Source organism: Anabas testudineus, chromosome 5, assembly GCF_900324465.2.
Source record: "Anabas testudineus chromosome 5, fAnaTes1.2, whole genome shotgun sequence".
NCBI lineage: Eukaryota > Metazoa > Chordata > Actinopteri > Anabantiformes > Anabantidae > Anabas > Anabas testudineus.
The window spans coordinates 4,206,474-4,480,177 of NC_046614.1; the positions used below are offsets into that span (position 1 = coordinate 4,206,474).

At 39.2% G+C, this 273,704-nt stretch overlaps 2 protein-coding genes and 1 pseudogene across 8 annotated transcripts; 1 reads left to right on the top strand and 2 right to left on the bottom strand.

The window, feature by feature from the left end:
• The first annotated feature begins 16,308 nt into the window (after positions 1-16,308).
• LOC113153402 (band 4.1-like protein 1) lies at positions 16,309-87,511 on the top strand. Of its 7 annotated transcripts, none has more exons than XM_026347008.1 (24): positions 16,309-16,516; positions 27,713-27,877; positions 55,545-55,682; positions 56,569-56,736; positions 61,732-61,836; positions 65,575-65,617; positions 65,755-65,830; positions 66,216-66,434; positions 66,835-66,922; positions 67,026-67,178; positions 69,477-69,574; positions 70,160-70,335; positions 70,534-70,760; positions 73,512-73,661; positions 74,947-75,033; positions 75,273-76,673; positions 78,499-78,549; positions 79,195-79,554; positions 79,992-80,120; positions 81,994-82,047; positions 82,647-82,742; positions 83,390-83,470; positions 83,572-83,688; positions 84,643-87,511. In XM_026347008.1, the coding sequence occupies exons 3-24, from the start codon at positions 55,644-55,646 to the stop codon at positions 84,646-84,648; spliced, it is 3,924 nt and encodes a 1,307-aa protein (XP_026202793.1). In that variant the 5' UTR covers positions 16,309-16,516; positions 27,713-27,877; positions 55,545-55,643; the 3' UTR covers positions 84,649-87,511. The 7 variants fall into 7 exon arrangements, with proteins under 7 accessions (XP_026202793.1, XP_026202794.1, XP_026202796.1 ...); XM_026347011.1 differs by having other exon boundaries at positions 16,312-16,516; positions 70,537-70,760; XM_026347013.1 differs by having other exon boundaries at positions 16,321-16,516; positions 75,273-75,431.
• A 3,220-nt stretch (positions 87,512-90,731) lies between these two features.
• On the bottom strand, positions 90,732-190,390 carry cntn4 (contactin 4). Its single transcript, XM_026346945.1, is given in 24 exon segments — positions 90,732-91,167; positions 91,563-91,731; positions 91,827-91,939; positions 92,031-92,217; positions 93,188-93,303; positions 93,581-93,815; positions 94,927-94,997; positions 95,868-96,017; positions 97,252-97,410; positions 97,865-97,985; positions 101,308-101,483; positions 108,417-108,544; positions 129,080-129,230; positions 130,023-130,152; positions 134,107-134,246; positions 138,820-138,859; positions 138,861-139,005; positions 140,693-140,795; positions 144,895-145,098; positions 161,054-161,149; positions 175,728-175,903; positions 181,265-181,397; positions 189,161-189,211; positions 190,324-190,390. Coding segments are annotated over 24 exon segments (3,153 nt in total). The 3' UTR covers positions 90,732-91,075.
• A 44,463-nt stretch (positions 190,391-234,853) lies between these two features.
• On the bottom strand, positions 234,854-234,977 carry LOC113155526 (annotated as a pseudogene).
• Between the last annotated feature and the right edge of the window lie 38,727 nt (positions 234,978-273,704).

Consider the following 273,704-nt stretch of genomic DNA (forward strand, 5'->3'; position numbering starts at 1 on the left):
AGCAAACACAGCTGACTACCATCACCTCCACGGGTCAAGAATTAACGTTATAATTCTTTAATTTGCAACTGAAGGGTTTTATAAGGGGAATTTGTCGCAGTACAATTCCATGTAGAAAATAAAAATAAAAAATTAATTGTAAAGCTTACATTGCCATTACATTAGATTACAACATTATCTCTCTTTGTGCTAACAACTGCACCTAGTGCTGACTAGTTATCTGACTATGAAGCTCCTGAACTTTGTAGAGTCGGTGTGGAGTCTGCACACAGACAGGCTGACACTCTGTTGCAGTTAAAATACAACAGAGCTGGACATCCTCGAGACTATATAGATGACAGTGGATTTCAGACGCCACCATTGGGAACCACCGTTTTCCAAGACTTGGTTGGGAAACATTAACTCCATCATCACAAAGGCTCAGCAGAGGATGCACTTCATGTCAGCAGTTCAGGAAGTTTAACCCACCACAGCTGCTAATCCAGTTCTATCCTGCCGTCACTGAGTCTGTCCTGTTTAGAGCAGCAACTATTCAAGACATTAGTAGACTGCAAGCTGATTGTAAAAACCGCAGAAAACATGATTGATGCACCTCTGCCTACTCTTCAGGATCAGTACAAATCACTCCAAACACCTCTAACACTGGACATTACTGCTTCCAGCATCTCTCTTTTATCATCATTCTGGCAGTCTGGAAGTTGAGTCATGGCAACTAGACCTCTAACAACAAAGAGTTCAGATGAGCTCACCTACTGTAGATGACTGAGAATGGTCATTGGGATATTCTAGTCTGGTAGGTGTTATAGATCTCTGTTTGCCCAAACGTCCAGGCAGAGTTTCTTCTCATAGGTCACTGCGATCATTAACAACTGATCACTACATCTCTGCTTCTGTGCTGTACATGTCGGCCTGCTAATGTTGAATTTTGCACCCTCACATAAGGACTCACTGTCTATGCACATCTTGTTCCCATATTCTGTCTTTGTCGATGACTGGAAGCAAATTCCTTGTATGTGTTTGCACACTTGGCTTGTAAAGCTGATTGTGATTCTAATTCTAGTGAAAAAAGCTTGTTTCAGCAAAGAGCTTGGCAGCAGTCATGGCAGTGTACTCATGCCAGTACAACAGTAGCCAACCAAGCCTATAAACAACTGTTTTAAACAAATGTATGCTGGTAACACTGAGAGCATGTCATAGGTTGTAGGTGTGCACGAAGAGTGTGTCAGGACATGGAACAAGAGTGATGCACAAACATCATTGTGGCACAATTGACCACAGGCCTTCTGTGCATACACCACAGTGGAGAGCAGGTCATTCACACACACTGTGTTTGACCCCACTTTTTTGTTGAGGCAACTTGCTGTAGGACACACAGCAGTCTAAAGCCCACTGGCTGGCAACACAAAAAGAGCATCTAAAGCACTCTGCACACCTTAGGGGGATGAAACAGAGGCTACAGATGCTGCACAGCTCACCACAGAGGAAATGGAGGTGTAGTCCGAGGAGGAGTTCAAACAGAGTTCACTTTCAGCATCATGCTGTCCTTTGCTACTGTCTCCAGGCTGAGTGCACTCAGCCTTTTTGCTCTTTTATCTTTACCAGTGAGGTTAAATAATCCCACTTACTTGTACACCACTGCTGTGGAGAACAGGACAGTCTGTGAAGCTGGTAGCAGCCAGGAAGGAAATATTAATTATTGGATCTGAATTTGTTACAATTGATGAAATTCAGTGCTGGCATTTCAGTCTGACCTTTTAAATATTCATTGTTTATTTGAATAGACAGGTCTTTAAATTGTACTTTTTTATAAACTAAATTGAAAAGTTTAAAACAGCATATATAGATATAGAGATAGAGCATAAGGAACAATTTTAACAACTGAATCTACATCTCCCTTGTAACTACATTTGCTAATACATAGAGTCATTCATCTTAATGTTAAATTTAAAGGTCAAGCTCAGTCTCTTTTAATTTTATTGAAAAACACGCAAAAGTCAAGTACTCTTCTGGATTATAGCGTGAGAGAGAGGCTGTAGATTGTGGGGACACGTGCCTATATTTTGGGAGGACAGAATTTAAATGTATTTACATTATATTTGGAGTGAAGTCATATTAGGTCATTCTGATGGACCATCTCTATGGCTATGTCTCCAACAGAAATTCAAGGAGTCTCTCACAAATGATTTGTAGTTCCCTAATGGCTGCAAATCATACATACTATTCCACAGAGTGGATATGTAAGTGTATGTAAGTTTAAGCGAAGGAAGTAACAGAGGGCTTGTAGTGAGCAGCCTGGCATCAGCTGGTAGACATTCAGAGACTGTACGGACTGTAGGTCATTTGTTTTAAAAAATGTTTTTTCCTTTGTTTGACAGTATTAGCAGACAGAGAACATAGGGCACGAGACGGTGAATGGTATGCCGCAAAGGTCCTCAGTCGGACTCATATGCTGTTGCAGTTACATGTCGTGTATGCTCTGTGTAGGTCTGTTTTGGCAGTGCTCAGATCACTGTGTTCTGGCCTATCTATAATGGCTCTTACATCAGAAGAATGTGGTGTCCGTGCTCATTTTGTATCTTACTGGTCGTTCTGTGTCTCTTCTTGTTTTGTCTCTTTTTTGTGGTCATTTTTGTGTCCACCTTGTGTCTCTTTCAGGACATTGTCAACTGTTTGGTGATCATCCTGTGTATTTTAACTGAGCTGATAAAAAAAAAAAAAATCTACAAAAGTAAACAGCCACTTCATACTGAGACTCTGACCCAGAGACCCCCTTACCTCTTGGGCCCCTGGTTGTGTCACCATACGGGTATCAGTCTTTTTTGCTTAATTTAGAGCATATTGTGTCTTCATGTATTTGTCTTTTACTTTCACAGCACACTTTACAGCTTTATTGTGTTAATGATCATGTTACATGCATAGGAAAACTATCTACAGGAGTATTATAGATGGACTCAAACAAGTGACATCAAAGTGAGCTTATGTAGAGCTGCTGAGAGGTTTTCTGGCTCCAGCAAGTGATTCATTTTTAATAGCCATACATAGTCCTCTATACTGTGGTCTGGGTACCTAAAGTGTCTTTGCTAACTGGTCTGCTTGCTTACTCTGTGAAAATATCAACACATACTGTCAGGAGAGTAAAAATGCAGGCTTTGAAAACTCTTCATGCTTTCCAGAGACCCATGTATTCCAATAAATAAGTAAATAAATAAATAAACAAGCACATTTATAGATCAGACTATTTTTGTGCAAGTTTGAGATTTGCAAGTTTCTTCTGTAATGCACTGCAGAATGTTTTGGGAGATTCATAAAAGGAAATGCTGACAACAGTATGAAAGAGCTCTTAGCACAAAAAAAAACCAAAAAACATTTGCATCAGTAGTTTGATTATGCACCTTTAGAACAGATCATTAAAAAAAAAAACGAGAGCATGCCACATTGGAAATGCACTGGCAGTCAAGTAATGGGATGTCACAGATGGCCTAAGCACCCTGTGGTCACACTGTGGGCAAAGTCATTAGACTTGAGGATGGAAAGATTCAAGGACATCCTAACACTCAATTCCAAACAGTAAAAAACAAACTCTTTTTTTGTGGTGAGTGTCAGGTCACACATTTACATGAAATCATATAAAAACACAACATACCATATGTGGAACTATAAGGAAGGTCACCAGTTCATGTTTAATTGTGTGCGTTACTGTGCGACCAGTGTAACATCTTTTTCACTGCAAGAATAGAAAGACCCATTATCGACACTGTAATAGAACATTTCCATGTTTGACTGCATGATTAACTTAGCAGAAATGACAGCACTGACACTGACAGGTAAATTGATTTCATTTAATTCCACTGTTTAATGAGTCATGTGAGCTGTGCAAGAATGAAGATAAAGCCTGCAGTTTCTAGCACATCTCCTATGTTAACCTTTCACAGAAAGGACTCCGAATGACAGTAAAGATTAATTTAAAATGTATACTGAAATGGTGCGAGGGGGGCATCAGTAAAATGAACACAGCATGTTCTGATTACAACCCAGGTCTTTGATGGCTTCACACCAAATAGTACCAAAGGGACAGTTTTAACATGAGTGGGTCAGGATTTCTCTAAACAGAACATCTGCTTACTGCTGTGTATGAGACAGTTTAGATTGATAGTTCATGTTTCAATCTTCCATTAAGTCTCTTGTCACTCTGCATCGTCTGTTTGTTTGGTAGTGCCACTGGTGTACAAAAAAACAGTCGGTGAGATGTACGGGATCATGTTATGGAATAATTATTAAGGAAAACCACATTGTTGGTGATAAAACAAATCGCCTTGCCTCCTCACTTGTACTGTTTCCATCCAGGCCTTGATAGTGACCTCTTTGCTTCTCTTTGTTCTTTGTTTCACAAGCCATTAAGTCATTTAAGTTTTTAAACAGGTTATGAATATTAATAGCCAGGAGGCCCAGCTGGTCTAGTCTTGTCCTAACTACTGTTCTTGCAGACAGCTTGGGTCAGGTGTGTGTGTGTATGATCATGTCTATTGTGACTTTACAATGTGGTATAATATCTTGTGACTGTGCAGCAAACCTAATTTTCCTCAAAACAACCATGAGCTAGCATCACTAGCTGTGACTTCACTGGACATCAATACATTTTAATGCACTAAAGTTTATTTCTCAGCTTTAATACATTTGTACTTCATGTCAACATGCCCAATAAAATTGGAAATCCATCTTGAGACACATGTCCTTACAAAATCTCAAGTTGTAAACAGCTGGACTAAAATATCCTGTACATTCACTTGTGGTTGCATATATTACATGCTCTCATAATAATAGTTAATATAAATACTATGTATATTTAAAGTGCACGTTAAATTGCAGTTAAAGTGTTACTATTATTTGTATCATGTCACAGTTATGTTTTCCTCTTGTTAATTCAGACTTAACTAGATGTGAGTAGAGCTCAGTTTCATCAGTTTAAAACACCCTGCAAATCAAAAGTAAATTTCAGTTGCTGATGAGCCAAATCAAGGCTTTCTCACTCCAAACAGCCAGACATTAGTGAAGGGCACAGCAGGACGGCAAACAGCAGAATTAGAACAGTTGCTCTCCAGAATTATAAGAGCCTCAGTCTCTCATTGACAGGCTTCCTCCCACACAGGTTGTAAACTGGTCAGTGCATCAGGCAGCTGAGAACCACAGTGAATATTAATCAGCCGACTTTGTGCCAGCAGAGTGATAGCTGACCACAGAGTGATATAAAAAGTGGTGGGGGGCGGATTGATTGATTTTGAAAATCAGAAATAGTTTGAACCGATCCTGCTCTATGGATAATTCACCAATTCTGAAATGTTTGCCATGGAAAGTTTCCCAATGAATACACACAACATAAGTTATGCAAACATCAATTAACATGGATTTTCAGAAAGACTGCTGAATAATAATAATAAGCTCTGCATTGTGTTTTATCTCAAATGGTTGGACTCAGTGAGAGTTTGGGACAGTAAGATCTGTCTTTACAGTATGTGTCTCTGTTTAGATGACACATTAGGCTCAGTGTGGCTGCGCCTTTCTAACACTTAAAGTGGGACTAAATGTAACAATTGTTTCTTGTTCTTGTAAACAAAGTATGCTTGGGTATTTTGCTTCTGTAGCCTTACTTACTGTATGACCTATTGACTTCTGGTGGCTATAATGTTATATTATAAATATAAATAAAGGGTATTGTTATTTAACTCACATTATTGAGCCACTCATTTTGTCATATTCTAATAGTAAATATTTTGAGTAAAACCTAATAATACATTGTGTTAAATGTTCCTTTGACTTGATATGGATCTGGATATGGAGTGCTACCACTAGGTGGCACCAAAAAGAAATCCTCAGATTCAGTGTGTTCTACGTAGTGTTGAAAGTGATGGCAAATTTTGAAGGTGCTTGCACATAAGATCAATGAACTGTGTGAACTGAGGTGAAAACACAACAGCTCCAGTTGAAAATGCTTCAGCCTGACCAATTAATATGGTCAGGCTGAAGTCATACAGCCTTGGTGTTTATCCCAAGGCTGTATGACTCCATAAATAAATCCGCAGAGAGAAGAGTAAAATGAAGATAGAAGGTGGAAGATAACCTGAATTTCTCTGCGTTATGAGATAATTTAAATCTGATTCTTTGCCATTTGGGGCAATGGAAACAAGGTTTGGTTTCTATGTGATCTACTGATGATATAAGATATTGATATTAGCAACTTTAAAGTTTGAGATGTTGCACAAACACATGGTGGATTGGTGCCTGCACTGCTAGTAATAAATAGCTAATGTCTACACATCATATCTTTTAAAATCACATCAAGATGTATGCAAATGCCGGGTGACTCTCTTTGAATTTAGCACAATGCAAATCATTTATACCTCATATATTTACATACTATACCTTAATAGTAATGTCCACTAATGGATGTATGGTTTCTATACCCATCATAGTATTTGTAATTTACAAAATCTTGGAAAATATTGTGATAGTTATAAGCTCAGAACTCATGCTTTGACAGCACTGCTAAGCAAATGAACGTTTGCATGTGAGATGTTGTCAGATATTGTGTCCACAAAGTGCTGCTGGAATCTGTGTAGACCTGAGCTGTGTTGGCACAGTGGACATGAGGGAGCCTCAGATCAATGGTTCAGTGTGTTGGGCATAAAAGGAGCAATGTGTCCCAGACAGAAAGGCTGCCTGTGCCCCAGCGCCATGCAGCTGTGGGACCCAGGCACCCATCCATGCCCTCTGCTCCGTACACTGTTAGTCCTTCCTCTATGTCCAAAACACTGCAAGCTGTAAAATGATTTCTACAAAGGCCTGAACTGGAAATACTGCTGCTTCTGCAATGCAGTGTCAAATATAATTTCAAAATGTGTGTGAGGTGATTTAAAATCGAAGTCGTAGTTTCAGAGTGAACAGTGTTGAAGCAAGGGAGCAAATTGCACATGTCAGCTTATGAGCCAGTGACTTTTTAACCTGTGTTTTGACTTCCTGCTCTTATTTCTGCAAAGGCTGCTGCATGAGCCCATTGGAGCAGAACAGGGAAGGTGGGAAATGTATTTTTGTATCTAGGGCTTTTACAGTTGTTTTATCTGCTTATCACATGTTTAATAGTTCAACGATCTATCTGAGTTTTTGCAGACTAGGCAGCAGAACAGCTTCTTTCTTGTGACCACAGGGCTCTTATGCTCAATAGCTCACACATTAAGGCCTCTGTAGACTACTGTAAAACATTTATGGCTTTTGAGCTTAGATATTAGATTAGATTTTTTTTCTGCAATACACTATTTATCTCCTGTGGCAGTGAAATGGGCTGTAAACTAACAAAATACATCGATATAGTAGTAAACAAACGCTGTTCCGTCTTACCTAGTTGGAGACTAGACAAATAAAAAATGCTACAGAAAGCCGTAGCATGTGTGCAGTGATGGAAACTTTCCACTTTCCACAGGAAGATACATTTATTGGTGTTAAATGGTATATATTTTATTGTATATATTTAAGTATATTAAATACTTAACTTTGAGACCAAAAGGGAACTAAAAGTGAAAGCTGCTAGCCTGAATTACCATTCTTCCAGTGCTTCGAAAAGTGAAAATAGTAAATGGAGCTAAAACTTGCTAAAATTGCTACTGTGAGGCCTCCATCATGAAAAGACTTTGGCTGGCAGATAATGAAGTGTCTTTATCAAATTAGGTAATAATGTTAAGTCCATGCCCAAACATGATTAAATCAAATACGAAAGCTACCAACAAACTTCAAATATGGTAATTATTACGACATTTATCACATACAACATTAACTCTGAGTTCTTGATATGAGTCAGTCTCTGTGGGAGAAAAAACAGAAAGAGGACGCACTTAGAAGGACACACAGTTAATTTAAGCTTTTGTGCAAATCCAACCAAAATTCTTTCTCTGCATGCGTGTGCAAACTTACTGGGAATGGAGCTGCATTTAAGGGTTTTGCAGATACATGAATCATCAGACCACTTTCATCAACCTCTCAGTACACACAAGATCAACACTATGCTCAGAGCAAGAAAGGAATTAACCCATGATGTAGATAGTTTCTCTATGAACACATGAAAAACTTGACAAAATATGTTGCAAGACTGCAATCTGAAATATAATTCCTTTAGAATATGACGTGTACGATTATGTAATTACTTCAAATAAGCCATATTGTGTGTAATTTTGGATTTTGGAATATTTTTTTCTGGGGCTCTACTGAAATACACTGCTGAAAAAAAGATTAATGGAAGGAACACATCACATCTCAACGGGGAAAAAAATCATCGTATCAATTCCTTCATCTTCTAGGAACTGCCTGCATACTGCATGATAGTATGCAGGCAGCCTTGTCAAGCACCAGCAGGAACCCAGGACCCACTGCACCAGCGTAGGGTCTGACAGTGGGTCGATTGGATTTTATACCGAAACCATATCCATGGAGATCTTTGCATCCCTGGATAGATATGCCTCCACAGACCATCACTGACCCATCACTAATCCAATCAAGCTGAATGATGTAACAAGGGTCGTTCTTCACGTCTTCTCCAGACTCTTTCATGTCTGTCATGTGTTCAGAGTGAACCTGCTCTAATCTGTGAAAAACACAGAGCGCCAGTGGCCGACTTGCCAATTCTGGTGTTTTATGGCAAATGCCAATCAAGCTTCAAGGTTTTGGGCACGGTGCTGTCCTCTTGTGGGACAGCCAACAAGAGGACATCTGGCCCTCAGGCCACCCTAATAAAATCTGTTTCTGATTGTTTGGTTAGAGACATTCACACCAAAGGCCTGCTGGAGGTAATTTTGTAAGACTGACAGTGCTCATCCTGTTCCTCCTTAAACAAAGGAGCAGATAACACTCCTGCTGATAGGTTGAGAACTTTCTGTGACCCTATCCAGCTCTCCTTGAACAATTGCCTGTCTCCTGGAATCTCCTTCACTCTCTTGATATTGTGCTGGGAGACGCAGCAAATATTCTGGCAATGGCAAGTATTGATGTGCCATCATGGAGGTGTTGGACTGCCTGTGAATCCTCTGTATGGTCCGAGGTATCGTCTAAGCTACCAGTAGTGACACTAACCCTAGCCAAATGAAAAAAAACTCTCAGAAAAGATGAGGTGAGAAAAAATGTCAGTGGCCTCCGCCTGTAAAATAATTCCACTTTCAAGGGTTGTCTCATTGTTTCCCCTCTAGTTCACCTGTTGTTAATTTCAACACTATCAGCCAAATTTACCTGTCACCTGCAATGTAGTTATGATAAAAGTTTCACTAAAAGCACACTTCAGCAATCTGCTTACTGGATCAAATGTTATAAGTCTATCTATCAAGTGTTTCTTTGTGCTATTGTGATAATATACTGCATCAAACTACTGTATTGTAGTTTCAAGTTATTGTCATGATTTGGGGAGGTTAGGACCACCAGCGAAAAGTTATTTGGACTTTTAGTGTCTTTTTCCCCTTTTTCCCTCAACTTCAGACAACTTTTCTCTCAATGCTATTTATTTTTTTGCTTTCAAGCCCTCATCTATCTGTAATTTACCTTATTTGACAGAAAAATTTATTTTCAGAGCCTTATTATGTCCCTGTAGAGTGTAGATGTTGCTGGAGTCCTCGTCAGTGGGCTTTTGTTGTTGTTGTGATGACCAGATGTGGGCAGGAGTTGCGAGGTTCTAGGTACCACTGCTGGTTTCCTGTGCAGCTGCAACAGAGCTGTGCTGCCGTCTGTAATCATCAGAGCTGTTCAGGCACACATGCATGATGGAGCATAACAGGTGGCTTCCCCTCTGACCCCCGATGCTGCACAGATATGTGTTGGGTATGGCTACAGATGGCTTAAATTGCAGACAGCCTTTCTTTAGCGTCCCATAATAAATAGGAAATCAACACCTGACCATCGTAGAGCTTGCTGATAGGTTGAACAAAGATGGAAGACTCCAGTGTTAAAAGCATGAAAGCATCCACTATATATTTTCCATGAATAAAAAAAAGATCAAACCTGGTCCCATCATTTATTTGTTCTGTTCTGAATTTTGCACTTTAATTTAACCTTTTGTGTTTGCATTTGAGCCACCTTCTATTGCTACAGAAAAGGTCATATGCATGTGGAACAAATGAAGAGAAGGAAATAGCCGTGTCCGGGCAAACAGATAGCCCGGGGGAGGGGGGGGGGGGGGGGGGGGGGGGGGGGGGTAACGGCGAGGAGAAAAGGATCAGACAGGGAAGAATCAGGATGCCGCAGCTCTCCTCTGAGTCTTTTCAAAAACACTGTAAATCACTTGGACGGGCCCACTTTATCATTTCATGCCAGACTTTGTCACATAGAGAGGAAAATAGTTGGGGATGTGACTGTTTTACATAAACAGATGGCCTGAAAAATTGTGAAAATGGTAGCGAGAATTAGAAAAATGGTTTCCCAGGTGCTTTTCAAAACACTACTCTCTTGTGCGTAACTAAAAAGTTAGTCTTTACGTGGAGCTAAAATACTGCAGAGATAAGGCTGCTCTTGGGAGGCACGGTGGATCAGCAGGAAGTGCACAGCAAGAAGCAGCCCGATTTGATTTCTGGCCTGTGTGGAAACCTGGAAAAAACCTAGCAAGCGAATGCTTATCTTTTTTCAAATTTAGTCCATCTATTTTTATACACGCTTCATTTGCAGACAAAAAAGACTGAGGAGAGTGTAATAACATTTAATAAAAATCCTACACTGGCCTCAATGGGCTCCAGAGGTGTAGTAAAGTGTAAAATATAAGAGATTGTGAGATTTATAATTTTAGTGTATGTCTGTAATATATAGACCATTAGTCAAACTGTTGCAATTGCAAAAAAATTACCAAAGAAAAGCAGATTTTATAACATCAGATCAGATAGCTGGAAATGCCATGTAAAAAAGATGTACATCTTTTCATAAAAAACATGGCAATATGTGTCCAAACATTTGACTTATAGTAAATAAACAAACAAACAAATGTGTCTGCTAAAGCTACAACATGTAACTTAAGCTAGTGTTTGCATCTGCTCCTCTTCCTGCTCTGCTACACTCCACACTCCTCTGTATTTGTTGTTATGACATTATGATAAATGGGAATGCTCCAGAACTAACCAATTTAAAACTATATTAAATAATTTTCAGTATTTGCTTGGGGTACGCTTCACACCACTGCCAATGGATGAACTTTTTTGGACAGTGAAATGTATTTTGTTCTCTTTGGTGTTTTATTATTTGAGGAAACAGTAGATACAGTATGTATCGTTGAATGGATATAATTGGTTCTACAAAGAAATTACAATTTTTTAAGGGGCCTCCACCAATTGTTTATAATGGGTTCTCAGGTTTCTGGAGGCAGTCTTATTTAAGGCATCAATATTAGAAAATAGTTGACAAGACCCCAGAGGATGAAAATATACACTGCTGCACTTGCCTGTCAAAATGTGTGGTTCCCAGAGGGCTTGAACTGCACCTCTCCATATTCATTTCAAGAATACTTTTAGTAAAAACTATTTTAGAAAAATATTATTTAGACAGAGAAATTGCAGCTTTTACCTCTTAGTAACAAGGCTGTTTATGCCTCCTACCTTGTGGAGTAGCAAGCTAAATGTATTTCTTTTAGCAGTACATAAATAAACGTTTTTATTTATTAAAGTAAACTTGACAACATTTCAGTCAAACTGATCTAGTGTGCCTTGACAATTTTGTCCCCTAACAGTGAGGTTTCAATACAACTAAACTATAATTGCAAATATAATTTAAAAGGAAAGGTAACAGCTGGGTTAACTGATGACGATTTGATGACAGTTAATGTAATTTGTATATTGATCTTTATTTTAAAAATATATTTTAAAATAGCTGGCCTTGGGTAGCAGATCAAATAGTACCAACAATGGCAAAATGATGAACAGCTGAACAAAGGGATGTGTGAACATTAATCCACTGTTCCATTACAATGGACCTAATCAAGATATGATATAATGTGATGAGAAGCTAAATTTACTGTACAAATATAAAAAATGTCAGTTGCTCATTCTTCATGAACATGCATAAATAGACAACTTTAACTGGTTCCATCTGATCAGCAGCACACTGACTGACTTTGTTCCCACAATGATCCAAGCACCCACAGTCACAGTTTAATACTCTCTCAAATGTGAAACGAGGATGGGTAGCTAAAAAATGGAAATGTAATCACTGACCAAGTTATAGTTATGGGCTTTCTACACTGTTTACATGATGGCTGATTCTCAATGTAGTGCATCACATCATCAGAGCATGTCATCCTCAAGCAGGTGAATGTAGCAGCAGACCTTAGGACTCAGTGCAGTATGAAACTCGAGGCTGTAGCAGAAGGTTTTATATGATCTGACAACCTTTCCTGCCCCGACTAAAGCCTGAATCCATGCATAAAACCACTGAAAAATATGCTTAATGAAAATTATCCACTTGGTCAGTCAAAACTGTTCCTGTCATACCCAGTACACTCTTTTAGTTTGCCAACCCTTTAAAGTTCATATCAAGTGTGTTTTCTTCCTTAGCGTCAGACTGAAGACTCTGCAGTACCCATCAGCTTCAAGGTGAGCATCTGTCTCTTTGTGTTAGTCATGTGGTCGACTGCCTACTTGTGCTTCCCGGTCTTCCACTTATTGCGTGCTGGGATAGAAGAGTGTGCAGGTGGGAAAGGAGAAGAGATAAATAAAAGAATATGATGTTTTGTCCTCACTGGAAGCAGCATATTCTAGGGAAGATAATTGATTCACATCAGGTATTCCTGCTGTCTTTGATTAGCAACCTGCAGTTATTAACAGATGTCAATAGAATTTTTAAAGCTTGTCTGGGAAGTCATAGCCATAGATTGTCTATAATATCTAATTTTGAGAAACACTGTCCCAAGCTGTCCTGGAGCTCCACTGGCAAAATGGATTAGAGGTGTAATAACACAGTAGATGATGTATAACCACAACTTGTGGGGTTTCAGCTGTTTTCCGTTGTCTGCAGTATGTCTTGTGTGGAGTCATAAACAGACCACTAGTTTAATCTGCAGCAGCATAAAGAATACACAAAAGAAAAGCATGTCTGTGGGCTTCAGTATTGCGGCTTTGACATTTCACTGTGGTCTCAATACAACGACTAGAACAATATTTTTTTGGAGAAACACTTAATGTCTGTGTTTTTTTTGGAATAAAGCTCTGTTTTACTTCTGACCTCTGACAACGAGCACCATCCAGCTGTAGCACTAATCTCTTCTAAACTGAGGTGAACTGACCGAACGAAAGTAACAAATACTGCAAATACGATAAGATAAAGATAAGATAAGATAAAATACTAATTAAGCTTCCACCAGTTTTCACTGTGACTGTCTGATCTTTTTTACATTTACATTTACATTTAGTCATTTAGCAGACGCTTTTATCCAAAGCGACTACAAGTGAAGTGAGGTTTTCAAAGTTTTATGCTATTATTCACAAATGCTTGTACTCAAAGAAGTAAAAATAGAAGTAAAAATATTAATTCCAAGAGATGGTAATGTAACAGTTGAAGTATGTAATGTTGATTGGTACAATATAGTATATTCTAAATTACATAACATTGTTGGAAAGAAAACAGCTGGCAGCTTCTCATGTATAGATTTTACATGGAAGAGCAGGGCAGGGTGTAAATCATATACAGCAGAAGAGTAAGTAGCCTCACATTTCAAACAGCATCCAAAATGCATCTTGTAAAAACAGTACTAGTACTGAGCCTCTATCTTTGTGCTTACTCAGCTGCTTTAATTGATAATCAAACTGTGACCAGCGGACTAGCACAAAGCATTAGTTTATTTCTATTCTGATGTATGATTGCCCATGAATATTATTATTACAGTGATTTGTGCATTTATTTAACATTTCTGTGTGTACTTGCTTTACTCTCCTGGTCATCACATCCCTTTGGAAGAATCACCTGCAGTGTTGTTTTCTGCAGAAGAAGAAAGAGATGCTTTAGTACTTAGAGGCTTTGAAGTAGCTGTGATTGATTTGTCCACCTGCAATTTAAACAGTTTTCTGTGTATCAATGGGAGCTTCGAAGCATAAATCAATGTGTAAATACTTGAAGTATTTTTCTTGGCTTATGTAGCAAGGTGCATTGTGCATACTGATATTATTGGCTTCAACAAGATTCAGAGAAAACAGGAATATGTACAGTATATATCCACATGGGTGGTTTTTGAATTCTCGCTTATGTCCTCGAGGCAGAAGTGCTATCAACATAAGTCAATACCCAGGTATCAAACTCCAATTCATACAGAAGTGACCCCTGAAAATGGTGATGTCTCAGACTGTATGCTCAAATACAATTTTATCAGTCAGTGAAAAAAGTCCCACTGATGCAATCTTGTAAAAAATAATACATGTGCTACAAATTAAAGGCGGAAGCTCGATTAATGAGTGCAGAAGCATTGCACTTCAGACACTTCCAAGTGGTGTAACAGGGGTCATTAGATGATTTGATGAGTATAACACACTATAGTCATTATGGTTACTCGCTTGGATTGACTAAGCCTCCAGGATGCTTGCTAACACTCAATGTTGGTTTGGCCTTAAGTTTTCAAAGGTTATAAAAAACATCAACTGCAGCTGGATTAACCTCCTTAAGAGCCCAAGGACAAAAATAATTTACTGGACCCTTATTAACAGTCCCCGTTCCTCACACTTCCTGTGCAGTGTTTTCAGTTTTTCTATGCTTGAATGCCACCTGGCCCTTCTGTGGCACAATTCTCGAAACTTTACACCCACACACACCTGGCTGGCAGCTAGCTTACTCCATCTGCTTAAAACAAACAACTTCAGGAATATGCAAAATCTTAAAATGAGATTTTGGCATAAGACCAGCTTCAAAAGGGGAACTCCGCCAATTTATACACCTATGTCTGTTTAGAGAGAAGTAGTACTGCACATGTCAAGAAGGTAATATAAAGCTGCCACTGGGGAGTTGCATGAAGTGATGAGCAAAATCCATTGGCTGTAGAGTTAGTAAGAAGTGAGTTACCCAGACCTCTGCAGTCCACTTCTGAACTCTGCTGGGAGACATCAGCTCAAGGCTACATTGCAATACTGTATTAACATAACATCACACACAGAATGTCTAACCACACTCTCTGGAGAAGAGTACGGTAAATTGTACTATGATGTAGGAAAAAGCCTGTCTCTGCTTCTGCTGTATCGATTGAGATTCTCTTTGTTTGTTTATTTGTTTTTACTGGCCATCCAGTCCAACAGTACTGTAATGCTAAATCAGTGGATGTCTCCATTAAGCAGGAGTGGAACTACAGGAGGGCAAGGGGAGGCAGCTGCCCTCTCATGCACTAACAGCCCCACCCCAAGTGTTCAGTTCCTAGCACTGTGACTTTTATTAAGGACATTATTGTGTCACTTCATTTGTGTCACAGATACCCTTTGCCTGACCTTAGACCAGCCTAACAATACTGTCTTACAGTATAGTGTTTACAGCATCTGGTTAGTAGGCCCAGCTCCGTTTTGTGCAGAGGCTTCTAGTAATATCTCTGTATTGCTGAGATATTAAACTGTGCTTTTGTCAGGAACCCACAGTCATTAATCAAATCAGTAAAAGCAAACCCTCATCAGTGATTAATTAAATCAAACCCAGCTTGCCTTTTAAAATACTTTGTTAATTCAGCAGGCACAATGGGGAACTGATACCTACGTATTACCGATTTTAATGGGCAAGTTCCCGCTATTTTAACAAACCTGTAACAGTGGGTGGCTCGGATCTCGCTGTCCTTTGTGCTAATAAATCCCATCATCTCTGTATGCAAAGGTGAAGGAGTCGAAGGCTGTGTGTTGTTGTAGCAGCGGTCGAAGTGATGAAATCAAAGGAATTGTGCCATCCTGACGACACCGCAAGAAATAACAGCAACTTCTCTGATGTAGTTACTGCGTTTTTTCAATATTTTGTTAAAACCAAGAGATAGATTCTGCCTAATAAATGATCACCTTCTCACGCTCAGTCATTTGAATCAGGTGAATAATCAAAACATTGCTCAGAACAAAAATAGCCGACGCGTGCTTGAACGCAGCTGCTGTGTAACCAGTGATTGATTCGTTCACCATGTTGACACTTTCCTTGTGTTTTATTTTCACATTTTGAAGATCTGAGTACTTGTTGACAGAGAGGAACGTTTGTTGCGGGAGTAACGCACGCGTTGTCTTTACGCATTTCCCCTGAACACGCACGCTCGACGCGTGTACGCAGACTGTGCTGTGTTTGTGTGAGCGTGTGTCTTTCACCTTCCTGCCTCTCCGCATCTGACAGCGTCCCTCCCTCTTTATCTCCTCCTCCTCCTCTTTCTCTCATTAGGCTTTTCACCGGCATAACAACCGACACAATCCCTTGTCGTAAATCGGGGAATAAACGCGGAGCGGCGGCAGGAGCAGGACTGACCTCCCCTGGTGCGCACTATCCATGGTCCTCCCCTGGATGTCTGTCTGACAGGAGGGTATGTTGAAATATTCATGTTTTTCTCCCCTGCCCAGTTTTGCTCTTCTCGTTATAACCACAGTCTTAGCTGTATTAAACGATTTGTTGAATGTCGGGCTTTGACGTTTCCGAGATCTTTACCAGTGCATGTGTCCGTTTAAAAAAAAACAGACGTAATTCGTCTGTGACTACGGCGCTTTGTTATATTCTCTCGGCGCTGCTGCGGAGAAAAGGCAGCTGCTTAATACACCACATTTGTATAAGGCGCATGGAGTTTGTCCGCTTGCTCGCCGTCCTCCACTGGAGGATGAGTAATATTGTGGGAATGAAGCACAAGCAAGTTGCAGCGTCGTTTCGTGCCCGCTGGCCCAGACACTGTAGACATCAAGCCTGCAAACAGGCAGTTCAACCTCCCCACGGTTCCCTTTCGTGTCTTTTCTGCGCGGACTTTTATTTCGCGGATTTCTTTCTCCCCCACATCCTTCCAACTTGCGTCTGACTTCATGAGACCAGCTGCTGTCTGTTTCTTTCAGGGCAAACTGTATCCGCTGCTGGCTCAGTCAGAGTGTTCTACAAACGCACTAATTACGCAACAGCCACACTGACAGATGCACACACACACACACACACACACACACACACACTGGAAACTTGCACAGTGTTGCCACTGTCACACCCTCTCAGCCCCACCCCTGATTTGCCTACACAAAGTGGTTGAGTGTACTTTCAATAATAAAGTGGATTTGGCCTCCTTAGGTATGAACTCACAGTAAAAAAGTCTTGAGAGCAAAGTGTAGAAACACAGAAACACATATTAGCTGAACAGAGGTGGCAGGGCCGTACTTTGCTGTTTTGGCCTGCTGCATGCTTCAAGTTCATGTGTGGACCTGACTTCACCTTTGACCCCCAGGTCTCCACCGCTTATTGTGGAATTACATACATTAGTGAAGAGGAATGTTTCAGCTCCAGGATGCCTTTATCTAACTTCTCTTCAGTTGCGACTGGCTAGCACTGACAGTTTATTCGTCACACATGTTGTTGGTTGCCAGTGCAGGCTGTGGCTCCGTTGCCTTCTGCAGTACTCCGGTGGGCTCATGACACGACGTCACACTCTTTCTCCAGGCCGCACACACGCCTGTCAGCCTCAGCTGGCAGACCTGCTGTCACACAGCATCCACGTCGTTAACGCTGGACACACTCTTGTGCCTCGTGTATCAGCCTCCCACCCCCTGAGTATCACCTGATGCTTCTTCTCCACCTCCCCCTTACTGCTGTGGAGCCACTACCTCACCTCAGCACCATTTTCACCACTGTATGCTCGCCAATGTTTGGATGTGAATGTGTGATAATGCAGAGTTCAAATGCACTGAAGATTTTTTCTTTTACTGTAGTGTGTATACACAAAGCTACCAGTGTGTACATGTCAATGTTTGTGCGGGAGCTCACATGCCCGAGGGTGCTGCTGGGATTTCGCAGCCCAGCATGCTGCCTACCACCATTTGCAATTCAAATGAGCTTGTACGAGGCATCCAGTGAGGTCGAGGCAGCACTCCTCTCCTCTGTGTCTCATTGGAAGCAATAATTCCTCGCGCTTGCAAGTTAACACAGTCATTTCTTGTTGACTTCTCAGACTTCTCTGTTGGAAAGAAACAGTCACAGGGGAGGGATATTTTCCGGCAGCTATCTAAGTCATAGTTTATTTTGTATATGGTGTTGCACTTGGCGCAGGTCTGGAATGCTGCATAGTTGTGCGGGGTCACCCTGATGTTACTAGTGATGAAAGTAGCCAAGGCGTGCAACAGGTAGTGTTGTGTGTTCATGTGCATGTGTGTGGGTGTTGCGATTGGCTGTCATTGCTGTTGGCCCAGCTGAGTCTCCTTAGACCTGCCATGTTTCTGTAGCTTGGTGAGTGTGGTCACGTCTCTTCCTGCCCGCTGAACTCCAGTGACCAATCACAGATGCATACAAAGAGACACTGACACATCTTTACTGCCACTGATATAATGCATTTCCTAGCCCCCCTATGTTTTGCCCTAACATGAATGTAATTTCGATGCAGTTGACAATTCTCAGTAATGACCACTTATTGTGTTTGTATTGTGTATAGTGTCAGCTCTGGTGAGGTGTTCAGGGACCGCTGTGTTTTTAACTGCTCAGAGCTCAGTAGGGTTTAGTGTTCCATTTATAGAAACCCAGCAGTGACAAAACAAAACAGTAACCAAGGTACAGTATGAACCAAAGCTTAGCACTAAAAGTGATTTCTGAAGCCTACCCGTGGATTTGGAGAATCATTTCACCCCTCTTAAGTTCAGCTTCAAAAACCCTGAGAGCCTGCATTTCCCATAATGCAATTCATCTAGCAATTTCAGGCTTTCCTTACCTATTTAATGCCCTGAGCGTTCTAACTCCCACATCCACAGTTTATAACACAAGTTTACCGTATAGTAAATATCTGAAGCCTGGAGCCTCCTCAGAAAATAACCCTGATAACATCATCAGGGTACAGAAGCACATTGGTAGTGTATTTATCAGTGACCTCTTGGTGAAAAGTGAAGAAAAACGTGAGATTTTTATACAAGGTTTGGGGTTATTTACACTTTTCAACACACAGATGACACCCTATTTACACACCATGTAACTAATACCTGATAACTGATGAGCAGCACTGTGGTATTGATTGCTGGCTGATGTGGCTTTAATTACAGTGGTTTAATGCGGTGCAGCTGCTGTGTCTGTTTACCCAGCGTGCACAGAGACCTAATCTTATTCTGTTTTACATGCTCTTTTATCAGCTTTGTTTGGAATAACCAAAAGAGGATCACACAGCATTACTCCGGCTGAATTGAGCGACAGTACTCACAGTGGCAGAGTGCTTTTGTTTTGCGTGAATTGAATTAAGCCTCATCAGGATGCTGCATCCGCTGCAGTCCCGTCAGAATCTTGTTATGGTGCACACTTGAACATCATATTGCTCCACTGCGTGATCTTTAATAGTGTGCCCGGGCGTCGCCAGCAACAGTGCGCACAGTTATTTGGTACCCCTCGCATCGAGGCTCCCTTCTCCCAATCCTGTTGCTGCCTGTCCAGATCGAGGCTTTCATTTTTAGTCTTGTTCGTTTGTTTGTTTGTTTTTTATGTTTTTGTTATGTTTTTTTTATGCTTTAGGTGATATATTGCCTTTCTCAGATTGCATCATTCTGTCTGCCCTCGGATGTGAGAGGAGAGAAAGGGAAGCTATTTCATACCACGAGACAGTTTTAGTTCACTGTTCTGTTTCCCACCTTTAGTCATGTAGCTCCTCGCAGTTGGTGGGAAGCATCACTTTGTCCTTCTGAGGGGGAGGCAGGCGAGCAGCCGCCGCTCTGTGCGCCTCAGCCTGATGATTACAGTGAGTCAGCAGGTTCTCCATTTTTCTCCACTTCCTTTGCATACCTACACTCGTCTCCCTCGCCCTCCCACCCCCTCTCTCGACTGCCACCTTTTTGAACAAACCCCCTGCCTCTTAAGGATGAGAGTCATCATGTTGTTGTCTGGCTTTAATCTGGTGCAACGATACCCTTAATGCTGCTGATTCTTTTTTTTGCCTGCTCACAGTAAAGTAGAATTTATATGTGAGGCAAAGTTGGCCACCTCTTTGCAGGCTGTTTATTCTGCCTTCATTGTAGTGTGCATATGGGAGGAAAATATTTTTCTTCACTTATTTTAGTCTCCTCCAAGAAACCAAGCCACCAGCCATTGTCTCCTTTTGGCCACTTAACAATTGGCAGTCATTAATTAGAGCCTCTGCATTCAACAGTTGTGGAGGAAGACTAATTCCATTGTTCATCTGTGTCCATTTCCCCAAAGATTTTAGTGTGTAATTGCCTGCGTCTTGCACATTGTAGGAAGCTGAACTGAGGGAAAATAGGCCGAGCTAAGGTCGACCTCAGTGCAAACTATTTATATGTTTATATTTATATTTTTAAATACATAAAACAAGACATAAGAAACAGGATTAGCAGGGATTAGACTTGCAAAGAAAAGTCAAAATTCACAACGTGTTTATTGCAGCTGGGCAAAAACCCAGAGTTGATTTGCACAAAATTATTTTTACATGATGAAGCTGCATGTAAGGCTTTTCACACTTTTCTCATGGTTACTGTTTGAATATTGCTGCCGGTGCTGATGTGTAGTTCTGACCTCTTCATTATATTTTCAGTGGTAATTAGATTGAAAGATGACCATGCACCAGATATCCAGTGAAGCATGTGGGTGTAGCTTGCATGCAGACATTGGCTGTCTGCCCTGTTGCTGGATGGGACCCGGTGATACTCAGTGATGGGAAATTTGTGTGTCGATGGACTGTTGGAATGGTCTGTGGAGGAGGAGACACACCGTCTACTTCCAGTCTCTTTTGGCTTGTTGTGTGGCTTCTAAACTGGTCGGACAGGTTGGAAGGCAGATCCAGGCAGTCATTTCTCCACACTGTGTATGTGTTTACACTTCTCAGTTTTAATCTGTGGGAGCATGTGACACATGTATTATGTGTTTTCTGCGTGGCTCATGCATTTCAGTTTGTTACAACACTTTGCTTGTTGCTGTGCAGACCAATGAACAGTCAACTGTGCTATACATACAAGCAGTCTGGACTACATCAAACATCAAATCCACACAAAAACACACTGCTAGTAGATCGTGTGTGAAATAAAGAGATCTGCAGATCTGATAAATTAATGCTTTCTACTTTTTAAAGAAAAAGGACAGCATTACAGAGTGGGCATACTGTGTGTTTACATTCCTTTCCATTTTAAAACCACATTCATTTGCTTATATATTTTTCTGATAGCTGCCCACTTTGAATGTTATCACTTGTTATCTGGACCAGAGATGTGGGTTAATAGGGACACCCGAGTGCCTAGTCAGCCGCTTTTGGTTGGCTGTTTAAAACATGCACTGATGATACACACCTTCTGCCTTACTGGTAGGCGTGGTTTGCCTCTATTGAAACATAATTACAGTATAACAGTGTGATAATTATAGCAGGGTGTGATAGCAGCTTATAACTGCCATATGATATGATGTCAACATTCAAAATGCCTAATGTAGACACCAATGACCACATTAAAACTATGCAGTGGTTATAATGTTGTGGACACATGGATGCTATGACCAGCCTGAGGTTATGCATCCCATGTGCAGCATGTTGCTGTGCACTTTCTGACACTGTACATTTGCACATTTTACAGCATTACCTTTAACTTGACTTTTTGTTCAGAAGAAGGCAAATACCGTGTTGAGACCCAACATTAGTTGGCTTTATTATCTCTATGACTATTGAAGATATTATTCATTTATAAAATGTTCTTTAAAGTATGTACATTGTGGCAGTAGTAGATTGCATAAGCATGGCTCATTTAGGTTGCAGGTAGCCAGGATGTGCAAGTCCAGGAGGTGACTGTGATATATCTGCTATTTATTTTTGTTGTGGGGAGCTCACACTCATTGACACTGGGAAGGTGACGTACAGGATCTTGAGTTAGTAGACGTCGACTGGCGTGGGAGTCTGAGGCCTTTGAAAACAGTCTTTTGAAATTCTGCGGTGCGTTCATGTGCTATGTGGTAGCTTTTGACATTAGAGAGACTTCAAATAATCCTTTTTAATATGATGCAACTATGGGACAATCCATGTGAGCCATCCATGTGATGTTCACTATGGTGAATTGTCACTTAAGTAAAAAGAAGTCTCTGCACCACTACAATGAAAAATACATAAGAAACATAAGAAATAACTTAAACGATATCACATACACAGTGTGTGACTTGTTTTAAGTGGTTTGTAAGTGGATTGATTGTAATCTTCTGTGTATACAGTATATCCATCATAGCCAAATCACCTGCATGCTCTGTTGTTCCTCTTTACTGCCTTGTTCCTCAGTGTGCCAATAAGTGTCCTCTCACCTCATTAATAATGCTGCTGATTTATAATCAGAGCAGCGCTCTCATCTGCAGCAGCCTTCTCACTGAAATCATACGCTGGTGCAGCAACATTGTGAACCAGAATGCGCTTTACTACAAATCCCAGCGTCACTCTGTTGATCAAGTAGCAGTGATATGGTTTTATAGGGGACAATGCACAGTTTTTTAGGGGGGGTGGGTCCACTCTTATCTTAAACTGCTGTGTGCTTGGCTTTTGATCACTAATGTTTTTGTGTGTTGTTGTCACGCCCGGTTCAACGCGCTCACTTCTCTCCTACACCTGTACACAAGGCAAGGAGGAGAAACATTCAGTGTTCTGGCATCAGCAGCATAGTTCTTAATTGCCCCACAGATTATTATTGTTATTTTTTGGGAATAAAACATTTCACTCTGCATGTACTGATCGTTCATGGATTCTCTGTCAAGCATTGATTTGTTTTCTCTTCTGTTTTTGTCTTGGCAGCAGTAATGAGTGGCTCCTTTATAATTCATGCCATGATTGATGTCCCTCTGGTAGAAGCGTTTATGCTGCAATCTCACTCTCTTTACGCCAACAACACATAGCTCTGCCAAACACTCCAGTCCACAGATTAAGATGCTTGGTGTTGGATTTCAGTTGCCATATAGCAGTCCATGTCTAGTACTGGTGCTTTGTACTTGACTGAATCTGTCCGGAAAAGTTAAAACGACAATGTCTGAAATGTTGTTGAGTGGTATTGACTCGCTTTTTCAGGCTCAGTCACTGTGGGCCTGTCTTTGTCTATACTTAAACAAATAGCACCAAGCTCGTTCAGCATCTTTAGAAATCCTCTGACACTGACACCAATAACACAGAGAGCTCCTGTAGCTTCCTTTCAGCCACAGCACTGAGCCTAATAAGGAGATGAATGACTCTATACAAACAGTAGAGTTAAGCTGAGGACTGGATGTGTGCCCACTGCCTCTTTCTTTCTCTGTGTGCCATGGGTGAAATGCCTGTGTGAGTGTCTCTGATCTGATCTCTGATCTCAGATCTGAAATTTGCTGCAGGTTCTCTGCTGACCTGATCAGTGTTCTGTTAACGTGTGGACAGAAGGAACAACTCCCACAGCTCCTGGCCTGGGCCATAGTTAACACTTAGTTAGTTTGCTTAAAGTGAAACCCTGAAAGACACACATGAACTTTGGTATGTTAAACAATTGACTGGCAGTGTTAAAAAATGTACGCCCTAAGTATACCAGAGAAAGCTCAGGTAGAGTACAATGTTGAAAAAAGGAAAGAAGGACATTGTGTCTGGAGTTTCTTTCCCTGACCATAACGCTTCCCTAACCTGAACCATATGCAGTGAGAACCTAACTATAAAAAGTTTATTAACCCAACGTCTGAAGATCAGGAGGCAGAAGGAAATCAGTAGTCAGTGATTGTTCATCTTTGAGAAAGATATTTTTCTGTTGCTTTTATCTCTTTATAAAGTCTAAATTATTATATAAAAAAGATCTAATATAATAATGTATTATAATAATATACACACTATTATAATATTTATTATATATATTTTTTGCCAATTTACTGCTAAAAGACAGTATGTTGATTTGAATGTTATATATTTTCATCTTTATCCCAGTGAATGAGAATAAACCTTAAAAACTAAGCCAAAGAAAAGAAAATCCCTCATTAAAGGAGGAAACCACTGGATTCACATTCATGTTTAGCAGCCTCATTCAATGTTTGTGTTTTGTCTTTCTTTACCTGGTTAGCTTGTTGAATGTAGCCACATTAGCTGCACAGCAACGTTGGCTTCTCTGAGACTCCGGAGCAGCAGAAAAACTTGGTCTGATTAAAAAGCGGGACAGTCCGGATGTCCTAGAGACATTACGTGAAACTTTTAAAACACTTTTTATGGCAGTGGTGGATTGGATAAAATAGCATGTTGATCTGACACCATTATAGCGTCATGCGGCTCAGCCGTGTCTTCAGTTACCACAGAAGCTCAGTGATCCTGCTGCTTTGTCTATGTCTTTTATTCCCAAACTTAATTCATGTTTTACAAAGGTCACAGAGCAAATTGCAAATGGGGGTGAGGGGTTGTACCGGTCATTTTTAAGAGCGTCTTTTTGAGAGGTCTAATGAGGTAGAGTGGTCATCCACCAATCGTGGGGCTGATGGTTTGATTCCCAGCTCCTACTGTCATTTGTCCAGTGTCCTAGGGCAACAAGCTGAATCCCACATTGCCCTTGGTGGGTCAGACGAGCTGCCTGGGAAGTCCACCAGCAGTGTGTGAGTGTGTGTATAAGTTTCTGTGTGAATAGTTAATGAGAAGTAGTGTAAAGTACTTTAAATAAAAATAATAAGGCAGAATAGCACTATATGATTTCCAATTACTATTAGTTGTAAATGCAGAATTGCTAATGCTAAAAATAGCAAGAAGCTCTGTGAAGCTTGAAAATGCTATTTGAGGAATGAATATCACACTTGGAGGAATCATTTTTTTCCTCAGCTCTCCTTTAACGTTATGTTTTGACACTTGGAAATACTTAGCAGAGGGCTTTTACAGCTACAGTATCAGTTTGATGTACATTACAGGGACATATTAGAAACCAATATTATTATGCAAATTGAAAGAAAAGGCTTCTTTAAACAGTCCAAGTCTAAAAGCATTTATGCCATTCAGCAATGGCATAAGTTTTTCCTTTATTATAATTATTTTTTTACATTGAATATATAGAGAAACACAAAATTTGTATCACAGCACTGGATGCTTATATAAAACCATTGCAAAATTCTCTTTGTAGTGTAAACTACACTTTGCAGGAAAAGAGCATCACCCTTTTTTCAGCCTTTTTCTGGAATGGTTTTTAGAGCCTTGCAGGTGTTTTATTAGCCTTTGTGCCTACTTAGAAATACACAACAAGGTGAGAAGAGGGCATTGTTACAAATAATTATAGGAAATCCACAAACAATAAAAGCCTCATAATTCTCCAAGAATGCCCAAAATCGTCAGGGCTCTTATTTATTTGTCCAAACAGAGAGTGGGAAGCTCTCACCATAAATGTTTCCCTTGTAGAGTGGTTTGCATTTGCACTTGTTGCATAACAGATAGGAAAATGTATATATATTTGTTTCTTGTTAGCAGGCGGTGTTGCTTTTAACCAGTGTATCTGTACACTTGCTCCTTTAATTGTACACAAAGATAATAAATAATGTGTGAAATTTGCCCCCAAAAAATTGAGTAACACCCTCTCACAGGGCAGGGTTTGCACATAATGACTCTTTGGAGCTGGATAATCACACTCACAAACCTACATTAAGTGTTTAGTTTAATTTGACAGCATCCTGTTAATTGCTTATTTCACACTTAACAAAAGCAGCCAGAATAATATTTGCTCATAGTTGGGCTGTGTTTTTGGTCCCTTACTGTTTAACTTGACTACATTCTCAACTCACTCTCTATACCTTCCACATCACTGTTCACCATTACCCAAGTTGTTGCTTATAAATGCTGTGTTGATGCTGCTCTTACTGTATGAGTCACATATTATTTTCACATCCTGCCTGACCTGTATACCTTTTTCTTGTCCCCAGCTATCTGACATTGTCTATATAACATAGAGATTATTGAATTTTGAGACCATTCTGAAATATATTGAGGCATGTGGTGCGTTGTAACAGCCTGGTACGATTTGCACATGATTTAATTAAAGTAAACATGGTAGATCGTTGCTCTGGCACTGCTTCACCTGAAGAAACCTCCCACATGTTTGTGCACATGTCTGTACGCTGTGCGTGCTGCATTTGACACAAACCTAGACAGACAGGCAAAGGGCATTTCAGGGGCAAGAAACTGTGGGAACACTGCACTGGTAGTTAGCGTCACTTTTTAGGGACTCTCAGCTGTCTCTCTCTCTCTCTCTCTCTCTCTCTCTCTCTCTTGCACTAAAGTAATCTGTTGCTTGATTTACAAATATTTTAGTCAAATGATGAGTCAGTCTTAGACATTTATTAAAAATAAGACATACAGCTGTTGTTTACATGTGTCAGATGACTGGAGATGCACTGGGCACAGTGCTCATGTTTCAGGTCATGGAATTTCCACCCGCGAGTGTGTTTGTGCTTTTTCTCCAACAGCGAGTTGAGCGTCACATCAAATACTGCACAAATCCCATTTATCAAACAACGAGTGAACAAGTGATCACTCCTCAGGTTGTCAGCCCGACAAACACATAACGTGTAAGGTTAAGAACAGATTCTATATTTAACATAGGTGATGCTGCAATTTAAACAAACTGTGTTTTTCCACTGTAATAGACTGAATAGTGTTGGTGAATGTTGCGTTCATTGTTGCTTGTTGACAGAAATCAACATGAAGCAGCAGGGATTCGGTGAGCACTCGTTATGTTTCGTAGTGGGTTTAAGACTAAATATTAAAGGGGTGGGGGCCCCGTGGTCTGATTACATGCTTACATATTTCCCAACATACAGAACATTGGCCATAAAAGTTTAAAAAAGACATTCATATGCCACCCAGTAAAATGACAGATTTAAACATTTTAAACACCTGATAAATGCAGCAGATGTGTTTATTGAATGTACCTTGTAGGTGTAAATGAGTAAATATTTATTCTCTTCTCTAATCTTACCAGTAATCTGCAGTTGCTCTTCCATCTGCCTTCACATAGTCACAGCCAAGATGGGCTGCATGCTGGCATTAGAATTTCCAAATAGATAAACAAACAAAGCAAATTAGATAACTCAAACGCTTTCTCGATGACACGTTTGACATTTCGTTGCAATCGATGCAACCTCCCCGCAGCTACATCCCTCTGAGCACGATTGAGAATGTACATGGATGGGTGGAGCGGGACGTGATTGTCATCATTCACAGTGTTGCTTGGTGTCATCATTTAATCCCTCAACATCCCTGCCTGACAACCATATTCATAATTCATATTTGTGATATTTTAATATTTCATGTGTGGGGAGCCATTTCTCACTTATTGTGAAAATCCTTCTTAGTTAGTTTGAACGATTTATATTTGACTGTTCTGTGTCTTGATGCAACAAGAAAAATGTAGTATGAGGCTCGGTAAAACACAAAGAGGGATTTCATCAGGAAGTCCCACTTGTCAAGAAGTTTATGTAACCCTAATTCATATTCACATCCAGTTGTCAGACTGGACTGTAGACTGGAAATGGACACACTACTCCAGAGAATGAGCATCAAGGAGATTACCAATAGAACATTCAGTCACTTGTTTTGTGTGCTTGTCTTTGACTCCCACAGGACATCCTATATCTGCCTCAGGGTGATGCAGATCAACAATCTTACTGATGGTGTTCGGGATTATTGGAAGCTGCTGTACATCTTCCAGTCCTATCAGCAACTACAGTACAATCAGCATCCCCTTAACAGTATGCCCTCTCACTGACTGAACCGTACTGCAGTCAGGTAATAAATCTTACTGAATCCCGCTTTAAATCAGATTGACAAGCATGAGAGTAAATGCAAATTTGTGCTACACTGTTCTTTCAATTTGCAACATTGCAACCTGTGTGTATTTAGCTCTTAATTAACTAAGGCAGCTCATTATGCAATCATCGCCTGGGACTGTGCTCCAAGTCCAGTTTCTTTGTGAAGGAAAGTACATCAGCTGTATTTCGGAGATGGGATTTGTCTAATGTTACCAGGCTTAGAAAAGAAATGATAATGGAAGGCAGGGAAACTAATGAAGTAATGAGATTCAAGAGAGAGACACAGAGAGCTGAAGGTCTAGCAGGAACAGAAGCACAGAGCAGAGAAGGTGGAGGGTAGAGGTGCTGTTGATATGGGTGATGCCTCACTAGAATACTGAGGTAAATGCAGTCAAATGCAAACTGTAAATGCCTTATGTGAAGTGAGCAGTTATAGGCCTACAGTAATTTTGCAGTTCACTGAATGTCACACTCAAGTTAAAATTTAATTATTGCAAAATGCAACTCCCTGTCCCATTTGTCTGGTGTTATTACAGCTCAAATTCTTTTCATTGCTGAGGAGTTGTTCTGGTTAGCAGTCTGCTAAGCAGAATGTGGCCTTGGTTTGCATGAATCTAAATGATTCATGCAAAATATTTTTTGTGACATCTTTTCTCACATCTCATTTTACCTGTTAAAGGTCATGTGGGGTGCTGCAGGCAATACAGTTGTGAACTGTTCATTCAAAGTAATGAGTTAAAGGATGCTGAAAAACTCCATGGAGCTGAGGTGAATTGAGTGTAGTGCTAATTCTCTCTGGGCTTGTCCGACATTGATTAGCTTTCAGTTAATACATCTTGCATGACATGAACAATGTGAACTCAGCTCAGGTGATTGTACTGCATCTATCGACATTAAACTGGAACAACCATCACAACCACAGATGAGGTGTTCCACAACACCACTCATCTGCCTCTCTCCCTATAACTGATTACATTTTGACTCTTGTAATAACACATGTGATGACCCTTTGGAACAAAATGCCACCAGTGGTCTTGAGGTTTTTACCAGCTCAATGTAGTTTACTTAACTGTGACTTGGATCTAATCAGTTAGAACTGATGAATCCTCTTGGATAAGAGGTGGAAGGTCAAAAACCACTCATAGCACCATTGCTAGTGTGTTGTATGTATTACAGTACATATTGCTTTTGCAGTTGCTTTTATCCAAAGGGACTATACTTTGACCAACTGGTTCTGTGTCTTACCCTAGGACACTTGGAGACTGCTATGGACTGCCAACCCTGCAGTTGGTAGACAGTCTTCTCTCTCTCCTCATCCACAGTTTCCCCCAATGTTTGTTTGGACAAAAAGAAAAATCCTTAGTTGTTATGTTTTCACTTTTTGAATGAACTTCCTGACTTTTTCATATTGAGTATTACAGCATATTAGTCACACAACATTCAAGTAAATCAATTATCTTCTTTGTAATGGAATTGAATATTTTTTCTGTTGAATCTGTTGGTTTCCAGAGTAACTGTGACCTTTGGTGTCTGGTCAGTGGAAAACAATTTAAAGCTTCGTGCCTTACAAGAATCCAACAAGCTTTGTGCCGGTGCTTTTCTGTCTTTGTTCGATGTAGATTATAACTGCCACGTAGTCCTGGTCACAACCAAGATGGCAACATCCTGTAATTTGGATTTTTCAGTTGCTGAAACACTGAATTAAATGAGCCTGGACTGATCTGAATGGGCTGCATGACATTTTACTGGGAGAAGTGCAGCCTTGCTGTGGCGACAACAAGATGTCCACCTCTGTGTGTCAGCTTGTGTACATCACATCACTTAAATTTATCATTCCTTGCCATGCCCACATTCATAATTTACGCTTTTTTATACTTCCAGATTTTTCATATTTTATGGTTTGAGGGTAATTATTCATTTTCTAACAACTCCCATGCAGTGTGGGTTTGTTGACTTTGTATGAATATTTTATGTCTGAAGATGCAGAGTACATACTGTACATGGCTTCAGAACATGAAATGTATTCACATGATTAGTGATAGAAGGAAATCACAGTATTCTATTAGTACTGGTTTATTCTGTTTTTGCCTTTGAGCAGCGTTCAGCTTAGAATTAAGGACGAACCATTCATTTAATTCATTCAATTACATTTGTGAATTTCTTGCTTTAGAAGTTCAGCAGAAAGTCGCAGTGTGTGTGGGTGTGTGTGTGTGTGTGTGTGCATGTGTGCTGCAAGTAAGGGCTCTAAAAGATTATAGTTCCCCAAAATTGTTTCTCTTCTCAGTTGGAGACATAGAACTGCCTCTTTTGCCGACCTTGGAAATTAAAAAACATATAATTGAATATAAATTCATGTCTGGAAAACGTAGTTCAAGCAATAGAGCATGCAAGCTTTTTAATTCAGTAAATAATTTAAGTTTAAAAGAGAAAATGTATGAGTTTGAGTTACAAAGTTTTCACATAATAATGTGTGCACAAACCAAAACATTTGTCTGTTTTTCCTCATGTCTCATAAACCTTATATCTTTCTGTTCTGATTTCATTTCAGTTATCAACAACCTTCTAAATTTATCTAATGAAACATTTTATTACTATTGGGTTGTGAAAATTGACTGAAGCAGAACTTGACAGTTCAGACAGACTGAGTGCATTATGTAGATGTCTTGCTACACTAACTTGTCAGTTTGAGGTGGTTTGATACATGAGGGGAAATTAATGATTCAAATTTAGAGAGAAATTGTTACATCTGTGGTTTTCTCTCTTGTGCTATAATGATAGCAGTAGTAGTGGTAGTAGTAGTAGTAGTAGGAGTATAGTAGCAGTAGGCTTAATATGAAAAGATAACTGAGGACCTAAATGAAAACATCATCCCAACATTGAAGTAGGGTGGAGGGAGTATCATGGTTTGGAGCTGCTTTCCTGCCTCTGGACTGGGACAGCTTTTAAAAAGTCAAAGTACATTGAGTACAGAATGCCTTCAAAGACACAAAATATGCTTTATAGAGTGAACCAGTTGAAACACAGTCCAAGTGAAATGCTGTGGAATGACCTCAAGAAAGCCATTCACACCAGATTTCCAAAGAATATACAGTATCTGAGCTGAAGCAGTTCTGTGAGGAAGAGTGGTTCAAAATTCCTCCTGGTCGTTGTGCAGGTCTAATCCACAGCTACAGGAAGAGCTTGCTTGGTGTTACTGCTGCGTTCAACCAATTATGAAACCACTTTTGAGATTAGTCAAGATAGATGTGTTCATTAATAACATAAACATCATGACTGTATGTGTTTTATCAGTTTATAAATATTGTGTTGTGTGTTGCATTGATATTTGTGAGTTGTAACTAAAAATATCTTACACTTTTATCTCATGTAACTGAAACAGCTCTTCCTACAGCACTTTACTTTATAGTTCTTCTCCTTGGCTTAGATATTTGGCTTGCTTTTTACCTCTTTTGTAAGTCGCTTTAGATAAAAGCTTCTGCCAAATAAATAAATGTAAATGTAATCAATTGATGCAGAAAACCAGTGAAATAGCAGTACCATTATTTTCTGTTTACAATGTAAGTAATTTGAAGTCCACATTAGTGTGTTTGTCACTGTATATTGTATGTCAATTTCCAAAAAGAAGAAAAAGGAGGAGAGAGGGCTTTTATGTAAAGAATGTGTCCGCTATTCACTGGGAAATACAAGTGAAGAAGAAACTCGTCTTTCTGGAAGATGTGATTGTAACCTTACAAGTAGACATGGTTCTGCTATCCATGAGCACTAAAAACATTTTTCAAGTTGAACATAGTGTCTTGGAAGGACAGGTTAGCCATCTCTCATGAAATAAAGAAAGCCAAATACTAGGTCTTGATCGATGAGGCTCTTGTCAAAGGTTGACCCGCAGCCTTATTCCCTGTTGAAGTAGGCTGCTGTGATATCACAGTAACATAATTTCTTACAGAAAATGGGTTTGGATCCCAAACAACATAGGAAAGCCACTGGGGAAATAGCCAGGCCAGCTGAGACCAATAAAGATGGTCGTGGTTGATGAGAGCTCACAGTTGAAATGCTGCTGCAGGTGAAGGCTAAAGTTAGCCCTCACTGCTGCAGTAAAGGTGAGGCACACACATTGATGGAAAACGCCTGCAACCCTGAAATACCTGCTGAGGGGTTTCCAATAAAGCGAACGCTTTGACCACTTTCACACTGTTATATACAGTGTGAAAGTCGTATACTATAGTATACCATCAAGAAGAGGAACTCACCTGTACTAGTACACTATTGTATCTCCAAGTCAATGACACTTTTCCTTTGTTGCCCCATTTCATTCATAGTTTTGTAACTGTAGAATGTGTCTACAGTGGATCAAATAATTTGCACTCAAAGCAATTTTGTATTCAAATAAAGTAAGTTTTGTTTGCTCCCAAGTGCTTTATGCAGTATTGGTATTTATCTGTATAGCTGAATCATCAAGAATAATCAAATTAGTATTGAATTGTTAGATAACTGATTTACCATAGGAAATTACTGGTAAATATTAAAACATGCCCCTAAATCAAGATTTAGGGGGATTTAGGCATTAAGGACACTTAATCTAAAGTGGTGCAGGCGAGTTGCAGTTAATTTATCAGGAGAATACTCCACCCAGACACTTTTTGTCTCTCCGTATACCACCCTCCTTTCCGTCTTTCCACTTTTTGCTCTCTCTGGGCAGCACTACAACCTTCATGTTTCTCATATTGATGTGATGTGGGCCTCCTGACCAGACTCGGAGTGAACATTGATCAAACATGGGGACAGGTTATTAGCCACTCTTTTGTTTACCCAGTAGAACAGACTTCAGCAGAAGTCGAGAGCATGACGCAGAGCGGAGATCAATGTCAGATGCAGAGCGAGGCTTTTTATCACGCTGCATCAATCACAGGTGTCTGCTACTGAGTCATCCTTCAGACTTATTTGATAGAATCTCAATATAACCATCTTCTCAAGGTTATTACAGTACCTCTTCACCAACCAGGAGTGTGCGAACTTTGAGTCAGAATCTCTAACTGCATCAAATTGTCAGGGGTGCCGTCTTTATGTGTCAGAGCTGTTTATTAAGGTCGGATTGAGCTGAAGGCTGATAGCTGATATTATTTGTCAGATAGAGAAAGTTAACTAATACTTTTTGTCCCCTGTGGGTGAATCTGTCCTCTGAAGCTGACCTGTTCAAACTTCTTAGGGAGCAGAGGTCAGCCATTCTCCAGTGCCAGGAGATGAAGTCTGAATTCAGTGCCTAAGCCAACAGCAAGGTCAACTGTATTTTTGTTACCAAATATATGACATTTGGTGTGGGATGAGACCAGAGCCGCCAGAGGAAACCCACACGGAGACATGGGGATCATCACTCCAGACAGAAGCACTATTGAGATTTTGACCCAAGGCCTTCTCAGGGCTAATCACTGCACCAACATGCTACCAAGTTTATACCTTCATTCTTCTATAGTTGACAATTTCCACACCACAAAGAGGACGAGCATGGTGGAAGGAGATGTAATATCATCATTTTGCCATTTATAACAGTAGAAACATTTAAAATCATTTTTCTATGACCCATCTCTCAATTGAACAGGGAAATGCTGTGCTGCACTCAACAAACATTTGGACTTTGTCAATCTCACACCTCCCATTTAGTTTACTAATAGGACAGATTGGAGTTAGAAATTTTGAAAAGTGCAGTGAGGCTCAGTGGAGCTGAAGCAAAGTGTGAAAGCACCTGAATGTGATTAACTGTCACTCAAACTATTAAATTAAAGCTACACCAATTAATATCTTATATAAACATTGGCTGAAATGACTGTGTAATGTGAAAGGGATCACCTTGAGTGACAAACAAGCTAAAGGTTATTAGCCAGCTCTGTCAGACTATGCAACAGTTAGATTATTTTAGTCACAGTAGGAAAGTGTTTTCCATGGAGTTTTTCTGATACACCCACTGTATGCTACATTCTTAGCACCAAATAAGTTGGCTAATAGCTAGTGAACAACTTAAAAACAAAACAACAAAAACACATACAGTAGAATTTGATTTTCATTAAGCAGGCAAAGCTTTACACAGCCATGACTTGTGAAACATACATTTTGCCAAAAATACAAGTGCTGATTTATGGGTGAGGGTTCCCAAATTGATTTTAGTGTAGCATCGTCTGCATCTTGGCTATCAGTGGAATGAGTTACATGCTGTACCCTAGCATTTGCTTTCAAATGGTAAAGGGAGACTCATCAAATGTATATAAGAAAAAGTGACAGTAACCTATGGAACAGCTTTAGCTTATTGCTTGTCTTTGTTGGATTTGTGAGTGACATCGAGCAACTTTGAACTGGAATTTAGTTCAAGATATACTGGACAGGTATTGATTTCATGTTCTCAGCTCTTTGCCTCTGTTGGGTTTTTTTGCACTCAGTATTGCATTCCTCTGTCCAGATGCTGACTGACATCTTATTTAACTATTCCAGTCTGCACATATTCACCCATAGGCCTCTAGATGTGACTTGAGCTTGCAGAGCACTATTTGTTAGCTGAATTAACTCGAAAGTCAATATTGCATTACGCTTTTCACTTTGTTATCAAAGTAGTATTGAAACTCTAGTTAAGGTGTTAAAGGTGTTTGGTGTTTACTGCAAATTACCATTCTTATCTAACTAAGAAAGGCCAGTTGAAACATAATGCCATATCACATTAAACCAACACAATTGTCTTCAATAGATTATCAGTCCCTCATTTTTATTTGATTTTCCAGCAGGTTGAAATGCCTTCTTGTTGTAATAGTTTTTTTGGAATTCCATCTGTAATACAAGAAAACATAATAACCTATAGGGGTTCAATTGTGAGCTAATGACTTGTAAGCATGAGGATTTATTATATTAGCTATTATCGGGAAGAGTTGACTTTATTGCCACAAAGATTGTGAAATTGGCACATTGTTGTTGTATTGCTCTAATTTATATACCAGTCATGCAGCTTTTTCATCACTGTGGCAGACAGTGCCTAGAGAAAGGTCTGGCAAAGACATGGTTTGGGGAGAAATGGCCACTTAGGTGATTATATTTGCATTTCTCTCAGCCAACCCCAATAATCCACAGCAAGCACTCAAGGACTCAGTAACGAGTGTTCTTTGTCTGCGTAGGAGTGTGTGTTTGTAAGAGAGCGAGTGCGTTCACTAGCATTCAGTGCCCTCCACAGACAAGGCTGACAGGACAGATAGCCATTCACCTAGAGAGTGCTGGGTCAGCACATTCAGACTCTCTTATTTCAAGGCGGCAGGCTGCCAGCTATCCTCTGAGAGAAAGATGGAGAGAACTAAAAGGTGGTTTTGTTTTGGTGTGCTTGCTGTACAACTTTCACTATGTCCAGCTGACTTGCTCACCTTATCACCACTGGTCTCTGGCCTGCTGCTTCTGTGTTAAAGGAACTGATTGGGATGGGTACTGGGCGTCAGTACAGGGTCGTGAATAGCTTGCAAGTGTATTCTGGCACACGCATACGCAGATTCTGCTTGTTGGACACATTTTCATCACACTCCATAATCGTGCTAAATATATTGTTCTCATGCATTTTTTAATGCAGAACTTTACACAGCAGTGCAATATTAATGACGATTCTTAATGTTAACTCCAAATTAGCAATGTTACCAGTTAAATTCAAAGCCTTGTGGAAGAGACCTAGTTTCTTAGTTTATTTTTGTGGAAAACACCCACTGAGGATAGAGGCTGGGGGCTGAAGTTGTCTTTAACCCAAACCTGTTTCTTCCTACTGTGAGTGAAATTAAATTCTTAAGTTAGGCAGCATTTATGGTAATAATAATAATAATAATTATTATATCATTTACCATATACAGTCAGATATATTCCGATTTATTATGTGTTATGTGACATAAGTCTGTTTTCCTAGTCTGCGTGAACACCAAGTTTTTTTTCAGCAGCTCATGGATATCACCTCATATGTGGATGAATGTGGACAGCTGTCAGCTTTGGCACCAATGACGGTGGTTCTTCAGCTTCACAGCCATACATCATACAACATATTTCAAAATAAATAAATGAATATAATTTAAAACGGCAGCTTTTTTTTTTACAAACCCCTAATCAGTGACATTAGTCACTGATGAAGGGTTCATTTGCCATTTAACATTTAGTGTATAATTGCATGTAAGTTAATACTATGTGCTGGTGTCTTATTAGAAAGTGATCAACATATGACCCTTTATTAATGACTCTATTAACATGTATAATTGCTATTGTGTCAAATTCTTTATTAGAAGGTGTGAAATTGCTTTATTTGTAACTTACCAGCAAGATGGTTTCCACAACCTCCCTGACCTAAAAGTTATAATTCTTCATCTTATAAATAGATAAAATAATCTAAAAATCATAGGTTATTTATCCACCATTCATAGTTGTGGTATAAATGCTGACTTAGTGGCAGACACTTATATTGGATCCTTTCAACATAGGCCTTGAGGACACAAAGGGTGAGATACAAGCATCTATTACAAATGTGACTCTGCGCTTTTCACCATTTCACATGATCTGATGTGGTTTGCATCCAGTAATAGACAGGAACAGACCTTCAAATAATCAAAGAACATTTTGACATTTTTTCATTTGAAGGCAAACTCGAATGTTTGATAAAAGGAGTGCGAAAGCAGAACCCCTTCTACTACCATTAGTTGCATTTCTCCTTGTAGCGTGTCACGGGGCACCTCCTCACGTCTTAAGAAGGACACCAAAGTTGCCTTTAAGTAATGGAATGCATTATTCAAGAGGGTGCACACAGGAATAACGAGAGAATCATAACCAGCAAAGACGTTGCTGATCTGAATATCCTCTGATAGCGCTTAATAAACGGAGCAGCAAACATCAGTATGAATGTAGAACCACTATACGCATAACAGACTTGAACATCGTTAAGTCGCATCATATGATAAGGAGCTTCTTGTGGTGCAGAGTGTTCTTGTAGATAATTTACAAGATTTAGTGATTGAGAGGAATTGTGGGTAGTGAGCTTGCGGTGCTCAGTCCCTTCTCTCCTCCTCTCTCCCTCCTCAATTATTCATTCTCTCAGGTTCCAGGTCAGCCCTTGTTTAGCACAGATTGATAGATTTTATAACTGGCAGGTTTTTTACTAAAGGTTCCAATTATACCTCCCGCTCAGGACAAGCATATTAAAGAGGAGATTATGTGTAATGCTTTCTGCTATTGATCGGTGAGGGTCTCTGAGGTGACAAACAGTGCAGGAGAAGAACAGGCTGAGCCACACACACACACACACACACACACTTTCAGACTCTGATTTTAGCTGATGGCATGGTTCGTGGTGAATTAGAGACCAAGGGCCCACCTAACACCCACCCTCAGGTCATCCCAATTGAACTGAATATAATTTTTGGCTTCAGTAGGCATCAGCCCAAACTATACAGTATGTGTTTTATACTTATTTTTTAGAGAACTGCAGTAGAGCAGTTGTGTGTGGGGAGAAAGTATTTGTCAGGTCTTTAATGTTGTACATCTTCATTATTTTCTGTGCACAAATAGATGTTTGTGTTGTCATGCTACTCTGGCTTCTATGCTAGTTTAAGGTCTTGTAACAGCTCAAGGAGCTTGATACTTGACCAAAGACAACCAGTCTTTTACATACTGGACCAGTAGGGTTTGCAGTGGTTTGCCGCAGTTTTTCGACCACATTTAATCAATCTGTTCTCGCAACAGTGACTCTGTATATCATTCCGGTTTTAGTGGATTTGGCACAGTTGCACAATGAGTTGCTCATTCATTCAAGTGGAGTCATGTTTATGGATGCCTGGTGAAAATAGGTGAACTCCTGTACATCCATCCAGTAGCCTTGTTCTGACCCCACTAACTAATGTCCTGTCATTTTATCTGATTGTTTTTGTGCAGAACCAAGATAATTTTGTTATTTTAAATTGTGCAAACATGTCTTTTATGTAATTTGTCTATTATGTCTTAACCAGCTTTAATTTGGCTGTGTTTACCTGCACAGTATGACTATTAAGTAGGACACAGTTTCCTTGTTTATTTCAGTATTGGCTTTTATACTGGACTTGTCAGTCATTGCAGCGTACACCAGGAAGGCAGTCCTGCTTGACAAGAGCTGCACCACCCACCCTCCAACACACACACGCACACACACACACACACACACACACACACACACGCACACACACAATCACACACACACACACACACACACACACACACACACACACACACAAAGACTGATGCAGTGCGTTTCCTGTGCCGCAGTGGCTCTTGGCATGCCCTTAGTGGGAGGATAGCAAAGATTGGTGAGCATTCATGCCTTCATGTAAACACAATGCAGCAGATGATGTGTGAGTGTGCTTTTGCCTGTGTGAGTAATCTGTAGCAACAAGGTCACGTCAGTCCAAGTGTGTGGGCCCACAGTGATGATGATGATGATGGTGTATGTGTGTGTGCTTTCCAAGTCAGAATTAAGTTGTTATAGTTTGAGAACCGGTTCTCTCTTTCTTTCCCTCTATCTCTTTCTGTGTGTATGTGTGTATATACTCTCCCTTATAATTTATCAGTAGGAATGCCTCTTTGTGGAGACAGTGAGGAGACTGCTGGGTGTCCCAGTGTAAGCTTAAGTCAAAGTTCGGGGTAACTTCACATTGTATAACTGTATCTACCCATGCATTATTTCTCCCTCCGGATTTACTCTTGGAATGTTGTTTATCTTCTCCTGTGACTGCGAAGTGTGGCACAATAGAGTACTTCTTTATATGTACAGTATAATAACACGAGAGAGATACGGCTTGGAAAGAGCCTGGTTGGCTCTTTGGCAGGAGTATGTGTTGGGACTGTCTGGCTGGTGAATGCAGGAAGCAGACTTATAGCAGGTCTGAAATCCTTCATAAAGGGATTTGCGTGTGAGTTTGGGGGAATTCTGCCTGTTCCGCCTTAACTTGTCAAGCTGTAGAGTTCGCAGTGTGAACATCTAAACGCTGCCAGATCATAAAAGACAATAAAGACAGAATCACTTCTTTTACTAAGTGTCTCACAGCTTGCCCAAGGATGCCTGTCTCACTCAGGTTTGCAGCTGTAATGACAGCTCTATATTTTGTTTGTGGAATCGAGGATGCCTCAAGCTTAAAGATAAGATAAGATATTCTTTATTGATCCCACATTGGGGAAATTCAATTGCTACAGCAGGTCAGTGCAAAAAGAACAACAGTAATGTGCAAAAATACAAAAGTAATAAACATTTTACGAGAATCTACAACTATATACACTATTACGACTTAACATATATAATATGTTATACGTAATAATAAAATAAAATAAAGTAAAAAACAATACAGTCAGATGGGCTATGGATGCATGATAACCGGTTTTGTACATGTTTATTTAAACTTTGGTATTGTACAACAAAAAACAAAAGAAATTGTACAATAATGCTGGGCAAAAGAAGATTCAAATGTTAAATATAATTTAGTCTGCATGTTGAGTTTGCGCGCAGTGGTGGCCATACTGTTGTGGCGTCCTTGCAGGGGGCTTTAATTGGTGCTTGAACCTTTTAAATGTCTGTCAAGAATTTTGTTTAAATCTCAAGTTGTTTATTTTATTGGTTCAAAATCAAAAGAAAGTTTACCTACTGGAAGAATATCAAATCAAAATGTTAAAATGCTACTGTGCTATAAAGAAACATTTTGTTCTTTCCCCAAACTTTGCACATGTTGTGTTTGCATCCAACACATTTTAAAGAAGACTCCCCGTAGTGTGTATTTTTCACTACTTATTTATTATTTATTTTTTCCTTTAATTACACTGAAGATATTAACTCTTCATAAATATTAGCTTTCATCCAATAAAGTAACTGTGAGACACTGAATGTGATAGCTGTTCACACATTCCTTATATCAGACTGAACAAAATCTGTTGGCTTTCTTTCAATTAAAAGTCAGGTTTGAACTGCATGTAACAGCCTTTATCAGGAAAGGTGTCTGGTTTTGAGATTGTTGCAGTGAAGGTGAACCCACTCTGAGGTCAGTGTGGTGGTAAATCTGATGCAGAAATGTGAAAATGTTAAATGGAGATGCTGCAGGAGTGTTAACACTTCTTCACTGTCACAATAACAGCACTGTTGTGATGGTGCCCTCCACAAGTCACACGTCACTTGTACTGCACACATGTTGCACACTCCTGATGAATATCTCTTAAATGTGAAAGCTAGAAACTGTAAAGAGGCAGTTCTCTCAAGACTTTGTGTGCGGGAAAACCATCTTGATATTTGAGGCCTTCTCATACTAAATCAATGATCAAGGTCATTGAGTATTTGTCTCATCCCATGTGTGTGATTTCTCCTGATTCTGTGAATCTTTTAATAATTATATGTGTTGTAAATGATTTGCAGTATTTGCACACTGGCTGATACAATGACGAGACGAATAAGTCCAAAATACTTGTAGAGTCTTTGATTGGGCTCTCATAACAAGTGACACTTCAGCTTTCTCATTTTGATTAAAATACATGAAGTCAATAGAAGCTTCCAACCACAGTGGCTTTAGTTTGAAGCAAGCTGCGTATTTGGAAAATAAATTAAATGGGTTTTAGAGTCAATCTCATCTTTAATTTGGTTTTTCAGTGGTAACCCCCCAAACAAAAAGAGATGTGAGGAAGCATCTTAATGAGCCAGTCTGCCTTTGATATAATACCTATTGTTTTTTTTTTTTGTTTTTTTACCTCAGATATGCTGATAAGAGAATGCCAAAACATGCAGTTTAGTCAGCAATGGATCTGCATCTACTGTTTCCCTCTAGCAGTAGAAAATGAACTGAGGGACAATTTTCCTAATCAATTAATTGTTTAAGTCATTCATTGAGCTGTGGGACTGCTTTTCAGAAGTGATGATCTTCAGCTTTTCTTGTCATTTGTTTTTGACATTAAAGCCCATTAGTCAAAAGCAAAATAGATATTGACGCAAGTAATGCTGGCAGCCTTAAACTACAAGTAGCAGCTAATATTTACATAATTGCCCAAACTCTACCATTTCCATTGTCGTAATGTTTTCTGATTCTTTGTGTGCATGTTTGTCTGCCTCGATAGGCTGATGTCAATACTTTTCTGCATTTGTTCACACTAATAAGGATTTCTAAATGTCAAAACACATCTTAACACATCAAACTGATTATTTAACATCTTTAGTCAGGAAGAAGGAAATGCATCTGACTGACATATTCTGCATCTAACTGTCCATGGTTCCTGTCCTTTGACTTCACTGTGTTTCTGTGTGTACCCTTGTGGTATAATTGCTCTGCCTCCACTGGCAGTTTGTGCCACAGATGTTGAACAGGGCTGCGGGCTTTCCAGAACCCACTCTCTGTGTTGCTTTTTAAGGACAAGCAGCAGAGGACGCGTTGAGGAGGACAGATCGATGGCAGCAGAGAGGGTGCTGTGACAAATCTCATACCACAGAGAGCAAACAAACACTCAGCCTGTATCACACATACACAGGCACAATGAAACACAGACGTGTGTGTTTTTAAAGCATTTAACTGTGACATTTCATCTAGTGCTTTCTATGGACTGAGTTCAGATGTATGTTTTGTTGGAGAGCCATTTGGTAAAGGTTTAATGTTTGATTAGAGCCTAGATTCTGTTTCTATGTTTGACTTCCTCCATCACTTCTACAGCAGAATTATATATATGATAGCGTTCTTTCATGTTGGGCAGCTGCTTTTTGAGTGGAGTCTGCTGTGTTGGCAGCGGTGAGGTGATGCAGCGTTAAACCTTGTATAAGACATAAAGAACCTAAAACAACTACTAGTAGAAAATGGTTTGAAGTCTGAGAGTGGAGATACAGTAACTTGCATCAGTTTGTCTTGATGTAGTATTATTTACCATACAATAACAATTTAAATTTAAGAAAGTAAACGTAAATCAGTATTCATCATGCATTTAAATTTGAACTTTCAATGTATGCTTAAGTTACCTGAAAAGATCATTATTAACCAATTTACAATAACATCTTTTTATAACAAGCCAAATACAAATTGAATAGAGATAAAACCCTTACCTACAATATACATTTACTCCAGTATACTCGTAAGTATTTCCTTGTAGATAGTTACTAGTGGTGGATCTAGAAAAATTCACTTGGGGTCTCATCAGATTATGTCAGCGTGGCCGGGGACAGGGTGGTGAATGACTCCCTGGGAGTGAATGCTGCCTTGCACGTGTGACACAGTTGTTATTTTTCTTATCTTTTCTTATTTTTCTATCACTTTTTGTGGTGGGGACAGCTGGGGGGAATCCCTCTAAGAGAGGGTCAGCTGTTTTCCCACACCCCTTCCTTGCTTCCCTGTGGGTCCGCCCCCGGCAACTATACATTTTCTTTCCTTTAGGCTCCGTGCTTTAGCATATTAAATTTGACTTAAATCCATAATGTATGACTGTACCAGGCCTCAGCCTTAATTCATGTAAGTTTTTATCAATGCAGTAAAATCATCGAAGGTCACAAAGTCGTATGATGACACTCAGTCTCTCCCTGATTGGTATATATAGATGTTTTAGTTGTATTTGGAATCTACTAGATATTTGAGTCTGTGTTGATTTGACACCTCAAAGCGTTACCATGGTAATGTCAGGGATGGTTTAATATCACAGCAAACACTTGTTGAGCAGCTAAATCCAAGAGCACGGCGACTGGTGTGTCTGTTCACATGTTGCTTTAAGAATATTTATTAAATATTTGCACCTGTGTTCTTATTTTTGACAAACACTGTGTTTCCTGTGGCCCCCACCCACCCAGTGTTTGGCTGGTTGAATGCTTTTATTGTGTAGCAGCAGCAGTAGGGTGTGCTGTTAGCATCTTGTTAGCAATAATAGAAGTGTATTAGTGCTCTGATGTGACTGTAGGAGACTGAGCAGTAAACTGTGTGGTTGCTGTCAGTGCTGCATGCATTTCCTGTCAAATTTGCACAGCACAGCACAGCATCATACTACTAAATCCCAAAATGAATGATTGTAGATACACAGAATCACTATTGCAAAATGGCAGTCAAAAGTAGTATTACAGTTTGTTCACTGATTTCATGAATATCTTCATATGTAATGTTACAGTTTTAGAAAGAATATGATGATAGAAGGACCACCACAGTTGGTAGACACAGCTCAGAGGGGAGCAGCTGTGGGGTGGAGATGCTGTTAATACGGCTGATGCCTCACCAGTGATGGCACAGTTCACTGAACACCACATTCAAGCATACTTCTGATCCACACAAACCGCAACCTCCTTGGTCCCTGCCTGTTTGCTTTTATAAAATGTTCAGATATCGTGTTTGTCGTTTGTTGTCGTCGCTTAATTTGTTTGTCTTTTTTTTTGTTTTGTCAGTGTAATGTGAGTCGTCGGTGCTTCTCCCTGGTCGCATCTGTGCGCTCCCTCTTTGTCTGCTGACATTTAGATTTCTGTGAAAAATCAGGATACAGAATGCCTCACATCTGTGCCTGAAACATTTGCACAAACCTTCGTACATCTGCTCCATCTGTAGGGTGTTCAGTCCAAATGGTATTTTTATAACCACTTTCCCACATTTTGTAGTCATTAAAATTAACACACACTAAATTTCTAAATTAATTTAGCAAATTTTAATTGAAAATTAAAAAACAAAATAGATGGAGCACTGTTATATTGCCTTAAGTAAACCCTGAAATAATGCTGAATACTCCACTTGGAAAGTAAGAGTTCATGTCCTTTGTCTGTATTTACCTTTTTCTGTGTCCATGAGTGTGCGAGAAAGATATCCCATATGACATAGGGTATGTGACTGAAGCGAATTTTGAGACTTGACTTTGTGATGTTTTTTTTAAAAACCTCAGCGCATGGTAATTACTCGTCACTATGACTGTTTGCGCGCCTCTGCTGCTGCGGTGTACCTGCTGTGATCCATGCAGCTTCATCTGCATGCTGTAATGGAACTGTTAGCAGATAACACGCTAACTGCTTATTATTCCAGGTCTATCGGATCACAAAGGGCACTCAGGAGGCAAGAGAAAACTGAGAAACAGAAAGTGAGGGAGCAAGAAAGAGAGAGATTAAATGTAACTGCCACAAACACGCCCCTTTCTAGACCTTGTGTCTTCATCTGTAGTCAGGATCATGAGTCACCATCTGGTCTACATGTAAAGTAGGATGACTTTTCCCTTGTTTCAGTGGCCTGGCAAAGGTGCAGTCTGGTGAAGGGTCTGTGGCCTGGTTATGAAGAAAACCTCCCAGATCACAGAGACAATAATTAGTGCGATGGACAGACTCTCTACTTTCACAGCTCAGCCCTCCTGCAGAGAACTGTAGCCCGCCATATACAATACCATATGGTGTGGCCTTGTGCCACCCTCTCCCATGGGCACCGGGGGAACAAGCTTCAAATGGGCCATGACGGGAACAGTGGGTGATGCTGCAGGCTCTGTTGCCATAGTGTTTTTGTGTGAAATACAATCTTGGTTGCAGATCAGTCCCGTAATTTGTTACAGACGCACCACACACGTTGTCTCCTCCGTCCTCTTACCCTGTGTCTCCTCTTCTCACACCACCATAGCACTGCGGTATTTTACATGCATGTGGATCATTCTCTGCACCCTGGCATGGAAAATGTGAATCGGCCCGTAGCCAAAATATTTTGGAGTGTGTGCAGCTCTCCTGAGAAGTCGGAAAAAGCTTAGGCCCTTACTGTGTGCGGAAAAAGAAAATAGTGGGGAGAAACATGGACAAGCACAGCAATGCTCACGCACTGACTCATGTGCTCTAGCTGCTGCCTCCTTGTGTGGCGTCAGTCTGCACCTGCAGCACACCATCTACGCTGATGCACAGGCCCGCAGTTGCACTGCCTTCCTCTCACTAGAAGCAGTACATTAGCCAACAGAGGCTGAGTGCTGCTCTAGCTAGCTGTGCAGCAGCAGGATGTGTTCAGCTGGCTGACGGTGCTGCCGCTGGGAGCTAGCAGGAGACCCATTTGTGCCAAAATAGCATACATCCAACAGACCCCTTAAGTTCCCTGAATTGTTCCCATTGGAGCACATAGCAGTGCGGTTCTGATGAGTTTTTGTCTTCTTTATGGAAGCCTGCAGCCATTAACATTTATAGAAATGCTATATATTCTGAGGTTTAAAACAGCAGCTTTTAACATACCATTTAATGCAGCAACATGAATGAGGCAAATTACCCCACTAATTTGCTTCCTGCACTAAATCACCGCCTGTCACAATAACTCCCTCACTTTCAAAAGGTCAACATAATATGAACTCCTCTGCTCTTAACTTCTCTGGCATTTGAAGTGTCTGCAATCTGTAGTACTACATAATTTTGACATATTCCAGGAATTCTGCACTGATCCCAAAATTCAATGGGATTGTTTTTCATAAAATGCTCCAGGCGTGCTCATGGGGATCCCAACTAAATTTTCAGTGTAAATGTCAGCTGATCCACCTTGATCCCATGAGATGAATAAAGTAAAAAAGATGAGTCCTGCTGTGAGCGCTCCTGACACCTACCATTTTCCAGTTGATTTATGGTGTTCACTACAACTTCTAAGGATGAAAGGAAATTGGAAAAAAACCTTGGAGGTGACTGTTGTGTGTACAAAAGGCAGATCAGCGTTAAGAGGCAGTTGTGTCCTTCCTATGACAGATAAGCGAGGCTTGTGGCTGTGTTGTTCTCTCTGGATTTATCCCTCCATAAAGGACAGCTCTTTCTGATGAACTCTGTTACAAGGGCATGCACTTGCAAAATGCAGCTGAGCATGACCATTAGCATAATATTATGCATATGCAGGTTGACACATGGTTTCATTGTCACTTCCTTGAGTGGGACAGCACAGCACAGTAGTAGAAGTATGGACACAGGTTGACCTTCAGCACATCAAGACATCATCACTGAGTGTGCATCTTTTCCTCACTTGAAATACACCGTACTGAAACAGACACACACATTGTCACTGTACCAAAATGGAATTCTAGATTAAAAGCACAGAGTAAAGAGTACATTTTAAAGAATGCCTGCGTGCAGATCACGTTTTCCACTAAAAAGCCTTGCACCAGCCAGACTAACACTGTGCTAAACAAAGCAGGCATTGTGTCAGGTCTTTAAAACAGGATCACGAGGCTACGCTTGCAACATCCCATTTGGGGTGGGAAGGATTTTGCAACAGCCTTAGGTATTTACCTTGCTGTTCCTATGGACTAGAGAGGTCCAAATTCTAAACGAATGTCTATGCTCTACAGTCTAAGGTATCCATCAACAGGGTACTGACGTGAGTGAATGCTGCATATTGTATGTTAGTGATTACTGAGATTAAGATTTCTAAATCTAAGTGGATTAATTTAAATAATTTTTTTTCTCAAATAAAATATGTTACATGGCTGACTTTGTTTGTTTAAGCGACTGCTTCTTGTCATCCATACTTGCAGAACGGCTTTGTTCAGACATGACATGAAAGCCACAATTCTCACACAACAGTTGGCACCACTGCTGAACAACAGAGGTGTGTTGAAAAATAATGAAAGTAATCAAGGATTGTTCTCAGTTATTTCACACCACAAAAGAATTTAACACTGTCACGTTAAAGCCGAGCTCATTGTAAGTTTTATATGAACAAATGCCTAAATGATGATTTGTAATGTGAAAGGCATTGCTTAAAGCGATGAATATCAGGAGCATTATCACCCAAATCGGCAGTTCCACTCAACCCTATGGAGCTTTTCAGCTTCTCTGCATTGATAATTTTGGTTTTATGGCCCTTTACTGTTTCAGTTCAGGTATAATAATCCATTGAGGAACATCTGAACAAAGGTGGTGCTTCTTTGTGTCATGCGAGCCAGTTGAGGTGATCTAGGCATATTAAATGAATGTCCCCTGGATGCTTGCCACTGAAGGTCTCCAGTGCATGTTCAACTGGTAGGACACTGCAGGTTTGACCCAGAACATGCATATATCACATCTGGCCTCAGAACGTTTCAGCATCCCCCAGTGAGAGCGTGCTCAACCTGCTTAACATACAGACAAAGTTAGTGACTAGCTGGTTAATATGGTGCATGTAAGTATGTAGCTGCATCAGTCTCAGCTGTTTCCTATTGTTAGGGAAGACCAGAGCTAAAAACAGAGTAAATACAGGATGTATAAAAAGAAACATTACTCTGCGTCTATGGCTCCTGATGCTAGTCACATTATACGTTGTTTTGGCGTCTATATCTACAGAGGTATTGGGCCTGCGGTTTAGGTTTTCAACTGTATTTACTGTAGTGTGGTCAGTAGACTGTTGAGTGGACTTGTCACAGCTGCTTTTTCTGATGAACATGACTTGCTAAGTGGTGTAAGTTATGCAAAAACATTACGATAGCAGCAAACAGAACAGGCTAGACTCCTAACCTGTGTACTGATGTTGGTGAAAGCAGGCGAATGTGTAGACAGATCACACAATTAGGGATAGATTGCTCATATCTTTTCAAGGATGTCTTGTTTATGGAGCAATGCTTTTGACAGTCCAGCATAAACGGACAACTGATACATGTCCAATATGGCAGATGCTAACATGTCATGTGACCTATAAAGTGATAACATGTCAGTGCTCACAACAATTGTGATTAGAACCCTCGATAACATTGTGGGAGTTGTGCAAACCATGTCCTCTGACAACTTCTCTACTTGCTACATTGTAGTAATTTCAGAGACGGTAACTGCTGCTTAACATATATTAGCTTTAATTCCAATGTTGTTTGTAATACACTGAAATAACTCCATAGAAACTTTACTGCCAACTAGTGGTTTGGGAGTGTAATTGAGGTGTAGATTCAACACAGAAACATAAATCAGACTTAATATTTATGTAGTGCTGGAAGTATTACAGAATACAATATTATCCAGACATGGGCACAACCTGTCAAATTGTCAACCCCACTTTAAGGTTAATGCCTAACAGAAGCTTAAATTATGCCTGTTGTCCACAAGTAGTCCTGCAGTCATTGTCTGCTTTCAAATGGATAGGAAGACAGTTGATTTATTTCTGAAAAGAAATAAACATAACTACAAGGTGCAAGGAGGCAGGTGAGAGAAGAAAAGCAAAGAAAAGCTTGCAAACCCAATGCAAAAATGTGAGTGATGAGATTTGCTTTAATAAATGTGAAATTTAGACACGAGAACAAGAAGAAAAATAAATTAATATAGCAGTAATGCAGAAAGTGAAATCAAAGGGAAAGTGTGTTGCGTGGGAGTGTGTGTGTGTGTGTGTGTTTGTGTATTTCTTCAAAGGGAAAAGCTAAATGAGGGTGGGACTAGCTGTGTGTGCCATATTGAGGCAAAACTTCAAGCAGCTTGGGTCATCAGACGAGTCCCGTTTGAAATTGTCGAAGTATTGACAACTTGACTTGAACTGTGGCACAGCTTAGTTCGTCTTTGTCTAACGGAGAACAAACAATGGCTTGTCAGGGTATCTTGTGTAATAAGTTTGAACTTGTGAACTGAAAATATGGTTTGCTTTGAGGGAAGAGACTGTAACTGATGTATGTATTCATAAATAGCACTCTAGGCTAACAAGTACTATAGGAGTATTGTCAGCGTCTTCACAATACTTGTATAATATTTGTTTGTGGTCAAATTATCTCCTTCACTTAAGTAAACACACTTGGACTCACAGTTTCACATTTGTGCTGATATGACTGAAGACAACATTTTCTAAACTGCACTGACCTGCTTGTTGTGTTTTTGTCGCCAGCACAAAAGCCAAAGAGGAAAAAAAAGAAACAAGTTGTAATTGTGGTTTGAAGCTACAGGAAATAATTTTCCTGCTCATAGATTATAGTGCTGGAGAATCTGGTTTGGGGAAGTGCAACCGATGTGACAGTCTCTCATTATCTGTAGCACAGTGGAGGCTTCACGTCGAGACAATTACACACTGGCCTTTAAGAATGCGACAGCGCTTTTTGACAGGAACTGATAAAACGCTCTCATCTGGAAGCGTTAAGAGTTGAGAGTAATTTGCTTGCAGCATATTGTACAAATCTGATCAGATAAAAGAGGGACAAATAGTGGATTTTTTCATTATTAGGGCAAAATATCTTCTAATTATTTCCATTTAGTGAAGAGGCTTTATGCCTTTGCCATGAAATAATAATTATTCTTACACAAAGTAGGCGGTGAGAAGAAACAAGAATCACTTCTAAACCAAATGGCTTGTTTTAGAAGTGACAAAGAGGGAATATGTCAAAAACAAGCATTTGATGGGTAAAGCCTTTAAGCAGCCTGGATCTGGGTGTCCTACTCGTGCTTCCAGAACTGAGTGCAACTTTGGCAGTGCTCTCACAAGTCAACAAGCTATGTCTTGCCACTGTGTATCTCCCTGTCTCTGAGGTTCATGACGATGCCTGTTCAATCTGCCCATGTGTTCTGCCCACACCCATCTCCTCGTTTTCCCAACTCCTTTAGGCTATGCTGGTTGTCCACATTTATCACAGTATCAGCTGTGAAACGAGGGAATGATTGGAAAAAAACAAGGGGGGGGCGGGTGCCTTTTAGGGACAGGTCCATTGGCGGCAGGGTGCCGTCATGTCCCTTGTCGTGTGCACACCAGTGGTCTACTGCACAGCATGAGAAAGGTCATCCTCCATTAGATACACTGTGACAGAATGATGTCTCTGCAGCAATTTAGCACGCCCCTAACCTTTGGTAATTCTGGTCTCTCTAATTCTGCTCTATCGAATGTTGATGTGAATGTTGATATTCAACTGACGGCAAGCACCTTTATTTAGCAACGTGACAAAGGTTTGTGCTGCTTTGCGGTCACACGTCTAAGTCTGCACAAAGTAGGGTGAGCATGTGTTGTGTTTTCCTTCTAGGTGTGATTCCAGACGTACTGCATGAATGTACGGCTTGAATAGTCATGTGGTTACGTACCTCAGTCTTTCCACTAAGGTCTCGTCTGTCATCGTCCATTGGTAGAAGCTCACACAAGAAACTCACCAAAATAATGAGGGGTAGTGCAGCTACATGGAGTGTTTTGGCTGCATCATCATCATAATCTCTGGAAAAGAATGCCACTAGAATGGAAAACCCTGTTATCACACAGTGCTCTGGAAAAAAAACAGAGCCCTGGGTGATGCCACAGTGTTACTCTAGATGTCAGTGTGTTTGACAGGCTGTGTGCTGTTGTTTCATGTCAGTGAATGAGACCAGTGTCCTTGAGCCTCTCGTCCTTTTAAGAAACTGCTCTGTATGAACTCTCGTCGACAGTGTTGCAGTGTTTCTCGATCAATTGGAAAGAGTCAGAGTTGTTGACAACATGATGAGGTTTTAAAATTTGTGCCCAGCACAGTACCAGATGTCCAGTGACCTTAGTATCTTTTTTTAATCAACTGCTAACACACACAAAAGGCCAAGACCTCAAGGTTAAGAGTGTGGAGGAGTTGCTGGCAGTGGAAGCCAATTGTTTTGCAATGGTCTCCAGTGCATTGTTGTTCCATCCATCAATTTGGAAGAATCCTCTGGCCCCGTCCTAATTACAATTACATACATCTGACTTCAAGGTCTATTACACACAGTATGTAATAACTCAGTTAAAGGGAATCGACAACAGCTTTCCACAGACGATCCCTTGGAATGAACCAGATACAGGCCCATTGTGTAATGCCCCTTTTAACACACATTTTTCTTTTTGAAAGAGAGTCACAAGTGCACTTAATAAGTGCTTTTACAAGTGTTCACCTTATGGTATGAGGTCAGCTTCAGAGTAAGGTGGAGCAAAAGCACTTCAGATGAATGGTTGTAAATGTTGTCAGGGGGAAAGAAGGATGTGGTTAGAGGAAGAAAACATTATTGATGAGTAAGTAAGAAAGTAAGTAAGTAGAAAGGATTTACTGTATTACTACTCGATGTTGAAGCAACAGTGATATACAGTACTATAGGTGAAAGTGGTGTTATAATACAGCAAGCCCAGTACAATAGCTATTGTATTTTATTTTATGTCTCTTTTGCCAGTGCTGTGCTTTTTATGAGTAAGACCACAGAGCAGAGCTATGGATTGTACAATGGGATTAGACTTGTGTCTTGGCCCAGTAGTGCTGACTGGCTCAGATGTGGAGCAGGTTTTGTTTGCTGGTAAATAACAGGGAGAGTACGCCTGCATCTCTACTTCTACCTCCCTGCCAGTCCCTGTGTACAGCTCCTCCACAGCTAACCAGAGGGGAGGCTGCTTGACATTTCCTTTGAGTCGCGATGCCACATCAGCTTGTTTCCTCCGTCTTGTTGTTTCTTATCGTTCCCCGTTTATCCTTGATCCTTCTGTCTTTCTGGTTGCTTCATCTTTTGGCCTCTCATCCTCCCTCCTTGTGCGACTTGTCTTTCTGTTTCTCTGTCACTTCTCAGACGAGAGAGATGAACGGGTGTAAAAAAAAAAGAAAAGAAATCCATGCTGTTACCATGGCAACTGCATCTCTGAGCTCAGCCAGAATTCCACAGACACGCATGCTCCCTCACTCATTCTCTCTCCTCTTGCCTTACTTAGATTAAAGCGCACCTCTGATGAGAACGAAGAGAAAGAGGCAAAGAGGAACAAGGGAAAAGGCTGCGCTTGTTAGGGAAGAGTAGCGTTTCAGAACCCTCCAAGGAAACAGTGTGCTTTCTCTGTGATGAATTATTATAACTGATGGCTGATATCAAAGACAGACATTGTCAGTGAACTGTACACTGTGTACAACAAAGGAGACATGCAGGGTATTCCGCACTTTAAGGTGCTTTCTTCTCCGCTGACAGAGGTGATTCTGGGTAATAGTCTGTTACAGGAAATGTATGCATTTGCAGGGCTCTACTGCTTCACTCTGTGACATCAATTTGTGTTTGTTTAGCAATTAATGTGATTTCAGGAGGAGATTTCTCAATAAAGGGGCCACATTTAACACAAAGTAACTTCGGAGTGTTTGATCTGTATCCTCAGTGTTGTGTACGTGTGTGCATGTGTCCTTGCAGGACTTTTTTATTATTAGCTGACGCGTGTCGTACAATTCTTTTATGACCACTTCAGCAGTAACTATTGATTTGTCTATGGTTAGATAATGTGTCATGGTTGGTTGTGCGCTCATTAATGTGTTGTGAAAGAAGTGAAAAATGTCCACAGCAGGGAACAAAATGGTTAGACTGGAGGTGTTTTCAGGTAAAATGCTGCTGTAAACATGGCACAGATGAGTATATTCAAACAGAGGGCTGCAGATGAATGCATTGTGTCATGTAGCCCAGATGGATATAAAGTGATGGGGGACATCAGCTACTGTTTGACTTGGACAGAATGAGAAAGTGTGCACCTGTAATGCACACAGGGGAGATGCTTGTTATTTTCAGCTTGACTGATTTAGACCGGGAGGCGAATGTGATAACAGAAAGACATGGCGTCACTGAGTGTTTGCTTCCTTTGCTATCAGAACACGATACCCAGCGGGGTCTTTCCTCTCCAGTCAGGGAGTTTATTTGTCAGTCATATCCACGATTCAGCCAGTGAGGGAAAATTGATTTAGCAACTTACAGGACAGCGTCGAGCTGGATTGGACCACGAAGGGGGAAATTAGGCCCTGGGTGGACATACCATTCAATGATTCACTTTTGTCTCCAAGGAGGGGAATACATTGAGATTGTAAGTAATGGGACACTTGCCATTGATAACACAGGGAAGAGTTTCACTCTCCTTTAAGCATGTGCAGTAAGTCAAGCCTTCCTGGTTGGGAGTTGGAGAGGGGTTGTTTCTCCTCTGAATCAGTGCAAACTCATTTTGTTCTTGCCTGAGTCGTCAGCCACCATCACCTACAAGCCCCAAGCCCAATATGTTGTTGTGATTCGCTGCTCATGGGGCAGGGAGACCTTCAGGGTAATACAGAGAATGGAATATACAAGGTCTGAGGGTATTGTGTGGGAAACTCTCTAATGCACTGGCATTATTCCTGTATGCTGTGTTGAGCAGATTCTACTGAGGAGTTCAGTTCACACATTATGTGCCTTATCTTCCCTTCAGGAAAGGTCAGGGTAGAGCATGTTCCAGGGCCATACACGTCTTTTTTCATCTGGTCAAGAATCCACCGAGTGGAAATCTAGTAATGTCCATCCACAGCATGCCTACTGGTTTGAAGGGCCAGCTTATTTTTCATTCCCTCTTGGATAAGTGGCCAAAAATGGTTATCTCAGCAGTGGAGTTAGCAGCATGAAATGTTCAACGATGTGTAGCATTCACAATGAATATTGAGTTTTTGTGTCTGCACGATTACAGGGCAAAGACTTGTTTTTCTTTTTACCATGTTCAGTCGTACACAGACAAATCCATCGTGGGGGAGGCCGAGCTGTCATTTTTAACTTAATAGATGAATATAATTCACACAATAATTTTTTTTCCTCATACACATGAGATTCACATCCCACATATCCCGCTTATGAGACATCAAATATACAGCTGCAGTGCTAAAACAAGGCTTGTCAGAAAATGAATTATTGCACAAATATCCACAATGTGAACAAAATACTTCTCCTACGTCAGGTTTTCCAAGCTCTGCAAACAAAATCAAAACATCAGAAAGCATTTTTTCATCATGCACAGTTATATAACATTTTATTGATTATTATAACTAACTAACTCATCCTATAAGTTGCATTTAAATATATTAAATCCACAAAAATGGTTTGATTAGCTTATTTTGTTTTTATTAACTGACCACACATAAATTATACCAGGGGGTTTCGTGCCTTGTCCAAAGACATCTTGACATATATTACTATATTTTACAATGATTCTGTGGTAATGGTATTCATTTATAATATGAAAAGATTCACCAAGTGCACCGCCACAGTTCGTTCATTCTAGTGGAAACTTTTACCGTAGGCAAACAAAACTCAAACCAAACCCTTTCTGAATTAAAGGAGTTTGCTCACTCTTGTTGGTCTAACATCTGTCATGTTGTCCTTGCTCACCCTTTTTTCATTGCCTTTGTTGTTATTATATGATTTTATTTAGTTAAAACAAATGCAAATACAGCACATGTTATAATGTCTCTTTATGCAACAGCTTCTTCAGACTACAAAAGCTCCTGTGTCTTTAAGGCCCCTTCATCTCCCCACCCCACTCTGTTCTGATGGCCAACTTGTTAAAGTCTTCCTGTGGGCTGAACTATGCTCAGTTGTTACAGCATCATTTTTCAGCAACAACCTCAGCAATAAAATTCCTGTTGCACACTGGGGCAGGTTGTGAAAACAGTTGTCCATGAAGTTCACAAAAGTATAGATGAAGCATCAGAGCACAAAAAGTATATTATGACCCCTTTAAGGAAAAGATCTGGGTTTCTTCTTTTTCTTCTTCCGCAGCTGTCTGGCTGAATCCAAATGTGTACCGTATATGTATTAAAGTATTATTGATCCTCTTATTAAATGAAGAATTACAACATTTCCCCAAGGTGTCAGTGACTGAGCCAGATCATTTTCACAGAGTTGGCCAGACAGAGGCCAGTGGCTAGAAGACTCTGTTTCATTGATTTTTTAGTTTTGAGTTTTCATGACTCATCATCATCATTCGTTAATCATGGTTTTAGGGTGTGGTCCTCCTTGAACAACACAGAGTACCACTCCTAGTGTCAAACTATTGAGTTTCCTGTTGTGAATAAATCCTTGTTTTTCCTCACTAGCCCAGAAATGTAAGTCCCATTATATTCCCTTAAATATATTTTATATATTTCCAGTTTCCAGCCTTTGTTTAGACATGCTTACAGTACCCACCTCTCTAAACGGACAAAACTGGATTCACTGTACTTTTACTGTAGCTGTTGTTATTATTCTACCCACCCACACCTATATCCTGCAACTGAAGGCAACAAGTAGGAACTGATTTCTGGCAATGTGCAGATATTGAAAAAGTAAAAGCAGGCTGTGGAGAACTGGGAAAAACCATAATACATAACAAAACATAACTGAAAGCATGAGAATACACAGCAGAACTGTACAACTCATACAGCAACTGCTCTATATTGTATTCACCTGTCATTGCTTTATTACAATAGCAGATAGTCTTCATTTGGCATAATATAACTACAGTACATGTCATGTATTAGGCAGTTGTCCATTGCACCATCAATCGAAGCATAACAAGCATACATACCTGCTCATCAATGAGTGATAGACCCCTATCCTCGTGGCTATATGAATGCACTGATTATTACAACAGTATTGCTCATGGCCTAATTCACAATTATTATTATATTTTTTTGGTAATCGTCATCTCAGTCCTGGAGCTTGTCTTGCTTAAATAGATGATCATTATCTGGCTCAGTGAGGGATTTTATAATTAAAGTAAATGTCCTTGACTGCAAGGTGAATTAAGTCTGTGGAAATTCTGCTTTATTAAGAAGCTACATATTTCAGATTTTGTAATCAAGATGTGATACTGGTGCCTGTAATGTTATTGTTCTGGGGGAATCCATTCGCCATGAGAATTTTTCACAGATGCAGCTTCTGCTGTCACCTCAGCTATTTTTATTTAGAGAGAAAACATGCAATAAAGCTTTCGACATGGGGGGTTTAAAGAGGTTCTCCTTACATGTAGCTAGGAGATATGTACTGTTATCTTGTCTTTTATTTTCAGGTTGGCGTAAAATTGTTGGTGTGACAGAGGCAGGCAGAGAGAGAGGTAAAGAAGCAAGGCACGAGTCCTCCCACACAACAGGGGGCAGCAGCAGCAGCAATGCAAGACTCAACCTCGGATAGCAAGATGGCCAAACAGGTGAGAAAAACGCCAGTTGGACAAACTGTATTAATATTTCATTATTTGTATTATGATACAGTGGGGCCACTCAGCCTTGCTGCCAGTTTTTACCAATAGCTACTCACTACAGTGTAGTTACTACACAGAAAGAAACTCAAAAGCTTTTTTTTTTTTTTTTTGGCTTCATTATAGTTCCTAGATAGGAGGTGCATGACTACCAGTTCAAGAAACTGTATTTTCTGCAATAAGCAATAAAATCCATGAAAAAAAGACAAAAAAGAGAGTGAAATGTTCAGGTGTTGCTTCACAGATTTAACTTAAGCTTCAGTATTGTATTAAGAAACTTAAAGTATTAAAAAGTATTTTAGTATTAGCAAGACATCTCATTAACTCTTCTGTCATCACTGTCATATATTTTGTAAATAATATTCTAAGTAAGAACTTGTATAAATGTGTGTGTGTTTATTCATAGTGTTTAATTTAAGACAGGTCTTTGGGTCATGAAGGATAGTGAAGCTTACTCTTACATGAAGCTGTTTTAACTTAATGTATTTCTTCGTATAGCAGCAGTTTACCTCATTGTCTAAATCAGCGTTGTTAGGTATTTGTTCCAAAGACATTCTATGATGTAGCTGATATTGGCAATATCACTAATCACTAATGATTGCTGTTACTGGACTTTTTTATATTAGCTGTATGCATTTACAGTAGATATTTAGTAAATTATTCACTATTTAAGTTAGCAATATCTAAAAAGATCCAATCAAATCTGTTTGAATTACAATTTTGACTGTACACTATTAACTTATTGGAACACAGGTTCCAGAATCAACTTAGATATCAAGGACAAGAGATCAAATCTAGAACTGTCTATTTTGATGGTCTTTTTTTTATATTTGTACAGGAACAGAACTCCAAGCACCTGGATGAACACAGAGAAACAGATGATATGTCTGAGAAAACATCCCCAAACAAGAACCTCAAATCTCCCCAGAAAGGCTCCAAACGCCTTAAAACCACCCCCTTCAAAGTGACTCTGCTGGACTCCTCAGAATTCGAGGGAGAAATTGAGGTATGCAATACGTATAAACTATTTGCAGCAACACATTTTCTAGAATTAGCCTTTAACATGCTTTGTGCAAACCGTGGAAAAGAAGAGTTCTTTTTTCTTTTTTCATTCCCTTTGTTGTTATTTTCCTCTTTGGGCAGTTGTGTGTGTTGTGTAGTGCTGCACAAAGTGAATTAAACAAGCAAAGAGAATAAAAGAGAGGATGCTGATGCTGAGAGCTCACCAGGGGGCAAAGGCAAAGAAGTGTTACACGTTCCTGTAATACACATAACGGCACAAAAATAGTGCAGCACGAAAGTCCTCATTCCACACAAGATAGTTGTTGTCATTGGTCCAGCAGTGTGAAATATGACATTCCCTACTTGCTACCTGCTGTGAAAGGAACTGAAGCCATGCATGCAAGAAGGGAAGAAAAAAAAAGATAGTTCATGGCCATAGATAAATGCACAGGAAGGAGTCTGAGCATCATTTTAAGCTATTTCTTGTTTAGTCTCAATTTTTATTCCTCTCACAGAGAATCTATTTACACACTCAAATCCAGACATGCATCTGGCTGACACCAATTTCACTTCATCTGAGATGAGATTTGTCTGGGCCAACGGGTGACACCCAGCCCAGTCCTACAAACTAAGTCCTACAACATACTTCTGCACTTCTGCCTGATGAAGTATGAGACTAGAGATATACTGTACTGTATAGTATACAGTATAGAGTACATGCACAATACATGTGAGACTGGTTGTCAAACCTTCTGAACTTTCAAGACTATATTGTATTTCTGAAATAAACTATCAAGTCAAGTCAAGTCAAGAAGCTTTATTGTCATTCCAACCACATATAGCTGAAGCAGTACATAGTGAAATGAGAACGTTTCTCCAGAACCATGGTGCTACATAAAACGGCAACAAGACAAACATGGGGCTGAGGACTGCTAAGTTGTCCTAGCAAAACACATAAAGTGCATCCTGTGCAACCTAGTGCAAACAGTGCAAGAACACAAAGAAAAAGTGCAGACAGACGTCAGAAGACAGTGCAAAAACAGAACACAAAACACAAAACAGCAGCGACCAGTAGCGGAAATGAATACAATTTACAACTGAAAGATGGAAACATGACAAATCTAGAGAGTGTGTGTGTGTGCTCGGTTCAGTTTGTTGTGTGTGTGTTGAGGAGCCTGATGGCTTGGGGGAAGAAACTGTTCAAAAGTCTGGTTGTGAGGGCCCGAATGCTCCGGAACCTCTTCCCTGATGGCAGAAGTGTGAAGATTGGGTGTGAGGGGTGGGTGGGGTCGTCCACAATGCAGGTAGCCTTGCGGATGCAGCGTGTGGTGTAAATGTCTGTGATGGAGGGGAGAGAGACTCCAATGATCTTTTCAGCTGTCCTCACTATCCGTTGTAGGGCCTTGCGATCCAAAACGGTGCAGTTCCCAAACCAGGCAGTGATGCAGCCGCTCAGTATGCTCTCAATGGTTCCCCTGTAAAATGTAGTCAAGAGGGGGGGCGGCAGATGGGCTTTCCTCAGCTTCCTCAGGAAGTAGAGACGCTGCTGGGCCTTTTTGCTGATGGAGCGGGTGTTGAGTGACCAGGTGAGGTTCTCCTCCAGATGGACACCAAGAAATTTGGTGCTCTTGACGATCTCCACTGATGCTCCATCGATGTTCAGTGGAGAGTGGTCACTCTTTGCTCTTCTAAAGTCAACAACCATCTCTTTAGTTTTCCCAAAGTTCAGAGACAGGTTGTTGGCCTTGCACCAGGCTGAGAGCTGATGTACCTCCTCTCTGTACGCTGACTCGTCGTTCTTGCTGATGAGACCCACCACAGTCGTGTCATCAGCGAACTTGATGATCTGATTCGAGCTGTGCATCGCTACACAGTCGTGAGTCAGCTGAGTAAACAGCAGTGGACTGAGCACACAACCCTGTGGGGCCCCAGTGCTCAGCATGGTGGTGCTGGAGATGCTGTTCCCGATCCGGACTGACTGGGGTCTCCCAGTCAGGAAGTCCAGGATCCACATATTAAACTGTGTTGAAATTTCACAACAAGTTCTTTATATAGATGAAACAATCAAACTGAGATATAACGTGTTAATTAGTGTGTTTTAAACTCGCCAGTAGGGAGGTTTAGTTACCTCTGGAGAAAACCAGGCTGTGCTAACCAGCTACAGGTTGTAGTGTCATAATTACTGTACACATATGGGTGGTTGATTGAGTTTCTTATCTAGTCCTTAACCAGAAGGCAAATAAATGTACAGTGTTGGAACAGTGAAGTCACTTGTTTTTGTTGTACAAACACAATGAATAAATGGTTAACTTTCAAGATGATGGACTCCCTGCATCCTCTTTTTTAGAAATGGCCTACAGTTTCTGTAATGCAACAACACAGTCTGTTTGTGTTGTTCAATTTGGCAACACCAACTTTCTGATAAAACTTTGACATCACAAGACAAATCTGAGACATAATGACTACATCAGGATTTTCTCAGAAGACATAAATGTTTTTCTATTGTAGGTTGAGTAATGACCTCGTGAGAAGTTCATTGATTTTTGTTTAGGTGTATAATCAGTGGAGTGCCTCTTAAACAATGAGTCACTGAGCAGGTTGGCACTGTATCTAGTTAAATGAAAAGGGTTAAATCATGTTTATATTCCACAAACTAAGATTTCAAATATATTATTTTGGTTTCAATTATGATTTGTTATATGCATAATTAACAAAAATCATATAATTATACTGAGTACTAAGCCACAGGAACTCCCTTTTGTCCAATAAACCACAAGGCACAGTCCAATACCAGGGTGTTAAGAACTCTGTAGTTATTACATGGTTGCAAGCTAGGTGCAACCAAGGAGAAAATAGAAGAGCAATGTTATTATGAGCCACCCCTTAGGTTACTTATGCATGAGTGCATGAAATTTTGTGCGTGTTTGTGTTGTGGTGTTGGGGTTGGAGGGGGTGCCTTTTAATGTGCTAGTGTGTGTGAGGTAAGAATATCAGGAATGTTGCACCTGCACCAACCTCTGCAATGTTAGAAACATTCTCAAATGCCTTTGGGCCTTCTCCATACCACAACAATAGTTTGCATTATGGTTATAAAAGCCTCTGTGTTTTAAGTGCTCTTCCTGAATATTTGCCAACCCTCGCAGCTGTGCCAGTCATTGCCAGAGCAGGGTGTACAAAGCGGCCTATGTTTTCTAAATTCTACTGTAGTTTGGTGAGAGCATCAGACCTTCAGGTCATGGATGGGCTTGCTCCTGCTTCCTGTCTATAATTGCTGGGGTGGAACTTCATGCATGCCATATCTGAAGCTGCCTAATGCTTCCAGGAGTTGATAATAACAGTGTTGTGTGAAAGCAGGCCACACGTTTGGATGCTCTCCTGGGGGAGGTGCTGCATTTATGTGTTAATTACTAGAGACTTGTGTCACAAGTCTCTAGTCAAAGATGCCCCATGCCCTTACCCACTTCTCCCACCTCTCCGCAGCCTCTGCACATTGGGAATGGTCAGGCCTGATTGGGTTGTTGCGGCTAACAGGGCTATTTTTGGTGAAAGTGATTATTTAATGCTGGTTAGTTATCTTGTTACAACACCAAGATTCTGTATTAGGTTTTCTCATAGCCATTCAGGTGGCAACACAGAGATCATTAATGTAGAGTAGAATTTTTAATGGCTCCAGAGCAGAGAACAAATAGACTGGATCGCCTCAGTCATGGATTATTAAGATTCCACATGCTGATTTGTGTATTTAATTTGTCGAATGGCTGCTCATGTTGTACAGCATAGTCTTATTCTACATCAACAGTTTCTCTGTTGAAGACTCACTGTTTATAAGTACTTCCTGAGCATTGCTCCGTCATTCTTTTACCTATAATGAGGAGCAGGCAAAACATATTTCAATTCCTAGCCTTGAGATATTAAGGAAAAAGTCAGTAAAGGGATAATACTGCATCTGTTTCCCTGGCAACTGCTTGCTACATCTTCCTGTCACCTTTCAAAGTAGGCTCCAGGGGAGGAGATACCGTGTTTGTGTGCGGGTATAATATTGTGTCTGTAGATATCAAAACTCCACACAACAAGGCCTGTATAGAGTCGTACCAACAGGTTTTGAGCCTATACATTTCAGATTAGTAGAGTGCTTACGCCAACTCAATAGGTTTCCAACTTGACTGAAGAATTATTGCATGTTGTTGCATTAATGACTGACTTTTGGTTTATCTTTAAGATCAGATGTTTACGGTCCCCAGATGATGAATCCTAATGATGTTGGTGCCATTCCTGATTATTCTTCTAACATCACTAAGAATCTAGCATTTATGAATTTAGGTAAAATGTTTAGCCTAGGATAGATTGTCATGGAATTAAGTACTAGTGGTCATGGTTCCCAGAATGATTCATCTTAACAACTTGGTGTTTGTCTGACTTTTCCTGTGTTTTCTTGAGCATCAGATCAAATTTTATTTTAAATAATAAATTTGTCCTATAGTAACAGGCATTCCCTCCATCACTTCTGGTGTAAGGCTTCTTCAGAACTCTGAGCAAACATGTTTCTTTGTGCATTTGATGTTAACTGTTTAAAGAAATCCACTTGGAAACTGATCTTTTCACTTCAATGCAAAAAGAAAAAAAAAAGATGTCCCTGAAATGCTCATCTTGAACTCTGTGTATAGCAAAAATTAATCTCAGCTTCACGCACAAATACCAATCTTCTCCACCAATTCACTTTATTTTTTCTTGTCAAGTGTTTAATACACACCTACTATGACACAACACCAAGTGGTTCAGCTAGTCTACAGTGTACAGAAGTAAAGAACAGCTGTGCTTTGGCCCAGCACAGCTCTCTAATGGGGTCTTATTTTGGCAAAGATTTGCTCTATAAAACTAAGGTTTACCAGTAGCAGACCTGTACGCATGTATGATTCTTCAGAAAAATAGTAGTGCATGTTTCTTATGCTTTCTTTTGACCTTTTTACCACTGCCATGTCACATACATTCGTCTTTGCAGAAACACTCCAAAGGACAGACCCTGATGGACATGGTGTGTGAGCACCTCAACTTGCTGGAGAAGGACTACTTTGGTTTGACCTTTGCAGACACAGACACCCAGAAGGTCAGTGAATTGTGTACTACAATAACCCCATGGGACCTTTCAGTGCATAAATACATTGCTCACAGAACAATCTGTATTCCTCTCACTTGTTGGCTGGGTCCACTCACACAGGGGTGCAATATCCATATCCAATATCCATATCCAGATGAGAAACGGCCCCATTTACTCATTGCAAGATTCATATATGAAATTTAGTTTCTCAGAGGCAGAAGTGTTTTGAAGGCACAGATAATCTCATTGGTTGAGGTAAACCTCCATGGAGCGAAGCACAGACAGAAAGTTTTAAATAGATATGAATAAAACTTTGGTCAAAATGAGTTTAGTAACTTAGGTTAGATTAGGGTATCTTTAGTTTACAGCTATAGGGAAGATTTATCTTTAAGGTCAGCCAGGCTAATTAGCTAATATATGTGGAATGTGATGAATGTGCACAAATGAATTTAAATAGTTTTTTCATATCCTGATTATGCATATGGTGCCATCCTTGTGGCGGTGCATTGTTTGCAAAGGGTTTTTGCAGTGTTCCCTAGAGATGTCAGTAATTTGGTACACCTCTGTTTAAGTAGATGCCCAACTTGAGTAATTACCGTGGAATGTGCAGCTACAGTAGTAGTTGTAGCAAGAACAATTGTTTTGTTTTTTTAGCTATTTCACAAATTGAGGTAAAAAATTCCCCTAAACACATTTGTCTCTTTAGCTTCTAAATACTAGTGAGTAACTTTAGGTGTTTGATGGCAGACAGTAGATTTACTGGTATTTTTTTCTAAAACCAGGTACCTGCTGTGACCGGAAACCAACTTGTTTAGACTGGTAGTGAACAGTGAAGTTGTGGGCTATAAAACCAAAACAGTGAGCTGAAAAATGCTATAACACTATGCAGAGTGGAGAGGCAGTGTTGAGTAAAAAGTTTATGTGCAAAATTTTCTTTAAAAGAGGTACATTTGTTTTTGGTTCTGTCCATGTATAATGATTTCTGCTCATGACAAATGTGAATATATGTTGAACTGCAATCATTATGGCATTTCTGCAATAAGGTATAAATCACTTTCCCCTCTGATCTCGACTTGTTACAAGGTGCACAGACCAGGCTCATTATCAGATATTTACCTAAGTAACAATGAACTGATGCATCTGTTAGCTCTGTTCGGTGTGAATTTTGGGCTTGATTGATGTGAGCCTCCCTAAGGGCAGGTATGTGATTTCACAACAGGGTACAGAGGACCCTCCTGCTTTTTGAAGATAAGACAAGACCAAGTCTCTTTTAACATCTGGAGCATATCCTCTGTCACCGTCATCAGTTTGGGCAGCTTTGTCAGCTGCAAGTTGTAACTTGATGTGTTTGTGAATGCTGAGGCTTAGGACTGAGCATGATCTCAGCCTACAGTAAATAGACTGGCTACCTGAGGTATTACAGAGGCAGGCAGCTTGGAAGTTACGGTGGACTGACAACAACATTCACAGAATTTGGTGTGAAGCGGTTTGACACATCAGATTGAAACTGTCACAACAAATCTAACTCATTTGCTAAAATGTGTGCAGTTTCTCCAACAGTATATGCTAAACAATGCTTTCCTCCCAATATTTCTGTGCACAGAAAGCATGAATTCGAAGCTGGATTAATATTGTGATATCCTAACATCTAATTTGACTTAACAGCCTGATTTTGAAACCATATAAAACATGAAATATTTAAAATATCACATACATTATTTAAAAGTGTTCAGCACAGAATTAAAGTGGAACCAGAAGACTATATGCACAAGAGCATATTATATTCACAGGGAGTTTTATTTAATTGTGTTTTCCTTGACATTACGAGCAGCGGGCTGCTTAATTAAGTCAGTTTTTTTGCGCACATTGCAGTGTTGGCTAAGCCAAGTCTTTTCCTTACTTTTCTGCACCACCAGCCAGCCACAGATTTCCTCTTTGTCTTCACATTTTGTACGGTACCACTTGCAGCAAACTATTTGCAGTTGTTATGGCACAGGGCCTCGTTGCTGCAGCTAGGATTGTCTGTTGAATAGCTGTGTAGGCTATAAAATTATGCAGTTTGGAGAAAAAAAAACTGTTCAGATAGAAGAGCCAATTGGGAAATTCCAAAACTCCCGAACAGCCAGTCTGCGCCTGCTTGGATTTTTTACTCTCTCTGAGTGTAGGTAAGGCTAGAGCTTAGATTAATGTGGAAGGCTCATCAAACGCAGGCTTATCAGAGCACAGCTTAGCCTACTGTCTGGGGTTATCGCTTATTGGTCGACCAAACAAGCCCAAGAATAAAGAAATGTCATTTCAGATACCCTTTCTCTGTCTCAGTTGGGGGAATGAGGATTTAAGCTTTTGCTCTTCGGGAGAACATTTATTCCGTGTGATTGCTTTATGAACTATGAAGTCTAGGACAGGCAGTGATGAAAATTTCTTCCTGTTTTTCTGCAGAGAAAAGCAAAGCAGCAGAGAGCACCTTGCTAATTGAGTGCTCTTTGGCCTTGGCTGATGTAAGATAGATTCAGGGGGACGATAAATGCCTTCGGCTCATTAGAGTCTTTAGCAGCCTGATTAAATGCTGGAGGAGTTTGTGCATTTGTGTGTGTGTGTGTGTGTGTGTGTGTGTGTGTGCATGTGTGTTTGTGTGTGGAGACTTAGTTCAAATTGCCAGAATGCTGTTTGCCCACAGTGGCCCACAGCATTGCACTGTATCAACCTTTCATGCTTCTCATTCCGCTGTGACTGATCTGATACCAGCTGCCAAAAAGACTGTCAGTATTAACAAGCAGCTGCTGTGTGGTATTCAGGTTAGTGATGATCACTGTCAGCTGTCTGCACCACTGGCAGCTCAGACCTCAGTTGCATGAAGCAAACACCTGTTTATGTGTCTGCATGCAGAGCATAACATTAAGCAGGGCCTCTGTGAGAATGGCAACAAAAACAGGACAGTTGCAACGTTCTGATCATTCTGTGCATATACAGTAATATCTTTTATCATCACTAAACATATATTCATATATGTATATACATGCTTGGCATAACACCAACGGTTTGTGAAAGCACAAGCACATATTCTGCTCACAAATGACCCAAACTAGGGCCACAAACCAATAGTTGGAATTCAGCAGTACTTCAAGCGTTGTCAAGAATTTTTGGATGTTAGCATAAAGGGTCCTGAAGAGTGCACTCAATGTAAATTGAGAAGGATTACATTAATTGGAAATGTTATTGTTGCTGAGGCAATTTGAGATTCTTTGTTACCCCACAAGAGAGGTAAAATGGGAAGTATGATAAACCTGGTAAAACACAATGTGAGTTTTAATCTACAATTTCCACTATTACAAACTATTAAGACAATTTTATCCCTAATATTTGAGGGAAAACAAATCAATGTCATTACTTTCCACTGGTGTTTGCAGTGTTTATGCACTGCACCACTGATGAGATGCTGTAGCAACCCAACTAGAAATGGAGCCCCTATTGGAGAAGCAGTTCACTGCATGATCAGATGTGATGATATCAGATAGGTAACTGGCTGCCAATGATTTAGCAACACAATGATAAAACAGATGCTTGAATTAAATCGACTCTCTGCACATTCGAATGGCTCAGCAGGGGAGGGCTCAGTTTCTTTATTTAACCATATGGAGAGGCTTTCATTAGGAACACTGATGGCAATTAGAGCAAAATGTGACACCGGGGTGTGTATTAGCCATGTTTCCAGCCTGCCCTGTGTGAATTCTGCCTTCTGTCTTTCAGAACTGGTTGGACCCCTCAAAGGAGATCAAGAAGCAGATGCGCAGTAAGAGTCTTTTCCAGAAAGCTGAGATGATAAATATTTTAAAATTCGATTAGCAAAGTGGCGAATTACATTTGTTCAGTTTTCCTAAGACAAACATTATCTTTAACCTTCTTGCTCGCTTTGTGGTCTCTCCACAGACTCTCAGTGGCACTTTGCCTTTGCCGTAAAGTTCTACCCTCCAGATCCCTCGCAGCTCACTGAGGATATTACCAGGTAGAATACATTTCTAACACACACACACACACACACACACACATGCTACAGTGTCAACAGTTGTAACTCCCCTGACTGGGCTGTCAGATGCTCTTCAGACATAATCAAAGGAGATTTTGCTCGCACATGTCAGTTCTGCAGGTGATTTGCCTTTTACTTTTCTCCAAAGATAAGTGTTTACATAAAAGTATTGTAACAATTTACATGGCGTATTTGCCCTGGTTTCAAAGCAACCCAAATCCTTCTCTCCTTTTCAAGGATTAGACCTGGAATGCTACTAACTGCCATGGATTAAATACGCTGAATACTTGTTGGAGCTTGCCTTGGATCATGCTTGTTTGACTGCCAACACCCTTTTCTCCTCCCCCTTTGTCTCGTCTGACAGATACTACCTGTGTCTGCAGCTGAGGGATGACATGCTGTCAGGCAGACTGCCGTGCTCGTTCGTCACTCATGCCCTGCTGGGCTCCTACACCGTTCAAGCTGAGCTGGGAGACTACGACCAGGACGACCACGGCTCAGACTATGTCAATGATTTCCGCTTCGCCCCCAATCAGACTCGCGAGCTGGAGGAGAGGGTGATGGAGCTTCATCGAACCTACAAGTACTAGACACAATTGAAGTTACAATTTCATCTATCCCAAAATCCCCTGGAATAATGAGCTAATGAGTTTTAATTATGTCGAAATGCTATATCATGGATATGGATGATAGACACTGTCGCATTACTGAACCTTCTGTCATTAAGATGTACACTGTGTGAGCCTTCCCTGTGCAAGAACACTTTTATTTAGAGGATCTCTTCATCATGATCTGATTCTGCTATGCTTTTTTGGCATATGCACAAACATAATGCTTGGGAGGACGGATGGGAGGAATTTAGAAGTGAATATGTCAAGCACATTACCAAGATAATTCTGCTCCCACTGTGCAAGATTATGGGTTTATCATTTAGGAAGGCCCATTGGTGTTGGTTACAGATATTATCATTATTGTGCCCACAGGGGGATGACTCCAGCAGAGGCTGAAATTAACTTCTTAGAGAATGCAAAGAAACTGTCCATGTACGGGGTGGACCTCCATCATGCAAAGGTTATTTCTGTTTTTTGAATTTTCATGGAAATACATTTTAAGGATAGAGACATAGCTGCTTATGAATAACTTCTGCCTCTGTGATGTCCCTTGTTCACTGCAGGATTCTGAAGGAATTGAGATAATGCTGGGTGTCTGTGCCAATGGCCTGCTGATTTACCGTGACAGGCTGAGGATCAACCGCTTTGCTTGGCCCAAGATCCTCAAGATCTCCTATAAGAGGAGCAACTTTTACATCAAGATACGACCTGGAGAGGTATACCTTATGCTGGAGGATAATTAAGAGAAAACTATTTAGATTTTACACATTTGTTTACTAGACACTAACTAAGATAAACAAAAGAGCTATATAGTGTCTTCAGAAAATTTGAAGGAGAAAATATGCTGGCTCACATCACTTTTATGTCTAGTATTGTCTATGTCGATTATTCAGGCTGTCTTTTATACTTTCTGGTACTTTGATTTTCACTCTTGCAGGTTGTTCAACTTTATTGAATATGCAATTATCTTTATTATTTTGATGTAGCACATAGCCATGACCAGCATGCACCTACATTTGCATTCCTCCAACTGCTCTTATTGATAGCGAAAGGCTATTGAAATTCAGTGATAAAATAATGAGTATTCACTTTTGTTTGTTTTCATGCTGACAGCGAGATGGGAAAACGATAATTGACATATTTATTTGCAAGGGTTAAAGTGTGGTAGAGCCCATCAGAGTTGAACACCACCTCCACACATCCGAATGGTTCCCAGCCAAAACTCAGCTCGAACTCTTTTAGCATCACATCATTGGCAACAGCACTGGTTCACATTTCTGGCTTCCTAAAATTTTAAATACCAAACAAATGTAAATTGTAGCTCCATTTCTTTTACTTTTAAATCTTTTTGGCACCCATGGAACAGGAAAGGAAGAAAGACATACTGTAGACACATACTGTCCTGTACTGCACTGTAGACACATACATACGTAAATGTAGCACATACATACTACTGTCCTGTACTGCACTGTAGACACATACATACATAAATATAGTACATACATACGTACTGAACTCTACTGTACATACATAATGAAGGGTATTGTAAAAAAAAAATAAAAAAGCTAAAAGCTATGTATTTATTAATTTTCCCCACTTTTATTTATTTATTTATTTCCAAATTATTGTATTTGTATTTATCACATCTATGTATTTCAACATTCATATTTTATTTACATTTCTACATTTAGATATTATTTTATATTTTTTTGTCCCTTTTGGGCCTCCATAATTATCCTCCCTTAAGCAGGCCTGAGACATGAGTCATTTAACTTTTAGGCATGTCGAACAGCAGCAGTTAATTTCATTCATTTGTTAAAACCCTTTCTGTAGCCTTTTTGACCTAAGTGCTTTTCTGCACTAACAGCTTTATTTCTACACTGAAACAAGGCAGTTATGCTCAGCAAAAGTTCAAATATTGTTTTCTCTGCAGAATTGCCATATTTGTTGAGTGCTTTGTTACACAGAGCTTTTGGTTCTGATGATTACAGTAAATGAAATAATCTGCTGTATTACTGCAAGCATGAAACTGTTCTAATCACCAGAGTAAGTGACTATTAGCCCCTGAAAGCCCTATTCACAAATCCAAGTTTAACCCTTGTCTGGTTGGAAAACATAATTACAGCTGACTTAGCTTAGCATTAGCTTGGAAGCGGAAAAATTGACCTGTTTTGGTTTTAGGGGTTCATTGAGTCTCATTTGGTTTCCTGACAACCTCGCATTGAGGAGTCCAGCTAGTCAGTACACCCATCCAAAAAATGTTCCCAGTGAAAACCACAACATGTTTCTATGGAAAATAAAAAGAAACAACGTATCATGTGTTTATTAGTGTGCTTTAGTGGTGCTGATGGGCTGTAGCTGTTACATCCTGTTAAAATCCCTGGCTCTAGCTTCATCTCCAGCATACAGCTGTGAGACATATTGATTTTCTCATCTTAATCTCCGTATGAAAGAAAATAATCCCAATTTCCTAAAATGTTGAACTGCCCCTTTAGGCCATGACCTCACATTGTGAGTACAGCAATAGCTAATCTGCCACAGCTGTTACAGTTTAAAGCCACTGCAGAAGTGAATGTGTGGTCAGTTTTGCTGGGCAGAAGGCTGTAAAATCCTCCGCCTCAAACCTTCAATTTTTTTCTGCTCTGCACGGTCAGGGTCTATATTCTGGCCTTCCCCATTGTGCTGTGCAGCGCTGCAGCTTATCCTCCATGCTGAGCCTCAGTGTGACAGACTGTCTGGGACAGACCCAGTCAAGTGACAGAGTCGCACAGTGAGCCTGTGATCAAGCCAAATAAAGAGCCCCTTTAACAGAGCTGCTGCAGCTGCAGCAACCGCCAGAATAGAGGGATAAAGAGTGTAAATATAGAGCCATGAAATAGTTTTCCTCCTATTTTCTCCCAGTGTCAGAACGTTGAATGTTATCCTTCCCCAGCCTCGATTTTTTCTTTACCCTCAGCAAAATCCATGTTCGAGATGCTGAACCTCACCTCTTTGTTTCTCTCTCTCCCCTCCAGTACGAGCAGTTTGAAAGTACAATCGGTTTTAAACTTCCCAATCACAGAGCTGCCAAGAGGCTGTGGAAGGTCTGCATTGAGCATCACACGTTCTTCCGGTAAGAATCAATCTGCTCTCATGGTTGGAAGGTTTTCTGTTCGGCGTCTATCAAGACATGAAAAACACTTCAGTGTACACAGCTCCATCAGCTGCAGCCGCACTCAAATCATTGTGCAGTGTTTTGTTAAACACGCATTAACCTCTCAGCAGCTTATATTGCTTTCACTGGCCTCCTTGGCTTTACAAGTGATCTTGATTATTGATTCAACTTTACAGGAGGGTGTGGGAGGTACGAAGAACCAATTCGCACATTTGGTGCATGATAATGGCTGAATGATAATAGTCGCTATTCAAAAGACACTTACACTATCTTTAAACAAGATTCATGCATTCTCTACCTGCTAAACATGGCTGCTGCAAAGCACAGAGTACATGTGGCAAAGAAAATGTTGGTCAACAATGGTTCTAATGTAAAGGCAGATAAAAGGCAGATAATTTCTAGGTGTGTGCAAAGCGAACACCCAGAAATGATCTAGACATTCATGTTCAGTGTAAAACAATCTAACCTATTTATAGTTCCAGCACTGATCCTGCTGTCTTTGTCTGGCTGCTAACTTTACCTGATTATGTTATTTTTCCCCAGGTTGGTGTCTCCAGAGCCTCCTCCTAAGGGCTTTTTGGTGATGGGCTCAAAGTTTAGATACAGTGGAAGGACACAGGCTCAAACAAGACAAGCCAGCGCTCTTATAGACCGGCCTGCCCCACACTTTGAGCGTTCCACCAGCAAGAGGTACCTGCTTTCCAGGAGCTTGGACGGAGGTGAGAGTGGCAAAGGATGCCCCACAACAAATTTTTGGATTCGTACTGAGATCCAGAGTTGCAGCTCTAACACAGAATGTCCATGTTATTCAAACCACCTTTCCCATTTGGGAAAGCGTATTTCCCAAATGATCAAACCCATACCAACTGAACACATTTGACCTAATGACTGGCAGTAATTGAACCCTTTTCACCTAGCAGAGTTCTCACGCCCAGTCTCAGCCATGTGTGAGAACCACGACGGCATGTCCCACCGCAGCATCAGTGAACAGCAGCGTCTGCGTAGCCCCTCTGTGGATGAGCAGGACACTGAGCTGGAGCCCAGTTTGGAGCAGGACGAGGAAGATAAGGTCCAAGAGCGGGGCCAGGAGACTGAGGACGACTATGAAGGAAACGTCACTCCGAGCAGAAAGAAAGAGATCATGGTAGCGAAGAATTCCTTTCCAGCTGTGACTTTTTGTGTATTTCAATTTCAATTGTGTTAAAGTTGGTTTTATCATGGTAAACTTAGGGAAGGCCCCTGTCAAAGTGAACTTGACAACATCCTCATCCTGGTGCAGTGATTTCAGGAACTTCTGAGGTCCTGATGTAAATAGGCGCAGTGCAAGCGACTCAGGCAAATTGAGGCTTATCCAGCCGGGGCATAATGCTGTGGTGACTTTGGTGGATTTAACATTTACTAACTCTTCTCCTTTCACTTCTATTCACTCAGGCTTACATGCTTAGACCGCACTGCTTATAATTCACTCTAACAGCTTTACAGTTCTTCAACCCTTTCTCATTAAGCTAAGAGATGCACACTCAAGCCTTGCCCTCTGTTGCTAATATGCTTTTTCTTTTTTCTAAATCTCGCTGGCCATAAGGAGGAGGCTGGATCACCAGTTGACAGTAAACAGGAGGTATTTGGTGTCTGGTGATTTGGTCTCTGTCTGTATGTCTTTCTTTATTCATTTATCTTTGATCTTTTCTGTTTAACTGTATCTGACTCTCTCTGCCTGTCTTCCACTGTCAACACTGTTATCAGAAACAAATGTGCTGCATTGCACCACATAAACAAGTGATACTGCAGAAGTTATGTCAAGACTTATTTGGTGTAGTTAAGCATCCCAGCAAATGTTTGCCAGAAACTGATTGGTACAGTGAGGACAGGGTTCAAATGATGCTTTGGTTTAAGAATGGTTTCTGTCCTGGTCTCACTATTTATGTGATTCATAACAGCTACAATAGCAAAAAACACTATTGTTATTATGATGCTTTCTAAAAGATTAATCAAAAATCTGATATCCATAATATTTTCTGGGATGTGTTTTTCAAATCATTGCCAAGCTTGCTTTGGCACATTAACAAGTGGCCAAATCTAGCCTGACAGTCTGATCGTTTGCCTCTCTCCCTTACCAACTTACCTTTTCCCACCCCGTCTCTGCATCTGACTTCCATCTGTTCCTTCTCTCCCGCTCTTCCATTCTCCTGCCCTAACTCAGCTCTCTCAGTTGGACCAGGAGACTACTCCTCGCCACAAACAGGAGGTACAGGTCCCTGTCTTTGGCCTTTGTGGTTTTCGTTGTGTGTGTCTCTGTTTCTCTTCCTCTCCACACTAGAGATTTTATTCCCGCATCTACTGCCTTAGAAAAGGCAATAGATTTTTTTTTCTTCTAAAATATCATTAAAAACCTTGGGAGCTTTAGCTTTTAAAGTCTCCAGTGGGTTTTAGATAGATACAAGATGTTCTCCTTCCCTAAGTGCATAAAAAGCATCATTACATATTTTGTATTCTTCTTTGTCTAGTGGTGGAAGAAATACTTATTTGCTTTACTGAAGTGAAATACTCGAGTATAATGTATAGTACTAAGCACTTTTTGGCTTCAAAAGCTGGAGTTTGTGGCCAACCAAACAAAATTTAGTCCAACTGTTTTATTTTAATGTCGATATTCTAGTCAGATAGTTTGTATATTATCATGGAATCTAGTGGAATCGCTGTTAAAGGAAAAAGAGACCACAAAATGAAGAATGGTAAAGCATGTTGCATATTATTTTACTATTAATAAAAGCCATTTGATATAATAAAAAAGATTACAAATGTAATCAAATGAACCAAAGGTCCAATATTTCCCAACATATAGGAAAACAACACAAAAACTAAATACATGGTTAGTTGTAGAGAAGAAAATAGAAAGTAGAAAAAACAGAAATAGGTTGTCTCTCCCTCTTTGGGCCCCAATACTTATTGTAAATGACACTATGTGAGTATAGAGGGGAAATGTCTTAACAGGCTGGGTAACACTGAAAACAACACACAGACATCTGAAATGTGACAAAGGTGCCAGCTACATGTTGTATTTTGTAAAGTCCTTACAAGCCAAAAAGGTTTGGTACTATGGGTTTATCCTGAGACAATATAAGTATGTTGTGTTGAACCTCACATTATATGCCATTAATCTTTGCTATTTGTATACATATTTGCTCGTAATGAGGATTAAGGATTTTGTCCGCTATCATTAACATTGAACAGTCATTAGGAACAGGCCTTTAACAGCCACAATGAACAGGAGGTCTTATTACAACAGAAAAACCACTTCCACTGTTCATTAACAAACTTTTTTCAACATTTGTGAATTTATCCTTCAACATGTAAAGTAACTTTATAGTTGTCAAATAAGAAGCAGGTTAGTAAAAAGCACCACATTTTTCTCTGACATGTAGTGAAGTATAATGCAGCAGAAATTGTGTGTGATTCTGTCATCACTCAAAAACAAACTAAATGAATGTGAATTTTCATTAGCAAACAATGTTAATGGATAATAGCAGCTGTAATTGCATATTCATTTCTTCATTTGCCTACTTTGCACTGAGTTCCTTGATTGTCGTGTTTATTTGTGTTTTAAAAATTAATTCAGTTGTGACTATAATTGTTTTTTTTTATTGTTGTTTGCTCTCTGTGAGCCCCCAGTAGCAACTTTCATTTTATTTCTCTCCACGGGCTACAGCACAGTCTAGTTAAACACAAGTGTAAGCAAGACCCGCTCCCATGTTCGCAATATTACCTCACATCATGCTCAGCTGTGCACATCAGATGTCAGTGAGTGATGTTTTGCTGAAAAGGATGTTGACATCGAGCTAATGCATGTGTTTTTTTCTCTTTCTATCTTCTTTTTCTTCTTCCGCCTGTTCTCCTCCAGTTTCTAGATAAGTCTCAGGACGTGTTGCTGAAGCACCAGGCCAGCATCAACGAGCTGAAGAGAGCCCTGAGGGAGCCCAACAGCAAGCTGATGAACCGCGAGAAGCGTCTGTCAGCGACCTCCCCTACTGGGACACCAGAGAAGAAGGCCGTGAGTTGGGGCTGGGGGTGGAAGGGTGTGGGTGGGCCTTAAGGACTTAAGGTCTGCTATGGTCAATATCTCAAATCCAGCAACCTCTGATGCCTGACATTCCATTAACCGGTATTGACATTCGCTGTCATCTGTCTCTTGCCATCTCAAATTTTTTTGCTGCTTCACAAGTCACATTTTTGTCAACTTGTTCTTGAATTTTTTTTTGTTTGCTCCTACCAATGTTTTCAAATAATCCAATCTTGAAGGTATACTATACTAGTATAAAAAATGGCAAAAATAAACATGAGTAGTGAAGACATTTATGCTTGTATTATTTAATTTCTTTCCTACAGGCATTTCAAGCGAGAATCTCATGTGCAAAGATATTACAGTGCACAGGAATAAATGCAAAAGGCATGCAGTTAATTTTAAAATGTGTGTGCATAATGAAGTGCATTCTGCTTCTGTCTGGCACACGAGAATAATTCTAACAATATCTCGGAGGTACTTGAAGATGACTGACAAGTAACATAGAAGGAATCATCTTGATGAGATTAGTTTCATGATGATTTCGAGATTTACTCAATGTGGGGGCACTTGAGAAATAATTATCAGCTATCCTTTTTTTTCTTCCTTTAGTGCCTAACAGTGACACAGTTTCCTTTATGCAAGATCATGAAAGCTCTGGAGCTTTGATCACATATTGCTAATTAGGCTATTGAAGATGGAGCACTGAGATGTTAGCCTTCAGATATCATAGTTGTGCCTTCGTTGGTGCCTAAATCGCCTTCAGACTATCTGTCGTCTGCTGTCTGGGATGATCAGATTATGCTCACAGAATATCAAACGTCGTCTGCAGCAGAAAATGTGATATACTTCTTACCTCATTCCACGGAAAGAGAGGGTATTGGTAGGGGTATTATGCTGTTTGACTGTCAGTCAAAGTTCTGGGAAAGTGTCGGTGCTCTTGACTGTTTCCAAGAGATTTAGTTGAATCTGGCTTTTTGACGTAGAGAGAGAAAAAATAAACCATTTTGCATTGCAAATTCTGGTTTGGTTATGTGAATTTGGTGGCTGTCAGGTACATTAAATTGCATGTTTTCTGTTTGAAGTTCATTAAAAAGTTTCTACAGAATAACTCTGTTAAGTCCTGTTCACAATGACTCCTGCCGTTCACAACTGCTCAGGCTTTGCATGAAATTGTACACCGCATTAATCTGCTCCCTGATTTCCAGTCTGAGCTCTAACGTCTGTTCTTCCTTCTCTTTGAAACTCTCTCTCTCCTCTGCTTCACATTGGCCAGTTGGTGGGCCGAGCAGTGGGAAAGGACCCTGTTAACAGCCTGTCTGTTGAGGGTTTCATCCAGAAGACTGTAGTGACTTCACCTGAGGTTGCACATCTATCACTCCTTCTCTTTCATGATACAGTTTACTGTTTATAGCATTTGTGCTTTGTTGAAATGCACTGCCTGCTCTAGAGAATACACTCCCTAGATGCAAATGCAAATTCCACTATGTGCCAGTTGTATTTTGTTCCTTTCCCTGTGAGTGAAATGATTGTGCAGATTTCATTATGTGCAGCAGCTGTGCTTGATCTGTCTAACTGTGTTTAATCTATACCAACATGTAGGGCTCTGAGGAGTGGGTATTGATTGAAAAACAAGAAACTTATCAACAGGACCATGACTGGAAGGCAGAAGAAAAGAACAAATCTCTCTCATCTGATTCATCATGGGAGAAAAAGGAGCTGGAAAAAGAGATAGACATTACCAAGATGTTACAAAAAGAGGTAACAGGGTATGAAAGAAAAGAAATGACAAGCCATATTGATGAGATTCCATCAAAAAAGTCATCCAGAGAGGCAGATGTGTGCTCTGAGCCTTGGCCGACAAACAAAAGTCGTTTTGTGATTCAGTTATCTGAGAATGCAGACTTGTTTCGAGACAGATCTCAAAGTAAAACATCTCAAGCCTCAGACCCCGAGGCAAACAATGATGTGGTCGAAGGGTCACACCAGATAAAGGAACGCACAGCTTCTAAACTAAGGAAAAAGCGGAGACCCCAGAGTTTGAACCTGGGAATGCCTGCAGAGCTAATCTACAGAAGGGGAGGTGGTGATTCGAGTGGAGAAGAAAATGAGGGCTCAGACTCAGACAGTAGTCCAGAAAAAAATGAGAAAATGGGAAATCACTGCGAGTCATCTCTGGCAATGACAATGAAAGATGATCCAAGATCAGGAAAGGATCAGTCTGTCAGGGTTTATAAAGACACCAAACAAGAGGATGTATCAGTAGGAGACAACAAAGAAGTCTCCAGTCAAGGAACAGAGCAGGCAAAGAAAAAAGTGAGTCAGGTAGGAACAACAGATATTGATTTAGGCTCAGTGAATGGGCCCGGAAAGTTAGAACATGATAGTTCATTAGCAGGTGTTAAAGGGGAGTGTGTAATGAAGGTGCGAGGAAAGGGCCTTATTGACAACAAAGAGCTAGCAGAGGTAAAACTGCGACAGGTCAGGACCCACGAGAGGAAGATCAGTAGCTCTGGGGGAGAAGATATTGAGAGTTTCTTGGGAGACAGAAGTCAGAGGACATCTTTGCACCGACTGTCAGGCAGCAGCTACCAGTCAGAAATCACCAGGATTGTTCCTCTCAAGCCAGAGCGGTCGAAGAGCATAACGTGTAAGGATGAAAAGGACAGGACAGGACAGGATGAGCCCATTCGGGCTTTGAGAAGAGAGTACCGCTGGTCGGTTGGCTCTCCAGAGGGATCCTCAGACCTCAACTGGACTGATGTCTCCACATTCCATCCAGCGTTCGCAGCAGATCTGGAGGGTACTGACGATAGCTTTCACTCAGGTAGAGGACCCATAGAGGCTCAGTCATTCAGCTCAAAGATTTCAATGCTTCCCAAAATGGCTCCCCCGGCCCCGCCAGTGAAAACACAGAAGGCCAGGGAGTCCGGACTAATACTGCGGAACAGTCGAAGTTGCGGCAGGGAACCGAGCCTGGACGCTGCCAAGAAGAGACACTCGGTAACTCTGCTTGGCATCTGCTATTCAGTCATATGGAAAAAAAAGCATCGCATGAGCTTCAAACAGCACTCCATTTTTCTTTTTTTCTACGTTTTCAGTGACTTGAAACACTCATCCATCTTACCTGTTCGTACCTGTGTGGAGAGCAGGCGGAGCGGTACTTTTGCTCCGTCTTGTGGCAAAAAACTATTCAAAAGTTTGGACATTTTCCCATATGGCAACCCAATGTCTCCCTTCCCATTGCCCTCAACATGCACCACACTCTCTGGCAAATCTGTACAGCTCACCACTGGCTGTGAAAGTTTTAAAAAGGACCAAAATCTCATGTTTTGGTTGTTGGTTTGTCTTTGCCTTCTCTAACTTGTGAGCTTAAAAATTTCTTCCAGCTCACGTTGTTCTTTGACACAGGGTGGCAATGATACAAAGGCTCACACATTATCATCGCTCTGATGATTTTTGCACATCTCCATGCCATTTTCAAACCGGGATACAAAACAGTTGCAAAACATTGCATACTAATGTCACAAATTAAATCACTCGTTTGAGGGAGAGAGGATGAAAAGAAGTCATTCATTGCTCTGTTAGAGACACCTAGTATTCCCCCAAATTAGAGATAAATGAAGTCAAGAATTGGTTTGCGCACAAATGATGAGAAACTGATGAACTTAGATCAACAGAATTTACAAAATGTCACTTGATTCTTCAGATTGAGGATAATAAATAAGTTGCATTATTCTCCTCAACCCCATCTGGATAGAAAGCTAAGTGTTGTTACACACAGTGTTTCCTCCAACTGTGAAACCCCAGCAGGCAGCAAGGAGCCAGACACCACAGCTCAGTGCCTGACACAGTCAGATTTGCTGCTTTCATTTCACTGTTGGTATCATTAGGGGCTTGCACGTGTTTTGGCACTGGAATGAAAGGAATTTGACGTGAATAGACATGACAGCTCTCATCATTTCCCACCTTTTCATCTGAGTCGAGCTCTTGCATATACTGGATTAAACAGGCATGAGAAGAGGTGTTGCGTAGCTCTCTAGTGCGTGAACGTACCTCACCGGCGAGTGACAATCATATCAAGATCTGATTGAACTCGAGGAGTGTGGGAAAATATTAGCTGCTCTGCGCCAAACAATATGAACTCGCTCATAGAGTCATTTTGGCAGGCTTTGAAATATAGGCCGGCACCTTTTATTGGACATTTAGCAATATTATTTGACAATGTTTGAATATTCCCTTCTGAAATTTAAGGTGTGTAGCGTTACAACACATTCTCAGTTTATCGGTGAGCGGCTGCTGTTAGGCTGAAAACCATCATTATACAAAGTGCATCCTGCTTTAATACTTCTAACAGTTAAACCTGGCTCTAGTTTTCTCTTCTTTTTTTTTTTGCAGTAAGCTCACCTCTTTTCTGCCCTCTAAACTGTATTGTTGAATGCTATGCTACTGTAGTGCTTGAAATTTGTGCCTGAATCCATTTGAACCTGACTGGATCTGAGCAGACCCAGTGGGCTTAGATTGGGTTTGGCTGAATTTCTCACCTAAACTTGGGTTTGAGTTAAAAAGAGATAAGAAAAAAAAATCTGCATTAGCTATTTATGAGCAATTCTTTAAAAATTCTATACTCACATTTGATCTCTCGGTGAGCAGTACACCAGAAACCCAGTTTAGGTCTGGAATATTTTGCACTCAGAACACACTGAGCTGATATTTTCAGGTCTGTTAGGATTTCTGTCTGTGTGGTTGCCTGTTAGTCCACTCTCCACTTCAGCTTGTGCTAACCTTCAGATGCTCTCTGTGCTCTTTCCTGTGCTTCCCCCTGCAGGAGCCTGTCTCTACTCCTGCCATCTATGAAGAGCCATTTGCTGATTTCAAGGTTATTCATCCTTTCATATGTTCCTCCCATCATCTCTGTCCCTGTCTGCATCATATCTAAACTGCATGCCTCCTAAGTGCCGGTACCAGCTTCTCCTTGTACTGTGCAGTATGTAAAAACAAAAAGGCTATAAAAAGCTACTGTATAAAGGATGGAGTGTGTTACGTTGCTGCTCAGCTGCACTCATCCATCACTGTGAAAAGAGATTTAACTGAATGTGTGGGCTGAAACAGAATCCTATACACTTGGCTGCTGCTTGCATCATCTAGTTCTTACTGTGATCTAATTAGCAAGTGGACTCGTAATTAATTTCAGTCTCTGTATATTAGTGGTTCCTAACTTTTTTGGCTTGTGATCATTTAAATTAAATGTGTTTTACTTCTTTGATGCATGTCAGTTTAGCCAATAACGCTAAACATTATTTTAGCTTTTCAATTCTAACATGACTACATGTCTTATTATAATCTGCTGTATATTCGGAGTGCGTTGCATGGGCAGTGGTTTAGATGGTGGATCCTCCATAAATCTCAGAATGCACCACATCTACAGACACCAGGATAAAATTTCCATCACATTCCTGTCATCTTCCTATTCCGCATGACTGCACATACACGTGGTCATCCCCTGTGTCTGTACCTGCCCCAGAAGGAGCTCAGTGACAGGAGGCCCCAGCCGAACGCAGCCCCAGAGGAGGAGCAGGAGCGGGATGCGGTGGCTTGCATGAGGGAAATTCACCTGGGCATCGAGCGCAAGTGCTCCAGTATGACCGTCAGCTCCACATCCAGCCTGGAGGCTGAAGTTGACTTCACCGTCATCACGGACCTCCACTCTGGCATGGAGGACTTCTCCAAAGGCATGTCCGAGCTGGGAGAAAGGGAGCGACTGCCAGAGGTGGGCCGGGAGGATTTTGAAGAGACCTCCAGGTTCTACTCTGCCCGTCTTATGGGTTCCCGAGACAAGTCTCCCATAGAGGAGAAGCTTCCTGAGGAGGGAATGCATCATGAGGTAGACAGATGAATGTATTCATCCTTATCATCATCATCATCATCATCACCCCCTGGATTCACTCTCTGCTTGGTTGGACTTGGTGCCATAACTATATTTTTCTTTTGGACCATTTCCCATTGTTTGAATTTTGTTACATTTTGTTCATGTTTCATTTGGTTTAAAACTCTGTTTTATTTTCGTTGTTGATGTCCTTATTTATGAAACTTGAACCCATTTTATTGTTGTCAGTATTTCTTTGAATCATTAATGCATGTTGTCTTCATCCTGAACAATGCAATAAAATTGTATTTAAATCTAAGTTCCATTAAGAACAGTGTTAAAGAGCTTTGTGCTAAATAATCTGCTGCTCCTGCAATGTGCGAAGGTCTCCGGCGCTCTTCAGAGGAATAGTTTAAAACTATTTGTCTTAAGGCTGTTGTTTGTGTTTCACACAGCCTCCTGTGGCAAAGAAAGACCCCACTGCTGTGAACATGGCCCATATGCTGAAGAGATCAGATATCAAGACAGAGACACATACGAATGGTTCAGAGGTCCAACCCAACATCATGACTGTGTCGCCGCAGGTAAGAGTGAGCAGTTCTTTTATAAATTCAAACATATTCTTCTTTTCTCTTTATTCTGTTTCATCCGTGTATGCTGGTACATATTAACTGAAGGTTTTGGCAGTCCAGTGCATTGGAATAGTTCCTGATTACAGGCAGAAGCTTTTCCTTTGTGCTGCAGTGACATCAGGGCCATGTTCCCAAGACACCAGTGACATAATAGCATCATTATGGAGTTATTAAAGTATTGACAGTGTATTAATGAGGAGGATGAAAGTAGGTGCGATTCCCATTCATCTACAGAGGCAAAACTTGAGTGCTGGATGGTTGTCCCAAAGGTGACTTTTAAAAATGTAATCATTGCCTTGCTCTTCAGTCATTCAGCTACCGGCGTGGGTGAAGTCACGCAATGATGATGTCGAGATTGCCTTTGAAGTGCCAGATTAGTGTTGAGTTGAATTTTCGAAGATGTAAACCACAGCAGTGTGTGGTTGTGTGTCTGCATTAAATGAAGGATGATGTCATCCATAGGCAAAGCCCTCCAACACAGCCATTGTACGGCCAGCAGAGGGAGACATGTCATGTCCAACGAGCTCTTCAGAAACAGCCCAAAGGCTTGTCTCCTGTTGTGTGCCTGCTGCCTGTGTGTCATTTCAATTTGTGTTGAAACCAGAATGTTGGAAGAAGTGCCTTCACAAATAGTTAATCAGAAATACACATGCTGGTAATGGTCTGATTGTGGCTTTGAAATATCTTGTCGATATAAAACTATTTGGAACTCAGTGAAGCAGGTACATACAGTGCACATACATGTAGTCAAGTAGCCAGGTTAGCAAAAGTAATCGGGTTTTGTAATTGGGGAATGAGTTCACATTCACACTCAAGTAACCTGGTTACTGGAAATCCGAGTATACATGCAGCAAAAGACTAATCTGATTTCTCCTCTGCCCTGGGCTATTTTTGGCTTTTGGTCCACAGATTTGAGCTGTTTGGAGATACGATGCCTCCTGATCATTTTTTTGTTCTTTCTTTTTCTGTCTTTTTCTGCATTGGTGAAGGTGACTGACAAACAAAGCAAAGACACAGGTTCCATCACACATGGAGCTACATGAATATTTTTTTAGAGTCAGGCTTCAAGTGAACTGAAAATCTAATGACCAATATCTTGTTTTAGCTCAGACTTCACAACTTTCACTGGCAAATTTTTCTCTGCTTAGGTGAAGGGCGGGGAGTGTCTCTTTTATTTTTTGCTGTAAATAAATGCCTGCTGCTACCTCCATTGATTTGAAAAGATCCTACAATGCACCAGAGTGCTCACGGTAACTGCAGAGGTCGATAATCTACTGTAAATACACTACAAATGACACTTTATGCAACATATTTGATCCATTGTTGAAATAAAAATAGGGATTAGCTTTAAAGCAAGATTTGAAAGAAGCTATAAAACACTGTTATTACAAACAATATAACACAGTAGTAGGTTCACTGCTAGTTAGCCCTCCTTGAACTAAATGACCAATAAGAAACTTTGGCTCATTGCTGAGTTGCAAACAGTGATTAAAAAAAACCCAATGCCAATGGAATTAGATAAAAATACATTTAAAAATCTTAAAATTTAAATCTGAACAAAATCTTTCTTTCACAGTGGGTCTCCTCAATCTTTGTTTGGATTGGCATCATGTTTTTGGCTCAGCACCACCACCTCTGTCACTTTGCGCCAGCATATACTTTTTTTATCATAGGGAGAGCCATTGGCAAACCAAACAGTTTGCCAATGGTTCTCCTGAACTAAAGGAGTTTGTCACAGCTGTTGCTGTAGAGTGTATTTCAGGATATCTTGGCCTCTTCCTTAATACTTTATAACTGTACTGTCCTGTTTCTTTCTGTCCTTCAGAGCTATGGAGTTGTCAACCCGCTGGAGGCTGCTGTTAAAGAAAATGGCTCCCCTGTAAGTATCTTTATAGAGCAATAACATCAGGGTCTCAGTATGTGTGTGACTGACGAGTAGGAACCTCTGGCCTTGTTTTCTGTGCTAACCTTGACTTTTACTGGATACCTTTGTGAAGAAGTGTGAAAATGAATAGTGTTAGAGAGGAACATCCATGTACAGTATATGATGCAAAAACACACTATTTGATAGTACTACTCTGATGGTATTTGATATAATGACAAACGTTGTCAAACAGAACCAGCAATCCCTCAAAAAAAGTAGCACACTAGTAAAGTTTAATCTTTTTACATTTTTGTAATAAACCGCCTCAGTAAGTCATGAAAGTGGAAGCATTAGTGTGGACCTTGAGACTCTGGGTCTATGTCATGTTAAGCAAAGTGTAAAATGAGTTTGTTGTGCAAGGCGTCAGGTAGACTGACCCTGATAACACTTTCTACATCACTACGTTTCATATACACTCAGATGTACTGTAAGAGCTGTGTTTACACCCTCCACGAGTTCAAGACGTGCCGTGGACAGGTTGTGTGTGATCGTTATGTGTCTGCAGCAGTGTGCACCTATGTGTGTATGACTCCTCTCTTATACATGTGCTCTAGGTAAAAGCTGGCATTCAGGGGAGGGAGTCAGTTGTTTCTCCACTGACCATCACCGCTGAGAATGTCACCTCAGCAACCACAACTCAAGTTACCAAGGTAACGCCTTATCTATTCCTGTGGCTACAGTTAAGTGACATGAGTTTGCAGATATCCACTATAACTGTCTCCTATGGTGCACTCTGCTGTTGGGAATAACAGTGGGTCTGTTCATCTAACTCAAAACAAATCATGGTTTTGATATTTAGGTACTGTACATGTGTCAGTACACATAAATAACAATGCTAGAACTGCATATCACCATCTAGTCTTTTCCTGTCTTTATGTCTCTCTTTGTCTCTAATTTCCTAATCTGTTTTTCTGTTTCTGTTTATTATACTTGTCAGTATATTTTCTATTAACCCACAATCCTGGTTATTTCTCCCAGAAACATACAATATCAGTTTTGTATCTGTATCTGTGTGTCTGTACATTTTATTTGTTCAGTTGAATTCTCTTTTTCTCAATTTGCCCCACTTGTCACATTGCATTGATAAAGAAACTTCTTTTGTGTGATGCAAAAAAGAAGGTGTTGATGTTTTAGACAAAGAGCTGTAAATGAGCTGATACAATTACAATGAAAATAATGATACTTTATTTTATCCCTAATCACGTGGCATTTTTAATTGTTGGAAATCAGCTTATGAGTCATTAAATGTATTATTTATTTATTATTTATTCATTTTATTTTTGTATGTGCTCTGCAGACTGTGAAAGGAGGCTACTCAGAGACCAGAATCGAGAAAAGGATTATAATCACAGGAGATGATGATGTGGACCAACATCAGGTGAGGAGGAGTGTTAGAGAAAAAACTGCAACACAGTCATAAGATACTGGTAGCTAATATGTGAGGTTTTTGACCCATATCTTTGCTTTTCTTGTCTCCAGGCCCTCGCCATGGCAATCCAAGAGGCCAAGCAGCAGCACCCTGACATGCTGGTGACAAAAGCAGTGGTTATCAGGGAAACAGAGTCTCCCACTGAGGAACTCCAGCAGAAAGCAGAGGTATGTAGAGTGGCCACACTGTTGTCATATGATCAGTGTGCAGGTTACAAGATTACTATGCTTAGTGTGCATGGATTGACAAGGCCTACCAGGCACAGAGACCCTGTTTAAAGGGACTACAGAGACACAAAACTACTTATTAAAGAGAGAAGATACAGAGTGACTATACAGAGACACAAAATTACTAAAAATGCACAAAATTGCTCTTAAAAGATGCAAAAACAGCTACAAAGAGGGGTAAACGACAATAAAGATGCTAAATAACTACCAAGAACAAAAGAAAACAAGGACAAAGAGACACAACAGACAATAAAGGGACACAAAACAAACATGGAGAAATAAAACATAACCTAAATTAAGTACAAAGTGACTACCAAACAAACACGAAGAGTTGTAAAATGACTACAGAAACATGCAAAACTGCAACAAACAGACAGAAAATGACCACAAAGTGATGCAAAAGAACCTCAACACGCAGCGTAGCACACGTTGCTTAAATGAAGCCTAATGTCACAGTAATCATTCATTATCATACTGACCACAGCGTAGGACAACTCTGCTTGAGTTCAAATCATGTCATAAATGCTGTTTCTCCTCCAGAAACAACCACAGTCTCTGGTCTGACACTAAAACACTGAAGTTCACACCCCTTCTCATCTTCACCCGACGCCGCCCCGGCTCTTTCACACAGTCAGTGGGGCGAACTCACCTCTTCTCTGGCACTACCTCTTGAGGCAGTTAAAAGGAGGGTCCAGATGGACCCCCCACACTGGATTGGTACCTTTTATACAGTACATCAAGGTGGCATGTTGTTGTTGTAAAGCCACCTTTAAGAGGAAGTGTAAAAGGAACTTCAGAGGGGTGAGGGGCCTTTTACATGCCTGTGTCCAGGGGCCACATCATTGTCTCATTAACTGTTAGTGTTCACATTTCTGTGTTTTTGTCTCATTGCAGTCCTGATTGGTCACGGTGGCTCCTGGGACGGATGGGGGGCAGGAGGATCATCCAGCTGCGGGTCTTCTCCAACGCTCTGCAGTATGTCACTAACCAGATATGAGGACTGTCTACCCTAATGTGTACACATCGATACGAGAACAGTCTGCATTCCCTGAAGCAGTAGACCTTCACTTCTGTCCCTTTAGACCAACTGTGACTTGGCCTCTGACATGACCTTCCCTTCTGTTGTGTCTGAGCCCATCTCAGCCCTCCACCTCCTTATGCGACATGTTTGTCATGTCATTTCTGTATGGAAATGGCTTACCACCACAGTTCTTCTTTATATTTTAAGGTCACAAATATCTTCCCTGTACTACTGTCACATATAAAATGAATATTTAAGAACAGTGGACGGTTGAGTGAAAGCATCAGGACAATGCTGGTGGTGGGGTAGGGAGGTTGGTTTCAAGTGGCAAGAGGCAGTCTTGTTGCTCGTTCCTGTCACCTCCATGACACCTTCAGTATAATCAACAGCTGACTTATTAGCTTTTTACATTTTTATCTATAGAGGATCTATGTCCAGTGTTTGCCTGTTTATTAAATATGTATAATATCAGATGATTATAATCTGCATGACTCAATAAAGAAGTGGGAATGAAAAAAAACATGGACATGTCCACATTTAAAAGAAGAAGATCTGAGATGATGGGGCTAAGCACCTTTGGGGGAAAAGAAAAAGGTCAACGAGTAGTGGACACTGATGTTGACAGACTGTACTGAAGAAGACAAGGACAGCTGGAACTTTGCTGTGATCCAGCACACAAACATCACTGTCCTGGCTTGTCTCATTTTGCCCCCTCACTGTCACTGTGTTTATTTTGGTGTCAACCCTCCATCTACAGTGAAGATGGTTAAACTATTTTTAAAGACATTTTAATATAAATCATCTTTTAAGTTTCAGAAATATTGGGTGAAATGTTTTTTTCATGTTTTCTTGCTCAAATTCACAGACTTCCATTACATTTATATGTTAATCATGTGCTTTTCATGTTTCAGTCAAGCTAAATTCCACACAGGGATGTAAGTCCTAAACCCTGAGACATCCAGTATTAATTCCTTGAAACTCATGCTAACATGCTATCTATTTGAACAATCCAGATTGCTTTTAATTGAAGTCACATTTCTGGCCACAAGTTATGCCATTATGCCAGTCATTTGACCCCTTGTTGAGTATCAATTTAGCTTTAAAGCAATGCAAACATGTAATTTGATTCATTCATAATCCAAAAAACTGTAGCAGCTTTAAACAGCAACTTCAACAAGCTATGTTAAAAAAAGTGCATGTTGAGAAACACTGACTGAAATGTATAAAACCACAAGATTAACATGGGTACTTTTTTGTTTTCCGTTGGATTAACTCTTTTAAGTTATGGTGTATTCGTTTTGTTATTGTATTTATAGGAATGGTGAATGTGGATGCTTGTACTCTTCCTCCTTGTTGCCCTTACAGACAAAGCTAACACTAACATATTATCCACAGAACCTGTTGACTGTCACATTCTCCCGAATGACCTTTGATACAATACAATGCATCACTTACCATCCTCTGCTGGGGCCCGATCCATGTTAGCTGTGTTGTCGACATTGGTGACTTTGTGCTACTGTTAACCAGAGCAGTGAAACACACTGCTTGTGAGATTTGCAATAAGCAGCCATTATTCTTATCTGTCCTTTAAAGGGAGAAAACTGTGAACTCTCATGCGTACCGAAGCGTAACCAAAACCTATGACAGCATTACTGATATTCAAAGGAGTCTTTCCTAACATTTGTTACCATAGCTTTGCCACCCATGTCAAATAATCCTCCAATGCCCTGACTTGAAACTGTCGACTTGCTGTTGATGTGTCTGTGGAAACGAAGATTCCCAAACTGATGAGTTGTATATTTTGTTTTGATAGATTTTATTTTACCTGGTCATATGACACTGGACTGTTGTGAAGGCACTTGCTTGCAGTGGTATATGCCAAAACCTATTTTTGCTGTAGTATTGAAATCAATACTGATAGAAGAGAAACAACTGTAGGCATCAGGACGGAAGATGTGCACTGTGGGCGAGGTGATGGAGGTAAAGGATGGAGGACCTGTATTTATATATAAATATCCATACTTCTGTGAATTATCCTGTAAACTACTGTATGTAGAACTTGACGGGAGCAGGGACGTGTTTTTAGGTTCAGGGGATGAAGCAGTAAGTAGAGGAGTAAGGACAGCAAAGCAATAGAAATGTCACATGAATGGGTGCCTTATGTTTGGAGACACGGTTATCAGCGCTGAGCGTAAAGCGCTTTTACCACCACGGGGCAGATGTCAAACCAACCTCTCCTCTCTGTCCAAGGTGAGGAGGGGCTGCCTTGAAAGTCAATGACTAGTCTAAAGAATGTGACACTGAGCACAGTAACGATGAAGATTCTGAATTTGGACTGATAGGGTCCTCAGTGAGCTGAAAGTATTTATTGGCCCCATTAAAGTAGAAAATCAGCCTAGTACAGATTATGGATATGAGCTTTGTTCCATGACGAGCATCGAGCTGCTCTGCTGTTTAGCCTCCACCTTCAATCCTTCACTGCCGATTGCTCTACATTCCCCTAGTGCTTGGTGGTGTGTATTTTCTGTATCTGCATTCAGTCTCAATGGAAAACATACACACAGAAATAAATGTCTCAGTATGATTCAAACACTGCCTCTGATTCTGATGGGAGAGGGAATTCACTTTGACTAGTTACCTCTAATGAAGAAGTAGAACTCGGGGAAACTGTTTTCAATGTGTGGCTTGAAGATTTTCATATATTAACAATTCACTATGTGAAATAAAAGGCTTCTCTTGTAATGTCAGTGTAATGAAGGGTTATTATTGTAGTATTATTGTATTGCCATCCAGTGGCAAAATTTAATACTTACATCTAGAATGAAGACTGTATTATTTGTGTGCTCTTAGCACCACCTAGTGATAAAACCATCAAACTGAAGCAACAACTTCCCTCAACATGTCTACAGACACTCAGTTTCATAAGAAATGCATGCTTTTAACATGTTATTAAATGGTTGTTTTGGCTAGAAAAGGCCAATAACACCTATAACCACACTTGTGGTTGTGGGATTGTTAAAGGGAACTGGAGGACTCAATGGAAACATCGGTTTGCCTCTGTCAGCCCTGTGATAGAACATTGAGAAAGGGGCCCAGTCAGCCAGCGGGTTCACACCCAGGACCTTCTTAGTGTAAAGTGGATGTGCTACAGCATCATTGTGCCAAGTAGCTATCATACAAGCTAAATGCAACAAAGAGCAATGGGCACAGAAAGGATTAGTAAATCAAAAAGGCCATAAAATCCTTAAGCTTTTAACTTCTACAACTTGCATAAAAGAAGCAGCAACACGCATCAATTCAGTCATTCATTCCTTGAAGATTAAAACGCTGAGCGATTTAGACTGAGACAGTATGAAAACCACTTATTAATACCTCTCAGACAGTGTCAACAACAACAACAACAAAAAAAAAAACAAGTATTTATTTAAGACTTTGTGGCAGATTTTATTGGATTTCATTAGATTGTATGGTGGTATGATTAAGCAGCCACAGAGTGTATTTGTTGTGCCCAGAGGGGGAATATTCCTATATGTCAGCTTTTACATTGATCTAATGTATTGAGGGATGGACCAATAGAGCATGACATTGTTCTACAAATCAGTAATCTTTATTAACACAGTATAAACAACAAACAGCAAATGAGGATTTCCTCATGTAGAGCGTATATGGACAGTACATCTCAGAGGGGCTGACTGAGACAGAGTATAGACACAGAGCTGATCATGGTACACATAAGGAGTACACAAACCTATAAGATGGATGAATCTTGCATGTTCCTAAAGCCATTCAGCCGGTTTACAGGTGGACAGAAGAGAGAGGACAAAGTACAGTCATGCTGAGCAACAGCTAGCTACAGTATGAAACAGAGTTATTACATAAAAACCGAGTAAATCATCTCTTTAGAAAGGTTCTTTTATATAAATGATTTGAAGTGTACAAAACAGTATATTACACATTTCTTGATGCATGATTCAGAGCAAGACCCAGTAGCCTACAGTACACTTCCCTTCAAAGTACTACAAACTACTTGACTGGATTACAAGCTACATACAGACTGCACTGTACCTCTGTAGCACAGCAGTCCCACATGGCATCAGGAGACTATGGGAAAAGAAAAAAAGATCAGCAGCATTGTCTTTTTATTAAGAATACACCTATAAAAATGCACCAGGCCTCATATATTGCCAATTTCCCATGCGAAACAGCAGAATGCCATTCAGACTAACCTCAGTAATGACAGCATTGCACAAAGGATGCTGCCCCCAACCCGCCCAGTCCCAACCGTGTACAGTTTCTATCAACACAGCAGCATGTAAACAGAACCGCGGCTGCTTCATAGTTCTATGTTTTCTAATGGTTTTGATATACATATGATAAAGTTAAGGCTCTTTAAGGACCTGAGGATTTTGAACATATGATGAGGCACACAGAAGGCAAAGAATAGCTCTAGACACAGGGCTAAACGAAAGAATGAGGAGCATGTGACAGTCACCAGGATCCCATGACCAGAGCAGTTCAATGGCCAAGGTAGAGGAACCCAAGGAAGATGCTCTCAGCAGCGTGATGCTATTTCTGTGACAACAAGGTCAGTAAGTACTGTTTCACATGGATGACTGTAAGGATGTCATCAAATATTCAGGAGTTCTTAGTCAACCTTCAACAAGAGGACTAGCACCGAAAACTTTGCATGCTAACAAATTAGCATCTAGCATTTAGAATTTTCTCACACATCAACTGTTTGTCGTAATCTTGCCTTTAATTCACTAGGATTAGACAATCCTTTGGACCCAATTATTTCCAATAAGTCCAATTATGCATTTAACGGACTGCCCTATGTGTAATGTTTGACTTTAGATGTCAGCGAATGCTAGTATCTGCTTTAGCACAGCATCTTTTAGCAAAATGTGAGTGTGTTTCTTTGTTTTCAATAGTTTGTGATATCTGATATAGAGGGAAAACATAAAGTTAAAATTGTTCTTCAGCATTTTCAGTAATTAATATAAACATATACATTTTTTAGCCCACCTCAAAAAATGAATAATTTTAAACCAACTTCAATAAATATCAGCATGTGTAAGTATGGTAAAGCATTCTTACTTTCCACATCTGCATGTCTACTACAGTATCAATGGTGTAACATTAACGTAACCCCAAATCCGTGAGGGTCAGAGTGGGCTAGAGTATTGATCGGTCCTTGTCTATCTGAACATGACCGGGAGTGTAGTGAGTGAAAGTGACCAGAGTTTGTGCATTGCTTTTCTAGTATGGCCCTCATGTTTCACTCATGCTTTACTCAAGAAGACTAAAGAAATGTCAGTCTCCTCTGACCATTACATGAAGCAGACAACTAAGTTCTCCAGGGACCTATTTATTGATTTAAAGTATTTATATTTTTAAATGCAACTACGCCAACCACCTGACCAAACCCTACCCAGACCTTCATGTACTGATGAGACTGAACTGACAATGTTCTTACATTTGTAAATTACCACAAAGTGTAATTTACAATTACACTTTGTGGTGTTTATGTGTGGAACCCATTCCTGTACACAGCCTCAATTGTAGTAGTCCATAGTGCATGTCCAAACGCAAGCAGAAAGCATGAAATGGGCTTTAGCATGTGCTGATTTTAGATGCTAATCCTCTCCTCACTTGCTGTTGTGACTAGTAATGGTGAAACACCCAACATGCCACTACAGTCATTTTAGTGAAATATTTTTGAAATATTACAAAAACAGATATGCAGAGATGCAACAGTTGGTTGTTCATTCACTTGAAGAAAAAAACAAAACAAAACGCTACTCTGGCCTTTACAACCAAAATGACAAGTCTTATTTTATTTTAGAACATAAAAGGTGCACTGTCAAAGCACATTCTCATTCTCCATGCTGGGAGATTTAATGATGTAATTTGCCATGCACTTTACTGTTCTCGCCCTCAAAAAAAAAAAAAAGCCAAAAAAAATAGACCAACTTCAAATTGATTAGGAAAACAAAACCTACAAAAGCCCAACATGTTATACAAAAAGATGCATATACATAAGACATTTTTCTCACAATTTTTTTCTTATGAAAGCTGCTTTGGTAACAACATAGTCACGACATCGGTCATCTCCTTTACTTAGCCTGGGTGATAAAGGCGACTTCTTCCCTTGTCATCTCAATGGCATGTTTTTTTTTTCGTCATCATCTTCCTCTGCCTCTAAAATCTAAATGGATGGATCTAGTTACACAAGAGTGGGCTGTGTTTGCGTTTCGCCATAGAGCTGTCTCCATATCAGATGCAATGTCTGCTGGGAGCTGTTTGTCATAAAGATGTCCGTGCTGTGAAAGACAGTGCTATTGTGCTGAGTGCTGATAGAGTGGAGACCTTGGACGCTGAGCCGACTGCGTTGGGACCTGAAAAGGTATTGGAAAGAACAAGACTGTTAGTCTTTTTTGCTGTGGAGTCAAACTTTTTGGGATTTCATTCTGGTAATCTGCTTCCTCTCCAGTCTGCTTTAGTAATTATGCTGAACATTTATTTCCAGAAATGCTTGAGATTTGTTATTGAGAAGCAGAATAGTAAAATTATTCAAAATAAACTGCTAGACTGTTCATGCAACGCTTGCATTGTGGTGTCACATACTGTAGAGGTCTTAATTGCCCAAATCTCTAATGTGCCACATTATTTTCCTCAACCTCTTTTTTTCCGTTGAAGATGATGATAGCTAATCTGTTTTGGCTAGACAGCAGGAGGGGAGTGCATTATTCAGTTGAGCCACAAGGGAGGCACTAACTAGCTCTCCACTGACCTGGTATCCTTGGGATGGTGATCTGCCTGCTACTGCTGCCTTCGCCTCCCTCTCCAAATGGCTTTATCTGGATGATATAATCCTCATCAGTGGGCAGTGCAAGCTCCACAGACGTCGTGTTGGTTTCCATGATGTTTGGGCGACTGTGCCGATTCTTCTTGTACAGCACCTGAGCATGAATGTCAAATCAAGTCAAGAATCAGAAACAGAAGTCAGAGCAACAAACACTATTTTCTAACAAGACCAAGAACACTGGGTGCTTACTTTGTAACCAGTGACCTCGGACTCATTCTCCAAGGCTTTGACCTGCTCCCAGTTCAAAATAATCTTGGAGTTTGATGTGTTCCACATCACTTTAACTGGTGGTTGACTGGGTGCTAGGAGAAAAAAAGCATATTATTTACCTCAAACAAAAGCAGAACAATGGCAGAGAGTGGACCAGTGGTTAGAATTAAATGTATTACTTACGTGGTTTTTTGGTGGTAATATTTACAGTGGTGCTGGGAGGGCCTGCTCCAGCAGTGTTATATGCCCTCACTGAGACGTAATATGTGGTGCTGCCTTTCACCCCACGGATAATAGTGGACGTTTGATTTCCTACAGTCCTCTGCACGCTTGCCGTGTCTTCCTTTTCACTTCTACTCCAGTACCTCAGCTGAAAAGCAACAGGGCAGAACCGCGTTGACGTGAATGCAAAAAAACAAAACAAACAAAAAAAACAAACACGAAGAACACCTTAAAAGCTTTGTGTTACACCCTGTCAATAAAGTGCAAACTGGAAACAGGGAGATGTGTACTCAACTGAATGAACGATGTGAACTGGTCTGAAAACAAGCTTTAGTTGCGCGTTGCCTAGCCTTTCTTTTGCTCAGCCTGAGCTTTGTGCTTCAGTCATGCTTATCAGATGTGTCATGGTTTAAACTATGTGGTAAAGAGGTAAGTTGAAATATGCAAACAGTAAAAGAAAGAGCAAGAACATCCAAAAAAAAAAAAAAAAAAAAAAAAAATCCCCTGCCATCAACTTCCACTGATAAAAGATTTTGCTTTGTCACCCTGCTTGTCAGGGCTGAAAGAGCTGGCATGCTTGACAGCACAAATATAATTTGTATTTCCTCACAGGAATGATTTGCTCAGGCCCTGCTCCTCCATGTTGACTTTGAGTGGTCAACGATTTATAATTCTGGCACTCCAAGGATGAAAACAGGTCCTTTGTTCGTATCTTGGATTTCAATAATGAGCGGAATTAAAATGCCAACAACTTACTGAGTGCAAAGCCACTGTCTGAAACTGCTTTGTTGTGTGGATTAGAAGCTAAATGCTCTATCCCTCAGAGTATTGCATCAGTACGCTAATCACGGTAGTTACAGTACTTAGGTAAGCAACAAGAGAAACACAACTAAACCCACAGGCATGGGACTCGGCTGGACCATTATGCATGCAACAAGCTATTATCTTCTATGCCCAAGGTGCATGAGCCTGAAATACTCATCAATAATAAACGAAAACAAGATTCAATAGCCACATGCTTGCACATGCGCCAACACATTTGCATTCAAAAAAGTGCACACAAACACATTTGTCTTCCTTGGATACACACACAAACAAGGTATTCCATTGTATCTCACCTCATAGCCCAGAACTCTTTTCTTGCTGGCATTCCAGGGCAGAGCTTTCCATGAAACTTCAATCTCAGATGCAGAGAGGCTCTTGGCACGGACCCTAGTGGGCGCTCGACCAGGCTCTGGAGATAATATATAAAGGCTTGTGAATGATTTTAAAAGTAACATTGAGCTTTGATGACCCTTCAAAGTGTGAACATCAAAACTGTTTCGAAGCCATTCCTTTCATTCCAACAACAGAGGGAGGGAAGTGTGGGGAAAGTTGATAGAAGAAGGCTGGTTACAAGAGCACTCTCCACTGACCTTGAATAGAACTGGATTTGTACTCAAGCATTAATCCTATTTGACCAAGTACTGCTATGTTGTAACAATTCTGGACATGACATAAATAGTACGCACCTTCCTCAGCAGAGTAGATAGTAGTAACGGGTCCAAATGGGCCTTCTCCCTCATTGTTGTAAACCCCGACCTTCACATGGAAAGGCGAGAAGGGCTGGATGCTCTCATTTTTAAAGACATATCTGGATGCTTCAGCAGATGGAACTGCAGCCTGCATCCAGCCTGTAGCACCGTGGGGTCGGAAAGCCACAACATAACCAAAACCCGGACCATTCTGCAGCTCTTCTGGAACAGGCTGCAGAAAAACAAAACAAAGTTTAAAGTTTAAAGTTTAAAAACTAACAACACCTAGTTTTAATGCAATATGGTTCCCATGTATTAACTCTTTATCCATTTGTAATTCAATACTATTCAGTTTAAAGAAGTACTCAGTACCATTACCATAGTGCAGAAATAAAGTCCTGGATACATAATTCTGCTTAAGTAAAAGTACAAAAAATACTTTAAGTACAAAAAGTACTCTTAATGCATTTCACTTTACTCTTTTTTCACACTAACAATAACAATGAATTTTGCTCTGGTTGATCAATAATGTTGGAATATATTGTATCTTGTACAACTCCTCAGATTGGTAATTAGTAAGGCAGGTTATTAAATAAATCAAAGTATGAAGTAGCAAAAAATGGAAATACTTTAAATAGGAGATGATAAAAATCCCTAGACATTTTACACAAGTACAATACTTAAGTAAATGTACTTAGTTACTTACTAGTTACTTTCTAACCTTGTTTACATCAACTATGTAAATAGAAATTCCCAGAATACACATCTCCTTTTTATTTATGAATTTGAAAATTCAACGCTCTATCACCATTTTTATGTTAAAAAGAAAAGCCTCAGGATTTTTCAGGGCTGAGGCGAATAGCGGCTTTGTTGGGCAGAAGTTAAACTTTAATTGAACTCTTGCGTACTGAAACATCATCGCTGATTCAGTGAAACGTTTCACAGCAGGGCTTAATGATTATGAGCAGCCTGAATAAATATGAACTTTTTGAGCTGGATTGATATGTGAGGGCTTTGTTGGAATAAAGAAACGAAAAGAGAAAAGAAAAATGGAAAAAAGAAAGGAAAGAAAAAAAAAATCAAGAAACAAAGAAAGGGAAAATAAAAAAAAGTTGGAACTTCGACAGAGCCATTGAGCTTAATTATCTTATTGAAACCTCAAAAGCATTTTTCTCTCCCCTAGGGTGACAGCTGCAGTTATTGCCTCTCTGTTCTTAAAAATGAAATGCCATACATTAAGCTGTTCAGCGGTTATTAATGAAACAGAGGCCCAGATCCATAGAGAATAATGATGCCTGCCTCTCTCCTCCATGGGTAAGGGGGTCCAGAACAAGCTTGCTTACCTCCCATGTGATGACTAATTCGGAACGACTGCCACCGCCTCCGCTCACATTAGCTGGTGTGACCTTCGGAGCTGGAGGAAGAAGACAGATCAGCTTAGCTCTGTTAACTTCACACAATGCTGAAAAGGCACATGTAATCATTTTCTATGTTGCGACTCCCAAATGGCAGACAAAAGTAACTTTCTGACATGTTTAAACTTCAGTGAGATTTCAGCAAGCGTCTCACAGCTGAGCTATGTTTGCCTGTGTGTCCAACCTGTGATGCATTTGTTTTTTTTTTTTTTTGCTTGGTTTTTTTAAGTCAAAGGAAAAAGCACACAAAAAAATCTAACCTTGGTAAGTCCAGATTTTTTTAGGTAGATTGTTGCTTGCTGCTTTTTACAGGTTGTCATTTTCCGTTAAGGTTCAGCTTAAATAGAATTTCAATTTAGTTAATGTGTCAGAAAACTGCTAGAGGACTTACACCACTCTTAGTAATGTACACTAAACATGAAGCTGCAGATAGGAGACTAGCTTAGTATAGCAAAAAAAGGAATTTACCTAGCTATTTGAAATTCTGCTTACTAGTATCACTATAACTCAGTTAGCATAGTCCATACAAAATGAAAGTGCAATAACACTTTTTGTGTTTGTGGGTTTTGTGCTGGCAATAGTTTAAAGTTTGTTGTTTGTTTTTTTGCTTAAAGTATTAGGTTTTAATGTGTTACTTAGGGTAATGTTATGCTAGCGTTTAACCCTATTCCCATTCTTTATGCTACACTAAGCTAACTAACTTCATGTGTCAGACATGACCGGATAAATTTTCTCATTAAACTCTGGCCAAAAAGCACAACAAATTACAAAGTACTTCACAATTGTCTTGAAAAGAAAAGACAGTAAACATGGTATATAATTTTTGAAATAAGCATGAGTAAAGTTTCATCTGCTCGAGCAGCACATACAGGTTCCCTTTGTCCTTGCTTGTTTGGACGGCTTGCTGGGCTCGCCGGTCCCGATGGTGTTGCTTGCCAGGACTCGAAACTCATACTCCACCCAAGGGCTCAAGTCTATTACTGTAGCTGTCAGCCTGTGGCCCCCCACCACCTCAGGAACTGGCATAAAACACACAGCCTTCAGTATCAACAAACTTTACTGTGTGTGTTTGTGTGTGTGTGTGTGTGTCAGCATCAGTAGCACACTGTCCTCCAGGCTGACAGGCCTGGTAGGACTCCACCACAGGTACATAGGACAGGTGTAATCCTGCACAAGGACACATACAGTATGTTCACACAAACTCATAAGACAAGAATGTAGAGAAACATGCTGAGAATTAACTTACCAACTGGGCAATATGCCGTGGCAAGAAAAGTATGTGGATTTCCATTTTCTGCATTAATTTGTCATGAAGTGTGATCTCATCACCATCTAACTCAAGAGTATTAACAAATATAATGTGCCTAAAATAATAATGGCAAAAAAAAAAAGATCTTTCATGTTTTTATTGAGAACAACCATAAAAACTTTATAGTGCATGTGGAAAAAGTATGTAAACCATTGGAATTAATAACAAGAGGGGTTCCAACGTTAGACTGTTTTTTGTCAGTTGAAGTAGCTCTAGTCGCACCTCCAAACTAATTTTCTTAACTTATGCTAACAATCGACTCCAATTAACTTTTTTGAGGTCATTATTCAAAGGGTTCACATACGTACTTCAGATCAGATCCCATTTTTTAACAAATTAGTGCAGTAAACCACGAACCAAACATACTTTTTCTTGCCACTGTCTATTGAATCTTTCATAAAATATGCATGATATTACAGGTTGTGTGTGTTAACTGGAGAAAAAAGGAGATACAGTAATTCCTTTAAAGATCACTTTCATCTCTCTATGTGCAGGGTTGTAATGCAGTTTTTGTTTCAAATATATGATCCTGATGTGGCCAATCAATGATGCCAGTAAAATTATCTTAGAGCAAAATGTCCTTAATTCACAGAAATATCAATAGAGGAAGGTATACAGTAGAACATAAAAGCACATTACACCAATCGTGCATAAATGCTAAGGGGCCCATTAAAGAGGATGTGGGGAAAAATTACCCTGGTGCTATCACTTAATTACACTATCAAATTACAGACCTGGCAACAAGCTTCATCATTAGGATGGTATCCATGTTTCAGGATTCTCAGGAGTCTGATAAAATGGTGGTCAGTGGTCATGCTACAGTTGTGTACTATTTGGCACTGGGGTAAAAATTACACCTCCAGTATTCTCACAGCTGAGGCAGATTGAAGAGTGGCCTCCTCCGTGTGATTGGAGGAAGCTATGGCTGGTTGGACAGAGCTTACCTGTGGTGACAGCCTGCCACCCGAGGGAAAATGGTGTCCGGGCTTGGATGGTGTATGCCGTAATTGGACTGTGATTATCGGGACCAGGCCTCCAGGACAGAGAAGCTGTGGTATCAGTGATTTCTTCTACATGGATGCTAGTGGGGGGCCCCGGGGGACCTGATAGATGGCGAAGCCAGGCAGGGAAGAGGAGAAAACGAAAAAGGAGACAGGCGGAGGGAGGGAAGGGGAAGGGGAAGGAATGTAAATCAGGAAGAGATGGAAAGATAGTAGAGAGTCATGGTGGTTTTAGCACCTGCGGCTGCTGTAGGAAAATCAGTACAGTGTGAAACCTTTGGGAGCTATTCAGTCTAATTAGACAGTAAATCTAAAACTTGAAGAGAGAAATTCCTATTTTCTACTGGTTTCATTGTGTCCCTTTATTTCTTTATTAGTGCAGCAAACCCAGCCACAGTAAACATTAATCACTAACAAACTGCCTATTCTTCAGCAGCAAATGAATAGTAAATTATTTAACTGATCTGAAACTTTAAACACTGGTTATCCGTGTTTAATAGGAATTTGGAATTGAATCATTCATAGTGGAAAAAAACAAAGGAATAGGGAAAGTTACCTCTGACAACCAAGTCAACAGCGATGGAAATGCTGTCCACCTTGGTTTGCACGGCGCATGTGTATTTCCCCGCGTGCCTCAGCTGGATGTTTCGAATCATAATGTCTCCTGCTGAATGCTGCTGTCATTCAACACACACATAGTCACGCACAGGCACACAAAGTTCGATAAGGACCGTGGTAAGCTCCCAGCTATTGTAATTCAAGAACAATAACTTGCTTCCTGGGAACAAGCCGAGCAGAAAGCTCATACATGTGTATCTTCAAAAATAAGTCTGTTTCCTCATGCAACCTTTTCTTCCACATTGTAAAAAAGTAAAGAGCAACATTTCTCTCCATGTTTTTATTTAATCACTATAATTACAGAAATGTACTTGCTGAAATAGGTTGATGTTGATTGTGGCATTGAGCTGTTTCAGTTATAAGGAGCTGCCTAATAGCTAGTCTAAGTCTAGTCTTTAAGGAAGCCTTTTATTCCATCTCTAATTGCAGTTTCCACTCCCACATGACCATTTCATCAGAGCAGAGCATGGCAGGTTCTGCAATATATTGGACATGGCAGTTCTCTGTGCAGTGGCTGGTAGTTTAATCAATGTAAGTGAATATATATATATATATATATATATATTAGGACAAGGAGACTGTAAATTGTGCTACAAGATGATCATAAGAAATCAGGAAGGACAACTGGGTGTTGTATTCGATTCTCTTCATGCCTGCAGTTTTTTCAATTAGTCTTGATCTTTAAATTAAGCAGAAGCCGGCATATTACATGCTGAAATGTGAGCTGCAGACCTTTCAAAGTTTACAGTGGCTTGAGACTGGTTGCTGGCTGTGTATGTAAATTTCATTTTAAAATAACCCACAGGCAGCAATTTTCTGACCATAAATAATACACTTGATACAAACATTCCCTCTGCACTGCGGCTGAATTTATTAGGACCCTTCCCAAAAAAGAAGTATAATATTGATGTTCCAATGAATCTTTAAAGTCACCTTTTGACCCTTTTTCAATGAAAAAAAAATGTGGGGGCAATTTATAAAACTGACAATACAGTAGACACGTTTGGACATCACAAAAACAAATAATAGCCTGGAAAAGTTTGGAGCTTGCATTGCACAAATCACTAAATTAACATATTAATTCATTACTGCCCTGCCTCCTAAAAGTCCAATTGATCCCGAGTCACCTCACATTTTGTCAAATCGACTCATTGCACTTTTTACCTTTAATGTTAGTGTGGGGCATGGTCACACTACTGATAGAGGGGATAGATTTGGATAAAAAAATGCTAAAAATGTTATTATTATTTTACAGAGAAAAGCAAGTCACAGGGTAGTGGAGTATCTTTCCATGACCCTGCTGAGCTCAAAACCATTACTACATTTTAAATATATTAAGCTTTGCCTCCGCTTACTTCCTGCAATAAATTACACATCTGGTAGATACCTTCAGGAAGTTAAAACATTAAAAATGGTGGCGCCTCTGTGCTCCTAATATATGCAAATTCCTTTTTATGCGATTATGCTAACATTGATTAATATTTATGCTAACATTACTGTTACATGTTTATGCTAAGATTACTTTTAACCCTCCGGTCGTGTTCGTCTCCTGCCCCTTACTTTAGTGTTCCCGGTCAAAATTGACCGGTCTGCTTTAACTGCTGTTTACTTAGCACAAAAAACATTTTTCAGCACCAAATTTTTAGCCAACATTCTTTAGCTGTGAACAATGTCTAAAAGTAGTGTTTAACATGAATTTATAGAATTAGACATAAAATAACTGCAGTGAAAATAAAAGTAGGCACCGAAAATGTATTAAAAATTATCATGTAATGTAAAAAATTAATTGAAAACCAAAGACCAAACTCAACAAACATGCTTATCAGGATGACATTTCTATTCCTCTTGGGAACATATGACAGAAGAGTGTGTGTGTCATTCAGTCATGTCATTGAAAGCAAATTTTGATGAGAGTCCCTCTTCTTCTGGTCGATACCAGTGCAGGGGGAAGTTCAGGCTTGGACTTTCCTACCATGGTGAGCTTTCTTTTTTAGCAGCTCTTGACCAAGAGAATATGATGTGAGGAAGTCACATGTGATATGCCATTGGAGATCGGTTTTCATGTCCAGCACAACACGCATGCCCTGGTTTTTTTCGGCCTTTCCCGAAACTTCTTGTAGCCTCATTGTTTGAGTGATACACTCCTGCTAAAATAAACAGACCTGTGTATGCTTGGTGGTCTACCAGGTCCATTTCCCTCCAGGTGTCCCTAAGCACATGGTTCCCCTTCAAGTTAGTTTTCTCTAGTATAATTCCCTCAATGCACAATGGTAAAAAGAGTTGGAAGCTGGACTTGATGTCATCCACACGAGATGTCTCATAACTTGTTGGCCCTAGCATCATATTTATGATGTTTTCCACTCTTTACTTCCTCTGTCCTGGGGGGATGAAGACCAGAGCAAGTGTCCACTGTTGGCCTGGAATGTCTCTTCAGGTGCCTTTTCTTTAGGTACCTCTCCCTCTCTCAGAGAACCGCTTGGTCAATCACCTACTTATTGGGCTCAGACTAAAAGGAGTACAAGGCAAACATCAATCTATATATACGGGGTCTGTGTGAAGATGATACATTGATTAGTCTGGAAGGTATGGTTCACGTGAAAGATAGACACAAAAGCGTGGGAAAGAGATGCGTTCACATAACAGACACCTGTCTAGTCTGTGTGACAAAATGGTACTTTAAGCATCTATGCTAATAATACTTTTATGCGTTTATGCTAACATTACAAAAAGTTTTGATGCATTGCACCACAGATAGCTTAAACACTTGGCACTTGGCAGGTCACATTTAATAATTTGTTGTCTTGTCAACTGTTGTGTTGCCTTTTTTAGACTTTCGTGCTGCTCTTTTTCATTGTTTGGGCTTGTTAATTAATTGGTAGTGAATCAGTGTTGCTGGTGTTTGTGTTTGCTCGGTGCACTTTGGAGTCTAATTATAATTATATTCAGGTCCCTCTTTTCTGAAAATGAATTTATTCACACTGGGCTTAGGTTGGCTTTCACAGGTTTGTTCTAGTCAGGTCCAAATCTTTGGACCCATTAATACCTCTACTACATACTTTGCTTAGTTATTGGTCCTAATTACCATTATCATGGCTAGTACCAGCACTTATTAGCAGCTGCTAGCATAATTTACTAATGCCAGAACATCTGGCACTGTCATTTTATTGGGAAGTCTAAACAGGCAACAGGTCCGTACCCTGTATAAACTATCATAACATTGTGGTAACGCTTTCTGTGGTTTCTATCTTGCTGCTGCAGCACAAACATCCTCAGTAGTTTGTAAATGGGAAACCCATCTATACAGCTTTTAAAACATGACAGTCTGTTCACAATCAGATAGCCACACAGGTTATGAGAAACCTTGTGGGATTATAGACTTACACCTCCAACTTTTTCAAAAAATCCACCGTGGCTCCCGAAATGGATGAGCTGCTCATTGAAGAACCAGGTGAACTTGAGCTCCAGAGACGGGTCGTGGCTCACTTGACAGGGCAGGACCACGCTCTCCCCCACAGTGACATCCAGCGTGGACGGTAGCGTGGTGATGTTGGTTGGTTCTAAAACACACAGTCACATCCATGCACATCTGATCAAACACACTGTTCTGTTCCCTTTTTTGAAGAATTATAATTCAGTATAGAGAATGGCTTTGCAAAAAGCCAAGCCCTTCCATCATCCTTATGGATATGTCAGACTCAGTTAATAGAAGGATATACGGGACAGAGCACACGGCAAACTAGGGCGCATGGCTACAATAACTGGTATTAGTTTCAGCCTGAGCTTGTCTCTGTGGGGACTTGGAGACGTGTGTCTCCTGCATCCAGAGAAGCCTCCATGTGTCACTGTCAGCTCAGTCTTCAGCCTGGAACTCCCCCTGATCAGCCTGAAATTCCCAAAACGTACTGCTAGGAAAACAGTAAACAGCAGCGAGTGCTTCTTCCAGTTGTCATTGCTCTCTTTTCAAGCCTGCAGTGCATTACAATGACATCACATGGGAATAAGGCAGGCGTCCCTTATCTGCACTTGTGTGTGAGCAGCAGAGGAGGGAGGTGGAAGGACATGAGATAGGCGAGAGGAGAGGGAGAGGCTTTGTTCTGAGGGTGTATGACCGCTATCACCCTCTTGGGGGTGCTGTGATTACTTGGTTGAAATTACCACTCTGAGCACACGGACTAAATTAACCATGGCAAATGATCCCTGGACAGGCATAGATTCATGTAGAAAGTGCCGGCAGTGCAGTCTTCATCCAGAGTAAATTCGATACCTTCATTGCATTGTACCCTCTCCCTCTACTCCCTGAATTACACACACAAACACACACTACCATAGGCTCCCAACGTGATTTAGATCTAGTCGTTTTCTGATATCACTCCAAAATGCTATCAGCTGCTTGGTTTTTGTCATACACACAATGAAAGTGGCCCAGTCCTTGTTGTTGGGGCTGAATGGTGAATGATGTCAGTGCAGTAAAAATGTCGTGCTAACAGAGAGGAGGTATTCAGGGCTCTGCGTATATTCTGTGTGCTCTGCTTCTAAAGGCTGGCTACACCTTGTAGAACAAGTGCAGGAAGGAAATAGAAAACCTAAAAAATTTAAAGGGGAGGAAACACACTTCTCTAGGAGAAAGTGTCAGGACTGTTTTACACAGCTTTTCATAGTGAGACAGAAGGAGCAGGAGAAAACCAAAGCCTCAGGAAGGATCTACAGGGAAATACATAGATCCACAGTCAAAAGAACTTACACTTCTATCTCTGCATTGAAACACTACACTATTATTTCTCCAGGATGATTACTAGTGCATTTGTCTAACATGAGCTCCTCTCCTTGTGGTACATGCTGCCCAGTCTCTTGGTGCCCCGAGGGATTCACTGTGACAGTGATGGTGGGAATATGCTCCTTTATTACCCTCCTCTGTCATCATTTGTGACAGATTATATGGACAACCAAGGTTGGTTACACAACCACACACTGGGCTCTTGAGCATAATTTGATTGATTTCTATCTTGTATAATGCCTTGTTACCTACCGCCACTGTAAACGAGAGGACAGCAACCCACTCGCTTAGCGGGGTCAGTCAGAGACAAGACAGAGAGGGTGTAAATGTGGTGAGACAGATTGGGTGGCACCTAAGGAATTGCTGCAGATGTGGGTCAAACCCATTTTGCTCTGTTTCAGTTTGTACCATTAAGATGCTAAAAAATGCTGAAAAGCTCAGTGACCTGTTGTTACCTGTTGTAAGTGCTTAACATGAATAATTAATTAATATGTCGCACCGACATGTTAACTACGTCAACAGTTGTTTTTACCTGTAACTTTTTTCAAGGTGTATTGAAAGGGAAAACAAGTTTGTTTAAGAAAGAGCAATATTTTCATATACAAAACCTAGATTTCCTAAAATGCAATAAAAAACCTTTATCTGACAAAAGTAAAAACATGTTTTCTTAATTGTATATGTATTTGTATGTCATTTGAAGAAATCCAAACATCATTTGGAGAATACTGGAGGTCCCATTTATGAACAGCTATGGACAAAAAGTAGAGAAAATCTAGTTATCATTCTGAACTGTCTAGCCAGTCTGCAGCCGTTAGCCTCAAGTTTTTTTTGTGCCTTTAATGAAAATCTTTCTCAGGTATATACTTTTATTGCTACAAAAGCATTTTGCCACTGTGATTTTTAGCAAATGACACTCAAGTAAACAAATTATTTATTTGGGGACCGTTCTTAGCTGTACATTTTGTGCTCTGGTGAGTGTTGACTGCAGCAGGATACAGTATGTGGGACCGACTAACAATAGACCACACAGACAATGTTCATGGCAGAATGCAAATAGATGAATGAACGTGTACTTCTATACAATGATGTCTTTTTTATGTTTAATCATTTTGGACAGCAGTGAAGCTTTATGACCAGCACATTGTTGCTCTTGTTCTTTTCATGAGATGCAGTGAAAAATGTTGGCCTGGTATAATACTTTCACATGTGTGCCTTGCTTTACCTATACCTGTAAAGGTAAAGAAACACATTGCAGGTGCTTTTAAGTATTTGAATTAATGAATAAAGATTATTTGAGCAACAATTGTTGTTTAAGTTACAGAACAACTGCTAAACAGCAAGATCAATCCCAGCACTACACAACCTATTACAGCTACTGAACTAAAGGAAGTGTAGAACTCTAGACACCCAATATAGCCAAAACAGATGACTTACTCACATAAGCTCACAGTGGGAACACTCAGAGAAGCTGTGCAACAATAACATATGGTTGACTAGAAAACAGAGCAAGCTAACAGTTACCAAATGACTCCCTGCTCCTCTCCGAGACGTCCCAACATGCCTCACATGGCCAGTTTCACCAGTCAAACAGCAGCCATTGTGAATAATGCTCACAATTCTGGCCCACCCAACCCTGCTTTAATGGTCAAATGCTGTAATGTGTAAGTGCGTATTCTCCTGGAGTGTGCATACTGTATACACTCTATAGTTTTTTTATCACACAAGGTTGAGTGATGTGAGCTTGAATAATACATAGAAGAGGACATGGAGGAGCCACAGGCCAACTGATCCGGGGATTCTGAAAACAAATTTACTGCCGCAAAGCCTTACCCTCACCCTCTAAGTCCTTCAAACTGAGACTCGCACAGATGATCCGGAGGCATGTGGGTTCAAGACAAACACAAACTTGCAAAGCAAAAGGTTTTTCACTGGCAGGTAAAAAAGACTTTTTTAAAAGGGATGTACAAATTTGCAGTCTTTGAAAGTAAATCACTGTAACCTTATGCATCATATTCCACCCTGATGAAAACTCCATTAATCCCTGGTGTGATCTCTCGGACCTTTTCAGAACATAAATGCGGTCACCATTCTAAAAAGAAATCATTGCACTACCAATTCTACTTCCCCTTGCTTTTCAAATCACCAAACCAAGGAAAATGTTTTCATCAGCACATCACAAACTGTGGATTTTTTATGCCACTTCTTTTCCAAAAGATAAATCAAAGGTCTCTGAAGGACAACCTTCAGCAGCAGGGAAAATCCTTGTCTACACCACTCAACAGATACATACAAGATGCTCTCAAAACTGTATTCGTCTGCTGTGCAGTGGCACATCTGTAGCAGTCTGTTGGAGATCACTGACAGATGGCTGCTCATTATTTTTCTATATGGCTGTCAGGAAACACACATCACATTTATTTCACATAGTTGCTGGTGTTCAACGTGAATGAAAAGGTTTGTTCGGAAAAGCCCCTCCTGGAGTTCGGTACAAAACTGGAATGATTTTGTGTAAGAAAGCGACTGCGTAAATTGATGAGATGATAGATATTCTGTCTTATCACACCAAAAGCAAAAAAACTGTCAAAGGCATCAATGTCAGTCTTTTAGATTGAGTTCAAGTCTCATGTGATCCCAGACAATCTTTTTTTATGTGTCAAGTCTAAGAGTCGTGAGCCATGCTAGCAGCTCTTTGACACTGCACTTAGACACAATGTTGCTCTCAGCAAAATACTAACATCAGCAAACGATCACAATTCTGGTTTTTAGCAGGTATTGTGATTCATTGCATATTTTCCTTTTCACATTATCATAGATATAGACCAATATCAATCACTGTAGATGGAAAAAAGGCCTAATTTATTTGCAATCTTGCATTAAGCAGAGCAAAAGTAGCAGCTTTGGTGCTGTGTGTGTCTGTCTACACAGAAGATATGAGGCTGTACAATCCTTATGTGCACATTTAAATCTACACCTACTTAAGTTGTATATGGTAGCTTTAAGGGTTTTTGTAATTCGTCCTCAGGGGACCATTGAAGTTTGAACAAAACATTATGGTAGTATGTCCAATTGCTGATATTTCCAACTTGCCCAAACAGTGTCAAATATCTTAAATACAGATACAATAAGCCTTCAGGGTTTACAGAGGCAAACAGCACTGGATGCAGTATGATCTCAGAAGTTTTGAGCTGACCATCTGTAATGATTGAAAGCAATCCTAATTGCAACGGGCCATGAGTGTAATCAAAATTCAGGGAGCACGTTTATAATCAAGTGCAATTAATCTGCTAATATCCCCCAGTGTTGGAATAATGGGGACATTAGCAAGGCTCATCTGTTGTGACGGCTCCTCCGCTGTTTTCAAGGTGGCTCATTCACAGCAGGAGACGCCGAATGCTTTGTGACAGGTATTTTTCAGCATTCATATCACCAAAGTCAATTTGAATAAACTACTGTCATCTCCCATAAGGGCTGCTCCCTCAACACAAATTTCTTCCTGCTAAACAGGTTTCCAATCCTCAGTAAAATAGGGCATGTAAATTACCTCATCCCATTTTGCAAACAATATTGATTCTGACAGAAAGGCGTGAGATCATATACAGGAACATTTGTACATCAGCCGCAGAAAACAGCTTTAACATATGATGATGGAAAGGAAGCGACTGAGAGAGGGTGTCAAATAAAAACCCATATTCCCTTTCACAAGAATAATAAGTGGATAACAGCACTGGCTATTTATACTGAGAAGACACACGAGTGTGTGTTTCCTTGCAGCTTGATTGGAAAATCACATATAGGCCATCAAGTTAAACCTACAGCAGGAGCGGCAGGTTTCACTGCCCCCCCACCCCCACCCCTCTTTACTACCCACTTGCACTGATTGGCTGGGGGGGTTTGTACCATTTTCATTTCACACTGTGTGATAAATGGGTAAAAGGAAAAGTGTCGAGTGTGACAGGCAGAGAGTAGCAATGCTGTGCTTTTCATTATGTTTCAAAGTTGCACTAGTTGCTTAAAAATTTCACAGCAATTAACAGGAACATGGGCAAAAAATAAATAAATAAATACAAACACACTGACATTTTACATTGTTAATTTTGTCAGTTCAATTATGCAGATGTTACTGATTATTTCTGTAGAAAGCCAGAGTTGTCAATGGTAGGCAGAGTGAGGCATCACCATACATCAGCAGCAAGGTGCACTCTAAGCTCTCCCCACATTGACTGGTGCTGACTTTCAAGCATTCATAATATATGAAACCTGTCTTTTATAATTCAACAGAAAAAGGAAACATGCCTTGATAGTGATTTACAGAAGACAGAGATGGTCTGTAGTTTTTAAAAAATTCCATTATGTGATATGTATTCTGGGAAAAAGGGAATTACTGTATACATACAGGACATTCCTCCTGCTGTTCACCACACAAGTTCAATCAAACACTAGCCTTCAGGTCAGAAATAGTCAATTAAACCACTTTTCTATAGAAAAATCTTCGTAAACTGAGAGAAAGAGAGAAAATCCAGGTGATATTCAACCAGACCACTGTTGTGTTGACACAGCATTTCAAATGCTTTTACAGACTTCCAACTTGTAGAAGAAAGACGATCAAATGGATTTTCAGAAATAAATTATAATTATAAGCTACACTACTAGCCTACTAGACTTAGTGAGGGAGACTATATTTCTCATCCTATAGTCTGGGGAATTGGAAGGATTCTGACACTGCTTTTTAAGTTTTCTTCTCTCACCTTCACAGGTGGAGGGTTCATACTGAATGTGCTGTGTGTTCACATGTGGTTACACAGAACCATATTTTACACCAGCATAATATGCTGCTTGTAGTGAAACTAATGAAATACAATGGCAGCTGTCTGATATGCTAAAAAAAACTCTAATAATCTGTTGAAATACATGTAAATCTATAGCAAACTCTTACGCATGAAATATGAAGCATGATCTCCCAAAGGTCAATATACCAAAGATCAATAATTCTACAAACCAGCCAACGAGAAGTCAAGGCAGAACAAATAACAATAACACAAATGAACCGTGCAACCTCTGTAAAAACGGGGTCACACTGAGGGTATATGTCAGCAAAGTATATATGAAACACCCCACCCTTCCAGGAACTCAAGGAGGTGAGAACACTGCCCCCTGTAAAAACGGGACAGAAAAAACAAAAAACACAGCAGTGTGCACGGAATAAAGCCACTCCACGCACAGCACTTTATACCCAGCTCGCATTCATTTTTAATGAAGTATAATAAGTCACAGCAGCACAGCAGAAATGCAATCTCTAACCCAGATGATCCAACAACACGGGGCCTTTTTCACACAGCACATCCTCCGACTCTGCAGGAGGCTCCAAGGCAGTGAGCTGAATGTCTTTAACACCTCTGCAAACACAGATAACAGTGGTGTCTCTGTCTACCAGTAATGACAGCACAAAGAAAGAAAGATGGGGAAAAAAAACTCTCCTCATGACTTATCAGAGCACAGAGAGAGAGCAAGGAGGTGGGCTGCTTCAAAAATTTGTGTCCTTCTCTGTGTTGGCCATTTCTTTTTTTTAAATTCAGGTTAGTTTTTCAAGGGGCAGATTGAAGTATCAACTCTACAGACTATCAAAAAAAAAGTTATTCAGTACTTTATGGTTCAGGGTTCTTGTTAACTGAGCAACAAAAGAGTCAGTGATGAAATGTAAAGAGGAAAGAGGAAATACCTTTGACCGTGACGCTTCCTGTGCTGCTTGCCACCCCAAACTGGTTTCTTGCCACACAGGTGTAAAGGCCTGCGTCGGATTTGGTTGCATTCCATACCCGAAGGTTGCCGTTGTCCAGAATGGAAACCCTGTGATTAAAAAAGGAAATGATTTATAGTCGTGGTGTGACATTATCTTTGGCTCCTGCTAACAAATGCATATGCACGCATTGTGAAATTATAACTACAGCGTGTGGCATGAGGCTGATGTAGCAGCAAACATAATACAGAGCAGAGAACATTTCTCAGTGTCCAATTAAGTGCTGCTTCTTTGCAGATGATGAAATAGTATTGTATTTTCACTTGTGTGATTAATTCAGCACATGACTTTGAGATATCAGGACAGTGCCCTTTACACAATGGCCACAAGTGCTTCCAGAAAGGTCAAAGGGCCTTAACGAAACTTGACATTTTCTAAATAACAAGCAAAAATGGAAATTGTGCCCTTGAAAGCAAGGTACTATGGGAAATCAAGGGTGGACCAGCTCATCAAAGCACACTGAATTTTAATTATCTGAAATGCTCTGCTGAATCTGCAAACTGTAAATATGAAATGGCGTCAGCCTGATTGTGAGGGGAGAAAATGATGTGTGGCCGGTAAATTGCTCCATTCACCTATGAATGAGTTCACCTTTGAGTCAAAGCAGTCAGAGCGAATAGATTCATCCACTCTCAAAGAGTAAAGTAAATGTTAGTTCTTTATATACATGTACACTGCACACAGACATTTGCACCACTGTTATATGAATATGTTAAATTTACACGAATATATTTTAAATGTGGTACCAGCACCACACAATCGACACCAAGGAAAACTCTTCAACTCAGTGATCCCACGACGGTGAATTGAGCTGCCTAACTCTGCACGCTCAGCCACCTCACTTGCAATATTTAAAAAACTGCTGAAAACAGAACTCTTCTGCATCTTCCTTTGCACTTCCAAAATCGTCCGGATAAAATTGTCTGCTAAATGACTAAATGTAATGTAATGTAAATTAATACATATTAAATGAGAGTTTGACCCCAAAGTTTTAATGTCATTCTACTGATGGTTTAGTTTTTAAAACCCACACGTTTGCGGTTTTGGAGTCAGCACAAGGAATGGAAAAAGGTCTAAACACAACTTGTGCTGCTCCACAGATCATTGTCCACAGATCTTTAATTTACTGGGGAACAGATCCAGAGTTTAGTAGCTGCAACCTCAGATGCACATTATTCTTTACCTTTTGACTCTGGAGCAACAAACAAACCCTGATCATCCTTTAGAGGCCTAGTGGCTGCATGAAATCTCTACATGTAGGCACGTGATTGACTGAGCAGAGCTCGAAAAGTAATCACAAAAACCCTGAATAGTCTAGACAAGTTGAAATTCAGGCATGAATAATCATCTTCATCTCAGCCTGAGGTCTGATTTTGACACTATTCCTCAGCTGGAACGAAGCGGGAGCAAATCAAATACTTCACATGCAGGTCCGGAGTCAGCAGTCAAACATTACACCAAGATTTCTTACTGAGGATTTCACAGATGAAGAGCCAAGGATTTTCTTAACCTTCGAGACAAGACCCAAAGAGAAACAGTTTTAGCATTGTGAAGCTGTAGAAAATCTTAGCTTGAGCATCAGCACAGTATGACATGCCAAGGACCTTAACAAACTGCCATCATATTACGCTCTAGAAATCAGAATGCACCAATAAGACTGCAGTTGATGACAGTGGTGAAGCGTTTAGCAGCTAATGAAGCTAATGTTTTCCTCAAGGGTTAGTTGATAAAAAGCAAATCAATGTGAGCTTAAAACTTGCACTGAACACTACATTTAATATATAGAAGAAATATTTTTTTCCCCCCAAAAATGAACACAGTGAGTGAACATACAGTTGTGTACAGTATGTTATACCTATTTTTATTACCACAGAATGCAAGTCTGGTGCTCATTTCCTGTGAAGTTAATTGTGTATTTTGATTACTCATGATTATATATTGGGGCTTCAGAGAAATTTACCAGGGTCATTTAGTAGAACAAAATGTCTGATTGTCACATGTTTGTCTTTTTCATTTAATGTCCCCGCCTTTTCCCAGATTGTTCCTCACATTGGCGACTGCTTAGCCCCTGTAATTTTCTGATTCCTCAGTAGGTGCACAGCTGCACATACATTTCATGTGTTTATATGTAAAGGCTCGATGAGGGTTGCTTGACTGAAACATAGTGATTTAATAAGTACATCACAAGTTGTTGATAGCGTACAGGATTTTTTTGTAATCATAATTTTTTGGCTATTCTGTTGACACTTCATATTCATAACTCTTAACGTATATGGACACTACGAAATTGTTTAGACCCACACAGTCAGGTAATATTGCACACAGGTAAAACACAACCTGTTTTGTTTTTTGTGTTTTAAAACACAACCTGTTTTACCTTTTACCTTTATTAATATAAAAGTATTGATTGTAGTCAATAAACAAGTTTCCAATAAAAGCTTTTAAATAATCATACAAATAAATAAAGTTTACCTCCTAGATAAACTACTCTTACTGTAAACAACCATAAATTCTATTTGAATACTTCCTATATAGATACAGTAATTAACAAGCCACTTATAGAAGCAACAGATCCTGTGTGTATCAGCACACTCATTTTCCAGACTGTCCCTCCTGGGGTAGAAATAACCTAAATGACATCAGCTTCATCAGCTTTCACTGTTGTTATGTGAGCATGATGTACCTGTGATATCTTTAACTGGATGCGTTTGTAAAAATGCAGCTGATATGGTGTGACATGGCACAATATTTTCCCCCTTGCTTCACCATCTCCATAAGGGGGTCGGGGTGCGGAGGGTCGTTTTCAGGCGTGTGATAAGAAAGTGCAGAGACAGTTAGTGTTGAGAGAATCTATACTTCTAAAAATCGCACGGCTCTGCTGAGTGCTGATTTCTTGGGTTTATATCAGACTGAGAGAGAAAAGTGCTGAACGCAAGGTGGCCGACAATGACCATCAGTTACATGAGGGGTATTTTGCTATGTGGGATGTCCCGCAGTTAATGACATCAAACCTGGAGGCTGATAAATCTAAGGAAATGGCCCATTAAAAGGCAGCACAGTGCTACAACTAACCATAACCCTGAGCCGAGTAAGCACTATTAAAACAATTACTATACATTACTTACTGCTGCTCTGTTTATATAGCAAAAAGTTAGTCTGATGAGTCACATTATCTAAAGGAAATAAAGGTAATAGCTTTGTCCAGCAATGTGCAATATGCATTAATTATTAATTAACTAGAGTAATCACAGCCAGAGTGAAAACAAATGGGGGAAACATATTATTTTAACTAGAACACGCTCTGACCCAGTTCAAGTCAGCCGGCACAAGCCTCAACATAACTAAATACCTGCATTTGTGCACTGTGCTCTCTGTAGCCACAATCCCCTTATCCTCAGGGACAAAACAGCTACCACGTGACTTGTGCACCATGCATCTTGTCAGCGGAGGCCCTGGCGGAGAGCGAACAAGCGGTGCCGCATGTGAGCACAGTGGCACTTACGCTGGAGTTAAATCCTCAGACTGTTTCTGCCCACTCACTGTATTATCTACCTTCTTTGTAGACTGTCGAGGCACTTTCCTTTTCACCGACATTACTAAAGAGGAGCAGGCTGGCTGTCTGCATAAGTGTTCATCATGTGAGGCTGAAGCTAATGGAGGAGCTGAGACGGGGTCAAACACAGTAGAAGTCAACTGAAGCTCCGCAGTGGTGAAGAGGAGATAGAGGCTATTAACGCATTTTAGTTGTGCTCCCTTCTCTCTCCCGCGGCCCTGACTACACGCCTGCGCGATGTGCCCATTTATGTGAGGAGACATTCTCCACCTCTATCCCGGGAGAAGCCAGATGAGGGGCAGGTATCAATAATTCACAGGTGAGAAGAACACAAGTGCCAGTCCTTTTCATCCCTGCCTCACATGGGTTTAATGGACACAGCAATAATTCTCCTAAAAGGAGGCAATTATTTTTGAACACAGCGAGGTGGCCGCAGCAGTCACTCAAAAAGAAAAACAAACAAACCAAAAAAAAAATTACACACACACAGGTGTGTATTTTGGGGGAGATCAAGCCTCCGAGGACAGGGGCTGCTCAGTGTTGATCCTCCCTGCTCTGTGACAAGATGAAAGAGACAAATAACATCAGTCACAGAGCAGCTATCACGGGAACTGTGAAGTGGAAATCTCAGGAAAGAGCCTGCTCCAAAGTAAAAGGCTGTTTTTGTTAGTTCCTTACATTCTCTTTGAGACACTGTTAACAGATGCAGACGTCGCCTCTTTGTAAGCTCTCTCGCAATCAAAAAAAAAAAGGGAAACACTTGAAAGCGCCGTTTTGATGTTTCATTCAGACATATTTTTGTCTTTGATCTGTTCGATAAATTCAACATTGTGAGAGGAAACTGTCGCAATCCAAATAATGAGTCGCAAAAAAAAAAGAAGAAAAGAGAAAAGAAACAAAAAAAAAAAAAAAAAAAAAAGGAAGAAGACACAAAATTTGTGCATCAAGAGCTTGAAATAAGCTGGAGCTCTGAATGCAGAGCGAGTTTCTAATGGAGGGATGGGGGGGTGGTCGTGTTGAAACGTTGAAATCGTGTTCGTTCTACGTCTGCATAAACACACTAACTCCCTAATGCTGTCGAAGAATGGGAGTGCACTCCTACAAATTCAACATGCAAACAATATGCGTAATCACAGATCGGATTCTGATTTGAGAGCTCCAAACAGGACCGTTCATGAATACTTAGTGACTGTGAGATGCCACGGCTGATTGGTAGCATGCCTGCAGGGCGGAGGCCTGTATGCATCTCTGCTTAATTAACAGGGTAAATAAAGCCGGCTTGTGAAAATAGGGGTTAAGATTCCATCAGTGGAATTACTCAACCGTGAGACCACAGGAAGAGAGATTGTCAAAAGCTTGCAGTGGTTTCACCAAATAATTAGCCTCAGCTAAAGCTTTCTATACACAAAGATTACCACCTCGGTGCACACACACAGCGTGCTTAACTCACCACTGCAGCGGACATTCACACACACACACACACCCTTCCAAATATTGGTTAACAAAATGGAAAAAGTGAGTGTGAAAGGAGTACTGCAGGGGATGTGTTTGATAGTGTGTTTGTCAGCCACGGTGAGCTCACAGATAAGTGCATGCGTGCCTGCGTGCGTGCGTGTTACTTTGTCCGACCCACATTGACCATCTTCGCCCTGCCTGCAGGTGATGTTTCTAATCATAATTGTATCAAAACGTCAGGGTTGCTAACAGCGCTGGAGGCGAGGGCCTGTAATGTGACAAGCGTGCGGACAAAGAGGCGAGGTCGCCATATCCCGTGAGCTGGGACAAGGGGTGGGACCTAACTTCAGGTGGTGATCTATTCTCTTGACTGCCTTAAAAACCCTGAAGTGTATAGGAGGGAGGGACTGTCTGAGATAAATTGAAAGGCTGTCTCTCCTAAGGTTTCCCACAGTGTGCTGTGCTGGAGAGAAACGGCCTTGTCAGTGGCATAAATCAAGCCCAGCTGTGCAGCGTAGACCCAGGACGCTAAGACCTGCAGAGCGTGATGCAAGTGCGGTACAACTTTTATGATGTCTGCCTTAATGCGACATTATGACTAAACAAATGTGCCTTCTAATTTTTGGTGAAGTTGTCACCATCAAGGTTAATGGACAATTAGAAACCAAAAAGCTGCTATGCTGCACACCATACCACCTTTGTTTGTTTTTTTTTTCAGTTCTTTCAGTCAACATAGTGATTGGCTGATGCTGGTGAAACAGTGACACCTGGGAATTTACTTTTGACAATTCTTCAATATAGGTGTAATGGATATTGATTTTTGCTGTACTCAGACCTGTACCAGTGACTCCCAACTTGTCACATGGATCATTAGCTGCAGAAACTATCACAACCTGGACCTGTGGTAGGAGATGGGAAGGAACTCTAGATGATTTGAAATGTAAAGGTGATTCCAGTACAATTTAAATGTAATGACCACAAGAGCAGAACCAAAACTTTTGTTAAAAAAACACAATAGATACACTAAGGTAACTACTGTATGAATGTGTCATGGTGCATCCCTAATTGGATTACAAGACATCTTTACATGAAACTCAGACACAATACTTCCTTTCCCCAAGGCTGGTTACCCTGTATTGCAACCAACCACAATAAATCATTATAACCTTCAAAATCATAATCATAACAGTAAAAATTACTAATGATTAAATCACAGCTTAGTTCTGGCCAAGCTGAATCTGGTCCTTATTTTCCTTTTATTTCTATTTTCTTGTCTTTTGGCCACTGCACCACTTTACCAGCATGAAATATCATAAGTACACCAGCCATAAACCACCCTTACGACATTGGCATGGGCATAACCAGTCTGCAGCTACGTTGCTCCGTGCACAGCAACTGTCAATCATAACCAGCCACCGTTACATTTTTCTCTTTTCTTATGCTGAGCCCAATCCAGCACAACAATGAAAACACAAGGTGGTTGATAATTTTGTGGTTAATCAGAGTAATTGTACAACATCACCAAGAGGCAAACAGTTTGACTAATGCATCCTTTCTGCTACATCAATTCAAATGCCACCATTGCATGCCATTAACTTTGTGTCTTCTCTCTCCTGTAGTTGTGTTTCCTCCTCTCTGTGTCGCTCTCTCGCTGTACTCTTCTGCAGGTATCTTCGGCCTGGAGCTGTATATCTCCAGAATCCAGTTGACCTGCCCAATGTTCTTGCTGCTGCTTGTTGTTTTTGTTGCCTGCTTTTCTTTTCTCTCTCCACTTTCCACACACCGCAACCGGTCGAGGCAGATGGCCGCCCACTATGAGCCTGGTTCTGCTGGAGGTTTCTTCCTCTAAAGGGAGTTTTTCCTCTCCACTGTTGCCTAAAGCTTGCTCAAATGGGATTGTTGGGTTTTCTATATAATTTTTTGTATAATTATACTATGTAAGGTCTTAAACCTTACACTGTAAAGTGCCTTGTTATGACTTTTGTTGTGAATTGAGTCTATACAAATACAACTGAATTGAATTGAATTGAATTGATGATCAATTCATTCACCAAGTTCTGAACTGGATCAGCAAATGTTAGCAAGCTATCATGTCATGAACATGCTAAATCACAACACATTACATCAGAGGTGTTAAGTCAATAATCTGAGGTAAGATAAAATAAGATATCACTATATTAATCAGGAAGGACATATTTTTTGTGCCATCATGCTCAGTTAACATAGTAAAACACAACAGACAGCTTCAGTAATAAATCAACAGAAAGTTATAATAGATCAATTAATTACAGAAGAAGGGTAACAGTACAACACAACCCAAGGTGCAGATGTGCATACAGTATATGGTGCAGGTCAAGGTAGATTAATGTACCGTGTCATATGGAATATTAACAACAGTAGATGATAGTATAAAGTAATACTAATGTTAGCAATTTTTTAATACTACACCATGCCGTATTTTACTGTTTAGTGGCAACAGGTGCACCTTCATTCTATCAGTCTTTCACTGAAGGTGCTCATGTGACCAATTCAGTTGTGCTCAGCCTGCTGTCCCAACACACCAGTGCATAGCTAACAGCACTCTGTCCTCTATAGAATACTAATGTCAGAATGTACTCACAATACTGTTCATAGGCCACAAGTACAGCCTCACAGATGCGACTAGCCTGGCAGTAGGCTTGTTGATTTTTAAGCTAATGGACCAACAGCTTCTTCACTGTGAACCTCCCTCGTGATTTCCTACTTTTTTATCTCTCTACTACAACATAGAAAAAAGCCACTGAATACTTAACATACAAATGGACTAAAAGAACAAGGTTCTCCATGATACAATTTCATTTTTAAATGTTAAAGCTCCAGTTCAGTAATTATTATTTATTCTCCACTGCTATGTAGACAGGAAGCGACAGACAGCAAATGCAGAGGACGAAACTTGTAACCGAAAAAAAATGGCTGCAGCAACATACAACAGTTCCATCTGATGTCCTATTGCACAATTAGCAACCAGTGCAGTGAATCTAACATGCTTTGAATGCTCTTTGGTGTTGGTTCAGTGTTTAGAGTATTTATAATTCTGCAGGACAGATCTGGACATCGGTGCACCTCTAGAAGAAAACATGACAGCTGGGAGGATGGAGGAATAGTACAGGGTGCGGTACAGGGAAAGTTAGAGTACAGGTTGTGCTTTAAATATTCCAGTTGTACAGTGCTTGCTCTGATCATGTATAAAAAGCCCAGTAGCCAAAAGCATAAATCACTCCGTCAGTGTTGGAAGGTATTAGGGAGCTTATCCTACCAATGTGTGAGTGGTAAGTAAGTACTGTAGCTTACAATTAACATCAGTTGGGCAAAAAAAAAAAAAAAAAGTCTGTCTGACAGGAAGTCGTCAATCAGAGATCAACAGCAATAGAACCTGTGCCATGCCAGCCGCTGTAGAAGAAAACTCTTGAATTAGGACAGAACAAGTTTAAGATTTAGGATGAGTGACACAAATGTAATTTGGAAGCAACACCTGAAATGACTTTTTGTTTAATGTGTATTGACACTTGTCTCCAGGGCACTAGCTAGCCCTTTGGCAATATTGCTGCCTTATAAAAACACAGTCAGGGGACAGGGGTTCTGGCTGCGATGCAAGTGTTCATCTGCTACTGTGTGAAATGCCCACTATCTCTACCGCTCCCCTGTTATTACCATTATGCATGCGGTGAAGTTGCAAATAATATCCTGTAGCCTGAATAGCTTTCTTTTTAAATCTTTTTTGATAGATATAGGAATTGTGTGCTGCAATATTATAGTTTAGTTTAGTTATAGCTAGTTTGACCTTGTTCATTAGATATTGGACAGTTTGAGTCCCGGATATATAAAATAAGAATTACCAAGAACAATCAAGTCTATAAAAGCCATATTTACTGTATAGTGCTGAAATAAATTCAGTAATATTAAAAGTATAGCACATTTTGTTATTTGGTCTCACATAATCAGTAAAGCAAAAAATATCAGTGACTATGATGGAAAAATAATACAGAAATAAGCGTTTTAAACTCCATCACACACAATGTACTGTCTAAGGACCTCGGTGCAAATGAACCTTCCCAGAATAAATGTGGTGTAAAAATGTGCATCTTTATAGGAAGGTGCCTTAATGAAACAGGCTGATTGAGAACGTCTTAATTCCCACCTGCACGATGCGATTATGTTGGTAATTGTATTGCGAGGAGCAGGAGTTCATGGGGCCTAGCTGCACCACGGTTTGTATATGTACTTTCAGAGGATTCCTTTAATCACGTATCACTCTCTTGCTTTCCCTCCCTTGGCTTATTCCCCTTCCAGAGCTATTCATCTCTTCTCGTGTGCTGAGGTATCCCTTCAGGAATAAAGAGCACACACATGTTCCATGGGAAATTATCAGAGGAACCAAGATGGATTACTCATGCTGTGTTGGCGGATTCTTACTTTGAAAAATGATAGCAACCACAGTCTTCCAGATAAAAATAATCCCGGTGATGTGTACGGGGATGCAGTCAGGTAGAGAGGGTTTTGACCTAATCTCTGTAAACATCTCAGAATTTACTTTATCTCAGGTCTTAGATTTCTGTTATTCAGTCAGTAGCAGAATTTCACAATCCCAGGTTCTCCAAAAAAGGGAAATCTGCTAATTATGCAAATATATATAGTGTAATTATTTGATGGCTAAACAGTCTATGCATGTGTATTCTGACACTGCAGAAATTAACAAAACGCTTGAATTAATTTAAGGATTTACCTCGCTTGCTAGTTAGCACAGGTGATGCACTGCACAATTTGACCACCAGTAATGCTTCCTTGAACGTAGTGTAGCTGAAATTACCAGAAGGTTATTTAACGCATGTCGAATTCTTAAAGTTTTTAATATGTTTCAGTTTCTGTCTGTCTTTTCTCCATTCTATTTAGGAATGTCCACTAGCATGTAATTGCTGACTAACATGTCAAACTGCCAATATACAATGGCAAGAAATGAAAGAAAAGAAAAGTCACAATGGCATTCTTTAATTGACCTAGTCTAGTAACATTTACATGTCACTGTCAGCACAGTCTGAACTGCATGCAGTCACTTTAATGAGTAGGCATGCACAAGATTATGACATAGTGACAAAGGATATTATTATGTATAGTGGGCCTATTGATCATGACAATCTAGGAAGTTCATGGTGTGGTTCGAAATTCTGGCCTCAAACATTCTATATCCTTTGGATTCATTTCTACATTACACTTAATGCTAACTTTGGAGCTGTCACCAATAAATACATAACACACACATTTAATTAGTTCCTTACACATTTAGTTTTTGGATTGAAAAGGAAAAAAAAAAGTTGTTGGTCTTGACAAATCAGTCAACCGTGAGAGCGTAGTCACTAGTAGATAGTATAGTGACTTATTATATCTCATCACTCTAAACGATCACTCACAGAAACACAATATTGTACATATACAATACATAATGATTCAGCAACTGTATATTCTAAAAAACTAATTAGTGGGAGTAGAATTATTTTCATTCATGTCTGTGTTAAGGATCTGGCAATCTGTACTACCTACAAGAGCACGTCTCTAATCAGACAAATGCCTACAATCCATCCTCGCTAGACTGCAGTGAGTAATGTGAAAATCACGGGCTACTTATTTATCTACCCCAAATGTATCTGATGATCAAGTCAAACACACGGCACAGTCCCCCCCCTGCTTAGAGCCACAAATACATCAAGCACATGTGAATGTGATTCACATTCATCTCCAGTGAAATGACTTTTTGGACTGCCAGTGGCCAAGGATTTGACACACTTCATGAGAAAAGGCAGTGGAGAAGAAATGCTAGTATTAAGAATCCTTGGAATTGTGCTTTTGTTGCTATTAATAAACTATAATCAAGTCATATTAAGTCATCTGGGTGGGCTATTTAGCCTGTGGTAGCTGCCCTTTCACATTCAAATTAGTCTCTGCCTGCAGCTTTGCAGGTTAGTCCTGCTGACATTCCATCATGAATGCCATATTCATGAATGAATAATGAAAATAGGCTTTTCGCCTTGATTACTTTGATTACTAATCAAGCTAGCTATTTCCTGACCTTCCCCCTGAAAGAAACTTTGCACAGATCCCTCTGCTGACTGAGATTTAAACCAACAAACGAGACTGTTTCCGCCTCCTGAGCAACTCTGAGACATGTTTAGATAAATAAAACGTTTAATCTGCTGTGTGGATTTGTGCGCTATAAGGCACCTCTGAACATTGTTGGTGTGTTGTCTGTAGCTGCCAGCATCAGCAGAGCACTAATCCTCAGTTTGCTCCCATTCTAAGGCAAGGGGGACCACGCAGCTTCACGTGACTGTTTTTAAGCCACAGTCACGGAGGAGAGGTGTAGGCAAAGACGAAATGAAAAGCGCCAGTCTGCTGTCCGCAGCAGCCTTGTCAGGTAGTAAACCTTTCCTTGAGGCAAAGTAATGAAATAAGTCCTTCTGGGTACATACACTTTCAGTATTCAGACCTGGCACTGCTCACTCACACTGCTAACCTCCACAGAGAACCAGATCTCCACTTCACAAGCAGATGTTCAATTAGAGGCAAATGAGGAAATTAGAGATCTGACAAAAAAAAAAGTGACATTTAAACACGATAAACAATGCTTTGAATAAAGATAACAGCATGAGAATGAGGAGACTGAAATAGCAGTGCTTGGCTGTCCGCTCACACAGATCATTTAATCACGGCATTTATTAATACACCTGTTTCCATACAGAGTTTATTAATTTCAAGTCTTCATAAAATTAAGGCCCGAGACATTTTATGAGACTCTTATTAAAATCTCCTTCAAACAGAACAAAGGCATTGAGGAAAGATATGTGTTAAGCAAATTAATGCAAAGTTCACTGCTCTGCCTCTTCCGCAGTTTTGGTGTTCTCCTGACGCTGATTCTTTCTGGAGTGCATCTGGCAGAGCAGATGGGTCTATAAATGGAGATCACTCTGCGAGACATCTCTTCATTTACGTGACAGCCATGCTTATTTGCTCTGCCAATGTAGGAGGGATATATAACATGCAAAGAGGGACAGTGTACCAATGGGTCATGATTACTAGAGATAGAATCTGGCCAATCCAGCTTCAGCAATTGTTGCTCGCTCTTCAAGCTGATGAACTAATAAACATCCGTGCCACATACAGAAAGCCTCCTGTGTCTCCTTACTTTAACTCTAAGTGAGTTAATCAAAAACCCAAAGTGTTAAACTCACACCTACAGCCTCAGACATTAACACATGACACCATCTAGAGCCAATACACACACCTAGAAGATGATTTCTAAACAGCTCGAGGCACAAAATGAGTCAGAGAACATCTTGCTATAGTAATTTTACATGCCCACTGATTAATCCGCCACATTTCAATGAATGTGTCAATAGTTAGGTAAAAATAAAAAGCGGAATTAAACAGGCCTCAGAGTGTACATCCAAGCTCAATTGATGATGAGTGATAAAATGAGAAACATGACATTTGGTCCAATTCACCAACAGCAATTTGATTTCTCAAAGTAAATTGCTCAGACTTTGAAACCACTGGCTCATTAGTGTGTCAAACGGCTTGGATATGGCCACTTTGAGGGTTTATAGAGTCTTTTCCTCATGACAAGGTTAAGTGTAATTTGGGCATGTTATACATGGAATCATTGCACATGAGGAATAAAGCTCGAAGACTAATGGCTGTTCTTATTTCATCTTTAAATCGACAAGGACATTGGAAAGCAAAAGGTGTCTTTTGAGCCTGGTCTCAGGTTTGGGGTGGATAACTGGTCTATAATGTGCAGGGCAGGCAAACTGCAGAGTCCAGTGTGTGCTTAGACAACAAAAGCTTGGTTAAGGTTAGAGAAAGACTAAGGTTTTATATCCTGTTGCCAAGCACCAGCCCACCTAGTGGACCCCATCTAAACACAGCCTTAACATACTATATACAGTTTAAAAGTTTGAAGCCTCATTATTTAAGGCATTTTATTGTTGCTATGTTGCTGCAAACGCACACAAAAAAATACACCTTTGGTTTTAAGATTATTTATACTCTTATTCATTTTGTTTTGAAGCAATACATTTCGTATAAGGCCAGGTTCATGAGTCATGTCCAAAGGATCAAGAAACTGTAACCTTTTTGTTTTAAGGCCATGCTTGAAGGGTCTTTAAACTTTGTAGAACACATTGTGTTTTACTTTTTCACTCAAATGAGGGTAAGGATGATCTTCTCTGTGGACTTTCCAAAAACAATTGCTGGAAAACAAGAGGTCACCTTTTTGACATTAAAGTACAGTATTTAGGGTAGCCTCACTGAGAGGCCACCTCTCCTTCACATGAATGCTCTAATCACATTCACACTTGGAAGCTCGAGGGCATCACAGCGGTGTTGACAAGGGAGGCACACACGCTGCTTTTCACCTGTCTCACCTAGCTTCTAATCTTACCGATCTGGTGTTTGAACCAGAGACGGTACAGTCTCAAGCCTGCTCCCTCCCTCTCTTAGGTTATCCCCTGCTAGAACCAAGGTAGCCTTATATTTAGGTCTATGTGGTACAGAACCTCTGTCCTCTGGCCAATGAAATGTTACAAAGCACCATGGATTTACTCTTAGAATTATTTTTTTACTTCATATTTAACTTTGACGTGTACCTAAGGCACATTCTGCTTACTTTTTTAACCAGGGAACTCTTATTTTGCAAATAACATTGATGCCTCATGTCCACACTGTCCACGCTGACAATCCCTGCCATTTGGGCAGCAGACAGTGGTGTAAACATTACTAGTCTTCAGCCTGCTAATTGTAATGTTTTCTGTAAGTCACGGCTGTTGAGGCTGACTGTTTGAATAAGCGGCGATTTACTCTCAGTGTGTAGAAGCCACAGCTTGTTTGTACTGCACCACCATGAATGCACTCACAGAATAAGGCAGTGTTGATTTAGATGCTTTAATCCACAGTGGAAGGAGCATTGTTCAACAAGATTAGTGTTTCTGTCTTATCATTTCACAACCAAACCGTCCAGTAAAGGCTATTTTTGATCATTGGCCAAGCATGCTGCTAAGACAATGGCTGCTGTTCTACTTCTTGGCAGCAATTCGGATTTTTACAAGAGCTTTTGTTTCATATAAATGCTTCACACAGTATCTACAGTATGCAATATTAAAGGTGATATTGGTGTTATTAGAAAAATATGTACCTCTAAAATCCTCACTTCAGTCTGTTAATTTTCACCTGCTAGTATCTGTTTTTTCCATATAGGCCACTTCAGCAGTGTAAGGTGTTTAAAGGTCAATAGTTTTGTATTAACATCACAAAAACAACCGACCTTACACACATCAACATTAAGATGTAGTGTTTTGCATTCGTAATTTCCAGCTCCGGACATCATGTTACTATTTCTGTATGCCTTTAATGCACTTTAATTATCGCATAACTCAATTGTTTATTTTGATTTCTGTCCCTTGCAATGCCCTCTGCCAAAAAAAAAAAAAAAAAAAAAAAAAAACAACTAACAAAACACACAAACAAAAAAAAGCTGTAGGTGATTTTTAAGGAACCAGATAATTTCAGCTGTTATATTACATGAGAAATGCATTTGAAATATTTTTTGTCTAGCGGATCTTATTTATTCATCTGGACAGTGACAGAAGATGCTAATTACTTTAAACAATAAACATTATGATGAGTGTTACAGCAAAAAATATAGGAACCGACCTCAATGTTGCAATACCTTTGGAGGAATGTGTAGCTGATGTGTTCAGCTCCAACTGTGTTTGATTTATGTAGAGTTAACCACATGCTCGCTGTAGAAACAAATTCTGAAAATCATGCTCATATGATATATGATAACTATATTCAGTTATATTATAACCATCATCCACCCTTTCTTTAGTTGTAGTTATCTCACTGACAGATGAGTCAAATGTTTCTCTAAACATGTCTCGGGAATGTTCTCCTGCGAAACATGGTTATGTTTTCATTTTCTACGGCCGTGTGATGTCAACTCCTGGAGCTCTATTATCGGCGGCAATATTTCTGGTAGCATTCGCTCATTATGTTTCTTTCTACTGTATGTGCAGAGGGACGGTACGTCTATAACGGTTTGACACCACTAATGTGGGGTAAAAAAGAGCTGATGTTCCTTGGCAACAAGCTTCTCTTACTCACCCTGTTCAAAGATGTTACTCAAATGGTTGCACTCCTAAATTCACAGTGAGTGCTACAACTTACACTGGTGTGTAACAATACACAATAGACTAGTCTGTGATAGACTAGAAAGTACAGGTCACAAGTATTGTCATCTTTATCTTTTTTTCAATCACTAAAGGACACCGGAACACACTGAAGATCCACAGAACATGTCTAAAGTATAAATAGTGGTACCATATAAACCATTATGGTACTTTAAATAACAACCAGCATCACTTCAGACCCCATAGAGCTATCACATAACTATTTCCTCCACCATTCATGTTGCAGGCTTTGTTTCACAGACAGCAATATGCAGTTATTTTAGCCAAACAGCAATGGGTTTTCATTTTAAACCTTAAGAAGAATTTAATTAGTGAAGTAGTAGATTTCTAAATTGGGTTTATGAATGCCACAAAAGCTACTATCATTAGTTAGCTCTGTGTAGAGCTCAGAGAACGTTGATTCATTGTGGAACCTCAAAACCTTTAAAAGGGCCATATTGTGCGATTTGTTTTTTTTTTACTGTAACCCTACTGTTGATGTGATGCTACTACACAGTCAGCCTGGTAATGCATCATATGACCCCTTTAATAAATGGGATTAAAGTGGTAAACTTTCACCCCCTGGGGTCAACAGTTGCGCCAGGGCACGTTACAAAGTGAAGACAACTTAGCAGCAACAACAGCATGTATCAGCTTGACTTCAAATTTTGTCAAAAGTTTGGACTTTTGGACAAACTTTCTATATCTAAAGAATGGTGTTGATAGGCCAACTAAAACCGGAGTTATGATGTTTCACACATCTATTAAATGGCGATAGATAGTATGTACATTTCTCCATATATCTCTGTCATTTCTTGTTCCAGAAAGAAACGTATTTGTGGTATTTACATTGAACAATATATACTTTTTCTACTCAGATTTTAAGTTAGTTGTGTGCTTTTTAGTAGTCAGTGTTTACAGTATGTCAAAATGAAGAAATAACACATAGGAGATTGTGCTGAAAAGAATTATATCAAACATTGGCATGACATTTAGTTGAATTATAAAGCAGAAATCAAAAGTAGTCAAAACCAATAATACCCTGGACCCCACAAGAAGGTTAATGACATATCTTCAACTAGCTGAAGGATGTGGGATTTTATGTACTGGATATCATCTGTGTTGCACCAGGAGCCAACGTGGCGTTTTGACTGGGTGGCTGGGTTTCCCTGGCGTAATTTGTTTTTAGACTACTGTCTCCTCTCAACAATGATAATACATATAAAGGACTCAATCCTGCTTCTCTAGGAATGTATCCACCAGCAGGGTTCATCCTCTTCCCCAGACTAAATATCTTAATTTTAATAGATATGATGCATAAGCCAGAAAAAGCAAATCACACAGTATAATAAAAGAAAAGAAAATCTTAGCATAAAGCATTTTCACCGCTTTGCCATATTTGCTGCCTACTGTAGTTCACACGTATGACCTTTTGGACTCTGCTTTCTAAAGGGAATTGCCATGGATACCTGTAGGATGCTGAACATCTGGCTGTCTATCAGCTTTTTATTCTAACTAAAGCGTTATGACCTCTTTGTTTTTAATACAGTAGGTACAGAAACCCACAATGAGGCACTGTGAATCCTCTGTGCAGCTCAGAAAACACACTGCTGCACCAAAAAGCCTCGAAACAAAAGTGGGGGGGATTTGTCCCATCTGCACCCGGAGCACTTTAATGCCTTCCTCCAGGGGTAAACACCTGCTTCAAAGGATTGAAAGATCCTGCACAAATATTTGCATGACTGCCAAAGCTGATAGAGGTCTTTAAAAGATTGTATTTTAAAACAAGCAGCAGCAATACTGAGACTCCAGTGCATCCTGCAGCGAATCGTGAGAGAGACACTTGGTTAAGAGTGTCTACTGTGAGCAGCTTCACAAACTTGATTTCTTCCTGTTGGTGACATATTGAAACGGGGCGTTTTTTCTAGGCGGCTCTCCGTGCCTGACACGGCCCACTTACACGCTCATCAGCAAAGACCTGCTCTGCTCTGCGCTCTCAGCTGCTTTGTTCCAGCTGATGTCATCTAAACCTCGTCCCTGCAGGGTTGTCTGGGGTAGATAAGATATCCCCTCCCTCCACTGGTCTCCTGCAGGAAAAAAAAAAAAAAAAGGAGGGCTGCTGCTATGAAGATGGATTACCCAGCTGGTGACACTAGTTCCCCTTCTGCTGAAGCCACTGTGGAGTGTTATCGCAATTAAGGCAATTAATCTTCAACAAAAGGGATTCACAGATACCTCTTAGAATTTCGCACCTTTTAGATGCATACAGATGCACAACCACGCAGACCTGCTCAGGCATGCACATATGCACACACTGTACATGCATATGCCTTATTATAAGGAAAAAAAAATGTTGCAAAGGAGATCCCAAAAATTTTTTGACTGATTTTTAGGTCTAAAACCCACAGATGGTATGAAAAGCTGACTTTACAGCTCAATGCATGAACAAATATATGAAGTATTTGTGTTTACATTCGTTGTAGTGCCCCCTTATGGTTGGCTTGGGTCACAACGGTTTAGCCTGCACCACTATTTCGAGTCACTGAAAAATAATAATAATCATAATAATTTTACAAATCTGAAAAAAAAACACAGGGTTCCAGTACTGCTGGTGCTTGGGCCCCTAATTAACATAAATGAAACATAAGCTTATCACACAGCTCATGCGTGAAACCAGGATGTCATTTGTTCCATCATTTGCACTTATTTGCATCCGTTTCCATCAGTCTTTTGATTTTCCAAACAAACAGCAGGATAAGACTAAACACTGTAGTACAGGCAGGACAGCTATTATTGGGCAGGCATCTAAAAGAGAACTGTTCTAATGATTACCACAACAGATGCTGAACATTTTTTTTATTGTGTGGGGTGCATGTGCGTATGTCACAGATGAGAGGAGAGGGAGATAATAGGAAAGAGAGAAAGTAGGGAGCTGTAATCAGCACGTTTAGAGGCTCTGGCGTGTGTGTTTTCAAGCTCCGTAAACACAGTTACTCCACTTCCCAGCTGGCAATGCAATGCAGCGACATGGCTGCAAAAGAAAAAAGAAATAAAAAAAAAAGAATGTTTTAATGTAATACAGCTGGGATCGTTGCATTTTAATTTCAAATCTATGGCTGTTTCATCTTCATTTTGGGGCAGTAGCACAGGTGGTCCGAGCCAAATATCTTTTATTTATTGCAAGTGAAACACATTAAAACATGTTTGTGAACATTGAACAGACTTTTAAAACTACTAGAATGACGACAGTGGCAAATAATCCCACGTACAACAGTGGGATCAGATGCAAAACATTTTTTTTATTCTACAGAGTAACTCATTGCTTCCACTTCAGTGATTAAAATCTCAAATCATCTGTTATTTATCACAGCAGTTGGTCATTATGTGATTTATAGTGAGGAATAAGTGAGAACACTGAAGGACAAGTACAGGCAGTGATAGACTTTCAAGGAAACATCTATTTAACATCAGCGCTCTTTCATTCATCACTTCACAAGGACATCAATTCATGTCACACCAAAGACAAATGCGAAATCAATCTAAACTAAGAATTCAGAACAACACATTCAGTGTGGTGCGGGTGCTGGGGGACTGGAACGTGGCGGTGGAAGTGGCACGGGGGGCGAGTGAAGGGCACCAACAGCGAAACAACTATGCAAATTCCCCGCCACTTTGTTTGACAAGCAACAACACCGCTTTGTATATATGCAAAGACTGGCAAGACGCCGCGTGCACACACGCCCTGCTGTCGGCGCGGAGTCATGCTGGAGCAGTGACACCCAAATGGGTGACCTCTGTCAGTGATGAGGCTGCTGGGCAGAGACGTCGCACTTCATTCCCACAAGGTGCGCACGCAAACGCTGGCAAAAAAAGGAGCATATGCGGCACACATCACATCTCGGGGGTCAAGTGACGCGGGGCACTAAGATCACCCTCTGTTCCTAGAAAACTTGGAACGTTGAATAATTTGATTTCAGGAGGCTTTATCATCCCTGCTGAGGTGAAAAGTACTTGATTAGCACTTCGGATTTACTCAGCAGTGGGTCTGTTTGGCCACCACTAAAGAGCTAGAGATAAAACAAGACAAACCCCATTAACCATTACTCAGTTAGGCTCCATTCTGCTTTTCCTCTTAGATGCTCCGTGAGTCCTCTCACTTGCTTCTGATGACTGCATCAGAATCTCTCCACAGACACACAGGAGGAAAATATGTCACAGTGACTGGAGCATTTTGGTACAGGCAGTATTAACACAATCTTTTTTTTTATTTCTGAAGATCCTCAATTCCCTAACCGCATGAGGAACACATGGACTTACAAACCCTCGCATCTCATTACAAATTCAATATTCTGTTTCGTTATGGAAATCAAATAAAGTGGCTACAAAAGTGTGTATAAAAAAAGGCACTCCACCATTTCAGCACTGCACTTTCTTAAGGTTTGCAGAGATTAAAGAAGCATTGGTCAAATTTAAAGGTGAAAGTTACCCTGACTTTAAGTAAGTCGGCGCTGCCTTCTAGTTTGGCTTGACTAAAAGTTTTCATTCACCTCTCTCTTGTTGTTGTCCTCTGTGTTTATTTTGAAATAAAATTAAGTGAGGTGCACTGTCTGATAACAACAAGGATACAGAATAATAATAATAATAACGATAATAATAATGATAAATCTGCATCTATGACCACATTCAAGATTGCCCCAGATTTGTTAAAAAAAAAATTAGACATGATGTATGAATGCCAAAAGATCAGATTCCAGCTACTTTTTACAACAAATTTTACAATGTAGTTTCCTTCTACCAAAATAACTGATGTTGCAGTTTCCACTAGTAGTGACTACATCATTATTAAACTCTTCTATGGTTATGTTTTGGCACTCGCAGCACTTTGGTTAAAGAATTGTGGTCTAGTTTAATACTGTGTGCAAATGTGTTACTTACATTTAACGAAAGCTTTTTCCCTGAACTTAACCAAATTGCTTTCATTTTATTGTGAATTAACAGTATGATTGTGCTAGTGTGAGACACTAAATCAATCCACTCTGAACACCGGTCTCTACCGTGACAGTTGTGTGCTTTGTACGCCCACGAACCACCCCAGCCATCTCCTGGCAACTCCACTGCTGTTAATCAATACGCTGCTTCATTCATTAAAACGCTAATGAACATATTCCAGATTTCTATTATCTTTCTTACAAAACACATTTGCAGTTGCATTTTAACTGTGTAAGAAAAGGATGTCTAGGAGACGGTAACGAGAGTACATACAGGTAATGGTCCACCACAGCGAGATTAAAGCAGAACACAGTGTGCAAATGTTGTGTTACCTGTTACTTTCTCGAAGTGGTTCGCTCCCCTTCCTCCAAGAGATCACACCCCAAGGAGACATCTTGGGCTTGCACTCGATGAGCACATCTCCTCCTACCTTCACCAGCGTCTGGCTCCTCAGTTGATTGTGAGAGAAATCTGGGGCAACAGCTGAGACAAGAGCAGCATATTAAAGCCAGTGTTTGTAAAAGCCTCACATCTCTCTTCCTGCAAATTATCACTGATTATTTAGCTGATATTATATTTATATCTGGTATACCAGACTTTTTTCTACCACTTTTTCAATGTTTATAAATGCACTGCATTACCACCATGGATAATTCAAAGACATTAGATTGAATTCTTTGCAATTGGTTAATTAGTAATCAGAAAGTTTAATAGCAAATCCCCAAATTGATGTTGTGGATTTAAAGAGATCAATTTAACTTAATTATTATTCTCAGCCCGGCTACATGTGCGTCTTCTTCATCACATTTCCACAGTAGCACAACTTTCCCTGGGAATGAAGGCACATTACAGAATATGTGCTTTTTTTTTTTTCAAAGTAGCCTCTGCTGTACCGAGCCTGATTCCAATCAGCAGCATGAGCAGGATGAGACATGTTGGAGGATGAATAGTGAATGAGAGCTGCTGCCAGCTCAGAGCAGGGAGTGACAGGCTTGACAGGGCAGATGGGCGAGGCTGGTGAGCTGAACAGCTCTGGCATACATCAATGTCAGCCGGACGCATTCATCTTATAATTAATGCTTTTCAATTAACAGCCAATAAGAGAGAGGGCAGAGGTTATCTGGCACTATTGAGCAGAGGAAGAAGGCTGGTGCAAACTTGAAGACAAATACGGACAAATATGTGCTTGCGTACCCACCTCCATGCGCGAGGTACATTCTGTATGTTCATGAGTGCAAGACACACTAACACCCACACACCAAGATAAAGTCTCACCTATAACTCGGAGCTCTGCGTTGGAGTAGACCTCGCCATGCTTGTTCCCAGCCACACACTGGTACATTCCTGTGTCGGAGAGGGTCAGCCGACTGATTGACAACGCCCCATTGGCGACCTGTACGCGTTCCTATGGACACAGAGACACATGCCTTTAATATGGCTTTTTCCCCGAGCTCATCTACATAAAAGCAGCCAGCCAGTGGGCTAGTGAATTATAGTCTGGAAGTGACAGACGTGGCAATAAATCTAGGTTTTCATCACTAATGGAGGGAAAGGCTTGGGAGGATGGAGGCAGGCTAGCAGAAAATGACCCTAATCAATCTGCATGTTTATGAGAGTGAAATAAAACCGTGCCCTATTTATATCTCTGACTGCACCACAGGGCCTGTTTCCCCTTCAGCACAAGGGGGGATAAGAGGGGAAGGAATATCGTAACATCTGAGGTATAGTACATTGTGAAAATTGCTTTTCTGATAGGAATGCCGTATACATACTAAGTGCTGTGTACATGGTCATGCTGTACCCCGTTTTCATCTGTTTGGACAATCGTTTTTACATGCCTGCCTGCCTGCCTGCACGGGAAATGTTGTTCGTCACTGAGCCGTTAAATTAAGATCTATTTAAGGACGACTGGGCCTGATGAACTAAAACATCAGCAGAATCAGTGCATCGGCTGAACGTTTAATCCTCCATGTACATTTATCTCTCTGAACTTGAGTTTTCACTCAACTCCTTCACTGCAGTATTAAATCCTTGAGCAGTTTTCATACGTCTCTATGCAGCCGTGTCAGGTTCTGCCTCCTCGTGCCCTTCATCTCTTGTGTTTTCCTCAGGCTCACCCATAATATCATTAGAGCCCATTTCCATAGGGGTGTCTGAGTGGGCCTGAACTCCAGTCAGCGGGGGATTAAGGTACTGTCACATGAAAAGAGAGACTGTCCCTGATGAAAGATCACAAACTAATCCTGTGTTTGAGCAGGTTGTGCCTGAATTTCCATAATGCTCAGCGGATGTGCAGGGGTGAATATCCCTGCTGGCAAGGGAGGCAAATGGTGGCGCGTATCAGTCTGTGCATGGAAAGCACTCCTGTTTATGGCTGCTATTAATTAAGCATGACGTTCCTCTGGAATCAGCAGTTTTTGCACGCAGAGACCTGGGGGGACCATCTGTACACCTCATGCCGAATGAAAATGATTGGCAATGTCATTTGCCAACAACACTGAACTGATTTGTTGGCTATAAACCTGCAAAAATATGTTAAAAATCGAATCTAGAAAGCTTGACTTACTTGGTTTCCCAAGTGCATCTTTGGGTTTGCCTGCTGTCTGCAGCTATGTTCTTCATAGTGACTAATTACTGGAAGCCTTTGTGCGAAAAATACACTAAAATGTATGTGACATTTATTAAATAAATAAAAATATCAATCCACTATATAGAGGTTTAAGAAAAAGGTGGCAGACATTTTTTATGTTTCTCTCCTTCAAATGTAATGGCATTAATGAAGTTAGTGCTCACCGGTGTATGAACTGTGGAAGAAATCAGTTAATTTTAGTCACAGATGCATGATTAATTCACAATAAGAAAGAACCATAAGTAGACATGAACTAGGCTCAACAGTGGCTTTATAAAGGCAAGAACAAATCCACTCAAGTTTGAAGAAAATTGGAAGGCGGGACGCTTAATCCAACTTCCTGATTAAGATGTTGTAGTACACTTCACTAAAACAGCATAATTCATTCCTGAAATTCAAAGGCTTTAACATCAGAGGTCTAACAGGAATGACCTCAAATCAAGTGCACTACAGTGACATCAACACAGTGGTCCACTTTAAATGGACTAAACCAGTTTCATGCTGGAGTTTCCCTTTAATTGCATAGCCACTTAATCCTGCAGCCATTGTCAATAAAGCAGCAGAGAGCAGAGAAAAGAAGCATTCCAATAAACTGCTGCTACTTTTACATGGGCCGGTAATACAAAAAAATCACTTAAGAAGGTGGTTTATAATCTGCAAGGGCTGCACTTGAAACGGCCATGCTGGTAGAACAGAGCAGCATGTTCACTGCCTTACCGATAAAGAACTCAGTAATTGTGAAACCTAGTTTGAGGTTTTTCTATTCTATTTTTACACTAGACAGAAACACTGGAAAGAGAAGAACTTCCTATATATTTTGAACAATTAAAAACATGTAAGAGAGGCCTTTAGTTACCCGGGCTTCCTTGTCACCTCCCAGACTAACACACACCTTGCTCTTGGCATGATCTTTGTTGATAAACCATTCCTGGGGAGGGTAACTGCAGTGCTGAAATGTATTAATGAGTACACAATCTGCCCTGCCTGTAATGTCGCACATGTTTATCTGGGATCTCTTTATGTAGTTTTAAGAATTGACAATTTGATCAGGTTTTAGGAAACATCTTTTTCAAAAAAAAAAAAAAAAAATAAAAAGCAAGCACCAGTACTGGCTTCTGATCCAGTGCAAGTACTCAACAATAAATTTTTTTAACAGCAGATATGTACCAAAACCTGTGTTTTGGTATTTTTTTATGTATTGATTGCTCTATTTCTGTTGCTCAAAGTTAGAAACGCGTGAGCAGAAACGTGTTCCAGTGAACTACACAACCAGAAAGGTCTCAATTGATTCACTGTAATAAACAACAACTGATGCATCCTCTCCCCACTGCTCCTTACACCACTGACATTTTCCTCTTCCACTCATTAAGCCACTGTGGTTAATGGTGGCATTTCAAACAATGTAACACCTTTGCTGATTAAATCATTCACCCATGCATTGTGAATCTATCCAATTTATTATGTCTATGTTAAGGGTGGAATATCCAGCACAAAAATCAACACAGTCACTGCAACATTTAATCATACAGTAGACTCACTGCTATGAATCCAGATGGTTTGAGAGTGCTGAGGTGTGTTGGAAGTTTTTTTTCTCCCTATTTTTGAGGATATTTTTAAAGCAGCAGTGTTTTGATTTGAGTTTATGCAGTTCACACTAGAATGAGGAAGGAGTAGGAGTGAGATCATATTAACAAAAGAAAAATAATCTGATAATGTGCTATTAAAAATATTCAATATTTTTAAGAAACTGCTTGATCAAAAAACAAAAATGTGACTTTTGAACTCATAAAACAGATAGCTGCCTTATTCCTTATCCAAAAAACTGCAGAATGTTACCTTAGAAAAAGGCTTTTGAAAAAAAATGCTAGCTATTGGCTAAACAGATTGTTAATTATTCTCCCCTGATAGCAAGCCAAATCAGATTTTTATGAGAAAGAGGCTTTGCTGTGCAGAGTGTTGCCTGTAGTAATATACCGACAGACTGGGTTCATTCTAACGACATGTATAACATTCAAGTACTGATCGATATCCTCTGGTGTGTTTGCCGCATTTTTTCTTTTTGCATAATGAAGCAAATTAACATAATGCCTGTTTATTTATCAGGTGCAAACTGTGCCTGAGTGCCCAATCAATCTTTTCCAAACAGCCTGGCTAAAGGATCCAACAAAATAATCCAATATTATGTAGGTATATTGAATCATATTTTTGTAAATGCCAACAACAGAGTTGAATTAAAGTTAGATGTGCAAGCAGGTTGTTTGGAGTCATAATAGACTCATCTCTCACCATATAATGGGAAAACAGAGGAGCAGAGCAAGATAGAATTAAGGGAGGATATGCAGTGTTTATATAGAGAGTTTTACTTTTTCATCTTTGGTGGCACAGGATTAATAACTGCACTCATTGAGGAGAGATTTACCAGACGATTAGGGGAGCTCTTATATCACTGCTCTTTCCAGACTAGCATGAATTACTTGGCCTGTTTACAGTTTAGTCTTTTTAGCACAGCAGACACAGTCTAATTCCTCCGAAACAAACACTGCTGTGCAGAATTAAATAACATACTGTATTGCAGCGCAGGAGGCGCCGTGTTGTAATGAGGAAGACAATAATGCATGGTAATTAGTCAGTAAAGCTTGAACAAGCAGCACACTAAAGCTTTGGAAATACGGTATACTGTATGGTTACACTCATTGTTCATTCAGCAGAGCAGACATCGGAACATCTCACCTCAGTAGGCTCCAGGTTCTCTCCATTTTTCATCCACCTGTAAGAAGGCTTTGGCTTCCCCGTGGCTTTACACTCCCACACCAACGAGTCATCGATGAGTTTCTGGACATCTTGGGGTTTCTCAATGATATGAGGAGGGGCTGGAAACATTGGGAATGTAAGAGTAAACTAGACAAGTTTGATATAAACAATATAATATAGCTGTAAGGAAATAACAATGTAGCAAAGGCATGATTTCCAGTGGGATTTGAAAACCTTGAGTCACTATGTACTTGTCAGAATTGCCTTCAGATCTATCCATGTGTTCATTTCAGCTTTGCCCTATAAGCAGTAACAAGGGCTTTTCATATTTTTTGCCCTGGATTTCATCTCTCAGGCTACTTACAGTTTGTGCTACTGTACCTTGTTGCTGGAGCAATGACACAATTCCAGATAAAAAAAAAAGTATCACAATAATAATTAACCACAATACCTGTTGCTTATCAAGAACATTTTTATACCATCTCAATGGAAAGCATTATAATCGAGTCATACATTGACTCAATGTTTTTTTTTTATAGAAAAATACTGAACATTGTTTTAACCACATAAACTAAATCTGTGCGGCTGCAAATGTGTATAGCTTTGGGACAGTAAGTACATGTATGACATGTTTGACCATTAGTAATAGTTCTGTTAGTGTTTTTTACTTATACTGTACTAAAAAACTGTTTTTCTTTACTTCAGTAAATCATACACGAGTATCAAACTTAATCTATAGTCTGCTACATTTAAAATGGAAGTAATGTACTTTTCAGTCCCCTATGTATGTCTAGCAGGTGCAGTTACTTTGCAGATTCAGTTTAAGAATAAATAAAAACACATTTTTTGTCAGACTTTAATATTGTTCCCTACGGGAAATTGTTGTTAGACAGCTGCATATAATAAAGTTTTGGTGGCACATGAAGGATTACAAGCACATTCCAGTAGCACGAGGTGATTATTGTGATTTGGATCAGCAATGTAAATTACATGCACATTCATATTTTCAATCAAGATTATAAATTATTAATATTATTATTTCTATTATCAAGATAATAGTTATTAAACTTCTTATGTTAGTCTGTATGAAGAGACCAGACACTTTCTTTAGAAGTGATTGCAGCTTTCAGCCCTCTGTGTTCTGTTTAAGTGACAGGACTTTGATTCCAACATTTATCGTCTTCAGTTTAACTGAAATATCCCTAAAATTCCTCTTTTGCGGTTTCTATCAGTTTCCCAGCTTGCTAACAAAAATGATGAAAACCAGATCCATATAGATTACGATGGCCACTGATGCCATTAAATCCCTCCACTCAATATAACCTGAGTAAATGATGGTATGATTATACAAGAGGAGAATTGATTCGTGAAGTGTCATGCAAGTAATTCCAAGTTAGTTAATGCTAAAGCCAAATAAAAAAGTGTGGCATGAAACCAGATGTGTAAAGCTCTCTCTATGTAAGGCTCTGTACATTCTGAATGATGTGTAGTTCAAACTACTATCATCCTTTATCACACAAGGCCAGTGGCAGGACTAGAGTAATGGCTGACTGCACTTCTCCATTCTGCGGACCTTCTCTAATGCCACTCTCAAGGACTGACCTTTGTGGAGGCTTTTCAGTAGGAGTGCAAATCCTGCTCGGGTTGGCTTTTGCTCTAAAGTATTTTGCCTCGTAGTAAAGCTTCACAGGTTAACTTGTATGGACGCAGTTGACTGGCTGAAAGCTACTTAAAAACAAATGTTCTGTTATTTATCCTGCTGCAGAAACTACGTGTTCACATAAATTGTGAAGGATGGCTCTTTATGCTTTGAGTCTGGATAAAAACCCTCCAGGAACCGTCGTAGAGAGTTACTTTATAAGAATCCACCATCACCAGTCATTTAGCATCACATCCATTTATGCTGCCGCAATCCTCCATCAGAGCCTGGCTGAGCCGCCCCACCCTGCACCTTTCAAGAACGTACTGTTTTCTCCTCACTGTCAGGATCCTTCGCATGCTGCAAATGTATCGACTCTCAGTCAGTGCTCTCCAAATGAAAGCAGGCAGCCCATCTCTGCCCACACCGGGTGCACACAATCAGGCCAAACGTCAAGTGGCTAAAGCAGGGGAAAGATGGGAATTTCTTCTTATCAGCGAAATCGCCATGAGATAATGCAGCAGTAAGTCCACAGAAACACAAATGCGAATCAAATGGAGGAAACTAACCTGTCACAGTTTCGCATTTTCTCACCCTCTGAGTAACAGCAACATCGACAAGTGGGCAAATCTATTTGTTTAATAAGTTTTTCATTCAAAACTGCTTCTTTTGGGCTTGAATTTAGCTAAAAATGGCCTCCATTAAATGATTAGTAATGGAGAGAAAGACTTTGGCTAAGTGCACCGAGACTGAAAAGAACTTGTTCTGCATCAAGATATAATGAATCCAATTTCAACTCGAGCTTAAGACCACAAATGTGATTCCAAACCTTCAGTGCAGTTAATGAATTCCTGCTTCAGTTCGTACATCTATCTTATATCAGGACAAAATGAAGTTATGGAAAAATCATAAAAAGAAAAACAGTTGATCAGAATTTTCAATCAGAAAGAAGCTGAAACACATTAGGTCTGCTGTGCTGGAAAGAATTAAGGCAGTAAAGAGCAATGTTTTAGCATGTTGGTACCTTAACACTGACATGAAAAGTGTGAGAATGTTTTAACAATGACCACTGTGCAAGCACAAAGTAACACCTTCATTTCTTCCTGTCTAACACAAAGCCCAACTCGTTCTCCACTGTACTGTAGCCTGCCTGGATGTACCAGAGATACCGTTATCGATTCCCCAGTTGGCCTACGCTGCTGACGAATGTCTCAAAGGCTTAATTCAAAAGGAGTTCAAAATAAGATTACTGAGTTTTATCACCTGACTGCAGAGAGCAGGACTGAGAGAGAGCGAGAGACAGGCTTACAAAACACATCAAAAATGAGAGCGGACCAGAGGCTAAAAAGGACAAATCAAGCCTTGGTGGATCACAGCGTGCTCCTGGGCTGTTATAGTGAGTGAGGTAAAGAGAGCTTTCAAGGCTGTTGTAAATAATGGCAAATTGTTTATTGCCACAAATGAGTTATTTATGACAGCTGACACAGCTGACTCCCTGAAGGGGAGAAAGTCGGGAGGAAGAAAGCAGAGCGCTTGAGAAGGAAGGAAAATCCATAGATTGTTCAAAGCTCAGGTTAACAGCTTGAAGTGAAAAGAAATATCTCGGCCCAAATATCACTCAAATGTACATGTAAGGGTTGTTAATACTTCAAGTGAGATACATAGACACAGATGTAAACATTAAGTATTTTGAGAATGCATTTATGTCGCCACCCTGCCACTGTTATTAGATCTTAGTGTCTGGGGATGCTTTGTGAAAGAAACAGACAAAGAATCATTTTTAAAAAAGTGACTAGTCACTTCCTTAGAAAAGTACCACTGAAATATAACTTATTACACAGTTTTTTTCAGCGGACTCTTCCTTTGTACACACCACATAACAACTATATGGTGTGGAACTAAAAGCTTTTGTTCTTGCAAAGGACACATAAGTCCTATTTATATAGTCTTTTTGTGCCGCAATATAACGTGTTTCTTCTATATTTTGTCTTTATGTGTTTTTCTGCCTCGTCTACTGCACTTTGAATTGTCCTGTTGTTGAAAGGTTCTGCACAAATTAATTTGCCTTGCCTGAACAAATTCCATTTAAAAAAACACTAAGGCCAAATCCTATTTTATATATTGTGCATAAATCAACCATAGGCCATATTTGTTCTTCAGGGTTCTTCTATTATTGTCGTAGAAATGAAGTGAATCTTTGATTTTTAGAGCGAATTCAGCACAGCTCCCACAGTATAAACTAAACAATTGATATGCTGAACATACACCAATCAGCCACTACATTAATGTCATCTGTTGGTTTGAATGTTGATTGATTGATACAGTTCAGATTTTGTATTTTCTGCCAAAATGCTGTTTACTGAAATACTAGTCATCAGCTGTATTACATATAATATGTGATGCAAATGTCAAATATAAATACACATATCAACATGTTTACCAGTGTTGGTGATGCTATTGAAAATGTCAAGTCTCAGCTATTAAATAAGTTTAGATTTTGAATGGCCAAAGATAATTAATCTTCTGATGAAGTTATCTATGCCTTCCAGTCAGTTCTTGTCATGCCTTCTAGTAATTGAACTCAATACAAGCGGGTCTATCAGCAACAGAGACTGTCCTATCCTAACCCCCTTCCCATCGATCCACATGCTGCTGAGCAGATTATGTCCCTGACATATGTTCCACTGGTCTATGTATAGTACATTTAACGGCTTTGATCTCCAGTGAAGCCTGATGTCAATCATGATGGCATCTGGTGAAACCCAGAACAAGGCTCACCAACAAGGTCGTAACCAAGGGCTCAGCCTCATCCGCATCACTCCTTTAATCTGGATCAAAATATTAGGGGCATCAGGGGCTGATAGCCTTTAATCATTTTGATGTGCTGTTAAAACAAGCCTCCCTCCTCATGTACGCTGCATGAGCCTCTAGTGATTGTTGCTGGCTGCTTTACGAGACCGGTTGTGTCAGCTTTTCGTTTCCTCTCAGTCTGAGCAGGTCTGACAGATGGGGTGCATGCTGGTCAAATATTCATTCACGACAGGATCACCTACCGTAGAAAGAGAGCTTTCCCTTCACTGTGTTCATTCCCCTTGGAGTTCTCCGCCACGCACTCGTATGTTCCAGCATCCTCCTGCTGGAAATATGGGATTTCCAGGACAACGCTGGCTTTTCTCATGTCCACTTTCCTGGGGAAGGGTACACCATCCGCTCTTCTCCAGCTTATAGATGGTACTGGGCTGTGAGAATGGAGAAGTTTAACACTTTCAATGGGCATCTCAGTGTATCTCAGCTTTGTGAACAGAGACGTAGCTTTCAGAGTATTTACCAGATTTGTCTTCACACTTTCACGAGTTGAAAATGATAAGGCTAAATTTGCACATTTGCAAACGCCAAACCCAGTAATTAGAAGACTGTCTCTTTAATAAGCTTGAAATTCGTTAATTATCCCATTATCTATGCACATTAAACCCAATATTATCTTATACCCCTTCAAATATTTAAATTTAATGTCCCAATCTCTCTTAATTTACAAGATTTTATGACAGGGCACTCAAATTAATGAAATCATGTTATTAAATTCCATAATAATTAATGCATCAACAGACGGAGAAAACCAACATGTATTTTAATAATTACGCTTTACAGTGCTGTAAAAAACTGTTCCCGTTTTCTTTGTTTCTTGTGTATTAGGTCTTTAAATAAATGCTAACATAAAACAAAAGCCACCTGAGCAAACAATCATAGCTGTGTCTTCTAAAGCAATAAAGTGACGTAATACCACCTGGACCTGTGGGAAAAAAGTACTCGTCCTCTTAGTAGCTACATCCAAAAAAACACAAAACCGCTTGGAACAGTCTAGGAAGGGCTACAAAGCTGTTTCTAAAGTTCTGGGATTCCACAGATTCAAAGTGAGAGACACTGTGTACCAATGAAGAGAACTTGGAATAATAGTGAACCTTCTTAGAAGTGGTCAACCTTTCAAAATGACTCCAAAAGCACAGTCACAACTCTTCCAGGAAGCTGCAAAAGATCCAATAGAAAAACATTGTAGGAACTTCAGGACTCATCTCAATAAAGGCCAGTTATCATGACTCCACTATCTGATAGACATTGGGCAGTAATGGCATACATAGGACAGTAGTGAGGTGAAAACCACTGCTGACCTTATACAACATTAAGACTGTATTCTGCCACCACAAACCCTTGAACCTTTAGGAGACGTTTCTATGGAGTAAGGAGTCAAAAGTTGAACTGTTGAACAAGGGTCCTGTTTCCCCTGGCGTCACCTAAACACAGAATCCCACAAAAGTACATTATACATTCAAGCATGCATGAGGGTGCCAGTGTAATGTTTTAGACGATACTTTGCAGCTTCAGGACCAGGGCTACTTGCTAGGATTGAGGAAAACATGCATTCTGCTCTTTACCAGAGAATCCTGAAGGAGAACTTCAGGTCATCAGCCTCTGAACAGCTCAAAATGAATCAAGTTCAAGTTTTGCAGTCTGCACCTGAAGTAGCCTTTGAGTTCAGGTTCTGGTATATTAGATATTATACGTTATCAGTTATTGCACAGAAAATACCACATTATTTATTCCAGACCTCACTGCTTCCCCACACACTCAGGTTTCTCTGTTTGCAGTTTATAGAATGAATGAATGAACAGTCAATGTAAAACCAAAATGAACATGGTTCAGAATTCTAACTTTAGGCAGATCACCCAGTCTTGTACTTGGGCTTTAGTCAACTGTGTTAGCAAATGGGATTTGTTAACTGCAACATGTAACCTCTCATTTCTCTGATGTGCAGAGGATTGCATCAAAGTGGAGAAACACACGAAAAAAAAAAATCCAGCACTTTTCTAGTAATACATTTGTCTTTTATATGCTAGAAAGTATGCAGAACTGTACAAAGAGTGGGCTTACTTTCCCAGAGCGAAGCACTCCAGTTTGACGGTGGATCCTTTGGCAACATGAACAATTTCTGGAAACTGAACTTCAATCTTTGGCTCATATTCTCCCATCACACCTGAAAGATAAATGCAAATGAGCATCACTGCTCAAAAAAAGCAGTATTCCTGATTCAAGCTAAACAACTCTGCTTTTGCTGAACAATAACTGAAAACCTTTTTATTCAAGTGCAGCCTGCTTTTATTCTCTAATTTTTTTTTTTTTTTTACTATAAGCTGAAATGTTTTTCAACCTCCAACACTGTGCAATCTGAGCAGCAGCGGCGGCACACTCTGCTCTCAGCACTGTCACAGAATGCTCTCCTGCTGAAAATAATAAGAAAAAGAAGCCAAAACACAGCTCTCCAGTGGACATGCAACACACTGCTGCTGAATGGAAAAGAAAAAAAGAATAAAACAACTCTGAGAACTCATAGATGTTTTGAGCTTTTACATCCAGATGAGTTTCATCTTGTTGTAATGCTAACAGCTATGAACCAGAAAATGGGCTCATAAAATCCCCCTGGGCACTGCCACTGTGTCTACAAAGCATCCCATTCACTGTCGGCGAAGCAGTTTGTCTGGATTATAATATTGTTGCTGTGCATGCTAAAAATCTCCAGATAAAGGAGGAGACAGGAACGCGGCCTTCCTGGTGTTCTAGCGTTGGCAGAGATCTATTCATAACTCAAGACTGAAGCGACTAACATCTCTGGAAATAACACTAAGGTCAATTATATCAATCAATTTGTGATTGTCCTTTCATTCCTCCTGTCTCTACACATTCTAGGTGCACTAGGGTTACCACTCACTTCCACCAGTGCAACAATAGGTTTTTCCCCTATTGCTGCAATTCTGGGCTGTGTTGCACAAATAGCTGTAGAGATGGAGGAAACGGGCCAATTTCATCTCGTTGATTTGGTGAGGCATGTGTTATCAGGATGGCTCCCCAAGTGACTGTGAAAGCTAATTCAGATCCTTATCGCAACCATCTCATGTTGAAATGTAACCACAGCACTATCAGCCACGTTAAAGCAGACAGGTGGAAGCAGACAGGTAATTGTCTCATACCATAACCTTTTGTAGGGGGACACCTGTTTAATGCGCCTGCCTGCTCCCTCCCACCCCCCCACCCGCCTCAGCCCTCGTGAGATAGGACCGCTGCGCTGAAACAACGGTCTAATGATAAAAGAAAAGAAGAAGGCAGGTAAGTGTTCTGGAAAAAGAAAAGCTTTTCACAGTCCTGTCTGTCTGTGAGTTTATTTTCAGAGAAAACACTATTCATTCTTCATCTAAATGGTACAGTATATATTATGGTTAGTGGTGCATGAACAATCCACTGGGCTGATCCTTATTTAAACTACTCTATGTTTGGTAACCTTACAATGTTTAGTCAAGTAGTTACTGTTCTTGTGTCAGATATGAGGCTATAAGTTGATGTATGTCTGCTAATTTCCCTCAAAACTGCCTCATCTGTTCTTTTTATTATGTTACTAAGCCCGCCTATCGTCTCCAGGATTGCCAGCTGGGCCCTATATTAAAACAGCAGAGATGCAGTGAATCCAGAAAGTATTCATAGCACTTAACTTTTTCTTCATTTTGTCATGTTGCAGCCTTATTTCTAAATGGATAAAATTCAGCTTTCCTCAAAATTCAACAAAAAATACCCCATGATGTCAAAGTGAAAACATTTTGCAATTTATTTAAAAAACAAATAATCAAAAAATCTAAATATAAGGATAAGAACAGAGAAGAAGAACATACTGAAAGTGCAATGTTACAGATTTTCATCTTACTTTCTGGTGTTTCTAGTAAACCTCATCCGCTCATCTTTTCCTGTATATAGAAATAAAAACTCCTCCCTAAAATGTCATCTGAAGGAATTTTGCAGCTAAAATTATATCATTCAGAAAGGTTCTGGAGGTGATGATACACCAATAGTACATGCTTGAGCAGTACCTGTGTATGAATGATATTAAACTTTCCTCTACCTTCTAACTAAAATTAATATATTTTTGAGTTTTTAGCATTCAGAAGTATTCTCATTATACTGCAATTGTTGCATGTATCAAGAATGGAAAGGAGCAGGACTGGACACAAAAAACGCCTCCTACTGAACATCTCTAAAACCAAGGAGATGGTAGTGGTTTTTCAAAGGTCTAAACTCTCTCCTCATCCAGTCAGCATTTGTGGTGCAGACACTGAAGTGGTGCCAGCCTACAAATATTTAGGTGTGCACCTAAACAATAAGTTGGACAGGTCACTTCACACAGATGTGCTATATAAAAAAGGGCAGAGATGTCTTTTCCTCTTAAGGCGGCATGGGCCATGTGGTATTTTATGCTGCAGTTTGCTGGGGAAGCAGCATAAAGCAGAAGGATGCAGAGTGGCTGGACAAACTGGTGCAAAAAGTCTGCACAGTAACTGGAATGAGATTGGACCTACTTGTAGATGTGGTGAAATCACTAGTAGCATCTAGTATTACCACAATAACAAATGTATTCTTTATTGTGTATAAGCAGTAAGCAGATAGCAAAATCTATATTTATTATATTATTTTCCCCCCTCAGCTTGCGAGTTTAGTCTCTTGTCCAAGGACACTTAAATACATGAACTGGAAATCAGTTCAACTTGCTGAGTCTTGTCACCCATCACCACCCCTTCGGGGTGGCTGTGGCTCAATAGGTAGAGCAGTTGACTGCTAATCACAGGATTGGTGGTTCGATTCCCGGCTGCCACGTCACATGCCAAAGTGTCTTTGGGCAAGATACTGAACCCTTAGTTGCCCCTGGTGAGTCAGGTCCCCGGTGAGTCAGCAGCTCTGCCATCGGTGTGTGTGTGAATGGGTGAATGAGACGCAGTGTAAAGCGCTTTGAGTACCAGCTAGGTAGAAAAGCGCTATATAAGCGCAGAACATTTACCATTTACCCTGGATATACTGCAGCATAGCAACTACTAATGTAAAGGATCTATAAGCAAATAAATTAAAAAATTAAAAAATCAAGCTTAACCAACAGCACTGGCTAAAAGTTACAAGTGAATATAGCCCATTTTACACTATCTCTTTAAGGTGGCCTTACAGCACCAATACACTGTATTAACTTGAAACATATTTGTTGGTGTTTTTTTGATGTCCAGTACAGTGGTTATGGTGGTCCCAATTTTTTAAAACAGTATTTTTCTTTACCAGTATTTAAGGAATCATTATGAGATTTGTAATTGTGTATTGTACATAGTTAATGAATACTAAGGAGTATTATATGCCGGTGATACTGCATACTGTGGAAGAAGTTATATTATTTATATTTTTTGATAAACTTATTAATGTGTATGAACAGCAACATTTGCTGGCTGTTAAAATTAGGCATTATTAATAAGAAGTAAATGCCCAAGCATAACAATGCTGTTTGTGATCACGATTTTATAGCATTGGATAAGTTGTAATTATTAGGAAGACGAGGAACAGCATTAATGTCATAAACATTTTGATCCAAAAATGTATTCAGTTTTATATTTCTTCTACTGCATTACATTAGATATGAAAAAAGAACAGCTTGTGTGACAAAAGCCTACAATTAGATTACTTGCTGACAATGACCTTTCCTCTGTAGTTCCTTGATAAGGCCAGCCTAAAGCATCAGATCCACATGTTAAAGGACATGTGGAAATTTGCGAATAAAGAGATAATTAACCTTTGGATTTCATTTGTATTCCTTAAAACCCCTTGTCCTACTTTAATGTACCAGTATAAAAAGTTAGCTTTTTTGTTTATCATGACAAGGAATGGTACAAATGTTCAGCATTGGTGTATTAAACCACCTGCGGTGATGCCAGCACAAAATGGAGGAGCTGCTTTTTTTAGTAATAATGAAAGAAACACAATAAACAGGGTGCAAGCATTGTCCCCTTGCACATTATCAAAGTGGCACAAAAACAAATACAATATTTCAAGTCCTTCTGTATGTATGGACAGTTAAAATTCACATAAATAAATAAAGTGTATAGTATAAAGTAAAATCACAGTTGGAAAAAGGGTAAACAACTGGAAGACCATTCAGCATTCAGTTCAGTAAACAACATTTTAATCCAAAGTACAGTTTTAGCTCTTTTTTTACAAACACTGTGATAAGCAGCCCAACGAAACAGTCCTTTGTACTAAGTGGAAGGTGTAGGGCTTACCATCACTGCGGAGCACTAGTGGAGTGGATGGCCCCTGGACTCGGGTCTTTGTAACACTGTTGGTCACCACACAGGTGTAGTTGCCAACATCGGAGGGTTCTACTTTGGCTATGTACAGATTCCCTGTCTCCTGTGAGATGAAGCGACGATTGTCCTGATTCACAAAGGTTGGGTACTCATTGAAAATCCAAGAAAATGTCAGATCTGTAGATAAAAAGGAGAAAGATAACTTGGTATTTAATTAAAGTCAAAACATATTTGCTTTGCTGAAGGAGTCATTAAACAGGATGGTAGGAATGGAAACACTCGCTTGTACAGTGTGAAGTGTAATAGGTTTTAGACCTCCTGAAGGGAGCGAAATGCATGATATCACCCTAGGTTGAAAACCGATGACAGGACCATGGAACGATTACAAACTAATGTAATCATCTGTACTTTTTGACCATTTGTCATTTGGGTGAGGTCTGCATACAGAACAAGACACTGGGGAGATGCTATGGCTTCTCCTATCATAAGTTATTACAGTTCCCCAGAGTAGCCACCACCACAACAACACTCCAACACTTGCAAAACAAGTTTTGCAGAACTTGTGGACTATATATGGTAATGGTATTACTACATTTCAATATCTGTTTTAAGATGGCAAACTCCTTTAAATGGCCTGATCGGGAGTAGCTTTGATTTCTGATTACATCATGTAGAGGAGTTTTGGAGGAGCAGATACACCAAGATTACAACAAGATGATTTCTGAAAAACTCTGGAGGAAGTTTTTAGTCAGAAGCAGAGATATATTTTAATATGGAGAAGGTAGAAGGAAATGTAATAGTCAAGTTCAAAATGTGTGAGTACACACATGGTACTAAAATCTTAAGAAGTCACCAAAATATAGAAAAAATAAAGAAAAAACTAATGAGGAACTAATTAGTTATTAAACAAGTAACAAGTAGTTCTTAAATGTTTTGGCTGAAGGATCATAATCTATGCTAATCACCTAACACCTAATAGCTAGCATTCATAATAAATCACTATAACTAATCAAGTCAAAGCACTTTACATATTAAGGTCACGACCTTACAAAGTTACTGTATAGAGAGAGAAACCCAAGAGTCCTGATGCACTGGCCAACAGTGGAGAGTAAAGTCTCCCTTTAACTGAAGAGACCTCTAGCAGTTTTAGTACAGACGGCCATCCGCCGCGACGGGTTGGTGTGAGTGAAAGGAGAAGGGAGAAAAGTAGAGCAGACAACTGGCACAGAGCAAAAAATAACAAATAAGTAACAAAAAAAAAACAACAACAAACAAAACAAAACAATGAATAATAAGCAGAAAAAAGTGATCACAAAATTACTACATATCATATTATAGTCATACTTTACCATATTACTAGCTAACAGTCTCATTAGCAAGGTAACAGTTAGCTCTGGTATAGTACTGCAGTTACAGTCACTGTTTATTCCAACAGTCGATGTTCTGTATACTCATATACTCACATACAAACATTATGTCAACCAACATAACTATTACTTTAAATACAAAATACAATAATACATAACTGCAAAAATGCAAAAATGATGCTAATGACTGTAGCAACTGGCAGTATATCAATTCCAATGTATACAGTATCTGTGTGTGCATGACAACTAAAGGTTTCTGAGCAGATAGCATATCTACAAAGGAAACTGCACACATTTAAACCCAGCATCATTATTTACAGTTGCTTACTTGGGACTGATCTATGGGAAAATCTATGTAGCCTACTGTAGGCCTTTCATCATGAGCCAAAGTTGGCCCATTTCAAATGAGTTGTACAGACATGCTATTATAACCACACCTATAATGCCAAACATCTATTCATGCGAGAAACAGCATTTTCTAAAATGATACCTGTCCAACTGGATTACATTGTTGGAGTATAAATTTTAACTTAAAGCCCTTTACAATGAGTAAAACCTACATTTGCAGGAGCTTTTTGTCTTTGTTTCTGAATTTACTTCAACAATTTTGGAAAGACGCTCATCAAGAGAGAAGACTTGTTTCATGAAGGTAACTGGTTCATTAGGCTTCTAGATTGACATCATGAGATCACTGAAAGAAAGAGCGGTACTTACAATCAATGGCTGAGACAAGTATTGGAAATTTAATAAAATAATAATATAATAATAACAAAATAATAATAATTAATGGCGGACTGATACAGCAGATTAAATTAAGTAATTATGTGACTCCATTAACCTGGTCAATAATCCAATGAACGAGTGACACAGCGTTCAAATTGAAACAAATGTTCCAGAAAAACCTGAACGATGAGGGTCTTTAACAACACAATACAATTATTAAAACAGCCATAAAGTCTTTTTAAAGCACTACATCATCTAGTATTCACCAGTCCCATAATTCAGTGTAATTTCTACCATTAGTTTCACAGGGTAATCAGAAATCACTGCAGTGTTACTAGAGCATCTACTCATTTTACAACCTGGCCTCCAAGAATTGAGCACTGCATTTTAAAAAGCAAGGGCAGTATGTGCTACACGAGAAGTAAGAGACATACTGTAAGTTTACCAGATAACATGTTTCATAATTAATGCCTTGGTCTCTCTTTCAGGAGCTGTGTTGAATGAGCGGGATCCAGTGTATCAGTAACACTCTTCTCTGGCTCATTCATATGAGATCTACTCCTGCATGGCTTCTTCACATTATTGATGTCAGCTCATCAACTGAACTGATGAATGTTGTGACGTAATCTGCTGCTCTGGAGTTTTGTAGCCAGTCTAACTGACAGGCACGTGCTATTTTCCTGCTGGGTGTAATCAACCTTACAACTTGTTAGCGGACTAGCAATTAAACAAAACAGCCTGGGAGGAACCCTTCCCATTGCCTCTCTTAGCTTCTTGCCCATTTATCGCAGCATGATTCCAAGATCCTGCTGGCTGACAGAAGCAGGTACTGTACCAATCAGCGTCATTTGGGGCTTGGGCTTTAAGTTTGGCTGCTGTGAGTGTGCTTAAAGCAGAGTGATGGCACAGCAGAGCTCCACTGGGACAAGGGACACTTCAAGGCAGGATAAGGCATGTTGTTCTGTGTTTGTTTCCTCTCCAGCGCTTCTGGACTATGGCTGCACCTGCTCTCGTTCTATGTTTAAAACCCATATGCCGACATGGCACAACATGAGCTGCAGAATACCGCAGAGAGCAGAAAACATAATGAGATGTTTCACACAGCTGGCCTTCACAAAATCATCCAGGGTGTTGATTTTATGGGTTACACAATGCTCCCTGGTATTAAAACATGACATTTTCAAGACGAATGACAGAGGAAATCCAGCTGCCATTGAAGACAGTGCCATGGTAACAGCAGCCTTTGCACAAGTGCACAAAATAACAATTTAAATGGATACTAAAAGCCTAAAAAAATGAAAAGAAACATATATACATGCATACCTACATTTATAATAGTCATCTTCTTTTTGGTCTGTCGTAAAAACAGCATTTCAAACACATAATCCATTTGAGCGAGGTTTGCAGAACTCCCAGAAGAAACCTTTGTGGTTTCCCTTCAGGTTAAAGATCATTTTGCAGAAGTCACAATGTATAAAGCCACTTCACTCACATAAAGAGAGTCTGGAGCAGCTTCAAAGGACAGGCCTCACTGAATATTCAAAGACTGAACAAGATGTGCAAGTCAAACATCTCCTGGCACATATACAATGAATTTCATACTGATCGGTGATCATGTAAAAATAGAGCACGCAGAAAAAGACAGGGCAGTCATCGTAGTGTAGGTCTGTCATCCTTTATGACAGCCAGTAAAGGAAAATACTTGATCAAGTTGGAGAATCTGTGAATGGACACATATACTGAGTGAGTGGGCATAGTTTAGAAAGTTCCCACAATTCACACTGCAAAGACAAAACCACACCATGAAGTCCAAAAAAACTCTATAGACAACATGGCAATATTGGAGTGGCATCAAGACAAGTCTCTGTCTGACTGTACTTAAATTGTCTTGTCAAAGTCCAGACTTATACCTATTAGAACATCTGTGGAGAGACCTGATGATGGCAGGGCACATTACAGGAAAACAAAATCTAACAGAGCTTAAGAGGATCATGAAGAATGGAATAAACTGCCCACATCCAGTTTGTAGAGACTTGCTTGAGAAGAGTCAAAACTAGTTAGTTATCAACAAATCATCAAGTAATAAATTAAGAGCTTTAATACTCTTGTAAATTAGTGTTTTCTGTTTTTTTTATATTTGAAAAAACTTGAACTCTAGATGCCATTTTCTTATGAGCATATGTTCACCAGAAAAAAAGTGCAATTTTGTTGCTTTATAATTAAGTGAAGACGTCACTGCACATAGCGTAGTGCATTACCTCACCACTGCCATACAGTAAACTGTGTACAGTGAAATAAATCAACCTGATGGCTTCATCCATTAAAGGGATCCATTAGATGATGTTTGCAGGATGAACACTGCCACTTCAAATCAACTCTGTGCATTTCAGCCTAATTTGCTGTAGAGGTTCAGCATAAAAGTCAACAATCCTCTGCTAACCATTGAGTAGAGGCAGACAAACCAAATGCAATGAAAACTTAAAGTGTAACGTAAAGTGTAGCCGTTGTTGGAAGGCAGGAAGGACAGCCCACATGTTTCTGTTACAGTCAATGACATCAGCCAGCAGTTGAAAATCCAGCCATGTTTTTGTTTTCCTGTAATGTGATTAATTTCTACACAACACAGGCCCTGGCCTGCTTCTCATCCTCCTGCTGCAGCCTGACAGCAAATCCAGCCACTGAGACTGTCCCTAGGGAGGTCAGCCCCACTGCTTCAAGCCATTCATATTATTTTGTATGTAGACAACATTCATGACAATGAAAATAAAATAATTAAATAAAATCAGGTTAAAAAAAAAAAAAAAAAAAGCCAAAAAACAAAGCACCTGTGCACAAAGGAAAGTTGTACTGTTACATCAGGACGGTTTGGCAATATAGGATATTATCAGCATCAGCCATCTCATCCATTGATGTTAATAATACATGTTAAGCACACTGTGACAACAATATGCATATTTAATCACCTAATTATAAAGCAGTGTGATGCAGGAACACTGCAAAATGCACAATTTTACAACAAAACGGTGCACACTTGTCCTTTCCAGGGCTAATAATTCTCTGATTACAGGCGTCAGTGTTACATTCATGAGTAGGAGGAGGGGTTGCTGGGTAGCATAACACACTAATCTGGTACAACATGAACTACTTTTTGGAAAAATAAGCTGCAGAGAGGAGCGCCTTGCAAGCCAACAAAAAATAAAAAATCGCCCGTTACAATCTACACTTATTTAGGAGAGCATCTTCAAGAGGCTCCCTCTTTGTGCAGCAGAAAAAAACTAACAAACAGAAATAGAAACTCAGAAAACTGTTCCTCAGTAAAACTACTGTCATCCCACATTGTGTTGCTGAGTGCACTATACTCCCATATCTGCCCCAGGCTCCAAGATTCCTCTGTTCCACTGTTTTCCTTTACAGGACCGGACAGGATGCACATGCTCCTTGCTCACAAAGCCTCCAGTGCGAGCACAAACAGGGACAAACACACACACGCACACACACATTATAAAATAAAACACACCCTTAGTGGAGACACACACAAGTGATTTCAGTCTTGAGTGCCCCTTAAAGGTCTCTCCCCATTAGAAAATAGAGGTCAGCAGCATTAGGTCCACAACTAAACACAGTAATCGTGTAGTACAAAGAGCGCGGCTGGGTCACACTGGCAGCCCATTAACGTGGTTGGCTTTGAAAAAGACACAGACTGACAGCCTTTCGTCTCCTCTCGCTGCCTGTGATCCACAGTGATGGACAGGACGAGAACTGCACTGCACATTTGGGAGAAACAAACACTTCTGAAGCAGCTTGAAAAACAAAACAAAAAACTAAGATTCATGTTGTAACCAGGTTGTGCTAATCCATTCCCCCTTTCTTGGACTCTGCAGATAGTGATTACCATATATTTCTGGCTTGGTTTGACACTGGCTTGTCAGCTGGAGAGCGAGTGTGTGGATGCAGTGCGGAGGAAGAACCCTGCTCTTCCTTTGTGCTCGGATCTCGCCTGGCGGGGTGTGTCATGGCTGATGTGCACTCAGCCTCTCCTTGCTGTCTCCGCTGACTGTAGAAGCAGGTAGGATCTTTGATGACACCTGGCATCAGTAGTAACCAATAACTCTACATGCGGGATTCTACTGCTGCTATGTTGACTGATGTGTAATTTTGGAGGCCAGAACTTATAAGTTTGTCCAAATATGTCAATTTGAAATGTCGCTGTGGTCAGACTGGTTGTCCAAGCTCATGGTTTCATTACTGTGAAGTATCTATAGTCTCACTTTGGTACCAGCTGCTCATGGAGTGGTTCATGACAACACATACAGTACAGTAGACTGCATCTGTATTAGCTACCACTGCTAGCCCGCCTAGGACTTGAAATAAAAGTGAACCCATCCACAATATCAACTTTTAACCACACTTACCAGCTGCTCTCTGGCAATGGCATATCACTCTCTACATTCTGTTCATAATTGGCTTGCACTGTTTATGGATTGGCTGTTATTGTTTAATTGTGTAGTTTAAATCTAAATTAAAATCTAAATTATATGTGAAATTTTATGTTATAGTGTCAAATGAATCACCAAAGGCAAGAGAAGCTGCCTTCATATGTGAAAAGTGGATCAGTGAAACATAAATGTGCTCAAAAAGTGTTAATTACTATCAGTCCATCACTGGTACGTCAGGCTTTCATGTCCCGTGCCAACTGTAACATACTTTAAAATAGACCTCAAAGAACACAAGAGAGAAATCTCTGATCCTCTGAGAAATCAAAATGTTATGACTTTAAAGTTTGTTCCCTGAAGGAGAGACGCGAGATTGCAACATACTGTCTGCTGCAGCTCCAGCACAGCCTCTCGCTTGCATCATTCTTTCAACAGGTAAAAGTGAGCGCACTGGGACGTACAGGACAACATTAATCCTCAACAGCCCTGCACTCATGAGACAGTGATGCAGCTACAACAATCCTTATTTTATAATGAAGATATATAATGAAGATAAACAGTATCAAAGAGACACAACGAGCAACAGTGCTATTAGCTTATGAAAAGAATATTCCCATTGATCCTGCATCAGGAAAAGACAAACAGAATTGACAAACCAGAGATATCGTCTGTTTCATCCACACATTTTTCTCTCTTGACAAACCTGGCGCCTCACTACCCACACTACAATTCAACCAAGCACAGAGGAGACTGAGATTCAGTTGTGGCGCTAGTTGCTAATGTAGCCTCAGGCAAAAAAATGATGCGCTCTCTAAAAGAGGTCTGTTAATTTATCAGGTTTTGCACGGCTCCCTCTGGAGCCTCAAAAGGCTTCATATGGCTTTTTTCATATATGGAGTAGTACCCCGCCCTCCTCCTCCCGACACGCTGATGCATGCCTGATAGACTAAATTAAAGTTGTATTGATTTGTCAGTATAACTGCAATACAAGTCACTGATTTGATTTGTAGTGGATCTTCAACTAATTCCAGTGAGGAAAAGCTACTTTTCTCTGTTTTGTAAAACACCAAACACATCAGATGTTCTGGGAAATTTTGATGACTGTGTTTTGCCATTTGCTGACATTTAATTAATGTTATTGAGAAAAATAATCTGCACTTTAATAGCTAATGAAAACAACTGATAGTTGTAGTTTTATGGGCACTAGCCTTTCATTTGTGTATTCCACTGACTTGGACACTTTATGCAAACCAGAAAAAAAACATTTGCTGCGCACCAAGTATGGAACAGCAGACGCAAGTGATGAATGTACTGAATATGGCTCGATATGATTTATATATCAATATATAAGTTAGAATGCAGGAAAATAAACATATTTTACCTAAAAAGTGCCTGAAAAGAAAAACTACTTTACTGATTTAGATTTTGGATGACAGGGTGCTTCAGTGCAAAGTGCACACAGTATGTGAATAATCCCACCAACATGCATTAAAATAACTGAAAGAGTGAACTCAAAACTGCAATCCTGTGCTCTGCTAAGCAACCTTGGCTGCTGTGGATGGAACTGTCATGTTTTCGACAATTGTTATTTTCCCCTTGCACAGCAGGTGACAGCACATTTCTTCTGGGATGAAATCCCCCACGGGAACCGAGGGATTTGTGTTTATGTAGCAGCGCCGGGGAGCCTGAGGACATGACATGTGACTGCAGCCCAACAGAGAGGATGGAGGTGCTTACACATCACCGACCGGAATGATGAGAAAGAAGCAGGAACATCTGATGCAAGTTATTTCCACGCACGCATGCGTGGAATCGAGTGCGTACATGTGAACCCATGCACTGTATCCTTTTGTTTCTCCCTCTCTTTTGTCCTTTATATCCCATACGCAGACATTCACACACTCCAAATGCTACGATGACAACAGCTATGTGTACTGTAAACCTCAAGGAGCTTAAAAGGAGCTTTAGGATGCATGTCACTCACATGTCTTCTGGGACCTGTGCACACGCTACACTCAGACTCCTCTGTGACCTTTTCATACGTGATTAGAAACTCCAATCAACTCGCTGTGTCACTCATCGCCCTATCCCGTGTCATGCTGCTGTCATACTGTTGGCTGCTTTACACTGAATTTTCTCCTCATTTTAAGGTAACTGCTACATTATGTCAAAACCACAAGGGTTCGGGGAGAAGATTCGGTACTGTGACATGTGATATTATTTCAGAGAGCTGACAGACAGATGAAGAGCGGGGAAACATGACTGCAGGATTGGGAAAGGAGATTATTCATGGACACTGTGAAATGTGTCATCTGCTAATCAGATTAGGAGCAGAATAATCCCAGATGGTAAAAAAGAGAGACTACTGAATATGAGTCATTTACAGTATCATCTGAAAACCACCACTGGAATAAAAAAAAAAAAAAAGTCCCTCCTCACAGCACCTTTATCTCATAGTGTCTGCGTTTTAGATTTGACATTCAAAGTCACTTTCAAAATCGCACAGTATTGAAGAGGTCATTTGAATAATGTTGCTAGGAAACTGGCAACAAAAAAGTTATGTTACCTTGTTCCCCCCTTTTTAAAAGTGATAATTGATGTTGTGTTATTTTTTATTTTCACATTATTCTGAGTAGTTAGGGAAAAAAAGAAACGAAAAAAAAAAATTAATTAGGCTCACCATTATGTATAGAGTCTTTAATGGTATTATGGTGAATTCAGAGTAATCAAGGAATTTACACCACCCACTTCAGATGCTATCTTACAGTTTAGTTGCCATTACCAGTTCCTATCATCCTAATCATGCTGGTCCCTATTTCACTGCCACTAGGATAAATAGATTGCCATCAAGTAATATGATGCACTGAATCTGCAAAGCAACATTGTGCTTAGGACTTAGCACAAAAAACTTCCCGCTTATATTTAGCCACTAAATAACTTATGTATGGGCACAAAAAATGAGTTGGTCAGGTTTAGGGAAAAATTGTGGTTTTGGTTAAAATGAAGTTACAACATTGACAAAAGTTGGATTGAGTTAAACGAGACACTGGTTTACCATCCATCTGCAAACTCCAGCCCACTTGAATAAACCAGGTGCATCCATATGGATATGTGCTCTAAATGTGTCTCATAAAGCCAGCGGTTTTAAATAAATGTTTGCCTTAATATTCTGAAAAGTTCCTAACTCATACAGACAACAAATTGCATCTAGTCACTGTAACTGAACTCAGCTATGTTTATACATCAATGTTATAAACCTGAGAACAGGGAGTCACACCACTAAACAACAAGCTTTTTACAGTCTCTAAAACTGATTCCAGTAAGAAAGAGTCACACGACTCGTGTCTATTGTTGTGTGTGTTGTTGACACTGGTGTGACAGCTTCTCTACACTGCTCCATGGTTTCTTGATAGGACAAATCATGTGACTTCTCACATGCAAGCTACACTTCTCAAGCAAATAAAAATCGTGATTGTATATTGTATGCTTACAATTACGTCTTGTACAATGCATTTATGTAGTGATGTAATCGGGCCCAATAGGGACAGGGTTTCTCCTCCAGTTGAGTTTGTCCACTTTAAGAAAGTGTCCAGCACTCTGGGCCTCACGTGGGCTTGTGTACACATAAAATCTCATCTTGCAGCTCCAGCAGTAAAAGCCTCAGAATGTCCAGTACATTCTGCCTCTGTTGGCATCACTGAGCAATGAACCCCTGCTGCATCATCAGTCTGTAGTTCTGTGTCTGTGTTCAAAGCCTTATTATCAGTCCAAATGGCAACATTGTTTTGTCCGCCATTGTTGAATTCGTTGAAGTTTGTTGTAGTTATCCAAAGTCATAAGTCCTCAGACTGTAAAGAGAGCAAAGGTCATGTGCATTTGGCTCTATCTTATTGAATTCCTTTGAAGCCTTTGGAGCTCTATTTTATGAAAAAGATGATGACCACATTTTTATGAGAAAGAAACATCATGTCACCCAGTGAAACAGTTCCCTCCCTGACGTTTTTCCTTTTGAACAACAATGGTAATCTGTGGCACAGATTAATACACTAAACTAGGTGCTGGCTTTGTAGACGTAGAGTGTGGTCTACCTATGTTGCACCCGGTAGATGCAGTTCATCATTGACTTTACCATGGATTGGTGAAAAGACTAATATTCATAAAATATTATGACCATTAGATTCATGAATGAATCATGAATGAATCTGCTCATATTTTAGCAGAAATGTATTAGGCATAAAGATGACATTTGTTATTGATTATAATAACTACCCTGTACTAACAAAAAACACACTTTACTGTAAGTCCACACATGGACCAGTCTCATCAACAACATGGACAGAGTCTGGGTTACACAGCAGGTGTGTGCACTCCATCTTGCAACATACTAACACTCTACTTTAATATTCCTGTGAGGAGTGTTTCCTTCTATCATCCACACACACACACACACTTCCTGTACTCGTTCTTTTGTCCCTCTGCACGGACAAACTCACGCTGCATACATTGGGCAGGACAGCTGTCTGCCCTGCATAATGTGTCCTCTGAGAGCTCCTCTGGCAGGTGAAAACCCACCAGAGCCTTAGGGCATCCTCTGAGGGCCCCCCAAGCCAAAGGATGGGAAGGCCTGCGAACAGGGATGTGAAGAGGTTTTCCTCAAATGTGCCACCCAAATGCAGAAATATAGAAATGTAACAAGCTCTTTGTGAAGGAGGCAGAGAGGGTGGCTTTGGTGACAGTCATCAATGTCTTGTTATTGGCTGACAGGCTGTTGACACCACACTGAAATACATCTCTTCTTTGCCAAAAAGGAATGGAATGAAATATAACTGCCAGTGACTGAATGCATCTAAAACCTACAGACCCTACGATCTGTATGTACACCCCTGTAATAGAGCATTACAAGCACTGAATGCGTATGTCTTTTTTGTTATTTAAAGTTAGGTTAGGTTTTGTGGTTTCTGTGTTTCTCTACCCACCCAAAGCAACCAGATGCAACATGAACCTGTCTAATAGTCCAATACGCTCTATTAACATACAGAGAAACTGACCCTTTTATGACTTTGTCACTCATATCAGGACACTGCACCTACACACACAAACTTACCAACACAAACTTTTATATTTATTCATCAGTTGTAAATTGCCAGGAAAGGGAAAGTCTTCTCCCCAGGTCAAACAGCCCTCAGAACCAAGAAAACACATTTCATGAATATAAATAGTACTCTGTTATCATCATCACTTCTTATTCCCTTTTAGGCCGCCTGCAGATTTTTATATGTCTTTACACCCTGGGCGCCTTTCCCTCATATCATGTGTTGCAGTTGGCCCTTTCCTCATTATTCATCTTTATGTGAAAACATATACCATTTCATACATTCTGACAGGTCAAACACATTTGCAATAAAATAATAACACAACTGAGATTGATGACTGAGCTGCTTCCTGAATCCACACCCGCAGTAGAGCATGAACAAACCTTTTCACAGCCTTTCACTGCTAGCCAGCACAGTGTTTATAATCACACAGTGGCTCAGTTGGTAGAGCAGTCGTCCATGAATCCAAGACTAAGAGGTTTGACTCCTCTTTCCTTCTGGCCACATGCTGCGGTGTCCTTGGAGGGCACACTAAAAACCTGTAGGAATGCCAGCATCTATGTATTCAGCTTAGTTTAGGACTATACCACATAGTGTTTTAACCACTTTATTTGTACTTTTACTGCATTTTCTAAATCTTGATAAAAGTCATTGTATTTGATGATTAATTAATTTTTTTGGTGCAGTGTGAAAATAAAAATGAATTAGCACAATCAAGCTCGCTCTAACACATTATTCACACTTGGTAATATAGTTGGAGTGTAGATGGATTTGAAAAGTCAACAGTGTTTTATCTCATAAAAACTTTCTAAAAATTGACTTTTAATAACCCAGTTATTGATTTTTACACCTTACTGTGATGAGGTTTACACAGTAAGTACATATCAAAAGCTATACATTTGTACAGTATTAAAAGTTCAGTTGTTGTTTGTAGTTTTTCTTACTGAATCTCATGAAAATTCTTGTCTATGGCTCACAGCCTAATATTTTCTAAACCAGTGGAGCAGTGCAGTTTTAAGTACATTTACTCAAACATGAATAAGTAGATCTGATTAGAGACTATACTCTACATCAGATGTATACCACTGTAGGTGCTCAGTTGGGCCTTTGGTGCAGTAGGATAATAATTACATGAAACAATATGACTAACTAAGCTAATGCTTTTGTTCAACTACAAGTCACCACTTTAGTCTTTCTGTGGAATTTCATTAGATGAGACTCATCCCAGAGGAAAAAAATATCAGTAAAGATAACATTAGCCTTATTTTAAGTCTTAAAAGAGATCTCATCAGTCTCTAAAACAATTCTCAGATTTTCCACTTTTGTGCTTCTTCTTTGTATCTAAATCATGCCAATCACAGAGCTCATGAACTCTGAACTCAGTCCGTTCTTATCCCAGCGTGATTCATGCGTCTCATACTCAGCTTGGAGCTCTCCACAGGCTCTCACTGAATCTTCATCCACACTTGCACTTAGAGGAAAGTGTTCCTGCTTGACGCTTGCTTTCTACTGCTCAGACATAAAATTGTGATGAATTTTAGTTTCTATTTTGTCTGATGAATTTCGGCTAAAATTCACTGAGGGAAATAGGTGAGACAATAGTAGTCCTAAGACGTAAGGGAGATACTTCAAAAGACTCCCTTTTTGTGGAACCCGCGCCACCAGTTTGTGGGGGGGTTGTATGTACCAGTAGCAAAAAGAAAGAATGTGATCCTTTTGAAATTTCATCTTTTTCTCCATTCATTTGTCATAAAATGTGATCTGATCTTTATCTAAATGCAGAGTATTAACAAATATAATGTGCCTAAAATAATAACACGCAAAAATTCCGATCTTTCATGTCTTTATTAGAACAACTATAAAAACCCCATAGTGCTAGTGGAAAAAGTATTTGAACCCTTTGAATTAAAAACTTTTTCTGAAGCCATTCTGTTGTGTGTTTTGGGTCATTGTCCTGTAGCATCAACCAACTTCTACAGAGTCTTAGCTGAAGTACCTACATTCTCGCTTCACTTGGGAATGTGACTTGACCCAAATCTTTTTTTCAGTTTCCTATATCTTACTGTGATTAAGATGATGTTTTCATGATTATATGCAGTTAACTTTTTACACCAGATGCTGTTTTAACTGTCAGCAAGCAGCAATATTCTTTCTTAGTAAGCAACAAGCTCCTTCATGGTGTCCTGCCATAGACACCCTGTTTGTTCAATGTTTTACCTACTGTAGACTCATGAACATAGATGTTAGCCAGCCAAATCTTTGGCTGTCACTCCGGGTTGTTTCTTTACTTTATTGATGAGTGTTTGTTGTGCTCTTGGGGTCATTTTGATTGGCCGCCTACTTCTTAGAGTAGAGTAGAGTCACAGTCCTAAGGTGTCTGCATTTGTAGATTGTTTGTCTAACTGTATACTGGTAAATTTTTAAAGTCCTTGACACCACTTTGTAACTCTTTCCAGCTTCGTGTAAATAAACAATTCTTGATCATAGATCCTCTGAAAGCTCCTTTTGGCAAGGCATGGCTCACATAAGTGTATTCTTGTGCGAAGCAAACTCAAAAAGCCAGAGTAGTTTTTGTCAGTCAAAGTAGCTCTAGCCTAGACCTCCAAACTAATTTACCTGACTCCAATTAAATTTTTTGGGATCATTATTTGAAGGGTTCATATAATTTTTCCACTGTGAGGTATTTATGGTTATGGTTGTGTTATGTTTTGCACATTATATTTGTTAATACCCTTTACCCTTTTGAAAAATTCTAAAAGGTTCACATACTTTTTCTTGCCTCTGAATGTTTAGTGCCAATATTCTGCTTGGAATGTGTGGGGAAAGCCTGTTGAATCCTGGTTCGGTGTCTCTTACTTGAACATTTCTGAAAGCAACATTTCAGGCATTACATATCTGAGCTTTAGGGCAAGATGAACTCTCGTACTACAAATTGAAGACACATTAACATATTGTGTGTTTACTGCATCTGTTCCATGCAAGAAGAAATACAATAATAACCAAGTGACTAGTTAGTGTTTCCAGCTGAATGACATGGTGATTGTAGCTTCTATTACAACTGAGAGATGTAAATCACTAAAATGGACTTCTAATTGACAGCTTGTATAGACTCTGTATATTAGTGAAGAGACAAGTGTCTTGAGGGGGCTTTTCATGTGCCTGAAGATTCCTGACAATTTGGAATTATTTCCCCACTGGTCTTAAAATCCCAAGCTTAATTAGATTACTTCAGCACAAATGGGCAGATATGAAAGGAGTCAGTGAAGCAACTGTTCAAAGTATGGAGGACGAACTAATACATGTGTCAGCAGAACTATTTGCAAATATATTTAGAATTTTGAATTGCCACTATAGGCTTGCCAAGTTCTCACCAGGTAAAATCCCAAATACACTCTCCAAACAATTACTATCAATTCCAAGCAAGCAGCATTTTCACCACAGCACACCAGTGATATCTCATTTATGTCAGCTGGGAGAACGTAATCTAAGCAGATGTTTTGATTTATGCACTCCACCACGAGAAGAGACAAAGCCATGAAAGAACACGTGTGCTGCAACTAGACAGAAGAGATGAAAAACTAAGTTTAAACTCTGGCTTCTATATGAAACAAATGTCTTCACACCAAAGAAAGGTTTTAGTAATATACTTACCTGCTCTCTTACTGAGAGTTAAATCCATATATCAAAACCACATCAGGCCAAAAAAGATAGAAGGTTATCCTAGCTTAGCACTGGCTAGATAAAAAGCCATAACACAAAATCACAAAAAGCACAACAAAAAGCCATTTACATGTGTATTGATATACATGTAGGTCTAAAAATGATAATGATGATAATGATCAGTGACACTAGCTAATACAGTAGTATACTTGACATTTAGCTTTTGGACCCAAGTAGCTAGCAAGAAATATCAAGGGTTGTAAATGTATATTATTTAGAAAATTAGAAGCTAAACCTTTTCAAAAAGTTAAAAAGATTTTCTCACGGTCACTCAAGGTCTGATATAATTTTCTGCCTTCTCCTGATTGAATAGTACTAATGCTGATAGCTGGTAGGAACCCAGTCTTTATTCCATTCTATTATCTATTATTTTATTATCTATATCCTTCTCTTCTAACTGGCCAATTAACATATTATTTCTACCTCATTATACCTTATACAATTTATCCAATACACTGTTTGACATCAGCCTGAGAACAAACCATGAATAAATTGGGTTGCACAACAGTTTAATTCAGCCGGCTTTGAAATGAGGAAGAGAAATAAGGCTTTAATGAAAGCAGACGCAGCTGTATGCTCCTGACAGCGAGGCTGTCACACTTCCTATGCCCTTACCAAGACCAATAGTAAACAACGCAAGAATCACTTGGAAAACTTTCAGTGTCGATTCGCGGCACGTGGAAGGTGTTGATTAGTTAAATCTGAGAAGACCACAACCACCATGACCACATTCCCGTTTTGTTTTAGAATCGGCTCCTCACTTGTTAAAATAAAAACATTATAGTATCTGTTGTACCTCCAGAATGTGGTGGGGGGCCGCACAGCAGAACCACTCCTTGACCTTCACGGACTGATACAGAACTTCTTCTGTGAGTCTTGAAGTTTTCCAAGTCTGAAAAATGAAAAAAAGAGAGCAATAAGAATATAAAATAACATCTCCGCAAGAAGAAAAAGCTGTATATTTGATTTTGTGACTTTGTGGTAAACACAACAGTGCTGTCATAAACAAATAATCTTTTTTCAATCTTTTTCTTACGTCACTGTTTTTTCTTTTCATTTTACTTCTACTCAAAGTCGCAGCATGTGGAGCCTAAAGCAGGATCTAGTAGGCGGGAAAACACTCACAGCAGGCTGTCAATTTATTTTAGGGCTCACACTAACCACACTGTACCAGAAGATTCCTGCCCTATATTTCTTTGGGACTGTGGGAAGAAAATGTAGCTTCTGACAAATACGGTGCTTGTAAACTCCAAGGGCCAAGGTTCAGCCTCGCAGTGTATGTGAGACAGCAGTGCAAACCACTGAACCACTGCACAAATTATATACAAATGCAGCAACACCATTGTTCTCTCTGCATCTAAGCTAGTGCAAGGAGCATTTTAAGGGTGAAAAGAATTTTTTAAAGGGTGACTGAACATGGTGTGTTGTGTGTGTGTGTATTTTTTGGATAGTTAACAACCTTTAGCTTTGACTTAGGACAAATCATCCCTAGTGTGAGTCTGGATAACCAAGAGTCACTATGATGGAGCCACGAGTACCAAAAAGGCATAAATTAAAGGTCACAGTGGGGACTTTTGCGTAGTAGAAGAAGGCAGCAAGTTAATAAGGTTTGAAATGAATGAATACAAGCAGAAAGGGTGAAAGGCTCAAATATCTGTAGGCCGTATAAATACTGTACAACCAGAGATGTACTATATGTACAGCACATCTTTAGTTTTGCATGTGATAAAATTATTGATATTTTCTTATTTTAATCTATAACTGGATGAATAAAGGTTTTAGCGTTGCTGGTGAATTTGCAGTAATTACAGTTTCCTCATGTGGAATTTCTAATTGGCTGAGGTTGTGAAACAGCCTTGACAACCCTAGCCTTTATATTTCTCCCTCTTTTGAGAGTGATCATTGGTTTATTGTCAAAGATTTGTTCCAGTTGTACATCCTGTTGTAGATTGAGCCAGTGTTTAAAAACAAAAGTTTTTATATCCCTGGATTTTATCACATACAAAGCTAAAATGTGATACACATGATTAACTGCCCTTGTAAAGGTTTATGTTGCTGGCTAGACACTTTATAGTGGCTCAACATTCTCTGATGGATTTTTGGTTTACTGGATTAGAGCAAGTTAATGTAGGAGCCAGAGGTGGTTACATAGAGAAGAAATAAATTAGGCATATAGAATTTCATATAGATTTTAATATTAGGGAGTTTTATATAAATTATGAAGTCTGATCTATATTTTGAGCAATTCTTGACATCTTTCATTTCTAAATACGTTTAATCTCAAACGTGTTTTAGATACTTTTCCCTCCATTTGTTTTGTGATATACTTTCTTCTTGACATCTTATGAAACCTTTCGGGGTCAGCCACTGATGTGTCTAACCTCCACATGATAAACTACTATATATATTTATATATATCCTGTTGTTTCATTACAACAGTACATTCCAAAGATTTTTGTTTTACTAAAAATATACTCCAAAATGTGAGGAGGGTGCAGTTGAAGCCTGCTGTGACCCAGATTAACTGAGCAGCACAGATGCAGAAATATCGGGTCATATAGGCTTCCGAGCCCTCCTAACCAATGATGATCAGCTCAAAAGTTCAATTATTATTATTTCTGCTTGATAAGTAAGCTTTGCAGCTTTCTCATTTGTCATAATATTGTAACAACAACTAGCTGAAGAGTTTTGCAAAACATTGAGGAGTGTAGTGTGATTATAGTATAGTGGAGCAGGGAGAGGAAGAATGTGGATTGACTTTGAATCTCATGCTTGAGCTCGCATGAGTTGCATTTTGTAGCTCTTTGAGTTTCAAGCGGGGCATTTTCTGTTTTTATTTAAAAAAACACACATTAAACTGGAATTAATGATGGAGGAAAATTGAATTAGTAAAATCTTTAATTAAATTTTCATTTCAAAAAGAAGACTTTCCAGTGCAAACAGTGTGTGGCTGTAATATATTGTTGGAAAAATACACAAGGGAATGGGCATTTGCTTTTTGTTCCCAAATTTTCACTTTGAATTGCTAAAAGAATTGTCTGAGCATCAGTATGACTTTATTAACTGTTAACTGCAGTGGACCATGTCTTTTGTTTTTTTAAATCCAACTAACAGTTGATACATTCAAGACACAAAATCTGACCTGATTTGCTCAGTTTCTCAAACATCTAAAAAGTATTTGGTGAAAAATGCTAAAAACTGAAAATGATAAGTCTAATGAAAGCTCATCTGAGCCGACTGAGAGTTGCAGAAAACATGATTTTAAGATGGGGTTTGCAATATAACATCTTGTGTTTGTGTGTGTGGTTTAAATGCCCACAAGAGATCAAATAACATTACATTCTTGTGGAATTTTGGATTTTTATATTTATCCAAACTGGGTCCAAATAGGAAGGAAATTGGACTGAATGTCTTTTTCCATTCACAACTAGGATGGGAATATTTAGAGCGAAACAGCTGGTGGTGCTAATTCTAAACCATTACAGAAGAAAACAACATGATGATGCAATGGAGAGAATGCCAGTGAAACCTTAAACAGTGGAAATGTGGAAAATACTATTGAATGGCATTTCCATTCCAGTTACATGTTTCTGCTTTTTTTACTGCTGGTTTGCATGCAGTGGCAGATGTACAATATAAACCTCCTACATAATTGCACGTTCGAGGAGACACACCTGAGAGAGTGAGAACATAAAAGGAATCAGGACTATTACTGCACCCTGCGGTAGTACCGTAATTGTATATTGCAAATGATCAATGGAAGTCCAGCGCAAGCTAAAAGTATTATAAAAAAAAACAAAACAAAACACAAAAACAAAAAACAAGATTTGAAATCAATAGTGACACACACTTACTAATGTGAGCCAACCAGCAATCTGCAGCTAAGTGGAGACGAGCTGCTTTGATGGGGTCACACATGAGGGTTTTTAATAGCTCCGGCAGTAATCAGGTTACCTTTCATTCAGCGCACCCACCACCACTGAACATTACAAAGCTGCTCCTGATATGGTAGTGGCACCAAATGTTACTGTTAAACTGAACTAATTTTCATCTGATGATGGATGGTAACAATAGCAAGTGATAACTAAAGGACTTCCAACGACTGGCTGCATTAACGGTACAGTATATATCCTGGTAGAGCTCTGTCAGTGCAGTTCACACATCATTCGTCTAATTATCATGTGTGCTGCAGTGGAAGGAGATAAATTATATTCCTGTTGAATTTATGTAAATCTGAGAACTGCCACTAATATAAAAATAACAAAAACAAACCCTTGTTTTTACTTTTTTCTTTATTTTTTTAATTCTTCTTCTTTCTGTTTTTTTTTTTTGTACATTCAAGCTACTTTAGGGTCAAGGCTCAATCATGTATGTGTTTGAAACAAAAGAACAGACTATAGTAAATTAAATCTCAAACGTATCCATACACATTGTCCAAAATTGGTTTCATTAACCTTAATTAACCTTGTTCTATAATAGACGGCGTGTTCTCAAGTCAGTGCCAGCGGCGGCGCGGACACAAAAAGTGCTCTCTTTGCAGACCCGCTCATCTCAAAGCTTCAACCAATCCACTTTGAGATGAGATTAGTGATTAGTTCAGCTCCAAGTGATTTAAATGTAAAATTACTGGGCCCACTGATTTATGAAGAGGACTATAAGGTCAGCTAATATACGTCATATTGGCTGCAGGACAAGCCAATTAAGAAACAACCGTTAATTATTTCTTTTCAGCATAAATCTCTTCTTAACCTGTGAACATAGTTTAACTAATAGCTGTTTGAGACTCTTAAGCCCCATTATGTAAGATTTTTACAAGCTCCCTTTTGAAACTATATGGAGACATTTATGACATTTTAAAAACACATAAATCATCATATTAGTACATGAAATTAACAATTCCAATAGAGTTCTTAGTTCTTTGTGTTGATTTGTTATAACTAAAAACTGCAGACAGACTATACTTTGTATCCTCTAGGGTGTTTGCACCTTATCTTAGTCTGAGTTGAGAGAAACTTTGTGGACAGCCCACATGCCTCCCCGGTGGAACTCACATTGCATTTAAAAGCAGCTTGTCAAAACACACTTGTATGAGCTCAAAAAGTGTAACAAATTGAGGAAGAGGTTTATGCCGAATGGGTGGTAGAGCATCTAGCCATTGTCCATGGAGTGTGAGCCTCCAGGGCTGATCGAAACTGGTAGCTGTGTTTGCGCTCGTGTCGCCCACTAGCTACAGCAGAGTCTGAGTCACTGTGCTGCGGTGGGGTTCATCAAGGTCTGAAAGAGTGTATGTTGAAGAAGCACAGGTGTGTGACAATGAAGGACTACTTCTTTTTAAGGGACAAACTGTTTAGGTGTATGACACCATTCATCACTATTAACAGTGACCAAGAAATTAGCTTAATGAGCCTAAATAGAGATTATTTTACTTAAATGACATGATCATGATGCAGGGTTTTTTGACACTTCTTTTCTGTTCCACTGACAAAACGAGAAAGTCATCGTGTTTTCTGGATGTCGATTTTGACCGACGTGTTTGCTTAATAGGCATCACCTGCTTTTCTTTTCTTAACTGTCAAAAACATGTCCATCTTTTTTCTGTACTTCATTTTTTGCTGAAACCTGGATAGTGACAGCACTGGAGGTGTGAAATCACACTTGCTGGTTTAGTGTTACTGCACAAAGCAGATTTATTCAACTTTCCTGCAGTGCTTCTACTGTATGCTTTGCATTGAGTTGGTTAAAGGAAAACACTGCGTTTCATTCTTTCACTTGCCAATTGCCACATTTAGTCCGTTTTTAACGGCGCCCGCACCCACGTTTTAATATCTGCAGGTACCCAAAATAGTTATAGTGAGTTTCAGCTCATTGTTCAATTGTCCAGCCTACAGCTTTACAGTTTTGTTTCACTCGCACGGCTCCCGTGTTGTTGTCAGCCACTGTACCAGCTAGTGTGTGACAAAATTTATTAATACATGAATGAGGGATGTGGTGAAAATAATTAAACTTTGTTTAATGTTATTCAATTCAATTCAATTCAATTCAATTTTATTTCTAGAGCGCTTTTTACAATTGACATTGTCACAAAGCAGATTTACACAACCAAAGAACAGTACATGAACAGTGGATGTGTAAGAATCATAATAATCAGATTGTCCCTGATGAGCAAGCCGAGGGCGACAGTGGCAAGGAAAAACTCCCTGAGAAGGCAACAGGAAGAAACCTTGAGAGGAACCAGACTCAGCAGGGAACCCATCCTCATATGGGTGATTATATGCTGTGTAGGCAGCAGGCAGTCCAGTATAACAGTTAATGTCTTTTAAGTTAAGTTAAGTTATTCTTTTTCTTTTATGGTTGGTCTTCATGATCTTACCATTTTGTATCAATAGCTATGGTTATTTATCTAATCTTTCCTTATTTATCGTATTATACTGGAAAGTTTTATTTCTCAGAGTACATTAATCAATCATCAATTTTCACATTATGATGATTTATGGAACACTGGGTAAACTTCTCCCAGACACAAACAGCCCTTTACAATATTATGGTGAAGTGGACTTTACTTTGTCTCAAGGCGACAAGGATTAAGAAGCTTGGTAATGACTGAACTATACTATGAGAATATAGTGCCTATTGATACAATAAAATGATACTATGTTATGATGGTACTAAACCGTCATTTACAAATTGTCTACGGTTATTCCATAAGAAACCAAACCACATGCTTCAAAGTACTACACGTGGCGAGTGTATTACTTAACTGCAATTATTTGTCATTCAAAGGAAGGCTCCAGTATGCAGAGGAGAGAATTATATGCTGTCATGGTGTCCTCTCTACCTGTGGGATATCTGATTCTCATGTTCAGCATCTCAACTGTGAATTATCATCAAAGTGGGGAAAAAAGAGCAGGATTAAATTGCTCATAACAGGTAAATCCAATCATTTGATTTATGTACTTGTTTGTCCCTGCTCCATGCTGAAAAAACAACACGTAGTCTCAACGCCAGACTAATTGAGCCTCTGAGTGTGGTCCATAGATGGGATGACAAATTTGCTGTCTGCAGTAATTTTTACTCTGCAAATCACCGTCCCTCCAAATTATATTTTCCAGCCTGTGAGGATGTCGTCCAACCTGGGCATGGGGTGGTGACCAAGTCGTAAAAGTACTTGAAAAGGACAGACGTAGCAAAGATGTGTGAGGATTTGAATTTAAGATGCCTCTTTAGAGGTTTATGATGTGTGTACAATTCAGTCTGGACTGCATAAATTTGGCGATTTATTTTTATAGCTTGTCACCTTTTACTTGACACAAATTGCTACTTTTCGGTGGCATTTTTTGAGAAACACTCTCTTTCTGGTTATCTGCTACCTTTCATTCAAAGGTGATTCATGTTGTAACAAGGCTAATTGACTTGCCTGTTGTCAATGGACTTTATCTTGGGACTGATGTTGCTCACTAGAGGTCACTGATGGAAACTTGTACCTGAAATGTCTGCTGTTACTTAATCTGTTCTACACCTTCAGTTACACAAATTACTTTGGCTTTACATTAGTCTTTTTCCATTCTTGCAGGTAGAGTAAAAAGCTACAAACGAGGAGACTTTACTTTTCCAAACCTGGCTAGACTTGATGGAAAAAATGTTGTTTTTCTGAGGCTCGTCAGGACAATCTGGCTACTCCAAAATTGTGACAGAAGCTTTTTTTTTTTTTTTTTTTTGAGTAGCCCAACCACTTACTTTCATCTAAAGGCGAACCTTCATAGAAGGTTAGATAAAAGCACCCATGTCTCCCCAAAATATGAGCCTATAGAACAAAGTGGACAAGCGCAAGGGACATCTAAGGTACTGAATTTATTCCAAAAAAAAAAGGAAAGAAAAAACAGTCTTTTTGGCATCATTTTTGGCTAAGATCAAAGCTGTTGTGATTTGTGAAGTGCCGATACGTACTTCACTAAAGCCACTGATTGTCCCTGTCCACATCCACAGACGTGCTGAAAGCATGCTGGAATAGTGGTAAAATCCAACGCTTCCTCTCCCCCCATCCATTCACTCTCAACAGCCAAAAAAAGAGCAAAAGAAGCATTGTTGTGAAAAGGGCTCAAGGAAAGCAGAGAAAAGCACAACTTAGAATATAGTACGGCCGATGCCTTTAGATGCAGATGGCGGAAGGAAGGACATCGGTACAGCTGTGCACTTCAAAAGAAAGCACGAAAGCCCATAGTTTGGCTTCGAGGGACATCTCAAGTAATGTATCCATTAAATTTGTCACATAAAGGAACCTCAGTGAATGTAAAATCTCAAATTTTCCACAGCGAGCCTACACAAATGCTCCAGTGTCATTTTCAAAAGGGAAGCAGCTAACGGTGATTAATAGCCTCAGGACAAGTTAACGTGATTTCCCATCTACATCCATTAGCGTCAATTATTGCAAACCTGGTCTGGCTTTACAAACAATGATCCAGATTAGGCTGATGATCACATCCCAGACATATGAGCTTTGCAAATGCCAGCACAACTTATCATGCTTTAACACGCCTGTCCACCCGTGACCATGAGAGTCATGACAACGTGAGCAATGATGCTCTTTGTCTTCAAGTGGATGGTGTGTACAATGGTTTGTTAGAAAATCCACTGCCCTTGGAAGTTTACATTGTCATTTATTTTTTTAGTCTTGAATTATGATTTAGTTAATTTTGTGTTTTTCTCAAGAATGTACAAAAAATAATCTACAAAGTAAATAAAAACAAATCTGAAATTAAAAACAGAACTGACAAACCGTACCCTTGTAAAATGAACTCACCTAAATCTAAGAAGTCACAAAATTAGCAACACAGAGATCACCTGTGCACTAATCGGCTTTCTATGATTGTGGTGAAAATACAGCTGTTCCTGGAAAGCACAGTTGCTAGTGAGCCAGAATCCAGGTCTGAAACTATACTAGAAGAAAAAAGAACACAAGCCACTGTGCGAAAAGGTTACTGAAAAGCACACTTTAAGGGATGCATACAAGAAAAAATTTCAGTACAGTTAAATCGATGATTACCAAATAGAAGGAATAGGCCAAGTGTAAATCTCATATAGATATAGTAGCCAATAGCCAATGGATGTTATTAGCACAGTCTTTCCATTTCACCCATGGAAGCTTGAAGCTGATTGCACGGTCACTCCCCGTTTGAGGACAACCTGCTGTAGATAGATCTATGTACTAGATCTATCAAAATTCCCTTCATTTCCTAATAACTGATCTAAATGTACAATGGAAAAGTGCTATATAAGACCATTTGCCATTTACACTTTTTGGTTTATATGAGGGGTAGTTTCCTGGTAGATCATGCAAGAGGCAGAACACTGCACAAAACGTATGATATGGAAATGGCGGTGTTGTTTACAGCACGTCAGGGCAGCACCCACTGTGCTTACATGGACTCTCTACTAGGAAAGTAGCAGAGTAAAGCCCATTTAATGTCTGCTCCAACTGATTCAGACATTTGTGATCTTATCAAGGCTATTCTTTATCTTTTTCAATATTTAATCAAGACTGCAGTAGTTCCTTTACCTTAACCCTTTAAGTGTCTAAACATAACCCGGAAAAGACATGAATACTGCCTTAGTTACATTCTGTACTAGTTAAAGATTCTTGTGACTTGGCAAACATATTTAAATGCCTGAATGGCCTAACCCAAGGTAGTAAATCGCAAATTTTTCATGTTATGCCGACATATGCCTGGTCCTCAAGAGTGATATCTTGATCATGCATTGCAGATAAAAAGTAAAAGCTAGAGTACACCCATTAGCTATTTACAGCTCATTAACCAAGTCAATATACTCACTCCACATTATCACAACAGCTGAGAGGAGTCTGGAGGATTTATTTGCATTTAAATGAGGTATCCATGTCCCCCCTCAAGGCTTTAAAGCCTACTCTGGTGACATCAGGAATTCTCACACATATATGTTTAGCAAAATGTGAGCTTGTCTGACACTGATGAGACAGTATATAAGTAGCAGAAACTAAACTCCCACATAATACAGGATATGTTTCCAGGCAAGCTCTAGTTTCAGTAATATTCTCCTTGAGTGCTAGACCTTCTTGACACCCCTAGTAATGCAGTGCCATTGCAAAAACTTCAACACTGAATAAGCTCATCACTGCTTTCAAAGGACAGCCCTCCTCAGAGTCACCCATGTAAGAGGTTCATGCTGTGATTTCAATATTGAATATGCTGCCTGTTTGTCAGTCTGAATTATGGGTGCACGACTTATAAATAATCACTGATATAGAATCAATAAACATACTAATCAAGGGCAGCGAGCATTGAGTGGGAGCACCCACTGGTCATCAGTTATCTTTGCTTCAGGAAGTAGACAGCCCCAACCCCTCGCAAGAAGCAGCATCATCCATCAAAAGTTTGTGGCATGGAGAGGAATGCTATGTATTTGGATTCTTGCCAATTGCAAAAAATAACCTTGAAAGTGTAGTAGAGCATGTAGGCTAACAAATGTTAACAGAGGGAAACCATTTAGCAAGACTGTGAATTTAAGTCAAATGAAGGGATGGGTATTGTATGAAAAACAAAATGCAGTTTTATTAAAAATTGAACTTGAAATATATGATTTAAAACCCACATACACATTTCAACTGAAGCCACTCCAATTTTGTGCTGGAAAGACGCATTGTCAATTCAACAACAATGGTAATGTGTTTTACAAAGATTACTCACCAGGAACAAGATTAAGCCATCACTGATGCCTATTTAATTAAAGAAAAGATAGAAATCCCTCACACCCTGAACTAAATTACTAAATTAGAAGGCAGAGCATGTTCACTAAACAACAACCTGAAAACTCCTGCTACCAATTGCTCACTAACAGGATTTCATTATGAATTTTAAGACCAAATTCTAAATTAAATACTGGTCGACCTTCATGAGGAGTCAATTACAGATTTATTTGTGAAACATCAGCTCAAGAAAGTAAAAGTTCAAACTTTTCTGCTTTTCTTTCACTTGACGGATTTAGCATTAGAAATGTGCCACAACATTAAAAACATGTTTGCGTCATGTGTTTCCTTTGAATTTAAATAATAAATGATTAGCGTAACAATTGACAACAAAACCTAACATGCTTTTCAGCTGTGCTTCTGTCTGTATTACTTCATGTACATGTAGATTATGCACATACTTTTGCACTGCACACTATACTGAGCAAACTCCATCCTCACGTATACACACTGGCGATAAGGTAAAATGGAATCATTGCTCTGAATTAAAGTTGCATTAATTATTTTTCTGGCCAGAACGTAATAACGAATGCAAAAACTGTAATGCAAAACCTTTTATCTTTGTTTTGGTCTCCTCCATTGGCAGAGCAATCTACTTGGGTATTTAGCTGCAAAATGCTCTACTTTGTTCACCAGATTGTTGTCTACTTTTTGGTACAGGGAACTGAGCATACAATTAGGGTATTAGAACTTTTTTCAACTTGAAAACTGATGACTGCTTTCTAGAGTAAAATTTAATCAACAGGAAACCAAAGCCATGAAGTGAAATAAAAATGGATAATTGGAAGAACTGCAGAGTTAAGATAATTTTTTTGGTGATTTTGTCTCTATAAACAGCACCTTACACATTTGATCCATTGTTTGCATGGAAATATTGGCTACTGAAGCTTTAAACAACACTACGATGGTGAATTTTGATATTATCAGTCCTGGGTTTTGAGATGACCAGTAATCAAAACTGATCCCATCTAAATTATGACCAGCCTTGAATTAAGCTGTACTGTAAGTGAGAGATGTACCTTCTGCTATCAAGCAACCTCAGACCTGTAGCTGCTTACAAATGACTCTCACAATCCTTTGAGAATGTTTTTTATTGAATTCAATCGCATGAGGGAAAGAAAATAGATCATAGAACAAGTATCACATAAAGTTATTTTAATAAATAAATATATTTTAAAAAATGTTACTGCATCAGTCTTGTAAGCCTCCTACAGTCTTGCCCACATGTGAGGTGCTGATCCTTAAAAAAACTTCCTTGTTCTTTTGACAGCTTTAGTACAAAGACCTCTGCTTGTCTACGTTTGATTTCTGATACTGCCTGCCAGTCATGCAGTTAAGATCATCAAGTTCACATCTTTAAGATAACTCAGACTGACTCGTAGTGGAGCACACAGAAAAAAGAAAAGCTAGCAGAGTCACTGCTGAAAAGGGCATCCCTTTCTCTCTTCCCATTGTGCTGTGACACAAAAAAACCTTTAAAACAAGCTTTCTTTGTGTCTATGTGTACATGCAGACTTGAGAGTTTTGACCCTCCTGTATCAAAATACACTGTATAGCTTGAAAGCCTGGAAATGGTTTCTTATCTGGTTTCCCTTTTTAAGAGAAGTAGTATGAAGTAGTTCTCTTATTAGCTGTCGTATAGTGGTAAATCTAACACATATACAGTGCAGTACATAACAATTACATAACAATTCACAATATATTGGTCTATTTATTTTATTCTATTTGAGTTTGCAACAACTGCAACTGTAGATGCTTTGCAGGTTGCAGATGGTCTTACTATAAATACTGTTATCTTGGTAATGTATAATAATAAAAGATTAGACCGGTGATTTCAATATTTTTCCTTATTGTCAGAAAATCCCATAAGCAAACTAAAAACAACATTGTGTTAAACTGTCTGTTAAAAATTTTCCAGCTTCCCTGACCTGTCTGTGGCGGGTTTCCTCCTGAAGATGTAAATCTTTAAAAATGGATCACACTTGAATACTGTAAGAACCTATTTATCAGGCTCAGTAAAGTCCTGAAACAGCTGAGCTCTGGAGTTTTTCAACAAATGTTACTCCAACAGGAGTGCATGGTACATTCACGGGGACTATTTTCAGCCATGGATTAATCTGGCACACTAATACAGTATTGTGTTTACAGCAGCAGGACAGTGTTTGTGGAATAGATTCAAAAACTGCACTGTGCGAATTCATGGTAATAAAAGAACTTGTCACCCAAAGGTGTGTCTCACTAATGTGTTATTAATAGTTTTTGGACAACAAAGGCGCTGTACGGCTCCAAATAATCAGTTACAGTGACAGGCTTTGTCTGCCCAAACAATACTTATTAGTTTTGGTCTTTTCATGGGTGTTGTTGGCAATAACAAAATTCTGGGTTATTACCAGGCTTGTCTTCTAACAGTAGCTGTGAATGCACTCATTTTTTCAGTTTTTTTTTTTTTTTTTTTATCTCAAAGCACTTTTTTTTTAGATGAGGTAAATTCCCCCTGATGAAGCCATGCTATTGAATTCAATTCCTTAAACATGTCATATCTCAGTGATACATATTTATAGATACCTTCTCCTTGCATTTTGTTCCATTATGGACCTTACATAAAACAAATCAGTTACAGTAAGTAAGAGACTCTCATAACATTGTGTAATTTGAGCTTCTATAAAACTCTTAACGTCTGACCTTTTAGCTAAATCACATGTGGATCTCAAGTTCCAAACGCTTCCTTACCATTTTGGTCGTGACAGCTGTAATTACCACTGGGCTTATTAGAGGTGTGAGTAGCTCAAAGTCTGTCTTGTGTCAAAATCACAGTCATTATGTATGAAAGTAATCTTGTGTGTCTTTGACTGGTAGTTTGCATTACTAGAGAAATATATCTCTGGTTGCCTCACTGCAGGAGGAAAGACACACCTGTTCTTTAAATATCTATAAGGAATTATATGACACTTGCCACTAACACCAGTTGCCCTTTAAATTATTCGCTTGAACCTTCACCATTCAATCATGCTGTGGAGTTAATTAAGCTATACCAGGAGTAATAAAGAAGATAGATGACGCTCTGTCATACATGCACTCCCTGACTCTGTGACAACGACTGAAGGCTGGTAAGGTCAAAACCCAGCAATTGATGGAACTGTCATCTTCAAGTGGAAATCCACCAGCAGAATCAGATAGTGGATTGACTTCTAAATGGTCCAGGAGACCGAACAAATGGCTGGAGACATATTGGTGGCCTTGTCACCAAACACTAAACCTCAGAATCTAATCTGAGCAGGTGATCATTCACTTGCTGTTAATGTCATCATTTATGGCAGTTCGATAACTGGCACATACAGTAGACATTTATTGACTTCCCCCCGCTTTAAGAATATGAAGTCCAGAGTCTGTCAGTTAGACTCATCAAGAGCTGTCAAACAATCTATCATCATGATGGTCAGAAATCACTGGAAAAGAGTCATTAAAAAGCAGCCTGTGAAACCGATAGTGCCGACTCTGCATCTTGTATTGTCAGTTTTTTATTTTATTTTACAGTGGTGAAAAGTATTGCAGTAGAATTTATTTACTTACATCCTATTTAACTGCTAAGTTAACATGTGGTTACATTATGTTCACCGTTTTATGTGGAAATTTTATATCCTTGTTTACACTTAAATGTGCTTTAAACCGTCAACATGCTTGAGGACCAGCTGGACCAGTAGCTAGTACTGGGGAAATGTGTGTGCCTGATTTCTCGTTTTTTTTAAGGATGGGGGAATGGGGCTATACCTTTACAAAGGGGATCAGTGCATTTATCTGAGCAGTTTAACTGAAAAGAGCTGCTGTTAGAAATAATGTTGAAGAGAGCAGAGCTGCAAGCCATAAAAACAAAACATGACATGCATTGAGTTGACAATACTGATATACAGTAGGCTACTGTGTACACTTCATCATCTTGACTGTAGTTAGCAAACTGTTTTATTTATACATCCTGCATTTGTGCAACATCATAATTCTGGTGGAGTTGTGTTTTTAGTCAATATTGACTCTCAGTTAACTCTGCTCCTGCAGTTTACCAGCCATTGAGAAATATACAGTAGTGTGACTGGCTCTTCAGCTGCTAGATTGTCCACTGCTTTAGTTACTGTGCTGGTCTCTCATACGTCATTTTAAAGTTTTTATCCAAAAATAGCTGCCTGCTGAGTCAAAAATAACTATGAGAGCAGTGAGATTGAGCCAGAACAGTACCATTGTGAGTCAAACACCCAAACAATGAGCTGAAACTCGCTTTAAAGCTCCATAGGCTGAAGGGATCTGAGGAATCAGGTGATAATTCTCTGTATGTTCATCATTGTGACTGGCCCCTTTGAAACTGTCCCACTATTTTCCCATTGTCATTTCATACACAATCAATTTTATCCATCATTACTTGCAGTTCGATTATTCACAATAAAGCAGCCTTGTTTTGAGTTTCACATCACTTGGACATTTTTTATGTTTTATCCCCAGTAATGAGTTAGAATAAACTCTAGTCAGCAGATACTGTACAGGGAGTTAATAGCTCCCCAGAGAGATGTTTCCACATTGATCATATTATGAAGCATAACATGCAGTGTTACTCCAGTGTGTGCCTGGTGTGCCTTTTTCCTGCTGCAAGTCTTTTTCAGTAGAAGCTCAGAAGACATTAAAGTTTGTCAAAAAAAGTGAGACTCACATGCAAAGGTTAGACTGGCCTCTCGGCTGACGATGGTCCCAAACGAGTTTGAGGCGAGGCACTGATACGTTCCAGCAACTTGGTCTTTGTTCAGGTGGCTGATTCTGAGGTTGCCTCCAGAAAGGCTGTAGTGAAATCCAGATTTGGGATTGATTTCTGTGCCGTTCAGCTTCCACCTAAAAAAACAAAAATAATAATACATGGAGAAAAATTAACATGTAAATTAAAAATTAATTATTGTGCCATGTAGACTGGGGCAATAGAAGACTATAAATAGAAGAACATGACTTGTATATTTGTTTTTCCAACAGGAAAGAAAAAAGACGGTGGAGAGATCCTAGAAATCATGCCCTCCAGCTTAGAGTTAATCTAAGCAGCAGTGAACCACTATGGTGCCAAGGACTTGACTCCCTGAGAATAGATAGCATTGCAGGCCATCCATCTTGCCAGACCCAAGTCAAACCACATAAAAATGCTGCTTAATCATTATGGTACAGCAATTAAAACAAATCTGTGCAACCTTGCCTTTACACTTATGCATTCTACACCCATCCAGATGATTATTGTTGGTGTTAGGGGTGACCAACGAAAAGTATAATTCACTTCAAAATGGCAACAGACACACCAACCTCTTCACAGAGATGAACATTATTAGAAGCCATACAGAAAAAAATGAAAATGCTTTCAAGCCATAACTTACTTTCAGACAGGCAGGGCAAACAAGAGCTCAGATTCTTTTGTTTGTTATCAATGATGGATAACCATCAGTCCAATGAAGGGTTCTGCAGAGATAAACACGCATGAAAGGAGCACTTTATAACTTATAGGAAAACGGACAATGCAGATTTGATTAGAGCCTAAGGTGATTTAATGGATGATTATGTCTTTGAGGAGAGCTTCTAAATTTCCTTCAGCTTTGATTTTTGAATTTTCTCGAAATGATTTCAGGCTCAGCTGGGAAAACTGTGTATTGTTTCATTCGGTAAAGGATGAAAAAAGCTTTGATGTGAGGAAAAAAGGGAGTTTGACTAAATGTTTTGCACAGTAGAAGATGTGCAAAGCTGTTCTCTGCACTGCTATGTTAGCTCTCAGTGTTGTGCCACAACAACCAACAGGGTTATTGTATTTTCACTATGGTACTTTTCGCACAATATCTACATTTTTATACTATAATATACCCTATAGAAAAGACTCTTGTACTTACTTTATTGCAGAAAATCAACTATGTTCAATGCTGCGGCCACTGCAGTCAGTAGGGGATCATCATATAATGTACAATCAGGAGCAGATTACACAATGCGTTTCCTTTCCTGCCTACCCCTATAGTGAAGTGCCTCACAAACAGCCAAATAATTGTGGGCCTGGCATTGCAGCACTCACAAAGTGCCTCTGCAGACTTTCTTCTTTTAATAGACAAAATGTGTTGCACAATGGTCTTTCATGGCCCTTCTGCAGTTCAGTCATAAGTAAGTGCACACTCTCTAGAGTCTTATTACTACACACAATAGAGAAGAGCCAGAGGGGGGATGGCTGCAGTCTCGCAGGACTACAGCAGCGATTTATTTGCAGCTGAAGTGGAACAAACAAACAAACAAACTGGAGAAAAAAAAAGAATTATTTTGAGATCAGCACCTTGAAAACCTTCGACTTGAAGGAAGAAACTGGTTCAGATAGTGGCACCCTCCGTTTCTGGAAAAGGATTCCATCAAATATGAAAGCAGCCTTTTCACCCTCGTAATTGCTCAGTAAGACTCCATTCATACTGAAACTACCAAAATCTGAAAAAGCTTTTCTCTGAGATTTAGTTGGTGCCTCGCTGCTTTATTTGTGCCTTTCTTGAAGCATCATAGACTGGAGACCGAACAGCTCTATGAGCCTGGGAAATGTTTTGTAATCATAACCCTACACTGAAAAGGATAAAGATGTAACCCTGGTGAAGGAAGATATAGAGAAAGACTAAATGCACCATATTGTGTATATGTGTGTGATGGTTAAGCATAGTGGTAGTTAAAGATAATTGCCCATCCAAAGCTGCCATAATTCTTGTGTTACACTGAAAAGCTCATGACAACTCTTGTCCCTTTAAGCCAATTAGATAACAATTTTAACGACTCTAAATGACGCATATTTTAATTTCTGTGAAACTTGAGCACATTCAACACCAGATAAATTCAGATCAGCGCTGTAGCACAGAAGAAAAACAGCACGAGGGACAACTTTGGATCCTGAGATTGTGTCGGCGCACATCCTCCTCAGATTGCATCAAACACATGTAAACTAGATTATTTAATAATTGTATTTACGGTGATTTATGCTGGCAAGCAGGCCGCAACAGCAGTTCCATTTGTTAGGCACATGCTTTATGCAATCATGTAACAACAGGCCGTGTACAGAGCGGCATTATACTGCACCATCTGGCTTATGAGGCTGTGAGTGTCAGGCGGGCTGTTCCTTTTCGTAAGCCCGATGCTTTAATGTGTTAAAAATACAATTTTGTATTTTCTGGAAATTCCTTGTCAGGGCCACACCTCAGATAGCTAAGGCAAACTCAATGTAGTTTAGTTTTATTCATAACACTTCAGCTAAAGTGCATAAAAAAAAAAAAACACCATTTAGCAGTTTCTAACTATGTGACCCCTTAGAAATACTCTAAGCTTAAATAGTTTCTGTTTAAGAGGTGCAGTTGCACACACACACACACACACAACACACACACACCCACACACACACACACACACACACACACACACACACACACACACACACACTCACACACACACATACACAGTTTACATATCTATAACTCAAACTGAGGAATCTAGTGTTGATGAGTTCTGTTTTTCACATCTGAATATGAGTGATGCCAAACTCCTCGTCTATCTGGTGCAAGAAAGTCTATTTCCCAAACTGTTGAATTATTCCTTTAAAGGGCATATTTCAATGGTTAGGAAGAGACTGGAGGAGTTTTCATTTGCTCGGGTGATCTACTTTGGTTAAAGGCTTCGGTCAACAGTTCCTCCAGGACCTCTACAGATGACATCAACTGAATGAAACAGGCTCCTCCAGGTGATGTCATTTGTACACAAATAAAGAAGTAATTGGTTTAGGGACATTGTGTGTCTCTCTAAGGTATGTGACCTGATTGTTTTGTTTTTTTATGTGTATGTGTGTGTAAATATTTCTTTTGTTATTACTGAAGTTATTTATTTGAAGTGTGTTTCTTCATTTGGGTTTTGTGCATATTGAGCATGTAAAAAAGCTCAGTATAATACTTTTAATGTTAACACTGCACTAAAGTCAAGTTACTTGCAATAATGAACTTTAAACATGAAGCCTGCTTGTTCCTACAAATCTTTAGAAGATTGCTCTGACAGGACCGCACAGCGACCTTGACAGGAAACATCTGATTAGGTCATCCTCTAAGCTGGCTCAATCCCAAGTATTAAATGTACCAATCCTTCCAAATCTCACCCCAGCAATTTCAGTGAGCAAACATGATTGATTTGAACTTTTACTTGCGAGAGATGCTGCAACACAACACCACAGTCTTTCAATAGACTTATAGTCCACGGAAGGAGAAAATAAAGAGGGGGTGGAGGGTGGGGTCGGGTGGCGGTCACTGCTCTTTGAACTCAGCAACAGAAAAAAAAAAAAAAAGATGTAAGAGCTGGATGTGTGCAGAGCCTAATGCATTCACAGAATACAGATAGACACATTTCCAATAGAGGGGCCTGCAGGGAACATCCACTACAAAATAGAATTCATGTAGTACATTCCTATGATCCTGATCAGCTCAGGTTTGACTTGCGAGAATGAAAAGCTAGAGACAACAGAGCCAAGACGCTGCATCAGAAGACAAATCCTGGAGCACTTTTATTCAAGATGAACGAATGACTGTGTCTGAGGGCACAATTACAATATGTGCAGCATGATATTACAAGATATGGACACTGTTTCTGGTTTCTAACTGTTACGACTACAATGAGGGAAAAGCACATTTGGAAGTATGAGCTTCAAATTCATTTGAGACCAGAAAAAAAAAAAAAAAAAGTCTAACTCACTGTCAGTGGGGCCGCTTCCGGCTTTGTCAGATTAGGAGCGTGCTTGTTTCTGGTTTTAGAACAGAAGTGTCATGTAGAGTGTATGGATTAAACTGCCCGACATCAAAAGAACAATATGCGGACTCTGTTCGGTTCATGGTTTGGTTTGTGACTAAGCAAAGCTGCTCATTCAGAATGCTATTATTCTCCTCTTTTGTATTTTTCAGATGTCATTAATTACACTAGAATTCTACTCAAGCACAGCAGATAAAATTGCTCTACAACATACAAATTCTAGGCATGTATGTGTTTTCTATTTGTTTTATTCTTATCTATTCATCTAGTTTCTACTCTACACAAGTTTGTTTTCTAATTTTTCCCTTGCGTTAAATATAGGATCCTGTTAGCTCACACATAGGCATCCTGTTGCCCTCTACAGTTGGCCAACTACAGTATCGGAGAGTCACAAGGCTGACACAAGTGTAACTGACGAGCAGCTCACGAGACTGTGAAAAATACTAACTGTTGCAGACAGATTGAATTCACCTGCAGAGGACCTTGCGCACAATCCCCTCTAGGATGTATGTTCCAGACTCAGATTCAGTCAACAATCACCTAGAAATGCTTTTAATTTACTAAATTAAGAAATCAATAATTGTGAGTCAAGATTGTACTTATATCTCTAAGCTATCAATTCTATAGTCATTTATCTTCAACAGATACAATTCAGCACAGTAAATAACAGTGTGGCTCACAGCAACACAAGACTTTGGATGTACAGTAATAGCTGGATTAATTAATTGTTGTTGGAACTTTGCAATAAGAAAAATGTAGAACATCACCAGGCTTCTGCTTCTAAGTTGAACTGATTTCAACAATATGGCATCCATGTGTTCCTGTATAACAGAGTCATGGCTCTAAGAAGAAGAAGCGTTGACTCTTACATCTGAGTTTGGAAAAACAGGAGCATGCTGCATTATGTGACATGCTCTTATCATTATGTAAAGACACATGAAGATTAATCAAGAACATTTACCAGTGCTCAGATACACTTATTTCATTTTATACACTTATTACCACCCCAGGCAGCATCTTGCTGTGGTGATGTTTTTCAGTGTCAGGAACTGGGAGACTAGTCAGGTTCGAGGGAAAGATGAATTCAACAATGTACTGAGACACCCTCAATATAAGCCTGGACTGCAAATGCTGTCAATACTTTCTTATTTGTTATGTTATGTCTTTTTTTTTTTAGCAAAATTGCAAACATTTCGTAAATGTTTTTTTCACTTTGACATTACAGGGTATTGTTTGTAAAATATTGAGGAAAATAATTAATTTGACCTTTATTGAAATAAGGCTGTCACAAAACAAAAATTGAGGAAAAAGTTAAACACTGTGAAAACTTTCTGGATGCACTGTATATAAAGGCAAGCAGTATTGATTGCAAGGAGCAATGTGAAGAGGAGGACAAATGAAACGTTACGGACACACACTCACCGGTAGATGGGAGGTGGGCTTCCCTGGGCTTCACAGCTGAACACCACCTCCCTGTTCTTCTCCAGGGTCTCCACAGGATACACGATGCTGCCGGGCTGCTTGGTAAAGACAGGACTCTGCAGGACACTGCTCTCTGTAGGACGGCAAACAAAAGACGCAGAGAAAGCTGAGTACAAACTCTGTCACTGGCCAGTTTGTAAAACACACAATTAGTCAGCAGCGAAAGCATCTGTTTCGATGGAGAAGACCACAAGCAGACCAAACATATCAATTTGAACCGGCTTTCAAGACACAGTGGCACAGAGAGGAATCGTTTGAAGTGATAAGTGTCCTCAGCAGATATTCAGGTGGTAACAAGATACAGAGCATGATTTAAGTTGAACTGAGAAAAATGCCTTCATTTACTCCTGTCAACCTGCTTTTATTGTTCATTTATTTATTTATTTACCCAGTGATGTTAGGATTATGTGTCCACGCCGAGGTGTAATCGGCTGGTTTCATGCGGTTAGAGCACTTTGTTGTAAATGACACAACACAAGTCTCAGTTATTCCATTAAGGCAGCCATTAATGCAGTGTGCTTTGTGTGCATGGCATCAGTGAGGCTTAGAAGACGGGAAAAGTAACAGCTTTAATCGCCGTCATTTCTTTGTCACAGCTGAAATTGTTGCTGACGACGCTTTTATTTTGAAGAAACCAGTTCTGTATTTGAAGGAAAAATGCGAACCCAAAGAAAATTGTCTTTAAAAAGCATGTTTTTCTTTAGAAGTCTGGAGGCCATTCTTGTTGAAAAATGTCAAATTGAACAACAGTGCTGATGGTACGGTTCTTAAAGAGTTGCTAAGAGAAACACATTAAAAAAATATTATTTTTTCCTTTTTTTATGGTGCATTGTACAAAATAAAAAAACAAAAAACAAAGCAAAAGACAGCGATAGGCATTAAAACACTAAAACAGTTTTCTAACAAGTTTGGAAACTGACTTTCCATACAGATGTAATGCAACTCTGCTGCAAACCAAATTGAAATAAAAAAAAAAAACAAACAATCAACAGAGAAGATTGTTGATTGTTAACAATGTAACAATACAAAGAAAACAGCATAAAAGTAGTTGTCAAATAATACAAAAATAGAAAACATGAGGGAAATGTGACACTTTTTAAATTCCAAACATCCTGTTGTAGCAGTATCACACATGATGTGCAGGATTTTCCATTACATTCCCCATTAAGAACACCAACGTCTTTAAAAGTTTAATTTATAGTTCTGCATTACAGAGCGGCAGACTGAGAGACCTGGGATTGGCTGCTCTGGTTATCTCCAACATGTCTCTGATGCTGAGTGAAAACAATATTAAGGAAGTTAAAGAAAAACTTAAAGTAATCTCCTTTTCATTAACATTGCCGATGCAAACACTCTGCACTGCTCGATCTCACGGTGAGGGAGGGAATGAAAATAATAATAATTTTTCAGAAATAACACAAAGTAACATAGAAATAAGAAATTGTGGCTCATATCAAATAAATCCACACTCAGCTCATTGTTGCTCTGGATTAAAAGAATGAAAGAATAGTAACAGATTAGTTGTGATCATGTTATTAGGCCTGGACATGGAAGAAGAGTGCAGGTCACTATTGTGCATGGGGTCATTTTGTATGGCTGGAATTTGGATGTTATATTACTTCTATACACAGGAATACACAATAATTCAAGCAGGACATGATCTTATCACATTTTACTAACAAAAAATTAAAACCTACACCACAGAAATCTATCCTGGATCATAGACTGATGATGTGAAAGTACTGGAATTAGAAAATGTGGAACATGTGTCATTCAGAAATGACAGTTAAAGGGAGAATTTGTGTGATATTTTGTGGCATGTAGTACAAATTAGGCATCAGTCTACAGTAGGAGATGAGAACTAACTGTTCACACTAAGCTGTGGGTAATGAGCTATAGAGCATTCACACAGGCTGTGGCGTACAGCTGACTCATGGTCTGAAAGTATGGGAGTTGGAGCCAGATGATGACATTAATATATTATCAGGAAGTCTTTTTTGTTGCCCTTCCCACTTCCTTATTGAGTTTCCATACAGTGTGCAGAATATGGCTTCATGAAGCCTTTCTTACCCTGGACGTTAGCTAGCAAATGAGCCTGAGCTGGGAGAGGTGGATGAGGACTTCACATAGTATGAGGCAGACGTTTACAGGACTTTACAATTAAAGTAGCTACAATATTCACAGAATAAGTTAAAATCTGTCCATTCCATTTTGTGCAACATGTCGAATACAGCACCACAGGGCAGGCTGCAGGGAGTGTTTCAGGAGGTCTGCGACTCTTTATCGAGTGTTCTTCAGCAAAATAAATTACACCACAATCTGTGGAGCTCCACAGTCATATCACAATTTAAGATCACTCTTGAAAATGTCACAATTCTGCAAGAAAATATGTTCCCTTTAAATCATCTTAATCAGTCCCTTGACTTTAACACAAACAAAGGTTCACATTGTAATGGCAGCGAGGCTTGCACAATATTAAAATTGCTGCAGATATCTGACAACCTAATTTTCATTGCAGCAAGCATTTGCATTACCCCTCTCTAGTTTCAGCCAGTGGTGTTGACCTATTATCACACTCCAACTGTGATGCTCGCTGTAAACACAACACTTCATCTTCTGCACCCCGGCCATGACTGTTTACTGATTTAAACTGTATTTACTGTAAGAGATTAACACAAATTAAATAGAATTACAAGGCAAGTCAAGGGCTTTTCCTTTATTTAAAAATCATTAATTTACTATAGAATCTAAAAATAAAATGTAACAATACTGTTGCCTAGAAATTGTATATGTGCACGAATAGAATAGACTTTAAAGATAATTCATTATTTGTATTTCTTTATCTATTTTGAAAAGACTTGTTCAGTGGTTATCTTGATTAATTTTTACACTTACTAAACATACAAAAATAACTCTACAACTGTCCACATCTTTGAATTTACTATTGTATATGTCAATACTGATGATTTTGTGACCCTTCATATCACAGAGCTGTCAGTTCAGACTTTCCTATCTGAACTGTCTACACAGCTACACATCTTTTCTTTATCACCTCCATCAGGTGAAACCTGTGGCCTGTGCACACTACAGACACAAAACCTTAGATTGCACTGTTTAAACCATTACATAGTGGTCTCCCAAACAATGAATGATGATGATGGAGTGAATGTCTTCAATCTGTACACATGCATTGCTGATGTGGCATACCAACAATGTGATGTGTGTGTCACCTTTCATTTTGTCTTCAACCTACAAAAAAACTTTTAAAGAACAGATATCTACAGCATTGTGTTGTGAAAGTGGTGACAGATCTATGTATAACTGTATTGGATGACATGCTCTAGCTAATGCATAATTCAAACGACTGCTCCATAGGCAATCTAATTCAAGAAAACGTCCCCTGCACACCTCACATTTTTTACAGAATTACACAGTATGCCTCCAATCCCCGAGCTGCATTCAACCCTCATGCTAATTTTAGTATGGGGTAAGCTATTCCTTTTTTATGCAAAACTGAACACAGCGTTTGAATGCATCACCTCTGACAAACATGCAATCTGCACAAGTCTGGGAAGTGTTATTAAAAGAAAGTGAAAAAGTTTTCAGTGAAAACACCAAGATGCTGTCATTTGTATCGCCAAACACACCACACAATGCATTCAGGAATTTTAAACAAATCTCTTAAGATTTCAAATTGTTCTTAGCTTTTGTTAACAAAATGCCTTTCAGCCACTAACCAACACCCCTCTACCCCCCACCTCTAATTATTTCTGGTATGTGTTGTTTCCTGATCAGCCAGTTGTAATTAATCGGGTCATTCAAGGACAAGAATCTTATCAGCCAAATAACTTTTCAATATTTTGGTAACAAACAGCCCCGCATGTCTGCTGTAACTATTCAATCCTGCAAAACAAATTGGCTGCGTGTTCACTGCTACCAGGCACCACTGTGCCATTTGTGGCACAGGATAATACTCACTGTCCCACAAAAGTTGCCAGTTGCAAATGTGGTGTGAGTCAGGGGCTATTCAACTGTGATACACCTAACAAACTTTCTTGTGTGTTCACTATCAGCTCGAATTAGGAGAATCAGTTTAGCCTTGTACGTAGAATACGTTACATTTATAATATTTTTCTGTATCTCTGACTCACTGAAACACACACAAAAAACATGTTTTTGTGAGGACTGATGCGCAAAATGTAAACGATAAAACAAATGCAGCCATCAAAAAGAAGCTAATGTGTTCAATAGGCCACAATGGCTCCATTAATCTATACCTGTCAGAACAAAACATAATGCTTTGTGTGATCTGATAAAGCGACAAAAATTCTGCATCACTCCATTTTATATTCAGTGAAGATTCATGTCTTTATTACTCATAAATCATCTGTGCTATTTTCACTAGTACTGCTGAGAAAATATCTGTATATTTCATTTTTTGTAGTTATATGCCAAATCAAATATATCACTTTCACTAAGCATTAGCAAATACAGTATATATCTTTTTACACATGCGGTTTTCGATCATGAGGCATATTTATCTTTATCCAGCCTTCACATTGGCATTATTTTCACATTTGCTGTAGTGGTTGGAGTGCAGTTCTTCACGGAATAGCAGCAGAAGACAGAATAATGGAGTATGATTCCAAAACTAGGATCTGTATGCACGTGCAGAAGGGGGTACTCTGGGAGGCTAAGCCCCTGCACATTTGTCAAATAAATCAAAATAATTTTAACATTAATAACCCTCTGAAGACTTAGCAACTTGTTTTTCCTATTACTGATGTGCCATTATTCATTGCTGGGGATTCATGGGTTTGGACTTTCTGTGAGATGACAGTGCTAACCACTACACCACCATGACACCCTAATTAATTGGATCATAAAGCATAATTTGTATTTGAACCCCAGAAACAAAACTGAAGAACACAGCGTAAAAGATGTCTAACTGTTCACGGCTGAGGAGGAAACACAATGTAGAGTTTTTAACTGTGGAAATGAGCTATTCACACTGAGAGTTGTACATATGGTATAATGGACTCATGTGAATGTTAACTAGATCTCCAGTTGTGCACATTGAATCATACAGTACTGCATAGCTAACGATGGAAAATGAAATCATACATGCCATGGGAGGAAGTACACAAGAAAACAGTGTTTGTGAAAGCTAATAATAAGATACAAAAAGTTTGTGCATGCATTACGGTTGCTAGCTTCAGCTCATTAGTTCCTGTCTATGGTACGAGAACATCAGCCCTAGGAGTAATTATGGGAGGGAAGGAGAAAGTCAGGATATGTGCATGAGAGGATCAAAAAGTATTTCAGAATTGTGGATACCATTTGTGTTTGATCAGAGGGCATTATCTATTTATACCTGCATTAGAGCACGCATACAGTATCTGCTACAGTAGCTAACCCCAGCTGCGCTTCAGTTCTCAGCGAACAGAAGCTGCAGGAAACTTTCCTTTTACCCAGTTCAGATGAGGCTATTTAGCGTGTCCTCCTGCAGTGGAGCTGTGCTAAACAGAACAGAAGTAGGTCACCATTAAAATCCTAACCCTATGTTTCTCTAACATTCAGGTACCTTCACCGGGCCTCCCAGTAGGGTTCCCACACCAGCAATGGGCTGTTCCTCCTCTCACGGTTACAACCTGATTCATCTGCATGTAAATCTGTGGGGGAAACATGTCAGCCCACAGCACCAGGTTACTGCCACAGGGAATACTCTCAGCACTCTGCAAATAGGCTGTGGTGACATTCAAAGATTGTAAAAACTTAAATAGGATGAAAAATATGGAGGGATGTTAGAAAAAGCTTTGATCTTTACATTTCCACTGTTACAGTCTGATGATTGTGTTTCCTATTTGAATGTCATAGTTTATTTTGGTACTTAAAACATTTATAAAGCATTCATCTTAAAATCATATTATGCAGTTTTTTTTTCACTGTACACTTTTACTGCCACATTTGCTATCTCAGACAGCCCACAGCCTAGTTACATCTCTAGCTGGGCTAAGACTTACGAAACAAAGGTTTGTTAACTAACGCAATATGTTATCACAGCCATCATTTGGCTCGATGACAATAAGGACATAATCAAAGTTTAATTGAGAAAAGTTTTCTGAATATAGGTCACCAGCAGTTCAACTCAACGGAGCAACGTTCACCCTGCAACTGATTGTTTCTCTAATTGCAAACAGGAAGAAATGACCTGACCATTACAACAGCTGAAATTAAAATATAAAAATAGATACAGATCTGCATGCTTCAACGTGTATCAGCTGTGAATGCGTTAGAAACAGCAGGTTTAGGAACTGAAGGGAAAATACAACATCAGCACATTCACAGTACACTGTTGAGCCAAATCCCAACCATCTGACAACCATCTGTACTTATTATATTATCCTATAAATAATCAATAAAAATGTCCTTAAAACATGTCAATCTATAGAATATAATTTCTATTAATTTTATTTTATTTCATATTTTGAAAATAAAATAAAAGTTGTTCTGGGTTCTTTTTTGTTTACTAATAATCACATCACTGAGAGTGAAGTGATTTTGTTTTTCTATCCACGTGTTTACAGGATCTTCATAAGATTAATTAAAGCTCTTAAAAAAGAGTACTTCAAAACAATATAATGTTGTCTGGCTGAAATGTACCATTAAGACCATGATCCTGTGCAAAAGAATCTGTGGCACAATAATTTCTTGTAAAAAGCACTGCGCGTTTCCCTATCCCTAGCGCCTTGTGTGTGCTGGCTCTTTGAAACTAATCCACTGAGGGCTGGCAGGTTTTAATGTCATCCAACAATGCCACAATCAAACAGCTATTCAGATACTATCAGCGCCGATCTTCTAAGAGCTGGAAGGGAGATATTTTTGGACAGACTATGCTCTGCCTCGCCTAAGCTGGCCATAAAGGAGAAGATTAACAGCCTGAAAACGGCTCTGATTTGGCCGTCCTGAACTGTTTTTATGCTCTGACTCTGACCTGTTTGCAAAGGTTTTGCCACCATTGGAGCCATAATAGAACCACCCACAGAGATGAGGTACAAAGCATTCTGAGAGAGGAAAAGACATTTCAGGACATCCATGTTAAGAGTTTGTCATGTGTGAAATGTGAAATAGCCGACTGAATGTCTTTATTGCTCACTATGGTTAGGTTAGCAACAATGGAACTGAACAGATGTCCAAAAACTGTGGTCAGCAGGTTTGAATAGTAACATTGTTTGATTTGAAAAGTGGGCTGATTGGTTTGACACCAATTGTGTGAAAAACACAACTTATATATATTTATTAAATATAAGTATATATTATATTTAGTAATTGACTGAAAAGAGGTGCATTGTATTACTTCTGCAGGAGCATGGAATACAATGAGAAACTCTTAACTCATCATTTTCTGTGTAATCCCTGTAACCACTTTGTGTATTGGAACAAACAGCTTCTAAACAGACTTTTTGTTTGTTTTGTCACCATCAGTGCTTTCTGCCAACACTATTAGGAATGTTGTTAATTTATTGTGCATGGGTAATGAACAGCATGGCACACTAATGTGGCCATTTTAAAATGGCACAGTCTTGAGTGCAAACACTGAGCCACTGAGGTTAACACTGCACCAACATATTGTACTTGTAGAGGTTGTTGAGACAAAAATAAATCATATTTTCTTATTACACTGCCCTCTAATTATGATGCATTTGAACTGTATAATTGGGCTGATGTTTTTTTTCCACTCAGACAGACATGTAGCCTCAGTCCCCACTAGGGCCGTCAAATTCCCCAGTGAAGGCACAAATGAGTATACAAGCCTTAGCATGTATGATGTAACACCTGCACAGCATCCCGGAATCAAAGCCTGCTGAGGAACAATAAAGAAGAGACCTAACCATCACAAGTCCAACACACTAAATGAAAAGAAAAAAAAAAACAAATGGTATAATTATGTTTATACTAAAGCAGCTTAGTTAGGGTCAGGCATAATTAACTCCTCTGTACTTTGATATTTTGGGGAAATATACTTAAGACTAAAAAACTGATACCACTCAAGAATACTGGTTATTAAACCTGTACAATAACAATATACAAAATTATACACAAAATCTAACCTTAATTACTAATAATTAATAATCTAATTATTTCTAGGGGTGCTAAGGTTATTTTAGGGGCAAAATTAAAATTAAAGATCTAAAGTTGCCAATGGTGGAGACTCACATTAGCAACTCATTGAGTTTCTGCTAAGCTAAGAGCTAAGCAAGTGTTTTGCCAGTGGCATCGCTGTACGAACTTGATTAATGTTAGGAAATAAACCAACTATGACTGTCAGTAGGAAAAGGAAAATATATATGCTAGTGTCTCGTATAAATGTCCACTATTTTGCTGAGCCACTGACCCCAGCAGCTTTCTTCCACTGTGAACTTTTAAATCCCAGAGGTCACTGTCACACTCAGGTAAACATGGTTCTGGACACATTTGCTAAACAACTGATGCTGTTGATTTTGATGGGAAGAACCAAATAAGCTACATTTGCACCTTTTTCCAGTCACCGCTGATGTTCACAGAATACAGAGTGTGACTTATTTTCTGTACTGAGATCACTACTAATGCTGAAGCATTGTCACTCTAGTTTTATGACCGCAAAACAGAGCCCCTTAATGAGCTACCCTGCCTATAGAGTCCCATTAGAGGTCAAAGCCAGCACAAAACAGAATGGGTGTTCAATCAGATAGCAGCATGAGGTCTATCTGATAATCAGATAATCAGAGAAACACTTCTCTGAAAAATCACTTGCTTAATGCACTGTAATAGTTGCACACATGCACTGATTTCACAGATGTGGCCTCTGCCACCGTGAGAGATTTAATGAACCTGGACATGATTGTAATGAAGGAAGATTTTAATTAAAGTTCACATCTTTAGCATTATGATTAACATGAAACCTCTGCCCCGATGAAGCAGGTACTGTACTTTTGTCCTTTGGGATCTGGGCAGTAAACCCCACCAGCCCGTGCTCTCCTCTGCTTTTCTAGCCAGCCTGTTCTTTTCCAGCCACTCAATTAGCATCGCTGTCTCATTAAAAAAACATACAAGCTGTCGGAAAAGTGAGAGAAAGATGTGGGATGTACAGCCTTGGTTGTTCTGCTCCCTCAGAGTGACAGTAACATAAATCATTAATTTTTTTCCATTGCATAAGGGGGGCGTCGCAAAATTAGCTTTGAAATGGCAACTCCGTCCACAAATGCTCATGGCAAACACTTCTTGTGCCTCCAGACAACAACAAGGTGATCTTGACTGATTTTACTCCAAAAGGCCATGAATAAAACATGTATTAATATGCATATCAAAAGGAAAGAATTGACAAAGCAAAACAATGCCAAACAAAGATGTAGGGGCAGAGAAAAGAGGAGAGAGCTTCCTGTTAAACCTGCTCTGAATCCCTAACACCCCCTACCAATTAGCTGGAGCTTGGCTCATAGGCCATCTGGGGATGCCCCCCTCCTTCATCTTGACATAATTGCTCCTCCTGAGGAAGAGCAGGTGAGCGCACCTAAAGACACCTGCTCCAGGTTAGCCAGACATGCTCTTCAATTTCATGAGCTAAAGAGGAACTCTCACTAATACTGTCATCAAGCAGATCTCAACCCTAATGAAAGCTTTAATAGGCCGAAGAACAGTGTTTAAAACCTCAGTGAGTCAAAAAGTTTAAATAGTGGAGTTCTGAGGTCATATTACAAGGTGAAGATTTGTTAAAATGTGACCAATTTTCACTGCAGGTGCAGTATCCTCCCTATGCAGTGTTGTGGCTGAAATGTTGAAACCCACCTAACAGAGTAATCTACTTCTAATCAGGACATAATGAAGTGGAGACAGCTGGGCTGGTTTGGAGGTGTGCACGGACGCATACCCAGGAGCAAAAGGCCACAGAGTCTGCCTAGCAGCATGGTTCAGCTGGCCCAGCACCAGCAGGCTCACCGCAGGCTGCTCACCCAGTGGAATGACAGAGGTCAGTGTTCATTCTGTCACTGTAAAATGGCCTGAAGAGATCAGGGCAGAACTACGGGAAGAGACCTTGACATATAAGGCCATCTGACATGTACGTCAACCTAAGGAATGCCCTTCATGGGCAATGGGCACGATTATGGAGACACATTACAAGTGCATCATCCTGGATGGCAGTTATTGCAGCATCCAGCAGTACCTCTGCTGTGACAGATGCCACATGTCATTTGGTTAGTCAACAATGCTAAACCACAAAACCTATTGACAAGTATTAGTTTACCTGTGAGCATCATCATTCAGACTGAATTGTTAGAGGTTCGTACCAGTGGAGTTAATTGGAAATGCATGTTTCCCATGCTTATATTTGAACTGTCACATCATAAAGGATATGCTTGAATGCGATTATTGAATTCACCATCTTTTCAAATTCAGCTTGCTTGAAGGATGCTATAATACAGTAGTTCACATTTCTAGAAAAGCTCTTTCCAACTTTCACACAGTAATACTCACTGCATTTATTCCACTACATGTTTAAACTTCATTTGGGGAATCTTAACTCGTCTGACATATATCATCCATCACAGTGAACGTCCTGTCAGTTGTTGACACAGTTAAATTATGATTGCATGCTGATGCAGTTGTAAATGCAGGGTGATTTGGAAAAATCTTCACAGCATTACCACACAACAATAATCTCATATAAATTACAGATGACACCGTATTTCCTGTGATGGATCACATATATTAAGGTTTTTACAATTTTCTAAAAATGCCTGCAGAAAAATGAAACTAGAGGCAGCACAAGTTATGTAAAAAACACAGAGCATGTAAAATCACAATAATGTTCTCTGTAAAATTTTTGGCAGGGGTTCAAAGTATATGGGATTTGTAGAGAATGCCCTTCATATCACATTGTCCTTCTAGAGATGAGTGTAAAGCTGACATCTTCTCTAAGCCTCTAAATAGTGAGCTAACAATGAATCAGCTTCACTTAGTCATTTAGCACTGAAACATGTGCAAATGTGCTGTGTTTTCCTGGGGGGCATATTTCCTTAGCTGGGAGTTAAAACCCTCGGTTTATGCTATTGAGTAAGATGCCAGTATATGTTGTTAATATAGTTTAAGTTCCCCTAACTTCATTTGTGCTTCTGTTAAATTTGCATCGTTTTATTAAAGGAACGCTTTGAAAACACATGCTAGACATCTATACTGATATGGACTGGTTAATGTGTTAGAAGAGATAGGATGCCGCATTGTTTCATTGAAATTAACGATCAGCGTACAGAGGGCTGAATTCAAAGACACCCTGAAAATCAAATTGAACAAATTATGCAGCAGGTTAGTCCATTTTACTGAAATATCATTCCAGCAACTCAAAATGATCCTCTGTATTTTGTTTGCTTCTATGCATGCCTGACAACAATGGCACATTCTCCTAATATTGGATTTAGACCAGGTGAGCGTGGGGGCCAGTCAATGTTATCAATTCCTTCATCCTCAAGGAACAGCCTGCATACTGTCACCACATGAGGCCAGGCATTGCCATGCACCAGGAGGAACCCAGTACCCACTGCACCAGTGTAGGGTCTGACAGTGGGTCCAAGGTTTCGTCATACCTAATGGCACTAAAGGTGCTGTTGTCTAGCCTGTAGATGAATGATGTAACAGGCAGCATAACGCTCTTCACGGCTTCTCTAGACCCTTTTACGTCTATCACATGTGCTCAGGTGAATGGACAAGTATTGATGTGCCATCCTGGAGGAGTTGGACTGCCTGTGAATACTGTGTGGGCTCCAGGTATCGCATCAAGCTACCAGTAATGACACTGACTGCAAAACTAGTGAAAAACAGTCAGAAAAGATGTCAGTGGCCTCCACCTCTAAAATCATTCCTATTGTTCCATTGTTGCCACTCTAGTTCACCTGTTAATTTCATTGCCACCAAAGCAGCTAATTAACAACCTCCCTTTGCTACTTAACTGATCAGATCAATATTCCAGAAGTAGAAATTACTTGATGCTACACTCTAAATAAAAAGCAGAGTAAACATGCAGTGTAAATATGGATATTTATGTATAATTAACTGTTGCCTGACATTTTGTCCTGATCAAGTTTCTTCTTGTCACAGACCCATCCAAAAGTACTGAAATTTGTGTTTGCTATATTAAATTTATTTGTAGAGCGCTTTTTACAATTGACATTGTCACAAAGCAGCTTTACACAACCAAAGAACAGTACATGAACAGTGTATGTGTAAGAATCATAATAATCAGATTGTCCCTGATGAGCAAGCCGAGGGTGACAGTGGCAAGGAAAAACTCCCTGAGAAGGCAACAGGAAGAAACCTTGAGAGGAACCAGACTCAACAGGGAACCCATCCTCATATGGGTGATTACATGCTGTGTAGGCAGCAGGCAGTCCAGTATAACAGTTAATGTCTTTTAAGTTAATATGGAGTCCAGTTAGTTATTGCAGGCAGACTTGTTCCATTCCTTGACTATCGAGTGTTGAGTCGAGACCTCCAAGAAACAACTTCCGACGTCCGCCGAGGCCAGGACCGACATCATAGTAGCTTGTGACCAATCCAGTCTCCAAACGTATCCCAAAGGGCAAACGGTGGATCCAGGCGAATATATATATATAAGACATCTGAGTTTAAGATCTGAAGAAAGTTCAGAATATAAGCAATTTCCTGGTGTGTACACACTGATGTAATAACAGAACTATAATTTTTTTGCATCAGATCACCCAAATTTTAAATGAGCAAAGCTGTTGGAACGTGATTGACAGGTGTTGTGCTTCCTGCGAGATTGGTTGTTTATACAATAGATGGCTCTAAATGACTACTCTTGGTTTTAAAATTGGGCTTACCTGAAGAACTTCTTGTTGTTGTTGTTAAAAACATTAAGTCAACATGGAAAGCAGAGAGAGGGGTAGTAAAAACATGCCATCTTAAATCTGAGAAAAGAGGGAGAAACTATCAAAGGTACTAGTGGGCATAGCCAAAAAACAATACACCAATATAACAATTTGGAAAAGAAAAATGAAGAAACTACTGGTGTACTTAGCAACATACTGTACAGAGAACAGGTCGGACAAAGAAAACAAGAGCTGACGTATCCACCATTTGAAGACTTCATAAGCAGCAAAAGACAACGTTTTATCTGCAGTAAGAATCACAAAGTCCCGAAGTTTGCAGAAAAAAAAAAATTGGAGATAATGATCCACAAAAGTTCTAAGGGTTCTAAGAGTTTTACAAACAAATGATACCAAGAATAACTTGTTGGTGATGGAAAGGCCAAAGTGTGGAGGAGGAAAGAGCCTGTTAATAATCCAAACTGTAAAAGCTCATCTGTGAAGCATGTTGGAGGTAGTGTCATAGTATGGGCTGCACCAGCTACTTCTGGAACGGGTTTGTTAATCTTTTTTTGGTAAAATAATTCATGATGGCAGCAGCAGAACAAATTCAGAGGTGTACAGACACATTTGTCTGCTAATTCAAAGAGAAATGTATCAAAACTAATTGGGAGGAACTTCGTCCTGCAGCAAGAAAATGACCCAAAAAACCTCAGTTTCAAAAAAGCAATGCTGAAGAGGTGAATGAAGGAAAAAAGCCCCCAAACAAACAAGTTAAGGAGGCTGCATTAGAAGGCAGCTAAACCATATCAAAAGAGGAATCCAACAGTTAGGTGATGTCAGTTACTAGTAGGTAGGATGGAGTGATTGCAAACAAGGGTTTTAAAACCAAAGTGGCCGATCAGTGTATGATCATAACTTGGGATTTAGAAACACCTGAACATTATAGGATAAATGGTAAATGGTCTGCACTTATATAGCGCTTTTCTACCTAGCTGGTACTCAAAGCACTTTACACTGCATCTCATTCACCCATTCACCCATTCACCCACTGATGGCAGAGCTGCTATGCAGCTGACCTGACTCACCAGGGGCAACTTGGGGTTCAGTATCTTGCCCAAGGACACTTTGGCATGTGATGTGACAGCTGGGAATTGAACCACTAATCCTGTGATTGGCAGACAACTGCTCTACCTATTGAGCCACAGCCACCCCCGCCATGTGTAAAAGTACGGCAAAGCTATTGCATGACACTGCATTAGATGCAAAATGCAACTAATAAATGCAATATTAGCATATATATTAGTAACGGATTGTTACCGCCATGTGTCAATACACTTTGTGTAGCAGTACCATAAACTGATGCATTTATCCCTGAGTTGAGTGTGGCCCAGTGCCTGTATCAAGAACACAACCTAACTTTTACATCAGGAGGGGATAATAATGTTAGATCACTGGATGAGGGAACAAGGCACAGTCCCACATGGCTAACTGACTAAGTGAAGCACACTTGCTGTTACCCAACTTAGAGGCAAAAAAGCAAAGTCTTCCACTTAAGTTCTCGGAACACTGCATGGAATGTACTGTACATCTCATAAGGCTGGGGATTGAATTCAAATTCTGCAACAGAACAACAATACAACTTCATGACAAAAGCCTGCTTCTCGCCTTGAAGAATTAAAATTTTCACTGAGAAAATGTCAATTCTACACAGATTAAATTACTGCTGAATAAAACATTCCCGGCCAATACAAACCAAAATAATATCTGAGAAAGCTGGCAGAGGAGGGACTCTTTGATATGCTAAAGAGTGCCATCTGTTGTCATAAATAACTTAAGTACTGGGTAGATAGTGCTATATGACTTCATTACGTTCAAAATATGTTTTGAAGCCCAGGTAATGATCCCCCCTCTTGCTCATAACGCTTTGCCAACACAAACAGGAAGCTGCTGCCTGTTGCTGAACCTGTACTTTCACATCTTTGATATTTCACATCTAACTGTTATCACTCAGAATCACAATTCTGTGCAACAATGCAGCCTCAGGGTTTATCTCGTCAAATGTGCGGCCATTTCATAATTCACTTCCTGGCAAATGGAGCAGGCTCCTCACTGCTTGCTTGAGAAAAAATTGCCTAACACCTCCACAGAGATCTCTTTAATGAAATGTCATAATTAGGCCTACGAGTCATCTATCTGTCTGGCCTAAAACCTCACTGTATAAATTCTGTCCATTAGTAGCAATAGATATCTTCTGGAAAAAGTCACTGCATAAAGTAATGAGTTTGGTTAATGCATAATGCATAACTGTACTTTTGACCCAAGAGTCTTCAACCTTTTTACAATGTCATTACAAAATAAATAACAAATCCAAATTACCTGATTCTGGAAGTTCAGTGGCTTAACATGGATTGTATGAACAATAAATATATATATTTTTTATTATTACGTGTGGAGGTAACAGCTTTACTGTCACACAGTATGCTTATTTCTGCTCTGATATACAACACCGATTGGGCAGTAGCATTAGACCACTAACTGTTGTAACCAAAGATTCTTAACTACATTATTTTTTACCATGTTTCAGCAGTTTGCCCTTCTGCTGGGCTGCCTGCAATAAAAATATAATATATTTTAGTGAAATGCATGTGTGTGTGTATTGTGCTGGATAAATGTGTTGTCCAAGATAACTGGAAAAATGCATGGCCCTGTGTATTATGTAGGAGTGTTGTATGCCATATGCACAACTGCATTGTGCTGTTGTCAGTGTTGTGTGCTACTTCATTGTGTTGTGTGCCTTTATTTGAATAGAATTAAATTTGTAAATCTAACACATGATTTTGAAAATCATTTTCATGGTTGGTTTGATATATTGTTTGCTGCCATTCATAATGAATTCTTGCTCAGTTAGAATAAGAATGATAAAAAAAATAAATAAACTTTTAATCTTATTTTTGAATCTCTGCAGCCACGTTCACCCTTTGCCATGACTTCAGCAGTTTGCCCTATTTTGCTATTTGCCATGACAGTCAGCTCGCAGTGGTCAAGAGCATACTGTGTCCTGCTAAGGGCAGGCTGAGTGACTCACTCAGTAAATTCAGTCTTGGGGTGACACATGGCTAAATGGCTGCACAGTTCCCCCAGCTATGTGTCTGTCTCAGCATTAGTGCTCTCAGCCACTGCATAGAGCTGCTGTTAAGCTGCTCACTGAGCATTTTAGATGCATTCTTGCACTGGCTGCACTTCTGAAAATGTTGTGAAATGCAGTTGACATAAAGTACCATTTTATCCACTGTTTGGTATAATCATTGCATTTAGCTTAGTAAAATAGCATTGGCGTGAATGTACATGCAGTTTAAATGTACAGCTAGAAAGGAACATGGAAATAAAAACAATTTTTTCCTGCCAAAATATGCAGCTCAGCATTCATTTGACCAGTTCCAGTATTATTAACATTTTTAATCTTTGAGTTCACACACTCCTAGCACTTGGTTAGGGTTAGAGAAAGGTTGTGGTCTGGTCTAACCACAGACTGGACTCACGCATGGGTCTCCAATTTAGTCTACTGTAGTCTTAGCAAATTGCACCTTTTCTATAAATTACAAGCTGCCAGTCGCTGTCCATGTTTGTTTTGGCAAGCAAACATGCGATAAGTTTCATTCTCAGAAGATTTGCAGGTTTGTCTCTGCCAGAGCTTCAGTCGTTTAGTGTGTTGCCCACAGTGTTGTACTAGTCATCTGGTGTATGCACCTTACATACTGCTGATTAAAAATCTGTGACAGTTGTACAATCTGTAAGTGTGAACTGTCCACTCTTAACTAGTCTTCAGACTCCAACCAACTGAGGTCGCTACTAATATACAGAAAAAGAGTAAAACATAGTTTTGCCAAGATTCCTCACTTAGATGTCTAGTGTGGACCCAATAGGCTCCTGTTACAATTTTCCTCCCAGTATACAATGCTAAATCCAGATCCAGTGCTACTGTGATCTATTTTACTGTGTGGTCTTTGTCAGAAAAGCATCTAAAAATAAATACATAGTAATCCACAATGTGTCTAAACTGACAGGCAAGGGTTACAAATAAGAGGATATCAGCTTCCTATTCATCTCTCTGCTCCCACTCCCCAGCTAGTGTTCACAGTAGAGCTGCTTTGGTCTGTCAAAGAGCAGCTTGTGTGCTGACAAGTGATGGTTTAAAAAAGAAAACAAACACACAAAAAATCTCTAGTCCAATTGCAGGTGACAGTATATGAATTTATAGAGCATGGCTCAGCATAAATTAAAAATCTAACTGGGTTTAGAAGAACCTAAGCGAGTCCACTCTGTGAAAGTTTTCATTAACTCTCATCTACATCTAACAACCTGCCCTCAGAAGCAAAGCTGAACAGAGCACCTCAGTCTGAGGAGGCGGATCAAACCCGATAGTCTCCTCTGTGATTGTCGGAGATAATACACATGGCTCTGCACATGGAACACATACAGCGTGAGAATAAACTTTGAAGAACATACATTTTCTCCATGCTGCCAGGGGCTCCAGTGACCGTCTGTGAGCTTTTAAAAGACTTCATAAATGAGTTCAAGGTGACGGGAGCAGAGCATATCTGCACAGCTTTCGTTTTTTTGTTTTTTTATGCTTGCTTCCTTGTAACTATTAGAACAGATAGTTCTGTCACAACACATAAGTAGATTACTGGGCTGGGAATATTCATTTTCTATAGTCAGGACACTGATATATGGGATATATTTTAATAGCAAGGGTCCATTTCACACCCACTGGTTTGGTAAAAGTACTAAAAAAAAAGTACTAACAGGATAATGATGTGATTTAAACTAAACAAATTACACATGCTCTGGCATGCTTATAATTTGGAAATAACATTATTAGAGCAAAATAAGAAAAAAACTGTTGTACTCTGTTTTACTCCGCAATGATGACACTGTTCAACTGCACTAATCTGTATGATTTAGATAACAATAAAACAATGTCTCATCACACTTTAAAGGAGAGACAACCTTATTTTTATAACCTTTTCACCAATATGCATGAAAATATTAGTATTTAAAATTATAAATTCTACTTTCCCTGGCCTCCATTGGTTCAGGACAATAATGATCAACTGTAAAATTATTTTGATTAGTTTTAGTCAACTTTTTATTCTGGCACTCATTGTGTTCGCTTTTGATTAGACTCCCACATTTACAAAAATGTGATCAGCAAGCATCAACTTGTCATCTGTTTGTTTTATTTATTTAATTAGCTATAATTATAATTTGCCGCTACCTGTAAGCACAATAATGTGCACTTTTGCTGCAGAGCCAGCCGGTAGCATAAATACTACATTTTAACTAAGAAAAGCAATGCATAATGGAAATATTATAATTGCTAATGAATAGAGTCATTTGGTGGACTGAAGCAGTCTGTGGATTACAGACACTCACAGATCAAACATAATTGTGAGGAGGTCTCTTTAACTCCATGGACAGCTCTTACATGACTGAGCAAAATAATGAGTACAGCCACGTGTCGGTTGTCTGAAGATATAAAATAAGATTCTTTACTGTCACTGTGCTGACCACAGGTACAGAGCCAATGAAATTAAGGTAGGACATGCACATTGACGGAGTTGCCATTCCAGATAGCAAGACAGCCATGGCCCAGATCCAGGCAGGCGTGGGCCATAAGTGGACCACAGAATGAACATATATCAACCAAGAACAGCTTAAATTCTTTGCCAAATGTGATCTACACATAGTCATATTTGCTATTTTACAGTACACATAAAATAACTCTATCTATCTGATCCTGGATATTTGTCACAGTATGATGACAGCTAGGTTTTTATATTATTTTTATTTATTTTCAACCAGGTAGATCCTATTGTTGTTAGGTGCCTCTTTTTCAAGGGACACAAAGCCAAGATGGCAGCTTAAAGTTACATAAAAGTTACTTAAAGTTACAAAAAATATACACATACAATACAGTTTTTGGTGTCTAAGAAGTTATTTATAGTTACTGACCTGTCCTGTCTGTTTCAGTGATAACACATAACAGTACTGAACAATTTGGGTAGGACTAGTTTGGTGTGGGGAGGCAAGTGGGGGGTAAACACTACAATAGGGGAGCAGCGTCCCTGTGCCCTGTTCTTGTAGATCTACACCTGCTGGGAATCCATGAAGTCTTATTTACTGTATTTTACTTTATCTTATATTAGAGGATCACACTTTGAAAATAGCACTTAGTGTTTATTTAGCTATCACCTCAGAAATAACAGCTCCTGTTCATGGGCTCCATAAAACAATGGCTGCCATGCAATGAATATCACAGATGTATATCAGCAGATACTCTTACTTCAGCGGAAGGCGTTTAGGAACAGATTAAATCTGCTCACACACACAGACACACACACACCTGCCTGAGCAGCTACTGTACAGCTGAGCTAAGTAGGAGAACTGCTCAATGGCTAACGGCACATGCCGGGCAGTTCCCAGAAGAGATTGTAAGTGTGAGTATAAATCATGAGCTGAAAAAAAAAAAGCGTGCTCATCAAACAATCCACTGAGACAAAATAAGATACATGATGTGAGTATATATATATATATATATATATATATATATATATATATATATTCATTGTAATGGATTCTATAGCAATCAAAGAGGGAAAATGTATAAGATAAGCAAACTATACTATATATATATATATATATATATATATATATATATATACCGAAAAAGCTTGTTTTTAAATTAACATAATCATGCTGAAGGAGTGCACTTTCAATCATGTATTATAACTAATGTGGTTATGATGTGTTTATTTGCTATTTGTTGGTCACTTGGTAAGTAGCACACGTCTTAGGTACATTATCTGTTACATGATTGATTCTTTAAAAGTTGATGCTGAATTACACCGACATAAGTAGTCATGAATATAATAAAAACCTGAATAGAGGAATGTACACTGCTGGCTTGTAAATTAAGCGTTGCTGTGGATCCTGGATGTGACTACAATATATGACATACACCCTTTTGTTCTCAGTTCTGAAATGAACTGAGAAGAGAATGAAGAGTTTTGAGGACTGCTGTGATGGACAGAGGTCACCATACTGGAACTAGTGAGCTGAACTACAGTGTACAGTGTACTGTCAGCCTGGGGCCTCTTTCACAGCACTGCTGACGCACATGCTGTAAATTGTGGCAATGTCACACATGACACAAATAACCGTCACTTGCCAATTGCTGATATGTTTGCGTGTCCTGCTGGGCTCACATATTCTCATGCATGGATTTTGAAATTGGCATCTGTTTTGATTGCTGACAAATGTTGAAACTAATAATACAGGAAATAACCTCATGTTACAATTCGTAGTACTCATGGTGCAAACTAAACAGGCAGCTTGCATAGCTAGTGGTTCAGTTGGTGAAATAAACACTAAGGTTCTACTGTTTGAGGCTTGACACCTCAAGCTGTCCAACATAAAAACCTTATGTAAAACTACGTAAAAAAATAATGCAATGTCACATTTGGCGATTTGGAATTTACTCTACAGGTTATTTAAGGTGATAGCTATCGTATTAAGTTTTAGTAAAAACGATAAGGAATAAAGAGTAATGCAAGAAAAGCAAGGACAACAAACAAGACTTCACTTAAAGGCACTTCATTAAAGTGAGTTTTAAAGCTGGATTTAAAAGATGATACAGAATCATCCATCATCTCCTCAGGCGGCAAAATGCGGGGGCCCTAAAGGCAAAAGTAAAAAATTGAGGTGATACGATCTTGTCTTTCAAGCTGCTGCATTTTGTACAAACCACAGGCATGAGAAGGACTTCTGACAGAAGCAGAGAAACAGAACGTCGCTCTACTCCTATTCATAAGACCACGGGTGACGACTGTTGTTATTTTCCTTTCTTTACAGATCACAAAAGGATAAAAAAAAACAGCTTAATTGTTCCATCAGCGTGTTTTATTTTTCATCGCAAGGTCGTGAAAAGTGGAGCATCATGTTGTTTTCTCCATGTATTAATGCACACACATTATAGTGGTGCATAATTACACTTAAACAACGTGTAAAAATGTAATTTGCTCATATTATAAAGGTTGTAAAACATGCAGCTGAAATTTGCAGCCTGTTCGGTGTCTCATTTTCACTGTGGTAGAAAGGACCTCGACCAAAACTTTAGTAGCGAGGACAGACAGAATACCAGTTGCAGCTTGTGTCGCTGGGTCTATGTAAGAGAGCAGGAAAAAATGTTTTGTTTGTATTTGCTTATGTACCAATTTTTGTCGTCTTTAGGAGAGGAGTAGGAGAAAATCTACTGTATTTAGTCTGTTAAAGTGCAAGATTACACGGGGGAGCTGCATCAAGGCCAACACAGGAGGCCTGTGCTGCTGATTAGAGATGTCATGCATGCTTTTAACTGAAAAGAGAACCTTGACAGTGCATTAGTGCCCCAACTAAATGAAAGAATTCACAACAGGTTGGCCTGTTGACATGTTCCCAGAACCTCAGAAACAGCTTCAGTGAAGCCTCATTAGATGAGGCTGTCTAAGATGACAAGTTGTGGTGTTACAGGAAGTTAGGTGCTCAAGCTATTATTATTATTTTTGTTTATTTTATCTTTTGTTTTTGCTTTACATTGTTTAAGCAGTCTGAGTCTGAAAAAATAATCTACACCAGCCTCAGATTTGGAGATAGCTGCAAATCTGATAGTTTCACCTACAGTAAATATAATCTAATAATAACACTTAGACAATCAACAAGCTTAGATGATGACCTGGTGGCTCTAGCTTTGTAATTAGTAAATTATAAGCTTTGAATTTTCTTCTCTATCTCCCCAAAATCTTCCCCAGCTGCCTTTATGCTACGGTTGTAATGATGTAAAATATGTATGTATATGCAAATATGTAACAAGCACACATTACAAATACACATCTTTATACATGTGACAATGTTTTCTCTCAATTCACTTCCTCTGAATCCTTTTGTAGTGATAAAACATATTGCACATGCACCAGGCACCAGGCACATATTTGCATGTTATAACATTTTGCCAATTTTCAAAAATGCAAACCAGGCTCTTTCACTCACAGATACATTCATGGGTCCATCGTTTGTGAGAGTTTGTATGTTTTTAGAAAAAGCTTGTGAGCCTATCTGGAAATACAGCTAGTTTAATCTGCTCCATAGCAACTCTCAGGGTGAAGAAAGCAAATGGTTCTAAGACATGACCCAAAAAAAGAAAAGTCACACACAAAAAAGCAGCTTGGTGAAAAATGTGCAAGACGGCGTGAGCAAAAGTAAAGGGTGCTAGCCGCTATCACCATGGTAGAATAAGCTGGGGCATCGAGCATGGAATTAAAATTCCGGACGCATAGGGAACCAGGAGTGTGGGAGGTAGAGTGGTGCTACGGCAATCAAGCACTAACAGGAAGGAGTGATTCACTGAGCACACAGGAAAATAAAGTAAGCAAAATAACCTACAACATGTACATACATTATTTCACCCCCCCTATCAGCACAGCTCTACACCCACCTAGTTTATTTCTCAGGAGCCTTGTGGCACAGACTACACATCAACATCCTCGAATTAATCAGTAATGCTTGGGTAACAAAAAAAAAAAGTCAAGGCTAAGTCAGTTGATGGGCTTCTTTAAAGTAGAAGATCCAACATTTCAGGTTGTCCTACATCCAGTCCTACCACTTAATTAGATAAGGTTGTAACTGTATTGAACTGTGACAGTTTGTTTAAAACCCATTAAAATTAATACATGTTTATATTACTAAAGTTGTAACATTAAGTGGTTTGTTATTTTTTAAACAAATCCCAGAAAAAGACCAACATCAGCAAACTAACCACCACACACTATCATGTATTAACCACTGTACATTGGCAACACCAACCAAGAATTGCCATGTTGGAGATGCTCTAACTCTGTCGTTTTGTCCAAGTCACTCATATCTTTACGCTTGTCCATTTTTCCTGCTTCCAACACATCATTTTCAAGAACTGACTGTTCACTTGATGCCTAATATATCCCAATCCTTTGACTAAGGCGCTGTTGTAAGGTAATCGAGATAATCAATCTTATTTAGTGCCCCCACAGTGGTGGAGCAAGCTGCCTACCTCTCCCTGCTCACTCAGTATTCAGAAAAAAGTTAAAGACAGGACTCTTCCACAACTTCCTATTATCATAAAAAAATGTAAACCCATCATCAGTGTCTAGCTTTGTTTCTATACATTTTCTAAAACCACTGGCCACTGTTTTTTTTTTTTTTGGGCAAACAATTCTCAAACAGGGGAACTGTTTATTTGTGGTGGATATTTTTTCCACTGCAGAATAATACACATTTACAGTAGTGGTCTGGAAGGTTTTAAGGGTGCTTGGAATTATATTTCCAGATATACTACAGTGTCCTGTGTCCTTCATCATAATAAAGCAACATGTCAGTCAGTGTGGCTCACCTTAATAATGTTTGCATCATAAAAAAGACACCCTAGATGTTCTCAGCAGAGTTTTTCTCATTATGAATACTGATCTTGATTATATTTTACTCATCTCTATCAAAGAAATTTGGTAAACTTGTCTATGAGTCCTTCCTGCAAGTAAGCACAGAAAATAGTCCCTTGGAAATGCCTGCAGCTGTTGTGGAGAACTGCGCAGCTTAGCACCCAGAACCAGCCTCCAGAGTCTAAGAGGTGTAGAGCTGCAGATTTCAGGTAAGTCTTCTGGCATTTCTGATTTAGGCAACACCTTTTGAAATGTGCACTATGCAGGCTTACAGAATACTGGAACATATTTTTGGAAAGCTGTAGGAGGTTTGAGCAAAGATAGTGAGATGCAACAATGCAAGAATTGTATCTATCTTTTAGAGAATCATTGGAAATATTTCAGTTGTGCCATGTGACCGTATCAAAAAGGAAACAATGCTCCTGTCATCACTTTGTTGCCTGTTGTTGAAGACCAGCTGTCTACTAAGCTAGTGATGAAGCAGGTGACTAATTCAAAACTTTAAATGGATTTTTTGTTTGTTTGTTTTTGTTTGTTTCAGCTGGTACTGTACATGTGTCCTTATAAAGCGTTTTGTTTATTTGAGGCTGAAGAGCAAAATCGAATTATGACTCCCCATGCTGTGGACTGTAACTAAAGCCGCAATCAACATCTGTACGATTCATTTTTCCCAAGCCAGCACGAGGTTCTCTCTCTACTTGCAAATCCATCCATGCACCCTGAAGCATATTGCGCATCATTTTTCCCCCCCTGTTCGTTTTTTGACGCCTCTCTAATCTATATTGAGGTTATATCATTCTTTGTAAAGTCAGTTTTGTTCCAAGTTGTTCAACTGTGCTTATAGATCTAGAAAAAAAAAAGCTTTAAATTTATAATTTCCTGCTCAGCTGAGAACACATTACCACTAATGTGTTTTGTGTACAAATGTACTTTTCTGGTGAATTTTGCAAAAGGATAAACCAATTTTACCCTAAGGGCAACACTTTCATGGCTGTGGCTCTGTCCGCATCACTGCTTTCACTCTGTGGTTTAAAAATGTAGAACTCTTGAAGTCAGATGACTATTGCTGCCAAGCTAGAATATTGTTGAATTACATACATTCAATTACTGTACAGTTGGTCAGGTTATGTACTGTACATGTCCTTGCCACTTGTCTCCATCAGAGATGACCTTCGTGGTGTCACCTCTACAAGGTTTCTGCTATCCCCAAAGCACAGTGGTCAACTATCACCAGTTGTCTGTCTCATCACATGGGACTGTTCGAGCCATCATAACACGAGCAGCGACAAAGCGCAAAGGCGAAACTGTGAGGCCAAAGCAATATAGCTCAAGGTCTCCCTCAGAACAAATCTGATAATCTAATGTGGAGACGAGGGCAAGGGGTTCACAACAGGCTTAATGTGCGCTGAGTAATGAGAAGGAGTGTTTCACCAGAACACAGACCTCATCAATAGAACCTTCTCTTCATCTTGATTCGTATAATACCTGTTGATTAAACAGTCTGAGTGATTCAGCTGATGCTCTCTGGTGACCTCTCCTATTTGTAAAGGAGACAAATTAAAGTCCTCCATCAAAATGTGATCAATTCCACAGAGCCTCTGGGTGAAATGGGCATAATGAAGCTATAACTCAACTTTACTGCACATAAATGAATGATGGACATTTGGAAGAACCCAGGAAGGATTTGGTGTTAGCTCACTGCCTCTTTTATATGTCAATTAAACATTGTTATTTCATAAGTTTTGTTGATAGATTTTTTGGTTCACAGAATCATTAATTGATTTATTGGATGAATTACCATAACTAAAGTATTTGGAGCAGTTCCGAAATAAATCCATGTGACTACTTTTGTGACAAGAATTGTAAAGGAAACCATTTTCAAGCAGGCGTACAGAGACATTTTATGTCTAATTTAAAGAAATCTGGAAGACAAAACCACTGTAACATAATTTCCTTTTTATTTACCTCACATTCTTTTTTGTGAAAAAAGGAATATTTGAATTCAGAGTTAACATGATTGTACTAAATAGCACCTCTAATGTAATGTCTTTAAAATATTATTTACTTTCTTTGTTGTTGGTCTGCTATTGTGTTTATTCAATTCATTATTCAGTTAATTACGTGCTTACCTAGCAACCTTCTTTCTAAAGGTTTCAGTTGACGTACTCATAGATGACATTACTGAGGTGTACGCTGCATTGTTAATCTTGCCTGAATACACTACATTATCTTTGATTACCTTTACTAGGTGCTTTAAAAAAGGATTTTTGTTATGTGTGTTATGCAAGTTAAGTTTTTTTGTGGCAATTTTGCACTTCTGATAAAATCTTATTTGTGATCTGTGCAGCTAAGTTGAACTGAATATTTTTATCCCCGCTTTGATGCAGTGCGCTACGCTCACATTCAGGATGATATCGCTAACCTTTTTCTGAGTGCCAGTGCCAACACTAAAGCAAAACCTTAATGCAATATTGCCAGCAACTGGAAGCCTTTAGCAGACAGTGGCTTACTTTAACAATAATTTCGTTGTTAAATGGGATTTCCATTCTTATTATATTATGTCAATGATGTAAAAATGTGTTTGTTTATGGCTAATCTACCTGAGGTTGCTCCTTTCTAAACTGCCGCTTTCATACTGTCACCTGCCCCAAATGCATATGAATAAGGACTTCACAAAGGCAGCTTTGGCATGCATCAAAAGTTCTTAATAAGATACTTTACCTGCAAGGCACCCCATAAGTGACTGCAGCACCAGCAGTTTCCATAGCAACATCATCTTCAATTTTGTAGGGTCAACGTAGACTCACATCCAATCACAAACGTATGGAATCCGATTTGCACCTGTCTCGTTTTCCAATCTGCGGAAAAAGGAAACAGTGAGATGACTGTGGCAGTAAAATTCTCATTAGCAGTAGGTTTGAACACCTTTGTCTTTTTTTCTGCTCATTTCACAAGTTGTGGAACAGAAAGACAACAGGAACATCCAGCAAAAGGCACAGTAGTGATAGGAGTGGTAGGAACTGCATCTCTAGCTAACATGTTTAATCAGCCGCTATTTAAAGTATTCACAACACACTCGCATCCATGGTGCCACTGCTGTTTCCACATTCCTGAAAGTTTCACTACAAAAACAAAAAATTACAGATTTCAGTGTGCAAAGAGTGGGCACATGAACACAAAATATCTCATATACATTCATTTCCATATCTCCAGAAGCTCTGGGGACAGCTGCTTTGAAGTGAAGTGAAAAGCAAAGCCACTTCTGTCTGTTCTCGTAGCATTGTTCTTGCTTGAAGCTTCTCAGCTTTTATGTTCTTAAAAGTGCAAAACCAAAAAGATGGAAAACCCTAAAACATCTAGAAAAACTTTGCAATAGTTGTGTGTTTTTTCCCTCAACACAATGTCACACCTGAGTGGGAATTAAACCTTGAAAGATTGTTGAGCTTCAGGAAGGTCGCACTTCTCAGCATCTCAAACCTCTTTGACAGGAAGGACACTGAAGCCATGAATGAGGCCGCACTCATCAGCATTTCTTTAATGAAAATGTTTGTGTTGGGGACTTACAACTCACTGATACACAACAGTAATTCTTTGACATATTCATTATCTCGATACAATACATGCAGTACTTTGTTGTAACCCCCTCTTTCCAGCAGCATATTTTAAAAACAGATTAAGTTACACAAAACCTCGACAAATTACAGTTTTGCACACTTGTCACCACAACACTTGTGCGGTCAAGAATGAACAATTTTCTGATTTTTATTTAAGGATACGTTTGGTGACCATTATGTGAATGTTATTTAACAAAAATAAATATATAAAAGTTACACTGAAATTTAAATTGCGTATGTCTGTGAATGGACAGATGAGTGTGAGAAAAAATGGTGGTTTACATTTTTGATCGTTGCCTTATTTCTTTTTGTGATTAAAAGGTTATCAGTTATAGCTGAAACATATTGTTTTAAATTAATGAGAAGGTAAAGGGTTATGGTTTTTGTTTGTAATGGGTTCAGGAAGATAAATTCCAAAATTGTTTGTTATGAGGGTCATAGAAAGATGCTGTATGCTGCCTAGCCTGTCCACAGTACTACCACTACTTCTTGTTTGCACTGCAGCTCTGGGCATATAGTTGAGTAGAATTTGTTTGATACACAAGAATCATCACATTATGGTAACAGATTCTGAAAAGTAGGATTTTTTGTCATTTCTTGACATATCTCTGAACTATAACTATACTATACTATATTCCTTAAACGTATGACAGAGTTTTGTCTGTTCACACAAAACTAAAGTTGGTATGTACACAGCCTTAGAAGTAACTTGCTTTTTGCCATCTATTTGTGCTCTCTTCATGTTGTATATGTATGATGCATGATTACTTTTGACTAGGAAAACAAAATGAAACAGAGTAATTTTAGTGCCAAATGTTGCCGCTTAGCCTTAGGGGGGTTAGGGTTGTAGCTGAATGCAATTTCTACCTCATAAAACACCACATACAGTATTTGTTTGCATCAGTTTGAAGGCTTCTACTTCTTTTATTATCGGTTTTGTGTCTAAAAAGAGCATTATGGAACAAAAGAGACAACAATATGAGGAACCATTCTTCACAACTGCTCTACAGTGCTACTGGTTGTCAAACACCACATGGGGTACATTTAATTCCCCATTCCCTGTTGAACATTGTAATACTTTCTGAGTTCGGCACCAATTTGATAGGTATTTGGTTTAAAGGGATTGCTGAGTAAAGAGGGATGTAAATAGGACACAATGAAGGGAGGCAGACGCATCCAGCCAGCAGCTCTGAGCGAAGAATACAGAATAATTTGCCGGAAATGTCAGAGGCTGCCTCTGGAAAAGCTGTGCTGCAGTAAGAATTAAAGCAATACTACCAGTTTTGAAGTGATCTGCCTTTTGCAAAGCTGCTCTACGAAACAAGCAGGATTAATCTAACATCTCGTGGGTAATAGTATACTTTTTTGAGGTATGTTTGACACAAACTCTTCAAAATGACAATCATTGGCGTAATTTTGCAATGCCGGAGAAGCACAGAACAACTTTGTTATTACACCCCTGATGTTGTTCAGCGTAGAGAGCACAAGGTTTTAAAACACTGAAACAAAACCACCGAAAGACACACAGAAAAAAAGCACCTGAAACTGTTTGAGCAGGTCACATTCTCATTAATCTCAGATTCTCTACTTTCCAGCTCTGTCTCCTGCCTCCACCTACAGAAAAGAGGCCTTTTATCTCCATGCATCGTGTAGAGGGTTGTCAGAGTCTGCTTTAGGTGCATCAGCAGTGCAAGGCTGTGCCTTAGCGTTAGAGAGCAGTTTAAAGTATGTCTTCTGAAAGCAGTCCTGTGCCAACTGGGTTAATGCCTTTTTTTTCTGGTGTATTATTTTAATTTTAACACTTTACACTAGTGTAATTTTCTTTAGAAATAAAATGCCTCTAACTATAAAAAAAAAGTGCAGTTGTTTGTAACTGTCCACATATCTCAATATTTGAAATAACATGAACACATAGCAAATAATAAATTGAAACTCTGCTTTTATATACCCTCTTTTCTACTGTCAAATTAAAGTTTTTATATAAGCAATAGAAAAATAACTGTGTGTAACATGGAAAGTGTCAACTCAGTGACAAAATCATGACCTACTCTGTAGTTTCCCTTAACTGTAGCTTTATTTGAGAACATTTCAGCTCGCTGTTTTGGTTTTACATCATATTAATTAAGTATTAATGTTGTGAAGTCAGCAACTGAAAACAGACTTTAATTTATTTTGCTTCTTTAAATGTAATTTCTGAAGTTTCACATGGATTGAGGACTAGCTGACTACCCTCACCAACCCATGCCAGTTGGTGTCATCTTCTCAGCTTAAGTTCGTAAGAAATATTACAGAACTGGGGTTACTCTTGGTTATTACTGTTCCTCCAGGTTCCTAAAGTCTGTTTTACACTGTACTGAAACTTACTTTGGCCCCCTCCACCCATTCTCAACCTGATAAAGCACCCCAGCAGCTAAAGATAACACACTACTGAGCGCCTCACTTGCTCTTGCCTATTGCTGCTTTAATCTATTTAGTTACTTGATACCAGGAAAATGGAAGTTGATAAATGTTCTGGCTACACAGAGCATATCCAGCTGTGTCTTGTTAACAAAGAAACCAGCTAGGTTTACAGGGCTTACATACTAGTGCTTACAGTGTTACCACTGTGACACTCATTTGCAAGGACACGTCTTAAAACACTAAACATGCAAAAACAAAGATGATAAAGTAAAAATAAAAAATTAGGCTGACTCTGATAGCTTTAATCGTAGTGATACTTGGACCCACAAATAATTAAATTCAGGCTCCTGTTAGAGTGCAGGGTATCATAATTAAAAAGTTGCAAACAGGACAATAGGATGAGTGGTTATCTCAAACACATTACTTCCTATTGGCACAGTGGTATTAAAACTATACACTAACAGTACTACTATGTATTACTTCAATACAACTAATGCTGTTATTGCCACTGCTCCTGCACATCTAATGCTATCACTGTTGCCGCTAATAGTAGGGATAACAAAACTAATCATAACTTATTCCACACCTTAATTCCTTAATTTGCAGTTATCACAGATGTCATATACTGCTGGGGCACTGGGAGAGGAGATAATCAATATATTCAGTCAGTAACAAATTACCACAAAATTGGAAGTTTTTGCCTGTCATACACCTAACAGCTTAATTAAAATTTCCATGTGCAAAATAACTACAATAACCCCAACCTTTTTGTAAATATTCAGCAGCTGCAAGGTTATTCTGCCAGGTGCGTTCTGACAAACGTTCATGTGAGCCAAACTAACTGTAGACATGGGTAAATATAAAAATATTCACAACATTATCAACTAACTGATATAAACATATGCATATGCACACATATGCAGTATGCATTTCGAAATTCCTTCTTTGTTATCTTTCCCCTAAAAAAAACAATAACAACAACAACAACAACACTGTTTTAGACCTAGTTAAACAAACAGTTTATTCTATTTCAGATCAGTGCACTGTTGGTCATCCCTCAACTTGGTGATGCACAGAACATCACAGAAAACAGATCTCTTACAGAAGTGTGTTCCACATGCAGAAGGTGCAGAATTGCACCTTGAATTAAATTAGCTCAGAAGGAGAAAAGATGTTTGGTTAATGTACTGCACTGGTCCTAAGAGATCCGTCATGCAGTGTCCAGTGACATCAGGGCAGAGAGCCAAACAGAGAGAAGTGATTGAAGGGACAATTCAGCTTTAAGAGCATTGTTTTTACCTGTTTCACAAAGCACTGGGTGTTTTTATTTAAGATAAAAAAATCACAGCACAGCTGCATAGGACAAAAAAGCTTTTTAAGTCAAACAGGCCAACATTCACTAACAAAGCAGGAAAGGATTCAAATGAAACCTGTTCTCGCAGGCTGTGCAAATAACACAAAGCCCAAAAGTATTATGTGCTTCTGACCTGTTCCCAGAACACTGGCAAGAGCAGAAAAGTTTCCCATCATGACAGTAAAAATAGCATTCACATTGCATACACATGTTGTGATTGGGAAAAAGGTCTTTAATGATGCTACATATAGGGCTGCGTGGCCACAGACTGCCCATGCTCTCAGCACCTGATCCATGTATTTCTACACACAAATGTTGCTGTGAAGACAGTGGACTCTTTACACAAAAAGAAATGTAATTTACCAGTGTATAAATATATCTGTTTTTGATTTTTTAATATGCAAAATTACAAAAGAAAAAAAGGTCTATCAATAATGACACATGCTCATCAGAAATGACCAGACCTCACACACCTCAATAAAGCTGAATTCAGTTGAAGATTGCTAAAATGAAGCAAATATTCAAAATACCTGTAATTTAGATATTTTACTTAATAAATAAAATAAAAAGCCACTGTTTTATGGTGATAAAAAATCTGTTGTGCGGGTTTTTATTAATCGTTTTAACACACGATATCTTTTCCCTTTTACTTTAGAAAGAGGAACACATGCGCTCCTATCTTTGCTTAGATCACAAACACTGAGCACATTATTTAGAAATACTGGAGGTGGTGCAGCTTAAATCTCTGAAGACACTGGGCTGCATGCACTAAGCAGATTAAAATGGAAAAAACATCACAGTATATCTACATGAAACACAACACTGCGTTAAAAAAGTACAAGGACCTCTATGCATTAGTTCTCCAAAGGAAAATCTAAACATATGAATACAAGTCAGTACCCTGTAGAGAGTGAATGTGTCTTTGCTCTCTGTTTAAATTAGAACCTTCTCAGGTGATGTGTAGTGTGTTTAGCCAATAAGGCCTCTAGACTCACAGTATATAAGGGCTTATATTTTTCAGCCCTAAATCCAGAAATATATATTGTAATTTGTGGGATCCATCATGCTGTCACACTGGTTTAATTAATTAATAAAATGAACCAAAGATCTGTTGACATGGAACAGAAATAGCAGCTGTCAAGCGACACGAATGGAAACTGTTTTATTTGCCACCCTTGTGCTGCTGATACTACTTGTGCAACTGTACGAGTCAAATTCCTGCATTGGAAAATTTTGCTTAAGTCAAAGTCTAAAAGTACTGGAATTAAAATGCACTGCATGTTCTAGCAGTCAATTTACAGATTATTCAGAATGATTTGTAGTAAATACTAGCTGCAGACTGCAAGACTTCATACGGTCCTGTCTTTGCAGGAAGTCAAATTCTATAGATAACTAAGTAAATGATTGCTTGAGATTCAAGAGTTCTCGCAAGAGTGTAGAACTCTTAAAATGAACCTTGTTTTCACCATTTGTTGGTCTGGCACAAATAGATACAATTTTAAGGTTGAGTGAATCTAGAGTTCCCATCTTATTCTAAAAAGTCCCACAGCAAAACTAAATCACATTATTCTGTTCTTGTTTTTTTTTTTTTTTTTTTATTATTGTCCTGTGTTTAAATGGATGAACCGGCTAATTGCAGTCAGATACAATGACTACAGAATCTCATTTATCTAAACCACAGACACTTAAAATGGTCTGCTAAGCAAGCCTTTCTGGAATGTATAATTGTTTCATTTGAGAAACAGATGAGATTATGAATACTTGCACTTTGCATCATCTGCAGTTCTCCCCAAACTTATTTGACTATGTCACATGAACAGCAGGTGCTTCCTAGATAGGGAAATGATCATTAGAGGAGTTTTCTTTGAAGGGAAAGAGATGCCACATTATAATTTTCTGATTTAACAATTAGAAAACACCCGCTGAGCAGCTGCTACATGTCCATTAACCAATAAGCATATTACCAAATTGATATTCGAAATCTGTTTTTGTGCAAGTAATCCATTTCATATACAATGCTGTTTGTGAATGTGGATGAATGAGCCTTATTAGTAACCCTGACTGATTAGTTTCATTCAAAAGCTACTATACTGGTATAAATGTCAAGATATACATAAAAACAAAGAGTACTCCAGAAGGTGCCCTTGAGCAAATCTCTCTAGACTGTAGCATCTGAATGTTGCTCTGGTTTTCATTTACGATACATGGAGTTTGGAAACACTTGTGGATGATACAATTTATGAATAAAGGATAAAATAGTTCCAGGAAAACTAAAATTACTCCAGTTAATTGACCTTAAAAAAAAAAAAAAAAAAAAATAAACTTAACATTAAATTCATTTGACTGGTTAGTTTTAGAAATTTGCTCTGTTCTTCTTCTAGACCCATCTTTGAGCAGATAGATCCCAATGAAATCTGCAAGTGAGTCATGGCCAACAGTCAGTTTTTCCAGTCATAAAGGTGTCGATTCTATTTTGTACTACAGTTGGTAGAAAAAAAATCATCTGAAGTTGCAGTAGCATCCTTCTTTAATATGTATGAGGGTGGAGACTGAAATTAAACATTAACCTTCATCGTGGTTAGCTTTATATTTTATTTTCATTAAGAACAATTCATGACTTTATTATAGATGCAGAAAGTTTCCCTCGTGAATGAGTCATAATTTCACATGAACGATCTCAAGTCAGAAGAACTCATCAATCAAAGGTATTTTGAATGATATGAACAACCTTTGACCTCACTACTTTTCCTTCTAAATTTCATATCTTGTCCCAATTTACTTATTTCACTCAAAATCACCCTATTTTCTAATGTTATAAGATCCACTGTTTAATCTGATGCTCCAGGTATGAGTTCATAGACGAAGTGCATGCGTCACTGCTGTAAGCGCTTAACATTTAACATGAAAGACTTTCTCCTTTTAGAAGACAAGTCGACTTACTGTAAGTGAAATCTAGTGCATCATTAAAAGTTATTTTGAAGCTCCTGTGTGATGTAAATAACATTACAATGGTCCAATGCCATAGCTGTTCACAAGACATCTGTGGAAGCAATTTTTTTTTTTCCAAGCATATGTTTTACAGAGAGGGACATGTTTAAGAACTGTCGGTCAAGACAGATATTCAGTTTCTGTATGCATTATTTTACTGTACAACATACAACTGGGTACAAAGTGTAAGGCTGCTGGAATTTTATCAACATATTTCCATAAAAAGCAACAGGACTGAGTATATTTACAATATTCTGTGGAGTCATCCCACTTGCTCTTTTCTGTGCTTTAATCTTGATTCTGACAAAGAAAATAACAATGCCCAGTGGGGAACGCAGTTTTATCGAGTGCTCACATTGTGCTGAATGACGGAGGAAAGATGGCTCTCATGCTGCAGCCACACCCAGTGGAGCACAATACAACTCTGAACATGTGCTCTTCTGTAAAAACCAATACACATCCAAGTGAGGTGTATTATCAAGCTAAGTCTGGCTAGATCCTCATACTGCTTGGAAGGAAGATGTTTGCAGGCCTTACATACTGCAAGTACATGCTGCATTATTAAATGCAGCAGTCCCAGCGCTCAGATCTCGCCCTGAAGTTGGCTGCTGTGTGGTGTTGCGTTTATTAAGCACTCAATTAAAGCCATTCCCAAGGAGAGGCAGCGCGCAACAATGTTTGAATTAGGAAACGTTGTTGGCTCAGACACTCTGTGAAGACTTACCCCAAAGGACTGCAGTGCCTTGAAACCATAGGCCTAGAAGTGACACAGCATCATAAAGCATTGCGAAAGCGGGAAAATTATTCTAATATGATTGGATTACAAATAGGGCATTTATAGAACCAATGAGACTAGATAAATAGAGCAGGAAATGGAGCTGTCTCATTGAGCTTTCTTGGATCTTTTCTCTACAATCTAAATATTAAAAATGCACTGGGAGATGGGAGAAGGTAGACAACACAGAGGAGCACTGCGTTATTACAGTCAAGTGTACTTATTCCTGACAGTTGTGGGCTCCCAATTCACGGCAGTGTGCACACAATCGCTTTTGATGGCGAAGAAGAGACATACTTTTTTTCGGTGGGGGTTGGTGGGGTGGATTACATTTATTCATGACCTTGCTTTGACTGAATTAGGCAACAATTCTTCCTTCTCTTAGAACTGAAGTAGTGGGTGGAGGATTTTCTACGCAGCCCCTTACAGATGAAAGATTTGTTACTAGATTTGTGAAATCTAGTCTGTGCTGTGCAGAGAAACATCAAAATGAAGGCAACTCATTTATAGAAAATTAGTTTTTTTTTTGGCAGTAATTGTATTTCTTAGCAGATGTAGTTCCAGAAAAAGAAACAAAAACAGCATCAAGTCGTACATACATTATCATACTTTTCAGCTACAGTCACTGTTCTACAGTAAAAACAAAAACCATCTGTTCTGCTGCTTAGTGGCATGCTGACCCTAGTGGCCTACCCACCACTATACCTTTCTACAGTTTGGAAAAAAGAAAAAGACAAAAGTGATTTTCCAGGATACTGCTCGACAGGTGAGATTTCTTCACCCCTCGCTGCAAAGCTTGTCACACAACTCACCTCAACGTCCCGGATTCAAACATTTAAAGCATGGTATACATACTGTACAACCTCACTTACATAGTATCAGGTGCCTGTAACTTCCTAATCTGCATGGGGCTGCATAAAAAAAAAATATTTACTTTGAAAATCCAACAGAGAAAAGCCAAAAAAGAAGGGAAAAGCACCCGTGGCAGATACTTGTGTTTAAGTGATGCTTGTTACATCATATTTCTGCAAGGAGTGATTCTTACCTGATCAGCAAGGTGGTCACACAACTATGTACACCAGCGACAATGTATACACCTCCGATGTTACCCTTTAATGTTATTGTGTTTGAAAGATACTGTAGAAGATCAAACCTAACTAGTGATTCCTAGCCTGGTAGTTGGTACCTCCACAAGTGGTTCTGTAATGATTGGGTAAAAAAATTTGTTTTAGCTACACAAAGTGATAAATGTTTGAAATGTTTGTTCTCTTTGCTTTCTTATTATGAAAAATATTAAATCATGGTATGTTTTTGTTTAGTCTGCAGATGATTTTCTTAGTAATTCCGTTTATTTTAGCTCGAAAGCATCAAAAAAGTGGAGAAAAATGCCAATCAAAACAGCTTCGAAGTACAGATTAAATGATGTATTTATGACGCCTTTCTGATATTTTTTTTCATCCGGGAAATGTCAGAAAATATTGCACAATTCGAACAATCACAATATGCCGGAGCCAAAACATACCAGTTCAAGTTGTTAGTTTTATCCGATCAACAGTCCATAAATCCCACTCAACTAATCTACTGATTCTCAAACAAATATGATTGATTGACTGATCTCTGCTCGGTATTTGTACCTCTGCAGACCTAAAAATTATTTAGTGTGATAAGAAAAACTGAAATTACACTGCTCACAATTTACAGTCATGCACTCCTGGTTATTACTGGTTCCCTCCCCAACTCAGCCTGCAGCCTGCTTCTGTACAGTTTAACTACACTCAGTTGATGAGACTATATTGACAACTGCAAAGTGCTCACATGCTGACAGTATATCTTGTGAAAGGAGTAAAAGTGTAACAAGCACTTCTTCCTCTCTGGAATAAGATTGAAACTGCCGCACATGGACTGTTCTTCATATACATACATACACTATGTGCAAAAGGAACACACACTCTCCCACTCTGCAGTTCCTTGCGCTGGTTTTTCCTGGAGAGACATGAAATAAAAATGACCTCGGTGACACATTTCTTCGATACTTCCTGCAGAACCCGCCCGATGAAATTTTTATGCCTGGTCTCTACGTGCACCTATCCCAGAGTATTTTTAATGCCACTCTTGTGTTCCGTCACTTCTGACTGGCTTGTTGGGTGTGTTGACCAAAGCAATAAAATGGCCGTTGTCCTATGAGGACGTGTGTGGACGGCTTGGGCCACATCACCCATGGATATGGACATGGCTAGATGCTGGACAAACTCTGTAAACATTTGTGTAGCATGAGCCAACAGGCGGTTAATTATCCCTTTGCTGTAGCTTGATTGTTCACCTCAGTACAGAAGCCTTTCCGTCATTTGATAGTTAAATTAGTTTCACAGTCTGCTCTCCACTCCCCAGACTTTAATTCAGCCTTAAAAAAAACTAATTTTAAATATTTATGCTTAAACCTCTGGAGACTCCCTGATCTCTTGTTTCAGCTTTTCTGGACTGTATCGTATATATGTTGATGAATCAAGACTGAGCTGCAAAACAATCTTCCTTGAACTATTTTTTAAGGTGAAGCCGCTCTCTCTCTCTTTTTTCCTCCTCATCCACTAACCTTTTGAATAAGTTCAGCTCTTGTCTCTTGATCTCGCACTCTCACACACACAAACACACAGCTACTAGAGCTGCTCCTCAGTCATACAGCCGCAGATTTAATGCTGAATGAAGTGTGTACATCATCAGATAGATGCTGATGCACAGCACATGGTCTCCATGCCTCCTGTAGCCTACAGTACCCGCCAGGTTTATTTTGATGTTGAGCTAAACTGTTCTACAAGAATCAGTTGAGCAGAAGTTTGCACGTCAGATATACTGAAGCTGCACAGATGCTCATATGTATTAAATTATATAGCATTGTTGAACATCAGACCCCGGGCCCAACACCAGGCTATCACTGGGTATCTTCTGACTGACAGATTCACTGATTCACACCTAGTATTCCATATCTCCACTTATGAGCAATCTAGGGCAACTCAATTCCTAACATAAGTAACTGAAATCACTTTGAGTTTACTTTTCTTCCTAAATCAAGGTGGGTGCATCTTCCACTAATCACGACTCAGTCTGAAACATGGATACGTGCTGTATTAGCCTTGGAGATCAAGCTTCCCTGCGTTAATCCCGCGGCTTCCAGGACTAGACTGTTTCTCGTGGCCGCGGTAGGTGGTCATGACCATCACCAGCATCATCATCACCATCATCATCAGAGGCAGCAGCAACAGCAGCGGCGGTGGCATAATCAGCAAAATCCACTGGGATTATTCAAGGGAGGGTCAAAACCGGAGGATTAGCTACTGAACATCTGCACTGATAGGAGACACGCTTACACACACACACACACACACACGCTCGCAGATTACTTTGCTTCCACCATGATAGTCCCACAACAAAGTAGACACAGGCAAATGAGATCAGCACAGGGTGAAATTCAAAGAAGGCAACCCCTCCTCCCTTATACGAGGTTTTAACGTAATCTGTGAAAAATTCGGAGGCTGGCTGAGCTTTAATTGTTTCTGAGCTCTCGCTGCCGAGCTGGTGGAGATGCAACTTGCTGAAGTTGTCGGCGCTACGTGGATCAGAATTGGAGAGATGCTCTTACCTGTTCTCTCAGAGGTGATATCTCCGAGAATTTCACAGCCTCACGTTAATCCGCACTGTCACACTAAATACAGTTCTGCACACAGACATCACTGTCGAGTCGGGGCGACGCTCCCGGCCAAAAATATCCGCTTGACTTGCGCGCAAAGATGCTGCTCTCTGTTGTGCGGCGCACATTCACTCACGAGCGGCTGCTGTGCTGTTCTGTGCGGCACCACCACTACAGTGTCTCCATCCCTGCCTCTCCGCCTCTCTCTCTCTCTCTCTCTCTCTGTCTCTCTCTCTCTCTCTCTCTCTCTCTCTCTCTCTCTCTCTGTCTCTTTCTCTCAGTGTCAGTAGCACAAGTAGCTGACGGCGTGGCGTCTCGAAGGTTGCATATTGGAAAGTGAAGCCTCGGTGTGCTCTCACTCACTCCGATGCGTCAAGCTTCCCTCCCTCCCTCCCTCCCTAGAACCGCGCCGGAGCTGGAGCGGGACGCAAGCACACGCGCTTTAGACAGAGGGAAGAGGAGAAAGAGAGAGCGCTGTCTTGTCTGTCTCTCCTCCCCGCCCGCTGCCCACTCCATCAGGCCAGCCTCCTCACTGCTCCGGCCATCCAAGCGGAACAGACTCCCTTTTCCTCCGACTACTTCTGCTTCCTCGCCTCCTCCTTCTTATCCTGCTGTTGCCGGGATGTCCAAGTGATCTGGAATTGTTTATGGATGAAACAGTCAAACTGTTTCTGGCAAACAACTGGTGACACAACAGCTGCCAACAGCTGGAAAAAAACAGCACATATTTGAAGTACGCAAGTACGCTCTTTTTTTAATTCAAGAATTAGATTAGAAAATATTTTGATAACCTTAATATCGTGACCCCTGTCTGATACGTCTTGAAAACCTCAGTAACATACATAAAGAGACCTCCACTGCACATCCAGTGACTGAATTTCCAGGTTTCAGGGAGCACTGTTGCGCATGTAGAAAAATAGTTGGATAAAACCCTTTGCAGCTTCACGGGCAGCAGGGAAGTCATGCATTCAACTTTTGTGTTTGACAAAGCCACTGCGACAGCCATTTAGTCTATTTTTGAGATAGATGAAAAAGACAGTCTAAAGCATCCTGCATGTTGTGCCAGTCTACTGTCTCCAAGTTAACCTTGTTTGTGTCAGTTTAGTGGAAACTATACAGTAGCAGATTATGAACAGGAAATATGCTGAATTAGATTGTGGGAACACATACAGTATAATTGTTTGGATTATGTTACACCCTATGGAGTTTATACAATGAAGAAAATGCAGCATTCAAGTCTTTATTTCATTCTGTTACAAAGTTGAAATGTCCTTGTATGTAATGTAATGTATTCAATCTCAAGTCAAATCACACAAACAAAAGCAATACCATACACATTAGTGTACTATATATATGTCTTTACATGACAAAATAAAACAAAAACATAATTAGCTGCGGGGTGTACTGTTCCTGCTGTGACTCAGACTCTGACTGACAGCTTGTCTGTAGATTTTCCTACAGAAAAATAAAATGAGACACAGTAAATCAAGACTCAGGAATCCAATTTGTCACGTGACCACACAATGGCAAGAACAAGTTTGGAAACACCTATGCACTTATGCACTTCATATTAACGTGTGTTTATTTGAATTAATCACATGGTTGTAAATGGATTACAAAACATATCTGAGTACAGCATAATGGTCTGATCAAATTTGCATGCTAAGTTTTTTCAGCATGCAAGCTTTTTTTCAGATCAATGGGGCACAGATTTGGTGACTGAGCTGGCCAAACCATCACAAAGAATATTGGACCTTCAGACAAAGACAGTTACATTTAGGGCAATAAGGTCAAGTAGTTAAGGTTAGGAGAAGCTACTGGTCAAGGCAGTAAGCCCGGGAGACATTACAGAAACACTAACTTCTGGAAGAAAGTGGACAACTTCCAGCTGAAGTAAAAAGTCGATCATTTCGTTGGCAGTCTTTGTCTGAAGAGTACAAGTTTGGCAAAAAAAAACTTGAAAGATTTAAAACGATAGAACTTTGCACAGATGATCTATCACACCTCCAACCACACTGTCAGCAAGGTAACAATGTGCATTATTTAGGAGCCATGTTATGTAAAGAAAGAAGAATGTGTGGAATAAAACAGACCATATCTCTACTGCAGTGACTTTGATCTTTTTACCTTTTCTTGTTTTGTTTTTTTTGTTTTTTTTTTTTTACAAGAGTATCACTAAACCGGTTGAGTACCTTTCCTTTAACATTATTTCAGAATATTCCTTAGAAAGGGATATCCTATCTCACAAGAGAGTAACAGTGTGCTCAGTAAACTGTAAATAAAAAAATAAAATGCTAAATACAAATAGGATTTTAAAATTATTGAAAGAAAAGTTAATTAATAATAATTTTGGGTTTGTATTTTGATTCAGGGGTTCACCCACTATTTTGGTCACTATGACCCCAATGAACATCACTACAGTACTGTTTATGCTGCAATACAAACATGTCACAGCTCTTTCTTGTAATAACAACGGTTGTTGGTCATTTTGTATTTTGACACCTTTGATGTGCGTTTTCATTTTGTGGTTTTTACAATTATTTCCATTTCTTAAACATTGTGCTACTCTGTACTGTTTGTAGCACCCCATACAATTAGGAAATGTTCCTGTTCACAGATACACATAGTTAATACTGAATATTCCCAGTACTGCAAGGGAGTTCTTGTATCCTAAATAATTCACCACACACTGTGTCTTGGTTCAAACAGGTAAAAAAACCAAAAAACTTTCACCTGGGAAAGCTTCTGAATTAAGTGCTGCTATCTTGTATCTAAGCACAATAAAGCTTTTGAGCTTGCAAAATGTCGTCTGCTTTTAAAACAGTTCTCCAAACAGGTGTATTTGCGGTAGAATCAGGCATTATCTAACTTTTTCCCCCACCACTCTCTCTGCTGTAGCTCTAAAAAGAGGCAGTTATTCACTTCTTTTTCTAGGTCATATCTGACAAAAGCACCCTCCGAGATATGAGGTATGTGGGACAAAATCTTATCAAACGAGACGGGCCTGTAGCCTGATGCGTATCTCTTAAAAGGTCTCCAGAAAAGTGTCTTACACACTGTAGTCTGCAAGTTAGTTTTTTTTTTTCTTGGAAAAAGAGCAATCTCTGATGTGCTCACGTTAGTTTGCATTCATGAGTGCACTTCTCCCACCTGAAGTGACGTGGTCGTGCTCGGTTTTTAGGGAGAACTCGGACTCGATGAGAATGAGTTTCATATGCCAAGTTGTCTTAAAGAAACAACTAGTGCATTCCTGCAATAACAAAAAAAAAAATAATGCAACAAGTTTCATGAAGACAGTATGTTTATCATGATTGGTTTTACAGTGACACAACAATCCTGCATCATCCAGTCTTCCCACTAGAACATGCAGTAAGTGTAATTTCCCCGCCAGCATGACCAACTAATCAACACCTTCTTCTCACTCATAGCATCATTCATCACTTTGCTTTACCATTGAATAGTTAAAAGGGGCTCCGTTCAATTAAGCTGGATTGCTTGAAAGAATCAATATATACTGCTGATACTGACAGACGATGCAGGGTCAGGAGGTCAAACAGGTACATAACCTCTCTGCATCCCCACCTTAATCAATAAACTTATTCTACTGACACCTGTGAATCTGCTGGTGTTCACAGACTCTAGTCCCCACACCCTGGACTGGTACAAGGGTGTGTGTGTGTGTAACCTCAACCACAGACATTTACATAATCACACAGGCTGTCAGAGCTAAAGAAGTGCAGTGTATCAGCAGGATATCTAAGTGTCTGAGAAGGGGAGTCTCAGTGAAGTTCAGCTTAAAATGTGTCAAAAGCTTAAAGGGATGATACCGAGCAGCCTTGACAGGTCATTCTTACACTGCATCCTTCCTGCCTCAACAGGAGTTCATACTGAAGCTCTGACAATCAATCAGCAGTTTCTTTTTTCTTCCTCGCTACTGAAATGTTTGCTGAATCAGAACTTTCACAGGATACCCGTGCGTTTCACAGTACCACTTCAGATGTGCACAAAACTATGATTTCTTACTCACATACATAGAACTGTTTATATCTGATGGGGAACCATTTAATTTGCATATTAGTATCACAGAGACTCATTTTATTCCTCATGAGGATATGATATGATATTGTCTAAAGCTACAAATGTGCAGACCTATTAGTTCCCTAATTAGCTGCACCATGCAACTTTCAACTGGATTCCAGTAAAAAACTGGACATAGCACAAATACACACACACACGCCCCAAAGCACCCAAACCCCATTTGGCAGATCCATGATAATTTCAGTGTGACTTTGTGGGGAAATTGTCTCAGTGTGCTGTAATTTATTCCCTGAGGAACGTGTATTTATTATGATTTCACCTTGCTTATTTACTAGCCCTATAATAAATACTGTATATTTATGACTCCCTGGATGTTTAAGCGTCGCATAGTGTCACACTGCATCTTGTTAGAGAGCTCAGGCTTTCATAGGCTGTGGAGATTGGAGATGCATTTATAATTTGTAAAGTTGTGAAAAGTGAAAGTTTTAAGGTTATAGGATTATTGGTCACTGCAGCGTTACCCACAGATGACTTAAACACTACAAATCTGGAGTACAGTATCCAATATATACTATAGTGTAGTGTAGAGGACTATACCTTCTGATTACAGAAATGCAGAGTTGTTTTTTCAAGTTTGTAGAAATCATTAACTGTCTCATAAACCTTCTTGTCAATAGATGGATGAGAATCTCATGTTTGTACAGTTCATATGAAGCTACAGATCAGCTTTGCTTAGCATTAAAATGTAACAAAAGTCACAAAGTTTTTTTTTCTTGGTCTTGGACAAATCACATGTAACATGGTAAATACTGTTGCTTCCAGTCCTCATGCTAAGCTTAAATATTTAAAAGATTTCTAAAACCTATAAAGACAAGGAATTTACTTTAATCTGCAAGGTTTGATTGGAATCTTATGTCTGGGTAGCAGCATTACTGCTAATGAGGTTAACAAGGTTAACAGGTTCCTTAAAATGTCTGGTTCTATAATTGTTTTCAGTAAAAAATCAAAAAGGTTTTGGAGGAAAGAACTGGGCAGAGATTGAAATATATTGTTTATTATTTTGAATTTAGTGGATAAGGAGCCTCCTCAGCTACACTAATGACGTCTTAGATTATGTGTAATTCAGGATTTGAATTTTATTACTGTACTAAGATCTTTTTCATGCTTCATATGTCTGGGAAATAAAAAGAAGCAGATGTCATATTACAGGTTGTGTTATTTTCCTAACAGATATTCTGTTTTAAAGATTTACTGTTCCTACGTGCTTTTAGTGTGGGTGTTTGGGAAGTAAAGTCTGCAAACATTTAAATCTTATGTATGTGAAAATACTTGATTTAAGGCGTGTGTGTGTGAGAGAGAGTGAGAAAGAGAGAGAGAGAGAGAGAGAGAGAATTCACATTTTATGGACTGAAACACGTTTGCTCATACTTTGGACATGTCATGATTAATAGTTTTTAATGTCTGGATAGTGACGTACTGTTAGAAAAGTAGTGGTTGGGGTTAGGAATAGTCTTTAGGAAATAGGTGCAAATGCAATAACCCAATGTAATCCTGGGAGACATTCCACTAGGTGGTATAATGCATAAGGAAAGCTAGAAAATGTAAACATGAAAACATGAACTTATGATATATCTATTTGTGTCAGCCAACTTGTGTTACTCAGTGTTTCTTTCTATTAAATACAAGTCATTTTATTTCACTACATGAATTATATGCTCAATTAATTCAGCTTTTGATCCACCATTTTCCCATTATCCTCATATAACCCTTAATTATAGTGAGAGGGATTTAACAAGACCGAGTCCTTTAAAATCTATGTATCTACAAAACCAGTGGTAATTATTACGTAAGAATGTATGAAGGCTGCAAAAGAGTAGAAAACTAGCGATAATCTATAGCTGGAGACAGAATGAAACTTATTGATGTGCTGGAAGGTAAGTGGGCTAAAGAGACATCTCCTACTGTTTACTGTAAGCATCACAGACGTGAATCTGACTCTTCATATTTGCTCCCATCATCTTCTATCCCACTTTTCTGTGATCTCCTGCCATCTGATGAAGCAGAAGAGCCATCAAGACCCAATTAGATCCTCAGCCTGCTAATGACTGCTGTGCTAACCTCGAAAAGATCTGTCTTTTCTCTAAGAGACAGTAAATCCTGCGAACCATGAAATCAAGCACCTCAACAACGAATCTCATTTCTCTCTCACTGTGTAAAAGTTCATTTTATTGGGCGTCTTTTATCTTCAGCTGGACCAAGAACAAAAATCAAGTAATGGATTAATCAATTACAGTCTTAATTAGTGCAGTGAGTGAAGGATGAACTGAATTGTGCATGAACACAGATGATCGTTTTTTTGATGTGTGCTAGTGTGCAGAGTGAACCACACTCCCAACTCCCAAGATTTCATCCAGCTAGTCTGTATGTGGGAGACTGGTGCAACTGCTTTTTGCTTGAGAGTGCACCAGAGAGAAAGAACCAGATGACTGAAAATGGAATTTCTCATTACTGTCTCTCTGATATCTCTGGTTATTTTTCTTGGAGAACACAACCATTGTGTCTGAAGACCTGCTGCGAACAAGAGAGCTCACACTGAGGTTTCAATGCCACCCCTCCTCCTTCCTTCCACCTGCCACCTCAGAACCACAGAGCAGCATATGATATAGAGCAGAACTGTCATCCTCGGCAGCCTGGGTCTCATTACTCAGACTGTATTTATCCATCCACGCTCAGGAAGTCTGCCTTTATCAGGCCTTTTTATCGATGATCACTCGGGTCATTACTAGGGATGGACACTATTTCCTGTGCAGTCATAATTAAGTCACAGCACTGCAGTAATTCATCAGTAAGGTTATACTTTGACAGAAAGCTGCAAATGCCCTTATGGGCGACTTTTCAAAATAGCTGAATTTCAACACCATCTGAGCCTTTTAATCTTTTTTATGATGCCTTGTCAGGCAGTGTTGTGTTAATTGAGTGGTCACACACACTGTTGCAAGATTTGTAAATTCTGGTGTGTGTGTTTAACAAAACGCTCATCCTTCCAGATATATTAAAATCACGTTGTCATCTGGTGGACCCAAGTGATGGCACATCCAAGCCCTGGGGTTTGGATGAGAGTTATGTCAGCGCTAGCAGGTGGGAGAATTACAGTGCATCAGAGCTCAGCATTTTAAAGCTAATTTCAGCATTACTGTCAGATTGATTCCTGCTGCTGCAATGTGGTTTGACTATTTGAAAAAAAAAAAAATGCAGAATATGCATGAGCAGGGAGGTGAAATGTTAGGACACATAGGTTCTTGTTAAAACATGCATCATGGATCAGTGCTTTTATCCGTGTTGTTAATGGATTCTGAAAAAGAAAACATGTGAAACAAGTGACAAAGTCAACAGAGACCATCTTCAAGCTGTGGCATAAGCAAAGTGTCAATGTTGCTGAGAGACAGTAAACTGAAAAGACAGTTAAATCTCTATTCATCCCTTGATGGAGGAGAATAACCTTGTTTTATGGGCTGCGCCACAAAGCAGAAAATTAGTTCCTGAAAAGTCATTAGCAACTTGCTTGTTTTATAGGGTGACGTGCCCTGTTTTGACCGATACTGCATTTCCGTGTCAGATACACAGGACAAAACTGAGGCAAAACACTGTACGCACAGACACTTCCATATAGTAAATGCATCCAGCATCAGTCTGTGGAAGCATTTAATATAAACATTTGGTTAAACACAAATATACAGTTACATTTTTAAAGAAATTCAACAAAATGGAGTTAGCAGCCACTGATTGTTTCAATTATTCCTTATTTTGTCCTTTTGCTCATCTGCTTCCTGCTAGTTCCAGATCTAGCCACCAGGTGTCCTGATCTCCCTCTCTTCCCTTTCCATTAGTGGTATTCGGACGATTAATTGAGCCAGCGTTTGAAATTAATTAACTAATTAATTTGAATTAGCTGATATCTGCTCTCATGCTGGCTTTTTAATAAAAAAACGTCTGCAGATGCACCTTTGACTCACAGTGACAGCATTACACGCATACATACAGTACACCTGTAAATTAGCATGTGTGCATGTAAAAACACAAGTCAAATCCAAAATGAGCTTAAAGGATGATAGTCACAAATTCAGTTTCTGGCAGCAACATGTGGGTGACGAGAAGCTAGAAGAAAAACGCATAACGTTAGAATTGGAATAGGACTGGGATCTTATTACCCCTCTTACCCCTAGTTGCCCCCGGTGAGTCAGGTCAGCTGCATAGCAGCTCTGCCATCAGTGTGTGAATGTGTGTGTGAATGGGTGAATGAGACGCAATGTAAAGGGCTTTGAGTACCAGCTAGGTAGAAAAGCGCTATATAAGTGCCAGACCATTTACCATTTACTATTTATTCATAAGACTTGGTTATGTCACCAAAAAACCTGACCCCTTCTTCTGCTGCCTTCCTCTAGCCACTGTGTTGGTCCTTTTCAAGTGTTCTTAATTCTCCATCGTAGTGTTACTTATCACAGTTACACAATCAAGTTATCCAACAGTATGTATGTTTTTAGGCTTTAAGTCTATTTTCCTACATTTATTGCACATGATTGTGTATTAGACCCCAAACACTTCCAAAACAATGTAACTTAAACTTTGTTGACAGTGGTGACCATCTTTAATTCTCTAAAAGAAAGCGAATAAAGGTCTTTCTAAAAATAACCAAATATTTAATTTAATACCATTTTGCTTTGATATTGCTAAAATCTGATTGTTGTGAAGCTGTCACAGAGGCCTGATGATTTTGAAATATTCTATATGTCAGGATCTCTTTTAGCTCTTTTGACAAAACAGGAAAATATTAAGTCAATGAAGACATGGCACCTTCAGAAGTCTATGCCTCTGGGCAGAAACAGACATTGTTGAATAGTGCAGGAAAACAAGCATGAAAAGCTGCTCTGACATTCACTGCATAAATTGAACATATATCTTATATAAAAAAACAAGATATGATATGTTTTTCTTCCTCAAGACTCTGTGTCTCTGTGCATCAGAAAATATGGTAAATATTTCCAATGCTTTGGGAACTGAAGCTGACAGGAAATGCCCACTCACTAACCGGACAATTACCTGTTGTGTTCACGCATTGGCTCATCAGACATTACTTGGGTATTGTATAGAGAGCTGGTAAAATAACTTCTATTTAATGTTTGGGCTGACTGACTCGGACATTTGTGTTACATACTGCTCCTCTAGGTAATGTCTAGAGAAGTTCAGGGCTTCAGTGTGTGTCTGAGAATGGCTTTAATCTCACATTAGGAGAAAGCACAGGTGGGGTAACGACTGAGTGGCTTTGTCATCATGTATTTTCCAAGTGAAAGAGCATTTTGTTTTTAAAAATAAGCTTCCTTCCAGTATAAACATATTTGAGTGGATATGACTACTTGCCAAGCTCTTGTGCTTTCCCAGATCATCGTTCATTAACTGTTAATGAACAGTGGCAGAATGATCATAGATATTACAGACAAACAATTAGACAGGCACTCAAACAGAGGCTGCGCAGGTCAAAGTGCAGAAGATTAATTACCTCTGTCATGTGAAAATGAAAATGGAAGTTTCAAGAGTGTGTACACTGCGAAAGGATGTGTTGATGCTGTATAATTTAGCAAGCTCTGTTCAGGCAAAACAGGAGCATGATCTTATGAAGCTTTTTCATATTTACAGTTTGTGACTTTGCTGTTGTATTAATGTACACAAGTAAGTATACAAGTGTTTGCCTCTAAAATACCCTGTTTTAAGTACCATTTACAAGTGTTTACTTCAGTAGAAGTAGTAAGTACACACTTTAAAATTTACATTTTGAATGTTGCCTGGCTAGTTAATGCACTCTACTGTATGCTCACTATGGCTTTGTGTAAGGGCATTATATGCTGACAACAAAAGTGTATGATGAATACACTGGGCCTTGGTTGGTGATACAAATGGTTGACATTTAGTCTTATTTCAATTATACTGTCATCAACATTCTTGCAGCTGTAAAAACACCTATAGTGAGGAAGAAGAAAACCAGACATCTGGAGAGACAGCTCAAGCTTTTAAAGCCATGTTAAGCCAGCAGCTTAAGGCCTGTGTGTAACATTATGGATAATCACCTTAAAACAAGTTACAAATACACTGTAGTGAATAAGTATAAAAACGACTTAGTAATGGCTAAGATCAAACCTTACATGGACTTTTGATCTGAGGACCAGCTGACAAAATAGCTGACTGGAAACCCTTCCACTGTGTGCCACTTCAGTAAATACATAAACAGTTGTAGAATGTAAGGATGGAGGGAGCAGTGCAGTGTTTCAAGGCGTGCCGCCATATCACCCATGAGTGATGCACTGATCTTCATTTTCCTGCTCACTGTAGCACATCTCATCTCATCACGCCTTTTCCAGGTGCAGCCTTTTGAGCGCTTCCCTGGTGTCAGCTGGTCCCGCTGAGCTGCTAGAGGACATGCTAACAAGGATATGTGGAGGATGCAGCGGGGACGTGATAATGTGGGACCAAGATAGACTTGATATCAAGTAAAATATTGCACCAATTGAAGTGTATTTTAAGTAGATTACGTCATATGACAAATTTCATTTTACTGAAAATGTAAAATATTATTTCAATTATTTAGGTCCCCTGCATGAGTCACAGTGGCTCCTCTGCATTCAGTAAAGGAATTTCTTGAACATCTTGTAACTTGTAGAGTCAGACCACTATTACCACAATAAACACCTTGGTCAACTTCTATTGTGTGTTTGGCTGTTGGGAAAATGAAATATTGTTATTGCCTTCAATCAGCTACAGAGCCCTGATTCATCTACTAAGAAAATACTGGTGATGGAGTATTTAACTCTCATTAGCTAACAACCTACTGATTACAGTACAAGGTTGGTATCTATTTTATGACTGTTTACAGAGCAATGCAAGTCCATTGCTCACATATTATGAGCAGCAAACATTTGCCTCTTTACTTAACCAACACATGTGAGCCAAGAGCAGCAATCATTTGAAGTTGTCCTTATGGCTAACGAATTTAAGCCTAACATTAAAGCTCCTGTTTTGCTGTTTTTTAGCTGTTTTGTTTTGTCACTAGCAACTCCTAAGGAAAATAAGAATCTGGCAAATAAAAAAAAAAAAAAAGGTCTAAATTTTAACCAGCTCGTCACTAACTGTATCTCTGAGCTATTCGGTGCTGAGCAGCTATTGAACTGAGGGGCTATCAGATCTTGTTTACTTGAAACATCGGCCTGCTGGAAATGACAGTGATGACTGCAGAGAGACTGGAATTTTGTATTTCCAAAATGGTTGCTAAGGGTTTTCAGATTCATATAGGGCTGAGAGATGTTGCCAATATTTAATTTACATCTGTTTGGCTTCAGCAAAATAAAAATAAAAAATAAAAAATACAACTCAGATTTCATTCTACTAATTGCAAATTTAACTAACTAATTAGGAAGAAGAGCTGCAAATCCATTTAAGTATAGACTGTGCAGGACAATCAGACGTTGCACACAGTGTAAGATTCCTGCCAGTTGCAGCTGTTTTGGTTATATTGGTTACTGCAGCTGCCTCTTGATTTTTGTTGTTTATGAGATGCAATCACTTCAATTAACCCAGAGGGAAATATTGAAAAAATTGAAATCTATAGTTGTCATATTTGGGTTACATACTTTAAGCTGTTACACTGATCAGGTTAAAAAGCTATATTGCAGATTTGTGTTAAAACTACTGAAATGACTGAATAAATTGGAGCATTATGTATATATATTATGTTATCCATTCATTTCACTCACCCCATTAGGGTATGATAACAGTGAGAAACTACTGGCAAAGTCAAGTGCTTGCTGTGTTGAACTGGTTTCTACTGTGGGTTGAAGAGTGCATTATTTTCTGCTTTGTGAGGTTGTTTGTGGGGATGAACTGTTCTTTGCTCAGGCTGAGGTCACATGGGATTGGTTAAAGTCACATGGCTGTCATGTGAGAATTATGACTTATAGTGTGAATTGGTGTGAAGCTTCCTGGGTAGTGACGTTAGGATGGCACTACAACTCGCTAATAGGTGATGTGGCACCATGCTCCATTCACCACTCTTTTCAGGAAAGATCATTCCTCAATCAATCAACATAGATGACCTCCTCTACTCTTCCTTCTCTCTGTCTTCCTGTGTCTCTTGTTCTTAAGATGGAGGTGAACTGCTGAACATTAATGTAAGGCATAGGCCCTGTACATTGGGTGTTTTGTCTCCCCTATACACAGTAATTATTTTATATGCATATTTATGCGGAATGCTGTGGTGCATAATTCAGCATGAACACAATGAACATGATCATGCTTCAAGACATATTTGGCCTAAAAAATATTTAGTAGAAAAACAAACATACACAAGCTTTAGGCTTGTTACACAATAAGAGATCCATTCAGTACAAGAAATCATAGATGGTTTCACAATACTGGTTAAAGTGTGAGACAGTGACAAGAAGTGGTGTATATCTGCAAGAGCTTCTTTTCCAAGGTAGCTTATAATTGGTGTGCTTTGCACTCTTTTCATTTTGCTTTGACTTGTGTCAACCTCCGAACCCTAAAAGTTCTGTGGCACAGCACCACTTTCACTATCCTAACTGACCTGAACACAATCACTGACATGAAGGTAATTGCAGCAGAGATCAGGCAACAACAAGCAGTGAATAGAACACTGCAACAACAGTTCTTTGTTTTGTGGTTTCACAATGAAATGTCTCTTTATACCAGTCGTTCACTTGTAGCACCATCCTCCATTGTGCGGCAGCTGGAAATATGAAAAGGGTGGGCGGGGGAGTGCATCTTGACATTCCCAAGATAAAGATTTTTGTTTGTATCAAGTGAGCCCTGAGAGCAAACACATTTCACAAAATCACAGAGTGATATTTTAATTCTGGGGTTGATGTTTTATCAACATGTTTGTCTAAAGGGGAAGAACATTCCACTCACTCCAACTTCTACTCTGTCTACATTTTTGATATTATTTGTGCATTAAAATAAAACCAGATGTGCTACAAAGGTTTTGACTGTGGAGCGAGCAAGTTCATTTTCACCTCTCCCCAACCTTACCACCAGGCTAACTCAGAGATATGTATATTTTCATGGTACCAGTGAGTAATTGTGTTTACATTCACTTAAGTCAGCAGTTTATCTATTCTGATGGAAACAAAAGTGTCAAAGCAAAACAAACAACTTAGACAATTAACAAATGTATTCTGATAGTATCTTGGCATGAGCCTTAGATAACTGACTTCCTCATATCAAGGCAATGAGGTGCATTAGTTTCATTATTTTTATATTTAGTCTCATTAAACAGTAAGAAGAACTACCTGCTGGCAAACTGGGCACAAGGGCAAACAGGACAATTACATTGCACACCTCCATCTTCTGTACTAAATAATGAAAAAACAAAAAAAACAAAAAAAAATCAGGGTTGAGGCTACATATGAAATGTGAAGGTAAGTGCTTGACCTATTCACACTGCTATGACCTGGATATATGACTTAAATCCCCTTTGGCACTGCTAGAGGTGTGAAGTAACTTAAATAAGTACCTTTATTCATGTACTATCATTAAGTACAATTTTAAAGTACTTACTGGAGTAATTCCATATTTATTTCCATTTTAACTCCACTACAAGTTATAGGGAAACATAGGACTTTTTACTAAGTGCACTATTTGGCACTTTTATTTACTAGGTAATTTGCAGGTGCAACATCTGAATACAAAATGAACTAATAAATGATGATGTATTATTGTGGATGAACCAGCTGTCAGTACATACAGTTCTTATGTCAGCTCCACCTTCACCAGCTGTGATTGTTGTTGTTCCACACCAAACCTCTAAGTAACAGAGAATTAAATTAATTACTCATTGTTTTAAATAAACAGATTACTTTCACTGCTGTGCAGCTCCAACATTAGCTTTTTTTAAGAGATACTACTACTAATAATAATAATACTAAGAGAGTAATTCTGAATGGAAGAAACTCTTTCATATTTTTTATGAAATTCTCTAAATTAAGGTTTTTGAACTTGTTCTCTCCTTGAATCTGTAGATGAATTAAACTTAAGAAGGCCTGAGTACTTAGCAATGCACAATTAACAAATTAAATGGGGATGGGAGCACATTCTTATAGAAGCTGAGCACTCATGTTAAATCCAAGTTTGATCATCATTTGGCCCTAAAGGGGAGTATTAGGCGATGCCATCATAAATCTGTGGTGCCATCATAATAAGCAGTGCCATTTTCTAGCCCTGTCCTAATATAAGAAGCACATCAAATGATTTCATAGACACCATTACAGTACAGTACATTCAGTGACTAAAAATAGCTGTCAGTATTATCTCTGTTCAGCTATAATGACCCTAATGGTGGTGTCTTGCTAATATTACCAAGAATGAAATACACAAATGACAGCCTCTGTGAATGAAGTATCTGTATTACCAACAACAATATCAATATAAAATCTGGTTGAGTGTGCAGCCTACAGGTTCATTAGGTTGTCCTTTTCGCTTTCCCATTTGCACTCCCTTAAACCAGTCAAGGCAAATGGCTGTTCACCCCGAGCCTAGTTCTTCCAGTGGTTTGTTTTATTAAAGTTTTCCTCTCTACTGTTGCCTAGTGCTTGCTGAAGGGGGATCTGTTGGTTTTCTATGTACTATAACTCTATGAGTTTTTTAATCTTACTATGTAAAATTCCTTGAGATGAGATTTGGCAGCATACTGTAAATCCATCCATCCATCCATCCATCCATCCATCTTCTTCTGCTTATCTGGGGTTGGGTCGCGAGGACAGCAGTTTAAGCAGAGATTACCATAAGTGAGAGTAGGGATGTACCCACATCACCATCATCATTTATGAATAGAGTACACATTGGTGTCACCAGGGCCCCACCGTGGAGCCAGGCCCAGGGTTTGGGCACACAGACAAGTGCCTGGTGACTCTGGCTTACAGAACCCAGTCTAAAGGAGCAAAGTGGGCCTACCTTCCTTTACATGAAGGAGCATGATGGGCTAGTTCAATGTGGTTAGGGAGGCAGTCATGGTAGGGTGTCTCGATGACCCAATCCCTACAAAGAATCTGGTTATTGGTGAAACTTTTAACTTTCTACCTTTTATAAAACAACCATTAGTAACAATAACAGTAACATGGGGGGGTCTTGTCCAAGGACACCTTGACAAGTAGCCAGGAGGAACTGGAGGAATCAAACTACTAATCCGGGGGTTCGTAGACAACCCCACTACCAACTGATTTAATAAATTACTGCTGTCCTGCCAAAAATCAGGGGAGAGTGCGAACAGATTCGCCTACAACCATAAATTATGCAGTCGAGATTCCCATTCCCAGAGCCTCACCCTGGGTGAACCACCTTCTTGATCACGGCATCTCCCCTGCCACGTAAGTATAATTATGCAGCTTTTCCAAAAATAACTTAAATAAACCAATCTAATTTTACCTGTAACTTCAGGTCTACAAGGAAGTAGATCTAAAACCTGAATGATGCAACTAATATTTAACAAGCCAATCCTGCTGTGCAGCCATTACACACTTCTTTTTTTCCACAGCAGCACTATCAGCATAACTGCCTTTAGATGCACCTTAAAACTTTTCTAACATTTCTGCACAACCACTCCCAACCCTACGTACTAGGATTGGGAGGGAACCCAGATAATGCCGCAAAACTCAAACATCAGGTTTCCACAGGTGCAGTGTTACGTGAATATTTTCACAAGTTACACATTTTTTCACAAACAGACAAGACAGTTCAATGTCATCTAAAAGAATTCCAAGCAGAGTAAAAAAAAGAATGACTCAATTTGATGAGCTGACCCTGTCCTAAAACGTGCTTTTCCTCACACCTTTCCAGGTTTTCCATGTCCTTAGTCAGCTCAGTGGCAGAGATAAGAGCCGAAAAGCCTGTTTTGAACCTCAGCACAAAACAGCCCTAATGGTGTTAGATCATGTTCCCCCACTGACACACCATTAAGTGCTAAATGTTAGGAATTGCATTACTGCAGCTTCTAAGATTAAGAGTGATAAGGAAAAGCTGTTATTCCTATCCTCTGTGCTCGCCAGCATGGGCCATAGCTTTCTGCTGATGAATAATTCACACAGCCAAATCATCCGCCGCAAAAGATAAAGGCCCTCCAACCACTCCTCAAGTGTATTGATTTTGTTCTCTTTGAATGTTGGACTGAAGAGTGTCAAATGGATGATGGAAGCACAAAAAAATAAAAAATAAAAAAATAAATTAATTATATATATATGTGCATAGGCACTTTCAGCGCTTTTTTCTTTTTTCTGACACAACAAGGACAGAAAAAGTTGCAAAGGTTAATTAAATGTCTGCAGTCAGTCATGGTTTTCTGATCAAAGCTCACCTTTGTCAGCCTGTTTTGTTCATATTGTTGATTACTGTAATCTAAAACACATCCAAAGTGCTGACATGATTTATTTGATGGGACCCAGGTTTGGCTTGTTCAGATTTATATGTAAGATAATTAAGTAAATTATTTTCTTCTTTTGTCTTTATTTCATGATTTGACTTCAGAAAGATGAACTATAGTTTTACTTTAAAAAACAAATGTGCAACTTTAATTCAAAATATTGTTTTCCCCTTTTTTCTTTGTATTACAGCTGCTTGTCCAGCCGTCAGGTGTCTTCAGAATCTCCCTCCACACTTTTTCAGCGTCAGATTAGGGGAACTGTGTAACTTTCCAAAATTGACAAGCTGACATTCACATCCACTTCACACCATGGCTTGCCAGCTGTGCAGAGGTGAGGAGAGCCAACTGTTTGTGATACTTCATGAGTGAACAACTGAGCACAATGCTGAGACAATCTTCTAGAAGAGGCTTTGTGAAAATGCCCTACAGAACTGTGTGCAACCTTACTGATAGATTTAACACTTTTGGTTCATAAAATATTACATGAACCCTGCATTGGTGCACTCTTTAACAACCTGCATCCCACAACATATATACTGTGTAAGCCAAGAGTTGGACTGTGTTTGTAGATAAGAAGACATTGGCTAAAAAGCTTAGCTGCGGTTCACAGTGTTGCATCTGTGTTGCAAACTGCATGCACTGTGTATTACATACAGTATAGATAGGCAAGCAACTTTTTGCGTTGGTTATCCTATAAAAAAGTTCTAAACAGTTCTGAAACCTTATTTCTTCATGAAAAATACAATATGCAATAATATTAGTACTTCAAATACAGTTGTATCTGGGATATTTCTGTCCCATTCATCCAGTGTGATTAAAAAATACTGCAAAATAATACTGCAAAATGTAGAATAGTTCAAAATGTTATACACAAAAGTACAAAGGCAGATCAGACTGTGCAATCATTTCAGCTACTCTTCCACATTTTAACAGACAATTAGGATCACATCCTGCAAGCTCTGGCTCCAAGGCTAACAGGCAGCTTGATGAAACATGGATTGAATGCATAGCCCTTAAGAGACTTCCACCCTCCTCTACACCAGCATACTGTACCTACTCTGCCATTTGGCTCTTTAAGTTCAATAAATACATTGCTTATGTGACAGTTGATCTCTGCCCCAGTCTACACCTTTCTTCAAAATGTTCTAGGTACATCCCGCAGGCCCTGGGTTATAGACTCTCCTTTAGGAAGAAACCATCAATGGGAAATTTCATGCCATATCTCTGTGGGTCTAATGGGAACTGAGTTAGAAGGAAAAGTTTTACATTAAGAATATCCTTATCAACTGCATAAAGAGTTTGCACAAGCCTGTGAAGAGAAAAGATGAGTGATGCAGTGATACATAACAAGGAAGAGAGGAGCCCTTTGCTGGCTTTGTAGAGAAATAAGATTTATTATTGATGAAATCGCGCAGGCTTCTTACATTACAAGTACAGCAGGAGAGACTTTTGAAATGCAGAATTTAAGTACACAGGTTTGCTAATTCGTATGAAAGTGCAGAATGTCAACAAGTACTTTATAGTGCAGTATATGAACTTGCTCTCTTCAAACTATTATATACTCGTCATGCCAGATTTTTTAAAGCATAGGTAGACATGCCTTGTTTCAGTGCAGTCACTGTGAATTTGCATGTCTTTGATTTCTGGTCCCACAGTTAGACAGATGTAGAAACTGTACAGTATGTTACATTAGTGTAGTGTAGCAGCAAACAGGTCAGAGTGTCCATGTTGGCCCCTGCCCACCACAGCATTAGAACCACCTGGTGGATTTCATGTGTGATTAAATAACCATTTTGCAGAATGGCCTTTGTTACAGTACCAGCATTAATAAGCAATCACATTCCAGCCATAATTAAATATAATAAAAGCATTTCATTTAGTGTATGAATGCATATATATGTAAAAAGGGACAAAAAAAGCATTATCTTTGGAGAGACAAAAATCTAAATAATAACCCACACTAATAAATAAGTCCATTCACTAACACCCAGTATCTACCACTATTTTAGGCATACTGTAGGTCTCGGCATGATCACTGTTACCACTCCAGTCAATACTGAAATACCACTCTACTGGGTATTTTCTGTGCTTCAGATGAGACTGCAGTATGCATACATTTATCATAGCGGATTGAGCTTTTGATATACACTGTTTGAAAAAATTAAAGGAACACTTAAAAAACACATCAGATTTCAATGGGGAAAAAAAATCATGCTGGATATTTATACTCATATAGACTGGGTGATGTGTTAGGAACGTAGGAAAGTTTTTTAAAACATAATAAAGGTGCTTATGTTAGAATATAAGAAGAGGCATGTGCCTACACTTAAATGCAATTTTTGTACCTGTAGAGTAACAATGTAAGCAGTTAGAACAGTTTTTGTCAAAAGTTCTCTGTGCTCTATCTTACCTATAGTCACACTCAGATGAAGTCTGAAATCCACTCTAACTACCCTCAATGATGATGGTTATATATATCAGTTAAATCCAGGTGGTGACTTTTTTTGGGATGGACTGTGTATTAGCATTGTTTACACTTTACAATCATAGGTCCCTTTATGCCAGATATATAGGGAAATAGAGTAAATTTCACATCATATCTGGTGTCGAATCATCATGGTTGTCCCAAAGAGTCCCATTAAGAATGAGTATGTGTAAAGGTTTGTGTAAAAATGATGATGTTGATCCATTTTTGAGCTGATGCACAGCAATGTTTTGTGCTGTAATATGAAAGTTTTAGAACCTACAGTAGGATCTATCCCAGCACTCACTCAAATACATGGATTATCATGAGAGTCTGCACACCATGCGTTCATTACCACCATAGGATACATTCTTTAGTGGTCCTCAGACCTTTAACTCTGAACTGTAAACTTCATCTTCTTGCTGGATTAGCACATTTGTTATAGACATTAATGGTTTCCAGAGAATGAATCCTAATGATTATGGTGATTATTTGACTTAACCTCCTGCACTACCATGAGGTTGACATATCTGCTTTTAACTGAAATGTATTGCTACTGAACGTTTATTGTAATCACTTATACCATCCTTTAACTTTTCACCTGATCATATATCTTTTAAACCATCTCTGCCATTAGTTTCTGTACTTCATGGTGTGTGTTAGCATGCCACTGCACATTAGTGAAAAACATACAGTACACTAATCTACCTGCTTAGCATCATTGCACCACTGAGCCCCAGCACAGACGTACAGAGTTTGTTTCCTCTTTACCTTGCAGCACCCAGATGCAGAAAACCTTGTGGTGTGACACGTGTGACACACATTGTCACCACCACCAAGTTCTTTTATAAGAAACAACATGCTTTAAGAAGTGGGAACTGTATGCACTGGAAATTGTAGATAATGGCTTTTGTGCATATGCCACCTGGTTCTTAGAAACATTTATTTTCCCCATAGCAAAGGTTATTATTGCAAGCATGACATAACCTTGGGTTAATTACACTATACTGTATCTTACTGTTTTTATAATCAATTAGTTTATTAAATGTTGCAGGATAGCATCACAAAAGGAACATTTCAACCCTGCACATTACTCCTAAATCAATTATACAAGATGTGCAGTGTACAGAAATAGTGTGTTATGTCTTCAAAATGCTTACTCAAGAGATACAAACTCTAGATCCCTATTTTAAACATATCACAATTGTCTGCTAAGGATGATAAGTGACTATGATTATGGTCCATTAAGCACACGCCAGTGAATGTTCCATAGAGACAATTTAGAGTACAAATTGTCTGTACACTAAGACCTGATGTCTACCACAGACCATCGTAGGCATTACTGTTGTTGAGGAGCAAATGGAATTGACTTGTGCCCTTGCCACATCCTAATCAATCTTTTTCCTATTGAAGTACATCACATGGAAATGCATGTACAGGAAGAGGAAAGAGAGACAATAAAACACATCTGTACAGAGTTGGATTAGTGAAGCCAGACACATGGCGCTCCCTCATTAGGCATTGTTTACTAAACGGATGATGAAGCTACCCTATTTAAAAGATGTACCACTAACTACCTAATTTGCATATCACAGAAACTTACCCTATTGTGCAGTTACTGTACATTAACTGCAGTCACACAGAGGTCCAGAAAAATAGTCACTTTTAATATACCACTTTAATATAGAGCGAGACACTGAAGCAGCTAGGAACCCCCCACCCCCCCCCCCCACCCCCCACCCCACCCCCCACCCCCATGCTCTACATTTTGCTCTATGTATAAATTTGTTCACTCACTCACTCAAATAAAAGGTCTCACTTTGTTGTGTACTTTCAGTTGAATCTGCATATGCACTATCAATCATTAATGGGTAGAGATGAGCCCACACCATCTGTAGACACTAGAGGGACAAAATCTTTCTGTAGCAGGAGAAAAGAAAGTGTCAGTCTGGTCAAAAATCATTCAGTAATATAGAAATTTCAGCTCAGTAAGATGCAAATCAAAAATATATGCCTCTCTGGCTATTGCTCTCTAACTGAGACTATCTTTGTGTTAGAGTCTTTTCCAAACTTGTGTTTTAGAATAAAGATTTGGCAAATGTGTCTCTGCCTTTTTTGTCTCATCTAAGCTTCACATGGTCAAACTGTGGATGTTAATGCTAACAGTGATGATCAGTGGAGCCATGAAGTGGTTTAAAAACAGGCTGACAGACATTTATAAGTAGCTCCATATCCTGTACATGCAGACTATTAAATCCCAGCATAAATCTTGGCTTTCACTGGTCAGCAGCAAGGCTTCATGGCACACATATAATGCACAAATTTGTCAGAGATGCATTGATAAGAAACTGACTGGGAAAAGAAATAGTGTGGTCTGCAGTACTTTTAAATGTTAAAAATACATACAATTAGTCACAGTATGTGAAAAAACTAAAATGTCCTGTGTCAATAACATGGAGACACATTTTGATGTTCAATTATTCACTTTAAAGAACGGGCATCTTGCACACATATTGTCTGAAAATGAAAATGCTGAAATTTACACCACCCTCTCCACATAACCAAACACAAATATAGCAACCAAAAATATGTTTCTCTCTTCACTTCTTAACTGATTAATGAGAAATAATCAAGAACCAAATGGTCATGTTTAGTTTCAGGTAGACATGCATACTACCTCCTGAATCAATCATCTGATCTGATCAATGTAGCTTCAACCTTGTACAGTATAGAAGAGTATGACTGTCACTAAGGGGAGTTGCCTAACGTAGGAGTATCCCACTTTTACTTCAATACATTCTGCTAATATTTTAGTTTTTAGACTTTTCTTGTATGCGTGTCAACTGTCAGGGTCTAAATCTACTTTGTCTAGTGTTCAATAATCAACACTTATACCATTGTGCTACAGAATAACATTATTATATAACATTATATTAGTCTCATCATCTCCTTGTGGAGATGCTTTGTCTTCCATCTCACAACAGTTACGCTGATGACTGTGGACTTTTTATGCCATTTTAAATGTGTTGGCTGACTGAAGAGTGATTAGTTAAAATGGTTTATTGACAATTAGTATTATTTTGCCATCATTTCATATTTGCTCAAAGTATTTTTGAGTGTCATTTGCATTTGTTGATAAAACCACCAGAGTAACACTAGATTTATATTATGTAATGTCTATCCTAAGTCTAAGACACATTTTATGCTAAAATGCAAAACACTACTCTGTGCCTCATTTGAATGAACCCCCTAACTAGTTATTGTTCTCCTCGCTGCACCATGCACCAAAGTACCATACAAATGTGCAATGCAACCTGTAAGGTCAGGAAATTAGCAAACTGTCAGAACACTGCTTGTGCTGATTCTTGCACCAGAAAATGGGAAATAAGGTGAGCACATTGAAATAAAAAGAGCATAGTAGAATAGACAAGTCCATATAGCCACAATATTAAATCCATCTGGTGGTTTGAATGTTGTGGTAAACGTGTGTTCTGACATTTGCTGATCATACTTTTATTCTATGTCTCGCATCCAGTCGCTTGTCCACCACTACATTAAGCCAACACATGGATTTCAAGTTAATGTATATTAACTCTACTTGGTGACCCAACCAACCCTTGTCCTCTTCTTTATACCAATATGTAAGTGCATTATTTGCTGACTGAGAGGGAGTTTTTCCTCTCCACTGTTGCCTAAAGCTTGCTCAAATGGGATTGTTGGGTTTTCTCTATAATTTTTTGTATAAATATTTTCTGTAAGGTCTTAAACCTTACACTGTAAAGTGCCTTGAGATAACTTCTGTTGTAAATTGGCGCTATACAAATAAAATTGAATTGAATTGAATTGAGAACAACTAATTAGCTCTATCAAGCATATAATAATAATAATATTTCAAACCAATGCCACTGCAAAAGGTGTAACACATCACATCCATTAACAGCTTTTAGTCCTTATGTTATTTGGGTCGGTCTATGGTTATTTTTTTATTTTTATAAGTTAGTTATAGATGCCACAGATGTGGCAGTAAAGTTTTCAATTACAATTCTAACAGCCTCAAGCATAAATAAGAAGTTAAAGTTCAAATGCAGTTTTCAACTGAAATCAGCACAGAAGTAGTTGTATTGACTTGATGTTGCATAAGTACATTTTGGTTTTCTTGTGTATTCCATTCTGCACTATACGCTAGGGTCTAGGGTCATCTATGTCAGCCCCCCGGGAAATAATAATCTCAACACCCATGACCATTACTCTGTACAGTGTCAGAGGCTGATTAATGATTGGTTGACTGGGCTAGATTCTCTGCTGCTGTCAAGCAACTGGTGTGGATGGTTTATCCCAACGTTTTTTTGCAAACAGGATTAAAATATTGTCGACACAAAAAAAGTAGCACAGCAGCAGTAGCCCAATACACACTTGGTAAAACAGACAAAAAAAAAACAAACTTAGTTTAATATAATTTCAGTTTGGCCCATACCTGTTCTGTCACACAGTGAAATGCTTCCTGTGCACACCAGCCATTACACACATTTCAGTAAAAGGCACAGTAAAAGACAAGTTCCAGCTTAACTTCTTGAAAATCACAACCAAACCAGTCTCTGACAGCCCTATGACACACAGGGCAAAAATAGCATTTTTAAAAGAGCACACCTCACAGCATGTGTGTAAGACAAGTCAATTTATTTATAGTTCTTTCACTTGAAGCTTCATTATGCAACTTTTGGGGAATCAAGCTAGCAGTAGTATGATTGATTATATATTGATATACAATGAATTAGTCAAGCAGAAACAATACCAAACATGTCTCAAAATTTCACCTCAACTGTATATTTGCTGGATGTAGCAGTGATTTAAATTCTTCATCTTCATTTTTTACTTTTAGTTTTCATGTACACCATCTGAGCTGCAGCCAGCAACTATTTGAGAAAGTTGCTTACTGTAGATAAAGGAAAATTCTATTACATTTTCCCTATATGGTTTGAAAATTGTATTAACATTCTATGTTAAAAAGTGTCTTTCTGTGCTGAAAGGGTATGTACACACCACTGTTTAAAACTCAGAAAAGTAAAGTAGATTGTCAAAAATGTCCTCCCAGAGGAACTTCTTGCCCCAGGAATGCCTATAGCAGTCAAGGGAATGTGCCTTTTAAAGTTTTTTTATAGACATTTTACTTTATTAGACAATTTGCAGTGAAAGTCAGTGTGATGGAGATGTGGCAGCTGACCGTACACAAATGTTGCAGATCAGATTCAAAGGCTGCAGTTAGACGACATGTTTTTTTTTTTTGTGTAACCACTACAAAGTTTAAAATTCATCATATCTACAAAAACCACCAGGACATAAAAATTGCTTTCCTGGGATTTTGCCTTTATTTGATACAGTGAGACAACAAGAAGAAGAGAGACTGATGTGACATGCAACACAGTTACCCCAGCCAGGAATCAAACCATGGGTGTGGACGGAGCTGTCAACGAGCTGAGGGAGAAAATTAAAAGAGAAATGTTAATAAAATAGAAAAAAAGAACAAGGCTGTATTTGTATTTTCCTACAGAAAGAACAAATTCAAACAAATGCGACATCAGAGAAATCAAGATGAACAAAGAATTTATACAAATGTGAAAAAAATTATGTTTGCTGTCCCACTTTCTGCATAAAAGTGGAACAACAACATACTCCAGGACCATGGAAGAACAGATGAAGGACAAATCTGTTTTATGTCTAAAAACAGACAGCACCAGTAAATGTTTTTTAGGACATGCTTACAAAATGAGAGAGGCATGAGAGATAGACTGTTGTGATGTTGAAATGATGCAATATAATGATTATGAGAAGGAATTATGAGGAACTGCACATGGCTGACCTTTGGAATTAATCATCCATAGATAAGATAGGTAACTCATATTCGTGTATGTATAATAAGGAATAACATTTATCTTTGCTATTGAATTTATTGGTAGCAAGTCTCTTTATACATCTTAGTTATTGTGTGTTAAAGCAAATTGGAGACAGGTATTAGCATACCTGGAAGAAATGTATTTGAAAATTACTAGAGCTACTTTGACTGAAAAACCACTCAAACTTTTTGAGTTTGCTTCGCACAAGAAGAATACGCTTATGTGAGCCATTCCTCATCAAAAGTCCTTTTAGTGGATCTATAATCAAGAATTGTTGATTTATTTAAAGCTGGAAAGTACAACGTGATGTCAAAGACTTTAGACATCCACCAGTCTACAGTCAGGAAAACAATCTACATATGGAGACACTTTGGGACTGTGACTACTCTCACAGTCAATCAAAATGACCCCGTGAACACAACAAACACTCATCAATGAGGTTAAGAAACAACCCAGAGTGACAGCCAAAGATGTGAAGGCATTAGAATTGGCTAACATCTGTGTTCATGAGTCCACAGTACAACATTGAACAAGCAGGGTGTCTATGGCAGGACACCACGAAGGATGTTGCTGCTTACGGCAAAATGTAACTATAAACTATATTAAGCTATTTAGAACGAGTACGAGTGGGATCTTACAAAAGAATCTAGAGCTGTTGTACATGCGAGACCATCTAAGCTGTTTGCAGCGAGGAGCTGATCATTTTTTGTCTAATAGTTAGGATTTTATTTGTAAAGAAATTCATGAACTCATTGCTGCTGAGGAATGAATGAGTAATAATATGTGGTTCTAGCTTTATGGAGGGCTTCTTTATATATTATTAAACTGTCTTTCCAGGCTAGGCAACAGATTTGTGAACTGTACCATAGAGCTAGCTTCCTCTGATTCACTACCTTCTTCTCCAGAGGGGAAACAGTATCAAGTATTGTTCAAAATGAGGCTGCAGTATTATTAACAATTCAATCAACTTGTACTGGAGTAAAGTTAGGATGACTACCCTCCTCTGTGTTGGTCAGATAAAAGAGGGTTTTGGGGAATCATTAAATGATCAATTTTAACATCATATGTCAGCACAAGATCAAGGGTGTGATACAACAGTGAATGGCTTTATTTAAATTTTTCGGTAAAACCAGTGCATTCTAACAGTGAATTGAATGCAGTGTTGAGGCTGTTGCCATTAACATCTACATGGATATTAAAGTCACCCACTATAATGACTTTCTGCACTAGAATTAAGTCAGATATGAAGTCTGAAAATTCAGTTAAAAACTCAGAGTAAGGGACAGGAGGACGGTACACAATAACAAACAGGACTGGTTTTTGACTTTTCCAGTTAGGATGAGCAAGGCTAAGACTCTCAAATGAATTAAAACTATGTTTAGGGGTTGATTAATCCTCCTCCACCCCGACCTGTGCTTTTAGGAACATGATAATTAATATGATTTGGGGGGTTGACTCATTCAGATGGACATATTCATCCTGCTGCAGCCTGGTTTCGGTAAGACAAAATAAGTCTATTTGATAGTCACTTATCAAATAATTTACTGACATGATGAGAGAGATCTGATATTTAACAGTCCACGTTTGATTGCTTTCTTTTCATTTTGTTTTGTGAGAGAAGTCATCTTTATATTTATTAAGTTCTTCTAAATCTCTCCTCTTGTGTTGGTTTTTGAGATATATAATTGATATGATATATGTTTAGGTGATTGGGGAGCAGATACTGTCTTAATAAGGTTTTGGTAGTTTTGGGGGGCGTGACCTAGACCACGTTGTTTGCAGGACACCACTAAGACAGCCAGCCTTTAAATGATGACATGCAGCAAAACATTTCGTCACTGGTCAGATTTAGAAGGGGTCCAGAGAAATCTATGTAGTCTTTGTAGTTTTGCAAAGTCACACAGCGATTTCACGTTAATTTAAACAGAGTTGTCCTGTTAATACAAACCTACAATAAACAGTCACCTATATATTAACCATGGCCAATATTGTGACTACCTGACCATATTTAGGGTAAGAGGTCAAATCTTTAGAGATTAATCAATGAATGCTATACAGTTACCATAGATTTTGTTAAGTCAATATTACAATATTTATCTGTGCAATGATTGAATTGGCTGTAGTTGGCATTTCCCAGTGTAGGATAAACTGACTGGCTAAACTTCGACCTATTTTTAAGCAGTCTCATGTGACTGCTGGTGTTTCTGACACTTCATTTCATTTTAGCATTATTGACACTTTCCCAGCCATCAACAGCTACTTTAGCGAGTGTAATCACAGCCCATAAATATAATGGCCACAATTCCACAAAGAAGAGAAGCTGTAATCCACCAGAATCTTGCCTTAAGGTGCCAGAAGTCAACACTTGTTTCATTTTCAGTGTTTGCATTTAATTCAGTGTTTGATTTTTGCCAGAGTTCACTTCAATAAAGCAGTGGGATGTTGCTTTATTGCTTTTCCCTACCTTTTCTGTCAATGCCAAACACAGAAAGTTTAAGGTAAAAACCACAAAACTACACTAATGCCAACATAATGAATTTAGACCTTTTGCACCAGCACAAAGCTGACAAACATTCTTTGCTGAAAATGAAATAAACTGTATATATGTATTAAAAAATGTGTCTGTGTAACCAAAACAGACAATGTTGATGTGGACCTTCATTGACAGCCACTGAACAGGCGAGATTAAGCCCGGTGTGTTTTTAGTAGCGTCGCTGTTTGCAATATTTCCTCAGTTTTGCAATGCTAAAAGCAATGAGTCAGTACTGAGTGAATCCAGATCTTAAGGTCATGTCATGTAAACCCTGCTAATGGATGCTTTGAATGTAATGCTTTTTAAGATATTTCAAGAAAAGTACAATAGACCTTAAAATCTGTGACACTAAACAAACAAACACCAACTACACAGTGTTCAACCTTAGTGATCCAGTAAACAAGAAACCTCTTATACTTCCTTACTTCTTAGGCTAAATTACCTGTGTATCTGCTGTGTGGAGATAGGGCTTTATCTTATATTGAATATGTTGACAGGGTGCAGTATGGTCTGTGGGGTGGATCCGATTGGATGGCATATCTTGAAGGCAGTAGTTCTCTGCATCACTGGCAATCCCCCGTGCAGTATTTTCCACAGTTGCTGTGGTTCAGCTTTTGCTCAGTATTTGTTTTAACATGCAAGCAGTATTGTTTCCATCATTGGTGAGCAGCAGATATGGGCTTTGTCTCTATTCATACTGCGTATTGGCATTGTGTAGAATGTAAGCACTGTATTACCTTATTACTCACTTTATTACGGTACTACCAAAAACCAAATGCCACAAAGTAAAAAAATTAACTGGTGAACATAGTAGATAATTTAGCAGCTACAGGCCCAGAATTTATTTTTTAATGAAAATAACAGTGAATATTAAATAAACTTTTGTCAGATGCCAAGAGACACATGTAGATTCATGCTAGTTCAACTACACTGTAAAAACTGCAACTTTCTGTAATTTTGTTGGCACAAGGTGGTTACAAGTTGTTACACCTTACAAATGTAGTAGAAATTAAAGTAAAATTTAAATTTTGGGAACAGGCCAGACTTGTCTGTTCTTCAACATAAAAAAATGAGCCCTGCTAACTCTTATCCTGATGTTCATCTCAGGGTTCACTTTATAAGAATTTTGTGTTAACTTGTGTTCTTTATAATTAATATACTGTATAATAATAGCAATTCACAGTTTTTTCTGCATGTGTCTCTGCAGTGTTAAAACAATTAAGTCTCAAGGAGTTATGTTGAGGAATAAAGACCTGGGCTTGTTGTAACAGTACAGCACAGCTTTAATCATGTAAAACAAAGTTGTTGTAATCATTGATAATATTATTTATATATATAAAAAAAAGAATCCCATGACTTGATTTTTAAGTGGATATAACAGAGATATGAGTAACTCAAAGTCATAAGTAAGTCAAAATTCAGCGGTGTGACAATGTAAAATATTAGAGCAGTAAAAAGCTGAACTGAAAGCTTTAGCTTTCAACTTGTTTTACTGTCAGAATTAATAAAGATTGCTGCATTAGTGCATTCTATTTCCGCTTAGTTACAGGCAGTAAATAGCTTGAACCTAAAGCAAATGATCACCTCAATCAGCAGCTTCTCTCATCTTCTCTATAGTCATTACAGTCTCGCTGTATGAATGGATGGATGGTTGGATCATTAGCATTCACCACAGTGATTAATATCGTACAGAGCATTGTATCTGCACATAATGTTACTGCCACCACTGCAGGGTAATCAATCTGGAGCAAAACTGACAGTAAAACTTTGGGATATAAATATAACTAGTAGTCTAATTATCACAGCTGCATTTAAAATAGGAATATTTGATTTTACCTAAGCTCATTTAATTAAACCACTAAAATTGGTCTAAGTGTGTTTAGCAGTCCAATCAACAGACAAGACGACAAGAAATGCTGGAATTACTCACCTCCATTCAAATGTTACCAGACATCTTATTTGTTTCCTGCCAAACAGTCTGAATGTGCAGTTTTTGTAACTGTAGCAGCAACAAACCTAGACACTGGGCGACCGAGGCAAAAAGGCCCACGGAGGCCTCCTAAACACCCTGTTTCTGACTGACTGTCCTAATGGTATGATATCTGAAACCCCCCTCATAGTGCCTTTATGGAAGGTTGAAGTGGATTTACAGTTGTCATCATAAAATGTACAGTACAGGGGTCCCTTTTCCCAGATATTTTTGGAGAGTCCCAAACATTCCCCTTCTTCACCTCTTTTAACAATGTGCCTCTGGACTGTTAAATTTTAAAAAGCCAGGACCAAAAAGGACAACTGCCTGTAATAACTATAGTGCTTCATTAATTTACAAGCATCATCATCTGTCAACACAATACTGTACATTTATAAGTAATATTTCCTACAGTATTTTTGCTGCAAAAAATAACAATAACTAACACTCAGCAGATCATCGTCATGATAAAGTAGTAAATACATTGACTATGAATTTAAAATAAGTTTCTCACTTTACAGGATACTGGTGCAATAACATTCTTGTGGTCCTAGAAGGACTTTCCTTGAGACAGCGAGGCTATAGATCATGCTGTCCTGACCTGCCATCCAGCAGCATGGGCAAGAAATGTGCAGCAGGAGACTCAGGCAGTCACACACTGCACTTTTTTTAGCTTGTGCAAGGATGAAATGATTTCATCCTCATACAGCTTCATCCACATCACACCCCAAGTCCACTTTTTGCCATCCTTTGGCACATTTAATATATTTATTCCTCTCAAAATATGCCTGTACAACTTATGTTTATTTTTAAACTTTAAGTATTGCTCAGGTTCAGAACAACGGCACAGCCATATTTAACTGTTATTATACCTAAGTCAAAAAAAAAAAAGTTTAGGCCATCGAGCTGTCATATTGTTAACGATATTTCCCACATACTGTATACAAGGAGAAAAGCCATTAACAGGTCAATGCTGCACTCTGACGTGGACCGAAAAGTTGAGCTGCTGCAAGGAGATTGGCCACAGGTGACAGGGACTGATTCTTCCCAGCAGCAGGGTGCTGAAATCCATAATGGAGGACTTGTCAAGGCTCAAAAGAGGATTCATAATGATATGTTTAACAATGCACTGCCTGCCTGTCAGAGGAGCAGAGCCAAATAAGATGCCATGGAGGTGAACAAATGGCCTTCTTCCTATTAGATAATGAAAAGGGGGTTTCACATGTTCTATAATCAGTGCCATGTGCTCTGATAAGCTAAACCAAGTTGCTTGCTTGGCAGTAATACGTCATAAGTCTTCCTTCTCCTTCTTTCTTTGTCCTATAACTGTTTAATGCCCACACTGCCTTTCTTTGGGATAACACAGCCCGAGTTCATGGCTCTTCCTTGACATTATTATTACACAGTGCCAAATTGGAAATGTCTCAGGAGATCGAAATGACATTCAAATTTCCTGTCCAGCTCTATTCATTATGGCCAGTTTGTCAACCGGGTACCAGGTGAGCAAGTCTTGGGTAATCAGCTCCCCAGAGATATCAGGGAGATGGTGCCGTGGTGTGGATAACATTTAGACTTTTATTTTTTCAGTCATTAAGGTAAAATGTGTCAAAACAAAGTATGACTCTAATGTCTCGCACAAGCGCTAGGTTAGTGACAAGCCGTCCGTTTTGAATAGACACGTATCTCCAGGCCATTTTGATGGGTTTTTTTTAAAGCTCTTTCCATTATACTTCCAATAGTAATAGGAGCTAGTGACAGCTATTCAATAAATATCCACTTATGTTTTTTTTCAGGTGGTGTGATATTACCCTAAGGTGCTATAGCAGTTATTGACTCTGTTTAACAGAAGCGCTTGCTTCCGCCGCCTATGTCCCCTAAAACTATATTTTGAAGCTTGCAAACATGGATGAAATTTCATTTTTGATGAAAGAGTAGACGTCGTACGTCACTGTATTGTGTCACTCATATAAATGACCTATACGGTTGAGAATGCATTTTTAGGGTTTCGGTTGCCCTGCAGCAGAATTCCAGAGTGGATGCACTCAGCTCGTATTTCCAAATTAGCGTGTCCTTTTTTGAACACAGAAATACACAGTGAAGGTAAAAAAGCAGAGGTGTTTAGAATGCACAAGATTCATCCATTTCTTACTGAGGAATTATTGGAGCGTATCCCTCTGGCTGGCAGTGTAATAAGTGAGCTGACACACTATGTACTAATCATTCGATGGTAACAAAGGAAAAGACAGGATAAAATTCTTTAAAAGAAGGACTGATGTGACCTCTGGTGTCCTGGGGAGAAAGGAGACATGTAAGTCTCTTTGTGAGTAATACTGCAGTGTCTTTAGCAGACAGGGAATCGGCAGCGCCATTATCTCCCAGGGGTCCACTTAAATGGTAACATCTCTGCACTGACCAGATTTTTAAACCTACCTTCTGCTCTGCAGCCTGGTACAAAGAAATGAAAGATAGTAAAAAGTTTTCTGTAAGAATGATACTCCCTGTATTGCCTACAGTATACATACTGTATGTACAGTACTATTGCTGTAGTGTATTTATTCTATACAGCATGTGAAACAGGAGTTTTATAGATTAGATCAGTTTAAGATTGATGAAATGGGAAAGTGTGTACGTTTTTTTATTACTTTTAATATTATAATATATAATATGTACACTATATAATATTGAGAGACTGAAAGCAAATAATCTCATATGTTTGCTCAAGCACTGCACTTAAGTATACATTAATTTCTTCTTCTTCTTCTTTCTGTCCTTTACTTGCCAGGGCTTTCTCATGATTTCTATTCACACTTGAATTTTGTGCCCCTCACATTTTTGTTTCAGCTTTTTTTTTCTTCACTGAGTCTCAGTAAACACTGTTATCTTGCTGTTCAGCCTCCAACGTCCAGATAAGAGAAGATGTGAGATGATAATAATGTTCATCATGACTCATCTGAGTCACCTTCATTTACTGCCTTGCTCTGAAAGTAATGAGCTTAACAAGCAGCAGCCAGTGGTGCAGAGAGTTGTCTGAAGAGTTTTTGCCCTAAGTTTCGCTGCTCAGGCAATAATACTGCCTTTTTATTGTACTGATGTTGGAGCTGTAATTAGCCTGAAAGCATTACCTACAGACACTAGTCAGGGCTGAATACAAACGACTTTGAAGACTGTCAACCTTTTATTTTTATTTATAGCTGCTAGTCTCCTTATTAAGACGCTGTAATTATGTCAGAAACAATTCTTGTATTCTTTGTAGCATATATGCAACATAGAATATGTGCTACATACTATTTCTAAAAGTAACGGAATGGCATTTTCAGCAGCAGAAGCAAAGGACCTGTGGAAGCGTTCCTCCGCATACTGATGGGTGGAGCTGCCTCATTTGTCTGTCCACCCTCACCAGCTGGACTGAGTTCAGCAAGCCTTGTCGCAGGCGGGTCCATGACGAGTGCTGATGCATTGTATGGAAGAGCAATCACCTCTGTTTATTTTAGCTCTTCATTCACAAGTTCACAAGTTTTGCACCTCCTCCTTGGTGGAGGTCTCTATCTCTCAGGAGCAGGACTAAGAGCTAATAGCAGGCTAGTAGTTGCCGTGTGTAAACAATGCTGTATCCCTGGTAACTTGTGCCTCCCAACACAGTCAGAAAAAGTCCTCACACAAACAAGTCCACATCTTCTGTCCCCTCATAAAAACAATACGCAGGATAAGATGGCAGAAGATCATTGAAAAATACGTAATAAAACTACACAGCATAAAGGAAACAATATTATACTTACCAAGTACTTTTCAGTACTCTTTGCTAATAATAATTAGGTAGTAGTTAATACTAACATCATTACAAATAATACTGCACTATGATTGTGATTTGTTAGAAACACAGACCTAATGATAGTATCCATTATGCAATAATCCCTGATTTGCAATTTTTACAAATGCAAATGTATTAGAGCCTGAGGACTCTCTGGAGAGATACGTCCCTGAGGGAGGGGATTTGATTGCTTTGCAGCTATCACAGCGACGCAGGAAAAGCCATGTTCAAATTAAAAATACACTGTAAATTCACACTGTTATATTAAACAACCCACAGCTGTGTTTCTGTCTAACATGGACTCTACCTACACTAACCTTGTGACCTCGGGCTCAGTTGTTGATGAAAAGAAGCAGCCTGATCTGTCTTCTAAATATAATTCCAGTGTTGAAATGTGCCCCAGCAGCAGATTCACTCTGCGTGTAATGGAACACACACACACACACACACACACACACACATACACAAACAAACATTTCATACAGGGTCTCTAGGTGATAACAGAATTTGATAAGTATTGATTTAAGGCAAGTAATTCGAGACCCTCTTACATATTGTATATCAAAAGCCTTTGACATCCCTGTTATTTGTTTAGGATAAGGCTATCCATCATGACACTCAAAACTAAAAGCTGAAAAAAAAGTTGAGAATAGGCACCTCTGGAGCTGAAGATTCATTACGCTTTGATTCCTATGCAATTTCCGACTCTGTTCATTTTCAGCAGTCACTATCTTCTGTAGAGCATTTCTGCTGAAGTCAAGTTCTGGTTTGAGCCAACAAAATTAATCCTAAAAATCAGCACATCCTAAACAACTGAGCCTCCAAATGCACGCATCCCGCCACCCCCCTCAACATCCACCACAACTCACACACAAACTAGAACAACATCCCCTAATTCCGCCGAGTGCCCCTCCAAAGGGACCAGCCTATTTCATATTTATACCTAGTGAGGAGATGGTGTACTTCGCTGCGCTTTTGAGCGAGAGATTTCCCTAGCCGCTCAAAAAAAGGCCGCCACCCTTTAAACATTCAAGTCATGGCTCGATAAGGTGCCTGCTGTCAATTTTATTTATAAACCTCCCTGGCCTGTTCTTTCATTCAGACAGGCGCTCTACCACCCTTCCATCCACCTCTCGTATATTGCCATGAGAGATGCATCCTCAAAGGCAAAGGGTAAACATGGCTCACAACAGCACTTAATGTAATCACTGGGCAAAGAAACACATGCCTCAGCAACATCGAGCTACAGCACTCTGCAAGGTGTTAAGGTGAATAAAAATGCCTCACTACATCCCATGGCTTTAGATGTGTATATTTCTTCTGAGATCCACGTCTCAGAAATTACCCCCTGCTTGCTTTGCCCAGCATTCACCTCTCACGCAGCAGTCAGCGAGGCTGTGGGGGCGTGATGACTCCCTGGTTGTAAGTCTGACAATAGGCTGTGATACTCACAAACCAAAGTGATGGTTTCCTGTGTGGGAAAGCAAAGCGAGGATCCCCAATAAAACAGACAGATGCCCTGGAGAACACCAGAGGAGTACTCAAAGTGTAGGATTTTAATGACATAATGAGGGCACTTGCATGCATTTCCTATTAATTTGCAGTTTCCCTTTATGCAAGAAAAATAACACAAACCATATAAGTGAGTGAGACTCAAGCAAAGACATACCACACTGAGGTGGCCATCACGATGGATCTTGTTAGTCTAATTTGCATTGTATTTGTATTATTTTTAGTTTCCAACTCAGCTATTCCCAGTTGTATCTATCCAGCCAGCTTTATTTTGCTCTCATTCTTCACAGTGTCAGAGGACTCATCTCTACAAAATGATATACTGTTTCCCGTATGAATACTGGCAGAATGGAGGGTCTCTACATTTATATCTACAAGATCTATGCTGCTGCATAAATGGCTTTAATTGTCATTGAACACTTATACCAGCATAAAAAACAAATTCATGGCATCCACAAAATTCCTCAATGAATAAAATATCAAACTGTACCATTGGAAATTTACCTTGCAACTGAATTAGTAAAGTTAACAAGGAGCAATCACTCCGAGGTAAACAATGCTAGCTAGGTAAATGATTCCCACTCAGCTAGGGAAACATTCCCACTAAAGTTATGTTTCATTTCTAAATGTTAATCTCGTGGTCAAGGAATTGTTAGGAATTGTTAGGAATCCTCACCTGGAAGCGAATGCCTGTCATGAATGTCTTAATAAAAATGCCAAACGTCATGACAGTCTGGAAAGGCTCAGAAAGGAGGTTTCATAGTACGGATGTTAGGTACTATGTCTGCCCCTGATCTAGGGCATAGGAGCCTAATTTCTTACTTGAAAATGTATGTATAATTATAACTTATCTTGTCAGACAATCAATTCCTATATTAAAGACACACAAACCTCAACTCCACTGGCAACAGTATAATAACGGCTCTATAGCAAACTATCATTTCTGCATTTCTGTTTTTATCTGGAACACAAGCTAATGATTTCCTTTAGAGTAAATGATATCATTATTGCTTTGATTTCATCTTCTGTAGCAACGCACCGATGTGCCGATGCGACACATCTGTGAATAACATTAAGTTGTAATCAGTCTGCATTAACAGAGAGCTCTTTCAGCATCAGTGATTTAAAATTTTCTGTTATGCTTAAACCATTAAACAGTGGAACAATTAAAAAGCACATTAAAACTAATTTGCGATTTATAAATTGCACTGCGGTGGTATGGTGCCAAAAATAGTTTGTTGTTGTGCAAAGGTTTTTCTATCTCTGTGTATCATGGTTCATTCATCTGCCCCCATGTTGTTTGTTTCTTCATTTACCTTTTTCAAACAGGAACCCGCCTGAATTTAGTTTGTTATTGTGATGATCTTAGATTCATGGCTACTGCATAAGACATTGTTAGAGCATAGTTTAGCTGTCGGTGGTAGAGCATTCGTCTACAGACCTCAGGGTTTGTGGTTCCATTCCCAATTCCTCTTAGCTCCTTGTCGAGGTGTCCTTGGACAAGACATCAAAACCCCGTAGTAGCGCCGATATGTACTATCTGGCAGCTGTCCAACCACAATTTCCCCAAAGGGATCAATAAAGTATATCATTTAGTTTGACAACACAGTGTATTGTAATATGCTGACAACAGGCACAGATTCTTTTCTGTACTGTACTGCCCTTGTGTGCCCACACAATAGGAAGCTCATGAGAATTTATGACCATTGAGTGTTGTTATAGCACACAATGTGAAACACAATACAAGCAGTAACAATGCAGGAACACAAAGAAATGAGACTTACTGTCTACTATGTCCCTTGCTCGGAAACTTTCTCACACGCCTGCTCTGAGAACAACACTGAATAATTTTTAATGCTCTTTAACATATTAACTTCATTGTTGTTGAAGTTCTTCTTCATATTTTTTTCTTGTTTGTACAGATAACTCCTACGCACACACTCAAATCAAGCTTGGTTGTTAATCATGAAATACAGAGTATAATCCAAAGTAAAAGTGAGTTGAGCCATGATAAATGTCATGGCCGTAAATTCAGAATATTTTTAAGTCTAAGACACACTTTGCCATTTCTGGAGTCCCACTGCTCGTGTGGCTAAAAACCTCCTATGAGCCTCACTCACTCCAATTAGGTCAGCAGCAAGAGAATATCTCAATAATGACTGAGAAGACAAAAGTAGTGCAGTCATGTCATCAAGCAAGTGCCTGACCTTTCCTCCCACTCTACCTTTAGATCTCTTGGCTTATACTTCTGCATACTGTATATGTCACTTAATTTACCCAGAAGGACAGAGAATCTTAAAGATCTTGTACATGCCTACATTGTGATTTCTGGAAATAAAATTGTTTTAACACAAGCATGAGACTTCAATCAATTTCTCATACTTCTGAAATGTAGCTCCTGAGAAATAATGTCTCCTTATCTCCCTTTTGATTCTGCTTTAAGCTTTTAAAATCTTATTTGACTTTGAAATAATGTTACCAATCTAAGATCCACTTAGTTTCTTAATTAAAGCCAAAAACAATCATACCACACCATATTTTGTTGAATACTTTTGTTGATTGCACTTGAGTCTGAAGAGAATAATAAGATGTTTGGATGTTTTATTGCCTCACATATTTTTTTTTTAAACTTGAGGCAAAAGTCAAACCAAAGATCTGCAAACTGCATTGAGAGCAGCACATTGAATAAATCAACATTTGGATCTAATGGAAATCTTTGTCAGCTACTCAGGCACTCAGGTAGTTGTGATCTGCATGATTGAAAGGCAATTTACATCAGCCTGGACTAATCAGAGAAGAGCTGTATAACTCAAAAATATATTCAGTCTAATAAAGTCAGACACACATACTTTGTCTCAATTTGAGAAATCTTTCACACATGGTCATTGATCAGATTCGTACCTTATCTACTTTCTGTGTCAGTCATATCAGAACTCATGTGGCTCTGTTTTTAACATGGAACTTTTTTGTGCACATCACCTGTCGTCAGCATTTGCCTCATACAAAAATTACAGAAGAAGAAAATGTGGTCAGTGCAGAGATGCTTCAGATGCTTCAGATTTGTGCAATGTTAATGTAGAAGCTTCTGTCCAAGTCAAACTGGAGGGAACTTACCATCGTCAACACTGTCACTGATGTAAGCAAATCTCACAGTTAAGTTATGCTGCAAATTCATGGAAGCTCTAACGTGAATTGAAACATTCAACACAAAAATACTGAACATAAATATGATGAATGAATGATAAATATAATGCTTTTCCACTAAGGTAAGAGCTCCTCCTTATTTTTAATGCTCCTCCACTTACCAAGGTAATATCACCTAAATGTTCTTCTATAATTCTCCTGAAGAGAAGATCAGCAGAAAACACTGAGATGTCAGAATACGAGACATAAGAAATAGTAATGAATGGACTATTTGGGAATCAAAGGCAAGAAATCTGAGAACAGAACTGTTTCCTCTGAAGAAGTCTTTAAAGAGGTGAAGATCACAATGAATAGGAAGCCATTTACATACATCGTATACATCTTCATACGTTGTTAGATATCTACTGTGTGATAGAATTTGAGAGGATGCTTTATGAGTACCTTAAGAGGTTGATGTAGATAGAGTTTCCCAGTGTGTACATTGCTTCACAGAATGCTGTATATTACATGAATGCAGCTTTAGAGCACTTGAGTGGTTTAGCCTGTTAAAATGGCAATAGCGCTACATAAGCAACTTTGAGAGAATGGACAATCAGGATGTTATAGAAGCAGATCCCACTGCAGCTTGAGTGTTCTTGTACTGAAGGGCTGCGCATTAAAATCACTTTTAGGCTCAACGGCTGGACCTGTTTTTAGTTTGGAGTGTTGTATTGAAGTATAGCACCACCAGTCAATTACAGAACATGAACCTCTGCAGCGAAGTGGCCACATTTTCAGCACAGTTAACAACCATGATGGCAGAAAAGGAGGAAAATTTGATTTCTGAATATACAGACCATCTAAAACTGCAAATCAAAAATTAATCCTCCACAGATCTAAACTTCACTTTGTGTATTACTGATGGTGTATGTGAAGAAACACTCGCATGTATCACTCTGTAGTGAGAACCTGCCTTGTCAGTGCTCACATACCAGAATTAAATTTAGGGAGATGTGATTAATCTACAGGGTTTCAATTAGCAGGGAAGAGATGTTCTCAATGTTACAGCTTCCGTTTGTGATGTAGATTGTGCTTGGCTTCGTGACAGAGCCTTGACTGTCGCTGACTGTTCATACACTGTGTAATGTACACACATAGCACATGTCTACAACTGCGTTTTTGTTGAGACCATGAGAGGCGAGAAGGTTCCAACTGCAGAACTCAGTTCTGGGGACTGAAGGTCTGCTTCACCTACTTTTCAGACAAAAGTAAAAAATAAATAGGCAACTAATTTTATGGCTGTATTTAATGCCTTTTCAAATGAGGTTGACTTGAAAGTAATACAATGATGTTTAGGCGTTACTGGATTGATGTAACCACAACAGAAAGAATCATGGTTTTTAACCCCTATACTTAGTGGTTTTTGTCTGGTTGACAACTGGTTGAAAGGGAATGCCCCTTGCTCTCAGTGAATACTTCAGACCATATTTATTTATACAGTCTACCTTGAGGATTATTACCTGCTGTATTCACACCTTGGCTCACAGACACTATGCAGACTTTGTACTTGGGGCTCGCGCTGTACTGGGTAATCTCCATTTGTTTTACCTGTGCTTAGCCCTTCCCTTTCTAAACAGGTCTGCAGTCCTTTCACATCTTCCTGATCTTTCAAAGCCACACTCCTGACATCTGCCCACATGAATCTGCAAGCCCGCTGTGCCCTCACTACAGTTTACCTCAAGTTCCCTGACCAGAAACTGCAAGACAAGAAACTGGTTGTTAGCAAATGATGACTACAATGCATTCTAGATCCATTATGGGAAAATAGATTCCTAGTCTTATCTGACTGGCTTGCAGACCTTGGGTCCCCAAAAGTTGCACCCTCTTGTGCGAGTGGTCAAATCTCAAATTCTTCTTCTTAGTCTTCTTGTACGTCTCCAGGACCCAGAGACATGCATCCAAGATTGTAGCTGATCCCTCTCACCCTGGCCATGCACTATTTCAACCTCTCCCCTCTGGCAAGAGACTCTGGTCCATCAGGACCAGGACCTCACGCCACAAGAACAGTTTCTTCCCTGCTGCTGTCAGCCTGCTGAACAGTTCCCCAATTCCCCCCAGATAACCTCTGCACAAATCCCCCCCTCCCAACCGACTGTGAATATGCGTATTTATGTTTGTTTGTTTATTTTTCTTGCTAGTCTATTCTATGTCTGCACCTAACATCAGGACAAATTCCTAGTGCTGTAAAATGCCCTTTATCGCACCTGCCAATAAAATGTTTCTGATTCTGATTCTGATTCTGATTCTGATTATTCTCCTGCATCAGTTGGCAAATAAAACTACATCACAGCCAGCATCTGGTAAAGAGTGAGACAGAGAAAGTCAGCTCATAGTTGCAGCGTTGTCTGACAAAATCATCAAAAATAAAGGTTAATGACCACCGCTGTGCTGTATAATCAGTTATTTCTAAAATACGTGACTAGATTACAGAAAAAAAGTTAGACTACAGAAAGCAATTTTCTTTCTTGCCACACATCACCTGTTTCTGATTGTTCTACACACATTGTCAGTCACTTAGCCAACTTCCAAACAATTACACCTCTGGTCAGTGTCTTTTTGATCTAATGTTGTGCTGTGATTCAGCCCAGTTTACAATTTACTTTACTTTTTATCTGCCACCGATGTGACCCATGCCATGAATTTGACCACACTATCCATTATTATCTCCATTATCTGTACCACTGATTCTGTTAAGAGTCACAGGCCTGTCATGTGCCTACACACAGAGACATTCAACTATTTACAATCCATGGGCAATTTAAGGCCGAATTATGCTGACTGTGGTTTAAGGTACGCAAGCTGCAAGAGGTGTGTGCTGTCTGCAATAATTACAATTCTCATAGTTGCATGAGCCCTGTGCTCACTTCTAATTTTTTCCATGTGTAAACATTATACAGTGCATGTGATGAGTTATAATTAATGTTATGCTTTTTTTTAAATCTGTACTGTACTATGTGCAGTATATATTGCTTTTGTTATTTACCATGCATGTTTAAGGGACAAGGTAAAGGACTCTATAGGCTCAAATAACAAACCAGTTTTTATTTTAGATTCACCCAGTCGAAAGACTAGTTTGAAAGGGCTCAACTTTTTTGGAGAAACAAATACCGATTAGATGTGGATAAAGCACTGAAACAGAGAGACATGAGAGAAACATGCATTTTAATGACTATATGTTAATGTACCACTAGTGGTGCATTTTTTCATTAGTCACCTGTCTCATTCACGACAGAGCAGACCCACTGAACTTCTATTTTAAGGCATGTGATCTTGCGTTATACTTGAGTCATCCTCAGTGAGGTTATAGAGAAAGTAATAACAAAACCCCCACAAACCCTAATTGACAATCAATGATAACAAACAACGTGATTCAGCTTTCTAAGTAGTTACTGTTCAGCAAAAAAAAAAAAAAAAAAAGGTATCAACCATCATTTGGAGAGTGTATAGACATAGATTAGATCCAATAGGCTACACTTTCTGAACAAGCTGACTGAACAGATAGAGCCCATTTCATTATTTTCGATGCTTTTCACAGACCTACCACATAAATTGCTGGATTGTCAGTCGGGCATGGAGTCTATATCCTTGAATAAAATAGGCCTGACTTGGAAGTATTTGCTCAGTGATGCTTCAGTAGCATTTACTACCCTTGCAGATGGCTGCTCTCCTATAGCCTGGAGGAACATAGTAAAGTCTGAGCAGCTTTTAACTGTTACCCACGTGCGTTGGTTTCAGCTGTGTTAGTACTACAAATATCTCAGGGAGAATCCGGGATTCTTCACACACACCCAATGAATGCATGTAAGTTACTAGTTAACAGCCCGCAGATGCTCTTCTCAGGTTAATAAGACATGAATGGTTATTTTCAGCTTTTCTGTATCCCCCTTCTCCAGTGAAGTCCGGAAGCTCAGTCATGCAGCAACTGTTGTGCTTTTCCCCCCGTAAGAGAGATGATGAGACTAATCCACACCCATTCGATTAAATGAAACTTTTCAGTCAAGCTATTTTTCAATGTCACATTTCTTTATGTTTGATCCATGAGGTAGGCTTGTCCCATAGGCGTCATCTATCATCATCAAGTCGATTTACCGGGCTTTCCTGACCACTGAGCAATCGCTCTCGGGAGACAGATGCCTCCAAGGAACATCTGTCAGTCAAAGACTCGTGAAACAGCAGAGAAACTCATGAATCTTATATGTTAAAATCTTGTAAATGTCTCCATGTATGTATAGAGATACATGCATACATGAATGTTCCTGGCATTTAGTGCATGCAGGGAAGAAAACAATATAGACTGGCATGGATGTCACATACTGTACATGAATTTATGTGCTTAGTTTTGAGCTGCTCTTTGACATTCAAGTTTCATGCCAGCCACAGATGTGATTCCTGTGCCAACTCTGTTTAAAAGTGCAGCTCAAAGCCAAAATTGCCAATTCAGGCTCTTGGAGCAAAATGCCTTTAAGGCACAAATGTAAACATTGAATCTGGTTAGTGAAGGCAATGTGTGTGTTTGTGTATGGGTGTACCATGTTTTACTCACACTATTGGTGCCCAAAACTGATTACACATTCCCATTGTTGGAACATAGCCTTTCCTGTGAGCACCAGATGTCCTCACAACTTGAGGAAATCATCAAATTTTGAAGTGTTCACTTAAAGGTGTTTAAGTTGGTTGCCACCATGTAAATTATACATTTGGATTGATGGCTTGGCTTAAAGTTAGGGTAAGTCCCCAGGATATTAATGTAAGTCAATGTAAGTATAATATAATGCATATATATATATAAAAATATATATAATGTAAGTCCCCATGTGGGATTAAAACCATTTTACGTGTGTTTATGTTTGCTGAGGTAGGTACTCTTCTGTAGCCTGTATAACTGTATCTGTTGCAGGCAAGTTAGGGAATTGTTGTATGCAAAATGCATGTCAAACCAATGTCTATTTTGTCTACTACTAGAGGTATCCCCCTGTGGTGTTTCCTAAATTTCTCTCCCCCATTAAAGACTGTTTCAGAGATTTTTTTTTTCCTTTCTAATTTCAGGGCAAATGATGTCATATGCTGTACATAATGTAAAACATCTTGAGGCAAATTATAATTTGTGATGTTAGGCTACATCAAATTCGATTTGATGTGATTTAAAACCATCTGCATCCAAACGTTTTGATACAAGAAGCAATAGCTCAAAGATGAATGCAAAATAAGACCTCTTCAGGACTTTAGAGGTGCAAGAGAAGCTCTTCATTGTGTCATTCTTTGAAGGATAATCATTGGCGCATGCCATTTATTGTAAATACAGAGACCTCTGATTAAGGCTGTCAAGTAGAAAACATCGAAACATGCCAGTTCTGCTCACTTAGACGCACTGGCAGAGTCTTTGAGCTGCTGATTGAGTGGTGACACTTGCAGGGAAAATCAGTGAGTGAGACAATCCTCTGAAAAAAGGAAGGGCAAGACAGACAACACATTTTTGGGATGTTTGCGGTCACCAAAGGCTGATCACTATTCAGACATGGAAGAAGACAGTATTAATTGGGGTCACACCTCTGGGACATCCTCTCTGTACAGTGTAATTTTTGTGGCTGATTTACCCACAGGGGGAGAGAAGAAACTGCGACAAGTGAGCCCTTTTTTTCATCAGAGACTTAGCAGTGGAGTGGGAAAACTGGGATCATTTCATCAAATCATGTTGGTGTTTACACTCAATATGTAGCAGACCTCCTTTGCCAATAATAATAAGTACTTGTTGCCAAGTTGCAAACACCATGTCATTAATCTGTTGTGTGCTACACTCAATTATTGCATTTTCTCCAAGGAGCTAGGAACAGACTGTGGCCTTAACTGTGGTTTCACAACATCTATAATTAGAAAAACAATTATTCAATTCCATGGTAATCATGGCAGCAACACGGTGTAACACAAAAATCACACCCTACAGTCTACAGCTGCAATGTCTTCCTCACTGTTCCCGATCACCTTCAAAGTTCATTTGGGGCTAATGAACATGGCTCATAAGAGCTACACACTCCCTGATGATTTAGGAAGATATTACACTTGTTTATGTTCACCATATGGTTGGTCCAACTTTCCATTGGGGACCTTGGAATGGGGTTACCTTCAAAGAAGGTCTGCACACACAAATGTCCTGTTTCATGTTTGCTAATGTGTTAGTCGGTTGCTATTAGTAGATTCTATTTTTAAGGTCAATCTGGGGACAATAGTACTATTGCTGTTCTCTGCCTGTTTTTCCTGTAAAATTATTTACATTATATCATATATTTTATACATTATGTAAATAGCATTGTAATATTGCAACCCAGACAGAAATATAGTATCTATAAAATTTTTTATTTTTTTTTACACTAAATCATCTGGGATTTAATTTGACTTTAATTTGACAGGGTGGAAATGAGTCAAAATGAAAGCAAATCCTATATAAATTATACAAACAAATAAATAAAAAAATGCAAACCAAAAAATAAGTATTTACACCCTTAAAGTCAGGGTTAAGTAGATGCACCTTTGGCTGCAGTTATATTATTGAGCCTGTGTGGATAGGTCTCAGTCATCTTTGCACATCTGGTAATGGAATTTCTTCTCATTCTTTTTTGTAAAACTGCATAAACTCCCTCAGGTTGTGTGCATCCAGCCACAAATTTAAGTTGGAAATTGAGTTGGACTGGTCTCCCACTATTCCACTCTAGAAGATAACTGTAACATACAGTGACAGGAAAAAGTATGTGATCTCTTTGGAATTTTATGTTTTTTTGCATTGATTTGTCATAAAATGCAATCTGATCTTCATCTAATAAATATCACAGTATGTAAAACATTAAACAAGCAGGGTGTCCATAGCAGGACACCACGAAGAAAACTGCTGCTTACTAAAAAGAACATTGCTGCACGCCTGAGGTTTGCTAAAGATCACATTGACACTCCACAGCAGTAAATCTTTTGTGGGCTGATGAAACTAAGATTTAACTATTTGGAAAGAACATCTGGTTTACAGTAAAAAGGGCACAGCATATCATGAAAACATCTTCCAATCATAAAGTATGGTGGAGGAAACATCATGATTTGGGCCTGCTTTGCTACATCAGGGCCCTGCCAGCTTGCAGTGATTGAGGGGAAGATGAATTCCCAAATGTATGTCTAGAATGTCTGTACATCAGCTGAAACTCTGTAGAAGTTGAGTGATGCAACAGGACAATGAACAAAAACACGAAGTAATGTCAGATGGTCTAGCATCTGAGAGCAAAGCAAACTGGCCACACTCAAACCTTGGCATTTTTTTTTCCCACCAGCTTGCAAACATATGTTCACCTCAAGGTTTGGGGCTCTATGTTCTGTTTTCAGATATGCACTCTGGACAATGTCTGGAGAACATTGTGCGTACAGTAGTTGTCCGTGTGAGACATGTTCTCACTTGGGAAAATAATAATTTTGGTTTCAGTGAGGGGAGGTCCCTGGGTAAAAAATGTACAACGTCAAAATTACAATGTTGTGTTTACTCAGTCACATGGTAAGAAATTATGCATTATATGTGTAACCCCAGTTTCCTGAAGGAGTAAAGCGCAATTCAGTACCTACAGATTTCATACAAGCTGGCTTGCATGCCAAAGCTTGTTTAAATCTGGGCTGAGTGACTTGGATTATTTGTGTTCTCAAGTTCAGGGCTCCCCTGCATGTGTGAAAGCAGCTTAGTTGTAACTCTGGGATCTGTGATATCAGACCATATTATGATAAGTATATGACATCATCTTAGTTACTGTTGTCATACTGTAATGAATTACCAAATTTAACAGAATGTTATGTACTCCAGAACAATTTTACCTGTGACAGTACCTAGACACTGGGTACTTACTGTTACTCTGCTTTGATGTGCTGTAAACAAAACACTGATTTCCGCAGTGTACATTTTGTGTCACATGTAAGAAGTCATTCACTTCTTAGCGCACCTAATGATGCACACCTGTTTTCACTACACTTAACTGAGCAGATGATTTCCAACATCACAAGCAGAACAGCAGCAGATGACATCAAACAGGGTTTGAAAATCTTTTTTAACGCCACAGCAGCAGCAACAAACACTGTAAATGTTGGTAGTTTAGCAAAAATGTGAAGTAGTGTACTGCTGTATGTAATGACATATTATAAATTAGCTTTGATCTCAAAGATTTATATATGTACAGCAGTGTGTGTGTACTGCACTTGACTGTTTACACTGACATAAAGGTCAATCAGAAGCTCAATCCAGCTCTTTTTGAGCAAAGCAACTATAATACATACAATAGTAACAACAGTCAGTGATGATTTACAGTCTATCCATACACATGTACGCAGCAAAGCAGCGCACAGCCTGTTGTCTGCCTTCCATCTCCAGTTAGCATCAGATAGTGCTGACAGTGTCCAGATGTCTACACAGTACTCACACTGATTGCCTGAGACAAAGTCAGCAATGAAAATAAATGCCTTCAACAGAGGAAAGTCTAGATCAGATGAGAGCTGAAGGCCAGAAGAAAAGGCAGCTTGTGCATTAAAAGAGAGCATTCAAGGTAAACGACAGACTTTAGTTTTTTCTTTATTTATATAATGGATTTATCAACTGTTTTGTCTTGCTTGATGCTAGTTGACAAGCTTGCAGTCATCTAGTCTAGCACACATTTCAAAGTTACATTTTTATTCATCATTAACAAATAGAGTCTGGTGATATAGCTAACAAGCTCAGTTGTTTCTGCAACATCCATGCATCTTAATGATGATGAAGCAACTGGTTGTCTCAGTAATTGCATTTTTGAAGACAACTGCTTCACAGAGAGTGCAAGTGCCAATCGTCAGACTAGTAATTAAAAACGTGCAGCTGAAGCTGGGATGGGTGATTAAGGCAGTATAGACTGCTCTACTGACAGATGAAGGAATGAAAGTTGTATTGATAACAGTTCAGATGAGGCATTAGTGCAGTCCTGTCACACTGTGAGTTGAATACTTCACTCATCTGCATGCAGTACATTTACAACAAGCTCAACAAATAGATTTAATAGTGTAGCCTTATCAAGTTGATTAGTCTATGATATTAGCAAACATATTAGCAAACAGTTACTTACTTGCACACACAGCAGATCTAGAACACTATTGGCATTTATTTAACTTCAATTCAATTCAATTTTATTTGTATAATGCCAAATTGCAACAGAAGTCATCACAAGGCACTTTTACAGTGTTTAGGGTTTAAGACCTTACAAGATATAACTGTATACAAAATTATATAGAAAACCCATCAACCCCACTTGAGCAGCACTAGGCGACAGTGGAGAGGAAACATTTCTTATTATAGAATTTACAGTACGGTTTAAGCCTAATATTCATTCTTCTTCTGGCTTTGTTTTGGTCTTCACCAAGTCCAGATATGTATGTTTAATTCTTTATTTTTATCATATGTCTCTATAAGATTCTTTATGTAGGGTATATGTTAAACCTAGAGTATTGATATTTCTGTCTGAACTCAACCTGTCTGAATCCAGCCAGATCCTGTGAGTGTAGTGACTGAACCTGACCTGAACCTGAAACATATACTGTTTTTCATGTCAGACCTGGATCCAATTCTAATGCAGTTGAGCTTGTACAATGCATTTCTAGTAAGTCCCTTGCTCATCCCTTACATACTTGACTCTGAGACGACGTCAGTTCAGGTTGAAAAGAAAAAGCAAACATGAAAAATAAAAATGTACTGTAAGTGGATGCAATTATCTAAAAGAATGCAGTGTAGTATGCTAGGTGAGATGGTGAATAGAGTTGAAAAAAAAAAAAGCAATCTGTGGGAGGACTGAAAACAACATGGCAAACAAAGAAGAAAGTTGAAATTCCCTTAACATTAGAGCATTATCAGTATCATTAGAAACTGCTATTTCCCATCTTCTCTGATCTGTAAACAAAACATTTTCAATACTTCTCAGAAATCTGTAGTGTCCTGTCATCTGGTTTGTATCTGTTGCTATGGGAAACGACGCACAGGAACATTATACATGACAGTCTTATGCTGATGCTGTTTCTTTTTCCTTCCTGAAAGGCATTTATTAAAGCTGGACACATAACCTTTGAAAGAAAAAACAACAAATGTGTCCTCCTAAAAGTTTAATTCAAACATATCTCTGCTATATATAATACATACATTAGTTTTGCTTCACTTTGTCTGACATGACCAGTAGCTTAAAGTAACACAAATATACCAGATATAAGATTTAAAATGCACAAAGGTACAGCATCTTGCATTTTTTTCACTGTAAAAATGCACAGCTTTTGAGAACATACCACATACCTAAACCCAACCACTTGCTGTCACGCGTATGTGAAATAATTTTATGACTCTGCATATCTGTGAGTCTCCCTGCTCCCTCCTAGCCTTTTTTAACTGGATTACCACTATGTGAATGGCAGGTTGTTGAGTATGCAATGTGGTATCAGACTCTCTCTCTCTCTCTTACTCACTCACACACACACACACACACACACACACACACACACACACACACACACACACACACACAGCGAACACATACAGAGAAACATTTATATATATCTAGTTTGGTAAAATATTAAATTGAATACACACAAACTATGTCTTATCAAAGAGTATATTAAAAGTGCTGTATGTTTATACTCATCAGCAAAGACTTCACAGCAGATAGCATCATGCTATTTACAAGCTTAGAGTATATACTGTACAGTATGCATGATTTGTATTGTGTACTTTTTGTGCATTGTTGAAACTAGAACAGAGAGGGCACAGATAAATACTAGTCTACTGGTACTAATTACAGTATACTGTATGCATGGTACATCCATTTAAAGCTTCTGTACAAATAAGATGACACATAGGCATCACATAATGGATTATGAACTCATGTTTCGCTGATCAATAATTTACAAAGCAGTGATCGACACAGCAGTGTCAAGATCCCAGGGGATTTCCAAGGTTAATGGCATACATGCATTAATGCACTGAAATACTAGCAGTAGCTTGACAGGGTATTACAGATAAGAGGACATCCATGTTCCATAGTGAATGACAAAGTAAGCAGTTTGCTAACAGTGCAGTATGGAGTATGAGGTGAAACAGAAAGAAGAAATTGCATGTAAGCATAAAACACATAACATTTACTTTGAATGAAAAAGACCACTTGATGGTGAACTAATTAGAAGATAGAAGACACATCTCTACAGTAGGTAATCAATAATGGAAGACTGACACACTTGGAAGTGAATAGACTTTAATTACCAGGAAATTGTATACAGTCCAGTGAAGACATAACATAATATGTGACAGCAGATTAGACAAACAGTAGAAAAAATGTTAGCAAAACTAAAGCCTCACATCAGTGTTACAGCAGCAACATTACGACGTATAAACCAGGCCACTGTCACAAGCCAGCACGTCATACTCAGCTCTGATTTGTTGCTCATGTTAGACCTTTTTGGATGTTTTCTTCATATCTATTCTAGGATGTTACCAGTGACACCAATATGAAGCGACAGCCATGTTGAAAAGGTTTGTGTGAAGAGTGACGGTAACAAAAGACGTCACATTCCTGTAGCCTGTTTTGAACACATCATGGTTTTGGTCTGTCCTCTATTTTTGACTTGAATTGAGACTTCTCCACAAATATCTGGTAAGAAATCAGCTCCACTTGCTTTCTGCTGTTGTCATATTATTGTCTTTAAGGATGGAGAGAATCCTTGCTAAACTAAGCTGTCTCACAGTAGAACCAAAGTACTGTCATTGTCTATGTAAGACAAGGATTTGTCACAAAAATTTTCTATCTAAACATTCTGTAAATAATCAAAAAGTTAATATTTTAGCCACAAAAGCAGCTACTAGAGTATAGTCCAAGCTAAAATAACTGAAACAACTAATTGATGTGTTATTTGTTGAGATCTTTTATAGCACTGTACAGTCACAGGTCTGTAAAAACAGTCCATCAAGACCAGTCCAATCAGTTCACTACGTCCCCACCCCAGCCCAACACATGTGAGCCAGTATGTAATTAATTAATTAATTAGAAATAGAATACTACAAAACTTACTGTAGCAGTCGAAGTAGAAATAATGACAAATTAGTAGCAGGTTTTAATTGTCTCTTAGCACTGACTGGAGAACATAATTTCATATTGTATCAGTTCAGTTCCTTTTCATCATCTACAAATCTACATAAAAACTGAATGCAACAATGCAAGACTCACAAACCCATATTTTATTCATAATAGTAAAATTATAAAATAAAATAAAAATAAGGTCATTTTGAAACTCCAGCAAGATGTCTTATAAAAGATGGGACAGAGGCAGCAAAAAGTGGTACTAGCAAGGAAGAGCTGAACTAATTAGGCTAATTAGCAACAGGTCATCATTGGGTATAGAAACAGCATCTTAGAGAGTCACGGTCTCTCAAAAGTAAAGATTGGCAGAGGTTCACCAATGTGTGATAATCTGTGTCTACAAAATGTCAAACAAGTTCATAATAATGGTCATTAACATAAAATTGCAAAGACTTTGAATATATATTACCAGCTAGAGTTTATAATATCATCAAAATATTCAAAGAATCTGGAGAAATCTCAAGGTTGAAACCCAGAAGGCCTGTGATCTTCAGGCCTTTTAGACAGGACTGCATTAAAAACAGGCTTTATTCTGTGATGGTTTCAGGAGTACTGAAATCACTGTCTGTCAACACACTTCACTGTACCATCCAAAAATGAAGGTAAAAGCTCTATCATTCAAAGTAGAACCCACATGTGAGAATGCACCAGAAATGCTGCAATCTTCTCTGAGTAAAAGTTTATTTAAAATAATCTGTGGGAAAGTTCTGTGGTCAGACAAATTGAAATTTGAAATAATTCTTTAGAAACCATGGGCACCATGTTCTCAGGGTGAAAAGGGACTTTTTGGCTTGTTATCAGTCTACATCTCTGGTGGTGTCAGGGTGTGGTAGTGTCTATGGAATAAGCATCTTACACATCTGGAAAAGCACCATCAGTGCAGAAAAATACAATATATTCAGGTTTTAGAGCAGCATATGTTTCCATTCAGACAATATCTTTTTCAGGGAAGACCTTGCGTATTTCAGCACTTTCCCTGTGAACCTGTGAGGAGAGCTCTGCAGGCAGCCTGTCAGCTATCCCGTGGTGCTTGGAGAGGACTCATGGTCTTTTTAATTCCCAGCCAATCTTCTGTCCATCACACCACTTTATCCCCACTTTAGAGCTCAGCTCAGGTCCACACACTGTCACTTTTCTGACATGTATCACAGGCTGCACCTCGGCAATACCAGAAAATATTGTCAGTTCCTCCCCACATCCCACTCACCTTCAATATGAACAACAAATTTCCAAACTGGGTACAGAAGCATAGCATCCTGCCTGCCTGCCTCCCCACACCAATCCACTCCACATTTGACTTCTCCTAGTGACATGTGAGAGATAGGAACAAAAGCATATGAAGGGTGAAATAAAAGCTTTGGGTTTAGCTCATGACAGATCACCCTGTGCTTATCAGGTGACCCAAGTACTTTCTTCTGACTGTCCCACACATCATGTTGATAACAGCGAGCAGCGGATTCAAAGCAGCACAACACACACAGCCCACCAAAGGTAGGCCTCAAACGCTGCCATTCTCAGTGGATTTCCATGAATAAGGATTAGCTACAAGCTGCGAGTCAAGCTCCAGTACTTCCAGTTGCTTTACATATTTAAGGCAGAATTTTGCACCGCCAGAACAGACGGCTTAAAGTCAAAGCAGATTGTGCAGCAGTTTTATGAGGATGAGTCTTGGAGGAGTATATTGGTGTAAGTTGCTGAAATCCTTCAGATACAGTATATAGGCTTTATGGGGCCTCCAATTTCCCCCTGTTTAAATGCCGTGTCAGACAATGTTGAACTAAATATATATATATGTATATGTGTGTGTGTGTGTGTGTGTGTGTGTGTGTGTGTGTGTGTGTGTGTGTGTGTGTATGTATGTATCCCACCATGCTGGACATTAAATCAATTTCTTTGACACAGAGATTATGAGCTGAGATCAGAAAGCTTCCAGTAAGCTCTGAGAAAAGTCATATCGCTGCTGATTTTATCTCGCAAGACTAATGACTAAGGGATAAATGCCCTAATCCATCATAAGTTTAATTGGCTCAACCAGGATCTTTGCTACTGATACCAACTTTATGAGTGTATGTACATGACTGTAATTAAAGGTCCTGACTCTGCAAATAGGTGAAATTATGAGATAGTTGCTCGAAATACCTTGACCTGGTAAGAAGTTGATTTTCTGATACAGTTATACCAATGGAGCGTGCTCACACTCCCCTGCAGTGTTTTCTTTACCTTGTTCTTATAGTGGGCAAACAATGTAATTGTTTGTAATTGTCAATTTAACACTAAATTACCTTTGCTTTACTTTAGAAACATGCTGAATTTCCACCAGATCAAATATTGTTGAACATTTACTTCAAAAGATGGGTGCTGAGCTTGTTTAAACACACATAACCATACAGAGAGATAATCTAGTGTTTACCAACTTGCAGCGGTTGCTCTCTTTTCCCACCTTTGTTTCACTAGCATTGAAGCCCCAGTCAGTAGGATAAATATATAGTTTTTCATCTGCTGTGATTCTTTGCACATTTGATACTACAGTGGAAATCTCTGGGATTAATCGTACAGGAATAAACAGTAAACCTGCTAGTTCCTCATAAAGTGCACAAATCACACACAACAGAACACATCCAATAATTAAAGGGTTTCAATGTGAAATTTTTATTGAGTCTCTTTGTCATCTCACAGAGATATTTTATTATATCAATACAATGGTATTACATTACTGAAGTACCAAATTGCAGGTTCAGTTACAGAAAGCATGTTAATAATAAATAACTGTAAATATAAATTTGAGACATCATCAACTGGACATTACATCAGAAAAAAAAAGTAGGTAACCCTTCGCTGAGAAAGCAACAGTTTGGAGCGACAGATATTAGATTTCATGTACAAGCATTTTTATAAGTGGTTTACAGCAAAACAGTACATGTATTTCGAATTTAAATTATGTAAGAACTATTTTCAGCATTTATTCAATTAAAATAAGGAATAAAGCACACAAATAAGCATGATAATTAAACAATCATTGTTAAACACAGTCAGATGTGTTTTGATTAACATGTTGGAAATAATTTTGAGAAGTGTGCCGCCTGAAAATGATGCAAATGTTAAAATGACAGACCCGAGGGGTGTAATCCCAACATAACAAACAGGAAGCAAATAACCTGAACTAAAATAATTAATAAATTAAAAAAGACATGTGCATAGCAAACAAATCTGAAATATGAAACATTACAATAACCTGTCCTTATATTTCATCACAGTAACATTATTGTAACCTTAGTGAGGACTCTTTATACTTTTACTGCTACAAATGACATTAAGTTACATCTATTTACCATCAGGGAACAGATGCTGTAAATTAATAGGACATTATGTGCTTTACTGTCAAATAGCAAAATATGAAGGTGCTTAATAAGAAAATGTTATATTCATGTAGGACAGAAACAAATGTTGTTTCTTTGATCAACTCCTTCTGCATCTCAGTGCACTTAATGAGACAGTATCTAGTTTCTCGTGGCAGATGCTGATGCTTGTGTTATCTTTCATCTTTGGGGGTGGAGTGATAAATTAATCTGGTACTGTAGGTGTTTTTGGTTGACCTCTGTTATGCTTATTTTGCCAATATTCCCACAATTCTATTTTATCACATTATTTTTTACAAAATAAAACAAATCAAGACAAGTACATTCTACATTCTACATGTGATAAGTCTGCCCTTTTACCAAATGTGTATATGAAAAAAATACAATCTGTACCTCAAAGTATACTTGATAAGGCAAAGTAAGATTATTAAACACATCAACAGAATATTTGCACCTGTTCCCAATAAAAAAACTTATCTAAAGAACAAATCAAAACAAGTCTGATTCAGTCTGCTAAAGAAGCATGAGAAGAGTAGCCAGTGTTCAGTTACATACAATCAACACAGAAAACATTTACAGCAGTCGAAACGATGTGGATGATTAGAGTTGAAATGATAATGCTGATTATGTGTGTTTCATGGTTCAGCGGGTTGAGATGCCCCAGATAAACCACCATAGGCAGCACTATTTACTAGTATAGAGCACAGTGCGTGTTATGTACACTTGGTGATAACTGTTTAACTGTTTTAAGAGTTAACTTTTATTTATTTTTTTTACTAAATGCTGCAGTTTGGGCTTTATTGTTCAATTGATTAGTT

Excerpts from the sequence above, each read along its gene's own strand:
- LOC113153402 (XM_026347008.1), top strand. The coding sequence starts at position 55,644 with ATGCAAGACTCAACCTCGGATAGCAAGATGGCCAAACAG. Across the intron at positions 65,831-66,215 it reads CTCACTGAGGATATTACCAG|ATACTACCTGTGTCTGCAGC; the intron begins GTAGAATACATT and ends CTCGTCTGACAG. Across the intron at positions 66,435-66,834 it reads GAGCTTCATCGAACCTACAA|GGGGATGACTCCAGCAGAGG; the intron begins GTACTAGACACA and ends TTGTGCCCACAG.